At 32.5% G+C, this 265,471-nt stretch overlaps 14 protein-coding genes, 5 long non-coding RNA genes, 2 other non-coding genes and 2 pseudogenes across 31 annotated transcripts; 11 read left to right on the forward strand and 12 right to left on the reverse strand.

The window, feature by feature from the left end:
- Nucleotides 1-8,181: 8,181 nt before the first annotated feature.
- Nucleotides 8,182-13,165, reverse strand: LOC149386531 (AAA-type ATPase family protein). Its single transcript, XM_089625619.1, has 8 exons — nucleotides 12,502-13,165; nucleotides 12,283-12,400; nucleotides 10,127-12,087; nucleotides 9,822-10,041; nucleotides 9,241-9,741; nucleotides 8,673-9,141; nucleotides 8,513-8,576; nucleotides 8,182-8,431 (listed from the first exon to the last, which is right to left on the reverse strand). Exons 3-8 carry the CDS (start codon nucleotides 11,939-11,941, stop codon nucleotides 8,339-8,341), a joined length of 3,162 nt encoding a protein of 1,053 aa, XP_089481745.1. The 5' UTR covers nucleotides 11,942-12,087; nucleotides 12,283-12,400; nucleotides 12,502-13,165; the 3' UTR covers nucleotides 8,182-8,338.
- Nucleotides 13,166-23,302: 10,137 nt separating this feature from the next.
- Nucleotides 23,303-24,277, reverse strand: LOC149386532 (uncharacterized). The gene is made up of 4 exons (XM_089626525.1): nucleotides 24,238-24,277; nucleotides 23,646-23,768; nucleotides 23,446-23,565; nucleotides 23,303-23,364 (listed from the first exon to the last, which is right to left on the reverse strand). The coding sequence occupies exons 1-4, from the start codon at nucleotides 24,275-24,277 to the stop codon at nucleotides 23,303-23,305; spliced, it is 345 nt and encodes a 114-aa protein (XP_089482651.1).
- Nucleotides 24,278-25,355: 1,078 nt separating this feature from the next.
- On the forward strand, nucleotides 25,356-27,923 carry ERD2 (ER lumen protein retaining receptor family protein). The gene is made up of 6 exons (XM_089627288.1): nucleotides 25,356-25,628; nucleotides 26,224-26,489; nucleotides 26,605-26,720; nucleotides 27,109-27,182; nucleotides 27,282-27,345; nucleotides 27,452-27,923. Exons 1-6 carry the CDS (start codon nucleotides 25,538-25,540, stop codon nucleotides 27,486-27,488), a joined length of 648 nt encoding a protein of 215 aa, XP_089483414.1. The 5' UTR covers nucleotides 25,356-25,537; the 3' UTR covers nucleotides 27,489-27,923.
- A 13,883-nt stretch (nucleotides 27,924-41,806) lies between these two features.
- UNE1 (intracellular protein transporter, putative (DUF641)) lies at nucleotides 41,807-43,883 on the forward strand. The gene has a single exon (XM_089627561.1). The coding sequence runs from the start codon at nucleotides 42,192-42,194 to the stop codon at nucleotides 43,533-43,535; it is 1,344 nt and encodes a 447-aa protein (XP_089483687.1). The 5' UTR covers nucleotides 41,807-42,191; the 3' UTR covers nucleotides 43,536-43,883.
- Nucleotides 43,884-48,637: 4,754 nt separating this feature from the next.
- On the reverse strand, nucleotides 48,638-51,639 carry LOC149386535 (uncharacterized). Its single transcript, XM_089627381.1, has 7 exons — nucleotides 51,477-51,639; nucleotides 51,035-51,079; nucleotides 50,596-50,711; nucleotides 49,969-50,096; nucleotides 49,462-49,609; nucleotides 49,216-49,375; nucleotides 48,638-49,007 (listed from the first exon to the last, which is right to left on the reverse strand). Exons 2-7 carry the CDS (start codon nucleotides 51,045-51,047, stop codon nucleotides 48,916-48,918), a joined length of 657 nt encoding a protein of 218 aa, XP_089483507.1. The 5' UTR covers nucleotides 51,048-51,079; nucleotides 51,477-51,639; the 3' UTR covers nucleotides 48,638-48,915.
- A 3,948-nt stretch (nucleotides 51,640-55,587) lies between these two features.
- Nucleotides 55,588-60,687, reverse strand: LOC149386536 (putative alpha,alpha-trehalose-phosphate synthase [UDP-forming] 7). The gene is made up of 4 exons (XM_089626178.1): nucleotides 60,419-60,687; nucleotides 58,026-60,215; nucleotides 57,653-57,926; nucleotides 55,588-56,582 (listed from the first exon to the last, which is right to left on the reverse strand). The coding sequence occupies exons 2-4, from the start codon at nucleotides 60,005-60,007 to the stop codon at nucleotides 56,244-56,246; spliced, it is 2,595 nt and encodes an 864-aa protein (XP_089482304.1). The 5' UTR covers nucleotides 60,008-60,215; nucleotides 60,419-60,687; the 3' UTR covers nucleotides 55,588-56,243.
- Nucleotides 60,688-67,005: 6,318 nt separating this feature from the next.
- TRNAI-AAU (transfer RNA isoleucine (anticodon AAU)) lies at nucleotides 67,006-67,079 on the reverse strand. Its single transcript has one exon. It is a non-coding gene; the product is annotated as a tRNA-Ile (tRNA).
- A 15,103-nt stretch (nucleotides 67,080-82,182) lies between these two features.
- Nucleotides 82,183-83,053, forward strand: LOC149386538 (uncharacterized). Its single transcript, XR_016301134.1, has 3 exons — nucleotides 82,183-82,287; nucleotides 82,383-82,481; nucleotides 82,878-83,053. It is a non-coding gene; the product is annotated as an uncharacterized LOC149386538 (long non-coding RNA).
- Nucleotides 83,054-86,046: 2,993 nt separating this feature from the next.
- On the reverse strand, nucleotides 86,047-86,718 carry LOC149386539 (B-cell lymphoma 6 protein). Its single transcript, XM_089627082.1, has one exon. It carries the CDS (start codon nucleotides 86,569-86,571, stop codon nucleotides 86,248-86,250), a length of 324 nt encoding a protein of 107 aa, XP_089483208.1. The 5' UTR covers nucleotides 86,572-86,718; the 3' UTR covers nucleotides 86,047-86,247.
- Nucleotides 86,719-98,534: 11,816 nt separating this feature from the next.
- TRNAG-UCC (transfer RNA glycine (anticodon UCC)) lies at nucleotides 98,535-98,606 on the forward strand. Its single transcript has one exon. It is a non-coding gene; the product is annotated as a tRNA-Gly (tRNA).
- Nucleotides 98,607-98,754: 148 nt separating this feature from the next.
- LOC149386541 (NAD(P)-binding Rossmann-fold superfamily protein) lies at nucleotides 98,755-103,371 on the forward strand. Of its 6 annotated transcripts, none has more exons than XM_089625923.1 (17): nucleotides 98,755-98,908; nucleotides 99,265-99,522; nucleotides 99,614-99,775; nucleotides 99,879-99,929; nucleotides 99,999-100,133; nucleotides 100,227-100,250; nucleotides 100,359-100,470; nucleotides 100,644-100,769; nucleotides 100,862-100,911; nucleotides 100,986-101,144; nucleotides 101,453-101,548; nucleotides 101,644-101,759; nucleotides 102,084-102,207; nucleotides 102,304-102,417; nucleotides 102,494-102,574; nucleotides 102,839-103,006; nucleotides 103,108-103,371. In XM_089625923.1, exons 1-16 carry the CDS (start codon nucleotides 98,819-98,821, stop codon nucleotides 102,983-102,985), a joined length of 1,845 nt encoding a protein of 614 aa, XP_089482049.1. In that variant the 5' UTR covers nucleotides 98,755-98,818; the 3' UTR covers nucleotides 102,986-103,006; nucleotides 103,108-103,371. The 6 variants fall into 6 exon arrangements, with proteins under 6 accessions (XP_089482049.1, XP_089482046.1, XP_089482047.1 ...); XM_089625920.1 differs by having other exon boundaries at nucleotides 98,765-98,908; nucleotides 99,253-99,522; nucleotides 103,089-103,371; XM_089625921.1 differs by having other exon boundaries at nucleotides 98,765-98,908; nucleotides 99,253-99,522; nucleotides 103,096-103,371.
- A 1,062-nt stretch (nucleotides 103,372-104,433) lies between these two features.
- On the reverse strand, nucleotides 104,434-105,783 carry LOC149386542 (uncharacterized). 2 transcript variants are annotated; one of them, XM_089627044.1, is made up of 2 exons: nucleotides 105,195-105,783; nucleotides 104,434-105,101 (listed from the first exon to the last, which is right to left on the reverse strand). In XM_089627044.1, exons 1-2 carry the CDS (start codon nucleotides 105,529-105,531, stop codon nucleotides 105,004-105,006), a joined length of 435 nt encoding a protein of 144 aa, XP_089483170.1. In that variant the 5' UTR covers nucleotides 105,532-105,783; the 3' UTR covers nucleotides 104,434-105,003. The 2 variants fall into 2 exon arrangements, with proteins under 2 accessions (XP_089483170.1, XP_089483171.1); XM_089627045.1 differs by having other exon boundaries at nucleotides 104,435-105,101; nucleotides 105,205-105,779.
- Nucleotides 105,784-110,056: 4,273 nt separating this feature from the next.
- RABA1D (RAB GTPase homolog A1D) lies at nucleotides 110,057-113,016 on the forward strand. Its single transcript, XM_089626964.1, has 2 exons — nucleotides 110,057-110,477; nucleotides 112,406-113,016. Exons 1-2 carry the CDS (start codon nucleotides 110,257-110,259, stop codon nucleotides 112,833-112,835), a joined length of 651 nt encoding a protein of 216 aa, XP_089483090.1. The 5' UTR covers nucleotides 110,057-110,256; the 3' UTR covers nucleotides 112,836-113,016.
- Nucleotides 113,017-115,120: 2,104 nt separating this feature from the next.
- On the reverse strand, nucleotides 115,121-116,558 carry LOC149386544 (putative WRKY transcription factor 65). Its single transcript, XM_089625862.1, has 3 exons — nucleotides 116,177-116,558; nucleotides 115,923-116,093; nucleotides 115,121-115,841 (listed from the first exon to the last, which is right to left on the reverse strand). Exons 1-3 carry the CDS (start codon nucleotides 116,359-116,361, stop codon nucleotides 115,319-115,321), a joined length of 879 nt encoding a protein of 292 aa, XP_089481988.1. The 5' UTR covers nucleotides 116,362-116,558; the 3' UTR covers nucleotides 115,121-115,318.
- A 7,692-nt stretch (nucleotides 116,559-124,250) lies between these two features.
- LOC149386545 (transcription factor bHLH35-like protein) lies at nucleotides 124,251-125,432 on the reverse strand. The gene is made up of 3 exons (XM_089626720.1): nucleotides 125,155-125,432; nucleotides 124,878-125,024; nucleotides 124,251-124,749 (listed from the first exon to the last, which is right to left on the reverse strand). The coding sequence occupies exons 1-3, from the start codon at nucleotides 125,242-125,244 to the stop codon at nucleotides 124,477-124,479; spliced, it is 510 nt and encodes a 169-aa protein (XP_089482846.1). The 5' UTR covers nucleotides 125,245-125,432; the 3' UTR covers nucleotides 124,251-124,476.
- Nucleotides 125,433-154,461: 29,029 nt separating this feature from the next.
- On the forward strand, nucleotides 154,462-155,068 carry LOC149386546 (beta/delta-urticatoxin-De2a-like). Its single transcript, XM_089625066.1, has one exon. The coding sequence runs from the start codon at nucleotides 154,540-154,542 to the stop codon at nucleotides 154,837-154,839; it is 300 nt and encodes a 99-aa protein (XP_089481192.1). The 5' UTR covers nucleotides 154,462-154,539; the 3' UTR covers nucleotides 154,840-155,068.
- A 1,641-nt stretch (nucleotides 155,069-156,709) lies between these two features.
- LOC149386547 (uncharacterized) lies at nucleotides 156,710-158,590 on the forward strand. The gene is made up of 3 exons (XR_016301436.1): nucleotides 156,710-157,074; nucleotides 158,025-158,089; nucleotides 158,270-158,590. It is a non-coding gene; the product is annotated as an uncharacterized LOC149386547 (long non-coding RNA).
- An 11,919-nt stretch (nucleotides 158,591-170,509) lies between these two features.
- Nucleotides 170,510-170,809, forward strand: LOC149386548 (beta/delta-urticatoxin-De2a-like). Its single transcript, XM_089626526.1, has one exon. It carries the CDS (start codon nucleotides 170,510-170,512, stop codon nucleotides 170,807-170,809), a length of 300 nt encoding a protein of 99 aa, XP_089482652.1.
- Nucleotides 170,810-181,831: 11,022 nt separating this feature from the next.
- LOC149386549 (beta/delta-urticatoxin-De2a pseudogene) lies at nucleotides 181,832-182,128 on the forward strand (annotated as a pseudogene).
- A 19,996-nt stretch (nucleotides 182,129-202,124) lies between these two features.
- LOC149386550 (uncharacterized) lies at nucleotides 202,125-203,247 on the reverse strand. The gene is made up of 2 exons (XR_016301440.1): nucleotides 202,733-203,247; nucleotides 202,125-202,348 (listed from the first exon to the last, which is right to left on the reverse strand). It is a non-coding gene; the product is annotated as an uncharacterized LOC149386550 (long non-coding RNA).
- Nucleotides 203,248-214,512: 11,265 nt separating this feature from the next.
- On the reverse strand, nucleotides 214,513-216,640 carry LOC149386551 (uncharacterized). Of its 3 annotated transcripts, XR_016301439.1 has the most exons (4): nucleotides 216,434-216,640; nucleotides 215,950-216,071; nucleotides 215,671-215,770; nucleotides 215,307-215,565 (listed from the first exon to the last, which is right to left on the reverse strand). It is a non-coding gene; the product is annotated as an uncharacterized LOC149386551 (long non-coding RNA). The 3 variants fall into 3 exon arrangements; XR_016301438.1 differs by lacking the exons at nucleotides 215,307-215,565; nucleotides 215,671-215,770 and adding an exon at nucleotides 214,513-215,035; XR_016301437.1 differs by lacking the exon at nucleotides 215,671-215,770.
- A 10,872-nt stretch (nucleotides 216,641-227,512) lies between these two features.
- Nucleotides 227,513-229,640, reverse strand: LOC149386552 (uncharacterized). Of its 3 annotated transcripts, XR_016301420.1 has the most exons (4): nucleotides 229,434-229,640; nucleotides 228,950-229,071; nucleotides 228,671-228,770; nucleotides 228,307-228,565 (listed from the first exon to the last, which is right to left on the reverse strand). It is a non-coding gene; the product is annotated as an uncharacterized LOC149386552 (long non-coding RNA). The 3 variants fall into 3 exon arrangements; XR_016301419.1 differs by lacking the exons at nucleotides 228,307-228,565; nucleotides 228,671-228,770 and adding an exon at nucleotides 227,513-228,035; XR_016301418.1 differs by lacking the exon at nucleotides 228,671-228,770.
- A 17,928-nt stretch (nucleotides 229,641-247,568) lies between these two features.
- LOC149386553 (beta/delta-urticatoxin-De2a pseudogene) lies at nucleotides 247,569-247,865 on the forward strand (annotated as a pseudogene).
- Nucleotides 247,866-265,471: the final 17,606 nt, after the last annotated feature.

Consider the following 265,471-nt stretch of genomic DNA (forward strand, 5'->3'; position numbering starts at 1 on the left):
TGTATTTTTTTTCTTAACTAATTTTAAATAAAGATATTATATAGAGATTTGAGTAACTGAATTATATAAAAATGTTATGATTTATTTTCCTCACTTTATTTTATAACCTTAACAAAGTAATGATATGGAGCTGCAGGCCATGCCATGGTGGTAATGTCAAGTTGACTTAAGAAAGCAAGTGGGGCCCACTCGACTTTATATGACGCGTGGAAATTAAAGAAAACGGCATTAATATCAATAAAAATAGTGATTACAGAATGACTTTAACGATAATAGTAATAAAGAAGTTAGTTATCTATATTATATTTCCTTTGACCCTTGAAAAAGGTAGAATAGAAGACACACACCAAAAAAAAAAAAAAAAATTGTGGAAGACCATCTTTGCCTTTAGTCATTACTTTACTAGGATTTTCTCTTCTGCGATTAGCCAACTTCAATCACGTTTTGAGTGTGAACGTTTCGAATTCGATAGCACAAATAAACGCTATACGGTCACAGACTCACACAGGACGTGTTTGGCACAGCTTTTTTAAGTCTGTTCTTACTGTTAGCAAAAACCAAACTGCAATCTTACTGTTTGGTAAAACAGTTTTTAGAAAAAATTTCAAAAACGATTTTAAAAATTGTACATGAGTCACAAAAACTACGAATCTTAGCTTTTAGAAAAAAACGTTTTTGTATTTGATATAAAATTACTTTAATATCCCCACGTGATTATCCATAGCATTGTTAAATATTTATTTTATGTCTATTTTAGTCTTTTTACTGTAATATATTTATTTTACCAAACGCAAAATCAGTTTTTGTTACCAACAACAACTGTTTTATAAACAGCTTATCAAACACCTGTTAGTTTTTTTAAAAAACAGTTTTTTCCAAAAACTGAATCTAAAAGCGTCTTTTTTTTAAACAAAGCTATGCCAAACGATGTCACAGCTGTGGTACATAAGATGATAATCACCCAGCTTATGTTTTCTTGTTAATCATAAATTAAAGTATCATTTAGTTTTTATTAATTTAATACGAAGGACTTCTGTGCACTATTTACTTTAATATTACTTAACTTTTATATTTTCTTAAATTTTAGAATTAGAAACCTAAACATTTTAATATATTTTGGGTGTGCATTACATTAATATTGGATATTTATAATTCATAACTAAATGTTTATGATCCTACTACTACTACTGATATTTACTTTGTTCCTCTTTCAATTTCCAAAAAATTATAAAAGTGTACAAGTACTATATGTGGATAAATTTTTTGACTTTGTCAATATATTTGTTGATATTGGTAAATTGCTCTTATATAGGAGTCAATATCTTTATTAATAGTGTAAACATAAATTTTAATATTTTACTAAAAACTTAACAGTTTAGTTTGTTAGTTTCTAGACTTATGATCAAAGAATGGACACAAAAATTCATAATTCAAACCTCTTTTTTATGATGTAAATGCATTTTTTTTTTACCAACAACAGCTATTTATACATAAATAAACCGTATGTATGCTTTAGATACAAAAAACCTAAACATATAACGAATAAAAACATATTTGATTAATAATCAAACGTTTATATGAATCTTTAAACGTAAATTACGAATAAAGTATAAACAACAGCAATATACTGATTCACAATCATTGTCTATATCAAAAACACATCGAGCATACCGAATCATCACACTCACAACCATACAACTCTAATGTATCTATTTTTAATGATGTTCAACAAAATCAAATGATAAAAGGATCTTCATAGTGGTATAAAGAAACACATTGTCACAACGATATTTTAAAAATGCAAAGTACCATGACATCTTTTAATTTGTTAAACACTCGAGCTCCTCGTAAGCGAACAATTTGAATCCTGAAATCCTGATTTGACCAAAATTGACTGGTCAAATTCCTCGACGCCGATTGACAATGTAAAGAGATATGAGTGAGATGGGAAGAATGTGTGTACATAGTCCACCAATGTCTTCTTCACCGGTGTATGAAAAATTCAACGGACGCGATTACAAGTATATATATGATGTAATCTTATAGTCGTCGTGAGACAGGAACTAAGATCCTAAAAGAAAAAGGGGGAGCAGAATTTACGAGATGCCTTTAAGTTGTTTATTATGATATAAATGTCTTCCCAGACCTTATTTAATTTTTTTTTATAATAACATAAATTAATTATTTAGTTTCAGAAAATTATTTTATTTTATTTTATTTTTTACATTAGAAATGATGGACTATATATTATATATAGACTCGATTTATTATTCATGTTAAGGTATAATGACAAATTTTCTCTTTAATTTTAAGATATTAACAAAAATACTGATAGTCATCATTAATCCAAGTCTATCAACATCTAATCTTTCTAGATAATAATATAGTAATAGTCGTCATTATATCTGACAACAACGAATGCAACTTTTTTTTTTTTTTTTTTTTATTTAAACTAGATACTTTTAGATAATAGTATAATCATCACCATTGTATAAATTTTAAAAAATTTAAATCTAGATATTGTTATATATATGTTATATATATAAAGGAAAGCACATTTTTTTTCTCTAGATTCAAATATATTAATTATTCCGCTGCAACGCATGAGCATATTGCTTGTATATATATAAAGGAGAAGTAGATGTTACCATTCACATAGACTCATATTACTATTCATGTTAAGTTGTAATGACAAATTTACCTTTTAATTTTAAGATATTAACAAAAAAATGCTGATAGTCATCATTAAACTAAGTCTAACAACATCTAATTTTTCTAGATAATAATACAATAATAGTCGTCATTATATCTTACAACAATGCAATTTTTTTTTATTTGAACTAGATACTTCTAAATAATAGTATGATCATCATTATTGGATAAAAATTTAAAAAATTAATCTAGATATTTCTATATTATTTTCATCTACATGATTTTTATTTGAACTAGAAACTCCTAGATAAACTTACAATCATCATTATTGGATAACAATTGATAATTTTAAATCTAGATTTTTTAGATGCTTTTTACTTACATGTCACTATAAGTAAGCTCTTCGTTTTTTTTTTAATTTTGCGAAGTTTTAACTAATTAACAACATCTAATCTTTTTAAATAATAGTACAGTAATAGTCGTCATTATAGATGATAACAGCGAATGCAATATTTTTTATTTGAACTAGATACTTCTAGACAATAGTATAATCATTATTATTGGATAACATTTACAAATTTTAAACCTAGATATTTTTAGATGATTTTCATCTACATGCCTCTATAAGCAGGTTCTTCGTATTTTCTAGTTGTTGCGAAGTTTTAGTTAACATAAAGCTCTTCATCATGTCATTATTTATATCATTAGTCATTTCTTGCACCAAAATTAAATAACTACTTTCACTATCCTCTTTTCGTGTGGTATTTTGGTGTTCTTAAGTTTTTAATAAGGTAATATATTAATGTTAAACAATCATCAAATGAGTAATTGTGAAAAAAATTATTATAAATTAATTAATTTATTAAATATATTTAAATTATAGTGGCGAAGGGCGTGAATGTTGCTTGCACCTCCACAAAACAAGCTCTTTAGATCTAGAATTTATCTTACAGCCTCCTCTTTTTTCTAGTGTTATTTATTTTTTTCTTTTTTAAACCTATTTTTTTCTAGTTTTATAGTGTCGGCGTACACATTTAATTAATGAATATCCAATGGATTTTATCCACGTGTCGTGTATCTGTAATTCATGTGATGAAGCAAACCGACTTGCTTCAATTTTTTTTTGGCTCCAAACTTACTTCTTAATTGAGTCACGTTACTAACTAATGTACAATGATGTCAAGACGAAACTTGGCAAAGTCAACGAAAGGCTCTGCCATATACGTCATCAACATCGTAATCCGGTGTTCCCCAAACTCATTAGACCTTGACGTGGCAATTTACTATTGGCTATAAAAATCTATGTCATTGATAAAAACCGCCCACGTAATAGCGGTGGTCGATCTAGTGCGTGGCTTAGAGGCTAGTGCGAGTACGCGTGGTCTCTGCTTCTCTAAGCTATCGCCACGTGTTACGACACTCTCGATGTCGGCTTTTTAATAAATTTATTTTCAAGGGTAAGAATTAAGAGATTTCTGAGAATTAGGACAGGAATCTCGAGAAAATAGATTCATATTATATTATATTACAATTTTTATGATAGGCAGGGTAGTTTTTGTTTATATTAACCCAGCGGAATTAGATACCCAGCTTTGACATTTTGGGTACCAAAGTGTGAATAACAAACCAAAAAGGTTTTTCTCGCAGTGAAATGTTTAGTTTTCAATTATATATATATATATATATATATATATATATATATATATATATATATATATATATATATATATAATTTTAGTCAAGAGAGCAACGTCGCAAAGCCAGTCCACAATTTTGCCACGTAATTTGCTCTTATCTTCCATTATTTAATACCTAGACCAATAATTGATCAGTAAGAAGATTAAAAATTAAACAAAGCACGTTCTTCCAAAAACAGTGATAAATATTTAATGCTATTTCTAACAAAAGGCTACTTAACTAATTAAAAACCGCTTACAAAAATAAAACAGTTAAAAACCACTTTACTTTGGTTTGTTGGACAAGTACTTGGTTGTTATTTACCCTTTCAACTTCGATTTAAGTTACGTCCATAGATTATCTAGAATCAACAACCTAGTAATTTATCCTCATGGTTATCTTTAATGAAAAAACATGAAATAATATTTAGAATCTACGCAGTTCAATTTAAGATTAGATTTTATGACCCTATGAGAAAAACTCGACACGCGCTCCGACGTTCGATATTATTCCGATTGCTAAATATGAAGTGAGAGAGTTTCATCTCGTTTGGTAAAAGTAGCTAGATAGAGGAATATAGTTTTAGTGAGAGAAAATGAGTTAAGAAAGAATCGGAGTTTTGCCAAGTCCAGAGAACTTACTCCAAGCCTTGCGAGTTATCCACATATGATATTTATTAGATGTGTTACATCGGGTTGCTCTTTCTTTCATAAACCGGAATCGGTGACAGACGAAAATTGTCCGTAAAGTCCTATGCGATTATGTTCGTAAGAATTGTTACGAGAGCGAACTCTTCTATTAAATACATGTCAATGAGTGCTATGTGTTGTCGTTAATTGAGAGTTTGCAACTTCGGAAAGGCTGAGGTTTCGTGGAATCTCCCAATGGATGCTGAGCTACTTTCACAAATCCTTCTTATTGATAGAGGTCGGCCTTGAGTTATTGACGCGCCTTAATTGAGAAAAACCTTCGCATTAATATTTTTTTTTAACAAAATCAAGTAGCGTTTACATAGTATGTGAGTACCACAAAATTATAATTAAGCCACACAAAACTTTGTTTTTGAGGTCACGCAATGTTTTTATTTGTGGACAAATTGTATATGGTTAGAAAAAAAGTCCATATATGTAGGTGCACTTTAACTGGCCCCAGAACATTCAGGCGGTGATGACAAATAAATCAATTTATTATCTTCTTTTTTATTATTATTTATCAAAATCAATTTATTATCTGAAGAAGAAAATATTATTAGCAGTTTTCCCTATAATATAAAAAACACGGGAATTCTCTGCTTATACCTTATAGTTACAATTTAGGTGCACTTTGAAGTTTTCTCCGATACTTTCACGTTCTTATTCTAGAAATAAACATAATTAAGAGTTTAAGACATATACATATATACACATAATTTTTTTTTTTTTGTTTATTTACTTATGAGTTTTTTTAATGGAATTTTTTTCTCATTAACAAAACAGAAGTGGCTCGTGCCATAAAAAAATTCCGGACAGATGCCGATACCTCATTCAAACAATCAAGATGTCCTGAAATGAAAATGAGAAGCATAAGACAAGCAGTTAAGCACAAAAAAACCTAAGATTTATTGGCCGAGTAATCAACCCGTCAAGAACTCCTTTGGACCTCTTCAACAGAGATCTTCTGTAATTTTTGAATGCGAGCAGCATGCACGAACTCAGATTCTAAGCCGCCTTCGAAAGCTCGAGTGACTCCAAACCTGGAACAATACTACGGCGAAAACTAATCCCTCCCAACTTTTTCTCATCTTTTTTTTTTTTTTTGGAGGGACAACTATACACCAAAGATGACAGATTCATCTTTAGTTACAAAAAAATCCACCAACAAGATGGGCTAATCAACTAACTCATACTTAAGCTACTAAACTAAACACGACGAAAACCAAAGCAACAGACATAAACATTGAAACAATAAAAAGAAAAAAAAAACTCGACAAATCCAAAACACGTGTTAGTAATATTTTAACACATATATTACTAAACTCATGTCATTTACCAAAATCAATTAAAACTTAAAATTTGACAATTGTACTACTAAATAAGTTGGCGAACTGTATCTTTCATAATTTCGTGACATATCGATAATAAAATACAGAATTTCGTGATAAATGGTCACAAAATTCTGTATTTTATGAACAATTTTTTAATTTCGTGACACATTAGTCACGAAATAAAAACAATTACGAAACAATATTTTTGTAAAACAAAAATTCTCTCTTTTGATTTTAGTAATAAAATTGTCAAATTTAAGTTTTAATTAATCTTGATAGAATAATATGAGTATAATAATCTATGTATTAAAATCCTTATTAGATTTTCTGCCAAGTCTAATAGGATTATTTTTCCAATAGAAACAACATGACAAATTTGCCCAGTAACGAATAAACAAAATATACGGAATACAGTTAACAATCTACTTTAGAGAGAACATAGTTCACAATGGCCATGGTCAGTTAACAATCTACTTTATAATTAACTAGTTTCTAGAATGTGAATATATATATAAATATCTACGTATATAAATGTATTATCTATACATGTTTTGTTATCGGAATATATTATATTTCAGGGAAACCGACCACGGAGTTTTGAAACATGTGGGCTTGATTGGTAAGTTGCTCTACTTTTGCAAAGGTTCAAATTGGCTCAAAAGTTCAAACCAACAGCGTTGAAATTTCAAGCCTTTTTCCTCTCTTCTTCTTTTTTTTTTTTTTTTTTTTTTGGAGATGCTATGCCATGGGGACCCAAAGATGAATACTAGACTCTGGATCAAAAGGAATCAACATGTTAAACATTATCACTATCACTGTCACGACTCACTATTTCACCCTAGGGTTTGGTGATAGTTTGGTGTTGATTTTTCATTTTTTGTTCAGTGTATATTCTACCAAGAATCGTCTCCAACGTTGACTTAAGGCCATACTGGCTCACACCATTGGCTCTTTGCTGTGTCATTGTTTGTTTGCGACTTCAATAAGGAAGAACTAATTGATATTTGTTGTATAAAGTCTTCAATTGCCAAATTAAATTAATTAAAACTGTCAAGATACTTCTCAAACATTCACCATTTTGTAAGGCAAAGGAAATTCATCTTTGACCAACGTAATACTTCCGCTAAATCAGTCCAAATAATAAAAACTAGAGCATTTAATTCAATAAGAATTATGAGTTACGACTACGAAGAACGTGTGTGTGAAACCAAATTTTTATTCTGACTTACTTTTTTTGTGAAGTTCTGTATGAGTTTTGAGTGTTGTTCCATACTAACTACCAAGCACGGTTTTCGTCAAAGTGAACTTCGTAGCAATTACCTAAGCCCTAATAATGATAATTATAAGGGTTATTAAGTTATTAATCTGTTAATAAAAGTCTTATTTAACACAACCAAACATATATTTAGTTAATAGGCTGCCACGTATGCAAATTGGCTATTTACAAAGTATTTACCAAATGTTGGCTAATTTACAATTCATATAATTTAAGTGGTTTACGTAGCCAATTTTTTGTAATTATAATAGCAAATCGAGTTTCCAGTTCTAAACTCAGAGGAGTCCAAATTACAATCAAGAATGCGTGCTGTGTGACTGTGAACATGTTAATTGGTGTTTTTTTTTACTTTTTTTTTTCAAACCACAACAGTCTCAAATCTCGACGTCTAAAATAATTTTTTCGTCGAATAAGATAATACAGGAATTCAGCCACTTGCCGTTTGATTCAATGAAAGGCCTAATCTAATCCCTTTTGTATATTTCTTTTTCTAATAATAAGAATACAATATAGTTGTCGTTCCCTACATCTTCTATTTTAATGCAACACCAACAACACGTACCTTATTTTTTATTCAATGAATTGGGATTTTGACACATAAATTTTGAGCTAAATAAACTACAAGAAAATGGCTAAATTACAATCAATAAATAAAATACAGAGACAAGGCTGTAAGAAAAAGAAAACCATTCAAAAGCTACCCTAAAATACTATCTTGGGGACTTGGTAGAGAGACACTTTCCACAGGAGACGAGCTTCAACAGAGACCGGGATTTTCTCGCTCGGATCTTCAAACGCGAGAGCTGAAAAAAAAAAAAAAAAAAAATTCTGTTAATTGGCATATGATCCAATTGATTTTTTTTTTCTTTTTTAATTGTGTTTACCTTTCGTCGCGTTACTCTAGTTGCTTTCCAGCACAACAAACTCCTCGACCGCGGCTCGAGTCTCCTGAACATAAAAAAATCAATGTCACGACGAAATCCATTAGCCAATAGAAGATCGAAAAAAAAAGAGTATATTATTTAAAAGAAAAAAAAAACTGACAAATTCTCTTGCTCGAGTTTTTCGGCGATGGAAACGGCTTTTCTTTTGGACCACACGCCGTGCTGAGAACACCCTTCGGCCTGTTGGATCACGTGGGCCAGAGAGACCTTGCTCCGCACGATGCTCCGGCACCGATTCTGCTCCCCGAGCCTCCGCGGGTCCCGCTGCGGAGTATCGACCGAAACGCCCTTCGGAGGAGGAGGAGAAGAAGCCGGGGCGGGTCCCACTTCGACTATCTCGCTCTTGCTCGCTGTCCCGCGGGATTGGGCCTCTTTTCCGGGCCCGCTCGCTGCGTTCCTCATCTGAGACAACGACGACGACGGCTTGTCTTTCCTCGGCGGTTCGCATCTGATTTCGATCGTCAAAGGTGACCCGAGAACCGCCTCGAAAGCCTGCAATATGTGCCCTCGGAATTTCTCGGCGCTCGATTTCGTGAGGTGCGAGCTAAACATTAACTGGGCAGTCGGTGCTGTCAAAGGAACAATACATTACCACAAATCAATATCTTCAAATGGCCTAATCGATAATATATCAGTAAAAAAAAACTAGGGAATGTCAAAGTACGAACCTGGACCGAAACTAACGGAGACGAGCTTTCCTTCTTGATGCAAGAACTCCCTGACCCCATTATACTGGATTTTGTCGAGCACTTCCAACCAAATCTCTTCGATCCCTCTACGGATCGAAGAAACTTGCCTCCCTTGTTGCCTTTGTCTATCCACTAAGCTAGAACCGTCCACAGCGAGACCGCTGCTATGACGAGGCTCGGAAGTCCCGGACTGTCTGACATTATTATTATTATTATTATTACTATTACCGGGCAAACCTCTCTCGCTACTCGGCACGATGTGGCTTTGGTCTCCCCTGGGATTGTTCGAGGGAAGCGGGGTTCGGTCGAAGCTCGTGTCCGCCGAAGAAGAACAAGGCAAAAGGTACTGCGGGTCCGGAGCGAGCTGGAGCAACGCGGCGGTCAGCCACGTCAGCTTGTCGTTCGAAGTCCTCAGCTGTTTCTCGGCCTCCGACAGGGTTTTCAGGGCTTGCCGTAGTTTCTCCATGTCTTCTTTGGACACTGTATATATGCCAAAAAAAGGACATTGTTTCGCAATTCCAGATATTATAAAGGTTATTACTGTGAGATTCGACGCTTACATGGTTGGTTGCGAAAGAACTTCCTCCTCGGCCTTCCTCTCGTGAAATCGTAACTTCCGGCAAGAACATCGGTGATGATCGTGGCGAGCTGAGACATCAAGCCTAATGGATCGACGCCGGTTTCCATTATCACTCTCAAGTTCTTCACGGTGTTGACAGTGTCCGCGGATAACGCTAAATCGAGAAGATCCACCAATTTCTCGTCAGAGATCAGCCCGACCTGCAATATAAAATAAAAAAATAAAAAAAATCAAAGACCTTCGACATCGGAATTCTGGGCTCGGCTCTGGAAGAGAAACGCATACCAGTTCCTGAACCAGCGGGACGGAGATTCTCTGACCGAGCAAGCTGAGCTGGTCAAGGGTCATCTCGGCGTCTCTCAACGAGCCGTCCGATCTCGACGCGATCAGCTTCAGCGCATCCTTATCGATTTCCAGACCTTCCTTGGTCGCGATCCACTGCAACGTGTACACGATATCGGCGTCCTTGAGCTTCGGGAAAAAGAACTTCTGGCACCTCGATATGATTATGTGAGGCAACACGTCGAGGCTCGAGCAGACCAGGACGAACACGACCCTCCTCGGGGCCCGATCGATGACCTTGGATATCGCGCTCCAACACTCGGGGGACAAAGTATCGCAGTCGTCGAAGATGAACACTCTGTAATGCGACGGAATCTGAGAAACGACGGCCATGTTGTCGAGCAAGTCCATTATGCGCTCGAAGTCGAAATTGCTGACGGGACCGACTTCTTTGATGCTCCTACTCTTCCCCTTGTCGTGGGCCACGCACGAGTTGCAGAACCCGCAAGGCTTGGTGCGATCGGACGACTGGCAGTTCAGAGCTCGCGAGAATATACGAGCGCACGAGGTTTTTCCCGTCCCGTGGGGCCCGTAAAACACGTACAAGAGCCCCACTTTTCTCCTCGCCACGGCGTTCGAGAGCGCTTGAACGACGAGGCTCTGCCCCACCAGATCTCGGAAATTTCTCGGCGTGTACCTCTGCGTCAGATTCTGGTGCCGGCCGCGGTGGTTCCTCGACTTTTGTCGCTCGCCGGACCAGCCGAGGTCGGAGTTGAACAAATTTCCGGCGTAGATTCCGAGCTCGCCCGACGAGTACCGGCGAGCCCAAACGGCGTTCTCGCTGCTCTCCTGCGATCCCGACCCGTCGACGAGCAGAGGATGCGACGAGCTCGAGTCCCCGGAACCTTCCAAGGGCATCTCGGCCGCAACGTCCTTTCCGCTTCTCTTCATCCTCGGATCGGAGAGACCGCAAGAGAGGCTCCGACCGGCCATGTCGAGGAAAGTCTTCCCTCGGTGATGAATGCTCGACCAATTCCACGGAATCCCACACCCGTTCCCCGGCGCCGCCCTAGTCATGCTTCCCCGGCCGTACTCCTCTTCTTCGTGCTCGTGGCGGTGCTGCTTCGAGGTCTCGGCCGCGGGGGCGTTCGAAGCCACCGACATTTCGCTCTCGTCGAGAGCTTCTTCTCCGGGACCCGCGCCGGTCCCGACCCGGTGCCTTCTCGCGCGCCGAAACCTCCGTCTCTTCGTCGCCGCCGCCGTCGTCGTTCGGAAAACGTGCTCCGCGGAGCTCTTCTCTTGCCGAGCCTTCCTTCTTCCGTCGAAACGAGTTTCGACGTCGCTATCCAATTGCTCCGAGAGGGTCTTCATCGACGACGACGCCTGCTGTTTCCCTTTCTGCTTGATCTTCGACGCCGAGTTCCCCGAAAAACGGTCGTTCGACGCGTTCCCACCCGAAAACTCGATCTTGGGATTGCTCGTCCGGCTCGGCTCCTCTCTCCTGGCTCGCCGGCCGCTGTCTCCGCCGGCGGGGGAGACTTTCGAGCTCGGGAAACGGGCCTCCCTCGGGACAGGTGGCGGGTCGTTCTCGCCCTTGTGCCACGAGGGCGGGCTCGCCGATGGGTCCCGCAGAGAGCGAGAGCGCTGGAGGACGATGAGGTCTCTCATGAGGGAGCGATCGGAGAGCGCCATCGGGCTCTGCTTGTGGATGTGGTTCTTCAAGTGGATGCAATTCGTCAAGTGGATGTGGTTTCGCAGGTGATCGCTGATGTCGCCATTCGCGTCCTTGAGAATTCTGTCCCGAACCGCCTTGGTCATTATTCGAAACCGGATCTTTTCGAAAGTTATGGCATTTACAGACAAGACATTATTCCTCTTTGATTCAGGCAATCTCTAAATCCCAATCTCATTACGGAAAAAAACCCATTTTCCGTTTTTGATTTTTCACCTCGCTAGATAACACCCTCGAAAAGAAAATAAGGAAAACATTTCAATTTGATAGCAATAATGCCACAGAATAAATATCGTTATTCAATTTTCATACAGCGGAGACTAGCAATCATTAAGGAAAAGAAAGAACATAAATTCGGAGATGAATGTGGGCTAAAACAAAAACGGTGGAAGCAAAAGAAGAAGCTAGAGAAAAAAGGAAGCCGTACCATAAACAGTAAAGTAGAGTAAAGAAGCCATCTTTTTTCAAATCTCAGAGCGAGCGAAGAAAGAAACCCCACATTTGATTTAGAGCCCCCTCAAAAGCTCGATCGAATTAGGCAAAGGCTGAGAGAAAGATAGGTTATTAATACAAACAATAACCGCATTTGAAGTAAAGCAGAGAGAGAGAGCGAAGGTTGAAGAAAAGAAGAGAGCACGACATTCACCTGAATATCAGAAAAAGCGACAGACGAAGCAGTTTCCATCATTGAATCTCAGATCTCTCTCTCACTCTCTCTCTCCACCGAACTTCACTTATACACTTCACGAGCCGATCTTTCCTCTCAACAGAAATAAAAATTGAAAAAGGGAAAGAAAAAAACGATATTCAGCAAACTATAGAGACAGAAACTAAGCTAAAACATTAGAGAGAGACACGGAACTAGAAAGAAAGAAAAAGGAGTGTTTGTGGGTAAAAAGGCAGAGAGAGAGAGAGAGAGAAAATAGAAACAGAGGACTAATATACAATAAAGCTATGTGTCTGTTTCTTTGAGCATGCAAACACTTTCAGTTCATTATTTTACTCTTGATTCTTTCTTCTCTGTTTTTTTTTTCTGTTTAAAACATAAATGATATATAACAACTCTTTGTCCAAAAAGATAATAATCTAAGAACGAGAAAATCCAAGCTTCTTTTTCTTTTGAATCTGTGGGGACCGCCTGAGATCAAGTCCCGTTCCGTTGAATTGGATATCCCGGGTTTTTTTATTCTCTCTCTAAAATAAGAAAATACATTTCTTAAAAAAAAACTTTTCCATCATTTTCTTTTCTTTGATGTACAAGCAATAGAAGAGAAAGTTATTGAGTTTTTTTTTTTTTTTTTTTTTTTTTTTTTTTTTTTGAGGGAGAAAGTTGTTGAGTTTTGGTTGTCTGATTTTGTACTCTAGATGAGTTTCAAATAAGTTATTTATAGAAATGTTATTATGGTTTTTTTTTTCTCTTTTAAATCGTTTCCTTTTTCACTGGAATGAATATTAGATTTACACCAGAAAATGGGTGCTTATTTTCTTTTGTCTGTTTGATATGTGCTGCTGATCATAACTAGACATATATTTGTATCATTTCACATGTAAAGTAATTCTATATTTTAGCTTTTTTTTTTTTTTTTTTTTTTTTTTACTATTTTTTCATTCGTATTATATATTTGATTACCTATGGAATATTTAAGCTCAAATTTCAAATAAAAAATAAAAAAAATTGTAAATGAGTGAAATTTTGATCCTTAAAACTAGTTCTTTAGTAAAGTTATTTTCAAATTATTGTTTTTATGACGCATTTAGTCAGTTTTTTTTTTTATATTTATTCAGTTAAAATTAGATCACTTAACAAATTTCAAACATATTTTCGAATTGAATTATTTTTTCTTAAAAAGTTGATAAACTACAATTTAAAAATTAAAATACTAAAATAGTAAAAAAAAATTAAATACTAAATGAATGTTAAATTATTTCGATTTATTAGACTAAGTTGATATCCTACAAGGACAATGGTTCAATTCCATAGGAATGTAAAATTCTTCCATGTTAAATCATAAAATTTATTACTCATAATTTGTGTTTATATATCCAATAAAATTGATGATGGGTGTTATAATGTAAGATTGATCATATTCACACACAAAAATATAGGTTTAAGCAATCATATGAAAGAGTAAGTAATATTCAGTGTGCTTTGTTGAAATTATTGGAGTCAAACATTCACTTTCCTATCCGTCGCACCTTTTTATGGGACGAGTAGATTTTGGTACGACCCAATTTTTATTTTAAAAAAAAAATTGGAGTCAAACAATATTTAGTTAGCGCGACGTGGCCAATGGGGACCAACCGCAATGTGGGTGACGAAAATGTCGACCTTAATTTCCTACTCCAAGACAAGCAAATTTTTACTAATTTTCTTTCCAAATTTTACTAATAAATTTCGATAAACAATTCGTAACCTCCAAAACTAATGGTTATAAGTTATAACCGTTCTATAATGGAAAACATTTTGTAACAGTTTTTAATGGTTTGTAATAGAGCATTAGCAATCGATGGTTTGTGTCATAAACAGTTATGTCTTGGCCTATAAAAGTAAGTTTTAACCTCTCATTCAAGAGATACTAAACAAAAACTCTTGTGTGTGTGTGTGTGTTTTTTTTTTTTTTAGCGAGGATAGTTTCTAACACGTGTTCAAGTTCGTCGTAATCGGTGCATTGTTTGTCTCGACATTTTTGTATCCTGTGATGTTTCTGCTCGTTAATTATAGCCCTTGCGAGAGCACAATAAAAGCTTCTCATAAATTGTTAAACAGGTATCGACGTTCTTCTCATATTTTCTCATTTTGGTCAAGATTTTATATACGTCTTGCGATGTAATTTTATTTTCTAGTTTTTAGTTGTTGGAATCTGAAAAGGTTATTTTGTTCTAGAATGTGGAAGTTTGTTTGTTTTTTTTTTTTTAGAGAATGAAAGGTTTTTTTAGTTCGGGAGGTTTTGTTTCCAGATTTTCAATAATATACTTTAATTATCAATTATTTTTACATATTTTCTGAGTTACTGATCTGGCGCTTATTGATAACATACTTTTGTGACTTTTTTATTTTCTTAATATAATGCGCTATTGAGGCTTGATAGTATATATAGTTGGAAAAAAAAATATTACGTGATTAGTGTAAAGTGTAATATTGTTAAAATTGATGGTTTTTAAATTACTTCAAGCGTGGTTTACAGAATAATAATTTACTTAATAAAAAGCACTTCAGTTCTAAAAAGCAAAAACTAATCAAGTTTTTAATTTGCTCCACAATATGAAACTGAATAATAAATAAAAAGTTAACTGATGCACAAAAGTAATAAGAAAAACTCAAGAAAATAACAAAACTAAGTACGACTCTGAACACTCGGCAATAATAGAAACTATTTTGTATACCTACTTGAGTACATGGTAGATATATAAATTCGAGCAATAAGAAATAATTTTGTTCATTTTATTATTTTTCTTAGGAAAAAAATCAACAACTTCAATCATTGTAGTTCATCTCTTTATATGTTCCCACCAAAATCTTGTTTATATATTCAAAATGAAGTTAACCTATAAAGATAAATAGTTCTTCTTTCATTTTTTGTTTTATAATTTTTCAAAGAGAGCAATATATAATTTCCCGTATTCATTTTATTTCATAAACGAAGTATGAATGCTTGAATTTATATTTTATTATAAGTTTGTTTCTTTTTTTCTTCTTTGATATATATAGTTACATAAATATTACGTGGTCGAGTGTCACTGTCATCCACTGTCAAAGTCAGCAGTGAAAAAAGTAAATTACATAAATATTCAACTACCGGCTTCGGATTAGAGAATCTGCCCACATATAACTAATTGTTCAATTTATATAGTTAGAATATGTTATCATGCAACGTTTTACTTTTCCTAAGCGAGTTAATCATCTGCTATTGTTTTTTTCTTGAATACAATATTCAATAAATAATCTCTCCTTCAGATTACAGATCGCGTCTGAGTGATATTTACAATAAAAACACGTAGTCTTACGAGAGCCGGTCAAATTACATGAAGTAAGGCTAAACCCTAAAACATTAATAAAAGAAAAAAATTGAGGAGAGAGAGAGAAACCTAAATTACAAAGCATATAATACAAGAAAAATTGACTGCAAAGGCACATGGGCATACGTTAATATTATTGGTGGTCCCCGTGAAATGACGTCATCATTACTGACCAGTTTGGGAAAAATGGCATTAAACACAATACTCTACTTATATAAATAGAGGGTATATTAGGTGTAGGCCAATATCACGTCAAGGAATCCAAGACCCACTTTGGTCACTGTCACTTTCACTTCTGTACTACAAACAATGTACACAACTCTATGAATTTCGTCCAACAGCTCAAAGGTAAAATAAATAAAATAGCTACCACGTTGTGTGTTTTGGACTCAAATAATGCATCCCTTTTCTGTTAATGGTATTTTTTTTTCTTCATGAAATAAGGTTGAGAAATTGTGTGGATTGCCATCATTTGATGAGGTTTTTTTTTTCCAATTTTCCACCATAAGTTTAATTTGGTTAAAAATACTATTAAATTACTTGTACAAATATAATTTTATCCTCAACAATTGTTGACATATATGTTAATAATAAATGTCGATTGTTGACATTTATGTCAACAAACAGATAACTCAAAACACATTGATGTCAATTGTTGACATCATATTGAGGATAAAATTATATTTGTACAAGTGATTTACTAATATTTTTTTGCCAAATTAAACTTTTGGTGGAAAATTGAATTTTTTTTTATCAAATGATGATAGTTGAGACAATTTCTCAAGATTCATTGTTTGTTAAGGATATTCATTGGAAAGGGCCATAAAACATGAAGTTGTGGGCAGTGAGAAGATCAGATCGGTGAGATGGCGATTTATCTGTTTGTTGTGATCAGTTCGTCTGTTTCCTTTGAGGAAAAATAAAGATAAAAGGGAAAAGAAAAAGGCCGTCACTTGTTTATGGTGGGGCAATGAGAAGCAAAATGAATCTATAGCTCTTGAGATTTGTCTAAAATTAAAGAAATAATTTTTTTTCACTTACCTAGTAAAATAAATTCCATCATGGATGATCATACTCTGTGAATAACTTCCATAGTAAAATGATATCCAGCAATAAGTAGTACCTGATTTAAGAAATAACACAGAATAAATATTTAAACCGGATTATGTGCCCTTATCTTGCTCATTATTAGCCCTTATCTTGCTCAAATCTAATCCACTGGATTCTCAACTGGAATATAAGCGTGTGATTGCATCTATATCATATATTAAATGCAAAATTGATTGCATATTTGGCCTACCATATACCAATATATTTCCTAGTCTAGGACACGAAAATGAATTCATGCACAACGGTGAGCATGCAAGCCACGTGTCACCATATGATAATCCCATAGGACCTTAAAATTAATCCACAGAATGGATCCAAAATGAACTCACATTTAGATTGTTCTAACACAAGGGACCAAATATCCTTCTTTCTTTGACTACTCACTAACTTCTTTGCAAGTCAAAAAATGGTCCAAAAAGTACAAATTCCAGATAATGAATAACCCCGCGGAAAGGAATAAGCTTTCATTACATCATGGTTATTTAATTCTTAGCCCGTTCACCTCTCACTGAAATATATATATTTTTAAAGGGTAAGAAACTAATAGATCTTCACAAGTTAGTTAGTCTAATCACCACGAGTGTTGTTTACATACTAATAATAAGCTATGGCTATACATACGCTATTAAGTTAACCCGCCAAAAGATTTTTTTTCCCTTAAAATATAGTTAAAAATCAGTTAAAAAAGTTATTACACAGCAGTTTTAACCTACCCTAAAAAATAGGGTTTAAAACTCCTATATTTTAAAAAAATATTGATTGTTAACTTAAAACTACTTAGGGTTAAAATAAACAGTATAAAATAATAATTCATCAAAGTAAACTTTTTTTTCTTAATCTCATCTTTAACTTAGCTAAAAGAGGCCCCAGTGCTTTTTTCTTTAATTAGGACGCTCTAAAAGATGATTAAGAAGAAAAAGACATTTCCAACAAAAAGGACTGAAAGGAAGCCCCACTAATCAGTGCCTGTTATCTTCAAGCCTATTTGCTTCTCGTCAAATCTAGCCACTGATATAGCCGTTGGCCAACAGAATCATATATGTTGGGTCATACATATCGTACGTTCGTGCATTATTCCCTTTTTCATCATTAATTTTATTAATAACTATATATATACTCATGATATGATATGAAACAGTTGGGTTCTCATTTTTTCTTTTCTTTTTTGAATAACTAACATTTTAGGCTCTCTAATTTTGAGCTTAAAGCACAGCCCTTCATATATATGTAGTGCAAACGAAGAAAAATAAAGCTTTACGACGAGACCATTTTCTTTTAAAAATAAATAATTATAAAAAAAAAGTTCCACGGCGTGAGAGTGTATTAAAAACCTCTGTAGCAAAAGTGTCTGTGTACATAAAGGAACAAACAAACAGTCGAACAAAATGGAGTAAGAATAAATGCCGCTTCTACGTGCAAACACCAATTGTATGATCTCATTTGGACGGAATGGAAATTTTTTTTTTTAATTAAAAAACATAGGTCACACATAGGCCCCGGGATCTCCAAAATCAAATGAGTCAATGCCTATATTTAACAAAAGTTTCGATTTTTGTTTAAATAGACAGGCAAATTTTTCAGCTCTCCGTTCAAATGAGCTTGTACAAGTTACGAAAAAATCATACAAGTTCATTTGGATGCAATGGAGTAATAAACTACTGACTTTTTTTTTTTTTTTTTTTTACAAATGTGTGACTCATCCAGGCTATTGGAAGAACTTGCCTTTTCTATTTCCAATAAATCACCTTCTAATTGCTTATTGGGAGTGACACTTTCGTTAGGCAAAATTGTGTCTTCCATTACTTAACGGAAGTGAAATTTCCGTTACGCTTTATGGAAATATGCAATTCCGTTAATTTCCATTAAATAATTAAAAAATTAAAAAAAATCAAATTTAAATGGTAAATGAAATAGATTAAACTGTTAAAATTTTAAAAGAAAGTACTAATATGTAAAATAAATTTCATCTTTATTAATAACTTTTTTTTTTTAAAAAAAAGTAAAAACATTACAACAATATTATGAGTAAAACATTATAATAACACTACATTTCATTAATAGTCATGTTTTGAAAGCTTATATCAAAGTTATCAACAAGATATTGTGTAGAGAAGATTTGTAGAGAATGTGTAGAGAGAATTTGTACTAGAGAGTGTGTTGTGATTGTGAAAAATTAAATCTAAATTGGTCTATTTATAATGTTTAATTTTTGAATGGGTTGAAAGTATAAAAGTTGAATAAACTTTGGGTTCAAACGATAATAAACGCTAACATTTTTACAGCCACAAGATGTCCAATAGTTACAAAAATGAATGGCTGTGATTGAAGCTCTCACCAACGTTACAATTCAACATTGCAAACAGTAATAACAATTTCGTCTTCTTCCGAACATGCCTCTTCCACTTCCACGTTGGTTCGGAATTATTTTTGACATTTCCGTGGCACACGGAAGTTGACATTTCCATGAGGCAGAAATTGACATGCGGAAGACTTCCTTCCGATATCTTCCATCCGAATGCCCATATATTGGAATTTCTGGATCCATGCCATGCATCAAAACTTTGTTAAAAGAAATTAGAATAAAAAATACTTATACATTGGCATGGTTAGATCTCCAAAATCAAATCACCAAATTGCATGGTTTTGTGACAACATTTTTTTTTTTTTTTTTTTTTGAATTCTAGATGTAATAATGGATATTGCTAATAGAGGATTAGAAAGAATCATGATGATATTATATGTGTGGCACAAACATAAAAAGTTTAATGTATATGTGTGTATATATATATATATATATATATAAATATAAATAAGATGCAAGCCTTTTCGTTGAGGATGAATTATGGTCCTCGTGCAAATTAGAGGTGGAAATAGAACAATATGGAATAAGTCAATTGAAGCATTAACTAAAAGAGGATAAAAAGGTTAGAAGCCACCATGAATCCCATGTGCCTTTGTGCTTTATGTATCCGTTCATTAGAAGAAGAGAAAAAGGGAAATTAGGTTAGGTTAGGGCCTCTTGTTCTTGCCCGTGAGGTAAGAAAGACTCAACAAAAGCGAATTATGTAAGAGGGAGATCAGAAAAAGATAAATATAAAAACACATACGCATAGATATTTTATATATATATATATATATATATATATATATATATATATATATATATATATATATATGTAGGTGAAAAGAACAATATCATAAAAGTTTAAAGATATCAATTTATCTCTTAATAAATCTTTGACCGCTGCTTTTCAAAGGACAAAATAAAAAGCACATGTTTTAATTATTATATTAGAAGTAAATAAAATAGTTCATTCTTCATGATGGTCATCTTGGGATAGACCTTCACACTTTTAAACAATGAAATCTAGCATAATGTACTTGCGAAAGCAAATTAATTAGGTAGGGCATGGCACTATTATTTTCTTCTGATAGAAAAAAAAAAAATTCATAAATACCTTTTCTCTCCTTCTTTCCCTCGCTTGCAGTCTTGCTGCGGTATTATTATTATTATTATCATTTTATAAAATATTAAAGTTAGATCAATTGAAACCCTCTTCAAGGGCTTTTGAAAAGGCCATTTCAAACCCTTGTCTTAATAAATGGATAATGATAGTTGTTTTTCTTAATGTATAAGGTAACACAATATGCTATATAATAGCCCTAAGACTAATAGTCGATTATATGATACGTGTGTGTATTTCCAATGCAGCTGACTTTGTTGAAAGATTCTTCAAATTGTGTTTTTTTAAATTAACTTTTAAATGCATGGAGAGTGGAGTCCATCATATTTATACATTGGAAAAGCTTCTTTTTGTCTAGTTCCTGAGAGACAATTGTGTGGTAATGTGTTCCGAACTACTAATCTATCATAATTAGCATCTAAACTTGAGATGCGAGAGAACTTAGTTCCTCTATCTTAGCGAAGCAGTCTAGTTGATTAATTTGTTAATCGCATGCTAATTAAGTGCACCTTATCGGCGGCGTGACACTCTCATTTGCTCTACAAAATAGGGGTTATATAGGGCATCTAAGTGACTTTGATTTGGTGTTCCCAAAATTCATTTGGATAATATCTCATCTCATGTATAGGCCATCTTGAACTTAGATCTAGAGATGTTATATATTACAAAAGTAATAATATTGAAACCTAGAGATCATGGTCAAATATTACGGTACGTAGCTTTTAAGAAATCAGTTCTAAGTTCTAACATGGTTTTCATGATTGTGAAGATTTATAACATACCTTTTAACGGCACAATATAATGTATCATATGTTTAATAGTCCACCAAAGTCTGGCTACTAATAAATTGACATGTCGTTTGGAAAATGACTACTAATATATGTATATAATATATATATGTTGCCGAAATATGTACACACTTATATATTAAAATGCAAAAGCAGATATGGAGCAATAGGATTGTATTTGTCCTTTTTATCGAACAACAAACTTGCTGAAAATGACAAGTCGTCTAAGAAGTTATTTTGGCTTTGGATCCTCTAGGGGGCTCCTATATATATATATATATATATTGTTATAAATTTGCCCATGTGCTAAGCTTGTGTTGTAGCATTATTGTCTGTGAAGCCATCAGATTCAGATATAAGAAATGGCAACAGAAATTCAAACCAGGAACATTGTTTGGGATAAGGTATGGTATAGTGCCCTGTATTGTGTTTTTGTTTTCTTCTTATGTATGGGCTCCGAATATATTGCATAAAACAGATATTGTATAACATTTCTTATTTTAATTAGTACTTGCAGTTTGCTCAATTCAAAGAAACCTCATGTGAGATGGTTAAATAATAAACTTAGCTCTTTTGGTGACTTTAGTAGACTATCGAATATTTTCATTATGTATAATACAGGCATGGATGCTTGAATTTTATTTTATAGCAGCACAAATAAAAAGAAGAAAAAATGCAATTCAATTCTTGTTATGATGAATATGAAAAGTGTTTAGATATATAGGAAACAAATTGAATTTTCACAACTTATTAAATTCATGAAAAAAAAACCTCAAATTAGACCATTTCAAAACATTGAGATTGCAGGATAGTCGAAGTTTAAAATTTATTAATGAAATAGCTACATCTTCTATACACATGGCAGATGTAAAAAAATTCACAACTAAATACTAACCTTATAAATCTCGGATGTGAAAAGGAAAAATAATACAATTCAATTTTTTTTTTTTTTAATTTCAAACAACACGTGAGAGAGAGAGAGAGAGAGAGAGAGAGAGAGAGAGAGAGAGAGAGAGATACGTTCTGTTTTCAAATTAGGAGGAAAACGACAGCAAAAATTTAACATTGGGCCGGTCCGAGAATAACTGGTGTCGTGCGGTTCTGTATCTATTGGGCCTTATGAGTTGAACTTCAGGATTTTTGGGCCTGGCCCAATATTTTCATGTGTGTCGTTTTTTCTATTAGAAAACGACGTCTACTTCTTTGAGCGACAAGAAAAGAAGCTGAGACCTCAGATTCTTTTTTTCTTTTTCTTTTTTACTGTTTGAAACCTCAGATTCTTAACATTTTATTTTATTACTGTTTCACTTGGTTACACTTTGTACATGAATATATATATATATATTATTATATATATATACTTGGTTACACTCTGATGTGGCTTTTTCAACTTCGAAACGATTTCTCATAATTCTCTATTTCACTCTACACACATGGTTTAAGATCATGACGAAACATGTAATTCTAATTTGTTGGAATATCGATTAGTACACAACGCATTTTCGTTTGTACCAGCTAGGTTTTATTGGAGGAAAAAAAAAAGAAGAAGAAGTCCATTCTAATAGTTAAAGATTATTTTTTTGGTGCAGAGTTTTTTTTGGCAATTTCTCAAATGCTATATGATTGATTTTACCAATATAAATTATCCAAAAATCAACCACCTGGAAAAGTGGAGGAATGACACATAAACATACATGTGTAAGAAATATTCAATCTACAGGTTCATGTATCGCCACATTACCCATAATTTTGGATCAAATTTTCTTTTGATGTCCAAGATTCTTAAGAAAATGAAACAAAAAACAAATAAAAAAAAATCGTCTACATTACCAAAGCTATGAAGAAGAATCAGCAGCCACAATTGCTCTTCCGGTGCACTTCCAGCCAATTTTTTTTTTTTTTTTTTTTTTTTTCTCCTCCAATCTGTAGTATTCTTAACTGACATAAAAAAAAAGAAATACAAAATATCAGAACAAATACACGATACACGTATAATATTAATAACAAGGCCACAAAAAAAAAAGGTCTGAAGAGACGAAGAAAATCTACTTACAAAAATCTAGATATATCACGTCCGAATCAGATTGGATGGTTCACTCAAAACATACACCGGTAGATCATACCTAGCACCTGCATTATTTAATACAACAATTCACCATTAGATTCTAGAGAGAGAGAGAAAGGGAGAGAGAGAGATAGAGAGAGAGAAACCTGTCTCATCGTAGCATATAGTGAGATCGGAACGGTGAGCAATAATGCCAGCAGTGTCCACAATGAGCTGTGCCATTGGGAGATCGGCTTGAGCAGCGGCTTTTAGAGCGTCCCAAATCTCTGCTTGATTGATTAATTAGTTAAAAAAGATTGGTTCCAAGAAATTAAGGATAATTAATAATAATAATAATAGTAATTACCTCTTCTGCCACCATAATAGGGCTGAGTGTCCCAAAACTCTTCGCGCATCCGAGCAAGCTCGTCCACCGTGATTCCCTGTGGATGCCTCCAAGCCCTCGGCTTTCGGATTCTCTTTGTTCTTCCTGTACCGGCGGTCAAACATTAAGTCAACGCTAACTGATTTATGTGAGATCATAAACAATCATGCACAGTTTCGTACAAAACGCAAAGAAAACCAATACTCAGTCAGTAAGCAATCAAGAATAAGGAAATCTTTTAACAGTAAGATCGATCGTTTTCTTGAAGTACTGTTCGATCTCCGTACGAGTAAATACGAATTACGAATGGGTTTCGCAGGAATAATTGAAAGAAAACATATGAATCTAATTTTTTTTATGGGAGAGTAAAATTTCTTATCTCATGCAGACCGCAATTAAATGATATTAAATAAGTGAAAAAGACAAGAAAAATAAATGGATGGAATTACGATATTCTGTAGTGTAATAAATGACGACGAATAACATAAGCGAGCAAATAAATGGGAATAAAAAGACGAAGAAGAAGAAAAAAAAAAAAAGTGAAAGGAATAGGAAGAACATGATTTTGACTTACTTCCATCTCCGCTAGTGGGAGACGAACCAACACAGCCCATTGTAGCAGAAATCGAATTCCGCAGTGAAGAGACGTTGATTTTCAACACGGAGAGAAAAAGAAGAGCGAATTCTTGATTCTCGATCGGGATTGAGAGAAAGTTATATGAAAGAGAGAGATTCCTGAAACTGCGAGTTGGTTATGTGTTTATAATTATATATGATAGCGTCTCTGTACTGTTTGTTTACCTTATATGTGTATATATAGTATAGGCCTGAGTTCAGTCTCAGTATATAAATAAGTTATAACTAACTTTTTTTCTTTTTTTCCAAGCAAAAAAAAGAAACTAACTTATTACGTGGTCGCAACAAATTCAAGAAATATGAGAAAAGAGGGGATGGTCAAATGTGAAGTCAAATGACCTCTCTTTATGGTCTATTCCACGTCAGCATTATGAGTAACAAAATTCGTGATAAGTTTTGTATATATAGAATTAGAAAGACATGCAAAACCATCAATGAAAAAGAAGTAGGAAATGGAAAGAAAACTGAATTAATCGTCTAGGAATGGATTAATTGTAATAGAGGGACAAAAAATGAACAAAAAGCTTAAGTTATTTAATTCATATTATTAGTGATCACGTAGGTTAATTAAGCACCGTTCTTGCGCCGTAATCACTATTAATGATAAGTTAAATTTTTACGTCATTCTAACAAATAATTTTAATAAATTGCCAAATGTATAGATTTACATGCATTCTTTTTGTATTTTTGTAATCGAAAATGTTATTAGTCAATGCATCATCGCATTTAAATTATGAATTATATCAGTGCATTCAGATAAATTGTTTAAACATTTCCGTAAAATGTATATTTTTTTTAGGTATTAATTATATATATATATTTTACTATGGATTAATATATTCCAGAGCTTAACATTAATTTTTTAATAGCTTATATTTTAGATGTTAAAAGCTTTTAGGCCCTGCTATTTTTTTTAGAAAATAATATTAAAAAACATAAAATAGATAAAAAAGAAAAAAACAGATATGAACACCTTTTTAGAGTGTATTTTTTTTTTTTATGGCTAGAAAAGTGATTTCTTATATCAATATTCACCTGAAAGGCGTGTCTGTTTGGGTGTGAGTGGGCGAAAGTCAGAGGTCTGTCCAAGGCCATTTTCGGCTGCCACGTCAGCTCATAAAAGCCACGCCACCACCGTCACTCCTATTTCATTTCCCTGTGTTTCGTCCCATTATTTCCCCTTCGTTTCTTCATCTCTCTCTCTCTCTCTCTCTCTCTTTCTCTCTCTAGAATCAGCCATGAATATCTTCAGGTTCGCCGGCGATATGACTCATTTGATCAGTATTTTGGTTCTTCTTCTCAAAATCTACGCCACCAAATCATGCTCTGGTAAGCATTCAGATTTCTCTCCCTGATTTTTTTTCTCGTCAAACTATGGATCTTTTCTCTCGAAAATGGTGGTGATTCGCCTACAAATGAGCCTTCCGTACGAATTCGTTCCAGAGTTGAGATTTTGCCCCAAGTATGTTGCCAATTTCTTAAAATTTCAGAGACCAAGTTGTACTAGTTTTTTTTCCCCAACTGGGAGCAATAGGGTTTCGGCATTTGGCTGCCGATGAATTAGGTAAAAATAAGAGAGGAAAAAGAAAGCTGTAGAAAAATGTTGGACTAGGAATTTGAAGGATTCGTAAGAGTTGACCAATTTTCTTCGCGCACAAGATGGCATTTTGTGATCTGAACCGATCGATGACACTTGTGTTTGTTTGAGCTCTTTTTGCTTCCTCCTTGAAATGCTAAGCCTAGTGATTCGCCAAAAGCGATCCTTTCTTAGTCGATTGGGGGTTCAGTTTGACCTATTTGATCGCAGTTTGTGAAATTTCCTTAGCATTGGGTTTATTATACAGTACACAAATCAGAAATCACATATAGTGAAACCCTAGAGAAAAGGAAACTAAAAGTAGCGTGGTTGTGTTTTGTGAAACAGGGATTTCACTCAAGACTCAGGAAATGTACGCAGTGGTGTTTCTGGCTCGTTATTTGGATCTGTTCACGGACTTTGTGTCTGTGTACAACACGATGATGAAGCTTGTGTTCATCGCCAGCTCTCTCGCGGTGGTGTGGTGGATGAGAGCCCACCCTATGGTGCGGCGGACCTACGACAAACACCTCGACACTTTCCGCCACCAATATCTCGCCGGTGGATGCTTCATTTTGGCCCTTCTCCTCCACGAGAAGTTCAACTTCAGAGAGGTCTCTCTCTCTCTCTCTCTCTACCAACCCCTAAATCAAATGCTTATATCTGTGATCAGGCTTTGCAATGGTTAATGGTGTGAAATCGTTTGATTGCGAAATTTGATATGTGTAGGTCTTCTGGGCATTTTCAATATACTTGGAGGCGGTCGCCATTATCCCCCAGCTAGTTCTGCTTCAACGGAGTGGGAATGTCGACAATTTGACTGGACAATATGTCGTCCTTCTTGGGTATTTTCTCTCCTCCCTATTTATTCTTTCACAAACTTTGGTATCTGCGACATATTTATCTCTTGAGAAGTTGCCTCGCTGTCTGATCTTATGTCCATAGCTATCACTGATTTTTGGGCTCTTTCGGATGTCACCATTCATGTCCTCATGTCAGGAATGTTAATTTATTAACTTGATGCCCAAATATTTACTCGAGAAATTCTACATGGACAAGTAAATATATTCTATATATATTGAGTTGCCTATTCATATATCTAGATAAATTTGATATAAGTGTTTTTGGAGGCATGCCTTAGCCATAAGCAGTTGTTCCCGTTCGAAATATATTTTCTGGCCCCATTGCATTTTTAGTTACTATCGTTTATGTTCTTTTGCTTTTGATTTGCAGAGCGTACCGAGCGTTGTACATCCTTAACTGGATCTACCGCTACTTCACCGAGAAACATTTTGGTCGATGGATATGTAAGAATAACTCTCCAACCAAAATACAAATCTATCTTCTTTCACTGTCTTTTCGGTCTTTATATTGGCTTCGTATAACCTCTGAGTTGAATTTTGCAGCTTGTATATCGGGTCTGGTTCAGACTGCCTTGTATGCAGATTTCTTCTACTACTACTTTATAAGGTGAGAACGATAATATTGCCTCTATGGTAGCTTCTTGATAGTAATAATAGCTTTTTCATTTCATATGATTCATAATGGATTGATTATATGGCCTTTGGTTTTGCAGCTGGAAAACCAATGCAAAGCTTCAACTGCCTGCTTGAGCGAAAGAGGAGAGTGAGTGATTTTAGGAGTAGGAGTTATTACGGCATGATTGATATAAGGATACAAAGAAAGGGATGTATCAATATATACACGACTACAGAGCTTTGACTTGATGCTTTAACCACCCCAACTCTGCTGTATTTTCTCATTCATCGTCACTCATAAGAGCTAAAAGTTTTTTTTTTGTTTTGCTCTGTTTTGTTACCCTTTCTTGTAACTTTGTATGGTATTAATGCTGATGAAGATACTCTTCTCAAGTTTGGTATTTTGAAGGAAACACAAGCTAGAAAGCATATACATCAGATCAGATACATTAAGAGGCAGAAAAGAAAAAAAAGAGAGTGAACAATTGTTATACTGAAAATGAGTATTATTTGTATCTCGTTTGGCATTATTCAACAAATATATTTTAATACAAGATGTTATACTGAAAATGATAGCTATCCCGTGCATCGATTTGTTTATGAGTTGAGTTATTATCAGTAGGTATCAAATCTTTTCTTAGAAGATGATTTAAAATTCAAGCACATTTTCGGCGTTTCTATAGTATTCCGTAACTTATTTTGCTTTTATGATTCGAAAAAAGGGACAACGTTTCCCATGTGTTCTGTGTAGATGAAACGCTAGGTGGAATTCACCATTGAATCTCGTTGTAGTGTTTAAACTCGGTGAAATCCAACAGATTCATCGCATTTTCTCATCAAAGAAGTAACCATATATATCTCATGGAAACCATTTTTTTTATATATGTTGTTAATCATCGAAGAAAACACCACAAGCCGTTTTAAACTTATCACACTTCATCGAAAATAAAAACTTCAATTTTCAAAACAAAAAATCAATTATCCATATGTGAACTTTTAAGTGACAAAAAATATGGCTATTATAAAATATAAAAAAATAATAATAATAATTGGGTCGAGACTCCTACTTTCCCGGCCTGGCAAGAACCAGGCCGGCCCACTAAAATTTGAGGAGGCCCAAATTCTTACATTTGAGAAAGGTAGAACCTCTGAACTTTATTTCTTATCGGGATCATCAAATTTTTAGATGCTAATACTGTATTAGAGTGAGTTTTTTCTTTCTTTCTTTCTGACGTTAGCAACTTAGCATAGGTCATTTTATATATTTCATGTATTTATAATGAAGAAAACATCCCACAAATGTTATAATATTACACACCCTGCACGCATGGTACAGTTGCTCGACAACGCATAATCGATTTGAGTTTTTTTTTTTTTTTTTTTTTTTTTTTTTTTTTTTTTTTTAATATATACCGTTAAAATTGGCAATGAATCTATGACAATAAAGGGCTTCTTTTCCATTCTCTCATGAATTTTAAATTGGCCAGATATTGAAAGATATGGGACCCCGCAGTTGATATGTTACTCCTTAAAATGATAAAACCACAGATAACGATTTGATTTTGTTTCGCAAAAGAATATTTAGTCGTCTCTTGAAAGCTATCTAAAGTAAAGTAGCGTGTACTTATGCGATTATTTTTTAAGGTTCTTCACAGATATGGTGTGTGGATTTGTTTTATATAGTTAGTAATCATGATGTAGTATTATAATTATGACTTAAAAACCTTTGCTTGATTCCATTAAGCGTAGCTTCAGTTGCTTTTGGCTTTAATTAATTCTCTCAGCCTCAGCATGAAAAAATTGACTAGGTTTGTATGAAACATATATATTGCATGCATTTGATTCCTCGCCTCCTCCTAACTTTTTGCTATTCATGATTTATTAAAGAGATTCTAAGTCTTGATAATATTTTGTAATCTGATAATATATATATATATATATTATTCAGTGACGGAGCCAAAAAAGCCCATCAGGGGGGACTAATTTGAAAAATAAATTTCAGGGGGGCTTGATTGTAAAAAATTTATAAAAATTGGGTCAAAAGTATAAATTTTCAAGGGAAAAAAATGTAATTTTTTTTAAAATGGGCAAAAAGTGCAAAAAAAAAAATTGAGGGAGGGCTTAAGCCCCTGCTGGGCCTATACTGGCTCCGTCACTGGCTATATATATATATATATATATATATATATATATATATATATATATATATATATATATATATATATATATATATATATATATATATATATATATATATATATATAGATGTATATATTGCTATACCGTTTGTCTCAGTGAAAAGTGATATGTATTGATCAAAACACGTGGATTAGAATTAGGAATAGCAACGTGTCTAGGTCCGATCGAGTTCACTTGTTCCGGATTCGGTTAAAAAATGGACCCGTTACTCTGATCCGTTTACCCGATTTTTAAAACGGGCTGGGTAACAGGTATATCCATCGGATAAACGAATAGAAAAATGTTGGACCCATTACTCGTTTATCCGTTTAATGTGTATCGGGTCGGGTAGATCCGTTTATCTTTTTTTTTTTAATACAATCAAAACTTTTTTTTTTGTTTTACACGGTCAAATACACCATAAGAAAATGCATAAACATTATATCATGAGAGCACATATCATATAAATTATTATAAAATATAAACAATACTGTTATAAGTTATAACAATGCTATATAATACGAACAATACTTTTAATTATATCAATATCAAGTTCAAAAAAATAAACAATACATATGATTAACAAATACAATACCCTGCACTAATAACCAACAAAACATAGATGACTTAGGTTAGGGTTATGGTCTGGTGTTTTATTATTTTATTTTATAATTAATGTATTTAATTAAAATAAAATTGTCATCCTTAATTAGAATATATTTACTAGAACGTCTACTACATGAAAATTAAGCTAAGTTATCTATATTGCATATAAATCTAGTTATAAGGAGAATAATAAATATACATGTTGAGGGTGGTGCATAACGAGTGTAAATTGAAGCATCTCCATTCTTTATTTTTTACTTGCTTTTAATAGTGTTTGATTTATTTGATTGCGGGTTGATCGTACCACGATTTAGCTATTGTGTACTAATGACTATGTGACTTTGTATAATTATCTATATAGTAACCGTTGACCTCTTGGTCAAAATCACTATTTTGTAATTACATGGAACGTTTTTTTATAACCGTAGTTTTTTTTTTTTTATCTTTTCGGTTCTACTCGATGATTTCCAGACCATAACTTCTGGTCCTATGCTTTTCTTATATCTTTTGGCCATCGAGTTATCTACTCATACCTCCCTTTTAGCAGTGAAATACTAAATAAAGCCTATTAATTAAGTATTGAATATTATGAATACGGAATATAATATGTTCGGACTTATTCAGATTTTACTTGTATAAGATACATAGGAAAAATATTATATATATATACATATATATATATATATATATATATATATCTTTTAAATTTTATTAAAATATTGTGTATATTATTAATTTTCATGAATATCGCGTTTGTGTCTTCATATATTTTTTTTTCGAGAAAGTGTCTTCATACCTTAAAGATCATATAAAATATACACGTTCAAAATGGAATTTGGTGAAGAATAGTTTCGTTGTAGAATTTGTCAATGATTCGTTATTCACTGTCTTAGGGAAGTAGCTTATGGCAGTAGGTAGTGCAATTTTAAACCTGGTTATTCTTTTACAAATAATTAGCAAATTAGTCATATTTATATTTTTAGATTGCTATTTAGTCAATTTTTGGTAATTTTTTGTTAAATAGCCAATCTTTATTACGTTGAAACTATTTACAACTTACACTATTTATTTACAACTATATTTTACAACTATTTACAACTGATTACACAAAAATTAACTATTTGCCAAATATTTATTAAAAATTGACTAAATAGCAAATCTGTAAATATGACTATATATTTCTCGACCCATTTTTTGCCTACTCTTTTTTTGCCAAGTTCGAATGATTATTTTTTACTGAAATTTGGTAACAGAAATTTACAGGAATTAACTAGAGGACTGAAAAAAATTAGAAACAGTTTTCAGATAATTATAGTATTAAAAAAAATTATTCTTTTGGGTTAGCCATTTTTTTATATTGACACGCTAGTAATTACGTACATTTACAAGCATGGAAATTAAATTCAGTCTACATAAGAACAAAATATTAGGGTACTTTTTTCTAGATCCGAGACGATTATAGTTTACTTTATTTTATTTTATTTATTTTTAGATTGGCGTAGTAAAAAGAAAAGTAAGCTGGCCGCCGGTAGAAAAGGAAACTTAGCTCATTGTGGTCACTAAGGACTAAGGAGACACAAACACAACGCCGTCCATTAAGTCATAGAACAAACAATATATATTTACGTGTGCTAAAAAAAAAATTTACATGACATAATACATAATTTTAACATCAGAAATTGATTCTTATTATAGACGCTCTTTGGATTCCAAAAGCTCACTTGCGACTGGACCTTCGTGCATTGCTGAGTCCAATTGAAATAAAGGCATGCAAGTACACACACTACTAAAATACAAAAAGGGTCATTTGTTCAAAGTTGGAACTCATTAACTATACTTTTCTTTTCTCATGAAACTCAGAAAATCAAAATGGATCTTGAACATGATCAATATATATAAGAATAAAATTATATTCTGCTGCCTCATTAAAGGGAGTGAGAGGTGTTGAAGTCCTCACAGTAAAACCCACTTGGTATTGTGATTGGACAATTCATTTATTCACATTATGATTCATGAGTTGTTTTGATTTAATAATAAATAAAAATAAAAATAAAAGATATGGTCTGGCGAAGGTATGATTATGTAACTTATATTTACCCTTTTATTGGTATTCTTTTCTTTCGTCGCCTTATTAAAAGGTGGTCTAGTGAGAAAAAGGAGTAGCCAATTCCATATTCAATATATATGTTGACTAAGTACTAGAATAAATGAACAATTCAAAATTTCCAAATGGATAAAACAAAAATTTATAAAAACGACTTTCTATACAGCATTTGTTAGAAGAATGAGCTTTGAAAATAATAGATGGGGATACAATGTGTGATAACAAAAAAACAAAAACAAAAAACAACATGTACTATTTTTTAGAAATTCGAATATTTAAACCAAATGAAGATGTTAGGTAAATTTCATAGTAAGTTTGACATGCTATATAAATTGTGGAGGCAGAAAGATGAAGTAGTAAGAAGAGGACATCCTAATAAACAGTAATGCAATGTGGTTGCGAAGCTATTTCATGTACATTTGTACTATATAATTGCTAGCCAAGGAAGTCACGTGGTTATCAATTTTTACTTAATAAGCAATTCTTTCTATATCAATATAATCATAAGCTGACTTCATTTCTTGCATTTGCCGCCTTGTCACCATTATTATGAATTCATATGCAATTTGTAATCCAACCCCTTTATCTCTTCTCGGAGAAGATCACTTGTTTGTCTATCATATACGTCAGTGATTGAGTTATTGCCTTCTTTACACCCATATATGTGACACGGACCGATATATGCATCGATGACCTTTCTTTATCAAGAATATAATGGGGTCTGGTCGTTTTCGAATGAATTATTTTATTTTTGTCTTCATGTTTCACGAGCACATATGTGATGATATTGCATGGCTAGATATCTCGTATTTGTACAACGTCAATCTCGCATCTGTTTATCTGATAAATGATTTAAAAAAAGGTACACGCATCATATTCATTTATTCAATGGAAATAAAGTCTAAAATAAGCTTACTTTCAAACAATTGAATGCCATGGGGAATGTACATTAACATTAAAAAAAAAAAAAAAAACTTGACGAGTCTAACAACGCTCAGTTATTACTTAGTGGATCTGATACCATGCATGACAACGTAATAATAGTATAACATAAGTCAACACTCAACATTCTATTACATCATGAAATCCAAACAATTGTATGCATTAAAGCCTGCACGCTTAGAAAGAAAGAAAAAAGGTTATGCAACACATGATATTTTATTATTACTATCATACAGTCTCTTAAATGTATGTCGTATTATATGATATAATATAAGCAACAAATTAATAATAAATAAATAAAATCATTCATTTTTAGATGTTATTAATGATCAAGGAAGCAACATTAACCAATGGCAATTGATTACGTTTGTACTCTTTGTGATGGTTGGAAACTTGGCGTAGATGTGAGGTTTGTGGTCCCAATTGATCACAACATAATAATAATTAACTATTGTCAATACCTTGCCTACATAAGTGTCCATAAATATTGGACGTGCCTCCTAATAAATTTGGAGTGCATCTTTATACTTAATCATGATAATTATTCCCTGCGTGCATGCTTGATATTTGATAAAGCTCAACAACTTTTTAGCACATTCATCATTGAATTGATGCTCTAGTTATTAGTCTAAGATGGCTCAATGGCTTGAAAATTTTGCAATAAACACTAGACGTTCAGGCTCTCTTTTTTTTTTGGGTAAGAGATGCTCAAAATATAAAAATGCAATTATTATACGTTAAAATATAGTTTTTGTCACATCAAATAATATTCTATCTCCTACTCAATACTTCATTTTTAACACGAAACAAAATACATTCTTCATTTCTTTAATTTTTTTTAATAAAATTTAAAAAAATATATGCTTATTACATTATAGTCTATGAATATATTGAACGTATATTTTGCTAAAAAAAAAAATTGTATCCTTTATATCTAATCATATTAAATAATATTTTATACATTTTACATAAACTGAAATTTATTATGTCACTCCCAAATAAATACTTTTTATAGCTTTAATTGTAATGTAGTATATTTAGCAATATGTTTTTTTAGGGTTTTTGTTATTTACCTAATGTAATTTATTTTATATTTTGTTTGCAAGAGATTAATATATTTTTGATAGATTTTTCGGTACAATTATCCTTTATCACACGTTTAAATTAATTAATTTTCATACCAAAAAAGAATGAAAATAAATATTTTATATATAATTTTGAGATCAATTAATACAATACAGATCGTATTTATAATACAATAAGTTTTGAAGTTGTTTTGAAATCAGAAAAACTAATATAATATTATTATAATATCACTCAATAATGGAGTGAGAAATATAATCAGATTGAAGCAAATCAAACCCTACCTTATCTATCTTTATTATGTAGTGACTTAGATATGCTCAAATTACTGGAGTGGATGGGTAGGGCGAGAAAGATATAAGTTATTAGGATCCTTCTACTTGTAGAGAAAGAGATAAAATACCATTCACTTTATTTATTTTATTTAGTGACATGATAATCATTTATGTAAAAGGAATACAAAACTAGCTACATTTGACTATTTTTTTTTAATAAATAGTGTTAATGTTTGGCTATAGACTAGGCAAAAACAAATATTTATTCCTCGTTCATCATTATTTGAATTTAAGCCACTTAAAATATTGAAATTACAAACTAACTAGCTAAAGTTTCAATAATTTAAACAAATAGCCAATTTTAACGATGTGGAAATTAATTAAAAATTAGTTTCATATTCTATCATTTTATTTATATAAACGTCATTATTTTTCAAATGTATTATTTTTCTTGTTTAGCTATTCATTTGAGTATTATAATTGAACTTGTCAAATTTATTATTTTTGTTGGGATAATCAGATTTGTTCATATACTTTCTTGAAATATATAAGCTATAAATTCATTAAACTGTTATAAATTTTATGTTAATCGTTATAAACTATTGTTCTTGTATGAGCTCTATATAAGCTATAATTAAATTCATTAAACTGTTATAAATTTATGTTAATCGTTATAAACTATTTTTCTGCATATTTTTCTAAATTAACAAGTAAAAAATATTTAAAAAAAGATATAAATTTTAAGATTAATAAATATAATAATTAATTTAGATAAAATGTGAATATGATTGGGAATGACTTTAATAGACTACGAAAACAGACAATTAAAACTCAGAAAGTAAGAATGCTTTTTTTTTTCCTTCCTATTCTAGTATCACTTCCTCTATTTTCAAAATAATAAAAATAAATAAATAACCAACCAATTCTCATTGATTTATTTTAAACGACAAATGTATTGGTTAGCTTCATATCTGCATATATTTGTTTAATATAAGGATATAGTTAGTCGTTATATTTTATTAAATTAACTGTATCGGGATCAGAATTTCTATATTAATCATTGATTTGTGTAGACATTTGTGTCTGGTATTGCATGTCGTCTTCTAATTATGTCAAAGACCACTACTTACATATTATTAATCAAATATTCACTATCTCATCTTGGAATTATTTCTGACTTCATTATTATCAAGAGTGACTAATTTATCATGATTTATTAACTTTTATGTGTTGCTTTTGTTGCTTGGTCAACATAATTCAAAACAAGACCCATAATTACCGGACCTAGCGTGTTTTTCATTAGCTGAACCAGCGTGGTCCCACCAATACAGCTAATTAAGTTTTTTTTTTATTATTATTATTTTTTTTGCATTATAAATGAAGTTGTAATACATTTATTATTATCTTTCCTAGGAGAAAATACTAATCAACGCTGAAAAGTTGAATAAGAACGTTATCTTTGTTAATAAGAATCACCCTATTGATCCCGAGCAAAAAAGAATCACCCTATCGAATACGCTCTTAAATCTTTGTTAATATTCAAAACTTCGCCACTGTATACATATATATACATAATCACAATTTATCCTTGAATTAGAACCTTGACTCCGTCATCGGATATGACTCGATGCAACATTTATGTAGCTAATAGGCTTGATTCAGTCAGGAGTTATTCAAGTTGGAACATGAACTTGTATCGGTTTAATGAAATTAAATAAAATCGATGTGCCTTACTAATTGCATTATATTTATTTAATGGCACTTAAACTTTAAATACCACGAATAATTTTTTAGTCTCCTCTTTAAAAAATGATGTGCATTCGTCGTACGTTTACTAAAAAAACAAGACCGAAAGTATGAAGTATAGTCTAGTGGCTTTTTTTCCTCATGAAAGCCATTAAACAAAAACGTCATAAATCCCATTGTAGTAGTGTAAGCAGGTGTATTGACTCCACAAAAATCAGTTGTTAGTTACATAGCAAGGAATCATATTTGAGATAGTACAACTTGTCAAAAAGCAATGCATGATGTTTTCTTAATTAAACAAATTACAATAAAATCACATCATGTTATTGTATAAGGCGTTCTGTGTTTCAATAAAACTCTTAGATTATTGAGGCTGATTTGTTGTTAGATGGCACAGCAATTGGTTTCGTTGAAGAAACTTAACATAAATATTGTTTTCGAGTAAATATGGACAATTGGATGGAATAATAAATTTACTGAATCAGTATCAAACCGGAGCGATTATCCTCCGTGGTTTTTTGGATTATGACGTAGCAACATATTCTTAGTTTGATCTTAACTTACGAGTTATATTCGTTTATCATTTTAATGATTCTTAGAGCCTATTTGTATGGAATCTTTGTGGCTACCCGGTCGAAGAGTCCAAATTATTTTACTATACTATACTCTCTATTTCGATATCAAAATATTAAAGTTATAAGAGAAAATGGCGGTATAAATCGTTAAAGTTTTACGCTGAATACAATTTAGTACTTATTCTTTTTTTTCGGCGGCTAAATTTTTATAGTTTGTTTTGAGTGTCGTCGTTACTCCCGAGCGATGCTAAATCAATGGTCCATATTTAATAGTCATTTAATTTTTATATTTTTTTATTTTTCTAATCTCATAAACAAATTAAAACTAATAAAAAAAATACCAAAAAAATCGATTCCTCTTATTGTGCTTGTCTATCTTCCTTCAAGCAAACAAAAATTAAAAAAAAATGTATAAATATATTTTGTACATTCTAGTAAAAAAAAATAGCAAACCTTAACACACAGACAGATAGAGCCGGCCCTGACTATAGGCGAGTAAGGCTGGTGCCTAGGGCCTCCGATTGAGTTGGGCTCTAAAATTTTTATATTTTTAAATTTTTTCTTTTATATTTAAATTTTTACTATCATCGAAGGGGTCACAAAATATGAATTCGCCTAGGGCCCCTAATGAATTCGGGTGAGTTTGGGCCGATCCTGACCCTGCAAACAGACATTGCACTCTGAAGAAGGAGGAGAAGAAGAACGAAGTGCCCGCCAGACACTCTGAAGTTGGGCTTGGCACCGAGTCAGAAAGTCGGCGCTGTGCCTCTCCACCGCCATCAAGGCCAATGGAAATTAGTGATAAAGACTAAAAAAAATAGAAATGACAATGGAAATTATTAAGAATACTCGCATCTGAAGATGTAATGGCATTTATCAGCAATAGAAATTCTCTGTTTGAGCTTTTAATCATCATCCGTCTTTCTCTTAGTGAGTTTCTCTTTTTATTTTTATTTTTTGCCTGGTTGTTTTATATTATTTTGTATAATAAAATTACATAATTAATGGTTATTGATTTTAAGGAAAAAAATAATAATTCGTTTTCGAATCTCTGCATTTCACGTGTAAACCCGTCCACACTCCACACATAACGGCGTAGGGAGTAATGACGACACTTAAAACAAATAATAAGAATTTTAGTCGAAAAAAAAAAAAATTGTATCCAACTTCAAACGTACAACTTTAAAAATTTATGCCGTCATTTCTCCGAAATAAATATTGGTAGAGTTAGTAGACGATGATGACCTACAGCAAGTCAAAAGAGTCTCGTAAGTAAGACTAGGCCTACCTCTAATTTGTCCACAACGAATTACTTTCAAAATATGGAACAGATGGTTCCGTGAGTGGGTGTTGTACGTGATCCAGAGCATTATTTTTTTTAAAAAAAATTTCTTCCAAAAAGTGTCGTACAAACAAAACCAAAAATCAAAGATTTAGACGATTTTGAAATATTTGTCCGAGATCATTAAATTGCAACAGTCTCTATGGTGATGTTACATACACTTAATAGCAATACCAAGACTTTCGAACTCCTCGAATTTGTGGTACTTGTTGTGTATGTGCAACCACAAACTTTGTTACTTTTTGCGCTCATATTCTTCTGCTAAAGCTCGTTATTCTCTCTGATAAAATGTACAGATATTTTTGTCAACTTTCGCTGGACGTGATCATAAAATATACGTATGCTAAATCGTTAAATCATCATACAAAGGCAATACATTATACATAGATTGGTCTACAAGATATGTTATGCATGGGAGATAATGAGTGCCGTTAATATTGTTAATCACGGTCACGGTGTTACATACAATTATAACAAAGATGTGGGACCCACGATTTGATGGTGACATTCATCAACCTACAGAGTAGGCACCACAACGCATCACCTCTCATTTCCACCTGTATTGCATTTCCATTTTCCACCACCACCTGTAATTATATAATATTAACCGAAATTCAAAATACTAACAAACCTTCAAGTCTTCAACGTTCACTTCAACCCAATAAGAAACAAAGTGAAATTTCTTTGAATATGGCAACAAATCATTTTTTTTAGTATTCTGGTGGGTTTATTATCTTATGTAGTGTAACAATTTTTTTGGTATCTGTTCTGTTTTTGTGTGTAATTTTTTTAACAGTTCATTCAAATATCCATGTCCTTAGCCCGAATTGGATTTACAATATAGTCAGGTAGTAAAACAATACAATAAAAAAAATCTCAAGCAAAGTTAAAGAAATTTACTTATGCAAACAAAGATAAGCTACATTAGGCTTCAATGTAAATGTAATTACCCTTTATTTTGATAAAATAGAAGGAAAAATTGTAATCGTTTTGGTCTTCGAATGTCGGACGTTAGAACCCACGTGGCTTAATATTGCCTCAAGAACCGAGGGCAAACTACGTAGCTTGGAAAAATCCCATCAGAAAACGGTTGTGCTCGTCGCATATGACACCGCCAATGCCCATGAAACTATATACCTCAGAGATACTCACACCATCATTCAAATTCAATCCTCCCTAGGAAGGAGGGTCCATCGAGTGGATACTTATTGTTGCCTACAACGGATGTGTTGTTTAGCGTTTAGAAGCTCGCAGTCATCGTAAAATGGATCTTGTTGTGCTGAGACCAAGCTTCCTAAGCTTTGGAAACAAATATCGCAAGGCGTTTACCCTCGAGCTCCCATTCTAAAACGTTAAAGATATCATCAAACTCTATTTGTGAGTGGAGGTGATGGAGATGAATAAAAGGGGAATCCAAGCATATTATCTTCATGAGTTGTTAGAGAGAGAGAGAGAGAGAGAGAGAGAGAGAGAGAGAGGGGCATTGGGATCAAATTAGATATAAATGTGTTGATTTAGACTTATTTTTGTATATCGGGTGAGTTCAAAATGGATAATTAAGAAGAAATGATAAGTTCAAATGGTGTTCCAAACAAAAACTTTATGTAATTCATAATACTTTAATTTAATCTGTAATATTGAAGATCTTTAAAAAAAAAAAACATTTTTTTATAATATGATGTAACATATTTTCCTTATAATTTTTAGGACAATTTATTCTAATGAAAATTTAATTTTTTTGGTGACGTTTTTTTTTCTTCCATTTTTTCATCATTCGAGAACATTGGCTACGGTAACTTTAAACAATGTCATCAGATAATAACTAAAAAAAGAAATCCGAAAGTTAGGAATGATATTTAGTTTCTTAACATCTATGTTTAGAGTTTTGCTAGAGTTAGATATTTTTTACCAAATATTTGAGGATAATTGTCACCTAGTAGTAAGAGCATGTCCAATAGAGAACTCTATAACTCTAATAATTCTCCAATTGGAGAAATTATATAACTTCAACATTCTATATTTTATGTGGTTTTTACACCAAATAAACAGTATTGCACAAAATTTGGTCTAACACTGTTCATTTAGTGTAAAATTTACACCAAATATTTATACATTATTATAATCTAATTAATTAAAAGTACATATTTATTTAATCCAAGTCTAATCAATATGTTTGTAACTATTTGGAGATTTGTTTATAATCCAAATTATACCACTTAAATTAAGCCAATAATTAAAAAAAAAAATTTATAGATATCAAACCAAAAGATGCTACTATAAATACTATTTACATATATTTTTTTTAATGGTGTATTATTTATTTCATAAAAAATATTGTATTATCTATGTAATGGAATTTATTAATTTTCTTTTTTTATTGATTACATTTTTTTAGCGCAGTGTAGCGAAATAGGCAAAATGAAATTATGAAATTTGTTTTTAACCTATGTTTAACAACTTTTAGGGAAATAGCCAACAGACTTATGTGGCAATAATTAAGGTCTGATTTACCCTTATTTATTAACAAATTCGTCACTTTCTCTCTCTTACTTTTTTCCTATATTTTTTTTTACATAAAAACTTCAAAAAACCATATCTATCTCATATGAACTCGAAATTGAGTGATTCCAAATCCTACGGATTCGTGACGCCGAGATCTTCAAAAATAGATCCATTGTGTTTGATGAAAAATCATGTTTAATACCATAGATGTAGAAAAATCACGTTACTACCTTAAATATGGAAATAACTGGAAATTTTTGAAATTATCAAAAAAATAAATGGAAACGTAACTATGATGCATTAAACATAATTTTTCATCAAACACAATGGATCTATTTTTGAAGATCTCGACGCCACGAATTTGTAGGTATTGAAATCACTCAATCTCGAGTTCGTATGAGAAAAATACGAATTTTTGAAGTTTTGATGCAAAAAAAATTATTTAAAAAAAAATAGGAGAGAGAAAGTGATGAATTTGTTAATAAATAAGGACAAATCAGACCTTAATTATTGCCACATAAACCATTTGGTTATATCCCTAAAAATTGTCAAACATAGGTTAGATCCAAAATCACATGTTTAAAGTGGCCTAGTTACTTACAATTTTTTTTTTTAAATAGTTTATTAGTGATTTATACTATATGTTACACATAATTGATAAATAAATACAATTATATTTTTATATTTAATTAGACATTACAAATAACTAATAAAATTAAGACACTTAATCTAAAAGCATTTAGATAAAAATGGCTTATAAAAAATATATTATTAAAATATTCTCTTTAGCGTAAGATATTAAAACATTGGAGCAAAAAATATATAGTCCCAAAATTATATCAAATTTAGTGTATCATTAGATGCTCTGACAATCTAATAAGCTTTGAAGAGTGAAGCCTTGGCAGCTTGGCTTCGTTAGTGATGTATTTATGATCGTCAATAAGTAACTAACAAGTCTAATAGTAATAGTTAGTGGTAATTTGCTAAAATAAAAATAGTAAGTGGTAACAAGGAAGAACTAAGAAGTAACACCACAAACAGATATTAGCAAACAAAAAAAAAAGAAAAGAAAAACAAACAAAAAAACATAACATTAACACATGCTATATTTAATATTTAAGATTGAATTGTTGTATCCCATTTCAGCGCGGACAATGAAAACACAGGCACTTGTCTCTCCGAGTCCCACAAAATCACTCACATTAATTGATGTTTTCTCATTATAATATATTTATTTCCCGCGCTTTAAAACATCACGAGCACTTTTCCCATAATAACCTACGCTCGCTCAGAAAGAAGGAAAGACCATCCTCTGAAATTCATAGTCTCATACTATTTCACTCAATAGTCAAAGTTCCCAACTCTCTCTTTTCCCATTAACACCTCTCTTCTCTCCCACTCTCTCAAGCCCATTACTTTTTCAATATTTTCTCAGACATAAGTGTCTGTGAGACAGAGAATATTAATAAAAAGAAAATAAAAATTATGGAAACAACAACAATGAGAGGAAGAGCAAAGAAGAAGAGCAGATTTGGGCAGACGATTCAGAAAGTGATAAGCCTCCGAAGCGCCACCACGAAGATCGCCTCCAACAACGGCATTTGCCTCCTAAACCCCAGCTCATGCAACAAGTCCGACCCACGCGCCGGAGACGGCGAGTGTACCTCACGCGCCGTCATGGAGGCTCTCCTCGCGAAGCTCTTCGCCTCCGTTACCTCCATCAAAGCCTCCTACGCCGAGCTCCAGACAGCCCAGGACCCTTACGACGGCGATCTCATCCAAACCGCCGACCAGTCCGTCGTCGACGAGCTCCGATCAATCTCCGACCTCAAAAGAAGGTTCTTGAGGAAAGACCTGGACTTGTCTCCGCAAATCACCACCATGCTCGCAGAGATTCAGGAGCAGCAAGGACTCATGAAGACCTACGAGATCACAATCAAGAAGCTCGGAGCCGATTCCGAAAGGAGAGATTCGGAGCTCAAATCTCTTAGGAAGCGATTATCCGACGCCGTCGCCTTTAACCGCTCCGTCGAGAAGCGGCTCAGCGCGAGCGGCTCTCAGTCCGTCTTTGACGCCGTTAAGGTTCCGACGTCTCTCAGGCCGAGCCACTACACGGCGTTCCTCCACGGCGCGATACGCTCGGCGAGATCGTTCGTGAAGGTCCTCGTCGGAGAAATGGAGTCGGCGAATTGGGATCTGGATACGGCGGCGAGGTTTATCGAGCCAGGAGCGAGTTTCCGGCGGAATAGCCACCGGATGTTCGCGTTCGAGTCGTTCGTTTGCAAGACAATGCTCGAAGGCTTCAATTCCCCGAGCTTCAATGGCGATTTCGACGGAGAGAAAGATCCGGCGGCGTGCTTGGAGGAGTTCCGGCGGCTGAGGACGGCGAATTCGAAGGAGGCGATCGGCAGAGAGCCGGAATCGGAGTTCGCGAGGTTCGTTAGGGCAAAGTATTTGCAGGTCGTTCACGCTAAAATGGAGTGCTCTGTTTTCGGGAGCTTGAGCCAGAGAAAAGTGGTGTCGTCGTCGGGATATCCGGAGACGCCGTTCTTCGAGTCCTTCGCCGAGATGGCTCGGCAAGTTTGGCTCCTCCACCGACTGGCTTTCTCGTTCGGCGGTGACGTCACGGTGTTTCAGGTGAGGAAGGGGTCGAGATTCTCCGAGGTTTACATGGAGAGTCGGCTGAGCCAAGAAGCTCTCTTCTCCGGCGAGATCGGCGAGGGTTTGACTCCGGAAGCAGAGCTGAGAGTGGGCTTCACCGTCGTGCCGGGATTCAAGATCGGAAAGACGGTGATTCAGAGCCAGGTTTACTTATCTCCGGTCACCTGATTTTCTCTCTCTCATTTATCTTTTATTTATGAAGGTTATACGTTCACGCGCGGTCCTTGTAGTGTTTTAGACACGCTCCAGCGAAGTTGTGGGCCATTGTTAATATTATTCCCTGATACACCATAGAAGAAGGAAATTATGATTAGAGTTTTTTTTTTTTTTTTTTTTTTTTTGGAGAAATGATTAGAGCTTATTTATAGATAGTGTTTACGGTCTTGTTTCGGTTCCAAATTGCAAATTCTACAACTAATTAAAAAGTGAAGTAATGGATAAGTTTGTTAATCACTGGTTGCGCGTGGGTATTATTTGTTAAAAAGTAGGACGGCGGAATTTGGTGGGACCTCGTTAATGACGTGGCTTAGAAAGTACGTGATTTATTTTGTTTTAACACTCTTAACCAATGTTTAAAATATCCATACCGATACCGATACCGATACCGAGGTTCTGATTTTATGGATATATCGGGTATCGACGGATATATCGACGGATATTCTATAACAATTTTAATACCGACTACCGATTATATCGGTGATATATCGATGATATATCGATTACCGACGGATATATCGACAAAAATCTTATAACAAAATATAATAAAATATGTACCACTATTTATATTTTTAAATTTCTAATGAAACAATCAAATTTAAAATATACCTATAACTTTTTTCTTATAGATATACATTATTAATATATACATTACTTTCTCAATATTAAAAAATGTAATAAAACAACCTTCTTATCTTAATATGTACTCAAATAACATTATTATATCATTTACATAAAAGTAATTATTGATGTAATTTATAATTTTTAAAAAATTATTACAAATTAAAATTATGTTAACTTATGCTTATATATATTCAAAAGTTTGATTTTTTTTCTTTTACAAAATGTATATAATTTAATTGTAATGAATAAAAATATATAAATAGATATTGTAAATATGATGTGGAAAAATGTATATATATATAATTTATAATACATATATATTTATAAAAAAAAATAAATTGTATACAAGTGGATTATATATATATATATATATATATATATATATATATATAGATTATTACAAGTGGATTTTATAATCTAATATTAATATGTCACATATGTCACTACATTACGTGTAAGGAAATAAAGAAAAAGGAATAGTGCAAAAGAGAAAAGTCACACATCGAAATTGAAACTAAGCAACGGAAGGAATCACACTTATATATAGCTATAGAATACATTCACTTCAAATAATCAATTGGGCCCCAATTTTCGATGGCCTAATTTGATTTTGGGCCCGGAAAACTCATTTAAAGTTAAAATTTTTTAAAGTTTTATAATATAATAAATATGGGCGATTTTTTTAAAATATCGTTCGATATTTGGGGTTTTAAAACCTTCAAAATATCGCGATATTTTGAAGATTTAGTCGATATATCTCGATATTAAAACGAGATTTTATAAAACGAAACGATATATACCCATTTTTATATCGAGCTTGCCCCGGTATGGATATATCGGCGATATATCGTGAGATATCGCCGATATTTTAAACCTTGCTCTTAACTCATCTCCCACTCACTCACTCCAATATTTTTTTTTTTTTTTTTTTTTAAATGTAGGTATAGTATAAAGCCCAAATAACAATGTTCTTTGAAACTTTTAGTTCAATCGTAAATTTATTATGGAGAAATAGTCAATTTAAAACAACGATATTATAAAATTCTCATAATATCAACCACATACTCAAACATTAATTACTTGCATCAGTTTTATACCAAAAAAAAAAAAAAATCCATCTTTAAATCCCTAAAAACACACCGCTCAATATTCTCATAGTCGCTTGAATGTCGCAAATGACCGCGGGTGTAAAATTCGCCCCTTATTTCATTCTATATTGGTGGGCCGAAAAGCTCAATAATTCCAAAAAGCCCACGTGACCCAAATCGACATAAGAGATAGTATCAGGATTACGATATTATCGTTTGTCATTTATGGGTGCGAACGTTAAACAAGTCAATTGGGCTATGCCCATATTCCACTTCACGAATCCGGTCCATCTTCTCCAGAAAATTCCCACGAAGTCGAAGTCAATAGGAGATGCGCGTTCTCGCCGTGAGACGCGGGACGTTGACGAATTCTACATAGCCAATTCAACCAAGCGACATGACGTGGCTAGACGAGAAGCGACATGACGTGGCTAGACGAGAAGCAATGACGCCAACGCGTGTACCCAGATCGCGCACTTCGCTGGTTTATATTTCATTTCTTACGAGAAGAAATGCACCTTCTATTTCCTTATTATTGCAATTACTATTCTCTCTCTGTTCGATTGTACTCTTTGAGCTCGTCATTTCATCATTCAAATTGATCGAGACCGGCTTGTGTGATTGAGTTCATATTTTTAATAAAATCGCCTTTTTCCATATTTGATTTTGTTATTTTATTTTTATTCAGAGTTTATAATGTATATGTGCAACGATTTTTTGAGACCCATATCTTAAAATATAAAACGACACAAATACTTTTCATCTTTGTTTTCTACTGATTGTTGAGGCTCGAAAACGACCAACATTTTTGTTTCCAAGAACCGATATTAATAATTATGAATTATCGATGAACATAGTCCGGTATATAAGATGATTAATTATATTTGCTATTAGCAAAATTCAAATAAACTTAAAAACTAAATGCTAATAATTATTCAATGTATGTGTAAAAGGTGGTTAATAATCCGTACAATTCACAAAATTTAAGTAAACTTAAAATCGACGGTTGATAAAATTAATTTAAAGGTTAATAGCCATTAATCGTTACTAAACATAGTCTCGTTGATATTATTTGTCATTTGCGACATTCAAAAAAGTTGAAATTGAAGATTAATGATATCACATGGTTAATACGTATTTACTATTGGAGAATTCAAATAAACCTAAAACAAAGATTAACTATGGAACAACTAAGAGGAGCGTACAAACAGAGAATTACGATGCGATTAAGTATTACCTTAATTCCAAATGAGGTGGAACAAAATATTGTTTTCTCTCTCTCTCTCTCTCTCTCTCATGCACATAGAACTAGTTCAACTATAGATTATAATGTAGGAAAAAAGATCAACTTTAAATATTCCATAGAGAATTTCGTTTATATTGTTGTCCATTAATATATTTACCGTTTATATATTAAACTAACCAACAAAAGTCACATTTAGAAAGTTGCAATAAACGATTATACATATGTAATTAATACCATATAAGCATATTTTTATGCATCTAACAACAATATTTACAATCTCATTTTATAATTTGACGTCCAAATTGTAATTTCATTCAAGATTCAAATTAAGAGCGTAGTAAAATATTTTCTCGGAATTTTGAATCTGGATGCTAAATTCATAAGATAGTGGAAGGAAGTAGTGGGGTGAGATTGAGAGTGAAACAACAAAAACTAAAAGGAAAAGTGAATCAATGATTTGGGGTCACTATCTTGTACAAATATCTTTGTTATAAACATATCTGGAATACAAAGTAAAAGAAAATCTTTTGTTACTTAGAGATTAAATAATAATAATTCTAAATTAAGATAAAATATACTCTCTCTTTTTTCTTTTTCTTTTTCTTTTTTTGCTTTCAAATCTCTAGAAGATAACTTGCATGTAATGTAACATAAACACTTTGGCCTCCTTTTAATTTCCTTTTACTATTTCTTGATTACATGGTATGACAAAATCTTTATCCTTTCGCATGATTGAAGTCATGTCCCAAGTCTCAACTAGTCAATTTCCTTTAAAAGACATATAAGTAAATAGGAAAAAAGATGTGCTGGTTTTGTCGAGTTTACTATGCTCTTCCAGGTGAATATACAATGTATATGTGTAAAAGAAGTAATTGAACAAGATATAAACAAAGTTGGAGCAGGAAGGCATTGAAAGAGCTGAGCATTGTTCACGAGGCATGGGAATATAGACAAGATGCTCCGAAATCCCCATAATTTTAACCTTTACCTCTTATACCTGTGACTTGTGTATGTTGTCTCTCCTTACTATAATTACCAATTCGTCCCTACAAGCTCAACAAAGTCTCTACACTAATTTGAAGAAACAAGTTTCTACAGTACTCTAATGTCCAAATTCAAACACAAAACACCTGATTAACTTTAAATAACGGGTTAAATTTTATATAAAAATAAATAAATAAATAACTCTCGTCCCCACACGACTCACTAAATTTTCCCTTACATATATGGAGAATTTATTTAAGTAAAAATGTTAACAGGTGGATATGATTACATTAATTTTTTTCAGGGTACAATTGCAATACAATATAGTACATGCTCTTTGTGCATTTGCTAAACGATCCAGTTTTTTGGATCGTAGTGACATTTATTGCCGTTCAGAAATACAAAATGAGAGACAAACTTACATAGTTGTCTTGATTCTTGTATACATATAATCAAAGCAAATATGCCATGTCATGTATTAGCTGTCGGTTGTAGATAGAAATTAATTGCAATCTTAAAAAAAAAAGGAGGAAAAAATAGAATAGAAATGAATATTGGTTTGGGACTTGGGCTCGTGGCTCCGATTAAGCATCTTGCAGGGAAACTATGAAACAAAACAACCTTTTAAAAATGTTAACTACACAGACATCCACCAAGCAAAAGACCTTGACTCAAAATTTGAGAACAATGAGTGTTCTCTCTCCTATAAGCTGTTTCCCCTCATCACTATTTTGTTTATTTATTTTATTTTTCCTCTATAGAAATATTAGATACCAACTTTGATATACAAAAAAAGAATATATCATTATATACATAATGTAAATAAGCATATTCAGAAAAAAAAAAAAAAAAAAAATTAAAGCATATTCAAAATTCAAATACATTTATCTACACACACACACACAAAAACACTTTGGTGTTTTGGACAAAATATCTAGAACTCTTGATTACAAATGTCCTGAGCACAAATGTCTAAAACAGTCCTTCATCCCTTTACTATTAATAACCCGCAGTGCACAAAAGACTCAAAATGCTAAGGATCTTTAGGTCATGGGAGACTATAATTGTAAAAACAAAAGGATAAAAAAATATTCAGATAATAGTCGAGACATAAAAAAAAACACTATAATTGTAAAAACAAAAGGATAAAAAAAATTATTCAGATAATAGTCGAGAGACATCAAAAAATTTGAGCACTACGTACAAAAGAGACTTAGGGGCATATTTATTTGTATTTGTCAAAAATATAGAATACAAAAAGCACTCATTTAATCTCCCAACACATCATCAAATCTCTATAACTGGTGGTAAATAAAACCCAAAAGCTCTCTTTTTTTTCTTCTTTCCTTTTTGGACCATTTGTGCAATGAAAAAACTGAAAAACATACTCTCACATGAAATCATAGTCCTCCATATCGTCATACGAATTAACAACCAAGTCGTCGTCAGGTTTATCAACGTGAAGCTGTTTTTTCTTTCCACCTGAACCAAATATATATCACACAAAATAGTCACATATATGAGTGAATAGCCAAGATTTTCCATTATTATGGAATAGTCATTTGAGTGTGTTATTTGCTCTAGCTATTCTGCAGAAGTCTAAGTTAAAAACAATAAAGCTGATAAATAAACAATAATGCCTCGCACAAAACAAATCTTGAGAAAGAAAAAAAGTGAAAAAAATTGGTACCTGTCTTCTTTTTACCAGCCGCGGCTTCTTTCTCCAACTTCAGTTTCTCGTTGGCGATTGCCGTGATTGAAGAAGCCACTTCTTTCGCGTCCGCTGCTTTCAAAGACACCGTCGATACTCTCATCACTGCCTTAAGCAGGGCAATATAATGGTAACTTTTCTGTCAAGATAGAAAATTCAAAAGTCACGTTGAGAGCATAGTTAAAAATAAAATTAAAAACAAAAAAAAGTTTCCCCACATCTAACCTCGTACGGAAGGAGCTTTTGACCAATGAGCTCTGCGTACTCCTGAAAATCACTTTCAGATTTCGGGATAAAGTTGTCGAGCGTTTTCTCGTCACCTTTCTTGCCAAATAGCTCCTTCGTTGATTTGTAATCAGCTTCTTCTACGAGCCTGAAAGGAAGACAATGTTGTGAATATGGTGATACTTAATTAGATAACTTGCTGCAATGATTATATGTTATTTGTCCTCTCTACAACCTCCGAGGAATGAAACTCGAACAATTCAAATAAATTGAAACTAAAAAGACCAATGGTAATCGAATATAATAAAGTTATATAATTTGTTTAATTTTTCTTTTTCCATCGTGGTTAATGATCAATCAGTGTGAAACTTAGGTAACAATTATAGGACATTCAACAAACTAAACAATTAGCTTCGTGAATCTAATAGAGTTCATCGATAGGAAGGCCCTCAGAGATCTATTTGAGAATGCGGAAAAAAAAAACTTAAATAATCTTAAAGCAATTACCGTTGTTGTCGAAGTTTCTCAGCCAAAGGATCTAGAGGCTCTTCCTTTACCTCGATGCTCTTTTCTTTCTTTTCAGCTGCTTTTTGTGCAGGTTTCTTAGGGGCCTTCACAACAGGTGCAACAGGTTCCTGGTTCATAAAAAAAAATGTATATATAAATAAATATATCACAATAGAAGTAATATTACCATACAGGAAAAAAAAAATACTTATTACATGTAGGTTTTCTCAAAATAAAATGCATTGACCAAGTGGTAAGCAACCATGTATAATGAATATATTATTAAAAAATAAAGATAAAGAGAAACTTTTTTCCCATCTTTTCCAATGGGACGCAGGGAACAAAAAATTCAGTTACAGCCCACGTTTCGCTCAAAATACATAATGCTATTAGAAAATAATAATATCACTATATTCAAACTGGGCGATTCTAGTATTTCTAACAAGGGAGAGACAAAATCATTCCCTAGCCTAAAATATACAAGTAGTTTATCCAAACCAAACACACTCATAAAGAATCTATTTTTACTCACTGGTTTTAATATTGAATATCCAGAAATTAATCTTAGCCTTATTGACCAAGACAGTTGAGAACTATTTGAGACAGAGAATATTCGGGTTAAACTACCTTAGCAGGCTCATCATCATCATCTTCCCAAGAGTCCTTCACATCATTTAGATCCGCATCTTCATCGTCCCATTTGCTTATAGGTTGATCCTTAAGCGCTGGAACTTGCTCATCCTCTGAAACACAACCAAGAGTGCACATACAGAACAATGAATGAAGTTGAACATTATCTACCAAAATTAAGCCAACGGTAAACCAGAAAAAAAGAAGAGACATTTTTTTTCTTGGCTGTAGAGTTGAAGAAAATAACAGGAAATGAAGTAGAAAAATCTGCAATCCCAACAAATAGAAACTATTCAATTATTGAAACAATGTACGGATTTTCACTACTCAATTGTTGAAACAATTCCGATCTTTATATTGTAAATGGGATAACAAATAAAACACCCACTTAAAAAAAAACAAATAAATTGAAGAAATTCGGGCCGCAAAAGATTACCCCAGTCGTCCATTGTCAGGTCACGAAGTAAGATAAATTATTATTCTGCAAACAAGAAGAAGAAGAACAACGAAAGTAGAATTAATATCAAACACAAAAAACTATTCACAATGCAACGTTTTTTTTATTCCTTCTCAGATATAGTGGAGCTTAGACACAAAGCATGAAAACCGTATCTTAGATGACGAATACGATTTGCTTAGACTAAACCTCTTATTCAGAAATTCAGAACAAAGATCAAATTATTATCACACCAGTAGCGAGCATCGAATTCTTTTTTTTTTTTGGGTAATGATTTACGTTTTTATGGATGATTTCTTCTGCAGTGTATTTCTAACGGAATAGGCTTAGATTCAATCTCCAACTCAGAAAGATTAAAAAAAAATACACGGCAAGTCATCGGTGATAGAATCGTTAGAGTGAGAAGAAAGGAAAATATTACCTTAACTGAGAGAGAGAGAGAGAGAGAGAGAGAGAGAGAGAGAGAATCGGCGGCGGAGATTGAGAAATTGAAGAGGAGCGGTGGGTTCTCTGAGAAAGGGGACTTAGGGTTATGTTCGCCTCTTTCCTTTTTTAGCTCGGACTATTTTCCTTTCCATTTAGTACTTTTCTTTTTATCCAACACTTTGGTCCTTAAAAAAAAAAAGAAATAAACACTTTTGTCCTAAACTTTTATTTTATTTTATAACATTAACCTTTAAAGTATTATTTTTATACAAACTTCAAACAAATTAACCAAATTAAATAACCATTATTTAAATGACTGATAATTAATATAAAAATAAAAATAGTAAATAAATTTTAAATTTTTATGTTTTTAGAATATGATTAGGTTTTAAAAAAATATTATTAAAAACAAGTTATTTAAAGAGATGAATCAGATTCATCGAAACTCATCCGAATTCATAAAAAAAAACATAAAATCATCTTAAAACTTCGACTTTCATCGTAAGTAGTGATGAATTTCATTGGATTTCATCTTAATTCATCGGAAAAAAAAAATTTAAAATCTTAACTTTTTCAAAACTGATTCAAATCATATAATTTATCACTCTAATAATTATTATAACTATCCTACAGCAATTCAAACACGAAATAAAAACAAAAATCTTACTTTTTTGTTAATCTTTTGAGCGTTAAAATCCTAAATTTGAAAGAAAGAAAAAAATCATTTTGAGTGAAAATGATGATTTCATTTCTATACAACTCCGACCTAAAATAATGGTTTTTATTTGATGATCCCTAAACTATCAAGTAATGAACACTTTGGTCGTAGACTAGTTTTATTTATTTATAATATTAACCTTCAAAATATTATTTTTATACAAACTTCAAACATATTAACAAAATTAAATAACATTAAACTTGATTTCAAATCTAATTAAATTATAATATAACATAAATATAGTAAGTAAAGATTAAATAATTTACATTTTTAGACTAAGATTATGTTTTAAAAAAATAAAGCTAAAATAATTAAGTTATTTATTTTAAAGACGAATCAAATTCATGTACTTATTTGAAGTTGGATAATAGAGCCACATTACTCGATGACTCCTCCACCACTCCGGAAACCGCTTTACCCAATAATTACTGTTAAAAAAATATTGACATTTTTTTTACTGGAAAAAATTGACAAGTTACTCCTTGTGGTAATTTCCTAGCAACAAAAAAAAGCCAACCGAGCCGTGGAATGATTTCTATTTTCTCCTTCTCTAAAACATAGCATGGGTACAAAAGAAATTGTATTCCTAAACAAAATTTCAAAATATTTACACAAAAAAAAAAAAAGAAAGAAAGAAAAAATCAGAGCACAAAATGTTCTGGTTGTGCACATATAATACAACCCACGTTCACATGCACATCGTATTTTAGAATACAGTAACCATAGCCCACGAGAGTCAATAACGAATGGGTTTAACGAACTCTCCAACACAAGCTATGGCATTCATATCAGCGCCGATTCCGACCACTTCGAGATCGTCTTACGAACGGAAATACCGTACGACAAAGCCAGCTTTAAAAGCACCACGAGACGGCACTGCAAATCACGATCCCGGGAGGTTTCTTCTGCAACATTTCATGTGTGACATTCATGTTTGTATGAGCAACCCAAGGTCATGACATTCATGTGTGACAGAGGAGCATCATATTCAAAACAAAGCATCAACAATAAGACATTGTTTTTACTCTACCAAACAGTTGACGGAAAAGGTTATGCGGCCATGAGAGCAACGCAAATTATGCAACTAACTCGGGTAAGACAACTCGAAAAGCCTAAGTACCTAAGCCCTTTCTATAGTGATACCGCAAGATTATTGCAAAAAGAAAGACTGTTAACATAAATACCCGACCAGTGTGCTGACACAAATAGATGTAAATTTGCATAAGAAGCCAAGTCTACTGTAAAACACCACCAATTTCATAAACTTGCGCTTCTCGGTATATGCCCACCCGGGGTTGCTCTGCAAAATCAAAGCCGAGAGAAACCAATATTTAGATTCATCGTTCGTTCCTTCTCCGGACAAAAACTATTTTGTTTGCAACACACTTTATCCAAACAAAACTAACCTCTAGAAATTGCACTGCACGGTCAGTAAATTGTTTTTATAGAATCAGGAACGCTTGCAGGCAGAGTTTTGGGAACACTTCTTAATTTCTGGTGTTGTTTCTTTGCGGTGATCCTATGTAATGATCAACTATCCGCTTCAATTCTGAAACTCTCTCCATGGTCTCATTAAATAGTACTTATAACCAGCTATAGATAATTCAGTAGTGGGATCAATTAGAATGGTTCAGTTGCATTTTGTCATATACACAATCCGGACAAAAACTCAATTTATTTGATGGAGCAGTGATGTTTACAGACTTTAAAGCATGAACAAGAACATCTTTTGATGGATGGCCTAAACCCCTATGCCACACATTTACATCAGATGTGGTATAAATGTATTATGACTAGTGGTACAGACTTTTGACTCTTGGACAAAAGAACTAGGTAAAATGGAACAAGACTTTTTCAAAGAATCAGACAAAGAGAACATTGGTCCAGGCAGACTTATTGAGACTAAGGCATGTAGTTTTGGCTTCAAAGCATCACGGGGACTTGCAAGCTGATTGAAATCGAGCTGGTATAGACCTCATCTAAGACTGCCTTCCAGAAAAACTATCTGTGTGGTGTTGTCCTTTATGAGACATTGATCACCAAGGAATTCAATCAGTGCTTAGTAAGTTCCTAGTGACATTAGGTTCGTGAAGAACATTTTTCAGGCTTAGTCATTGTTTATGATCAAGCGGTAATGTTGTATCTCCAATATGTAAAATGGCTAGTTTAGAACCATTCCTTACTATCAATTTCTATTTGCATGTTTAGTCTCTGTGGATGTTGAGATTGTTCATCTCTGAGGTGATGTGATTCGTAGCGCCGCTGTCGAGAAACCATTCCTGATAAAGACGACGTCATTGAAGACTAGTTGAGCTTTTGAAATAAAAAAATCAATTGTTGTTCTGATACCAAATTGAATATAGGAATGAGAGAACGATAGAGAGAATGAAGAAGACGGGTTTGTTTATGACTTGCTCAACTGATTGTACTCATCATTGACTGAAGAATATGTACAATGCAGTGATACAAAGAATGTAAGACTATATGCTACTCATTGACTAATAACAAATTAACAGATTGCTAACGATAAATAGGTGATATGGCAAGTGTGACTGTACTTGCCATGTGTACACTATACTCTAATCCACTCATGTTTTAAAATGAATAAACAATATATAGACACGTAACTTGGCTGGTTTCGGGTTTGGTAATCTCTAAGTCTCACGTAGACATACGTATAATAGTTGTCACTTTCCTGTTAAATCTCACATGTGTCCATTGATTACACTTATCTTCGTTACTATTTTAAATATCTTCTGCAACTTACACGTAGCTGTAGTTATCGTTCTTCATTTCAAGACGTCAAAACTTTGTCGTTTTATTCGAAAGATATAACTTTGTCGTTTTAGCATCTACGTGTCCACTTCTTGGTGTTCAGGCAGAAACGTCATGCCTGATCTGAAAGTTGTGGAAAAGAGCACTACACAGAGCCCAACTTCGGACGTGAAAGATGGATTAAGAAACTATCATGTAATAGCTTCAACTTTAAGACTCTAATCTATCTTTTTTTTTTTTTGGAGTGGCTATCAAGAAACTGGTTTCGGGGTCGCTTGCTTCACATCTGCAAGTTGAAGACTTTGTAGCTCGCTTGATAAACGTAATTCCAAAGATATTTTTCAATGTAAACATTCCATAAATACCTCATTTATTAATATTTGTTCAAAATGAAACCTTAAACAAATAAATAAAACAGTACAAAAGAAAAGGTGAAAATAAAAATTTTAAGAAGTATAATCTACTGTTATAATTTATATTTTTAAAATTAAAAAAACAATTAATGGGATATTTAGAAGATGCAAAATGTTTATATATATGCAATAGATGACCAAAAACATATATCACAACCCACGAGATTATTACAACATATCCAAATCAAATTCATCCCATATCAAAAAAGAAGTCTATCCCATATAACATTTCAGAAGTTTCACGCCCACAAGACAATTACCTCCGTACAAAGGATGTTATGGCTGACATTTAACCAAAGCTTAATCGCAAATTTCGCTATATAATTTACAGATTCAATAAGCTGGGCAAACTGAGAATAGATGGGAAGGCATGTTCATGCAAAAAAAAAATGAAAAAAAAAACAGACGAAACAAAAATGGAAAGAAGTATATAATGTTCTTTCCCAATAGATATCTATCTATCTTACCACCAACAGATCTGTCCACCATTAAAGTTAAAAGCTTTCTGCATTTTTATGTCACACTCGCTCTCTGGCCATGTCTCCAAACCATGCAAGCTTAGCGTACTATAAATTGAGCAAATGAAAGTCCCATATTTCTTCACAATTCCAAGTCAGTCCTTCACAAATGAATTTCCTCAGTCTAAATTCGACCCTTCTTCGCAATGACATGAATTGACGCAAAACACCCATGTTGGTAAAAACCCGTCCCGCTTGACATGTTTATCGCTTCAAACAAGACACAGAGATGTTCCGCGCTTCTTCTCTTCTCTTCGCTCCGGAAACCGACCACAAATAAAAAAATAACCACCGACAGAACACTCGAACTCCGTCTCTCAAACTCAATCGGTCTTCTTTCAAAGTCTTTGAAAGCCGTCGATGATAGCTTGGGGGGTTCCGAATTCCGGGGACGAAGGTTCGGCGGGGTCCGAGACTTCGGCTAGGGCTTCAAGCATGTTCATAACCTCGGCCGTGTCGTCCAAATAGTACTTGGCTTTACTTGGTTTCTGACCAACCGTGCACGCAAATACACACGTGTTTGTTGAGAGTATACCACTTGATATCGCACTGCCGATAATCTCAAACATGTCCTCGTCGGATCGATCGTCTCCGACGCACAACACGAAATCCGCCCGCCTTCCTTGATCGGCCATCGACGTGAAGATCTTCTCCGCCACCATGCCTTTGGTCACCCCCTGAACCCACACACACACACACACCAACATCACAATCGATTTGATGCTATTCCTAAATACTATTATCACCCCTAAGTTAAAGTGAGTGTTTGGAGCCTAGAAAATATGAGGGAAAGGAAAAAGTATAGCAAACAAGGGGATTCCATTTTCCTTGAAAAGTCTACACGTGGGTCCCACGTTTGAGCCTCTCTTCTAACTACCACTCTTCATTTTTGCTCATATTATTCATGACTTCCCTAAACAACACAAAAGTTTGACTTGCCCTCTGATTTTCTGTTTCCAAACACACCACCCTAAGACTAAAGAAAAAATGGCAAAATGATTATTTTGGCAATTGGGTAGGGTTAGTGGATGGGAATAGAGTTGGGCTTTGTTTTGATCATGTGTGACTGGGACATAGGCTGGCCAAAACTAGAGATGTCTCCTTCCACACAACTTGCTTCTGACAATTTACACTGTGCTCTCTTTAAAATGTCCGAATCAGCATCAGCATCTTATCTATTTTGCTTATACACCACCACCAGTAACTCTCTCTTTCTTTCAACCAATTTTCTTTCTTTCTCTTTTCTTTTCCAAAAGTATTATTATCACAAACTTCATGCTTTTTCAAATAAAGGGTCCACTACAGCGCCGACACCAACAAAAAGCTAACTACAACGCTAGTGCTTTCACACTTAGCAACCACATATACAATACTTCTTTCAATTCTTTCTTTACACCCCCTGTTGTATACACCACTAAGAGACTAGTCCTAAGCTTTGTTTTGATATAAAAAAAAAAAAAAGTAGGGACACCCTTTTAAGCTTTGGTAAAACCTTATCAAGCTTTCCCCAACAAAAAGAAAAAAAAAAAAAAAAAGAGAGAGATAGATTAGATGTCTATCGTTCACCTAAGTTTTCTGAATTTGTCCACGTATATTTTAGCTCATAACTACTTGTTTTAAATGTTTCTTATTCTTGAAATGGACAAGAGAGAGGGAGAGAATTAAGTGGGCAATAATTCCAAGCCAAACCAACCCCAAAATGCAGATAAAAAGAAAAAATAAAAATAAAAGAGAGATTGACACATACCTGTGGCTTCACTTCTACGATAAACTGACCACTTTTAACAGCCACTGGTTCATTTGCTAAAACACTTTCTAGATGGTCCAACATCTCCTTCGCTTGGCAGGACCCGAAACTCGGATCTGCATCCCTGTGGTGCCAAACAATGGCACTCTCTTTCCTTTCCATGGAAGATCCATCAGTGGCTTCCGTGTATAGTTTCATGATCGGATCGGCCATCTGTATCCACCCGAAATCACTGCCCAGCCCGCAATTTTCCCATTCTTCATCCGCAGACCATCTAATATTCATATCCATAACAGCAATAATTAACATTCAAGTCTAGTCAATCTTTAACAGAAATGCATTTGAAAGAACTAGCATGGAAAATAAAGGCTACCTCATGAAGTAACCATGCTCGGCGGCGATCCCAAGCTTCTTGCAAGGAGAGAACCACTTGCTCAAGTTGTCTCGTTTTCTGCCACTGACCATAAAGACGTTGTTCTTCGCGTCGTCGCAGAGCGCGTTTATGATGGAGATCACGGCGTGATTCGGGACCTTGTTCATGGACGACGGAGGCACCACGGTGCCGTCGTAATCCAACAGTATTGCGCGGTTTTTGGACCTCGTGTACGCGGACACGATGGCATCTATCGAAAGCTTTCTGAAGTTGGGGTCGAGAGCCACGACCCTGAACCCGAAGCTGAACCCAATTCCCCAGCAACGCCTCCTGAAATGGTCTTTGCACGACCTCTCCATATCTTGGAAGAAGCTCTTGGCCCAGTACGCCACGTCGTGCGTGCTCACGTACCTGTAGTGCTTTTCGTGTCGCAGCTGCTTCTCGGCGTCCGCCGCGGACACTGCCTCGTTCATCGCCTCGGCGGTCGCTTCGATGTTCCACGGGTTGACCCGGATCGCTCCGCTCAGCGACGGGGAACACCCAATGAACTCCGACACGACCATCATGCTCTTCTTCGCCCCACTCAGCTCGGAACCGGCGTCCGAGTCGGAGATCCCTTGCCTGCACACGATGTACTCGTATGGCGTGAGGTTCATCCCGTCCCTCACCGCGGTCACGACAACGCACTCGGCGATCGCGTAATACGCGGCTCTCTCGCTCAGAGACACAGCTCTGTCGATGAACACGACGGGTTCGTAGCCGGGCCGACCGAACTCGTCGTTGATCCTTTTGCAGCTCGACTGTATTTCGTCCTGTATCTCCTCGAGGTCTTTGCCTCTTCCCCGAGCCGGGTTCGCGATCTGAACCAGAACCGCTTTTCCCTGCCACTTCAAATGCTGCTTCAGCATCTGCTCCATGGCCAGAAGCTTCAAATTGACACCTTTGAATATGTCCATGTCATCGACTCCGAGCAGGACGGTCTTTCCTTCGAACTGTCGTCTGAGCTCCAGAATCCTCCGCTCGTAATCCGCGTGCCTCATGACCGACTCTATCTGACCCATGTGGATACCCACGGGCATGATTTTGATCCCGACGGTCCTACCGAAGTATTCCAACCCGATATACCCCCTCTTCGACTGATACTCGAGACCCAGCATCCGACTGCAACAGGACAGGAAATGCCTAGCGTAATCAAACGTGTGGAAGCCGATAAGATCGGAGTTCAGAAGGGCCTTGAGAATCTCTTCCCTGACCGGAAGAGTCCTGTATATCTCCGACGAGGGAAACGGGCTGTGAAGAAAGAACCCCATCCTGAGCCTGTTGAACCTCCTCCTCAAGAAAGTGGGCAAGACCATCAGATGGTAATCATGAATCCAAACGAAGTCGTCTTCGGGGTTTATTATCTCGATCACCCTCTGCGAGAAGATCTTGTTCGCTGCCACATAGGCCTCCCACAGCGACCGATCAAACCTCCCCCCGTGAGTGGCCGAGTACGGAAGCATGTAATGGAACAGAGGCCACAAATGCTGCTTGCAAAATCCATGGTAGAACTTGGTCAAAATGTCCGGCGGAAGAAAAGCCGGAACGCACTTGAACCTCTCGAGTAAAACTTGAGACACGTCTTCCTGTTCGTTCGGATCAATGTCGACCTTCAGAGACCCGACGTACAAAACCTCCATATCGTCGGGTAACCCGTTCTTCAGCTGCAAAAGCAGAGAGTCTTCGTCCCAGCTAAAGCTCCAGCCTTTATTCTCAGGTCGGCGCTTTGCTTTGACTGGAAGCTGATTGGCAACAATGATTATGCGGTCTTGAATGATCGATGACGGAACGTCGGAGGTAACACTGTTGGCTTGATCGTCGTCGAGCTCGGAAATAACTCCGGGCACGGTCATAACTCTCGGAAGTCTCTTCTTCTCTCTAGCCATTACCGGGAAATTCCCGGAAGCTAAATCTAATAGGTTGGTATACGATCTGGACATCATTTTTCCTGTCTCTACAAGTTCAACCTCAAATCCAATCCAAGATCTGGAAAGCTATAACACCAGAACCCTAGATTCCTTTCCTCTCTATATACCAGAATAAAAATAAATAAATAAATAAATTCTTTTTTAGGATCTTTAAAATTAGATCAAACCGAAAAGCTTTGTCGAACAGACCAGCGGGTAAAGTTCAGACAGCCTCACCGATTCCCTGAAACCAAAACGTTTCTGATGAGATTCGAACACGCAAATGAATCCATGAACTCAAATCCAAAAACGAAAAAAATCCAAATGCAACATTTTCAGCGGAAAAAAAAAAACTCTGTGTGAAACCGGTAACCGAAATTGAAACCTAAAACTATGATTCAGAAGCGACTATGGAAAACAAATAAAAACAAAAGCAAAATTCGTTACCTTTGGGGTACTGAAATGGAAGAACAAATTCCAAATATTTTCACGATCAGAAGAAATGAAAACAAAATAGGAATTAATTATTATGCGATTTGAGAATCAAATGAAAATCTAGGGTTTCGTATTTAGGTCCTCTGCTTCTCCGAAGAGTCGCACTTGTTTTCTCTCTCTACAATATGCAAGTGCTTCTTCCTTTTGGAGAGAACCAAAATGGAAATTACAATAATAAAAGAAAAATGGACAACTATACGCTTCGAACGAATAAAATAATAATAATATAATTTTGAATTAAAAGTTTTAAACTAAAAACTTATATATTTTCATTTAATAAACATAGAGGATAAGGTCGGACAGTAGATCACCCAGTAATGCCAACTGGCACACGAAGAAGGTTCGTCCACGCGCTCTCTCTTCTTCCCTGGTTACAATGACGTGTCCTCCTCAACGGAAGCCACGTTTACACGTGCCTGGGGCGTAGAGCTCCTGGGCCCGGCAACGCCTGCGGGTCCCACGCGTCGCCGAATATCCGTTCCACAGCGGAAATCATCCTGTGAGGGTGGTCTCACTCGAACCCCTGTCGACTAGCGGATATGTCGCCACGTGGCAAAGACCGGTTCGCTCGGAACACCTGAGGGAGATGGTGGGGTCGGGACTTCCAGCTGTCCCGCTCCTATTGGGTTATGTTCGGATAAGGGGGAAAAGTTCATGACTGTGAAGTGAGATTGCGTCATCCCTGACGCCACGAGTCTGCCACGTGGTGACACGTCTTTTATTTCCGCGGTTCTGTGTTGGCGTCGACATGCTTCTGCTTGGGGGAAAGGGTAAATGTCGCTTTCATCCTCACAGACAGAGAATCGTGTTATGGGTTTGCTCGTTTAGATGAAGGGTATTTTCGGGAATTTGTGTTGGGGTCCACGCTAAAGACTTATACGTGGGATAGACAAAAGATCATAAGGTGGCAATTTGTGACTTGATACTTGTCTCTTATTTGCACCAAACTTTTTTTTGGATGAGGTTGGGACTTGGGAGTGATGAGATTGAGAAGAATATAATACACGGATAATATTATTTAAAATATTATAAACACGCATGCTAATGTATAACATGCATATATTGCATTTGCTGATATGATATTTTCCCTTGCTAGAAACGTTTATGTCAAATATGCTGATGGATGTGATGTAAATTTCTTCCGTGTAATGTTCGTAATTAATTAAAATAAAAATGTGTAGGTACAAATTATATTTATAGTATGTGTAAAAAAAAATCTATCACGTGGATTCATAATTTAATATTTATTTGATTTTTTATTGTCGTTTTCTACCTATAGGCTTTAGCTAATACAATTACAAATGTGTGCGTGATGCCTGTCGTATTTGTTCATTATTAATTAAGAGTCTCTGCATACATATTACATATATTAATTTCTTCATGTATCAATTAAAATTAAAATGATGCACCTAGTTTACCTCCAATATATAGCAAAACCGATGAAACTCATAAATTTTATTTTGAAGGGGTCATGAATATCATTTTATATTTCATGAGTTTTAGCTCGACCCACGGGACAGGGAGCCGCACTCTTGGAGTTGGCTAGTTAGACAAAATATTTCAGGAAAAAAAAAGTGTTGTTGGGATGAGAACGGTTAGGAATATTGCCCACTTGAAAATAATGAATAAATGATTACTAAATTCGATAATAAGATTACTTTATTAGCATTATATGATTAGTGGGTTGAGTTCTAAACAATTAGAATCAATAACAACTATCTTCCATAGCCTCCGTATTAAACTGAGTCACGTGCTGGGCACCTGAGTTCGGGCGGTGAGCTAAAACGAGGTCGATGACTGATATACGCCTGGAAAGCTATATCTAAAGTCATATATGTGGAACACATAGGTGAAGGATGATCACTATGTGGGAGCATTCTACACTTGTGGTAAGTGTACGACTTGGACAGGTCTTGGTTGTAGATGTGTCGTTTAAGGACCGTTACGACACACTAACCGAGGTCACTATGATGGTCACAGTGAGACTTGATCTAAATCCTGAAGTGATCATGGACACTAGGTTATGTTACTAAGCTCTTTGACTCATTCGCTAAAAGGCTATTCATGCTAATCACAGCTTATGTCTTGGGAGTTTTCTCATAGCATAATTCGAGTGGGAAATGATTTACGGATACGGAATCCAGCCTTCCTGAAAGAAGGTTAATGTTCTCTCACCTAAGGGTTGATTCCAGAACCGATAGATTGCTAGCACTTTCGAAGTAAGTAACGTTCGAAAGAATATTTCGCTGGGGAAGCAACAATGTTTAGGGCTGATATGCATCAAGAGAAGTATAACGGAAAAATTGACTTCTCTTGACACGGGTTGAACCTGGAGGATCTTGATCACGAACTGACTATATCAGTGGACACTCGTCACGATGAGTAAATATAATTCTAGTATAAAGGAGAGTTCAGTCTTGGCTTACAAGGTGGAGTATTTGACCAAGATTAGACGAATCGATGGAAAAAAGATAAAGGACTATTTCGTCTTTTTCATCGGATTTGTTAAGCTTCTATTACTAGGTCCATAGTCCCCGATTCGGCTATGATAAATGCGGATAAGAACTTTCGTATAATAATGTTTATCATTATTAATCTCACTTGCTGTAATTGTGATTGACAGTATTAATTATGGAAAACGGATATTCGCATAATTAAATAAATATTTACGGTAGAATTGTTTATTTATTGTTTGATCAAGTAAATAAACAATTAGTAATTATTTGTTTATTGTTGGACCAAGTAAATAAATAATTAATTTGGTTTTAAGCAATTGGGCCTTGCACAAAATATGAAAATCGGATTTAGGGTTTTGGCACTAGGGTGTTGCGCAAATCCCATTGGCCGTGTGCCATCAAATCCGAATTTCATGATATTGGTATTTACCAATATTTTCTCTTTAGTTGTTTAAAAAAAACAAGAATAATATAAGATATTATCCTATTTTTTCTCTTTATTTAAAGGAAAGTATTTAGGAAAATATATTTAAAGGGAAATAATATATTCTCCTTTATTATCTCACTAAATAAAATATTCTCTATTTAAATAGAGAATAATATCCCATAGATATTGATCTGATGGATGAGAGAAAAAGTAGGATTCACTTGTTGAGATCCAATGGCCTAGATTTAATCCACCAGTGTGAACACAATAAAATGAAATAAAATATTCTGGAAGATTCCATGAATATCTCATTTTACTACTATAAATAGGGGTTCATGAGAAGGCAAAAATAAGCAATTTTTGAGAAAAATTTCGTGCACTCTAGCCTACCTTGGCCGTGCACTTCTGCCTCTCCCTCCCCTCGATCGAAAATTCGTTTCCATTCTTAGTAAAATAAGAGCGAGATCTCGAAACACCTAGTTTCGTGATCTAGTGAGATAAAAACCGTGCCCACTCATCTTTCTTATTCGTCTCGGAGATTACGTTTCGGAAGACTAAGGTGTCATCCTCGAGTCCTTCATCAAGACGACGCAAGGAGTGCGCGATTGGTTTAAGGAGCGTTCTGTAGCTGAACCGAAAATCAATGCAAGTATTCGTTTTTCGTTCAAATCGGTTGCTTGATAAATATGCTCTCGTGAATTAAATTAATTAAACATAACTATATCTTGTTAATTATAACCATAATTTAATTAGCTTATGATCAGCGTAATTAATTCTTTTTCCGCATTAATATGGTTATATGGTGGAATCATCACAAACGAGTCGCATCAGAACAATTGTTCGTGTTTGATACGCGCTTGATTCCCCAACAAGAACGTCTTGAGGTCTTCTTAGGAGAAGTGAATTTTTTCGGCGAGCTCATGATTGTTCTCGAGATCTCATTCTTTCTAGCGTTAAAATGTTAATATGATTTTTCGGATCAACATTTGTGATTCTCGCAACGGAGTAGATACTTGTCACGTGCATGGTTTGAGGTCTTCGGTGTTGCATTTCCAGCAGTTTCAAGAAGGTTGTGACTATTTGTGGCGGCCTCAACATGTCATCATCTCTAGAGGATCTTCAAAATCCCATCAAGAACAAAAATCGTCTCGGTCAGCCTTGAGAAGCCCGTGACAGATTAGGGTTAGACCTGAATAGCTACAATTTTCAAGGAGTTTAGGAAATACGATGGTGGTCTTGATAGTCTCTTCGTCGAAAAGTAGGTTTTGGATCTGAGTTACCTAAGTGAGACAATAAAATGAGCTAAGACGGCGCAGATGGTTTGCCCCTATGTGCGTTTCGACACTCATCATTAGTCCATGGAGCTAAGTTTGTCTTGTGAAAAATGACTTGCCTTATTATTAAGTTGAGTTGAGTTATTTATAGGTGTTAAGAGTGGCTTTGGGCGTTCTTTGGAGTCTTGGAAGAGGTGACTAGCTTGTGGCAAGGTGTAGAGCTCATTTGAGTTTGGCCTTGTTAGTGAGGAGTTCAGCTCGCCTATGCCAAGTTGGCAGAGAGACCCAGTGAGCGAGGTGATTGCCCGCATGTGTTGGCCTCGCTGGTTTAGCAAAAAGCCTCGCCCAGGTGATAGGTGAGCTCAGACAAGGAGAATATGTTGTCCGCATGTTCTAAGCAAGCTAGTGGAGTGTAGGTTGCTAGACCAAGCTAACCAAGCAAAGAATGCTTGCCCAACATTGGGCAAGGCTCGGGCAAGCTTGATTGAGCGAGATTGCTCTCTTGGAGCACCCCACGCGAGGGATTGGCTTGTCGGATGTTGAGCGAGGCGTAGAGGTCACCCGACCTGCTTGGTGCAAAGAGGTTGGCTCGAGCGTGGCGCGAGGTTGGCGTGTCGCATAGGCGTAGGTCATGTTGCCCACGGGGAGAGCAGGGGTGGGGGCATGCTGCGCATGGAACATGTTGAGTTTGCGTTTGAGTTTTAAATATCATATTCTCGAGTTATTTTTTTAATTGAGGTGTCGTTTTTTTATTTATGAAAACGACGACAGAATAAATAGTTTTTCAATTACCACATTATATTATCTCAATCAAACATGCATTGATTTTTTTTTTATCTTTAAGAATTCGAAGTATCTAGTCATGGACACATCGCGTGTGACAAAACATCGGGAATGGTAGTTACGGTCAAAGAATGAATCCAATAAAGCAAGCTTGAGTCAAAATTCGAGTTTAAAGGTAACAAAAAAAATCACGAGAGCAGTGCATAATAACTCCGGGTGATCAAGTGTTAGAAGTCAGGACATCGAGCTCAGGGCTCAAGAATGAAGATGCAACTGAGATATTGATCAAATTGATTAAGATAAAGCCTCAATCTGATTGAATATACTAGTAATCACATATAATGATTTTTTCTTGACATATTCACTTATATAGAGAAGTATACCAATTCCTAAAATGGAGATATTTTGTCAAAATGATTGTAAATATCTTATAATTTTTATCCTGAAATTTATCTCCAAAATTCTATAATTATGAAGATAAAAAAAAATGAGCTGACTATTTAGATTATTTATTATCTATTGCAAATATATCATTTAATAAAATATATTTTGCTCGTAACATGAGAAAATTAAGTTCAAATCTCCACAATAAAAATGAATTCATTTTCAGAAAATATAAAACTGAAAGTCATGCTACTGATTTATTCTTTGTACATTCAAATACATAAATTTATTAAATTTAAGAGTAAATGATAACAGATAATTCTTTATTTTTGAACTGTTCTCTGATTATTAAGAATACAAAAAACTAACGTACTTAAATGTTTATAATTGTGTTAACAAGGGGAGTGGACATTATTTGTGTATTTAAATTCACGGCGCCAGCCGCGAAATGGTCCAGATCAAAATGATGAATTATTATACAAAACTGCCACGTTACCCGTTTATCATTTAAAAAAAAAAAAAAAATCATAATAGCAACTAGCAAGAGATAGAAATTTCACATATATCATATATGCACTGATGCAATATTGAATTTTTCAATGTATCATTAGATCTTCATGTACGTTAAAATAAAAGCCAGTCCTCAATATCCCAATGTTATTTGAAAAAACGAGAATGTCAAACAAGAAAAACGAAATACTTATTTTTCAAACCTCTATTTTTTTTTTCTCTATCGTGGATATATGCTTCGACATATACTATGTGAAGCATATTCATTCAACTTCTGAATACATGAATAAGTCTTATCTGATATAATATACCAGTCACTCACTCCCACTCACATTATACATTAATGGCGTCATATTACAAGATGAAAACTATATATGAAAGCAAAATGCTTAATTTTGCTGCTGAAATAGTAAGACAATGGGAGGTGATTTATCAAATGGATACCAATTACGGGAGCTTAATTTCTCCGCGATTCGACATCTTTATATATATATATATATATATATATTGCGGATAAAATCTATTTTTATATCCAAAAAATTGTCAACCAAACTTTGGCTTTGTGTGTGTGTGTGTGTGTGATTGGAATTTTGACAGTTGTACTCTGTTGCGTTCTTGCTTCTTTTCTTAACTGCTTCTCTTCGTTTTGAACATTTATGCAAAGATTTTCTATCTTGAAAAAAAAATAAGAATAGGAAAAACTTATGGCCCATGCAGGTCTCGAACCTGCGACCTTCGCGTTATTAGCACGACGCTCTAACCAGCTGAGCTAATAGGCCATTTTGATTCGAAACATTTGTAATTAAATTAAGATATTAATTTAAATTTTCATGATAAAATTTCACTGATCGTACACTACATGCTTGGTTTTTACGTCTAGTATTTTTTTCCTTTATTCTCATCGTCCAGCTGGAGGTGTACCATGCTAATTATTTTTTTAATCAAATAGTTTTTACTGAGTTAATTGCAGTTTTAATACTTCATTATTTTCTAATTATTGTTTAACAAATTTGTAAAACTAGTCTTTCGCTATCTCGTTGGGTAAGCTGCTATTAAATTTAGTTTATACGTTTTGCTATTTTTTAAATTTATCTTAAAATTTTACAAATTGATCACCTATATTTTTTAACATATAATATGGCTATTGTACATAAAAAAATACTAATCTAAATGTTCCATATGGAAATGGTAATTTATGGATACACTTGCTTGAAAATGAAAACTCAAGTGAAAATGAGATCACATGTAGTTGGATTTTCGGCACGTGTTAATCAAGACGAGTAAATTAATAATCACTGCTAGCCAAAATATGCCCGCCATTATTTTTTTGTTTTTGTTTTTTTTTTAAAGTGCGTGGTGTGGAATACAAAATACGTTTCTTAGACACCAGATTAAATCCAGTAATTAGCTGCGCATTATTAGCACTAGCCTTGTAGAGTTGTAGTAAACGATTCTGTATTATATCAAAATATTGACCCAACCAAGAAAGCCAGCACATGCCATTGCCAAACGCAAGTTAATTAAAGGCAAACTAACATATTTAAATATTTTGTTGCATCTTTTAAAAGAAATTCTATATATATTCTTCAGTTATTTTAGAATGACAATAAAAATATCCATCACTTTTTTTTTCCCTTATTAAGAAATTACGACCAAACCAACAATTTTATATATAAAAAAAAATTTATTCATCCACAAGTTGATGATATCCTACAAAACATCCTGGTTTACTTATCGATCTTTTCTTATTAAAATATCAAGATTTTGCCACAATGATATGTTTACATTGGTTTTAAAAATTCGAAGTTACATATCTAATCTTTTAAAACACGAGGAAAAAATTATTTTTATATCAAATGTTAACCTAGTTCAAAGAGTTATTCTATATATTGGTTATGTTTGACTAAATTTATTAAGTCCAATTTTCGCATTTTTGGAAAACTTAACCGTTTCGAATCGTTTGGTAAAACAACTTTTAATAAAAATTTCAAAAATGCTTTAGAAAGCGTTTTTTCTTGTTACTAATACAATTACTTTTATATCCTCGTCCAATCGAATGAACACAATCGACGCCCTTTGACTCCGAGTTCATCATACCATAAAATAAAAACCCTTGACCTTCAAAAGAGGCCATAAACGAACACAATCGACGCCCTTTGACTCCGAGTTCACCATTTCCGAACACCATCAAATAAAAACTAGATTGAGCTAACGAATCTAGATGTAATTATAAGAACCCTTGACCTTCAAAAGAGGCCATAAACGGATCTGACATTTGCGACTTGTATACTCTCTCTCTCTCTCTCTCTCTCTCTCTCTCTCTCTCTCTCTCGTAGCTTTCAGATCCTTCTTCTCATGTCGACTACAGGACTTGTAAATATATGTAAAAGTTCCTTAAAAAAATAAAATACATAATGAGATGGTTATCGGCAATCATGATAATCATCGATTCTCCCAATTATGATACTGGAAGATTGATTTTTATAGGTCATAAATAACAACAACAACAACAAAAATAAGCAAGAATGTCACACAAAGAATCAAGCTAAGATTAGACTTCCAAGCTCTATCCACAGTAAGGCTGAAACTGGATCGATTCGGTTCAGTTTTGACCATTTTTCATATCCGATTTTTAAAATTCGATTATCCGATTCTTTAAAATCCGAATCCAATTTTATAATCGGTTTAAAAAAACAGATTATCATGTTCTTAAAATTCATAATCATTATAAAACTAGTTTTTAAATTCATACATAGTTATAAAATTATTTCAATGATTATCCGAGTACAAATAAATCATATATTCCTGACGTGATTATTATGCAATTCCACCTTATCGTGTCCCCTATAAGAAACATATGGAATACGTTAGAATATTTTGTGGTTTCAGGCAAATTTAAAATAACTATGACATTGCAAACTAACTATAGTTAAGCTACGTAAAGCTTAGAATTTTTTTTGGAGCATAGTATTGTAATTATGTGAAGTATTTTATAATGTCCGATAAAAAAAAAAAGTAGAAGCTAATGGAATAGGGTTAAACAATATTTTAACTATGGTGTGGCTGAGTGGCCACCTGCGGTGGCTGTCAAACAAAGTTTTTTATTTTATTTTATTTTATATTTATTTATTTTTTTAGAGAATTTAACTAGTATAAGTAAGTTTAGTTGATCTTTTCCTAAGGCTTAAATGACTAAATTGATTTTTTGAAGTATTTTTTAATTATATCATTTGAGAAGCTTAAAGTATTGAACTTATGATGTGTGAAAATTTGCTTAAAGTATTTTTTAATTATATCATTCGAGAAAGCTTAAAGTATTAAATGACTATTTTGAAATTTTGAAATATTTTTTTAATTATATCATTAAAAGCGAGTTACAGATTCAATTGTTCAAGAAGAATGATTGCATTGAAGATTTTAGGATGACTCTAATCATTTTTGGACATGTCATAGGAAATCGATTAATGCAATAGATATTTCAACATTCGGGTGAGACTATGAATCAATAATTTACGGAGACGGTAGATATATTATGTCTCATTCCGTCGCTCTAATCAGTTTTAAAGAGATGTCTATTCTGATATTTTTCTATAATCATGTTTATTATACCAAACGGTAAATCTGTTTTCGTTACCAGCAAAAGCTAATTTAAAAACAGTTTACCAAATACTTGTCAGCTTTTGAAAAAAACGGCATTTTTCAAAAGCATAATTTAACACTTTTTTTAAAAGTAAAATTATGCCAAATTGTGTCATGAATTGATAACCTAGTTCAACAATTATACATTTTGTGTTCACATAGCATAGTCCAATTTTTTTTAGAAATATATATCAAATGTGGAACACTTATAAATTACACCACATGATTGGCTTGCTAGCTACTCGAATTCCGTTTACTTACGCAGTAGATTAAATGTTAAAGATATCTTCTTAAGTTCGTGATCTTCTCGTTTCCTCAAAAAATCAATCTCAGTACTCTTCCCATTCTCGAAAAAGATTGAAACACATCCTCACTATAATATAAGGAAAAAAAAATCTTAAAAGTAGAGTACAGCCTATAGCCTATACAATATTAAAACCATTCAGCATGCAATTTGTGAAATATAGTAATTTGTTATTAAACCCTCTTAATCTAATTTATGCAAGTTGTGAAACATGTGGTATCTCTCTTCGTTACCACATATTTGAGCCAATTTGAGACTTCATAAAATATGAATTATAGCCCAATGACTATGCTGAACTATAAATTAGCCCTCTATACACAAAATAACTCACTTTGTTCCACCAAACAAAAATCCAACACAAAAATAAATGACTAACTTTCTGCTATGGCGCATTCAATAGTATTTTTGTGATTTTTCTCTAAAAAAAAAATCATAAGATTTTATATCTCTTGTGCCGTCGTTTGTTTGTTTTTTTTTGTTTTGGGCTTTTTTTTTTTTTTTTTTTTTGGTGACATTGATACTCTGGGTTATGAGATATAGACCAAAATATGGTTCTCAACCTTAAGGATGTTTCTTTTTTATTCGAATCTTTAGATATGAGAAATTCGGTATTTTTTTTTATTGCTTATCTTCCATTGAATATTTGATTAGTGAGATTTTAGTTCCAACGTTTTATATCCGAATCTTAGATATGAGAAATTCAATATTTTTTACGAGCGTGAACTTCAATTAGGGAAGACCCAGAAAGAACGCAATACGCAACCACTAAAAGTATACGTTTCTGCTGGTGATATGAAAATATTTGAAGAGACGAATAAAATTCAAAAATTTGTTGCAGTGTAATTATGTTTGTACTTTGTGATATCCATTTCCATTTTTTTTTTTGGGTTGAATTTTCGTTTGACTTCTTGGAGTTTAATTGTTTTTTAGTATATTTCGTTGAGGAGTCCTTTTAATAAATAAATTAATATTTTAATGTTGTTATTCTTTAAATGAAAATGATAAGCTTTTGAAATTTATTTGGGAAAATAGAACTACTATATTATTAGATTAAAATATAGGATATCATATGTTACAGAAATATAGGCCATATATATACGTATATATATATATATTATATATATATATATATATATATATAATCTTTGATATTAAAGCACAAATTACGAAGATTACCAATAAACTTTAGAATATATATGAAAGAAATTTATATTTGTGGGATTTGAACTTGCACCTTCAAAACCTTAGACAATGAGATAGTACCAATCAAACTAGACATCTAATAATAATTAAAATATATTTCAAGGTGTTATAACTAAATATATAGCGCCAACTAATAAATTTGTAAAATAACCAAAGTTTTTTTAATAAACATTAACATAGTTAAAATTTACAAAAATGTGCAAGTATCATGTTTCAATTTTTTTTTTTTTTTATCATGTCCTTAAAATATATTTTGGTGACAACGCAGCCACAGTAAATGTGACTAGTATGCTAATTCGTTACCCCAATTATAAAGGTGGGTCGTTGTACATGTCATATGTATTTAAAACTGTTTAGAATTATTATCCTTATCGTTGATTAATTTGGTTAGATATACATGAATAAAGTCTTGGTATTGGCCCCATATAGGACGTCGAGGTCAACCATATTAACACTAGGAAATCATTGTAACATTTACGGCAATGAAATTTTATAGCATAAAACTAACAGTTGATGATAGTATTATTCATGTTTAGACTTTAGAGACGAATATTAGCTCAATTAACGGGAAACTTGTGTTTGGTATGCATCTCAAAAAGAGTTTTTGAGATAAAAAAATTGGAAACAAAAAGTGAAAATTGTGTTTTTTTAAAAAAATTTTGAAGCTGTTTTGTAAAAGAGTAAAGAAAACTGAAAACAAATAAAAGGTGTTTTTGGGAAAAAAAAAAAAAAAATTATTCTCTTCTCTCCTCCTTCTCCTCACCCGCACGTAAGACTTGAAAAAAAAAAATCCGGCCATCTTCTTCAATCACCACCGAGCCTCACCATCGCCGTCAAATAGTTTTCATTTTTTTCATTTTTTCAAAAGGTGTACAAAATAGTTTTCATTTTTTCAAAAACAAAAATGAAAACTGTACCAAACAGTTTTTTCAATTTTTTCAATTTCTCAAAAACAAAAATGAAAACTGTACCAAACAGCTTTTTGAAAACAACTGCAAAATAATTTTTCAGTACAACTACAAAAATTAGAAAATAAAAAACAAATTTTTTTTGAGTTAACTACCAAACGGGCAATTTTTTTTTTCTTACCCCCACGTAAAACTAGACTAAGAGGTACACCTATACAAGATTTAGTCCCCATTTCCATCGCCAAAAGTTTCGTCAAGTCCAAGAAAATCTCCTTTTATTATTATCAGAACCATTTGAAATGTAAAATTAATGGCTAATACCATACAAGGTGTGCCTTTGTCTCTGGCCACCCCAACACTTGAATTACCCTACCACGTTAATCATGTAAAGTAAAAAAAATAAAATTTAAAATAATGCACGATCTGTTTTTCGCGAGTTCAAGCTTCTTTTTTGCAATATTGACCTTTCAACCAAACTCAAATACTTTTTTCAAAGCCTAAAACTATTTCAATTAGGGTGGGTCAATCAGCTTATGTAATCTTCCACTCTCTCTCTCTCTCTCTCTCTCTCTCTCACTACATATACACATATATGTCAATTTATATATAGCTGATCTCTAATTCCGGCCTCATATTTTGGTCGTAGTCTCTCTCTCTCTCTCTCTCTCTCTCAAATGGCAAGTTTTTCTTGGTCTACGTTCTCATTCCTTCTCTCAGTAATAGTCGTAGCAACCCTAATAATAAGTACAACATCTGGTACCAGAGATCTTCTAGAAGCCTCTCCCTCATCCACGGCGGCGGCGATATCAGTGAAAGCTCGGTCGCTGCTGAGAGAGAAACGATTCCCTCCGAACTCGGGGCCGAGCCACAGAGGCAACAACTTGCCCACTTCCACGCAATCATCATCAAGACATCTTCTACGTTCTTCTTCTGTAACTACTTGTTCCCATTAGAGTATCATTGTACGTATTAATTTCTTGTTGTATATTTGTATGTCTACTATACATCTAGCTTTTTGCCGTTCCGTGTTAGCTGTTGGTGTGGGGATATTTTTCTTGAGTGAGATAAAAGCCGGTACGTACATTTGTACGTCTGTTTCGCCTGGAACTATAAGTCAATAAAGCTTAAATTCGGGGTAGATATCAATTTCTTTTTTTTTTTAATAGCATTCATTATATGAGCTTGATATTACGCTATACATTAACTATATTTATTTACTTATTATTATAACAATGATGATGGGGGGAAAGAGAGATGGTATATATGGTACGGATTTCATACGATACAAAAGAGTTTTTCAAATGATAAATCAACAATGAAAACGAAAGCAGAAATCTTAATATATGAAAAAGAAATTTTATTTAATAGACTAAATAAATAACAACAAAAAGATCAAGATTGGATTTGTTATATGTAAATAATCGGTAATTGGAATTTTGTCATATTTTTGGACAAAAATACATCTTCAAACAATTTTCTCCCTTCTCTATCTCTATAATTTTCTCGCTTCTCGGTCCGACAACCTGTAAGAATCTTTGACGATTTTCGATGATCTCCGATGAACTCGCGCGAAATTAATTATTAAAAATTCAATTTTTTTAATACATTACTTTTAATGATATTATTAACTGTAAATAATCGAGAGTTATCACAAATATTGAATTTCATCGCAAATTAATTTAAATTACGGACAACGACTTTTTGGACAACAACTACTACAAATGGAGTCGTTGTTTTCCTTAACTCCAATTATTTGCAATGAAATTCAATATTTGAGTTTATAAGCGATAACTTTCGATTATTTGGGATGAAATTTCAATAGTCTCTTCGACAATAGAGATAAAAATAAAATAAAAATAGTTAAAAATTAATATCGTGTGTCTTCGTCGGAGATAGTCGGAGATCATCATAAATCACTAGAGATCGTCAAAGGTCGTCGGAAGAGTGAGAACAAAGAGATTTAAAAAGAAAATTGTTTGAAAGAGTATTTTTTTTTATCTAAAAATGTGACAAAGTCGGATTTTAGATTGTAAGACAATATGTTGATTAGCCTAACTCAGCTATATCATCCAGCATCTATGTTTTGAACCGAATTAGCACAGCAATTACTAATCAAAATAGTGCGTATTTCACTATGGACTCAAACCAAAAGACTCTCTCTAGATGTCCCTTTTCTTCGATGATCGATCGACGTGAGCCACAACCTAGACTCCTCTTGAATCTGATATCTTCTCGATGTTATGCAAATTATGCAAATAATATCACGGGAATGTGATCAAATGTCGCCACTTTGTGTCTTTAATGATCAAAGCCGTAAACCTCAAAAATACAAAGTCTTTACAAACATTCACTCAACCCTTGTGTGTCCAAAAACTAAGTAAGAAAAAAAAACATAGGTACAATCAACAAGCCTCTAAACTGAGTGATAGAGATATAAGAACACTAGCTTACTAATTTAATCATTCCACGAGTACGTAGTCACAATTATTTAAGGATACTAGTACAAGTTATCGCATAAATTACATAAACTAGATACAAAAATATATACAAATTATCATAGTTTTGTGCATTTTTTTTTCACATATTAGACATTGCTTATGTCTATTATTATTATTATTATTATTATTTTTTGCATTTAACTTTGAAATAATTTGTTGCAATTAACCAATCTCCCAACTTCTTTTAAAATTCTAACCAAAGTTTTATTTTGTTATTAAGAAAATAGCTCACCAAGCCGAAGTAAATTAAATTAACTAAAAAAGTTAATTTAATTTATTTCGACCTGGTGAGCTATTTTATTAATGAAATGAATTTTTGGTTAATTTTTAAAAGGAGGGTTGTCTATTGGTCTAACTGTCCCTTTAACTTTGTTTGTGATTTATTATGTTTATAAATTTAATTTTAAGATTTTATTTATATATTTATGTCATGTAGTTTGTTTTCTAGTATGTTTGTAATGGAAATTGGTATTTTATTGCTTTTCTATCAAATACTAAAATTAATTTTATAATTATGTGATAAATGAATACAATTGCGTAGAAAATATTTAAATACAAGTATTATAAGAAATGAGGTCGTAAGCTCAAGTTATATATAAAAACAATTATTATATCAATTATTGAAATAAGTCCAAGTCGTATTCAGTTACGCACTTTATGGATGTACATATTATGACCCGAATAAAAGCCCATATTATATCCAATTATTTTAACTAAAATGAGGCCCAATTAAAATAAGTCCAAGGTATTTTGTTAGAGTCCTAACGATTCGAGATAACATTGATTGTGCAAATATATGCATCAAGCTTGTAATAATACTTGGGGGTTGGGATAAATTATTTTTACTGAATGATCTATGAATACCCCCATTTGATATATAATGGATTAGGTTCGTCATGTTAATTAGTGATCTCGTGATTGCAAAAAGCCACAAGTAGTCGAATACATACAAATATAGGGGCCGTTTGGTTTAGTTTTCTAAACTCGTTTTCTGTTTTTAAATTCTGTTTTCTGATTCTAATTTTTAAATTTAAAAAACAGATTTAGAATTACGTTTCAGAATATTTTAAATGTTGTTTGGTTATGTTTTCCATTCAATTGTATAGAGATAAAATAGAAAACAACTTTTCATTGTTTTCTGTTTTCTGAACAAATTTCAAAGAAAACAGAAACATGATTCTAAATCTGTTTTCTAAAAACATAAACAAACAGTTTTTTCTAAAACTGTTTTCTATAATTTAGAATCAGAAAACAGAAAATGGATTTGGAAAAGTAAACCAAACGGGCCCTATATTATTTCTATTCTCGAATTCCAAGAATAAAAGAGATATTATAAAGTATACTGATAGTCGCAGATCGTTCAAATCACAAATATGCATGTGCTATAGCCTATAGAGAATATCAAATATTGTGTGCCAAAGTTATTGAATTCGAGATGACATAATGAACCATCTCCATTTTTTTTTTAATAGGAGACAAAGAGCTTATCTATGACGACTAACATGCTTTCAATTGGAAGACAAACGCATATATTATTGCCAAAAAAAAATAGAAACTATATAGCGATCCATGCAAACAATCATGGTTCATGATAAAAGATATGATTATAAAATCAAAATACAAATCATTGGGCTCGGACACGAGAAAAAAAAGATGGTCCAACACCAACATGTCATTTTCCATTTTCGTGACAGATAATTAAATTTCCTATGTGTATCTCTATGTGAAAGTGGTTGTAGTTGTATAGAAGATATATTTTATTTAAAATGCCATTGCTTAGGCTTCATTTGTATGGAAACAAGAGAACAGCCGACGAATTAAATTCAAAGTTAAAATATGTATTTTAAGTTTACAAAACAAACATACGTTATCATCAACAACAACTATTTGATCAACAGACATGCAACGTGCCCTCTCTTCTTTCTTTTCTACTTAGTCAACAAGTTTGGTGCTATCTCTTTTTCCTCTTTGTAAAGGCTGTATGTTTGAAATGGTATTTTGTTTAGTTAATCAAAACAATATTTTGTTTGTTTGTTATTCTGTCGGCCTCAAAAGGAAATTATAAAGGAAGATATTATATGTATTGAAAAAGTGGATATCTTATATTCTGTATCACCGGTAAATTATAATTTTATTTTGAAAAAATTACGCCAAAAATATCTAATATTTACAAGGTGTATCGTTTATATATTTGTTGTTTAAAAGATGCGGGATAAATAATCAATGTCAATTATTTTTTCTCTCTGTCACTACCAATTAGCTGTTAACTTTGAATGTTAATGTTACGAGTTAAGATATGGTAATTTTCATAAATTAAAAAATAATTTTGTTATTATATATTCAAAATAAAAAAAAATCTCTCTCTATCGTCTTCCATGCCGTGTTCCTCGTCAATCACTTGGGTATGTATGGGTGTCTGCATGTGTGTGTGTGTGTATATATATATATATATATGTATTAAAAAAAATTAAGAAATAAGAAGAAAATATTATTTTTTTTGTTGTGTACATATCTCTATGTATATATAAATATGTGTTTGTGCACATATTGTATACAGAGCGAGAGAGAGATATTTTTAATTTTTTAATAGATAAAAATAAATAAAAAATTATTTATTTTTAATTTATGAAAATTACCATATCTTGACTGTGGTATTCACATCCAAAGTTAACAGTCTGATTGTGATATAGGGATAAAAAATTGACATTGAGTTATTTATCCCGCAACTTTTAAACATTATACAATTCGTAAACATTATGTATTTATATCGTCATTTTCTCTTATATATCTTTTACTCTTTTCATTTATTCGCGATTGATAAATCGTATGCACACCATATATATTTTTCTTAGTATTTATCATATTTATGTTTACTTAATATTACAAACTTCAAATGAAACAATCTCAGATAATTAGATCATCGGGCTCTTTAGAATTTCTATTTTATTTATTATAGTATCGAATATTGACGTCCTTATCTATTGTTTTTTCATAATGTAATGGATTAATTTGAATTAAATTTGTTTAGCACACATATAATATGAAAACCTACTTATTCATTTATTTATTTGTTTATGAAGACATATTGCTTTGCGGGAAGGTAAACAATTAATTCGTTGGTAATTACTCGTTCTTTACACTTTTTTTTTAGTTTACTTATAAACATGCTAATGACCATTCTGGTCTTCTTGTAATTTACTATACCAGTAACTAATATGTTACACCGTTTGATTTTATTGCTTATGGTGAAAGTTTTTAATAGCTTAATTTGAATGATAAGACCTCTTATTACGTTACGTTTAGCGTGATGATTCAATATACGTTGAAGGTTTGAAGATTATTCTTACTTTGTTTTCTCAAATATCAAATGTGATTGATCATTGATGGTATAATGTGTATGTAAGATTCATGTTTTAAATGTGATTGTCAATATAGATTGTACCAATCTTATTCATTATAATAATTCAAAATAGTTTTCTTTCTTACACTTCGGGGTGGTGGTGTGAATTAGTTCACACTATGTTGAACATAGACCACGATGGTCAATAAAAAAAAAAAGCTGAATAGTTCTAGAAAGGAATTCACAGTTCTGAAAAAAAAAAAAAAAAACCATAATTTTGTATTGGATTTGTTTTATACAATTAAATTTCTTAAAAGTTAATTAAAAAAATTACCGTATAGTTATATTATATATAACATATATTTATTAATATGAGTGGAGTGATGAAATTCTTAAAAAGTAGTGGATTAAGTTGAGTCATATTGTAAATAAATAAACTAATAAAACTTACTCTACTAAAAAAATGAGAATTGGTGGCACTTTTGAAAGGTGTCGTTTGTTTAAAAAACCGTAATATTTTTAAAGCTTTCATCGCAGTTTACGCTACATAACTAGTTTACGCTAAATTTTATATTTATTATTGGAAACATACATTTACTTTCAGAAAGATTACACAAATGTGGAAACATACAATATCACTAATATTGCAGATCACAAACTAGTCGTACATCGTATATTACAATGCAAACAGCCATTTTCAATGGCACAAATCCATTCAACCGTATCTTGGGTTACTTTCCCATTTCCACGTTCCAAGAACTACACACACACAAACACATATGTGTGAGAACTGAGAAGCACGTGCAAGTAAGAACACGGTGTGTCTTTTACCTCGCTATAGCCTTCTTGCATGGAAACTGATGAGGCATAATAGTGACACGTGTGGTCCAACTTCAAAAGTCAATATTTCATAAAAAAAAAAAAAAAAACTGCCGATTGGAGATTTGAGGACCACGGCGCGGGACCCACGTGCCACTACCCATTTGACTTTTAAATAATAATTACATGATTTTCACGAACTAAGAAGATATTTAATTAATTAACGTATGTTTGTTGCACCATGATCAGGTCTCGTCTCCAGCAACCCGGGTCGGTTTGTGGAGCCCTTGTTGCTCGTTTTGAGAGGAAAATGCTTTATCTTCTCATGCACTGTGTCTGTGTTACAACTTACATGTGTATTATTTAATTTTTCTTTAATATTATAAGTGTAGAGTGATACACTTCCGATTTGACATTTTTATGTAAAAATTATTAATATCTTCACATCTAAAAATCAGTTGGTCTCTTTGTGTCATGAAATAGGAGTTTAAAAAACTCGTGATTCAGTATTTGTACAACGAATCATAGCAAATTAGCAATACTTGATTAATTAATTAAGTTGGTTTTTCTTGTAAACTGCACGTAAATTAAATCGAAATTATGGAGAAGAAAACTCTTGTATATTAACATATATTATAATTTTTGTCCATAATTTTTTTTCAATATATGTGTGTGTGAGAACAAAAATTGTTGTAAGATTTTTAATAAAAATCTCCAAAATAAGCTAACCATGGTCTTAATTGTTTGAAACAGTCAAGCATTGACTTATAATTAAAAGCAATATGTTCGTTGTATATCTCAAAGGGGCTGCTCCCAGATTATTGTCCGAGTTAAACGAACGTAGTTACAGATTCTGATTCGTTATATCGTGGTCAGGAGGTCAAAATAAACCAAAGATCGATCAATTAATTAATTAGTAACATCTCTCGTGTCAGGTTTTTTTTTCAGTACTTAAAAGTGAATTATTTTAAGTAAGCTTCTGTTTTTAGGAGGGGAAGTCAACAGGTTTGTTGAATTGATCTGTATTAATTATTGGTACAGTTAATAACTTAATTATATAATCGTGTAGGTGATTCACTGATTAATATAGTAATATATAAGTTTCGAACTATATATACATACACTCACGGACGAAGTCAGGGGGTTGATTTGTAAATTTTGAAGGTAGAAAAAAAAAAAAAAAAAAAAAAAAAATTGAAAGGCGGCTATAGCCCACCTTGAATTAATACTGACTTCGTGCCTGCATACATTGATACACAGACCCCTCCTCAAATATAAATTCTTTGTTTTTTTTTTTTCTCTCTTTTCTTCATTTTACATTGAAAAATTAATTTCAAGTCCCCCTAAAACAAGAAAATTTCATCTAATCCCTCCGAAAAATCTATGTCTAACAATTTAATGGGCGGAACTACAAAGGACATATGGGGTGCAGCCCCAACTTTTAAAAAATTAATAAAAATTAAAAATAAATATTTATTATCTAATAGAGCTTTTTTTTTTTTTTTTTAATATATCATGTCAAGTATCATACGTACATAATCATATGCATGGATTATTAAAGCACAAATTACAAAAAAGATAACCTTTAAACTTCCAAAATATAAAGAACGTTTGAGTAAGGGGAAAAACAAAACTATATAACAATTAATCCCTTTTTAATTTTTTTTTAGCTTATACTTTTAGCTGCCTTTATTATAAAAAAAATCGATTTGAAATTAAACCAATACGATCACCACGTAAGCTTGAAAATAAAGCCTCTCTTACGTACTTGTTTTACACTGATTGTTGTTGATTTTATTACATGATATATTTTGCTGGTACTCCATGTGTCGGAAAAAAGAATATCGAGCGTTTTTATATTCTTTATTGAGTCTGATATATTTTAGTTGAGAATTTATTACTAAATTAGTTTAGTGTTATGGGATTAATTAATAATCTACTTGATAATTGTTTAATTATTTTGAAAGAAAGGAGTATTGGAGCTTGAACTACAAATAACATTTATATGAAACCTGAATCGTAAACTATTTAGTGAAGATTCTCTAATTGTTTCTTTATGTGAGAATGTTAAAATCAGGTCAGAGGCGTCTCGCATCCAAGTTAAAATTTTAATAAATTGATAAGTAATTTGCCCCCTTTTTTTTTCTTAATTTTGCAATACGTGAAAACTTAAATCTAATACTAGTTTAAATTATAAGATCCATTAGAAAAATAGTTAAATTAAACGTTTGACATTGCTAAATAGCCAACGTTTGTTAAATCTTAGGTAAATAGTCACTTTCAGACGTAAATCTTAAATAAATAATCATTTTCATATACCAAACGTCGACAATTTACTTAAGATTAACGCTTGAAAGTGACAATTTACCTAAGATTTATCAAACGTTGACTATTTAGCAATGTCAAACGTTTAAATTGACTATTTTCCTAGTAAATTATAAGCTCGAGAACTCGTCTCTTTAATTTAAACATATACTACGAGTCGACTCGCGTGTATTTAATGTAAAGACACCAGTTTTGAGCTTTTAAACGTGAGTTAATTTCTTCACGTCTAAAAAGCATATTTTGTTGAAGTAGAATATACTAATATTTTGAAGATTTTTATAAATTTGACTCATTTCTTTTAAAAGAAACATTTATAGTGGCTATTAGCTAATAGATTCATAACTTGTGACTGTTTCAGTAAATGTAACTAATCTTATTTGTCTTAAAGCATCGCGATACTCTCACACATTAATATTTTGGACAAAATACAACTAAAATAGTAATGCCTGACGTTTATAAGATCTAATAAAAAGCATTAACTTTTCGGAATTTTTATTAAAAGCAATAGTGAACAAAATTAGAGATACTCTTAATGTACATTTCGTATTAGAATTATCTCTAAAAGCATTAATTCAATACAAAATGTACATCACGAGACACTCTTACGACTCGCATAAGGATTCTAAAGTAACACGTCAATAAAGGGAAATGGCCACATCTAGTAGTCATTTCAATATTTTGGACCAAAATATTGAGTTTCTTGTTTTGGACACTTTTAGTAGTTGCTCATGTGAGCAAATACAATCTTGCCCTTTAGTATGATTTTTTTATGTTGAAAATACCCACAATTTTGGCCGGTTCAGGTTTTTTTTTTTTTTAAAAAATTGAGTTTCACTTTCTTCTACATTTGCGCTCTCTCTCCTCCGACGGTTTCTCTCTCTAAAACCATCACACCCACGTCTCCGAAATCGTCGGGAAATCAACAACAACAGCAACAAAACATTCTCTCAAGTATATCTCTACATTCTCCATAATTTTTTCATATATCTACGAAGCCCTCTTTCTTCTCCATTGGTTTTCCGGAAACCTAAAAACCTAAATCGCAGAAAATGACGAAGCCAGTGATTGAATCGCCGGCGTCAGATGAAGAAGAGACATCGCCATTCGAGTTGAAGGTCCGAAAGAGAAAAGCAAGTATAAATGAGGTACATTTCTTCACTTTGAGCGTTTGGGTAACTTTTTGATATCATGCCGAGTGAGTTTGAGTTATTATTTATGTAAACAATATTGGGTGATTATGTATGTGATTGTAGAATTCTTTGATCTATATTTTCTGTGTTTGGAAGACGTCATAGGCCATAAGGATGTAATTGTAGACATATAAAGCTATAGTCACTAGAATTGTAGATGTTTATGTCTACAATTTCATACAATTTCGACATCTACAATATCTGAAATTGTTGACTTTTATGTCTAAAAGTTTTGTGAATGTAGTCATTTATATTTACAGTTCATATAATTGTAAACTTGTAATGCTCTTCGCTAGAATTCTTGTGTATTTCATATTCTTTTTTATACTATACTAACATATATATTTGCAGCGGGGATTGTGGCATGTTCGTGATCAAGGCAGTTGAGTACTTGACCCACGGCGTACACATGTCTGGTTTAGACGCATCTCTCATGAACATGTTTAGACGGAAGCTCACGATTGATTTATTCCGTCATGGGGCGGTGAAACTTGCGACCGGCTACGGATATGACGACGAGTTTCCGACATCTTTGGACTAGATTTATGTTTACATGAACTCAATCTCAAACTATGAAGTTACTTTTAAAACTATGTTTTATATTTTTGTATGGCTTTGTATGACAATTTGAAGCTTGAATGCCTAAACAGTGCTATCTATTTTGGTATGGTTTTTTTTGTTATGGCTATATGGTTTTGGTATGTTTTTGTTTTTTTTCTGGCCGTGTCTAAAGATGTATACAGTGATGTCTACAGTTGTCGTGATTGTAGACATATATATCTACAATTTGACATTTTATGTATACAATCACAACAACTGTAGACATTAATGTCTACAATCACCACAACTGGTAGTTTTTGTTTTGTTATGGCCGTGTCTAAAGATGTGTACAGTGATGTCTACAGTTGTAGTCATTGTAGACATATATATCTACAATTTGAACTGATTGTAGACATTTAATGTCTACAATCACAACAATTGTAGACATAAATCTCTATAATCACCACAACTGGTAGACAATGAAGTCTATAATTTGAACAACTTCTATCATGTAATGCATTCAAAACGTAAAAAAGACATACTTCTATCATATAAGTCGTCATTCAAACTCCAAAACAGAGTAAATACACTCCAAGTTCCAAAAAGATATTAAATACACATTCAAAGGCGTACACTCAACCGTGTTAGGAGTTGATCTAAATCCTGGAGAAACTAGCCTCTCCCTTACTGCCTCATGCCCTTCCCGTGGCTCTTCAGATATTTCCAAAATCATATGAAATCTTTCGAATACTGTGGGTTCGACCCATGTACCACTGTGTTTCAAAAATATATATATTTCTGACATTCTTGCATAGGAGAAACGCATATATGATTTTGTTATTATCATGTATGAAAAAAATTAAATGTTTACAATGAGAATATTTGTAGAAATGTATATCTACAATTACACCAATGAAGTGTAATTGTAGATATACTGTCTACAACTGTCTACAATTATTGTAATTGTAGACATACAGGTAGGCAAGAGCAAGATAGTAAGCTATATGCAGGCTTACACTTTTCCATAAGATCAGTAGAGAAATAAACGAAATTAAAATAGTTGATTTTATGTATATAACTGCATACAACATGAGTAATTTTTTAATTAAAATAGCCGTTCACTGATCTGCTTCTTGAGCTCATCATTTTCCAGCAAAGGACATTCCATAGCCCATTCATGTTCAGCGTCTCCAGACTTGAAAATCTCCAACTATAACGAAATTCCCAAAAAAAAAAATTAATAACAAGTCATGAAGTATATCAGCATTTTCTTTGATGGTCATGCTACGAATAGTCATCAATAGAGTTCAAAAACAATAATAAAAAAGATTAATAAAGAGGAATACCTTTGAAAGTGGAAACGAAAAATAGCATTGAAATTTCTCTTCTTGATATAACATGTCGCCCGGAGAAAACTCAAGCCTCTTGGGAATTTCGTCGAACAGTTGGGGTGCTTTCTCGAAGAGCTTCGAGTTGTTGCACGCAGCGAGTCTTCCGGCGGGGACGGAGGGTTTTAGGGCTCCGTCGAGATCGTTCTCGGATCGGAGCTTGGGAGATGGGAGCTCGAATTCTTCGGACCCACGACCATGGATGCCTCTGAGCTCGACTCAACCCAGGCCCAAATCGCCGATCTCCACGTCGAGCTCGACATCGAGCACATAGCACGAAGGAAGCTTACGAAGGAAATCGGCGGAGTACGCGTGCGATGGCTTGGCGCGCGAAATGGTAGGAATGAGGAGCGAGTTCGAGGACGAGAGGAAGATGCTGAAGATGTGTGAGGTATTGAGAGAAGCAAAGGGTTCAAATTCATAACGAAATAGAAAAAGTCTTGAATGAACAAAAATAAAAATTAAAGGACAAACCGGGTATGAATTGTTTATCTCTCCTAAACTCACTACTAAAAGTGTCCAAAAACAATGAACTCAATATTTTGGTCCAAAACAATAAAATGACTACTAGATGTGGCCATTTCCCGTCAATAAACGTCATGATATTGGATACTTAGAATGTAAAGAGGGCCCAATATATTGCAATTTTCAGACTTAAGTACTAGCTTGGGGGAATTAAGAAACAAAGATATCCTACATACGTATGTGCACACGATACTTCAAGCACTCGAGTATATTTATCCCTAGTCAACATTGATGGCTATTTAAAATGCATGTACGCAAAACATGGCTATATTATGATCAATTTTGAATTCGATTCGAATTGAAAATGTACATTTCCAAATACAATTAATCTGTGGTTACTATTTGTAAAATTACGAGTACAGATGGTAAATGGTCATATAATACATACACACATACTGCACATGTATTTGATCAATAGTATATCTATTAATAGGAGATTTCTATAAGAAACCCACACCGGCAATTGGTTTGCTATGTCATGGTCCGGAAGTGGATATGATGTGTCTCCTAAAACGCGTTTTTTTTTTCAAACAAATTTTCTTTTCCTTTTAATTTTGTGCGTTTTTCATATAGTATGTATAAAAATAGAATTATTTGGCACACCGTTGACATGTGCTGTACATAAGGAATTTTATTTACTCATGACCCGTTTGAAATTGTAGTTTTTAATATGGAATAACAGTTATATTTGGAAGTTGTGGATATTTATTCTTTTAAGACTATGCTGTAGACATATACAAGTGTTGACTTTCGTGTCAAAATGGAAGCCAGAAAAAAACAACCCTAAGAAAATGACGGTGATAATTGATAAATGACTATAGTATTTCCGCATTTAATTATTTATTTTGATTTGAATAACAATGTATATTAAGTTATAGTGTTATACCACACTTACACATTTCCTTGTAAATAAAGAAATTAAGGAAAGGAAAACTCTGAATTCAATGGATTCAATGAATAGAATATGTTACAGATCGAATAGTAAGTCATATTAAAAAAAGAAAAAAAATATTGAACCGATTCAAATAATTAAGTAGCAATTCAAAGCCTGTACTGTAAGTCTGTAACTGTGCTGTCTCTGTATATACATTTCATTTCAATACTCTTAAAATTGCCTAAATTTCTCATATGTATGTCCCCTTCAAAATGAAAGAAGAAGAATAAGTAATAATAATAAATAAAGAAAAAGAATATAAAAAAAAAAAATCAAAATTTGGGTTACTATAGAGAAATATAATGAAGAAATAATAATTAGCAAAGCCTTGTTGCTAGTGACCCATGCCGGGGCTGGGGACAGACCGGAGATCTCGCTCGACGGTGATGAGGTGGCGGGTGTTTGTGGGCCCCACGGAGTTGCCTTTTCTGCTCGGCGCTGACGTAGGCACTGTGCCCTTCGGAAGGGCCGTTAGGAACAAAGACGATGACGCCACCGCCACGTCACCATCACGGAGATGGTGAGTTTGATAATCCTGTTGATGATGACCAGTCGTGTTCTTGGCCACCAACAACTTTCTTGCTTCGGAGGAGTTTGAGACGCACGCGATTGCCCAGAGAACGGTGACCATTGCAAAGACGCTTATTAGGCGAGCCATGTGATTCAGCGAAATTTTGTTGCGTTGGTATAGTGATCAGTGAGAGAGAGAGAGAGAGAGAGAGAGAGAGAGAGAGAGAGAGATGGTATTTTGATTTGTGGTTGAACTTGAATGTGTTGGTATATTAAGTTTTTTCATTTGAGGGGTTGGCTTTGTATATTTATACACGTAAATGTCTGTGTGTGAGAGAGAGAGAGGAGTGGCCAAGTCAAGGAAAGAAAGCTTTTGGAGAGAGAGAGAGACAGAGAAATAAATTTGGGAATATGTTATAAGAGGTTTTAGCGTTGCGATGATTTAGGACCTACGTGTCGTATGACAGACGGCCACGTGGAATTAAGTTTGGTAAATTTTTAGAAATCAAGTCCAAGGAGACTGGCTTGCCCCCGCCGGCCATATTTCTCGTTTCATATACATTTTTAATGTGATATATATATATATATATATATATATATATATATATATATATATATCTATATGTAATGGGTAATATATTGTATAGACATATGAAGAATATACTAATTTGCCCCGAGAATTTCGAACACTCTTCCCATATACTCATTAGCACTTTTGTATATATGTATGTATATATTCCATTATTGCTTTATCCTCTCTCATTAGCACTATTCTTAAGAGTTGATTAAATTAACTATTTCGTTAATTTAATTTACTTTGGTGAGTTAATTTTTACAGAAAATGAAATTTTGACTAAAATGTTAAAAGAAGTCAGTGAAATAACTAATAGCAATGAACTTATGTATAATTTATAGTTAAGGAAATATATAGTGGGATCCAAAGAATTAATTTTGAAAAAAATAGAAATTATTATGTCATCGAAATCATTATTGATGGAAATATTTTTTACCAAGTAAGGTAAGTGAAGTGGTGAAATATTTCTACGTTGACCAGTTTAAAGACTTGAGTTCAAGCCGTAACTAGGACAAAATAGCCACTGAAAAAAATAGATCGACGTTCAATTGAAGTTCCTAGATAAAAGCAATGCAAGGTGGCAAAGCGAACCCTTAGACACGCGAGAAGCCACTATACTAGCCTAGGCCCATCCTCACGATGAAAGATAGTGTGGTGGACCCGTTTATCATGCAACAAGTGAAAGCCGTATCAAAGGTCTACAGTCCGCTCAAAAGATCTCGAGCGACAATCAAACATTGTAAAAAAGTGCCTTGTGCAACTTAGGATTGCCTGTTAATTAAGGATTCTCGAGCTTCATTCGCAAGATTCCAAAAGAGTAAATACCCCCATTGACTTGGCCCACATCCAAATGTATTTTCTCGATCATCTTCGTCAATTTGTATCCTTGGACTGCATACAATCATCGCGAAAATAGTATAAGATCTCACACATAAAATGACGAACATCCTTACCAACTTAGACATATGTATCAACCTATGAAACTCAACGAACTATTTTCTTAATTTAATTCACGAGCGGGATTCAAAATCACAACTTAGACATATTGCGGTGAATGTCGAGGGTGTATGGGACTTCGATATGATTTGAGGTCGAACTGTCCCCAACCCGCCAATAAATGAAAATCTGACCGTGCCGATTACTTAATTTGTCATTAATTTCTTATAAAATATCTTCTCCCTACGTGGATCGATATTTTACCCAATAACACCTTATTTTTGTTATTTATTTGGTCAAACGAACATCATTATCGTTAATTAGTAAATGAATTTTCCAATTTCTAGTGATATTAAAGTTAATCGTGGTTGAATTTATGGGTGCTGCACAATTCCGTTCAATATACAAACTGCAGCCTTTTCTTTTAAATGGTAAAAACAATATTTGATTTATTAGAATGTATGTCATCGTCTTATGGAGTAGACCGTGATTTCTTACATGATGTAATTTATATGTATATATGCATTATGTTTATCTTAAAATAATTTATTTGTTTCTTCATATCTAAGAAATGAGAATACTTTGTTGTAACGTTACACCGTAAAAGAAATTTCAAGCTTAATATATCCAGATGATAATTAGTCCGTATTTGCTATTAATTGATTATGATAAGTGGAAGCATTTAAAAAAAATACTACGCGCACGAACTTGTGCATAAAATTATATATATATATATATATATATACACCAATAAAACCATGTAGATATGACACGGAAAACTATAATAAAAAAATGAGCTCTAAAAAAGAAGGGAAAACATGAATATGCAAAGTTACTAATCCGCAAGAATATTATAGCTGTATCAGCGAGCAACCTTATTATTCCTTTGACTATACACAATATTATAACTAATTAATTCTTTTTCATAAAAGTATCTCGGGTATTTTTTTTAGCCAAAACTAGTAATCAGGGCCACCAAACTCTAAAAAGTACTTTAATTTATATAATACACACGCATCTTGTACGCTTCATTTAGAATAAAAAGAAAGGAATTTCAGTTGTACAAATCAATTAAGAACAGAATTAAGTGGCATTTAATTAAAGTATCACAAGAAACTAATGTAAACTCAACGGTCTTAAACAAATGGATGAGAAACTGCCCACCAGTCCACATGAGTTTGAAGAAGGCATTGAAATTGAGACAATGCATGTAAAGCAAACATTAATAAGGTAATAAATATATGGAATCTCATTATTAATAGGGTTTTGTTATTAATAAACATACAGCAGAAAACTTGAGACAGTATATATATATATATATATATATATATATATATATATATATATATATATATATATATATCAGAAAATTAGGAAAATAGTCAATTTAAATATTTGATATTGTTAAAAGCCAACATACGATAACTTTTAAGTAATTTTACTTAAGATTTATCAAACGTTGATTATTTAGTAATATCAAATATTTAAGTTGACTAATATATATATATATATATATATATATATATATATATATATATATATATTTTGTATACGCACATGACACCAATAATTTTTTTTTAAATTCATCAAACAGTCGAGAGACATTCTCTGCCACTATACACATGACCAGCCTAAAGTCCGTAACACCCAAGCTATACATTACATTCACAACTATAGAATAAAAAATATAAGATTAAAATCGTCGTGAAGATTTCAGCCGATATCCAAGCTCAGCCTAAAGGTAGTTAAATAAAGTAATAAACTCACCTAACAGTTCAAAAAAGTCAAAAGCCGTGAACCTGAAGTATAGAATCCTTATTGGTCCCTATTAAAAATAAATTTATTTAATTAAATATGACGATAATAGATACAAAAAAAAATTGGCATAAGCTTTATTTATATTATTCGCCACTTGAATTTGTAATGTTTTGAGACTTTAATTAGCACATTCTTTTTTCCATTTAGTTAACCACTTTTATAAAGGGTACTAGTTAATCACGAGAATAGAAACACAAAATTTATAAGATAGCCGACGTTTGATTTATATAACAGCATAAGCATAATTATTATAAACAAATTAAAAAAAATTATATAGTAGTCTTCGGGAGCATTTTTGGCTCATTTTTGAAAAAAATTATATTTTTTATCTTAAAAATTTACAAAATTAACCATTTTTTAAACTTTTTATTTTTCAAATTAGCTCCATGTTGAGCTTCTCTATCTCCTTCCCTAGTAATCTTCATTAAAATGTTAGTACCAAAAAAAATAATTTACAAAAATACTCGACAACACACAATTAATGACATACATACCACTCTGTCTGTATTTCTTAATTAATTAAAAAATCCCAAAAATTGGAATACCTTAAAAATACAAACAAACCATTCAAAAATCAAACCTCCAATATTGAATGTTTATATCGGTATATTAAAACCAACTTGTATACTTTCTTGTTCATCTAGTTGCAGGTGATCTGAAAAAATGATGTTGCTCTTCCTAGCGGGAGTAAATATCCAATCCTCCAAAGAATTAGTTTGCTATCGATCATGAAAGAACTGTCATATAATTAGGGATAATAAGGGGTAGAGTTTGGATAAAATCCTGCAAAGTCAGACTCTATCCACGATTTTTTTTTAAAAAATCATATCATATATATATATATATATATATATATATTTTTAATGGGTCTGAGTGACACCCTAGAGAATACATGGTAACTCATGAGTATTTTTTTACCCATTTCATATTAGATTTATTAATAAAAAAATAAACGAATCTTATAAAATACTTAAATAAAAATATAAAAAATATTTAAATTAATAAATACGTACACTAAAATTTGCTTAAAATTCATAAATATATTAATAATTTTAAACGCGTAGGGTATGAGTAGGGTCATGAATAGAGTACTTAAAAATCATACTATTCATACTCATATAATTTTTAATGAGTGATACCCGAACCTTACTCATTACTTATTTATTTGGGTACGGGTAAGGTTTTACTCTTGCGGGTACGTGAGTTTACTCATGAGTAAAATCCCTAATAATAATTTAAGCGTCGTTGCAGAGCGATAGAGCAGATAGAAAGTTAAACAAATATGTACTTACAAATAAAAAAAAATTAAAAATCGTAGAAGTAAATATCAAGAAATATATTGCTAAAATAGCTAGTTGAATATAATATCGAAGAATTCAAAAAGTATTGCTTCGATAGAAAATAAAATCTTACAATCTTAGCTATTTTACAATCTTAGAGTTTGATACATATATTAGGTCGTCTAGCTTTTATTTTTTAGAACTATTTTACTGATTTAGTATTTTACAATCATAGAGTTTGATACAATATTATAATACTTTGAATCTCTCAGATTCATATTGAAAGATATGCATTGGCAAAAACCAATTAAGTAAGTATGAAAATTATTAAATAATTAAAAATTAAATTGAATTAATTTTTATTAGAATGAAATAATAAATTAAATTACTAAAATGCCCATATAAAAAAAACAACCGTACACTGCACTGGGCATAGCATTCTCTAACCAAAAGTAGATGACAAGTTAACCATAAGTACTAGAGAGTCAAAAATTACAAATCATAGAAGTAAACATCAAGAAAAATATGTGACTAATTATTCCATGAATAGTATCAAAGAATTCTCAAAATATTGCGTAGATAGAAAATAAAATCTTCACAAAATGGTTACATTATTGAGATTGAGATAACATGGCAAGAGTTTGGAGAGTCGTTTTCGCTAAGGGTTTTCGTTTCGTTTGTCTTTATAATTTTTAGGAGGCTTATTGTCTAAACCAGTACGTGTTGTACATTGGTATGTTCATTCGTTTTTGATTTATTTCTTTGCGTTACTGTCGGTGGTAAACTCGCAATCACTACTTTCTTTGAAAGATTTTAATTGTTTGACCTTTTTGGATCACACTTTCAGATCGATCGATCGTATATAATAGATAGAGACATCCTCCTACTTCTCACTACTAGGCAGTCAATGTTTTATTAAGCCATATTTGTACGACTTTTTTTATTTTCTTCTTATTTATTTGTCTATATATATGCTTATGACATGAGTTACATACGTGACGATTCGCGTGTCGTAATCGCGTGTCTTATTTGTTTATTTTGCAGATCTAAATACGATTTGTTAACAAGATCGTATATCTAATATATAATATGGAATAAAATATATAGGTGTAGTATTCTTTTGCTTGTATTCTAGGGTTTGTGGGTTTGTTTTGAACTTTGACGATCTCCACTACAATAATATCTACACGACAATGGATTGCGAACAAAAGTTAATTGGATTTATATATATTTAATTGACAGAAAATAAATAATTTGTGCTCTACTTTTTTTTTTTCTTTCTTTTTTGGTTAATTAGCAGAGATATGGGAACAAAAGTTATGCCGTAACTTATTTATAAACAAAAAAACTAAAACTAAATAAAGTTCTGCCGTCACACACGCGTTTGTTGGGTCAATCGCGCAAGATAGAACCAAATGGAACATTAATTAGAAAGAGGTTCAAAACCAGTTGTCAATTAGAATTTTTCATTGAATTTTTCACTTTCTACCACCTCTTTGACTGCGACACTCGTCTATAGTCCTCGATTAGGTTGTTAAAGTGTGGGTTATAGTACATGTGACTAAAATTTAATACAAACAATCACATTTGTAATTACTGAAGAAGATACCATGATTTCAAAAAGAAGTTGGGTAGTCATATAAATGTGACTAAAATTTATTACAAACAATCACATTTGTAATTACTAAAGAAGATACTATGATTTCAAAAAGAAGTTGGGTAGTCATATAAATATTGGTAGTACACCATATATACTTTAAAGTTATAGACTTAAAATTTTAATGCTTTCAGTACATAGTAAATACTAGTACAAATAAATATAATATTCCATAAATCACCATATATAACATCTAGATGCGTAGATAACCAAGCAGTTCATGGGCCGCTGACAAATTATAAAAATAACACTTCTTAAAAAAATTATAAAAATAACACTTGAAGAAAATTTCAACAGTAACTTATGTAGTACAAACCCCACCGAAAAATTCTAAAAACAGCGCTTCTTAAAGAAAATTTCAAAAATAACTCATGTAGTACTACACACCTATAAACGGACATGAAAAAATGTAATCGACTATTTTAGTACATACTCACCACTTGTGTATAAACTATGAAGTGACACTCTCTCATATAAAAACTCACCACGTGATCTGAGGAACAAAAGGTCATGAACTAAATGAAAATTCCAAAAATAACACTTTTTAAAGAAATTTCCGAAAATATCATCTTGGTAAATATCATCTTTTTAATTGATTTTTTTTTTGGGTCAATTTTCTTTGCTTGTGTTGTGCATGTGTACACGTTACGTTAGCATACTCATGTAAAGTGTTAAAAAGCAACACGAATAAGCTAAGCCACCTCATACTTGAGCGAAAAAAAAATCTACCTACAAATGAATCAAATTAAACAGCAAAAATCAGCCTTACTATACATCTTAAATCTTAATTGTAGTTAACGATTAGTTTAGTAAGGACAAAATAATTGCAAGTTCATATATTATAAAACCTATTTTCGAATTGTTATTTGCCTTGCCTTATCAAAATTGACAAATTTTCTAGCATATATATATATATATATATGCATGGCATGACATGTCATGTCCCTCAAAGTAAAGAATGCACGTCGTTTTTCCCTTGTTATCCGGCGAGAAATATATGAAAGTTAGACTGAGCCCTAGTAGTGGGATAAAAAAAACTGTGGGAAAAAAAAAGGCTAAAATCGTTTCTGTTCTTGCTTTTACAAAACAAAGCCAGCAATATATATGCCATGCCAAGCTTTATGAGGCATACTGGTCAAAGTCCAACACACGTATATATCTACTTACGCATACTATTTTATTAGTTTTTGTATTGTGGTTAAGCATAACTAATCATACCTTTTCGGTTATTTTAGTTTTGGCCGGTCCGTACATTGATTAGTTTCATTTTCGGCTTGATATTTTTTTGTTATATATATAATTTGCTCAAGATGGTTCAATATTAACGCATGACTTACGGATATAATGATAGTTTGGTATTATTAAGAACATATTATTGGGAGAAAGGAATCTTGGTTAATAAGTACGAGTCTCTCTGGCACTAAAAATGTCAAATTATTTACATTACATACATTATGATAGGATACATACATGGATGCTCTATCCATATAATATATGTGGACGTGTGCATAAAGACTTTTTTCTTCTTTTCCTACAGCTGGAGGTCTGTTAGCCTTTAACTTAATTTATTAAGCAAACCAGTGAAATTCACGAACCGGTGATTTGTTTATTATTATTAAAAAAAATTTTTGCCATTATTTCAAGTACAAGGAAATTATGCGCTTCTTCAACATCATTCAATCATTTTCATTACTTTAATGCAATAAAATAAAATATCTACTTGGCGGTGATTAACGAGTTAGAGTGTTTGACCTTGTATAATTTCAGTTATAGTCATATATTATAATTATGCGTCTCAATTTTAAAGTTTAAACAAGACGTGGTCATGTATTACTTCAATAGCAGAGGCAGAGCATCCAAATTATTATTTTATATTGAGGCAGGGATGGAGATGGATGAGAATATTAATGAGAGGGGTTCGATGTAATTTTGTTTTCTCTGGGGTCTATCTGAAACTTTTTCATGGAAAATTAAAAAAATATAAAAAATGATATTTGAGGGGAATTCGGAACCTCTCTAAGTCTACAATATTGGCACTGCTCCACCTTTGAGCTTTTGATATATGGGCCAGGGGATGGAGCAAGAGTAGCTTTTGTAAATTTTCATGGAAAAATGTTAATTTTTTTTAATGTTAATTTAATTGGTAGTAAAGGTTACGGTTTTGCATGAGTTAAGTGCATGTAACCGGTGCCTTTAATGGAGACGTTATGCATGGTTTGAGCGAGCTTTCAAGGCTGCTCACGTTCATAACCGACAAGCATTAAGTGCATTCAAGTGCCTTTATTCTGGAACGTTTTCTTGTTCAAAACCGTTTAGGATTGTGCCTATAAAAGCAACGCCCGAGTTCTCATTCGAACACACCTCAAATCGCATCCTCTCTCCCTCTCTTCGAAATTGTTTTTGTCTTTGTAGTTCGGCAGTAGCTTCTGACGCTCGAGTTCTAGTTCGCCGAAGCCGAGTCTTGTGGGCATTGCTCGTCTTAGTAGTCGTTATATGTATATAAGTTGCCCAAGAATATATCCCAAGAGATGAAATTAAAAGACCAAATAATTAATTATCGAAAGTCCCGCAATAAACTATATCTTCATGGTTGCATTAAGTATACACGATGTTTCTTAAACTATCACCATATTATCATTTATTGTATTTTAAAATATTATAACTAGGCCATTCGAAAAGTATTTCCCAACATACGTCAAGTTCAAAGGGTGACACAAAAACTTCCTATTCCCTACACTGCTACACAATGTCGTCCATATCTATGCAAAAGAAACGTTCAACTATAATAAAAAAACATAAAACCTATATAAATAAGAATACATCCATGTATATACTAAATAGATAAGCGCATACGTACGTTGCATAGGCGTTGCGTTGAATATGTAATAGTATGTCGGCATAAAATAGATAGAGTGACGAAGAAGACAATGTAGGGAAAAAAGTGAGCAAAAGGTTATTGAATTATTAGTTCATGTCAACACTTTAGGAATCTGTCTTACGACAATATTTATCGCCGAAAGCTCTTTTGCTTTAGTTTGACGAAGTAGTACTACTACTACACTATCTACTCCCGCCACACATGCTTCATCAATTAAAGTTCGAACAGAAACACATTCTGATTCTATATTACATACTATAACATCTTATTTGAACCTTTCTTCATATACTTGGGCAATATTTTTTTGAAATAAATATACGTATTAATTTAGTACATAAAGACTTGTCGGGTGAATCAACTAGTATCAATTTTTTTTTATTTATACTATTTTTAAATTCATTCAATCGATTATATTGTTGTTTAGTGGTAGACATGTAGTTTTTAAGCTCGGTCGAGTTTGTCAATGTATTTAAGTTCCGCAAATAATCAAGCGAAACTTTTTATAAGTTTAATCAAAACTCAAAAACTTAAAAATTTCAAGGTTGAGTAGGTATGTTTAAAATTATATATTTAAAGTCGTTAGGCGTAATTAATTTCAACCACAGTAGTTATATTTTAGCCAGATTTCAATTAATATGGCTAAAATTTATTGTAACTAGTCACTTTTGGGTTACTCGTTACAACTACATTTTCTACTTTATCTTACATAATGTATTTTAATATTTTAAATTTATGTTAAGAATGATATGTTTGAATAGAAAAATGATATAAATAACAGGATTTCTCTATTAATTTGTGGTTACAATGGAATTAATAATAGGCAAACGTTTAGCTCTTCCTTCCTTTGGAGCCCATAAAAGCAAAAAATTCTTAAATCTTAGCTATTACGATTAATCAGTGTAATTTTGTCATTCTCTTTAGAGTAGAGAGCAACCAACATGGTCCTCTCGTTCACAAGGCCCAATAATGGAGCTCAGCCCAAATTATTTGAAAAGTACATACTTGTGGTTTTCTCTATCTTCCCGAATTTCTTGATGATCATAAATTACATAAAGATTATAGAGAAAATGGCAACAAAAATATTAAATACTTTCGAGTTGTAACATTTAAGTACTTATTTTTTAAAAGTGTGGAAAAAATATCAAATGTCATGATTTTGTTATCTGTTACAAACTTCTTTGTTAAATTTGATGGTAATACACGTGTCAGAATTTTGACAAAATTAAAACATTAAATAAATAATTTTATTATTTTTAATTTTTAATTTTTTTAAAACTCTCTCTCTCTCGGATTTCAAGCCTACATTTTTCTCATTTCTTCTTCTCTCATAAACCCGGAGCAATTGTGCCTGGTTTATGTTCTAACTAATACATATATTTGTTTACAAATAAAAAATAATTTAAATTATGTTCAATTAAAAAAAAATTATCGGTAATTTTTATTTTGACAAAGTCTTTGATCTTCATGCCCACATCAGAGTAAATCTGAAAAAAAAAACCCTAAAAGTCAGACTCACTGACAGTAATAACTCATGGGAATCACACGATGTTGATGGTGGTTCTAAACCCTAGCCGAGCGTTCTTTGACAAGGCAAAGACTGTAATGACGAGCGCCGGTCACCATCGCCGCCGTAGTACTTTCGAATCTCGAATCTCTTGCGGAGAATCACGCTTGAGGCGGCGAGCAAGGAAAGAGCGATCCGCTGGAGTTAGTTCGATTGAGGATTTCTGGTTAAAGAATGGATACTTAAATGTTATAAACTTATAACCAGTGGCGGAGCTAGGAATTGAATTAAGGGGGGACAAAAAAAAAAATAAACAAAATTAAAGATACATAATATATAATAATAATATCCAATTCGATAAAATTAGTACATATTTCCACGACGGGTTTTTAATTTATCAAAACGATCTATAATGACTTCATTATCAATACAATAAAAAATTTATTTCTCAACATAAATAATTAAACTGTCGTTCAACAACTGATCTCCAATACGATTGCGTAACTTGGTCTTCACGAGATGCATTCCAGAATCCTGAAATCTTGCTATGCTATACTCCAACCAAGTAGGATAGTCTTGAAATCTTGATGGGTTGAATTTTCTAGGTTTCGTTCCAAAAAGAGTTTTTGAAAAATCATGATTGTGTGGTTGGCAATGACCTTTTAGCTTATACCTTCTACGTACGTCATCAATACAAAATGAGCAATGCACATATGAATCATATATTAAACATTTACCTTGTTAATGATAAACAAGAAATGAGAAGAGTTGAAATGAGAAACTAGAAGAAAAAAAAGTGTATGATTGCTATTTGGAGTTTTTTTTAACATTAAAGATGAAAGAAGACTTGTTAATCAATATTTTTTTTGGAGTTTTCTCTTAAAAACGCTGATGTTTGTATTAGAAAAAATAAAAAGAAAATTTTCGTCCAACCTGGGATTCGAACTTCGGACACTACCTACATTTCCCTTAAACCTTGACCATTTGAGCTGCGACAGCTTTGTAATATTATTAGTGTACCTATTATATTTATTAATATGCATTATTTAATTTTTTTAATAATTATAATTAAGCCTATTAATTTTTTTTTTGTCCCGAGCCAGTGGGGACCCGTGCACCCGCTGGTCCCCACGTAGCTCCGCCCCTGCTTATAACCCAAAACTATTGAATACTTGTACCACCATTTTCTGAAGATTATATTTTTCGACCTATTATCTTAGTTATGTCTAGTTTAGTCGATTCCTAATTTTTTTTTCTCGTGGCATGATGTAAATGTTAAGTCATGTTACGGAAAGATAATAACATTTTACGGGGCTTAAACTTTAAAGTGACTAATGTGAAAAATTATATTCGAATATTTATGTCTAGTTTTTCAGCTACAAATCGTATAAGAGTTCTCTTTTCTTTAATCCGGAATTCTCTGCTCTATTGTATTTTTCTACAATTCTATAATTAGCTCAAACAGCGTCTGTAGTCCAACGGTTAGGATAATTGCCTTCCAAGCAATAGACCCGGGTTCGACTCCCGGCAGACGCAATTACCACAAGGCTTAAATTTTAATTTTATTTAGATCTTTTATACGTTTTTCCTTTTCTAGACTGTCCTCGTAAATAGCTTCTGGAAATAGGAAAAACAAAACACCGACTGTTGTATATGATGGTGTTTATGTGGCCAGTATTAATTCCCAGAATTAAAAAAAAAATAATAATAATAATCTGCACTAACGCACATTTTGAAGTTCAATGTAAATGAGCTTGTTGAGCTCGGTGAAACTGAAAATGGAATGTTATTCTCTCAAGCCATCGTCGACTCTGTCTTCGTCGTTAATCAATCTTCAGGTGATTACGATTACCAAATGAATTTTTATCAGTACGTTCCTCAAAGTAAAATCTCCATGAATAAACTGTCAGAAGGAATTTACCTTGTTTAGTGATTACAAAATTGGTTTTTTCTGTTTTCTCAAGCAATTACCTAATTCGTTTGTAATTCTTGCAATATTACGATTACCAAATGGAGTTCTATCAGTACGTTCTTCAAAGTAAAATCTCCATGAATAAACTGTCAGAAGGAATTTACGTAGTTTAGTGATTACAAAATTGGTTTTTTTTTTTTTTTGGTTGCTATAGCTGTTTTCTTAAGTAATTACCTAATTCGTTTGTGATTCTAGCAATATTAAATGGAGATGAAATTGCAGGGTTGTTCATCACCGGTCAGTAGAAATCTCGCCGGAAAAGCTTCACATACGCTTTTCGTGGCCTCTCCGCTTTCGAAACCCTTTCTTCAACTCAACCACAGATCAAAGGCCTTCTCTTATCACCGAACAAACTCTGTATCTCTGTCTCGAAGATCGTTTACGGGGATAATCACCGCACAAGCTCAATCCCAAAGTTGGGACTTGGGAAGATTTTTGAAAACATTATACTTTTTTAACGGCCCTCCTTCTCCTTCTAAGGTCAGAAAGAAACATCTCTTCGGTCTCCGATTCTTGACTTATGTAACACTAAGCTAACATGGACTTTTATGGGTGATTTATTTATTTACAGTTTGTTGCCTTCATAGCCGAGAAACTGTCCGGTTCTTCTCCTGAAACTTCGCCGGAGAAAATGGAAACCGGTGGAATAGTGTTAGTGGCGGGCGCGACCGGCGGTGTCGGCCGGAGAGTCGTTGACATTTTACGGAAGAAAGGTCTACGAGTCCGAGCTTTGGTAAATTTTGTTCTCCTTCTATATGAAAGTCCCTTTATGACACTTGACATGTTGAATTTTTTGACTTGATACCCATTTTAATATTACATGAAACATGAATCAGGTGAGGAATGAAGCGAAAGCGAGAGAAATGTTAGGCCCGGACGTTGACTTGGTAAGCAAGCAATTGTTCTTGATGAAAATTAGGATTCAGACATGACTTATATTTCAAGAAAATTATCAGGTTGTTGGAGACATTACTAAGGGGAGTAGTCTAGTTCCTGAGTATTTTGAAGGAGTGAATAAGGTTATTAATTCTGTTTCGGTCATTGTCGGACCTAAAGAAGGAGACACTCCAGATAGGGCAAAATACAGTCAAGTAAGCAAAACCAAACATTGCCAAATGAACTTGATTATGTCTATCGCCCGTCAATATTCTTGTAGGAGTGACATTTTTTTTTTTATCTGGCAGGGAATCAAATTTTTCGAACCAGAGGTATAGAGAGCATAGCCTCCATATTCAGTAGCTAATTCGAATGCGGATTACATTTATTTACATGTCTTTGTGAATGACTATAGTGCGGCGTTTGAATGATGAATATAGATCAAGGGTGATTCACCTGAAAAGGTGGAGTACATTGGGATGACAAATTTGATCAACGCTGTTAAGGAGCGTGTTGGGTTTCGTAACGGAAAACTGATATTCGGATTCGAAGGTACAGTCTTTCGTTAGTGGATTGATTCTTTCACAAAATTTTAAAGCAGTTTTCTTATGTTTTCACTTCTTAGAGAGCGACACTAATGAAAAGCATGTTCTCTAGTAAGATGGTAAACTCACTGTAAAGAGTTTATCTGGGACTGAGACTATTTACGTCTTAATAAATTGCAGATAATAATTTCAAGGAACTGGCTTGGGGAGCTTTGGACGACGTTGTAATGGGTGGAGTTAGTGAAAGTGGATATCAGATTGATCCAAAAGGCGGTGAAAATGGTCAACCAATTGGAATCTTTAAAGGTTTGATCAATCTTGTTCAAAGTCAAATAGTTTATCCGTCTTTGTACTTTTTTTTTTTAGCGTGCTCAATAATTTCATTTGGTGCTCCTCAGGAGTTGTTTCGACTACAAATAATGGCGGGTTTACTAGTATCAGAACAAAGGTAAAACAGCAGAATTCGATAGACTGTCCACTAATTTATTGGTTTCCTTAAACTCGTATTCGATTTGCTATCAGAATTTCACAGCTCCTTTGGACCTCTCTGCATATGATGGCTTGGAATTGCGAGTTAAAGGTGACGGTCGTCGCTATAAATTCATGCTTCGGACGAGCTCTGACTGGGACGCTCTCGCTTACACTATACCCTTCGACACTCTCAAAGGCGAATGGCAATCCGTAAGCAATACCATCATAGCCATGTAACAATCAAAATTTGGAGACCCGAAAGGGTTTTTGTCAAAATTTGATATACACAGATCCATATGATTTTCGCATCTTTTGCTCTGTGTTTTATCACTCTCTCCCTTTTGTTCGAGCATTCGAGCATGATCCAATAGTAACATTTTTTTCAAAATTCTCTCCCCTGCCCGTGGTTTTTTCCCTTCTTGGTTTTTCACGTACATCTGTGTGTTCTTGTTTATCATATTCTACTTGTTTTATTATAAGCAGTTTTAACATAGTTAAGGCTATATTCTTTATCACAGGTGCGCTTGCCTTTCTCTTCTTTGAAACCTATATTCCGTGCAAAAACTGTTTTCGGTGCCCCTCCGTTCGACCCGACAAAAATATTGTCATTCCAGGTTTGCTTAACAACATGAGACACAAAAACATCTCTTAATTCTCCGAGCTTAGTGGAGTTGGTTTGTTAACTCACGTCAGATCCGAATAATCGCAGCTCATGTTCAGCAAGTTTGAGTACGATGGGAAACTCAATCCCACGTTCGTCGAAGGAGCATTTGAGCTTCCAGTGTCGAGCATAAGGGCGTATTTGAAAGAGCCTATAACTCCAAGGTATGATTATTTTTGTTTATCAGTATATTTACACTCTGTGTTTTTAAATAGTTTTTTTTAAGGGTAATTTAGCAAAATAGCCAATTTAAACGTTGGGAATTGCTAAATAGCCAAGGTTTGGTAAATATTAGGTAAATAGCCAATTTTATATATTTACAAATGTAAATATCAAGTAAATATTCAATGCCATATTAAGCCACGTCATCATTTATGGCTATTTACCTAATATTTACCAAACCTTGGCTATTTAGCAATATCAAACGTTTAAGTTGGTTATTTTTCTAATTTTTTGTTTTTTTAATCATTGTGTTTCTTCTCTTGTAGGTTTGTGCACGTGAGCTCTGCAGGAGTTACTCGACCCGAAAGACCGGGAATCGATCTAAGCAAACAACCGCCAGCTGTACGCTTGAACAAAGAATTGGATTTCATCCTAACATTCAAATTAAAGGTTATTACGAGTCCTAATTTACTGAATTATTTAATATATGGCATTTTGATAGTCGACAATTTATGAACCGGACTACTTTTTTTTTCTTCGCAAAAGGGTGAAGATTTGATACGAGAAAGTGGAATTCCTTACGCGATAGTGAGGCCATGTGCGCTAACGGAAGAGCCTGCCGGGGCGGATCTTATATTTGACCAAGGAGACAATATAACGGTAAATAACTCTATTAACCAGTCTTATACCTCGGGCAATTTATGATGGAATATGCTCATTTGAGAGAGACTTGCAGGGAAAGGTATCGAGAGAAGAAATCGCGCGTATTTGCATCGCTGCATTGGACAGTCCGTACGCATGTGACAAGACATTCGAGGTCATATTTGAACTCCGTGGAGCATTATTATCTATTTATTGTTTTAACACAAAAGAAGAGAGTAGTAGGTTCACACAATTTCAAATATTTATGAGTGGCAGTGTTATCAAGTGTTCTGGTAGATCATGATGGCAGTATTGGTTTAAAGCTAAAGTAGAAATTCCCATACAATTTCACCTTTGGAAAAAGACACTTTTAGGCTGACCTTTTTTTCAAATCACGTGGAGATTACAAAAAAATAAATTTCCCTCCCTTTTTTAACAGGTGAAAAGTGTGGTGCCCTTTAGCGAGCCCTTTACGGTGGACCCCGAAAATCCACCGCCGGAGAAGGACTACAACGTTTACTTCAAGGACTTGAAGGATGGGATTACAGGGAAAGAGCTCTTAGAGCAAACTCCATTGCCAGTCTAGTACTTTCCAACACATTTTCAGGTTTACCTTCCTTTAAAATACAACTTTTTGTAACTTTGTTGAGGTAAACATTATTTTTGTGTTTTAATCTTTGACTGTTCAGTTGTAAGTTGTAACTGCAGGCATATAAATATTCCAGGTGGTTACTTACAGAGCAGAGACTTGGTATTCAAACATAGTCGTTGATTGAATTATTCACATACAATACAAAGCTCCTTCGCTATCAATGTAAATATAAGCCTCTCTCGCTCTCTTTCAAGATTGAACATACCAATGTATTTGTAGCTTATTATTACAACACAACGTGGTCTCATGGTGTCCAAATCACAACAGTGTATGTACGAGCACAAGAAGAATAAAGTTTTGTACACGTGTTTTTGCAAGTATTTTCTCTGAAATCAACATCACTCATAATTTGTTTTGTTTACATTGTCAACAATTTAGGCCAAACACGGACTACGAAGACTTTTGACATATTGTACTTTTAGGCCATCGCTTAGTCTAAGCCTGCAAGGTTTTAAATACCGAGGTATATGGAGTCGTTTTATAAAATATTTATGGTAATACCCAATTTTTTTTAAGAAACCATTATATCAATTTTGAAGAGAAAAATTGACTTTAGTTTGTTGGTATATTGATTTTGAATATTTATATATTTTACGACTTTTTATTTGTTGAATATTGTTGGTAGTATTATGCCAGATTTTATAGAAATACCCAGATTTTCTCAATTTTTTAATATTTTTTTTTATGGAATATTTTTTTAATATTTAGTTATCACCTCAATTCATTTTTTATTTTCTTACTGGTGGGCCAGGGGTTTCCATATAAGTCCCTGCAGAAATGGCATCACAACGCTGTGTCTTCGTTAATTATTTATTTTATAATTAATTTTTTGTTTTTTTGTTTTTTTTTTTTTTTTACCGGAAGCATTGAGCAAAGAGGTAAAAAACGAGGGTGTATATGGATAGCAATGTATCCCTCGCTGTGAATCGAATCAAACAAAAAGTCGAGACTTTCAAAAACAACAAACGTTTCAAAGCGTCACCATTTTTATTAACTCTCTGACAATTTTATTAACTTGACTGGATTTGCGAAGCAAAAAAAATCAAGGTGTGAATGTGGGAACAAGTTTGTAGGCTTTGTAAGAGAGGTTTGAGAGCAACGTTTCTCGATTCTATCAATGCATTTAAGCTGTGTCTTATTTTAGGGCTCTGATCAATTCTGATCACCTAGTAGTTGTACTACCAAATTCAGATATATAAATATTTACAAGTGGATTTTCCACAGCCCTTCAAATCAAACTGAAACTGATGTGTGTGTATGTATATTTAATAAATAATGTATGACCTATATAAGAAGCAAATCCCTGCCATGCAATTGGTTTTTGCAGACTTGTCTCTCTTTCATTTTTTTTTTTTTTTAACTTCCATTTTGAGGACCACTATTTGATATGTTAAGCAAATAGTTAAAAGATCAATAATTCGAAGGCTTGCTGGTTGTTACTTGTTATGTTAATCATTCAACGGAAGACGATAAAAGCTTATGACGTGTCACCTATAAATAAAAAATCAAACTCCATGTGAGCTTGATTGAATCTAATTACAACAGTTGAAAGCCACGTGCCCATAGTACCGTGAATTGGTTTGTTTATTATTAATCACGCTCTTATTAGCCATTACATTACTATTACTACTCGTGAGAAGAAGAGGAAAAAAAAATATGAATTGTTGATTACACATTTCATGCCTACCTATCTTATTAATGATCAAAATAAATACAATTATTACGATCCATACATTCCCTCCAGCTCTAAAGAGAAAGCAAAAGGTACTCTTTTTGTGTGAAATTAATACTAATTATAATGGGTCAAAGGGATATAGAGAAATATCCTAAGAGACATTTTTCCTTTCCATAACAATCATGAACAATTAACTCAACATAATTTCCATTTGTTTCAACATTAAGTAACCAATATTGATCATTTACAAAACATACCAGAGAGAGAGAGAAGCGAATTAAATTCGAGGCTCTCTCAATTCTTTTCTCTGCGTATTTGTTAATTCACGTGTATTCTTTATCCTACGCAAGAAGTTCTTGAATAACACCAAAGCGCCTGTAAAAAAAAAAGAGAGAGAAAGATAACATTAGACCAAAACTAGACGAGGAAAATAAAATGTATTATGATAGCAAGAACACAAGAACTCACACGCACGTACTTTGCGAAAAACCTTATTATATTTGTTGTTGTTTTTGTTGTTGCGAGATTCTAAGACGGCTCTGAGCTTGTCCATCATTTGTTGGTCGGTCAAGATCCGACCCGGCGAGGTGAGGAACACGCTACGCCTCACCGGAGGCGACCAAAGCCCGCTCTGCTCGTAATCGAAGTCGAACTCCGTCGCGTCGAAGAACTTCCTCAGAATCCCGTCTGACGTGGACTTGCCCACAAACTGAACCCTCGCTACAATACACTTCTTCTTCTCTTGATCGTCTTCTTCCGAGAATGACGTAGGCGAGTCGTTGGCTGATATTTTGGAGGAAGACATTTTTGGTGATTTTCCGAAACTGCTACATTATACAAATTCAATTATTATTCTTTTTATTAATATTAGAGGGGTTTGAGGTTTTGAGAAATGCAGAGAGAGAGAGAGAGAGAGAGAGAGAGAGAGAGAGTTATTTATTTGCTAAAAGAAAGGTTAAGGTGGTGGGGAATGGAGAGAAAAGGACGTGTATGGATGTGTGTAATCATGGAATAGGAAAAGTTGTTTGTGGGGTTACACTATATAAGTATGTGTGTGTGTATATATATTGGTATATTGAATATTTTTTGGAGGCTGAGTTTGGAATTTTGAAGACCCTTATTAAGCACAAATTTTGGGGCCAATAGGATATCTTTGGTACTTGCAAGAAACGAGAAATTAAAATAGAGGTTTTTTCATTTGAAGTACATGAATAAAATCTACGTGTGGTGGACATGGAGGCACATAATATCTTTTTAGGCCCGTCGTTACTTGATTCTTATTAGTATATATTCGAACAACTATAGGATTCCATTTTTTTTAAAATACATATTATTTAGTCTTGTTAATTCATAGTTGGTAGTGGGAGAGATTAAATGAAGCTTTTCTTTAGAAGCTAGGATGACTTGTGAAATATTTGTTTAGAAGTCCGACACTAATGAAAAATACATATTTCGAATGACTTGTAACAAAACAACTTTGATTATTTTACTAGAAAAAAATATTATAACCTTGACTATTTGTTAAAATAATTAAACACTTAATTAGTTTTGTATAACTATTTTTTTTTTTAATTTTTTTGTTAAACAATTGTGTGAGTAGTACTATTTTTGTGTGTATCAACGTGGATATATGTAATATTTTATATTTGGTTATTTTTATTTAATCAAGTAAGAGTCTACTATGTACTCAGGAGACTTCGTTTTATTATTCATGAATAATTTGCATTTTCTTCTTGATTCTGAACCTTTCTCCTTGTAAATATATGGGCGGTAGGGGGGGTCCGATTTTAGACGGTTCTAACATCACTTCTCAACTATTGTTATTACTATTATTATTAATATCCCAATATTATAATAATTTTGAATAATCCTTTTCTGTAATAAGCTGTAGACTAGTTTACTAATTATACAACCAACATCATATAATACCATTGTGTCTTACTAAATATTTAAGTATATGTTCACATGGACTTAAGTCGTCTACTTTCATTGTATAACGAAGTTTTGTCGGCAGCTTATTGTTCATGTAATTGATCTAATTCTGAAAATAGTCTGCCATATTTGCTATAGTACGTGTCATGATTAGACAAGACAACTAATAAATTCATTTAAACATTCCATGAGGTGTTGCTCTCTATTTCAAATTGTCCCCTTACGTCTAAATTCTCATGTTTTATCCTTAATCTCTAGAAACTTGACAATTATAGTGTCATATAGTTTGGCCAAATATTTGACAAAAATTATAAGTAAAGCATATCTTTCTAGTTTAATTTGAAATTAACAATTCTATCCGCTTATAAAGAATGAAGATTAAAACTTATAATCGAAAGATATGTAGATTTAGAGTGTTATTGAAAATATTTGCTTGGCAGTATAAACATAACAGATGAATGTATTATATATAATTAAACTATCATCGCTTCTAAAAAAATCAATGACTATTTTGTTCTTCTGCAGTGCACACCTACCTCAATATGATGGAATCTATGAGTATTTTGTGTAGATTGAAAGAGGCTAGAAGTGGTAGCTTTACGATACTTTTGATGCAAACCGATATTGAGACGAAGAAGTGTCCGATCACGGAGATTAGTCTTGTAACATTGGATATCATTACTGTTACGTCTTAGTTTTTTATTTTTATTTTTATATTATGTTTCATTTAGACATTGTAATGCAGTGACTCGTAAACTTGCGAATAGAGGTATTTTAGTTGCGAGTGATGTTTCATGAAACTCATTTTTGCCTCATAATGTACCGTCAAGAGGATACTTTGGCAGATTTGTCCATTAATTGGTCAACTGTGACTTTCCCTGAAAGAAACTCAATTTTTTCATGTAATTTGAAGCGCCATTTAAAATCGGATTGTTGGTCTAAAAATAAATGATCTGACCCAATTTACGATTTCGTTGATTTTTTTGTGCCGCCCTATATATCAATTATCAGGATTCCATAACAATTATTCAAATGGATACAAATCACAAGGTACATATCCTTTTTCTTTTAGAGAGATTTGAAATCTCAAACTCACCCCATGTCTAAGTGGAAGACCTTAGAAAAAGAAAAAGTTATTCAACCTGCCATTGGGGTGAAATATTATTTAATATAAATATCAAACTTCCACGTTCCATTTATAACATTGCATTGAAGAATGAAGAGGCTCTTAAACTACATTCTTAAAGTTGGTATGAAACGACATCAAAAACACATTATTTGATATAAATCTTGGAAGAAGAGGAGCGAGTAATAAATGTCACACATGAAGTTGGATTTCCTTTTAGTCGATGATGGTGGTTCAAGTTGGTCCTTTTAGATGATCAAATCGTACCAAAAAAGACGTTCTTTTAGGCGCAGACAATATATAACTATGGAAACTTGTCGATATCAATTAGTTGGTTGATCAAAGCTAGAACGGGTAAAAAGTAAAAACATACGTAAAGCTAGGGCAACAACTTCCAAAGGCTAGGCATATAATAGCCTAACTCAATGCCATAAATTGTGCTGTTAAAAAGGTTAAAATAGTAATAATAATGCAAGTAATGCTTTTTACTAGTATTGCAGCGCGAGTTAATGTAATGACAAAGCGACAGTTACAATTTTATAACCATTTCCATGTGTATGATACTATGATGTAACAAGATTTATTACCTAAAAAAAAAATTTATGATAGTTTTTTATATTTACTGTATCTTTTTTCCGGAAACGCAACTTGGTCTAAAACCGTGCAATTTATATATATTTATTAGGATCTTAACTTTAGTAAATAAACTATCATATGGTAATTGTGTAGTTTTGTTTGTTAAGAAAATGAACAAATGTACATTGGAGAATGATTAGTAAGGGTCTTAACTTTAGTAAATAAACTATCATATGGTAATTGTGTAGTTTTGTTTGTTAAGAAAATGAACAAATGTACATTGGAGAATGATTAGTAAGAGTGTTTATAAGAGAGATTACGTAAACAAACTTAGAGGACACATCAGCTGCCATGTAGAAGAGAATTTAGTAAGTTTTTTCCTTTTCTTTTGGGTAAGAAGTACAAGACTTCGTTAAATTGATAGACAAAGGATTTTTAATACATATTCTTAAAACAATAATATACAAAGGACTTAGTTATATAGTAATATTTCCCTTTGAAGAAATTACCTTGTATATGTACTTTTCAAAATTTATTCCATATATACTGAAAAACAACTTTTTAATCCTATAAAGTACACTTATGCAAATTGTCGACAATTACTTTCCTTCTACTTTTGGGAAAATATAATATATATACCATGTGTTTAAGTGAAATGTCAAGTTTAAGTTTTGGTTTAAAAAATGTCGAGTTTGTACCATACGTTTAATTAAAATGACAAAATTATACTCTAAAATAGATAATTATGCCACAAATATTCTTTATACAGACTTTTCATTAATATTGACTCAAATATTTATATGTGAACCTCGTTACCCTTATTCATTCGCTCCTTATAGTCCTATATGTAATTTATTGTAAAAAAATTTAAATAAAAACAACGATCTCTGAAATTTGAAATATCGTGAAAAATACGGACATAGAAAAAGATAAGAAAATAAAAAATCAACATTCAAAAATCATAAAAATCACTGATTCGAGCGTGAATTACAGGAATCAAAGTTGCAGTTTGAGAGGTAAAAATTTGTTAGTCTATTTTGATTTAGTTCGATTTCATTATTGAGATTGGCGGTTGTTTTTATTTTTATTTTCAAATAAATTACATACGGAGTTTACATATAAATATCAGAGTCAACATTAATTAAAAGTCAGTAAAAGGATGATTTGTAGCATAATTATATATTTTATGGTATAATTCTGTCATTTTAATTAAACAGAATGTACAAATTCGATATTTTTTAAAACAAAATATTAAACTCGATATTTCACTTAAACATGTGATATATATGCATAATTTTTCCTCTACTTTTTTAATTATTTATTTTTGGTGCAGAGATGATAAGAAATGAAACCAACCGAGCAACCACATTTAAATTTTTTTACAAGAATATTTTATTATGAGAATACTTTATTTTATTTGGATAATCCTTGTTCGTACAGTTTTTTTTTCCTTTTTAAAGTTTTATTTGACCTATATATTTCAATTAAAATTTAATTAGTTGTTTACAGTTTCATTTAGAATAACAACAATAAAAAAGAGCTATTTATGAATTATTTAAAAATTGAAGATTCAGCATCTTCAAAGCTATTTGTGTCATTTCCCCATAACGAAATAAGAAGCCCATTATGGAAGAGTAAGCTCAGTATCTATTGGGCCAATTAAGGCCTAATAACACCAAGCGCATTTAGTGGAGAGGAAACAGAGGCAAAAGACAGCTACGAGACAGAAGAAGAACAGAGGCAACTCAAAACTCTCCTCTTTACTTTTTCAACTAAGTCTCGCTCACGACGAACATAATCAAATCAACAAAACCAAATCCAAGAGATCTACAAAATAGCAACGCACAAATCATAGCAGAACAGAGCAAGAGAGAGTGAGCGTGTGACTGTGTTAAAATGGCTGGTTACAGAGCCGAGGACGATTACGATTACCTCTTCAAGGTCGTCCTCATCGGAGACTCCGGAGTCGGAAAGTCAAACTTGCTCTCTCGATTCACCAGGAACGAGTTCAGCCTCGAGTCAAAGTCCACTATCGGAGTTGAGTTCGCGACTCGGAGCCTGAACGTCGACGGCAAGGTCATCAAGGCTCAGATTTGGGACACCGCTGGCCAAGAAAGGTCAGGTTTGTTTTTTTGTTAATTTTTTTTAATAATTATTTCGTCATTGTGAAGAAAAAGGGAAAATAAAAATGGCTGTGTAATTTAGAGGAGAAATGAGTTTGATTCGTAGATCTAAAGCGATCTAGACACGATATGATCGCTTGGAACCACTTGCCTTATACGGATTTTTCATTCCGCAATCACATTAGGTTTGTTCTGTGTAGGATTCTAATCAAGGTTAGTCTTGATCTTAAAATTCTAGATCCCGATCTTTTACCATATTTGAATCTCTTTTTATTTATTTATTTTTGGGAAATTTTTAATGATGTCAACGTTTTATTGTGTAAAAGTTACTATTACAAGCGAATTCAGGTAAAATATTTGACAAGCATTTTGAGCTCTAGAATGACCTTGGTATGTTTCGTTTCAAATTCCATCAAAGTGCTAATAACAAGTACATAAATAAGTACCATTAAAGTTTATGTGCTAAAGAGTTGTGGTTTGTTCGTGACGCCTATTCGTAGTTTAGAAGATCCTAAATTTTACTTGTGTAGATAAGTTTTACATATTGGTGACATGTTTTTTTCCCCACTGGAATCAATGTCATAAAGAGCTTAGGAGTATCAATTTTTGGGCTTGAAATAGTAAGTGCATTTGTTTTTTGGTGGTTACCATACTTGTTTGACTGTGACACTCGATAGAAATGAGTAAGAAATTACAATAACAAATGTACAAGATCATAGCCATCATAGACTCTAAGAGTTATGTCAACATGTAAATTGCATAGTCTAGATTTACTGCATATGTGGTGTTGATTGTGTTTCACAAATTACATTCATTTATAGGAAGAATCAATGTTTGTGTGGTATACATGTACGAAAAAAAAAGGATTGGGTTAAAACTTTAACGTATAGTTTTAGGGTAGTGAACATAATTTTGTCTGTCTATTGAATATCCGATGAAAGCCTAGAAAGTGCTCAAGATCGTGGTCTCATTTTTGTTTCTATTCCAAGTGTGTGTAACGGTTCCGTGGAGTTATACCTTTGCTGTTTGATTTTCAGTTATAAGTTATAACTGCTGAAGGTCTTACATGATGTTGAAAACCGAAAAATATTACAGCACCAATATGTCCTATAGTTGTTCTAAAAGATGATTTTTCTTTTCCGATTATTTATCGCGTTTTGTTTTACTCCAACTGCGAGTCTTGATCTTCATCTTTTGCTTCTAGAAGCTCTTTGTTCCACGCGATTTTCAGTCTTAAATGTGTTAAGAACCCAAAGGTTATATTGTACATAGAGATAAGTAGTGAGTTAAATCAATTACTTTGTATAGGTAAGATAAGAGGGAAGGAAAAAGATCGGGAAAAAGCTTGTAAACTATCCTTCCATTTCCCTGGAAAGTTCTCATCAATTTGCTTATACACAAACTAGCGAATACATCCAAGATCTATTCTAAGTGCAATAGCCGTTTGCCGATCATTGATCAATGACGAAGAATGAGTGATTTTCCGCCAGGCATGTCCAAAAAGAGCTCCTCTAACTCTCAACAATAGAAAGACTAGGAGCTTACATGGCTTTATTTATTATTATCAGGCGCCGTAGTTATCTAGCCAATTTCAAACTTGATTTTAAGGAACTAGCCAACGTTTCCTTTATTTTGGTAAATTAGCCATTTACCTAAATTAACATATAGAAATGCTAGGAACAATCATGTAAAATCAGATACTGATTAATGAGGCCACCTCACCAGATGTGGCTAAATTTTAAATATGCTTAAAACAGGTCGAGTCCGTGAATTTTTTTTTTATATTATTATTCCACTAATCCCATGGCTAATGTCCCAATATGGCCTCGTGGATTTTAGTCGAGACCAGCTCGGACCCCGTAGTTATAAAAAAATAAAAAATAAAAAGATGATTTCGATTGATGTGCGACAAATGTGTTTAGGTACCGGGCGATAACGAGCGCGTACTACCGAGGGGCGGTGGGGGCCCTGCTGGTGTACGACGTGACGCGGCACTCGACATTCGAGAACGTGGAGAGGTGGCTGCGGGAGCTGAGGGACCACACGGACCCGAACATCGTGGTCATGCTGGTCGGCAACAAGTGCGACCTGCGCCACCTCGTGGCCGTGTCCACGGAGGACGGCACCTCGTTTGCCGAGAGGGAGTCCCTCTGCTTCGTCGAGACCTCCGCCCTCGAGTCCACCAACGTCGACGGCGCCTTTGCCCAAGTGCTCACGCAGATATACCACATCGTCAGCAAGAAGGCCATCGACGCCGGCAACGCCGCCGCCGCCGACGTCCCTTCCAAGGGAGAGAAGATCGACGTCTCCAAAGACGTCTCCGCTGTCAAGAAACCCGGATGTTGTTCGTAGGATTTCCGATTTTTTTTTGGTTTTATTGTCTCGATTGTGGATGAGGTTGTTTTTTAGTTACGTGATTTTACCCTGCTGCGATTATTACCAAAATCTGTGTTTTTGGAATTGTTGGTCAGGCTCCATTTTTTTTTTCTTTTAAAGTACAAATATATAGATTGCATGGTTTATTTTATATTTTTATGCTCCGAGTCCGTGCAGTTATTCTGGAAATTTGGTACTTCTGTTTTGTATTTTACTTGTCTAATTTCGGGTTTTTTTTTTTTTTTTTTTTTTTTTTTTTTTTTTTTTTTTGGAGGGTGTTGTATTTTCCGTTTTGGCAACTGCTCAAGCAAACAAATTTATTATCAATTGCGGGTTTTTTATTTTTATTTTTTATAAACAAACTAATTTGTAGTCCTTTATTTAAACTTTCTAGAGGAATGTTCATGTCTCTCGTTACGGGGTGTGAAGTTTTAACAATATTTTAAGACATTTTGTCATTGACTTTACGGTGTTTGGATTTCCCTCGGCAAAAGAAGAAAAAGTACCACTTCGCATCTCTAATCCCAATTTTTGAGACCTACGTTTGTTTCTGATGGGTGTTATGTTTAAAATAAATATATTCAGCAAGTTGTATTTGACCGATCCATGAATAAGAAATGAAAAATAAAAAGGTTGTATTTCTGACAACACACGTAAATAAATAAATAAAAGAGGCTTAACTAAAGGCGGTGATTTCTGATTGCATAAGTAGGGGAATATGACATGATTATTAGAATCTCGTACAGTTAGGCGACATTGGCGCTTGGTATCAATTAGAAGCCATGTGAGAAAGCCTACGCACTCGTTTTGCTTTGATTGCATTCATGAGAGAATCCCTCGAATATATATCTTATACGTTTGCTGTCATTTTTTATATTTTTTATTTTTTTATATTTTTGTGCTATTTTATAATTCATTCCCATGTCACAACGGATAAGGAATAGCTATTTCGTCATTGTTAAATCAAAGATTATGATACACAAATCAAACGTCATTATTCAGATGTTTGCATATATATACCAATTTAAACCACAAGGCTCTTTATTAGCATAACAAAAAGAAGAAAAAAAATCCATATAATTCTGGTTTTTATTTATTTATCTATTATCATTTTTTTTATAGCTGGTAATGGATGGAATAGATATATATAAATACCCTTGTAGATTGATTTTAATGTGCTTTAGAAAGTACAATCATGATCGCTTGTGTCTACAAATACTATCTTAGAACTATAATAAATCACGAAATGTACACTTTCCATATTGGAATTTCATTATATTGTTGACTTGTCAATAATCATACACAAACCTTTTTTCCTAGAGTGTGAACGACCCCATATATATTTTATAGAACCAAAAATCAACATCATATAATCGGCTTTTATGGGCACGCGCGATTGGTTGACCATTTTGTTATTCATTTCATTTAGACAGCGTCTTCATTCTTATTCTATAAGTAACCTTATTTAAAACACTCCATGAAATCACCTTATTATATGATTTTATATACTATAGCAAAGTTTGTATACCAACTCTTTTGTATAACGTTGAATATTCTATGATCTCTAAGAAAATTAGGCTGATCTATGTATCTTTTTTTTTTGAAAATGCTGATCTATGTATCGCATATAAGATAACACACATATGTCACGTATATATCTAAACTATATATTAGAATAACAGTAGTAGTTGGTTAGGGTAAGACAAAATGAAAAGTTTAATTTTATCCGGGATGGTGAATTTGCTTATGACAGCTAATATATAATAAACTGTACCTAAAAGTCAAACCCCTATTTTGGTTCCTCTTGACTTAATTAAAGCGTGTTAGGCAGGCAGGCATATATAGACATTTTAATTTCGTCCGAACTCCGAACCTATCTACAAATCATGATATTCCTTCCTAGCTTCTATAGTCTTTTGAGCATTCATTGTCATCTCTCTTTTTCCTCTTCCATAATAATTAAAAAAATAAATATAATGGCAAGAGAATTGAACAAGAAAGACGCGTTTGATTAGTATAAATGGAGTTCCATGTTCTTTGCGTTTCAATTTACTAGCCCAACTTGATACTTCGACTATTATTGTAGTAACTAAGATGACAAATTAACTACAGTACTATAGTCCAATTTCAATAACGTTCAACAAAACCTACCTAATCGAGTTTGTTTAGAAATGGAAAACATTCGACTTTTTTAATTATGTCCGCTAATACCAAGGCAATTATCAGAAGAAGAAAATAAAAAAGTTTATGAAGTAAATCAATTGAAATATAACTCCCAGAGATATAGATGGATTTAATAATAACCTCATAAAATTAAAAAAAAAAAAGAGAAAAAAAAAATTGGGAATATGTTGCTTGCTTGTAGCGCAAGATTCGTTTTTCCACATGCATGTGGAAATGCCCGTCCCGTCCGTTATATTGGTTTGAAATTAATATATGCAATGAGAAAGGGACACGTGTCAGAAGATCTCAACCTGTGGTCCCACCCCTCGGTGTCGGAACACGAGGGAGCACTCCGGCAGCTCTCCGAGATCGGCGAAGAGAGACTCGTCCTCTTCGCCCATCGGAAACACGTCAGCGAGAAGCGCGTGGTCGCACGCGCCGGAAGACCCGTCCGCGAATATGGGGCTCTCCAACGCGCCGGTCTCCATGTGGTGGTCCCCGAACCACCCGAAACCGTCGTCCACGTGGCCATCAAACCCATTTGCGTTACCAGCCGCAGCAACGACAATATTGATCGCAGTAGTCCCGTCTAATAATTCCTCAGCCTCTTCTTCTTTCTTGACCAGGGGCTTCGACGTGGCAGTCGATGATTGGCTGCGAATGACGTGGCCGCTGTGGTTGTTTCTAGAAGACGCGGCGGGCCAAGGGTGGTTGTGCTCGGCGGAGTAGGTGACGAGGAGCATGGTGGGATCCACTCGGCTCCGCTCCACCTGTTTCCTCGCCGGACATCCCTTCGAGCTACTACACCGGTAATACCCTCTATACACACAAAAGAATAAAAATTACATCAATACCACTTTTGCGGTATTTGAGGAAGAAAGAAAGGTTGGTGATACTGACCTGGGATAAGGAGAACCCTTAATCGGCTTTTGGCCGTACTTTCGCCAGGCCCAAGAGTCCGACGGCGGTGTGCTGATGTGGCAGGTGTCGCCTTTGAGCCGGGAATTACCTTCCATCTCTTTTATCGGAATCGTCACCACTCTCTTCTGTACAGATCTCCTGCTGCTACCACTGCCAAATATTTCAATCCTGTTAATTTACGATAATAACCCTATACACATGTATGTGTGCTTGTAAGGGCTTTAATTTATTACCTTTTCTTGGGAGAGGAAGTGGTGGTGACGTGGAAGACGGGCGTGGAAGAAGGCGGGCATTGATCGGAGCCGTTTTCGGAGGCGGATGAGGATGAACCAGCTGTGTTGTTCGTCTCGTGATGATGATCTCGTCCTTCCATGGTGAATAATCTAGTTGTAGTACTACCACTCATCATCATGTCCATGTTTTTATGTTTATGTTTTTTTTTTTAAATGATTTTGATCATATAGCTACACCAACTACTCCGCCGATGGATCCGTCATCATCCATGGGGTTTTGTCTTACATATATATGTGAGAGATATATAGAGAGAGAGAGAGAGAGATCGAGAATGGGTATAATATATGTGTGTGTGTTTGAGGTGGTTTTTTTAGTTTAATATAGATCATGCTTACGATACTTCATACTTGTAGCGCAAATAAAGTGGAGAGAGAGAGAGAGAGAGGGATTATGATGGGTTCTTAAAATATTGGCCGTTACCTTGACATTTTGGCATTTTTAGGCCTTGTTTATTCTTTAGGACGTGCAACCAAATGTGAATTCACAATTTATTTTTTTCAATTATATATATAACGTGTTACAATTTACATCCCCCACCACCGATACAATTGTTAATATATATATTTTTTTTTAAATTTTGTTTCCGATATATGCGCTAGGTCCAATTATCTTATTGTGTTTATTAACATTATCTTTGTAAGTTGTTCTATATCTGTATTTTTTTTGAATGGGGTGACACAATTAGTAGAGACAAATTCTATTGCCTAGTGTTCTTACTATTAAATTATATTGTATTTATAAAAATGAAAACAACAGCCTCTCACTGTTTTAATTGGTCATTGAAACTATCTAAGGAATCAAACTCCATTTTAGATCAACTTAATGATGATCCCAAAAGCTGCTACACAAAATCCAAAATTCATCTTTCTCAGGACTTAGTTTCCTCTCATTAAAAAAATTACCTTTAACTTTTAGTCAATTAAATTTGTTAGTTCATAGTTTATACACAAAATGCAAGCTCTACATGTTGATAGCCATTAACATTAAATCCTGGGTCCTTCCACACATGTGGTGTGTAGTGCGTTAAGGAATCGGAATTAACCTTATTTAATTTAAGTACATCTATGACAATAGTAGTGAATATTATATATAACAAATGATAAAAAGTCTCCTCTTCCTGTATTCAATTATTATACTTCCAAACAAAATTATTCGTTAGTTACTGTTAAGAACCAGTTTGATTTACTAGCTCATATAATTTCATACAAACTTCCCACACATCGATGTACAAAAGAAAAAGAGAGAGAGAGGTTATGATAACGTTGTTTTATGATCCATACCTAATTAGTTGCTGATCGATTGTATATCGGTGATGATCGCATCAACGTTCAGTCAATTATTATTTATTTTATTGTATATACATATATATATATATATACATAAAGATATATATATATATATATATATATATATATATATATATATATATATATATATATATATATACAAATGTAAAGTTTTGTAATAACTGATGGACATAGTCAAACGTATCTCTTTTTGATCCCATCTTTATATGTTGATATATAATATTACATGAAACTTTTAGTAGACTGTAATTAAATCCCATTAATTTATGCTAGGAATGATCTCAGTCATCCTTTATATCTTCTTCTTTATAATAATTCTTTTATATATATCTTACTTTTTATACAAGAATTTGTGTGGAAAAGGGAAGACAAATATATTCGGGTTTGGCTCGTCTAAAAGTTTGTTCAAGCTTTTCTTGAGCGTTTAAGTTCCTTTAGAGCTTGACATTTTTTTGTATAGTGTTTCAGCTCAAAGTTTTATTTAGAGCTCAAGCTTGAATTTTTTTTATATTTCTATTATGTTTGAGCAAAATTAAGTATAAATTAATATTATTGATTTATTAATAAAAACACAAGTCCATTTCTCATATAAAATTTTATATTAATTCAAAACGAACATGATTACGAACCGATCGAGCTCATCTTAACGAGCGTATTCAGAACTCCTATACAAAAGTATTTTCAATAATAAAAAAAAAAAATTATGGATCAATATCTTAAAGTTCAAACTTGCCTGGTACTAACAGAAAACCTATATAACTGATCAACTATATCACCGAAAGGTGGGAAAAGGTTGATTTTAATCATTTTGTCATGAGTTAGATGAATATTCTATGTAAGTGGCTTCCTTTTTCAACATTAATCCCAATTTAATTAATGCTTGGATCTGATTCGACAACTGTCAAGGTTATGAAAACAAAATTTTAGGAGCGCGTAGATGGACTGGACATTGGAATTTGACTTGGTCAGTCGTTACTTTTTGTTTTATTATTATTCTTTCTGCGGATTACAATTCTGTCTGTAGCTATCAAATGGAGAAAGAGAGGGAAAAAGCCAAATAACCAATTTTAGATTTAATATATTTTTCCTTTCTAACACTTAATATTATATATCTCCATATAGCAGCCTTCAATATAGCTTATGGATGCCGTGAAGAAATGATAGATTGATGTATTCTTTGTGATGAACAGAATTGCTAGCATATAATAAGTTCATATATGATTTTAATGTATAATATATTCAGATCTCAATATTTCCCTTACCCACGGCATCATCCATGCCCATCTATGGCTTACTATATGTTACTAATGATATATATATATATATATATATATATATATATATATATATATATATATATCATTCCACTCGCATGGCACAATTGTCATATAAATATATATATATATATTTTATATATATATATATATATAGAAAATTGGGTCTCATCTGACTCTAAAATACGACTATTAATAAGAAGACACAAAAAAAATTTCCAATTTGACTACAAAGTTTCCTACAATATCATGTGAGATCTTGCTTAAGTGCCCAAGTCAAGTGCGTGTAAAATGTCTCACTAGTGCCTCTACTTTTCTAGTTTCAAGCTCTTTTCAAAATATTTACATATGCTATTTTTTTCCTCGTTAATTTGTTGTTTTAGAGACACTATTCAAACGATATTTTCAGGCCGAGCCAACAGGCTTGCATCTAGTTTTGACGAGAGCACGGTGATGCATTACTTTTCTCTCTGAAATACGGACTAATCAGAGAGCAATGTTATACTTTCCACCGTGACTCTTTGGAGCAATTAATGTTTATATGAACAACATAACTCTATCATCAAAACTCATATGACCGATGATGCCATATGGCTCATATGGACATGTTTCCCGTAAATTTAATTAAGGTATTTAAATGGTAGTGCAAGTTTAATGTTAATGTTGTGTTTTCAGAAGTTAATTAATGAGAATTGGGATTCAAGTGATGTGCTGATATTGACATTGGTGGCGACGTTAATAACATAAATAAAAAATCTAGGTATCGATTGCACATACTTCAATTAGTTGCGTTTCACAATTAGTCGAGAGCCGAATTCCAACAAACCCGCCAATGAAGCACTTAGTCTACCATTCTCGTGTGCTGGATTAGAGTAGCCGATGCAGATTGAGATAGATGGTTGAGATGTGTCTCCAAACGAGAGATTATCAAGTTGTTATGTTTAATTTGTCGTCGACGCAATGAAGACCTTACGCACAGCCTTTACATGGATCAACATGTAAGGTGGTATATTTGTTTGCAAGAGTAAATTTTGCAAATTTTAATTAATCATGTAAGATGGAGGCTCCGTTTGGAACCCGGAAAATAAGAGGGAAATGAAAATGAAAATCCCTCTTATTTTACGTAGGTTGTTTGGATTGAGGAAAACATGGTAGAAAAAAAAATATGATGGAAAATGCGAGGGAAAATGTTTTAACTAAAATTAGGATTTCATTTTCCTTCGAAAATCAAATGGAAAATGAGAATCTCTCCAAATTTGTCTACGAGGTGATCACATTTGTGTCTCGTCCAGGGACCGAGCCAGAAAAGCTCAATAGGGGGAATTATTTGAAAAAAAATATTTATAGGAGCTAATTAAAAAAATTCATGGTAAAAATGAATTTTTTTATTTTGAAAAAATGAGTCAAAAGTGTAAATTTTTAGGGTAAAAAATGTAAAACTTTTAAAAATGGGCAAAAATATAAATAAAAAAAATATTTTAGGAGGGCTAATTAAAAAAATGGGTCAAAAATGTAAATTCTTTAGGGTGAAAATGTAAAAATTTTTAAAAATGGGCAAAAAATGTAAATAAAAAAATGTAGGGGGTCTAATTTAAAAAATCAGGGTAAAAATGAATTTTTTTTAAAAAAAATAGGTCAAAAGTGTAAATTTTTTAGGGTAAAAATGTAAAACTTTATAAAAATGGGCAAAAAGCGTAAATAAAAAAATTTAGAAGGTCTAATTAATTAAAATTCAGGGTAAAAATGAAATTTTTTTAAAAAAATGGGTCAAAAAGTGTAAATTTTTTAGGGTAAAAATGTAAAACTTTTTTAAAATGGGCAAAAAATGTAAATAAAAAAATTTAGGGGGTCTAATTAAAAAAATTCAGGGTAAAAATGAAATTTTAAAAAAAGGGTTAAAAGTGTGTATGTTTGGTTATCAACTCAAAAACTGTTTTTGAGTTTTCAAAAAGTGAAAATTGGAAACAAAACTGGAAAATGTGTTTGGTAAGGTGTTTTCGGAAAAATTTTTAAAAAAATTCTGAAGTTGTTTTGTAAAAAAGTAAAGAAAACTGAAAACAAGTAAAATGTGTTTTTGGAAAATTTTTTCTTCTCTTCTCCCCTCCTTCTCCTAATCTTCTCTTTTCATTTTTTCAAAAACAAAAATGAAAACTATATACCAAACACTTTTTTCAGTTTTTTCACTTTCTCAAAAACAAAATGAAAATTGTACCAAACAGCTTTTTGAAAACAACTGCAAAATAATTTTTCAGTACAACTACAAAAATTAGAAAATAGTAAACAAAATTTTTTTTGAGTTATGTAAATTTTTTAGGGTAAAAATGTAAAACTTTTTTAAAATGGGCAAAAAATGTAAATAAAAAAAATTTAGACGGTCTAATTAAAAAATATTCATTGTAAAAATGAATTTTTTTAAAAAAAAATGGGTTAAAAGTGTAAATTTTTTAGGGTAAAAATGTAAAACTTTTTAAAAATAGGCAAACAATCTAAATAAATTTTTTTTGAAGGGGAGGCTGAAGCCCACCCTGGACCTGAGTTACTTTCGTCACTAGTCTCATCGTTACTTTCCCGTCAATTTTCTCTCATATTTTCCATGACTTCCAAACACAATTAGAATTTTGACTTTTTATATTATTTTCTCTCATATTTGTATTTTCTCTATTATTTTCACTTTCTCTCTTATTTTTCGGGTTCCAAACGGAGCCGGAGACAATGAAGCTTTGGAATTAATATATTTTGAAATTTACAATCATGGGTTTTGATCAATCTTGGATTTTGAAATTTACAATCATGCATTTTGAAATTAGAAGCCATTAATAGATTTTGCTAAAAAAAAATTGATCATTATTTTAAAAAAATTTCCCTAAATCTAGACGACACTATTTACAACATTTCTTATCAAGAAAATGGGCTTGAAAGCCTCATGTGCGAATAATTAATTCCTGGAAGCTCACAAGAAACACACTATGGTATTCTTAGTAATTTCTGATCAAGCATATGATGAAATCAATCAGACGTAAGAATTTCATCATTAGATATGTCATGCATCTCACAATAATTAACTAATAATTCACATTTGGCTCTAACTGACAATAATAATAAAGTATTTTGAGCATCTCTTCAATTTTGTTTGTTTGTTTGTTTAATTAATCCTACCCCCATATTCGTCAGGGCCACTATACACAATTATTGATCACCCGTTGATTACTAATCAGTACTCTAAATCAGAGATAAATGTATTCAAGTACATTATTTTTATTATTATTGACAGCCGGAGCCATTTTTAATGATCAATATAGAATATTGATTATGAAATATATAATAAATCTCCGATGTTTACAAAAAGCTCCCTCTATGAAATATGGTTGTGCCTATTTTTCACTAAGTAAGATTAAGTAAGTGGGTCTGTCCATAAAAAAAAAAAAAAAAAAAAACACATTGGGTCTGAGTGGCAATTCTGTCTCGAATTTTTCCTAGCTGCCGTTAGCAACCAATATTCAACAATTTTTGGATTTTTGGATTTTTGGATTTTTGGATTTTTTTTTTTTTCTAAATTAGTAATAAGCGAATCAAACATAAATCCCACCAGTCCCCCAGGAACGAAGTAAACAGAGAGGTCTAGGTGGTGGATGATTAGAAAAAGAAAAATGAAAAAGAACGTTTTTTTTTTGTCCAAACTGAATTTGGGGCCCAAGGCCTTTTTTCTTAGCTTAACTAGTGGTGGGCTCCAGTAGTGATATTTAACTTGTCCGGAAATTATACGAATACTAAATTTGCAAGTTTGAAATACAAATATACCGAATAGTGTTTTTAGATTCAGAAATACCATTTTAAATTTATTTATATTTTTATAATGAAAATTTTAATTTGTAAACATTTTAAATAGTTGACAACAATAAGTTGTGAAAATGTAAATGTTAATAAGTGTAGATATTTATAAAAAATGTAAACAATTTAAGAAGTTGAAGGAATTGCCTAAAAATGTACGCAGTACGAATAATATATAAATGTTTTCATTTAAAAAAACTGTACATTAATTTGTTTTATAAAGAGTAAACCAAACATCAAAAACAATGCAATGATTAATAGTTTGGTATTGAATGAAATTGAATCACGAATTGTAGTTGTTATATCATCGCTTTCATATGGTAAAAACGACATTCAATCAAAGAAAACGCCGAGCGCACCAAAAGAAAGATCTTCCCGGAAGACCTTAGTCGACGAGCCACAAAACTCGCTCCGAAGATATTTGTCGTAGAGCTTCATCGTCAAGCCACAAAATCTGTCCTGAAGACCTTTGTTGTCAAGTCACAAAATCTGCCCCAAAGACTTTTGTCGAAGGCCTTCGTCGTCGAGCCACAAATCAACCTCACAAGCCGTGGGCCCCCCAATTAAAGTCCAAATATTTATATATATATTCTCACTCACTGTAGATTAAGGGGACAACACATTTTAGAGAGGCCAAATACCGTCAAATTGATTCCTCACTGCTATTCTCTCCTATTTCCATAAACTCAACAAAGAACCAAGTATTCTTTACCTTCAAAATGGAGCTAATGTTGAGCATCGGAGCGCGCGATAGGGAAAACCTTCTGCGCCCCTTTAATTAGCTCATTCCCTCTACTTTGTTTAGGTGAAGGACCCCTAGAAGAAGACATTCCGATGAGTCTAATGATGACAAGGAGACGATAGTTTGACGAGGACACAAGGAGAAGACATTCCGGCGAGTCCGACGAGGACAAAGAGAATACAAGGAGAAGATAGTCCGACGAAGACAAGGAGAAGACATTCCGACGAGGACAAGAGAATGCAAGGAGAAGATAGTCCGACGAAGACAAAGAGACATTCCGACGAGCCCAATGAGGACAAGGAGAAGACAGTTTGGCTAGTCCGACGAGGACAAAGAGAAGATAAACCAAAAGAGAAGAAATTCCGATGAGCCCAACGAGGAAAATGAGAAGAAATTCCGATGAGCCCAACGAGGATAAGGAGAAGATAGTCCGACGAGGACAAGGAGATGAAATTCCGAGGAGCCCAATGAGGACAATGAGAAGATAGTCCGACGAGCCCAATGAGGACAAGGAGAAGACAATGATCGAAAATAGTCCGACGACAGACAAAGAAAAGATATAACAAATTCAAAGGACCCTCTAGAGAATAGTGACTTTAATTTAGGGTCGCTCAAATCCTTCGCTATTCTCTCGAGACCCATGGAAGCGTGACCTATGGAAACTAATCCTTCACTACACGTCGCAAGCTCATTCAGAAAAATGACATTAATTATTATTATTTTTAATATTTTTTTTATAATGATAAGTTTCCCTGCTTAAAACCCATATCTGATATCTAATTTTTAACTGATTTGGCAGCTAATTTTGAATGGGACATGAAATTCATTCCTTAAAAAAAGGGCAGCCTTATCCGAATATCAATGAGAAAAAAAAAAAAAAACGACACCCTGTCATTCCGTTGTTTCGTATGTCTCATCATTAGAAACTACTAATATATCCACATTCCTCATAAACTTAAAAAAAAATAAAAATAAATAAATAACATTCGCTGAACGCAGACATAAACAAACATAAGTTGATCAGCTAATCATTACAGTAATTATAATAAATATAAATAAAAATCCGCGAGGATTACGACATTGCTCATTCATGTCGTTTTTGGGTCACTTAATATCGATTTTTCGGTGGCCTTGGTTAAGGCTTCGGTAACATCTTTGGCATTGAGCTTCACACAGTGATTTTGAGCAACAGTCGTGGCTTCCATAGAAAACGACTTGTCGTTGCATGAGACTCTAGCTTGCAAAACGTGAAGATCCAATTCCTCGAAGGCTTGCAAAACTGAAACCAAAGTGTCTTCTTTTTTCTCGCATCTCACTCTCACACTAAAGAACCCTTCGTTGGTCTTCTCTACTTTCACTTCCTGTGTTAACCCAACCAAAATTCAGAAAGAAATATATATCGACACTGGCAATAATACAACCCCATTATCAGACAGAATTTATTAAAAAAAGGAAAAAAAGAAACAAGAAAAAAAAGAAAGAGACACACCTTAGGGACTTGGATATTCGTCAAAATGTTTGAGTACTGTTTCTTTATGGCCAAGAGATTTGAGTACTCTCTTTTCACAGCTTCTAGTTTGTTCTTCAACAGGTAAATGTAATGAAAAGTCTCCATGAAAACGGATCTGTTCTTCACCTAGTTAAACAAAAATGGTGAACATATATAAGGAGATATGTTTATATATACATATATATATATATATATATTTTTTAGGGACATATATATATATATATATGTATGTATGTATATTGCAAATTTTACTTACGTGAGATTTTGAAGCATTAAGGGATCGGAGAACGTGAAACTTCCGACGTAGTGTTATGCTCTTCTTTGATCTATTTGATTTTGAACCCATCTGATTTTATAAAATATATATATATATATATATATATATATATATATATATCTCTCTCTCTCTCTCTCACTCTAAAATTGAATTGATAAACTTGTTATACCCATTAATGGATTGTATTATGCAGATAGGGAAGAGTGAAAGTTACGGGAGATGGGTTTGGTCTTTTTATAGCAAGGGAAGGCAATAAATGGATTAGCTTTTGTGATCTCGATTTTCCAACTTATTAACTATATGCTCTTGTCTTACTTGAGAAATTCTGAAGCTGATTAATAAAATAATTACCAACAATTCAAAACAGTACATACGTATACACTGTTTGTAATATGAAAGAGGGATAGAAAAGAGAGTGGTGCTGATATGGGAATCTAAAAGCACTACACTTATGCCCTTGAAATCATTGAACATCGGCTGATACAATAATTCCTTATACTTTTGTCTCTTGTGTCAGAGATGCTATTCAATCTCTTAAATACCCATGTGACGAGTTCTTTATATTTTCAATTATATGTCCCCCTACATATATTCTTTTGTCATAATATAATGATTCAGTACTAAAGTAGAGAATTTGTTATATATTCCTACTGTACGTCCCTCATAAAAAGACGATATGTGTGGGTTTGGATTTGTCTCATATATACGTCTCACATACCTTGTATATTTATTACGCATATACTATGCTTCACGTGCATACAGTATTAAAAAAATTACTCGAAAAAAGTACCATTATCATCTCTAATTTGCGGTCAACTCTGAAGCTGAATAATGCAATGAAATCATAATTAGACATAAGAAGCGAAGAAGTCGGTTAAGTTTCTTATTTGGAAAATAAACTATGAGGCAGTTTTCCATTTAAGGATATGAGCTGGCACGAAAGAGAGAGGCCATACGACAAAGTTAAATTTGATAAGAGTAAAAATAAAAAAAGGCAATAACTAATTAGCTACATCAAAATACCATTTACATAATAGAATATTTGGTTTATAACACAATGTGAAAACTCAATGAAAGTATATGAGAGTTCAATTTCAAAACCAATTGGTGTGAGTTGTAACATTGACTTGCTCAAGACAGTTTATTTTTTATTTATAATTTTTAGGAGTGTTTTTTAATTTTTTTTTTTAATTTAATTAAAGTCATGTTAGGAAGTGGTGTGTATCAGAATTATGTGCTTATTTGTATCTGATTCTATGAGGATGAATTGAATCCAAATTCTTCCGAAATTTTATCCAACAAGTGGCATCAGAGCGTCAGAGATGCCGAAGAAGATGTCGTCGCCAAACCTGATCATCGCAGATGTAGCGATGCAGAAGGACAGAAGAGAGCGAGTCATGACGCTTCAATACCCGCTGCTCACACGGAGCAACTACGACGCATGGTCGATCAAGATGCGGGTCAACTTGTAGGCTCAAGGCGTGTCAGATGCTATCGAGCACGAGTTGACGACCGCAGGGATAGGTTGACTCTCGCCGCCATCTATCAAAGAGCCCAGGAATATTTGCTCCTAAAATTGGCAGAAAAAGGCTCGGCTAAGGAATCGTGGGAGATGCTCAAGACATACATGGGCACGAAGCGCGTCAAGGAGAGTGAATTCGAGGGGCTTCGCATGAAAGATGACGAATCGATTGATGACTTTGCCATGAAGTTGATGGCTATTATCAACGGCATCCGAGCATTGGGCGACAAAGTAGAAGATATCTACGTCGTCAATAAACTTCTCCGGGCTGTCTCGCCAAATTTTTGCAGATCGTGACGTCGATCGAGCAACTTGGTGACTTCAAGACCGTGACCATGGAAAACATGATAGTTCATCTCAAAGTCCATGAAGAAAGGCTTCGTGGCTACGCGTAATGTTGCTTCTAATTGGTGGAAAAAATTTAGAAGCGACTTGTCACTTCTAACCTCAAACAATATGGCTTTGTCAAGACAAAATCTTTGTATATCCGTGGAATAGGTTAGAAGCGACAAGTCACTTCTAAATGCCAAATTTCGCTTCTAAAGTCATTTTTGTAGTAGTGACAACGAGAAAGCAAAAATAAATTTGCTTCTCATACACTCGGAGTGGGTGTCGCAAATGAAAAGGAGCAGCATAAACGGCGGTGATAGCCGTGGCCGAGGTCGCGATAAAAGCAAAATTACGTGCTTCAATTGCGATGTGTACGGTGACTACGCGTCGGAGTGCCAAAAACCCTTTCGTGATCGAGAGGAGGAGGCCGACCTCATTTGGGATGCCGATGAAGATCAACCAACGCTTTTATAGGCTATGTATAAGATCTGCTCGGAGTTAAGATTCTCGAACCAAGTCAAGTTTAAAGAGGAGAATGTGAGTTGTAACATTGACTTTGTTAATGCAGTTTATTTATTTATTAATTTTATGAGTGTTTTTCTTTTGTTTTAATTAAAGCCACGTTAAAAAGTGGTGTGTATCATAATTATGTGTGTTATTTGTATTTGATTCTATGAAAATGAATTGAATCCAAATTCTTCCAGACTTTTTTTTCCCTCTCCATGATTTTTCTTTCTTCTATTTTTGGTATTTGATAAAGACCATATCCAACACTTAGTGCCGTTTACTTTCAATGTGAGATTCCTATCATTCCCTCTCAAGATGACGGCTCTTTACGTTCGCTCATCTTGAGCCGAATTTCAACGATTGGACCAGATACCCGTTTGAGCTTAATGGACCCTGATATCATGTGAAAGTATCATGTGGTTCCATTTCAAAATCAATTGGTAATGAGAAGAGTAACCCACATGAATTTTATAAACTCGTGTTAGTTCTCATTCACGTTCAATGTGAGATTCCTAACACAAACAACCATAAACTATTATAAACTACTCTTAAACGACATCAATACCATTCATTAATTATCAATCAGTACCAAAACATGAATAACTAAAAAAACAAGAAATAAATCTTGATATCCAAAAAATAGAATGATGCATGTCGTTTCTAAAAATCCAATTTATTATAGACACTTGATGTTGACATCATTAGAATGTGAATCCCCTGTGTTTAATTGAAATGCATGCATTGACTATTTATTCTCACAGTTTCTAGAAATTAGCATCTTGGTGTCTATCACACTAATTTCGGTTAAATCATGTATCGTTGAGTTGAAATATGTCATTGTAGCTTTCGGGGCACATATATGTGGTCTATAGCCGTCGAAAACACCACATGATAAAACGAGTTGAGCATGAAGTTGAATTGCAGTCGCCAAATTAACTAAAGTTAATGTGGTACAAACATGGCTAGTTTGGTGCTTGTGAGCTTGAGCAGGACTTGGGCTCCAAAGTTGACGATGAGCAAGTTGGGTGTTGATCACAACCGGTTGAAAGGTCACACGAAAGGAGGATTCAATAAGTGATTTTTACAAAAGGAACCATTGAATAAGCAGCAAATGATTGAAGAACACATGGTTGGACAAAAATTGTGATTAGAGAAGATGAAAGTTCTTAGCGCTGTATATAGTCGCGCTTGAAACCCTAGGAAAATAACATTATTTTTGCTCTGATACAATCAAAACGTTCAATTATTAATTAATTAATGATGTAGGTTAGGTATTATAATATCTAACAAAGATTAAAGATTAAGAGACTAACCGCATAATGTTTACAGAAAAGGGAAACTTGGTTCGTACTTAGTATGTATAAAATTATTACATAGTGTAATGCGTAATACATATGTAATGTGTATTAATATTGGTAATTATTCAGAAGGAATCATTCAGTTATCCTCAAGCGAAATCTAGAAGACACAAAAGTGAAGACGAAATTGCCTGTGATGAACATGTGATTAAAATTCAGAGAGAGAGAGAGAGAGAGAGAGATAACCACTGTCAGCCCAGAGGATGGCATAATGTTCTTCAATAAGAGACGCGAAATTCAAAGGGCATTGGATACGGCTACGCATTCACGTACGTATAATTACTGTCACATTCACATTATTCACATATTCACTTTTCTGATAAAAACTTTGCATTTGATGGGTTGAGCTAGGCCTGGCTAGTTCTACCTAGTCCCCCTTTGTTTTTGTTTTTGTTTTTTATTTTTATTTTTTATGAATTGCTTTCTTATTTGAATATGTTTTATAGTTATGTAACAAGATCATATTAAATTATACTACATAGGTTTACTTAACGACTAAAATATAGATATTCATTGATACCGAGATTATGATTTTAATTACTCGTATCTTAAACTGTCCTTATTTTAAACCTTGAATTTATTTATATTTACTTTTTTAACACATAACTAAATAATGACCTCGATCTCTATATGAGATATAATAGGACGGACCCGGTAACCAAATTTGCGGGAGGTTAATAGTAAAATACTATCTAGTCATTTTTAAGTTTGAGTTTGACAAAATAGCCAAACTCTCCAAAGTTGAAGCAAAGTAGCCCAATTATTAAAAAACCTCAAAAATACTCTTACCCTTATTGATCTCTCCTTTCTTGTTTACCCAAACATAAAAAATTTCAGTTCACAAAATTATTGAGAACGGGGGTTCCGAATCGAGAGCGACGGTGAGTGCGGCGTTCTCACACTGCGTGAACCAAGTCTGGAGCTACGACTACCACCACTAACTCTGCCTCCTCGAGCTTTCATCTCCGGCGACAAGAAGAGCCGCTTTCGACCCCCAAATCGGCCTTATGCGACTCCTCTGGTGGCGCGACGCGCTCGACAAGATCTTCTCCCCCAAGCCGATCGACCGTCCCGCCGCGATCGCGCTCTCCACCTTCGTGGCCTCCGGTGACGGAAAACACACTGTCGCCAAGATCTGGCTAAAACGCTCCGTCGAGGCTCTGATTGGAGACGCGAACCGAGGGCCGGACGAGATTCCTCGGCGAATCGACGATCTAGAGAAGTACGAAGAGCAAACTGCCTTCGGTCTCCTCTACATGGATCTCTGTTGCCATCGCCATCGAACTCCGTCGCTATTGAACCGTCGCGCCGACCTCACCGGAACAGACTGTACAAAAATCTTCGACTCTGATATCGGCGACACTTTCATCTCCTGCTTCTTCTCGCGGTGGAGTTGACGTGTCGGCGATTTAAAGGCCGGCATAAAAAATCGAAGGTCGGCGATCTAGAGACGGCGCCATCGATTTTCGTCACCATCGTCTTCAATTGCCATATGCATCATTATCGATCTCTGTGGTCAATATCATCGTCAATCGTCATCACTCTCTTCTTCTTCTTCTTCTTCTTCTTCTTTCTTTCTTCTTCTTCTTCTTCTTCTTCTTCTTCTTCTTCTTCTTCTTCTTCTTCTTCTTCTTCTTTGTTTTGAGTATGTTTATTATAAAAGAGTGGATTCAATATTATAAAAACAAGATTAAATATTTTGGTACTTCGTTGTCTTTTTGTTGCAGATTACTAGACTTCAAACATTTTGTTGCCTGTTTAGATGGGGGATTCAAACGTGATTTTTAGCAAGGTTTTTTGTATGTTATAGAAGTGGATTTTCAAAGGCATGATTAAATTTTTTGAAATCACATACTTTGACTGAAATCATGTAACTTGTTTGTGTGTTTTGAAACTGGATTAACAAAATTGAAGGCATGATTAAATTTTTTGAAATTTTGTTGCCTAATTTTGACGATGGAATTAGTTTTGAAACTATTCAGTATATATAGAAAGTGCATTAACAAATAGTGGATTAAAATTTTGGACACTTAGATTAATTATTTTGAAATTATGAAAAAATGGGTTCACCCAAACAAGTAACTTATGAAATTTAAATATTTTTCTAAACACTTAATTTGAATTGACTACTTCGTACAATAAGATCCAGAAGAATATAAAATAGGGTAAAATTGACAAACAAATTTTTAAAAGTGGTCAAAACTTAAATATAAGAAGTTTATGGAATTTTGTATATATCATTTATAACTATAAAAAAATAGATTATAACTATAAAATATAGAGTTATATTGTTATTTACAGATGCAAAATAATTAAGAAGTGACTAAACCAATAAATAAAAAATTCAAAAGAATAATTATTAATTTTTATTTTATAAAAGAAACTGAACTAGAGGACTAAAAAAAAAAAAATGTTAAGCCCCTATGGTTCTACGTTATAGTATAATTTTTTTTTTATTATTATCTCTTTGGACGTTCCGCACACAATAATCATTATTATCAATAATATCTTATGATATACGTACGTACTTATATATCTAGCTATAGCTGACGCAGAATTTGGTTTGGCTCGGTCTATAGCTGTGGGCCACGTATGTTATACCCATAGTTTGTAATTGTATAGCGAGTGAGACGAGGCAGTCAGTCAAGCACGACTTTGCAGAGATTTTGAGTGCGCAATGTGGTGTAAGGTTCACGGGCGTCTCGTTTGGTATCGCTTTGTCGCCTCATATATATACATATATATATATATATACATATATATATATATATATATATATGTATATATAGAGGCCAAAGCAGAACCCTAATGGGTGGCTTTTACGCTGATTAATTCCAGGCTATCGATACAAAACGCCACGGTGCGTAGGTAGGTCACATGTTCTGGCATTTTTACAAACACTTGGTGTTTTTTATTCTCTTATCGCTCCTTTTCCTGTTTATAGGGTTACCACCAATTTGCTCTTCTGAAAGCGACCCCACTTTCCCGTTCCCAATCCAACCAGCCTAATCTATAAATTACGTGCATCGATAAATTAACTGATATCAAGCCTAATATTAGGCAATCCAGGGAACAAAAAGTACTATAGTAGTTTTAATTATAACCACAATATTAATTGTGGTAGTTCAATTTTAAGATTTCGCAATCCTTCTTTTTTCTGTTCAAAGTAATGAAAAATATCAGGGTTTGTCATGTAATGAATGGTGTTTCAGCTTTAGATAGTTCTTAAAGTAAAGATATTTTCAATGATCTATTTAGAGATGCTTTGATTTTAGTCTTAAGGGATTGTATTAATTATTCTTGGCCCACTGATAGAAACATATATCTGTACTCTACGTTCAAAATTTTAATTTTCTTTTCTAATATATTAAAAAAGTTTAAGCTTTGTTAAAAAAAAAGAAGTTTAACCTCATAAATTCCCAATAACTCTTACTTTAACTTCATAAATTCTCATATGACTCTTACATGTTTAAGCTTTAAACGAGTGTCTATGACCATAATAAAAGTTTACCTTGAAATTGTATGAGATTACAAATATGATCATTTCGGTTTTGATTTTAATGAAATTTAGACACATGTCATATTGCAAATATAAGGGATAATACTGTGTGTCTCTTCTATGTTAAATGTTCCGTTTTTTCTCGCAGTTTTTAAAAATATCAAAAGTGTTTCTTAACATTCTTATTAATATTAATTATGTACCTTAAAATGCGTTTACATATCAAAACACTCCTTAATACTATGATTTGTTGTAGTGATGAAAAAGAAAAACCTTGAGTTTGCGCTAAACATTGTGATTGTGTGGGTCTCCGTGCTTGATTCACGAGGAGTTATGCAAGGCAACGACAACGAAACCAAAGCGCTACAAATTTGACAAGGCTTTGTGTGCGCTCTCAGACCTTTGAAAAATTTAATAGAAGATTAATTGACTAGAGGGACCTTATTGTTATTATCACTCTTTTTTCTCTATAAAAACTGATTAAATATTAAATAATATATAATTTAAGGGCTCCTCCACCACAAGTGAGGGTTATCAATAAAAAATTTGTGGTTACGTTCACGTTTAAAAAAAATAATAATAATTTAAGAGTACAATAGAAAAACTAGTTAGGGTAATTTCTTAATTTTTTTCATCCATTATATTTATGAAAAATATAATGTCTCCTCTGTGTTTAGTTAAACAGTGCGTTTATTCTCACAATTTCTAATATATCATAAGTGTCTCTTAACATTCTTATTAATATCGATCATATACTTTAAAATGTGTTTACATATAAAAATCCTCCCTTTTTATAAGATTTGGTTGATTTTTTTTAAAACCGAAAATTGGACTGCCCATTATACTCTTACATGATTCTCTCATTTTATAACCACCTAAATTTTTTTATAATAAAAAAGAAAATAAAATAGAACAAAATTATTGTTTAGCCTGTGCACATGGCTTTTCATTTCTTATTTCGTTAAGGACTTAGCAAAGGAGAGAAAGTTATAGGATTTCGAGCGAGAAAAAACACATAGAGCTTTTGATTATGACGACTGTGGAGAGCTTGATTGGGCTAATCACACTACTACAAAAAAAAGAGTTTTAGAAGCGACGCCTTAAATAAGCGACAATTCGCTTCTAATAGACGCGACTTATTTTTATTAGAAGCGACATGTCGCTTCTAATGTATTCAACGCAATTCCAAGTATTATGTTCGAAAAAGTCAAATTTTGGAGATTTATAAAATTTTCTCGCTAAAAAGCGACATGTCGCTTCTAAACTACTGAAAAATTTCCGCTCTTTTTTTTCACCAAATTTTTCAGATTTTTTTTTTTTTTACAAAAACAACGCCATTTTGTCTGACCTACAAATTAGAATGTTCACATAAGACCATCGTGTACTATTGACTGCTTTTCATATAGTGAATTTCATTTTCTCTAGGCAATTTGCCCTCCATAGTAGGTGCAGACGTTGCACCGAATTGAGTCACTATTTTTTCGTGCCATTTACTTTTAGCACTACTTTATATATATATATATATATATATATATATATATATATTTCATCTAGTGCATCGAAACAGATTGCCGCATATATTGACTCTGTGTGCGACAGTTTATCTCTGATTAAACAGAATTTCACAAATATTTGGTAAATTATCAGAAAATGAAAGCTGTATTCCAGTAACATTATTTCACATTCATTTGGTTTTTCAATTCATGAGTTCCGGTGCACTTGTGGTGACATAAACAACAGATATTAATATAATTATTTGTACTAATTTATATGTTTCCTACCAAAGGTTCAATATTCGCAAATCTTGTAACCAATTTAGGAACCACAGTCAGATGAAGCATATTTCTAATTGTAATCTATAACACTTTAAAAAAATTTGTGATATATGAACAAAGTCGATTAGTTCGACAAGACATGTCGAGTTCTCAGCGTCTTACATATAGTTTGGAATTTAGCACTCCTATATGATATTTTATTTATTTGTACATATGCTTTTGTAAGTTCATCTAAGTTGCGTGAGTATGAGCGCATAAGGTTGCATTATTATCTTCATAGTTTGTTTTATTTGCTGGATTATTTTCCTACTTTTTTTTTTAACCTTCCAGCTCTTGAGGGTCTTTTCTGTCTCCTCATTTGAGATATTTTAAATTTTTTTTATAAACAATTCTCTCTCTCTCTCTCCCTCTGAATTGTTTGAAAAAAGGTGATGAACAAATCTGCATGAGTGAACAGTCTGCTCAAACATTTCGTCGTTCATATTTGAATCGGGTATTTTTTTTTTTTTTTTCACTTTTCTCTACCAGAAAAAAATTAGAAGAATAATAATTTTAAAGTACAACATTTTAAAAAATATTGATTATTTAAGTTATTTAACAGACAATATTTTTTAAAAAATTATCGAAAGTTATTTGATTTTAATAAATTAAAATATAGAAATTAAGTAAAGTTAATTAAAGATCAAATACAGTAAACAATTTTGGTTAGAAGTAAATATCAAGAAAATGATTTTTTACAACATAGAAAACTTATTTTTACGATAATTAATTATTTTTCATGATGTTACAAATTTTTTATGGACAATGTAGCTAAATAGACGATTTGAAACATTGAAATTTCATTCTAATCAACATTTTGCTAATGTTTAAAAATTAGTCACTCAAACTATTAACTGACTAAAAGAGACAAAGTACCCTTTGACTGATTCAAAAATTAAAAATGAATTAATTAATTAAAGGGTTCTATAACTAACTAGCTAATAGCGAATTTGAATTTTCATAAATAGTTAAAGTTTTGTTTATTTTACAAAATAGTCATTAACAGAAATCACGGAGGATCAAATGTCCAAAATACCCTTCATTAAATATTTTATAATTAAAATAAAAAATGAGACATTAAATGAGTTGACCATAACCACGTTTAATGATCCTTCTTCTCTCTCTCTCTCTCTCTCTCTATCTATCTATCTCTTTCTCTCTCTCTCTCTCTCTCTCTCTCTCTCTCTCTCATAAGACCACAATGACGCAACCACATGACGAATACCCCACACTGATCATCGACGCGAAGAACACCATTGACGAGCCGGTCTAAAAATTTGGTAGTATCGTTAATATCTATAAATTTTAGTAAATAATAGTTAATTTCAGTAAATAACAAATATTATGTGTCAAATTAATAAAAATAAACAAATAACGGGTTAGAAAGAAGAAGATCTAATATTCAACAAATTATGTTTCAAATTAATAAAAAAAAACTAAATGACAAGTTTTGAAAAAGAAAGAGTTTCAGTGACAATAACCGCCTTTTGAAATTACAGCTGCCTTTAAAGAAAAATTAATCATAGTTTAAACATAACCATTATCCAACGAATTTCCTCAAGTCTGTAGACAAATATATTAGGTTTGCACAAATCAAATTACCACAATGGAATCAACAAATCTAACAACATTTTCCTAACATGCCTTGATTGAAAGAAAAAAAAAACATGATAGCAACTTATTTTCACTCAGCGGCAGAGAAATCGCAATCTTCAACAAACTTCTCTACTATGATGTACTTAGTTGACAGCGAGTTTCAATTTCCGCAGTAATTAGAGATATGCATACAAGATTTCCCATCACTTAACAGTCATCATCAGAACAAATTAAAGATATCTAATCATTTCTGTCCCCCTAGAAAAAAATAACTTTAAGAGAAACATGCCTAAAAAAATTGCAAATGGAATTGAAATGCAGTTTGGACATCGTAAAATTGAAACTATGCCTTTGTGAGATTTAAGTGTGGCAAAACATATCTGCCCCTGAAACTAAAAAAAAAAAAAATGATTTGATACAGAAATAGCAAAAAAACTTGTGATTTCGTATAGTCAAATCTGTTATTCAGCTGAATAGAAACGGCCAAGCAAACAAGGTTTTTTTTTACCAAGGTTCACCGGAAAAACTCCGGCGAGTCCCCGTTGAGCTCCGACACCAAATTGATTACAATGCTTGTCTCTCGACATCAACTACGAAGCATCTTGAAAATAAAGTGACCCATCTTCAGTAGCCAGGATGAGAAAGGTGCTCTGATTAAGATATCTTGATGTAATTATACAAGGATATCAGACAGTTAAACCAAAACCATAAATAATTAGTGATCTAAAACGTCACACAAACTTTCTAAAACGAGCAAAAGAGAACCTTTGAGTGGTCACAGGAGCCATGAGTGATCTAGACATTTATTGATGGACAAGCTTTGTATGTAGCAATAAAATTTGGAGATTATACTTCCTAAATTGATAACTTTTCGAAACGAATGAAAGTTTATACTGTTTTTTTTACAACCAAGGCCATCTATATTTGAAAAACTCGTTCAGGCAATTAATCGAACAGGTGGAGGTCATAAAATCTTGACTCCGACTCAGAGCCAAAAACGCCCAATCTCAATCTCGGTCGCGACTCTGAGCCAATACGAAACAACAAGAAGCCCAAATAAAATCCCTATCATTTCATCTTTAGGTCTGACCTTGAACAGAGAAAAGAGATGAAGGTCAACGAGAAAAGTCAATATGAAAAAAAAATAAAAAATAATTGCTCAGCATCACTCGCTGACCGTCTTCGCTGAACTTGGCGGTCTAACAAGCCTTCGTTAGGAGCTTCGTCTTAGGCTGGCCATTTCCGAACGGAGGGCCGTTACAAACCCTAATTTCGCGCGAAAAAACAAAATCTGTTTTCCGTTAAAAAAAGAGAGCTTATTTTTAAGAAATATAGCAAGCACGCCAAGAATGCCCAAGAGAGGAAGAACAAGCGTTCTTGACTCTATAAGATTAAAAAATGCTCGATAAAGAAAATAATGCAGCCAAATTATTTTTGAGCGTGCAAGAAAGAAAAAGGAAAAGAAAATTAAAAGTGCCAGACAAGTGATTTAATTAGCGGTGGGATTATGATGCTCTTCTTATTAATTAGTTTTAAGATGGGATATCATAATATAATATTAGACTCAAACCCATTCTCAAACACAGCTTTTAATTTGAGTTGACCTAAATTTGCAGCAATAAAATGAACGTAGCTCTCGTATTAAGAGTGAAAAGTATAATTTTTTGTGTAGTTTGTTAGTTTGCGATTTTAATTTTTTTGTTACGTCGGATTTGGAGATTTGGGATTTAAGTCACACACTATCTATCTGTACATATTTATGGTGCTGGAGAAAAGAAAAGAAAAAGAGAATGGACCACATTATTACATTACAGTAGAGTGGAAATTATTGAAAGAGATATAATGCGAACATGCTCTTGGATCTTCCATTTTAAACAAGTAGAGAAGTATCAGTATTGCATTTGCAGCAGTTTATTCCTTTCAAGCGTCCCTTCAATTTCCCAATGACCATATATATCATTTCATTGTGGAGCTATTAGATCACAAGATGAGTGTAATCAGAAGCAAAAACGAAAAAAAAGAAACGCATTATTTCCTTTCCTTTTTCATACACATTAACATGTATTTTTAAACACGTTATTAATTTTATAATAAGTTTTCTATAAAACATTCGTAACAAAGTACGTGGACTATAAACATTCACTACTTGTATCTCGAAACAGCAATTTAATAAGGATTGGTCAACGACATTAGTCTGATTCTGAATAGCCATGTATAACTAATAAACTTATTCTCTATCGCAATAGAGTGAAGTAATAATAACATTTAGGTCATGTACAGGGGTTAGAAATACACACGCGCAATATTCCAATAGAATCAATCAGATAATACCTGGTATTATAAAGTCAAATCTTATTAATTCGAGAAAATAGAAAAGTGGTCCTAATTAAAGGTGGTAGTGGTCGTGGATTTTTGAATAAAGCAAAGTAGAGTAGAACTAAAAGATCATTTAGGAGAATAAAGAATTGTCCAATGGCATATACCTTATAAGTATGTCTATAAATAAATACACTAGGACATCTTAGTATTTCATCATCGAATTACTTCATCAAGAGTGATCAGAGATTTGACGGAAAAGATCGGACGGTGCAGAAGAATTACAGGACAAGTCCTCCTCCGGCAGGTGGCCACTGACTGACGACACTCATTTTGTTCGTCTTTCAGTGTTTCCTCTGCCAAAGGAGATTTGTCCGGCAATACTTGTGCACTTTTTTTTCCCTTATAATGTACTACTACGTATGTGATACTCACACAAACAAAAGAAGGTGAAACCATTATCCCTTGTACAAAATTTATGGTGAGAGGTTTCTTGTTATATTTACGTAGGTATTATCATTGATTATGAATGAATATGTGTACTCCTATACAGTGCTCCTATATAAAGTCGATCTGGTTTTAATTTGCGTCTGTATATATATATATTATTTGGATTGTGTATCACATGCTTTTTGTTTTTTTATTTTATCTTTTTAGGTTGGACGTATCAACCTAACAATGCATGTTTACCAGGTTGTTGCATGGGAGACTCAACCTGTTATACTCACCAAAAGCACTTGATTGATTGATTGATTTCTGTTTGAGTAATGTGTAATGGCATTATTGATGCGTACGTTAAATTGTGGTAAACTTAAAAATCACGAAGTCTTTACAATTTAGAAATATGATGTTTTTAGATTTTTGATAGAAGCATTGTAAAATGACATGATGTTTCTGAATTAGCTTTAAAGAATTGATAATTCAATATATAGCAGCATGTTTGTTTTCTATATTATACGCCGGTTTGTTTGTAGTTTCTTGTTTGTTTATGAATAACCCTTATTGTTTGTTTTTGCATAACCTTCAATGAAGCTGTTTATAAATATACAAATTTGAATATAATATAAAGAAATTGTTCATAAATATAGAGTATATTTTAATATATAGTTTACTATTAGTTATTTCTATCAAAGTATATTCAGTTTATAAACGAATCTTATTCATAAATATTGTTTGTTTCACAATAGACGAAAAATTAATCTTGGTTGTAAGCAAATTAAGAAAAAAAAAAAGCTGAAATAAGGAAAGTTAATTCAACGTGAGATTTCAGAAAATACTTGCCGAAATTTATTGTATGCTTTAAAAAAAATGGCTGAAAGTTGGTTACTACTGAATTTATAAAATAAAAATAAAATTAATTGATTGAAAAATGAATGATATTTAGAAGTAAAAAAAAAAAAAAAAAACTAAAATGTGCAAATATAATAAAAAATTTGGGCTCCGTAGTTATCCAGCCAATTTCAAACTTGATTTTAATTATAAACTAGTCAACGTTTCGTTTATTTTGATAAATTAACCATTTACAAAAATTAATCAGTTAGCATTTTATCAAAATACTAACTGATTAATGCGATCACGCCACCAAATGTTGCTAGATTTTAAACATGTCTAAGATGTTGACTGAATTGCAAATGCAACATTTCAAGTGGCCTAATCCATGACATTATTGAAAAAAATTGATGAAGCTCTATTGCCATCAGGCGTGGCAAAGTTTGTACCTAACACTACTGCCCTGACCTTCAGCGCTGATCTCCTTAGAGAATCACAGAGAAGAAGGCCAAAAAAAAAAAAATTAAACGAAACGCAAGAAAGAAAAAAAGGAATGGAAGAGAAATAAAAAGAATACGAATTTTACAATGTTACATTTAAGTTTTTATGAGAGTCATTAAAAATTGACAGAAAGAAAAATGCCGTAAACATATAATAATGTTAAAGAGGTTAATAGGGAAGATTTAAATGATCACTGGGCAAATTGAAATTGTTATTACTACAGTACTTTAAGGGACATTCATGTAATTTATCAGTTTTTATCCAGAAACATGTATCATATCATAAACCAGTAAGATTAAACATGATTAATTGTTTGAATGTGTCTATAACATGTAACATAGACAGATCAATAAATATAAATTTTAGTTTTGATTAGTTTTAATTAAAATATCGAATGATTCAATATATCATATTAAAGAAAATATTTTTACAAGTTGTGCTTTCATCCAATTTTAGAATTGAATTTCTATTGTCTTAAAGTCTCATCTTTTGGTAATCAAAGATGTTTGATGTTTGTATCTTTGAGTTTTATACCTTTTTCTAATAGATACGTCTCGAGTTTTTCTGGAAAAAAATAACTTTTATGTAATATGAGAATAAATACTTTAAATAAATAGAAATAGAAATTGAGGGACGATTTTGCATAAGAATGTCTAAAATTTTAAAAACGGATTGATTAATTAATTGACTTGTATATATATATATATATATACATATATTAAAATATCTGAAAAATAATAATTATTTTCCAAATAAATAGCGGGACACTATGAATGGCATAAAATCAATGATATTATTTCCACAAAAAAAGAAAATTTCCAAAGAGGAAAAAAGTAAACGTATTTTTCTTATATTTATAGAAAGGGTGATTGGAAATGAACGAGCTATGCATGTCACAACTCACAAGTGTACTAGAAGATCTATATGGAATTCATGATCGAGTTTTCACGTATTGGAGATCAATAACTTGTTATCTGTATATATGTATGGTCCTAAAAAAAGCTACTAAAGGGACCATATGCTAAGAACATGCTGTTGGATCTTCCATACCAAAGAAGTACCGCAAGAGTTTATTCCACTCCGTCTATAGAGATATACCTTTCATCTGGTTATTTTTAAGCGTCTCTTCAATTTCCGAACGATCATATATTATATGTGATGTCTTTTTCCGCTTACGGATCTCATTGTAATACCACTAGACAGCATCGTCTAGCTAGAAGCATTACATAAAAATAGAAAAGAAAAAAGAAGAAAAAAAATAAAATAAAAATCAATACGTTTAATTCACTAAATAGCCACAAAAATGGTAAAAGCTACCTTGGCAATATACAGTATTGATGTCAAAGTTTATCTTTTGTATCATTACTCTTGAATTAATACACAGGTACAGGCAATTCAAAGGAAAACTGGAAAGGAAAAATTGTTTTTTTTTTTGTTTTTTTTTGTTTGTTTTGTTTTTGGAAATAAGAATGGAAAGGAAACTTGACTTTATATACATCAGAGTATTAGTTATTTATTTTTACACACACTAACGTCAAATTTGGAAAACTATATACATTTTTATTTTCAAAAACACATAAACTATTTAATTGATCAAAAACTGAAAGTTATGTATTAGTTGATATCTAACTTCTCAGTAGCGCGTATAGAGAGAGAGATGAAAAAAATTCGAGTTCTACTGAGGAAATACATATGGTATTAGTTATCAAGTCAAGTATTATATAAAAAGAAGGATTAGTCCTAAAAACTATAAAGGTGGTCGTGTGTGGTCATGGAAAATGAAAACGTAAGAGTACAAGAACATTTAGGGGAATAAGGAATTGTCCAATGGCATATACCCTACAAGTATATCTATAAATACGCTAGGGCTTCTTAGCATTTCATCATCAAATACTTCATCATCAGTGATCAGATTTGACGGAAAAGATCAGACGGTGCAGAAGGATTACAGGGCAAGTCCTCCTCCGGCAGGTGGCCACTGATAGACGGAGCTCGTTCGTTCGTCTTTCAGTGTATCCTCTGCCAAAGGAGATTTGCCCGGCAATACTTGTGCGCTCTTTTTTTTTAGCAAATAATGCACACAAAAAAGCAGGTGAACTTGTTATCCCTGGTACAAAATTAATGCTCTGCATGATTGGTTTCTTGTTAGATATTCAAGTACATTGTCATTCGTATTTACATAACTATATGAAATGTAGGCTATATCTATCTTAAATACGTACTCAGGATAGGAATGCAACGGGTACGGGTACACCTATTCCGTTGCCCATACCCGTTTAGTTTTGTTTATCCGTTACCCGTATCCGTTTATCCGATTTTTGAAGCGGGTGGATAACGACTATACTTGCTGGGTAAACGTGTACAAAATGTGGTACCCGCTACCCGTTTACCCGGTTAAAAAAGGGTACCGGATACCGTTTACCTGAGAAAAAAAATCATATTCAAATGTCACAATTTTCTGAAATAAAATAGTGATAAACTAATTGATATATATATATATATATATATATATATATTATATATATATGTATGTATATACTGTAAATGTAAACTGATACACATATAAGTTATATTCATAATTTCATATAATTATAGCATATGTATTATAACTTTATAATGTGAACCACATATTCATATATCTACTGTGTATATATATAATTACAAACTATTTATTATTAATTTTTTTTGGTATAATAGAAACCTTTTCATTCTAATATTATTATAAATTTAATATAGACAACGGATATGTACTGATATTGTAACTGATTTTAATATAATATTTGTTTGAGCTAAATGAATGTAGAATATCCATTGTGTAATTAAATATTTTAAAAATTATCGGGCCAGATAAAAAGTAACCGGGTACGGAATGACGATCCCGTTAAAATCATGACAGGTATTACCCGATCCGTTAAAAGCGGGTATTACCCGACTCGTTTGAAGCGGGTAACGGGCAAAATTGCTATCCCTACTCGACTTGATTAATTCCATTTATATTAATTAGCATTTTAAGAGTAACCAATTCTCAACCTCATTTATTCGCTTATTGTGTCATAAATGATAGTGTGATTTCAAAGGTCTCCAGATGGGAATATAAATACGTTCCCATCATTTTCTCACTGATAAAATTGTTCCCGGGGAAACAAATAGGATATACCTAGAATAGTTACAAGAAAAAAAATTAAACATATACGTATTTGAAAAAATTAATTGATTATTAGTCAAGGTTACATAGTGAATTTTTTTATAAACTATGACAATAGATTTTTGACATCTGTAGATATAAGTAATTTACCAAAATAAAACGATTAATGGGTCAAAAAATTTATTGAGACCTTTTACTTATCCTTTTTTTTTTGTGTGTCAATTTTGACTATTTAATTAATTTTTGACAAAATTTTAACTATTTTGCATATTTCTTAGTTGTAATTGACTATTGCAGGTGGTTGTTCTCTAATGTTAATATGATTTTGATCCGCAAATTCTTTTTTGCATTTGTATACAAGGCACAAGCTAGTGGAATTCGTTTAGTTTTTGCACGCAGAAAAATCAAACTTTTGGGTCCCACTACCTTTTTTAAAGAAATAAAGGGAGGTTTGAGAGTCAAAGAGTCAAAGAGTCAAACAGTCTTACCAGTTGTAAGCTGTAATCAACAGCTCCTCAATGTTAGAACGGTTGTTTAAACCGTTACACGTCTTATAATCTCTATGTACTCGAGTGAATTGGTTAATCAGAAAATTCTTTCATTTCTCAGTTCATTCTTGTGACAGATTTATATGTTGGGCAAATAGCTTTCTGTTGCGCTATGTTCATGCTGCTCTGTATTCACTTGGATTTGAGAGTGACAAGTCGTTTTTTACGCTAAAATATATAAAAACAAACAAAAAAATTAAGTAATTAGCTAATTAAAATATTTGGGATTGTTATACAACCAACGTTTCATAAATCTTAGATAAATAATCATAAACATGATATAACATTTTTTATTTGCTTTTACATTGAAATAAAATGATGGAATATTTACGTCAATTTACGCATATAAATACATGAACGTGACTATTTACTTAAGATTTACTAAACCATGCTCAAAAAATAAAAGTTACAACCAAATAATATATGAGCGTGCAAAACAAAAGAGAAAAGCCAACAAGTTCCTTAATTAAGTTCACATATCTAGATTAAAAGAGCGGTTGGAGTCGAAGTACTAGAAATCCTCCCTTATCTGATTTGGATTTGAGTTTCCAAACAAGTTTCAAAATTGGGGCTGACACTTTGAAAGACACGTTGACATTTAATGAAAATAACTGAAACCTTCTTAATAAATCTTCTTTAAATCGTGCATTTTGCCACATTTAATATAACAAAGGTTCATGTAACAATAACAAGTGCTTGAAGCTTTTATGACTTCACGATCGAGTTTTCGCGTATACGAATATACGATCAATATCTGTACATATGTATGGTGCTGAATAAAAGAAAGAAAGGGAAAAGAAAAAGTAAAGGGAACATAATATTATTTATAGTGGAAATTGAAAAGGATATAATAAGAACATGCTCTAGGATCTTCCATTTAAAAAAAAAGTATTAGTATCACAGCAGTTCACTATTTTCACTTCAATATTTTTAAGCTCGACCCTACAATTTCCAATGATCATATATCCTTTCAACGTAGAAGATCAAATGATGAGTGTATACTAATCAGAAGAAAAAACGAAAAAAAGAAAAATAATTGAAAAGAAAAGAGTAGATTATTTCATTTCTTTTATGCAGATTAAAATGTATGTGAGCACGTCTAATTGATTCATGGTAAATTTTTCTAATAAAAATTCATTCTAAAGTAAGTGGAAATAAGAATTACATGTATATCGACATAAGAATTTAGTAAGAATATATTAGTCAACGGCATTATTCTTAGTAGCCATGTAGAATTAACAAACTTATTCTCTAGCGCAATAGACCAAATAATCAATAGCATTTAGGTCATGTTCAGGGGCTAGAAACACACACGCGCAAGATTCCAAGAGAATCATTCAGTTGTGAATAGTTAATACCATGTTTTCCAACAGTTGACACTCGCACTTAGTTGGTTTTCTGACTATTTTTTGGATAAACTTTTGATTTTACCCTACAAAATAACGCCAAATTATTTGCACATTTAGGATTCCCTATAAAAACTTGATCGGTAGACTAATGTCTTAAGTTAAAACATGATAACTTTAAATACCACATATATCATTATATCAGGGCTCACGTGGCCACGATATTAAATATTTTTGACTGCATGATTTAAAAATTATGCAATAATCCCGACACTTCCTTTACCGTCATTATGAATTTTTTTTTTTTTGAGTTGGGGCACTATCGACCATGATTACATGATATATTAGCAGTGCAAAGCGCATGTGTCATTATCGGCCAAAATTACATAGTAGGTGACACTATTGACAAAGATTACATACTTATTAAAATAAATCTTAAGGGCATGCATTTCTGCATCTCATGCGGGCTTGAACCCATGACATCTCCGTCGAGATGAGTGTGGGATTACCGCTAGACCAAACTAGTTACCTAGGGGTGATTATGATTCTTGATTTTATTTTATTTTGTATTGTTTTATTTTTATTTTGTTACTTAATTACAAGTTCCACTTCATTTTTGTTCTTTTTTTGTTTGGAAGATAAGGGTGTAGATATCTCTACTAATCTTCTCTTCCCGTCATCTATTGAATCATTTATAATCGAACCACCTTCTTCCTGAATGATTTTATTTCACATAAAAAAATGTTTAAAGATAAGGACCTAGACATCTCTAGGAGCATACTATCAATGTTCTGGAAAGCATTAATTGGTTTTGTCATATCTAATCATTTAGCCATTCTTTCTCGGAGCTCTTACCGAGTGAAAATGGTGTGCTATAATTATTGACGAATGTGTTGTAATGTTTCAATTATATTTTTATAATTTTGAGTTATAATTAGTGTATTTGAAATCTTTTGAAGCTATAGTTTATTGTTTGTGTATTTTTTAGTTATTCTTATTACAGTTTGAATTTAAGTCTAGAACACATATGTAGATAATTATTTTATTATTATATTATCTACCATTTTTTATTTGGATTTTGTTATTAATGGAACTATCGACATATTAATAAGCCAACACAATCTTTTTTTGAAAAAAATTATTGTCTATGGTGATTGAACTCACATCCTTCATTTTGGAAGATGTGTAAAATTAACACTAGACCAAACTAACTACTACATACTAACATAATTTTAAAATCTTAGTTTTTGGTACATTACTATAAATTAAAATATCGCTAATCTGATTTTTACTAAGATATACTGACTACCTATGGAGATATCATAATTATTTGAAACACCAATGCTATAAAATAATATAATTAAAAATTGTATAGTTATAAATATTTAAATTATAACATTATGATAAATGGTTCATGATTTTAAGCTAGACCCAAATTTAAATATTGAAGAATCTATCAATAAAGATATATATATATATATATATATATATATATATATATATATATTTCTGATAAAAAAATATTAGAGTGAAAATTATTTATGATGACATAAATTGAAAAATCCACTTTATACCGCCTATGTTTCGTTATATAATTTTCCTATCAAGAAATACAGTTTAGATGCCGAGGGATATTTACTGCATGTATTTTAAACTTTGGTGATGCCTAAACAAATAATGTTGATACGGCATTTTATCTTGGATCGTCAAACTTATTCACACCACAAGCTCCTTATTAGTAGATAGATAAGACCATTGATTGCTCTGATCTTGTAATAATTTTGCAAGATGGCATGTAGGGAAATTAATTAATATAGTAGGTAAGAAAATTATATTTTATTGTCGGTGGTATATTTTTGCAAGATGCATGAATGACAATAATGTAGTTATGCATTATATGAGCAAAATAATGCATGAATATATATATATATATATATATATATATATATATATATATATATATATATATATATTATTGTCGGTGGTGATATCCACACCACAAGCTTCTTATTGGTAGATATAGATAAGACCACTGATTGCTCTGATCTTGTATTAATTGTATGAATTATAAATAGAGAGCTCTCAGGGATCAATGTTCCTCACAACTTGATCAGACAAAAACACAATACAAACATATATATATATATATATATATATATATATATATATTTATGAACAAAATGATGATCAAGACTGCAATATTACTGGTTTTGGTGGTGCTGTTAGCCGGTTCCTCCGCGTCCGGCGACCGCCTCGTGGAAGTGCAAAACATCATGAATTTGGAGCCTTTGACGTTGACCATCGGGAACAGGAAGATCGTGCTGTCAATGCCGCAGGCCAATGAGTGCATTCCACGTGGCAGTCCTTGCGGAGTCAACACTGGTGGCTGTTGCAGCCCTTATACATGCGTGAAGAGATACTTTAAGCTTGGATTGTGCGGTTAATAATTAGCTGCCTTAAATTAATTCCAATAAAATAAAATGCTTCTACTTTCTCTTTCAATCTATTTCTTCAACCGTCTGTGGTTGATAATCGAATGTTCTGGTCGTGTCTATTATTAAGCATGTTCTTAATTTATATACATGCGGTCTTATATGAAATCTCTGCACTCTTTTTTCCTGGGAATTAGACATATGATTAAAGAGAAAAAAAAATACAGGGCTCTTATATGCAGGAAAATAAGAGTAGGAAAGTAGATCGAGGAATAGATCAAAGGCATTTAAAAATTATTTAGTTCATGCTTAGGCAGTAAAAAAAATGTTTGGATAATCTCTGCACACTTTCTTCATAAAAAAAATTTCAATATCCATTTTCTTTCAATTTGAGATCCCATTGATACGATTAGCTAATATATGATAAATTGGAAACATTTAGACGAAAAACAAAACTGTTATTTAAATAATGTAAAATTATTAGTTAATGTTAAAATCTACTTAAAATAGAAGAGAGATGAACATAGCCAGAGAGTGGGTTTTTTTTTTTATGGGAGCCACATGATTGGCCAATCAACAGAGCCAAAAAGTTTTTGAAAATGGAGAAAGAAGAAAAAAAAAGTCATTGGGCCTTTAAAATAAGTAACAAAGAAATAATCATAATTTGTGTCAATAAGGAGATAGATCGAGAGAGATAGTGAATTGTACTGTCACTGTTTGACTGATTGATACCGTTTCAAGAGTATATATACAATACACGTGTTGCATCTCGGCTGTTGATTGTTAACTAACTACAATCTAACAGTTGTGGTATTTTATGTCTAATATCTCTCTAATACACTTTCTCAAGATAAAGCTAAACACGAGGTTTATAATTTCCGTTGGACTGCCCACGTTCCTTTTTAAAAAATGAGGGACCATGTTAATTAGACGTGTGAAGAGATAACTTTCGCTTGGATTTTTATACATATAATTATATACTGCGAATGACTATTTTATGTAAGGGTAATTTAGCAAAATAGCCAACTTAAACGTTGAAAATTGTTAAATAGCCAAGGTTTTGTAAATATTAGGTAAATAACCAATTTTCTATATTTACAAACGTAAATATCAAGTAAATAGCCACTGCCATATTAAACCACGTCATCATTTATGACTATTTATCTAATATTTACAAAACCTTGGCTATTTAGCAATATCAAACGTTTAAATTGGCTATTTTTCTAATTTTTTGTTTATGTAATCTATACAAGAAAATAACTCCTTAATTTTTTAAGGAGTACCGCAAAGAACAAAATTTACTAGTTGCATCTTGCATGTCCACATTCAAGTATTGACTCTCAAACACTTTTGGGTATACTGACAGTTTAATTATCAAATTTCCATGAGGTTGGAGACGTTTATGCTAAACCAAATTCGACACAAATTCATTTCAAAGATATCCCTTGTTTATTGGAAATTTCACCATCCTTGATTTGGATTCTATAACTGAATTTATGAAATGAATTGAAGTAAAAGAAAGGAATAATGTATATCTTTTTTGTAATTAGTTTCAGTGAAATTAGACCAAAAATTATATTTAAATATATGTTCCAGGGGATCGTAAGGCATGTGTGAAACTTTATTTATACTTTGTTAGACAAAACTTAATTTCTAATTCTTATTCATCCTCATGTTGTATTATCCACACCACGTGTTTGGTAGAACATCGCACTGACAGAGGTGGTTTGGTATGGCCTATAGATATCTCCGTATAATTTTTTTTTAAAGACAGCTTTGTTATCAGTGATGATTGAACCCACAATTTTTACTTTTGAGGTGATGTGTAATTACTAATTAGGTTATACTAGGTATCACTCATATAGATGTTACTTCCAACCATTATAAATAGAGAGTTTCATAACTCGATCAGACAAAAACCTCATATAGAGAGAGATATTTAACGTACACAATGTTACTCATATAATTCACATAATGCATGAGCTCGGAGACACCGAAAAATAATAAGAATTTTGCACTAAACTCGAGTCAAATAGGTTTGAGAGACAAATAAAATTAGGAACACACTTGTTCATAAGACAAGAACGAACTATGCGAAGCAGAACTTTGAAAAGAAGAGAGGTTGATATGTCAAAAACTAGTCAAAACAATAAAACAAGTGAAAACAAATAAAACTTAAGTAAAACGCACGTCAAAGTGGTTATTCTAAGCACACGAAGAAATAACCACCCAAAACGGTTATTTTCCTCTCCTTCTTTTTAAATTTGTTTTCATATTCTTGTAACTTTTTCTTTAAATTCTTATATATTTTTGTCTATATTTTCAATATTTGTATATAATATAGATTTATGTTTTGAATTGATATAAGATAGTTGTATAAATGGATTTCAACACTAATAAGCTAATACTATTCTTTTGCATCATTCTAATAAAGAAAACTTCAAGCCGAGATAATCTCAATTGTACTCAAATAATCGACGGTTGAAAAAGCCCCAACACCTTCAACTCAACAGAAACTTTAGTGTTGGGCCCTATGAATTTTGAAATCGGCCCAATCCCGCTTCCAACTTCTAAGAATATATGATCCTTAATTTATTGGTTCAAAGAAAATAAATCTTTAATTTCCTCAGGGAATACCGTGAATCCAAATTTATTGGTTGCAATGAATAACTAACTCGTTTATGTATAGGTTTAATTTATATAAAGAAGGGAAATTTGGGAAAGTATCCAATGAAATATGATAATTTACTATGAAATTCAAAGATTTAAAATGATTCCGATTATTTAAGATGATTCCGATGATTTCGGATGAAATTTCAAAGATTTAAGATGATTTCAGATGATTTTCGATGATTTCAGATGATTTTCGATGATTTAAGAGATTTCCGATGAAATTAAAAAACTTAAGATGGAAAACTGGGCTAAAAAGTCATTTTTGTCTGATTTTAGGTCAAAATTTTACTTTTGAATATGTTGCAATTATGATATTTAGTTTTGATATTTCTCCACTTTTAAGGCCCAAAAAATGAAATCTCTCTTTATAACTATATTTTTTTTAAATGTTAAAGGACATTTTTATCAAAATGCACCTACTTTCCAAATTAATAACATTTACCTTTTTAAGAAACAAATTTTACTTTCTTCAGCACATACTTTTCCAAATTACCCTTAAAGAATATCTATGCGGCCAGGAGAGGTTTATGGTAAACAAAATTCGAGACAAATTGATTTCAAACGTTAATGCTGCGTAATGGAAGAAACATGGAGGCAACTCTGCCATTCAACACATGTTGAATAATATATTTGTGGTGCTTCATCTTCATTCCAACACCAAACCAATGCTTGCTCTATGCTCTATTGCAAATATTTAATATTTCTCATATATAATCAGTCTCTGTTTTGAGTGTGGAGCGAAGCTGTTTGTAACGGAGTGTAGCTGTGTTTCTGATTCACAGGTAATTGAGTCATTGTTTGCAAGCTTGGCATGGACCGAAAGTGGTTGCAGTGTAATAATGATGTTACTATTGTCTAGATGTTACTTCCACTGGTTTTTGTACGGCTCGCTCGTATCGTATGCGCTGGAAGGTTTCCTGGCCAATCATTCATCAAAGGAACCTTCAAATAAATAATAAATATACATGCATGCATTGTATGTGTTACAACAGCGTAGCTAAACTATCAACCATTTGGCTATGTATTCTATTATTAGTTATATCAATAAGAATACAAAGAAAGGGAAAACTCTTCCTCTAAACAAAAAAAAAAAAAGAAAGGGAAAACTTAAATTTAGCATTCCAATAGTAAAAGGCATAACTGAAGGAGGGACTGCTTCTTTCTACTTATCATGATATCGAGTCTTTATTCTTCATCTTTACATTTATTATATAATAGGTAATAATCAGTTTTATAAGAGATATTGTCTTGCTCGGAAGGAAGAATCAAATCCACCGAACTTAATGGAACATTTAACCATGAGTGATGTCTTAAATTTCCTAATTCTCCACATTAAAAAAGAAACCGAATCCTCTAAAGCGATTTTCAAGTCATGTCGATTCTATATTTTGGTAGAAAAAGAATTCCTCTCTTTTTTTTTTTCTTTCTGTCCGAGGTACTGTTTTTTTTAATCTAATTTAATTTTTATTCACTCACTCAGCCTCTTACTCTCTTAAATCTCCTCTCTTTTGCCTCTTGGAGACAATGTGATACAATATATATAGATATTAATATCATCAGATGTACAAGTTTTATGTTGTGTGTGAAAACAAATTGGAGATTAGAGTGGACCCCTGGCTTTTCAAAAGTTCGGTTAACTTTGAAATTGCAATTTAAACAGGACCGGATGGGTTTAAACTTCTATAATACTTTTGATATTTTATTAAACTTTAATGTTTTAAAACATAATAATTTAAGTTTGAGTTTGGAATGTTACTCTCGTCCGTGGAACTAGTACAATCAATATCACACCTAATATAATCTAGGATAATTCAACCACGTAGCCAATTTCAAACATGATTTTAAAAATGTAATCAACGTTTGGTAAATTTTGTAATCTGATCATTTACAGAAATAAGTGGTTAGAAAATATCAGAAATACCCTTATATAACATAAATCATAGAAACCAACTATTAGCCAACGTTTCAGTTAACCAAAATTTATCGCGTGTAAAATATATAGAAATTTATTGAAATTAACCCAAAAACTTGATATCGCAATTAATTAGACTACAAAAAAGGGAAAAAAAATATTGTGGAATAAAAGGGATCAAGTTAACGTGTATTAAAGCTGCATTATTTGGATGCGATCAATACAAAAATTTAAAAGGCAATTCATTATTAAAATTAGTAAAAAAATATAATAGGTAACCGTGCAAAAATATAATAGGTAACCATTTAAAAATAACTACTCCACTTTCTCTTTCTTCTCAGTTACCGAAAGTTTCTCTTCTAACGTCTGATATCGCTTGCAGAATAAATGGAAATTAACTGAAATTAACCCAAAAAAACTTGATATTATAACTAATTGGACTACAAAAAAAAGAAAAAAATATTATGGAATAAATCAGGTTAACGTGTATTAAAGCTGCGTTATTTGACTGCGATCAAAACGTTGACTACATGTTTATGTTCAACCGATTTTAATAAAAGTTAATGTAGTAATTTGTTAAATGACTAATAAAGTCACACCATCATTTGTGGTTACATTTGAAACTTAAATGAAACGTTAGCTAGATTGCAATACCAACGTTTCAAGTGATTTAGTTCGTATAATTTTTTTTTATAATCTAAGCCGGATTTTATGATCACACGTGAGACTAAATATGGCGAAGAGAGAGTTTAGGGTTTAAAAAATAATTGACAAATTTAAAAGTAAATGAAAACTAACAAAATTTATAAAAATAAATGAAAACTAACAAAAATTTATAAAAGTCATGAGTTCCTACTCTCATTTGCCAATTGAATGATGTTTTCACAACACGGCATGAATCTTCAGCATCCACGGGACCAAACTGTAGCGGTCCATATGCCAATAATGCTGATATGATATTTTATCCTGTACTGATCACCGGCACCACAAGCTCCTATGTGGTAGAAATTTAACCTAGTACGATCTTTTAATAATTTTGAAAGCTGGCATGTAAGGTCATTAATTATATTATCATAGTTGGTGAGAAATTTATATTGTACTAATGTAGTTAGGTCTCGATGTCTCTTTAAAACATTATAAATGAGAGCTTTCGTGATGTATAGTTGACTGGAAGGTTTCGTGGCCAATCATTCATCAAAGGAACCTGCAAATAAATAATAATTATACATGCTTATCAACCATGTGTGTGGCTATACAAGTCACTAAAATATTACAATAAGATATGCAGCTATCTACTACTATCTACTGTTTGTCTACGTACGTACGTGCATCTATATCTCTACGTTTCTGTTATACAAGTTGAATAATGGCATATGCTATTATGCCAAAATCAATAAGAATACAAAAGAATGGACACCTAAAATATGTTATTCGTTAAATCAATAAGAATGGAAAGGTAAAATTTAGCATCCCCATAGTATAAGGCATAAGTGAAGGAGGAACTACTAGAATAAGTAATTCTTTTAATTAATCATATGATATATCGATTTTTTTTTAATATATACACATTTAATATATAATAAGTAATGGTCAGTTTTTTAAGAGATATTGTCTTGCTGATCAGAAGGAATCAGAGCCACCGAACTTAATAGAACATTTTAGCAAGAGTGGTGCATTAAATATTCTAATTCTCCACATAAAAAAAATCCCTAATTCTCTAAAGCTATTTTCAATTAGCAAGTCACGTCGATTCTATATTTTAGTAGAAAAAAAAAATCTTCTTTTTTCTTTTCATTTTCAGAGGTACTATTTGTAATCCCTTTTTTTTTTAAATATATTTATTCACTTAATAAGCCTCTTACTTTCTAATATAATAGGGATATATTAATATCAACAGATGTACATAGCTAATTTATGCAAAGAATCAGTTTATGCTAAAAAGAAGTCAAAATTTCATAAACATTTATATGTTATACTCAGCGCAGCACGTCGTAGTGTTTTTATGTTACCATCGCTATACATTACGACAAGTGTTATGTTATGTGTGTATTAAAAAAAATTGGAAACATGAGAGTGGGGCCCTGGATTTTCAAAAGTTCGGTTGTCTAACTTTTATTTTTTAATTTGGTTCAAATATAAGTAAGAATAATTATGCCTACTAAAAAAATATCAAATCTTTAGTGTATGATAAAAAAAAAAATTAAGATTAAAAAAAGCTTTTGTTGTTTCTTAGAATTTTTTTGTTGTTGCTAAAACATTATTTTGAATTTCGCTTTAAGCCTTAAAATATGATAAGCCGGCCCCGGATGTGATTCATCAGAACACCCTGTTGGCCATGTCCTCTATACACAATAATGCCGACGCCTAGTAGCTCCTTATAATTAATGCATGGACCATCTTTTATTAATTTTTTGCAGGATTGGATGGACCCAAAGTGGTTGGAGGGTAATAATGTAATTATGTATGGATGTCTAGATGTTTCCTTGAAGCACTATAAATAGAGAGCTTCCACAACGCATATTCCTCACTACTCGATCAGAAAGAAACATCTTATAAATACACGTTGAGAGATATTAAACACGCAGAATAATAGAGAATGGCGATGAAGAGTGCGGTTCTTGTTTTGGTGGCGGTGGTGGCGCTGTTGGCTGCTTCGTCGGCTTCCGGCGATCGCGGCATCGACATTCAGAATATCATGAACTTGGAGGAAGCAAAAGAAGCCCAGACTGTGACGCTGAGCATCGGGAATCGGAAGATCGTTCACCTTCTGACCTTGCCGTGGGACCACTGCGTCCCGAAGGGCGATCCTTGCGGTGCACTCGACTGGTGTTGCGGCTCGCTGACATGCACTGGTCTCGTTCCATACCAGCAATATGTGTACGGAAAATGCCAGTAAAACAATAAGCATGCATGCACGTACGTACGTATTGCAACAACGTAGCTAGCTAAGACTATCCACCACCCTGTGGCTGTATATTATATATAGCCACTAGTCTTATAATAAGGTGATATGAAGCTAGCTACTTCTATCTACTGTACTGCTTTGTTTGTTTGCGACTGCGTGCATGTATATCTCTATCTTTTTGTTATCCAATAAGTTGAATTGTGCCAAACTCTATTCCTAATATCCGCTCCTATTATAACTATACCTAATTTCTAGTTTAATCACGAAGAATCATACAAAAATCAGACTTAGCATCTCGAAAGCTAACGGTGCCCAAGTATTTATATCATCAAACTTATAAATCTATCCATGACTGGAGTTTATGGGTCAGCGATCGATCATTATAAAACATATGAATAAACACACACCCTTGAGTCTACACAATGATGATGAAGAGTGTGATTAATTCTCGTTTTGGTGACGGTGGTCGCCATGTTGGCTTCTTTATCGGCTTCCTTAAAGATATAACGAATTCGGACTAGCTAGTATCATTAGAACTTACAAAATTCATCTTTGATCCCACATACACAAGTTACAAAACCGATTATTTTAGCCACTCTCATGGTTTAGATCATTGTATATTGAAAAGGTCAAAGCCATTTCCATTCTCCTGAATATATCATCAATCACTATTCTCTTAAAATGATATACCTGTTCTATATATACATAACTAAAAAGCTATAAATACATCCTTAATATATTTTTGGCTGGCGTGTAAACGGTCAGAGATCATTCTAAAATATGCAAAAAATTTATATAGACATCTAATACTTCATAATATCAACCATATTAAGATGAGTCTTGATTTTGATTCCATATAGTCTTGAGCTTAGTTTACATTCTCATATATAAAACAAGCGGGTGTGCCCGCGCGTTGCGGCGGATCAAGCCGATGATAAATACATTTTTATAGTTATAAATTTTACGTTTCGGTAAAAGTAAATAACTTAATAGATAATTAAAATTTTTCTATGTTATTTATTTTGTAATTTTGTATATATGCTTCTAAAGTAATAAAAAAACTGTATAGTGAAATTTGTGAAGATGAAGTAGCACAACTAATTACATTGTTCAATTTACAATTATGTAACAATATAAATAATAACTCTTCAATTTCAAATTTTAAAAGATACAACTTACTTGTTTTGAAATACCAATTAGCCATTTCCAGTTAATAGTGCAAAGACAATACTATTATTGAATCAACTATCATTTAATTGTATGATGACTTTTTATTTATATTCATGTATATTTTTTTCAAATATGCTATTGATTTGTTATCAATGTATCGGAGAGAAAAAAAAAGTTACAATTCTTCAATATCTATAGAATATGAAATGAATTTTTTATTCAAGAAAAGTATAATGAACTTTATTAATCCAAAACATTGCAAACATCTTTTTTTTCTTTTATGAATTAACTTAAAATCAAATCAGATTATTTCCAATCCCAATAGTAAGAAAAAATATTTATCAACACAATATTTTGCTTGATGTATTTTAGTATAAATGAGTTATCAATGTTTTGATGAAAAATAATATTTATAAAATATTTGAATTTGAAAAATGTTTTCAGAACAAATAAAGCGTTTCAGTATTAGTGATTTTTTAATTGTTGTCTTTTTTTTTCATATTGCTATAAAAATAAATTATTTTTTGTATCTATGTCAAAACCATAAGCAAAGTGTAATTCACAAAATTGAAAGAAAATAAAAGCTCAAATATAAACCAATTTCAGAAAATATAAAGCCCATTCAATCCATGAAAATAGGTAGAAACAGAAGCCCAAATAAATGATACGCTATCTGTAAGGAAACAATAAGATGAAAATAAGGTAATTTATTTATTTTGATCGGAAAATCCAAAGCGTATCTGTTAAGCAATAAAATGCTACGTGTCTTATTTTTTGGTTAAAAACAAACGTGTTATTTTTTTTTCTAACCATTAAGGGTTTCATTGCTTTGGTTATTACCACGCCGCATAAAATCTGAACGAAGAGCGAGAGAGAGAGAGATAGATAGAGAGAGAGAGAGAGAGAGAGAGAGAGAGAGAGAGAGAGAGAGAGAGATGCGATCAGAAAGAAAGGAAAAGAGCCGAAGAAGAAGATCAAGCGCCGAACAAAATGAGAAATAAGAAGATGGTGAAAAAAGTAGAAATGGACAAAAGGAGAGACAGCGATGATAGTAAGGTAAAGTTTCAAATATATATTTTTCTCTCGATTTTTAAAGAACAAATTTATAGGGTTTTTACCTGGTGTTGGATTTGGTGGTGATTTATTGTTTTTGGGGTTTTCGATTTATGATCAACCTTGCTTATGTGTTTGATTTTTTTCATATGATTTGAATTTATAATTTGGTTCGGATTTCACATTTAAGATTTGGGGGTTTTGATATGTAAAGAGCAAATTTTGAATAAGTGAATTCCGGGTTTCTTCTTATCAGAATCTGTCTTCGAAATCTATTTTCTAAAACCCGAACTTTCTTTTTCCATTGTTTTTATTTTGCAAAATTTGTTTACGTGGTCGAAGGAATTTAAGTTGAGTTTATTTATCCTATTTCATATTCGCTGATTGTTCTTGGTTATTGATTGATAGTAACATAATGTAATCAATCACATATTTGGTACGTCAACTTTTTCCAACAAATTTGAAGAATCTCTATGAATTTAGTAGTTCATAATAATCTTCCTTTCTATTTTTTCTTTCTTTGAATTTTTTAAGAAAATTAATAGATGAAACATGGCTGCTAAATTTTGAAAAATGAGTAGTCCAAAATCTGATTGTCTCTGAATTTAGATCTCGTCTTCCTTCTTCAATTGTAATTCAGGAGTTCAAAAGATAAAAAAGAATTGGGATGATAGGATTTATATGAACACATTTCGGTGTAAGGTTTTAGAAAAGTCGAGAAACCTGTGACAAACTTTTCAGGCACAAAAGGAAAAATACAAAAATTTAACAAACCGCTTTGTTTTTGTGTTTGTTTATTATTCTAATATCTTCCAATGAAATTCTTCTTTATTGATGTTAATAATCTGCGTCTTTGTGAGATCGTGGTATGTGGTTGTGTCTTTGTGCCTACTGAAAAGATCAAATGGATGAAGAGATAATTTTATATTGGGCGTGTTATAATTTCTGAACAGGAAGCTGCTGTAAATGTAATGCTTCTGTAATACCATGTGATCTTGCTGCAGTGATCTTTGTTCAAGTAAGACTTATTTTGGTTGATTTTGCAAGCAATGAACTGGGTGGTTTATTTTTTATTTTAAAGGTTATGATTTCTGCAAGCATTAGGTAAAATTTGGTTTGGTTGATTTTGCCGGCAATGAACTGTGTGTGTGTGTGTTTTTTTTATAGGATTTTGATTTTTGCTTTGTTTTCTGTATAGGTTCGACAGTTTGAGCAAGATTGGGTAGCTATATATAGACTGAAATGACTCTATGGAGAATTTTCTGGAAATAACCACGAAAGAATTCGTCAAAAATCCAGAAATTTCCGGATAAGAACTCAAAAGTCCATAAATATGCAGATGATGACGTCAGCACATTAGGAGTTTGTCAGGATGTTACTCTATGTCAGAGTATGGTGATGTCGTTTTTCTCTAAAATTTGAATGGCAAGTATTGTAATTATGACAGTTTTAAAGGGCATTTTCGTCAAAAAAAATTCGGATACTGTAGACTTAACAGTAACCTGTGTCTGTGTGAATAGTGATTCCGGATTCTCCTTTATATATATATAATAATGGTGAATGCTATTCACCATAAGAAAGCATTATAATAATTGATAATTAATGACCCTAGTTATTCTTCACCCTCGTACGTTGTTTCAAGGCGATGTTTATCCACACCACATGCTTGGATAGACCACTGATTGATCTGATCTTATAATAATTGTTTGAAGACTGGGATGTACCGATATTTGGTTAAAGCGTAATAATGATATGTAGAAATTGTATCTATATTAAGTGTATACCGTAGGATACAGTTTGTTAGCAATGGACGGCTCAGATTAGAGCTCGTCTCATGTATTTATATCAAACAGTTACAGTGTAATCATTCAGTCAAGTCAATACAATCAATCAGTTTGACTCATCTCTCTTTCTCTTATCTCTTGCTCTCTCTGTTCGCTCTCTAGTCTGTTATTCTGTTATGGTATCAGAGCTAGTTGCTCAAACCTAGCTTCAAACGCAACAATGGCGTTTTCGACGGCGAACACGAATGCGTCTCCAACAATTGCTGATCCTCAGATCCAAGCTTCCGCACAGATGCAAGTGTATCAGAATTTCGTGCCGCACGTCAATCCTCTCAGTCTCCGACTAGATCGGAACAATTTTCAGTTCTGGAGTACTCAGGTGATCTCCACAGCAAGAGCTCACGGACTTGAAGGCTTTCTTCTTGCAACACTCAAATGTCCTCCTCAATTTCTTCAAGTTAGCAGCTCCGATGGCGTCACGAGTTCATCGCCAAATCCAGAGTATGTACTCTGGCTCAGACATGATCAGTTCCTCCTCAGCTGGCTTTTTGCGTCGATATCGGAGAGTATGCTTGGTCATGTAAATCGATGCGTCAATTCGGCGATGGTCTGGACCACTCTAGGTCAGATCTTTCAAACCACGTTGAAAGCGCGAGTGATGTGATGGGAGACTTTTCTTAACTAGAGAAATCTCACACGACGCAAGCGAACGTGTCATCAAGTAATAGAGTGCAAAAGCACGGATATCGATCCCACAAGGACTTTAGACTATTTCCGAAGCAAACTCACTAGCTTTCTTTTTCGAGTTATGGAAAATGAAAAATGAGGGGTTTTTGATTGTTTTGAGAACAAGATGAAATGTAAACAAAAGTGAAAACACTATTTAAACACAAGTTAAAAGGAAGGGGCGCGATTTCGTTATTTCATCGAGTCGGTCGGTCTTGGTACGATTCTAAGCTCGGGTTTAGAGTTGTAAAATTTAGTCTCAATCCCTCTTAAAACATTCACTAATCTCTCTCGAGTCTTTAGGAACCTAGCTACGTGTCGAACTTACACCTCTCGGTTTGGGTCCTACTAAAACACAAAATCGCATTTAGCCCGGGATTTCAATCAACTACATCTACCCCCTAGTCTTTCTATAGCTCTAGGAAGGTTAATGATGGGACGGGTAGAGCTCACTCGTTTATTACCTCTCGGTTTCTAAACTCGTCTAAGGTTCACTAATTAGTTAGCTACTCTAATTAGCGTTAACACACAACCCATACCCATAATATTTCACTCTCAACCCAACCATGAAGCACAAAATCTAATCTAAAGGTTTGACCAACCAACTCAACTACTCAACTACATCGCACCCCAAATCTATTTAGCTACTCATAATTAAGAATAAACAAAGTAAAATTGAAATGAGTAAAAGAAACAAAACAATAAAGAAACAAGACATTGAATGCTAATCTCAACAACCAAACAAAGCTTTCATTAACTCAAGCACTACTTCCATATTCCACTAAGATAAAACAATAAAGTAATCACAATACTCAATGCTCAATAGATAAAAATAATCAACAAAACTCAATAGAATTCTTGAAAGCTTAAAATATGTTCAACAAAGCATTAAGTGGAGTAAATAAGTAAATAACAATAAATAAAAGAGATAGAGTTAAGGATGAACAAATGGAGATGATGAGGATGATGGAGGTTGTCACTTCTCCCTCTTCTTCTTCACTTCCAAGCTCAAGAACAAAAATGAGTGTCAACCCTAGCTTTCTCTCTCTCACTTTCTCTCTCAAGGTTTCAAAACAAAAACTAAAAATGTTCTATGTCAAAGCCTCCTCTTTTTCTTCTTTGAATAAGTGTATATGAGAGTTTAGGAGAGGTTTTCGGAGCAAATATGGACCCTTGGATGAGATCCAAGGGCCAAAAATGATTTAAAAGACGAGCTCCAAGAATTCTGAAAAAGCACCTGGCGCGGCGCGCCACATAACAGGCGCGCCGCGCCACTCTTGGATTTCTGAAGGCGCGCCGCGCCTCTCTTGCGCGTTGGCCGCTCGAGCTCTCGGGTGAAAATTTGGTCACCAGGGGCGCGGCGCGCCATTCAATAGGCGCGGTGCGCCAGCCTTGAGAAGCTGACTTCTTGTTGACCGCCGTTGACTTTTGTTGACTTGACTTCAAATGACCATAACTTGCTCGATTTAGCTCCGATTCAGCCCGTTTTCGCACCACCACCTTCTCATACTCTCTCAAACCTGAAAATGCAATGAAAACTACAAAATAATATCAAAAACATTAAGAACAAGCTTCGATTCTTATCTAAGAGTCATAGATAAGTGTGAATGAATCTCACTTATCATGATGCAATTGAGATTTGCGCTTCAGACGATGAAGAAAGGCAATCTAAGCATTGATGAATACATCCTCAAGATGAAGACAATCGCAGACAATCTGAGTTGTGCTGGATCTGTGATTGGAGATGATGATCTTGTACTCTATGTTCTTGGTGGTCTTGGTGCTGAATACGATCCAGTGGTTGTCAATCTCACCAGTCGATCCGAATCTCTCTCGCTTCCAGAAGTTCAATTTGCACTTCAGTCACAAGAAATGCGAATTGAAGCTCAGAATTCGGTGTCAAACTCAGATCCGTCAAGTGCACCAATGGCTAATCTTGAGTCTTCTTCTATAAAAATATATTTCTATTCCTATACAAACATCATTTATTTATATACAAACATAAACCAGTAACTTACTATATATTTTTCGAAATGCTATTTAAACACTCCCCATTAAAAAAAATCCTAGCGTTTGATTACCCACAACAATACATGGTATGTAATATAAGAAGAAAAAAAACATCAAAATTAAGGGGCTTTATTTTAACTGATTGTAATAGTTATCCAAACTCAACGTCCATATTAGAATAAATGGTTTTTTTTATTTTTTTTATTTTTATAAGGAAGTGGGGGTGACCCAAGGGCTTAAAATAGGTCCGCTCCTGTGTATAGTTGAGGAACATGCATTGTGAAGCCTTCTTTTCATGATACTACGAATAAATTAGGTGCGCATAGAATATTCCTATGCTATACCTAAATGCATGAATACCACATACCCTAATTTCCTTTCTTGCTTGCAAATGATCAATCGAAGAGAAGCAAATCAGTGGTCTTAATTATCTACCAAATAAGAGGCGCGTGCGTGTGGATAAAAAGCACGTTTTTAAAACCAAATAATACCTCCCATCTACTTTACGTGGATCAACAGCACGTTTCTAAAACCATAATAATATCTCCCAACTACTTCATTTGTTTTTTTTTTTTGTTTTTTTTTTTTTTTTTATCATTTTGGTCCAATCTATGTACGTGCTTGTATCTCCATAATTTAGATAATTAAACATAATCTGTTATGGATAATTAAAGTAATAATAAGGTGCCAATCTATGTACGTGCTATAATAGAGCAATAAACATAATCTGAATTATGGAGATACACCAATTGAGAGATGGAGGCTTCTAGGCTAGTTAGACCATCTTCTCGTTAGACGATTACCACCTAATCACATATATTATACGACAATTAGACTATTAGCCTAATAGTTTTTTTTTTTTTTTTTTAAATTAGCTCAAATTTTATTTTATTAAAAAAAGGAAAAATTATATAAAATAGTCATTTGAAACTTATTGATTAGTAAAATAGCCAAAGTTTCAACTTTTCAGTAAAATAACCTAATTTACGTTTTCAAAATTTTTTTGACAGGCAAGATTAAAATTTTTTACGATTATTATAAGTTATTAATCACTTTCAAAAAAATTAATCTTTGGGTCAATTTTTTTTTTTAAAACCAGATTGCTGCACGTTTTGACTATTTCACTAAACTAAGACAAACTTTGATTATTTTGTAAATTCATAACTTTAAATTGGCTATTTAGTTACATCAAAAATGGTTCATCAAGTCCGCAATAAATTAATTAACTAAAGATTGAAAAACTATCCAACACATGATCTCTTGAATTGGCCGTGGTGATTTTTAAGATCTTGAGGTGTTATCTTTTTATAGCGTAGCGTTAACTTTGAACTTTTCACGGTAGAGCTATCTATGAAGGGTATTTGAAATTTTTTCTTGATGGTGTGGTGGTTCTATTTTTTTTTTTTTTTTTTGTTACTTGGTAAAAATAAGGGAGTTTTCCAAAACTAGGAGTAAAAAAAATGCAAATGACTTTTTTGGACTTTTTTTTTAAAAGGTCACAAATAGGACCTCTGACACTTTTTTCATTTATGTAATTACCATTATATCCTTATTTATTTACTTTTTGTAAATATCAATGTCTCATGGACCCCACTCTCACCTACCCCCCTCTCTCTCTATTATTTGTCCTTATATGTTATAATAAAGTACACATAAATAATTAATAAAATAGACACATTTTTTTTTATCACGAAATTCTGAGAATTCTGAGAATTCGTGACGTATTTATCACGAAAATTGGGAATTCGTGACCCTTATGTCACGAAAAAATTAGAATTTCGTGACACTTTGATAGAATTTAATGATAAAACTCTTGTTTATTTCATTAAATACGGCGTAAAGGACCAATGGTTATTATAAATATAAAAATAAAAATTTGAAAATAATAAAGTACACACATAAATAATTAATAAAATCGATACATATTTTTTTATTTTTATAAAATTAGTTTTTAATAAATAATTAATAAAATAGACACATTTTTTATTTTTTAAAATAATTTTCTGTTAATTTTCATTAAAATAATAAAGTACTAACATAAATAATTAATAAAATAGACGCATGTTTTATTTTTATGAAATTAGTTCGATTTAATTTACATGAAAATAATAAAGTGCACAAATAAATGATTAATAAAACAGACAAATTTTTTTATTTTTATGAAATTAGTTCGATTTAATTTCCATTAAAATAATAAAGTGCACAAATAAATTATTAATAAAACAGACGAATTATTTATTTATTTATATGAAATAATAACACGAAACAATAAGATTTCGTGACTTTCATGTAACGAAACACATGGATTCGTGACTTTTCTGTCACGAAAAATGGGGATTTCGTGACTTTTCTATCACGAAAAATTGGGATTTCGTGACTTTCCTCTCATGAAACATTGAGATTTCGTGACTTATCTGTCACGAAACAAAGCTCTTTAATTCACGAAACAGTACGTTTTCGTGACATATCAGTCACGAAATGGGATACTTTGATGGAATTTAATGACAAATCTCTCTTTTATTTTATTAAATACGTCTTAGGTGACCAATATTTGTTATAAATATAAAAATAAAAAATTTGAAAAAATACATAGTTAGTCAAGCTCTACTTACCTAGATGATATTGAGGAACTAATGTGTCTTGTATTGTGAAGTGTGGTTGACATACATTTATTTGTCCCATTTCATCATTTCAAATTAATGGGACAAAGTGTCAAGTAATCTAAAACAAATGAACATAGGTAAATGAGATTTACTGTCATGTCGTCTGGCATGTTGTTTTCCCCTCCAACTTCTCCTTAATGTGGGGATTTATTGATAACACATTTATTGCGTTGTTAGTCCTCCAAATCAACTCATTTAACAGTCTACAAGCAAGTTTATGAGGAACAAACGAGATCAAAAGAGCAAAAGAGAGCATGTTTCACGTAATTGACTGAGAATTCGTGACGTCTTTGTCACGAAAAAAAGGAAATTCGTGACTTTTATGTCACGGAAAATAGGAATTTCGTGACTTCTACGTCACAAAATATTGGGATTTCGTGACTTATTTACCATGAAAAATAAGGATTTCGTGACTTATCTGTCACGAAACAAAGCTCTTTAAGTCACGAAACAGTACGTTTTCGTGACATACCAGTCACGAAATGGGATACTTTGATGGAATTTAATGAAAAATCTCTCTTTTATTTTATTAAATACGTCTTAGGTGACCAATATTTGTTGTAAATATAAAAATAAAAAATTTGAAAAAATACATAGTTAGTCAAGCTTTACTTGCCTAGAAGATATTGAGGAACTAATGTGTCTTGTATTGTGAAGTGTGGTTGACATACATTTATTTGTCTCATTTCATCATTTCAAATTAATGGGACAAAGTGTCAAGTAGTCTAAAACAAATGAACATATGTAAATGAGATTTACTGTCATGTCAAAGGAACAAATTATTTCAAACGAAAGTGTATAAGAAAGACCTTATTTCGTGACCATCTTGTCACCAAATCTTCCAATTTCGTGACAAAATGATCATGAAATCCATTATATTGGTGACCAAGTGGTCGCGAAATACATTATTTTCGTGATCAAGTGGTCACGAAAGTTCAATCTTTCGTGACCAAAAAGTCACCGAAGTCGAATTTTTGTGACCTGTTTCTCACGAAACAAATGTATTTCGTGACATTTTTGTCAAATTTTTATGACTTGTTTGTACTTTAAATATTTAAGTACAAATTTACCCGAAAATAGTTGTTTTCAAAGTGGTAGAAGAGTGGCGTTGGGATCATGATGTTATGTCTTACAAAGTTTTGTTCAAACATTTATTCGTCTAATGTTATCATTTTAAAATTTACATAAATAGATATAGTCTAAACTCATAAACTAACAACGCTAATACATGAATTATCAATAAATTCTCACATTAAAGATAAGTTAGAGGAGAAAACGACATGTCGGACGACATGACGTTAAACCTCGTTAACTTATAATCATATGTTTAGACTACTTGACATTCTTTTCCCCTAAGACCTAAGACGTATTTAATGAAATAAAATAGAGATTTCTCATTAAATTTCATAAAAGTATCCAATTTCGTGACTGAAATGTCATAAAAACGTACTGTTTCATAACTTGAAAAGTTTGTTTCGTGACACATACGTCACAAAATTCCAAATTCTCGTGATATAGAAGTCATGAAATCCTCATTTTTCGTGACATAGAAGTCACGAATTCCCATTTTTCATGACAGATAAGTCACGCAATCCCCATTTTTCGTGATAGATAAGTCACGAAATCTCCATTTTTCGTGACATAAAAGTCACGAAATTCTAATTTTTCGTGACATAAAGGTCACGAATTCCCATTTTTCGTGATAAATACGTCACGAATTCTCAGAATTTCGTGGAAGAGAAGTCACGAAATCCGAGCCAATTACGTGAAACAGGCTCTCTTTCAATCCTTTGATCTCGTTTAGTCCTCATAAATTTGCTTCTAAACTGTTAAATGAGTGGATTTGGGAGGACTAACAATCCTAATACATACGTTATCAATAAAATCCACACATTAAAGAGAAGTTAGATGGGAAATCGACATAACGGACGACATGACGTTAAACATCATCACCTATGTTCATATGCTTAGACTATTAACATTCTTTTCCCATTTGAAATGATGAAATAGTACAAATTCATGTATGTCAACAACACTTCACAATACATGACACATTCTTTCATCATGATCTTCTAAGTAAGTAGAGTTTGACTTACCATGTATTTTTTCAATTTTTTTATTTTTAAATTTATAACAACCATTGGTCCCTTAAGACGTATTTAATGAAATAAAAGAGAGATTTCTCATTAAATTTCATCAAAGTATCCAATTTCGTGACTGAAATGTCATGAAAACGTACTGTTTTGTGACTTGAAGAGTTTGTTTCGTGATAGATACGTCACGAAATCCCAATTTTTCGTGACAGGATAGTCAAGAAATCCCCATTTTTCGTGACAGGAAAGTCACGAAATCCCCATTTTTCGTGACAGGAAAGTCACGAAATCCCCATTTTTTGTGACATAGAAGTCACGAATTCCCAGATATATGTGTCAATTACATGAAACATGCCCTCTTTCGTTCATTTGATATCGTTTGGTCCTCATAAACTTGCTTCTAGACTATTAAATGAGTTGATTTGGAGGACCAACAACGCTAATACATGAGTTATCAATCAATTTCCACATTAAGGATAAGTTAGAGGAGAAAACGACATGTCGGACGACATGACGTTAAACCTCACTAACCTATGTTAATATGTTTAGACTACTTGACATTCTTTTTCCATTTGAAATGATGAAATAGTACAAATTAATGTATGTCAACAACACTTCACAATACATGACACATTCTTTCATCATGATCTTCTAAGTAAGTAGAGTTTGAATTACCATGTATTTTTTCAATTTTTTTATTTTTAAATTTATAACAACCATTGGTCCCTTAAGACGTATTTAATGAAATAAAAGAGAGATTTCTCATTAAATTTAATCAAAGTATCCAATTTCGTGACTGAAATGTCATGAAAACGTACTTTTTCGTGACTTGAAGAGTTTGTTTCGTGATAGATACGTCGCGAAATCCCAATTTTTCGTGACAAGATAGTCACGAAATCACCATATTTCGTGACAGGAAAGTCACGAAATCCCCATTTTTCGTGACAGGAAAGTCATGAAATGCTCATTTTTTGTGACATAGAAGTCACGAATTCCCAGATATATGTGTCAATTACATGACGTTAAACCTCGTTAACCTATGTTAATATGTTTAGACTACTTGGCATTCTTTTTTCCATTTGAAATGATGAAATTGTACAAATTAATGTGTGTCAACAACACTTTACAATACATGACACATTATTTACACATTATATTTTTATTTTCCACATTATATTTATGTGTGTACTTTATTATTTTCATGGAATTAAATAAAACTAATTTCATAAAAATAAAAATAAATATGTGTCTAATTTATTAATTATTTATGTGTGTACATTATTATTTTCATGGAAGTTAAATCAAACTAATTTCATAAAAAAAAAAAAAATGTGTCTAATTTATTAATTATTTATGTGTGTACTAATATTCTCATGGAATAAAATCAAACAAACTTCAAATATTCATTCGTCTAATGTTATCATTTTAATATTTACATAAATAGATATAGTCTAAACTCATAAGCTTTGTAATTTAGGCATTTAAAACGTTGTAAAAATAGGGTTTGATATTCTAAAATTCACTCATTGAACAGTCTGGAAGCATGTATTTACGTCACAAATGAAATAAAAACAACGAAAGAAAGCTTATATCACAAAATTGGGGTCGTTTTCGTGACTTACGTACGGTAGCAATAGCACTGAAATGTCATGAAAACGTACTGTTTTGTGACTTGAAGAGTTTTTTTTCGTGACAACTACGTCACGAAATCCCAATGTTTCGTGACAGGAAGGTAACGAAATCCCCATTTTTCGTGACAAATAAGTCACAACATCCCAATATTTCATGATATAGAAGTCACGAGATTCTAATTTTTCGTGACATAAAAGTCACGAATTTCCATTTTTTCGTGACAAATTACGTCACGAACTCCCAGTCAATTACGTGAAACGTGCTCTCTTTTGCTCCTTTGAAATCGTTCGGTCCTCATAAACTTTCTTCTACATTGTTAAATGAGTTGATTTGGAGGACTAACAACGCAAATACATGAATTATCAATAAATTCTCACATTAAAGATAAGTTAGAGGAGAAAACGACATGTCGGACGACATGACGTTAAACCTCATTAACTTATAATAATATGTTTAGACTACTTGACATTCTTTTCCCATTTGAAATGATGAAATTGTACAAATTAATGTATGTCAACAACACTTCACAATGTACAAGATACATTCTTTCCTCAAGATCTTATAGGTAAGTAGAGCTTGGCTTACAATGTATTTTTTTCAATTTTTTAATTTTTATATTTATAAGAACCATTGGTCCCCGAAGACGTATTTAATGAAATAAAAGAGAGATTTCTCTTTAAATTCCATAAAAGTATCCAATTTCGTGACTGAAATATCACGTTAACGTAATGTTTCGTGACTTGAAGAGTTTTTTTCGTGACAACTATGTCACGAAATCCCAATGTTTCGTGACAGGAAATTCATGAAATCCCCATTTTTCGTGACAGAAAAGTCACGATATCCCCATTTTTCGTGACAGGAAAGTCACGAATCCATTTGTTTATGGACAGGAAAGTCACAAAATTTTATTGTTTCGTGTTATTATTTATTAAAAACGAATTTCATAAAAATAAAAAATGTGTCTATTTTATTAATTATTTATGTGTGTACTTTATTATTTTCATGGAAAATTAACACAAAATTATTTCAAAAAATAAAAAAATGTGTCTATTTTATCAATTATTTATTAAAAACTAATTTCATAAAAAATAAAAAAAATGTATCTATTTTATTAATTATTTATGTGTGTACTTTATTATTTTCAAATTTTTATTTTTATATTTATAATAACCATTAGTCCTCTACGACGTATTTAATGAAATAAACAAGAGTTTTATCATTAAATTCCATCAAAGTGTCCCATTTTCGTGACTGATATGTCACGAAAACGTATTGTTTCGTGACTTGAAGAGTTTTGTTTCGTGACAGATAAGTCACATTATCCTCATTTTTCGTGACAGGAAAGTAAAAAAATGTGTCTATTTTATTAATTATTTATGTGTACTTTATTATAACATATAAGGACAAAAAATAGAGAGGGGGGTAGGTGAGAGTGGGGTCCATGAGACATTGACATTTACAAAAAGTAAATAAATAAGGATATAATTGTAATTACATAATTGAAAAAAGTGTCAGAGGTCCTATTTGTGACCTTTTGAAAAAAAAGTCCAAAAAAGTCAAAACACTTTTTTTTACTATTATTTAGGGCAATTTCCCTAAAAATAACCTGGTCATTCTGATCCAGAAGCCACTACGGAAGTAATTGCTTTAGGCCCACATGCTCACAAAAAAATAAACTCACCTTAGCTTAGTACAATAGTAAAAAAAAAAAAAAAAAAAAAAAACTCTACACACCCATAAAAGCTCCTTAGCCAAGTAATCTAATAAAATTGTAAGGCCCGAAGGTTAAAAGCCCGTTTACTCTAATTAGTTAAATTTGTTACTCCATGACGTTATGATCTGTTTTAACTTTAAAGTAGACAACAAACTCATTATTTAAAGTGCAACAATGACAAAACGGTGGATTAAAAAAAAACATGAAGACGTTGATTCTTTAATTATCATTATCAGGATGTATATAGTTTTTTATTCACTTATCTATGTTGTTTCCTTATTTCTATTTACATTTTTTTGCCTTTTTTTTTTTTTAAATTGTTGCTTGCCAATTATTTTTTTAATTTGGTTCAAATATAAGTAAGAATAATTATGCCTACTAAAAAAATATCAAATCTTTAGTGTATGATAAAAAAAAAAATTAAGATTAAAAAAAGCTTTTGTTGTTTCTTAGAATTTTTTTGTTGTTGCTAAAACATTATTTTGAATTTCGCTTTAAGCCTTAAAATATGATAAGCCGGCCCCGGATGTGATTCATCAGAACACCCTGTTGGCCATGTCCTCTATACACAATAATGCCGACGCCTAGTAGCTCCTTATAATTAATGCATGGACCATCTTTTATTAATTTTTTGCAGGATTGGATGGACCCAAAGTGGTTGGAGGGTAATAATGTAATTATGTATGGATGTCTAGATGTTTCCTTGAAGCACTATAAATAGAGAGCTTCCACAACGCATATTCCTCACTACTCGATCAGAAAGAAACATCTTATAAATACACGTTGAGAGATATTAAACACGCAGAATAATAGAGAATGGCGATGAAGAGTGCGGTTCTTGTTTTGGTGGCGGTGGTGGCGCTGTTGGCTGCTTCGTCGGCTTCCGGCGATCGCGGCATCGACATTCAGAATATCATGAACTTGGAGGAAGCAAAAGAAGCCCAGACTGTGACGCTGAGCATCGGGAATCGGAAGATCGTTCACCTTCTGACCTTGCCGTGGGACCACTGCGTCCCGAAGGGAAACCCTTGCGGATTGCTCGACTGGTGTTGCAGCTCTCTGACATGCACTGGAATCATTCCGGGCCAGCAATATGTGTACGGAAAATGCCAGTAAAACAATAAGCATGCATGCACGTACGTACGTATTGCAACAACGTAGCTAGCTAAGACTATCCACCACCCTGTGGCTGTATATTATATATAGCCACTAGTCTTATAATAAGGTGATATGAAGCTAGCTACTTCTATCTACTGTACTGCTTTGTTTGTTTGCGACTGCGTGCATGTATATCTCTATCTTTTTGTTATCCAATAAGTTGAATTGTGCCAAACTCTATTCCTAATATCCGCTCCTATTATAACTATACCTAATTTCTAGTTTAATCACGAAGAATCATACAAAAATCAGACTTAGCATCTCGAAAGCTAACGGTGCCCAAGTATTTATATCATCAAACTTATAAATCTATCCATGACTGGAGTTTATGGGTCAGCGATCGATCATTATAAAACATATGAATAAACACACACCCTTGAGTCTACACAATGATGATGAAGAGTGTGATTAATTCTCGTTTTGGTGACGGTGGTCGCCATGTTGGCTTCTTTATCGGCTTCCTTAAAGATATAACGAATTCGGACTAGCTAGTATCATTAGAACTTACAAAATTCATCTTTGATCCCACATACACAAGTTACAAAACCGATTATTTTAGCCACTCTCATGGTTTAGATCATTGTATATTGAAAAGGTCAAAGCCATTTCCATTCTCCTGAATATATCATCAATCACTATTCTCTTAAAATGATATACCTGTTCTATATATACATAACTAAAAAGCTATAAATACATCCTTAATATATTTTTGGCTGGCGTGTAAACGGTCAGAGATCATTCTAAAATATGCAAAAAATTTATATAGACATCTAATACTTCATAATATCAACCATATTAAGATGAGTCTTGATTTTGATTCCATATAGTCTTGAGCTTAGTTTACATTCTCATATATAAAATACAGAAAAACCAAGTACGTAGATATTCAACATACACAACGATGATGGAGTAATTTTGTTATCAGAAAAATGTGTCCAAAAGGATGCTTGTGCATTTAATTGGTCAGCAGAAGATGCGCCACGTAAATATAAATAAATAATGAATATACATGCATCTATGTGTTGCAAAATTGATCTATAAATTTATAGTGACCTGTGACATTCTCGGATCTATTCCTTAGCTTATACGTACGCTCTTGAGCGTATTTCACGGTAAATAACAGATACTCATTATAAGATTTTTATGCCCATTCATCATAAGAAAAAAATCATAATTTTTATTTTTATTTAAAATTTTTGTACCCATTTTTATTTTTGTTACTTTCAATAATGCACTACTACATATGTCCAACTCACAAAAATTACTAATGGGAGAATGAAAATCAATCTTAAATATCTGAATCCATCCCCTAAATATTTCCCTTTTATTGTTCCTCCCGTTAAATATTGACACATCATTTATTTATTTTAATATTAATTTTTTCTTCTTCTATTTGCAGCTTTGGCTCATTCAGAACCCAGATCATCGCTTCCCAATGTAGCATTTTACACCATCTTTTCAAAATATAGCGAAATGGAATTAATTGCGTTATATTTAACTAATGTTAAAAAAGAATTATATGACGTGTCAATATTTAACTGGGGAGGATAGAAAAAGGGACATATGATCTAGATTCTAAATATCTTCAGGAAATACCGGGAACAATATTTATTTGAATTTTAAATATTGTTCGGTATAATAAAAATTCAATTTCTGAACCTCCGTCGGTTGTAAACTTATATGCTATTCGAGACAAATTTATTTTAAAGATATCTTGAAAATTTCACCAGCCTGGATTCGTAATTTATACATGGATTCATGAAATGAAAGAAGTAAAGAAAAGAAAATTTTAATATGTATATTTCTTGTATTTAGTTTCAGCGACATTAGAACAAAACCGTTATATATACATAAATCGAAAATAAGTAAACATGTAAATATATTTTATATAAGAGTGACGGTAAAGCAAGAAATTCATTATAGATGGAATCAAAGCCACTTTTGTTGGGAGATATGAGCATTATTGGAGAGTTAAAAGGTAAATGCTCTCACCACGAAAAGCAAGCCACGTTTAGACCTGCCCAGGAAAGGTGGAAATCATTGATAATCACAGTGATGCATATGATATTTCACCCACGTGTTATTTATCCACACCACATGCTTGGTAGATAGATAGACCACTGATTGCTCTGATCTTGATAATTGTTTTAAAGCTGACATGGACCCATATAGTTAAAGTGTACTAATGATGTTGTCGTAAGAACTTTTTACACCTATTAAAAGTGTTCCAATAACATGAACATGCGGAAGTGAAAATGATCGAATTATCTTCGATCATTATTGTGTTTTTCAGCGAGTTTCGGATTCCGATTCCTGCGAGTTATTTCAAGGTTCTTCTAAGCTTTCGCTCTTACTCCGAGATGGTGTTGGTTTCCTGAATGTGTGAGTAAGCTTAGAGACCCTCAAAACGTTCGTATTTATAGCTCCATACCCATCAATGAGAAAAATCACAATCCTACTTTTGTAGGTAATTGCTTGATTTTAATTAAAATTGTATGTTTAACCACATCTTTAATTAATTTAGATTGTATATTTAGAATTAAGTTACCATAAAACAATAGTTGGTTAATCATATGGTACATTATGGAATCTACCCACATGGATTTTGTAATATTTGTATGATTAATTAGAATAAAATATCAAATTATATTTCCTAATTAACCTACATGTATTAGAAAAAAAAACATAGTTTGATAGTTTTATCATAATCGCGTTAATCTAATCGAATTAGATCTTTAGCTCACAGACAAGTTTTATGTCTCTGGATACATTGAGTATAAACATGTTTTACATTCGTAAAACATGATACATCTATTTTATTCAAAATAAATTTTAATGAGCATGTTTAATTTCTGTAAACTACAGTTAGTCAATCTGTTAGTTACTCTGATGTTAAATGCGATGTTCTCGAACTCAAAGTGGGCAACTTTAAGGTATGAAAAGAGATAGTTCTCCTTCAACTGGGATGGATGGATATTGACTATGCCATAAGAAAGCCTGAACCACCTGAAATCACTGAGGTGAATACCCCAGATCATATTGATCTTTATGAAAAGTGGGAGCGATCTAATCGTCCCTAAGATTAAGGGTTCTATTGAGCAATATAACGATGTTCGTCTCTTGATGAAAGCAATAGATGAACGATTTGTCGCTTCATATAAGGATTTGGCAAGTACCATTACCATGCAATTCTCGTCCATAAAGCTTACTGAGATTGGAGGCGTGCGTGATCATATCATGCGTATGAGGGATATTACGGCTCAACTAAAGACGTTGGAAGTTGATATATCATAAACCTTTCTGGTTCACTTCATTTTGTGCACTCTACCTCAGCAATATAGCCCTATTAAGATTTCTTATCACACACATAAAGATTAACTCAATTAATGAACTTATGACCATGTGTGTTCAAGAAGAGTGAAGGCTGAACATGGGAAAGGATGAGAAAGTGAATCTAACTTTCTCCTAAAGAAAGAAGAAAGACCGTGCCAAAGATAAGGGCAAGATCCCTATCAAATCGGACATTAAGAAAGAGTCGAAGTGTTTCTTTTTCAAGAATAAATGACACATAAAGAAAGAATGCTCTAAGTTCAAAAATTGACTTGACAAGAAAGGTATTAAACTTTTATTTGTATGTTATGAATCAAATCTAACAAATGTTGATGATAATACTTGGTGTATTGACTCTGATTTTACAATCCATGTCTCAAGTATGCAAAACCTACGGAAGCCAGTGGGAAGTGAGTAATACATCCATTCAGGGAGCAGGAGGAGCTCACATGTCTAGGCTGTCGGTTATTGCAATTTGGTGTTAAGTAGTAGCTTTATTTTGCATTGAAAAAAGCATTTATGCTCCTAGTTTTTCAAGGAATTTAATTTCAGTTTCAAGACTTGTGCCTTTGGTTTTGACTCTAACTTTTTGGATATTAGTTTTACTTTATTAAATAAATCCAAAATTGTTGGTTATGGTACATTGTTTGATGGTCTTTATTCAATTACATTGCAAAATGATGTTTCTTATAACTGTTTGAATGTTACTGGTGCGTTGAAGCATTGTATTATGAATGAAAATTCTTTTCTATTGTGGCACCGGAGATTGTGACATATCTCCATTTTGAGAATTAAAAGGTTGGTGGATGAATGAGTACTTAGTGCTCTTGATTTTACTGATTTTGAAACTTGTGTTGATTGCATTAAGGGAAAGCAAACTAATAAGTCTAAAAAGTGTGCAAAGAGAAGTACTGAGGTGTTAGAAATCATACATACATATATTTGTTATCCTGACATGGATGCAAATAGTCAAAAATATTTTATCACCTTCCTAGATGATTTCTCACGATTTATGTATCTCTATTTACGTCGTTCTAAAGACGAAGATTTAAACGCCTTTACATTTTTAAAGGCTGGAGTAGAGAAACAATGTGGTAAGCAAATAAAGATAGTGAGATTAGATAGAGATGTAGAGTGTTATGGTAGATACACGGAGAATGGACAAGCACCTGTACCATTTGTTAAGTTTCTTCAAGAACATGAGATTGTTGCCCAATACACTATGACTGATACTCCGGACCAGAATGGTGTATCAGAAAGAAGAAACTAAACTTTAATGGACATGGTGAGAAGTATGAGGAGTAACACAAAATTTCCTCAATTCTTGTGAACTGAAGCACTAAAGACGGCTGTGTATATACTAAACCGAGTTCCAACCAAGGCTGTTTAAAGAAAAATTTTGAGTTATTCAAAGGTTGGAAACCCAATCTGTGACATACACGCATTTGGGGATGTCTGTCCGAAGTGAGAATTTATAAATTCTAGAGGTTATAGATTCTAGAGGATTGTAGAATCAAGAAATGCTAAATTTATTGAGAATGACTTGATTAGTATGAGTGACCAACTGCGTGACTCAGTCTCTGAATTGGATCAGAATGAAGCTCAACCTTCTAGTTCAAGTGATAGACTGATTATCATACACACTCCTCAAGCTCAATCATGTGTAAGACAACCAGCTGTCGAAATTTCACAAGCTAATAATGCTGATCATTTAGATCAAGTTGCTGATCGAGATCATATTGACCAAACCAATCGAACAACCGATTGAACAACAAAATCATCAAGAGAATATAGTTTGCAAGGTTAATAAATCTATTTATGGTTTGAAACAAGCCTCCCGCCAATGGTATTTAAAGCTCTATGATGTCATCACTTCATTTGATTTTGAAGAGAACATCATGGATCAATGTATATACCAAAAAGTTAGTGGGAGTAAGATATATTTCATTGTTATATATGTGGTGATATTTTGCTATCAATTAATGATAATGGAATGCTGTATAAGGTGAACCAATTTCTTTAAAAAAAAATTGATATGAAAGATATGAGTGAGGCATCTTATGTCATTGGCATTAAGACCATAGAGAAAGATCACAAGGTATTTTGCAAGGATTTAAATTTCGGAGAATGTCGTGGATATGGCGACGAAATAGCGCTGATTGAGGGAGTCCGACACAAATTTGCTAGTTGGTCGTTTCGCCACAAAGTTTCGACGAAATGTCGTCGTTTGATCGTCAATATTCCGTTGTCGTTTCGTCCATAATCGTCGTTTGGCATAGAGTATAAATGAAAAAAAATCGGGACAAAAATGCTTCATTTCGCCGAATGAAAACCTAAAAATTTGGTCCAGTCCGGCGACTGAATGGCGCGATTTCTGCCGATATTTCAAAATATCGACGCTTCCTTTACAAATTCAGCAATTATTCGGTGATTCAGTCGCAAGTTTGTCGCGGTTTCCTCTGTTGGTCCGTGGATTCGTGTCGTCCAATATAAAAACAAAAAAATATGAATGAGATGAGAGAGAGGGAGATTTACGTGATAACCAAAAGTGAAGAGAGAAAGCAAAACTAATGAAACTCTGTTTTTTTTTTGTTGCAGGTAGGTTGTTTTTTTTTTTTTTTTTTTTTTTTTTTTTACTGAAGCGGCTATGATTTTTTTGCCCAAAGGAGCAGCTAGGTTAAGAAGACATTATATCTTATCCAAGCTTTATTCTCTATCGTTGGATTAGTTTGCATCTGACGATTCACATATGACTTTGATGCTTCACGTGCAACTCACAAATGGCAAAACGCATCACTGCAATTGTTCATTCAGTGGGCTTGGGCTTTTGTTAAAGCTGTTAGTATTCAAAAAATCTAACATTTTTCTTTTTTTACTCATATTTCATTAAATGAATTTGAGGGCATGTATTATCAATAAAATTAGGGGCCAGTTGAAGAACTAGCTAAAATAACACCCCTATTTTAAAATTATAGCCCAACTATTAACATATTTAGGAAAATAGCCAATTTATCATGACAACATTCCAATAATACCCTTAGGTTAATATTATTAACTATTATAATAAATAATATCATCCATAACAAAAAAAAATTAGTAAATTTAATTAACAATAACAAAAACTACAGTAAATTTTATTTGTCGTAACAAGAACAATAGTAAATATTATTTATCGTAACAAGAAAACAGTAAATCTTATTTACCGTAACAAGAACAACAATAAATCTTATTTACCGTAATAAGAACAACAATAAATCTTATATACCGTAACAAGAATAAAAGTGAATCTTATTTACCGTAACAAGAATAATAGTGAATTTTATTTACCGAAACAAGAACAAGAGTAAATCTTATTTACCGTAACAAGAACAAAAGTAAATCTTATTTACCGTAACAAGAACAATAGTAAATCTTATTTACCGTAACAAGAACAATAGTAAATCTTATTTACCGTAACAAGAATAACAGTAAATCTTATTAACCATAACAAGAACAACAGTAAATCTTATTAACCATAACAAGAACAATAGTAAATCTTATTAGGTACATTTACAGATTAACCATAACATTTTCTAGTTAATCTAAAATGAAAAGTATCAGAGATGAGGACTAGTTAATTTAACAGTAAAAACGATTTACTAATTATTTCCGTGAACAATCGAGGACAGTAAATATGACAGTAAATCATATTAACCATTGAGTAAATCATTCGTTTCTATGGTAAATATAACAATAAATCCGATTTATTTAGACTCGGAATTCAACAAGCTGGTCCATTATGGTAAATACTTATTTCTGTTACTTAATATATTTTTTAATAGTGATAATACAAAATTTGCTGTAAAAAAAAAAGATTTTTACTCAAGGTGGGGAAAAATAGTTGAACGAACGAAACCAACCAACTCTTCAAGAAAGAGCTAAAACAAACACTGCGACAGAGATCTCAAGAAACCAAACAAAAATAAAAACACCATCATAAGAAGAGTGTTCAACATCAACATCTACACCATTCATCTACAAATTCAAAACTTGAGAACTCCAAATTCCGAAATCAATCCAATCAACGCAATGCTTCAGTAGCAATTCCACTACCGAATAATCCCCATTCGAACGACGACGACACAATCATCATCGAAGCATTCATTGTCGTCAGTGAATCGAGCTTTCGAATCATCGGCTCGGCGACAGGGAGAGATCTGAACGTGAAGAAGCCGGCGCAACTTCGGCAGAGAGCGGCGGTTGGATTGGATGGATCACTGCTCACGGAAATTCCGAGATGTGCCACGTCGATCACGGCAGCGTTTTCGAGATCGGCCGTGCTAGCGGACCGGACCGATGAAGCTGTGCTTTGTTGCTGAGCAGTCTTCGTCGGAGCTGCGTTCTGTTGCTGGAGGTTCTGACGGCGGTCGGAGCGAGCGCCGGTAAATCGACGAGGGAAACGGCGGCGGCTCTGGCGGCGGAGTGGCGGAGGAAGATGGACGCGGCGGACGAGGACAAAAGCTTGCGATGTGAGGAGAATCGCCATTGCAGCTCCAGCGATGGTGCGATCCGTGTCCGGCCGGAACGGTGGAGAACGACAACATCATTGCAGCTCCTGGAATGTGGCCGGAGGGTTCGAAGCTAGGGTTCAGATATGGTTTCGTTGCATCTAGCTTTTTCATTTTGGTTTGATCCTTGTTTCGTATCAGATAAAAGAAAGGGAAGGATATTTTGGGGATTCTAATCAATATTGGCTACTTCCCTAAATTAATTAATACTTTGTCTATTATTTTAATCTTACTCTTATTAAAAGGCTAGATACTAACAAATCTCTAAAATTAGTTTGCATAATTATATATCTAAATTATTTTGCAACATTATTTCCGTCGGCATTTCCGTATTTTATCGAAATTTTCATCGGCCACCGCAATTTCCATCGACACAATTTTTTCAAATTTCCACATTTTTTCCGTCGCAATTTCCGTTTTTTGAGGCCGTCGGCACGAAATCGGCCGTCGGCATTTCAATCCTTGGTATTTTGTGTTTGTCTCAAGAGACCTATAACAAAGTTCTAGAGAGATTTTAGATGAAAAATTGTTCACCAAATGTAGTTCTATCGTGAAGGGCAAAAAATTCAGCTTGGATCAATGTCTAAAGAATGACCTTGAACGGGAACAAATGAAGGATATTCCATATGTTTCCGCTGTAAAAAGCTTTATATATGTTCAAATTTGTACCAAACTTGACATTACATGTGTTATTGGAGTACTAGGTGGATATCAGAGTAATCCAGATCTTGACCACTGGAAAGCTGCAAATATCTTGTGAAAATACGGCCCAGTCAAATCTTGCAATATCTTTCTAAGATCTTAGAACGTATAGCATATCATTTTAATTTTGTCAAATTACAAATCACCGAATCAATGTAACGACAGTTAGTATGTAAAATATTGCTAAATTATTTATGTTAAAATGATGTTTTAAAAAAAAATACGACTCCATTATTATCAACGTATAGATAGATAGTAGGTACAATATTGCTCAATTATTTATATGAAAATGATGTTTTTATTAATAAAATACGACTCCATTATTAGGAGGTCCGAGGCTGTTATATTCTTTATTATAGCGAAACTTTCCTGAGGATGACATTTTTATTAAAGAAAACAATATTACTAAATTACTTGGTGAATACTGGGGGACCATTAGTGTAGCTAATTAGCCATTAGCAAACATTGATTTTGTAAAATAACCGATGTTTGGTTTACTTTTCAAAATAGCCATTAACAAAATAAACACAAATTTGCTTACTGAAATACCCTCAAATGAATCTCACATTTTAATGTGTTAGCCATAAATAAAGGGATTGAAACCATAATTAATGATAACTTCATTATCCAAATATACATGGCAAGTAAATAAAAAAATCACCTTAACATCATTACCTGAAAAAATGGAAGAAAAAAACAACCTTTGAAATCTTCAATGCCCTCATTCCTAAAAAAAAAAACTTTGAAAAATCATAAAATGTATGTATATTATGTGTAAATAAATGTATATTTATGTAAATGTATGTATATTTCTGTAAATTTTCTTATTCGAATATATAAAACTGATTACAAATCGTTTGTTCAAAACTCAATTTATAGCTAAAAGGAAACAAATATAAATTTTAAGCAAACGTACAAACGTGATTTATATACTTTTAAATATATATATATATATACTGAAATGAACTTAAATAAATAGAAAAAAGCAATGATCCTGCTGAGGATTTTGAGGGAGACGCAGAGGGATTATTCGTTTTCTGAGAGAGAGAGAGAGAGAGAGAGAGAGAGAGAGAGAGAGAGAGAGAGAGAGAGAGAGTTTGACATAGAAGAGTGCTTTTTCAATTTCTGAATAATATTAGTTAGGTAGCTAATTCAAGGGCAAACAATAAAGATAAAAAAAAAGTATTAGGGGAAATACAAACGCAACATTAAACCCGTCATTACCATATCAATAACCATTCATAGTGACCGGTGGAAGAAAGTTGTACGCTCCAAAATTTTGACAGATGAACAAATATTATTGAGAGAGAGAGAATATGTTTAAGAATATCGTGAAAAAAAGAGAAGAAACCGCTCCAAAATATTCAATGGATTTAATTGGTAATATTAACAAATTTAAAGTCAACAAAGAATCACACATTAACTAGTCATATATATATATTTTTAAATACCGATTAAATAAGCAAGGATAAAACTAAAATGCAAATTTCACATATATTGCCATATCATTAAAATTTACTATTTTGTTGAAAATTTTGAAACCGTTGGTTATTTTGTAATTTCGACGATTCAAGCGACTTAGTTTATGTAATTTTTTCCAAATTTAGTGGTTGCTGAATAAGTTGTCTTTCGCTAATAATATTTTTTGCTGAATAAATTTAGTTCGTGTAATTTTTGGTTGATATATAGAGATGCACGTTCCTCACAAGAAACAACAAGACAACATCAAGAATTATACATATTAAAAAAAATAGATAGAGTGAATATGTGGCTAATATACCAATTAGTAATCCCAGGAAGGTCTGTCCATGAATAAATTGAAGTCCTTATAAAAAAATATTGCCAATTAAAAAAATATAAAATATTTCTCTGAAGATATAATATACATATATAAGTTTTTAATGGATACTCTAACGAGCTTGCATAATGTAAAAAAAATTATTTGACAAATTGTATATATAAAAAAAAAAAAAAAAAAAAAAAAACAAACAAGCTTATGGACATTTCCAAAGTTCATCTATTTTTGCAGGTATATATATATATATATATATGTAATTGGAATGCTATAAATATTGTGTAAAATTTATGTCTTAAGCATATGGGATATTGTGCTTTGTGACGATAGTCGGTGTTTAATTGAGAGCATTATAGGGGTGATACAGTGAATGTCCTTCGTCCTCAGAAAAGGAGAAATACAAATGACGGATTGACCTAAAATAAATAAACAAATCACTGATTGATCCGCATTAAAATTTTATAAAATAATCCTTATCAGGATGCCGTACTGTAGTGATGCGTATGCCAATAATGCAGGTGCCAGCATTATAAATAGAGAGCTCACATTGATACACATCCCTAACAACAAACACATACCAACACACAAATCATCATTATATAGACAATGTCGAAGACTGCGATACTGCTTTTGGTGGCGGTGGCACTGTTCTCCGCCTCGTCTGCCTCCGGCGACCGCCTCTTGGACGCACAGAACATCATGAACTCAGAGGCCAACAGAGCGGAAGAGCCTTTGACTTTGAGCATCGGGAACAAGAAGATCGTGCTGTCAATGGTGGCGCGAGCACAGCCCAACTGTGTGCCACAAGGCAATCCTTGTGGACTTCTTGACCACTGTTGCAACCCATATGTCTGCTATAGCCCTTTTCCCGGCGCAGCAATCATCCAGGGATCCTGCCGTTAGTCTGCTTCAAAATCCATGCAAATAATGTAGCTGGCTATATATCCACGTGCTCTCTCTGGCTATATATATATATATAGCCATACTTTAATAACAATAAAATGATGCGCTGCTAGCCAGCTACTACTATCTATCTCTTTCGTCTGATGTTTCGAATATCATCTTGTCGATCGTATCTATGCTTCCAAGTATATTTGCATGTGCTCTTAAATGAACCGCTAATTAATTTGATAAGTAACACAATCTTGCTCGATCTCGGTTCGGTTATAAGTGATCGTAGTACGCAAAAAAATATAGATGGAATCAACACGTTAGACGAACACTCACACACAAAGGTGAAAAGAAACGTTCAGATCAAAAACCAACACGGGAGAACTATACTGCTTAGCTAATAGTTGACAAATTATTGTTAAAAATAAATCTAAACTCTTCTCTTCGTATTTAATACTAGTATATCGTTAGGTTTACGACGCAATGGCCCACTCTTAAATTTGAGAGGATAGATTATCAGAGAGGGCACTGTAGTAGCAGATGACAAGCGAGCTCTAATTTCGACATTGAGAGGATCGGACAAGGACAACTCCAAGGATATAGCGTAGTAATACAAGATCTTTGAGACAAAATGCTTTATTGATGAGTCCCAAAAGTAAAGAATATATTGCCTGAGAATCAATTCCTGTGATCAGTATATCATCAATATAACCGGTCAATAGGCGTCGGTGAAATAGGAAACACGCTATCATTAAAAACCACATATATGTCCATGTGCATAGACGGCAGATGAGTTGACACACGCGTAAGTTTGAGATAGAGATAACACAAACAATTACATAATATATGTAGATGATAATTATTAAGTATTCAACAATTAATAATTGCAAATTAAATTAGGTTATGCAACAATAATTGCTCTTTACGTACGAAGAAGAGCATGGCATCTAACTGATACTTTTGGGCTACTTAATTCTAGATCACACTATATGATTTAGATTTTTTTTTTTTATTGAATATGATTTAACGAAACTGTTATTAGATCTTTTAAAATGAATACTGTTTTCTTTTATTATTACTTGGTTGATGCCTTTTGTTTATATATAGATCTAAACTACTCTTCAGATATTTTCATTAGAGAATATTATTTTTCTCAATTATTAGGGGATAGTGGAGGCCATCAAATTTATTGGTTGGAAGTTGTTGAGCAATATATATTAAAAAAATTCATCTATGTTTGTGTGGTGCGAATTGGACTAGGTTTTTAAAGAAGATTATATTTCTCAATAATATGGGGAGATCGATTGGGCCCACTAAATTAATTGGTTGCAAATAAGATGTTGCAATTTGATCCGGATACGTTACGACACGATTTAAAGCGGATTTGGATCTTAATACATGGGTCAATTATTAATTGGATCGAACACGTTAACACGATTATATAATAGTGGTTCAAAATTACATGATTACGATAACACGATTAAAATTCAATTAATACGATTATTAAATTATTGACACGAAACACGATTATGACCCTCACATATATGAACCAATTAACACGATTACGAATAATAGCACAATTATGACTCAGTTAAACACGATTAATATTATAAATGTAAAATTATTAAAATATATAAAAGTGATATAAAATTATAAGCATAAACGAAAAAGATATAAAATTATAATTATAAACATAAATTATTTTGATGTGTGGAATTATTTTGTTGAACTTCCTATGAAAGTTGACAAAAAAAAAACAAAAACAAAAAAGGCCAAGTGCATTAGATGCGAGGCAGCACGTGTGACCGATTCAAACTACAAGCATTGTCCTTCGAATGAGGAGTGGGAGAAAGTTGGAAAGATCTGATATTTTTTGAAGTTGTTCTACGATGCTACCCTCAAGTTTTCGGGTACTAAATATCCTACTTCTAACTTGTATTTTCCATCTATCTAAGTTGTTCTACGATGTCGTGTGACTCTTCAACAATATAGACAAAGTTATTGCGATGAATATAAAGACTATGGCAGCTCAAATGTGGAACAAGAGTTTCAAAAGTATTGGTTCGACTTTCATCCTAATTTAGCCATTGCTTGTGTATTGGATCCCCGACACAAGCTCCAAATTGTTTATTACAATAATAGAAATCTTTATGAAAATGATTCTTTGGAGTTCATGCAAGTGAAAAGTAAAATGTACTCTATCTTTGTAGAGTATAGTGAGAGATCAAAGAAGTGTTCACCACCACCACTTGCCGATAAGAGTCCAAGAAAGGATAACTATCAAGCTGAGCCAATAGGTGAAATCTTCAGGATATGTGAAATTTATTTTTTTAATTTATAATAGTCTTCCACTTAGTTATATATACCATTTTTTTTTTTATGAAACTTGTCATAATTTTTTATTATTATTTAATGTAGGAATTTGATGAGACGTCTCCCTCTAAATTTACATGTTCTCAACTAAAAACTCAATATGAATTTCATTAGAAGAGTCAAAATGGATAGGAACATCGAGTTAGACATCCTCATTTATTAGAAGTTAAATGAATGTCGATATCCTATCGTTGCGACAATGGCTTGTGATATATTACCCGTTCCCATTTCAACTGTTGTTTTGAAATCTTCGTTTAGTACCGGCGGTAGAGTTTTTCATGCATATCGTAGCAGACTTACATATACCTAGCTAGATTGAGGCATTAATTTGCACTAGTGATTGGCTTTATGGTAATTGAGTTTATTTTATTTATTTTATCATTTTAGTTTTATAAGTCTTGAATTTATTTTTGTTTTTGATATATTTAACTAATTATAAAATTTATGTACGTAGAATCGAATGGAGAAGCCGATGATTTCATAAAAGGCGTTTTGAAATTTAAGTTACATGACTAGGATGTACAGTCCGAAGGTTCAAGTACTCGTATTGGCTAAAACTAGTCATATGCCTTCTTTTATTTGTTTTTTGAAAGATAATTGTATTTTGGAGTCTTATTTTCCTATGACTACTATGTTTGAGATATTTTTATTTTGTTAAAACTATTTTCTTTTCTCTTATGCCTATATTTTTTATAATTTAATCACAATTAATTGAGTCCGAATGTCTAAACACGATTAAATAAATCATTTAACAGGGCTATTAAACGGTTTATAATTTAAACGGATATGGATCTGTAAAAAAATAAACGGACGTATTTGGATCTAGACTTCAAACACGATTCATAAATGGTCGAGTTTGGTTGTAACAATTATTTTTACAAACACGATTAACACGACATGATTACAACACGAACATGAAATTGCTATCCTTTGTTACACAGTCGAAATTCTAATTTACTTTTATATACAGGAATTTCACGAATCATTCTAGATGTTAACAATAATTGAGTAGTCCAAGTCTTTTAGTAGTCAAAGTGTTGAGGGTATAGTTTATTAAATTAGAATCCATGCTAAATAAAACATGTGAAAATTTGGATACACACCTCATTTTTTTGTAACGTACATCAATAATGCAGTTGTTTTACACTTATCTCCATGCCATGCAAATGCCAATAATCTTGATGATGATATTTTATCCTAGTGGTGACTATCGTCGTCACAAGCTCCTTATTGTTTGGCTGTAGTATATACAGCTAGTTGCTCTGATTTTGTAATATTTTTTGCAAGCTGGCATGGCCCGTAGTTATTAATTAGTGAACAATAAAATAATATCGTATTGATTGGAGCATTCAGGTGTAGCTATTTATGCCTAAATGATACGTTCAAACAGGCACGAAGCCAGTGCCTACCCTAAAAGAAAAAATTGCACTTAATTACTTTTTGTATATCAGCCCTCTTAGTCTAAATTTCTGCTTTCGTCCTTACACTCAAAACATTATAAATAGAGAGGTTCCATAACGCATATTCCACACAAATCAATATCAGACAAAAGCACTATACATAGATATTCAACACACAGAAAGAATGATGATGATGAAGAGTGTGATTCTGCTTTCTGTGGCGGTGGTGGCTCTGTTGGCCGCATCGTCAGCCTCCAGCGATCGCATCTTGGACGTCCAAAACTTGATGAATCTGGAGGCCAACCGACCGGAGCCGGTTTTGCTGAGCATCGGAAATAGGAAGATCGTGCTGACGTGGCCATGGGACCCCTGCGTGCCACGTGGCAATCCTTGCGGACTGCTGGACTCATGCTGTGCTGGCCTGACATGCTACGGCGTCGTTCCAGGGCAGTCACTAGTGCAGGGACATTGCATCCCCTATTAATTGTCTGCGTGGCTACTTAGTGCGTACTATCCACCACCACGCCATCAATATCTAGTAATAACACATCAATAATAAAATGATACGTACGCCTAGCTTGCTACTACTATCTATGTACCACTCTACGTTTGTGTGCATCTATGTTTCATCGTCTGATCAATAAAAATGTTTCCACTACCCACCCAGTGCCACACTCTGTGCCAATAGTTAGATTTTAGGGTAAAGCCATAGCCAATTAAAAACTTAATTTTGGCTAAATAGCCATTAACTACTAACTTAATCAGACTATAATACCCTCCAAGACATATGAATTTTAGCTGCCACATCATCAAATCTAGCCATTTATCAAAAAAATTCTAAACATTGGATAATATAAAATTTTAACGTTTGCCGTGGCCTAATTCGAATAATTTTTCTAAATTTAATTGCTATAATTCTAATCTAATTATTATGCTACACTTATTAATACAATGGCTGACCAAATGATGATAGATACAATATGTGAATGTATTGCTCTGATCATGTAGCACGGGTAAATATGGCATGCACCATTACACAAGCAATCACATAAATCAAACAAACTGTTTCAAAGTAAGATCAAAACGGAGAGATTGATTTTTATAGAAAAATTGTTTTGCTAGACTCACTAGTGTAGCGAGTTTCGATTCCTTACTTAACTCCTGTCAAGTTAAAATATGTTCAGATGCAAGTCAAAGCTTTTTCGATGTTTGACGCGCTGTAGTGAGAATCGATGATTTCCAATTCGTTTCTTATCTTAAACGATTAATTATATTGTTGGAAGCTTAGAACGATTTTTGTTTACCACTCTTTTTAGAGTGTGTTATTTCTCTAATAGAGCCCTTCTATGCGGATGCTTTGAGCACACTAGAATTAGGTGTGGGTTGTGGGAACGGAAAACACTTTAAAGAAGTTTTGTGAGAGAATTCCATGTGAAAACCAGAAATCTCGAAGTCAGAGAGGCTTCACTTGGAGTGATGAAGATAGACACGAGATAGAATTGATAGAGATTCGTTGAATATAAACATTAGTGGATTTATTTGCACTAGGGTAAGACTCCAAGACGTAGGTGATCGCCAGAAGTGGGTTACCATATCATGTGTTATTTATTACTTTGCAATTACTTCTATTCTCATAATGGTATAAATTGTCGTAATAATTTCTTAGTCACTTGCGCCTATCTAAGTTATTTCAACGATTATATTATTTGTTTAAAGCTGTTGAGAAAGTGTTATGAAATTTATAAAACTGTTTATTTCGTTATGACACTTATAATGTTACTTACAAATTAAGTGACAATATAGATTATAGAGATTAGATACACAACGTAAAAGCGAGAAAGTAAATAACACGACGAATTTGGTAACACGGTTTGGTGTAATAACAATTTAGCCTGGAGGGCTTGGAAATTCAGTAATTAGTGGTGGTATAAGAAGTACAAAACAATCTTAGCTAAATGACCAAATCATCATAGCAACTAGGTGAATTTGCTCAATTATTGATGTGAAAATGAAGGCTTTTTATAAATTAAAATATGGCTCCATTGGGAGGTTCCAAGTTGTTGTATTATTTATTGAAGTTAAACTTTTCTGAAAATGACATTGTTGACAGAAAACAAATAGTACAACAATTGTTTCACAAAGAGCACTTGATTTCGAGCACTCAGTTCCGAGAATTTCGAGTGTTTAGGTAAGATTATATCTAAATATAAATGAATCTAATACAAGAGAACAAGTAATAGAAGGTACTGAATAATAGGTGAATCTTTAGGCGAGTGTTGGTGTGTGTCGAAAAATTGTCCCTCCTTTCAGCCATCCACCTCTTGTATTTATAAGCCTTGAGGTCGAATACATGGGTGATCAATCACACATCTCAGGCAGTTATCAGGTAACTGCTTCCATAACGTGCGTAGTGGGTGGTTTTACTTGTCGGCTCGGCATAACCATCAATGTGAGCGTTTTACTTAAGTTTGAATTTGTTTACACGTATTTTGTATTTGATTTGACTAGTTTTTGACCTATTATCTTCTCTTTTCTCCAAAATTCTACTTGATAAGGTTCGTTCTTAACTTATGAACGGGTCGTTCTTTATCCTTAGTGAACCCTCGGACCTATTTGACTTGAGCTCGGTGTTGGATTTTTTATGTTCTCAGTGCCTTCGAGCTCATGCTCGGACTGTGCAAATTCTATGAGTAAAAGACATTTTTTTAAGAAAACAATATTGCTAAATTATTTGGAGAATACTGGGGGCCACCAAATTTAGTGCTTGCCCTCATGGGAGAACAAAAAAAAAAACAAATTATTAATGTACTATTATTTAGATAAGCCACTAACAGTTCGTCCGTATGTTACACGAGATATTGATTATAAAGATGAATAATAATCTGGCTATCTGTTTCAGACTTTCAGTCAATGTTTGGGGTTGTATATACGATACGATACGATACGTCCGTATATTGCTATTTCTATGAATTTAAGATTGTTTTTAGGAAGGAGAAAGATATTCTAGTTATTTGTTTGAATCTAGTTTTTGTATAAATTAAATACATATTCTTGTGTATTCAATTGAAGCTATTTAATTAAAACTGTTTTTTTTTATTATGTAGGTTTGATTTTTGTTTTTCTTGTTGTTTTGCTAGCCAAAGCTGCGGAGCTGGCTCTAGACCAGCTCAGGCAAATGTGACTGATTTGCTCTGTTTGCTCCTTATTTGTTGATATGGAGAATTAGTAGCATCGATCTCTGCAATATTGTTTAATTGCTAGTTAGAGTGTGTTACGTCTTTAGAATTTGTAATGATGTACTAGTACAAAACAGTTAAGTTTGTTTTCATTAATAAGATCTTGTGATTTCAATCGTCGTCATACGCTCTCTAGCTCAAACACTTATCATGGCAATATATAAAGACAAATTTTATTACATTTTTTAATATTTGGATAAGCCACTAGCTCTAGAATATTCGGGTTATTCAATCAACAATCTTTGTATAGTATACACGTGAAAATTCTACAATCTACGTGCGCAACCGAATGCCTCGTATAACAATGTAGCGATAACCATTATCAAAATAAGAACCGGTATATCTACACCACTCACAACAAAGATCCAATCCGCGACATTGTGAAATAATTTAAATATTTGTTTTTACTTCAAAATTGAGCCAATAAATGTCAAAGAAGCTATAGGGTGTCGATCGGTTTTGATGAAACAAACGACAAACAACATAAAATGACTATTATGATGGTCAGCGTATGGTTGTTGACCTGACCTTTGATTGACTCATGTGGATGTTTAGTACTCTATATTGGCTCAATAATTGAATATTATAAATATCTATCTCTCTCTCTCTCTCTCTCTCTCTCTCTCTCTCTCTCTCTCATATTTGGTTTATATGTTTTTTATTTTTATTTCTAAGATAATATAAACTGCTTATAATATTTTTCAAGGAATGTTTTAGATTATATTTCTCAATTATTTGGTGATAGATATTCATATACCACTGACTGCTTGTAGTTTTTTTTTTTTTTTTTTTTTTTTTTGCAAGCTGCGTGGACCGAAATTAATTAGTAGACAATAAAATAATATCGTACGATCTTTTAGGTGTAGGTAAAATATTGCTCAATTATTGACGTGAAAATGATGTTTTCTTATATATTAAAATATGGCTCTATTTTTATCAGGTCCGAAATTGCTGCCATTTTTAGAATATTTAAGGAAGTGAATTTTCTGACATATTTGGAGAAACCAATATAGGTCAATTATTTGGAGGATACTGGGGCCACAAAATTTAGTGGTTGCTAAATAAATTTGTCTTTCTCTAATCATGGAGAAATCAATAAACCAAAAATATTTATTTGAATTTTTATATATTATTTTACTACTATTTAGCTAAGCCACAAATAGAAGAGTCACACTCAAACTTAATTGGATCAAGCGATAATATAATTTCTCCTCTGACGGGTAGGACGCGGGATCGAATCCCGCCGGATGCATTGCCCATATTTAATTCTGAGATGTGTTTGTATGGTAGCATAATAGATTCTAATATTTGTTCAACCCATTATATTTGTATATATCTACTATTGTATTATTGGTTAATAATGTTCTCCCTCAAGAGAAAAAAAGAAAAAAAAAAGTCATGTAAAATTCATTAAGGTATATTTTATATGCTAATACCATATTTTATCATCGCTGTAATTATCCACGCCATGTACAATATTCTTATTTGGTGATATATATATATATATATATATATATATATATACCATTGATTGCTCAAATGTTTTATTCTAGCGTGTTATATACACATACATAGGGATGGAGGCAAAAATTAAATTATGGGGCTTATGCGTAAGAAAATTTTCAGCGGAGACTAATTTGTAAAATTATAAGGTCAATTTTTTTTTTAAAAGAAAAAAGTGTAAATTAAAAAAATTGAGCTGGGCCTGAACACTGTGCCTCCGTCCCTATATATATATATATATATATATATATATATATATATGTATGTATTTATACACATATAGTTATTTATGTAATTATATATATATATGGCATGTTTGTTTTAATAAAAAATACAAACTAACGGAGTTCATTTATTTGTGGACCAGATGTAAAGAGTAAGGTGAAAATGTCCATTTTATAGCACAATATCATAGTTATTTATATAGTAACGATTTTTGTATGCTTCTCTTTCGTAAAGTCAAAGCTCGAGTGAATATTTTAGATATTTATGTTTAGAAAACTTGTCCGTGCAAACAGTCATGTCTCGGATCATAGCGAGAGTTTCCCAAGAATGGAAAAAAAAATGTTTAAGGCTGAGCTAAGATTTCATAATGTTTTTTAAGAGTTTCGAATTCTTCCCGAATAATATAAATTTTAGGAATGAGCGTTTTAGTGAATTATCAAAATAATAAAGAATCTCGAGCGAGAATATAATTTCTTAAACACCTTTTGCTCGTATTTGGTGTGATAACTTGAGTGCTGTAATGTTGTCTACTTGGCGCTTCATGCTCGCATAGAGCATATGCAAATGGACTTGTATTTTGCCCATGACAAGGTTGATCAGCGTATGATTCAGGTTAAGCATGTGACAAGGTTGTCTAAACTTATATGGAAATAATTTATGACTCACTTTCACCTATCTAAGTAATTTTAGCAGTAGTTATTTGTTTAAGCAGCTTGGAAAATGGTAGTAGGTAAAGTATTGCTCAATTATTCATGTGAAAGTGATGTTTAATATAAAATAATATATAGCTCCATTAATTTGGAGGTCTGAAATTGTTATACTATTTATTGAAGTAGTGAAACTTTTCTGAGAATAATATTCTTTTACGAAACAATATATATAGCTCAATTATTTGGAGAATTCTGGGGGCCACCAAATTAATGGTTACCGAATAATTAATTAATTTGTCGTTCACTTATAATGAGGGTTCCATCTAAAACCAAACTTGGTTTTTAGAGGAGTAACCCACAAACCTTATAAAGAGTCCAAGATCGTAATACCCAGTCGATGTGGGACTATCCTTGATAAAAAACGATATTTTATCATTGCAGTCATTTTCACACGATGTGCAATTTTCGCTTACACTATATATTCTCGAAAACTCAAAATTCGTAAAAAGACACATATGGATAGAATAACTCTTCTATATGAGCTAAGCCCTAACCACGATGTTTTTAGTAGGGTATAAAAGAAAATCGCAACTAATTATTTAGTGAACAGTATGTTGGAAGCAAATTTCTTTAAAAACACAATTGGTGTGAAATACGGCCTGAGTCAAATCTTGTGTTGTCTGGTAAACATGCTGAATGTAGTTTTCTAAGATGTTAAACCTGTCACAGAGATAATGATCGATAAATTTTGCCTGACTACAAATCAGTAGGTAAAATATTACTCAATTATTGATGTGAAAATGATGTATTTTATATGATAAAATATGGCTCCATTATTAGGAGGTCGAGGGGGTTATATTATATGTTGAAGTTAAATTTCTCAGAGAACAAATTTTTTGGAGAGAACGATATTGCCCAATTATTTGGGGGGCCCACCAAATTTAGTGGTTGCTGAATAACTTGCCTTCCGCTATTCATGGGAAATAGACAAATAATTCATGGAGAGTAAAATAACATCGTCGTGATAGAGGTGGTTAGGCATAGTCAAGGCCGGCTTAACATAATTTGAGGTCTAAAGCAAAAATTTTAAAAACAGGCCTATTTATTAATTTAAAAAATATTAATGATATATTAAAAACATGTTTTGAAACATTAAAGTATGGTATAATACTTAAGAATGTCATGAAATGAGTTTATTAATATTTTTTTTTTTGTTGAGAATTTTGGGTCTCATCCAATTTTAACACAAGTAATCTATTAGTCTTGAAATGTGGTGTTATTAATAGATAATGGATCCTTATATTAAATGAGTTATATTAATACATACAACAGCCTTAGAAATCGATGTCATGTGGTACAAAATAAAATAAGTATTTTTCAATAATTTATTTTTCATCAAATTTTATTTTTGGGCTTTCTCAAAAGTGAAGCCTAAAACTCATGCTTTAGTACCCTTGAGGGGTTGGGCCAGGCCTGGGCATAGCATATAGATATCTCCGTATACACGTTACTCTCAAGTATTATAAATAGAGAGATTCGACGATGTATATTCCTCACAAACCCGATAAGACAAAAACATCATATAGAGAGATAAAGCTATAGCTACTAATAATATCTACTGTTTGTTAGCGTGCATGTATATCTATATCTTTTTATTATCCAAGTTGAATTATACCCGTATGCTATCATGGCAAACTCTATTCCTCCACTCCTATATAGCTATACCTAATTTCTAGTTTAATTGCGAAGAATCATAAAAACTAAGACTTGGCATCTCAAACGTTAAAAAGGGTACCGTGGTGGTATCAAGGATAGTCTCACATCGAGAATGGATCCCGTTCTGATACCATCTTAAAGGTGTGGGGTTCCATCTAAAACCAAGCTTGGTAATTAGAGGAGTAACCCACAAGCCTTATAAAGAGCCCAGGATCGTAATACACAGTCGATGTGGGACTATCCTTGATACACCCCCTCACGCGCACAGGCACAGGCACACATCGGCACAGGCACTGGAAGCGTGAAGTATAGGCCCGATCAGGTAGCCCACAATCGAGAATGGGCCCCGCTCTGATATCATCTTAAAGGTGTGGGGTTCCATCTAAAACCAAGTTTGGTAATTAGAGGAGTAACCCGCAAGCCTTATAAAGAGCTCAGGATCGTAATACCCGGTCGATGTGGGACTATCCTTGATAGGTGGTACCGAAAGTATTTATATCATCAAACTTTATCTATCAATGCATGGAGTTTAGGATCATTCTAAAAAAGTATTCATAAACATACAACTTTGAGTCTTTGATTTAAGATACACGATGATGATGAAGAGTGTGATCGTCGTTTTGCTGACGATGGTGACCTTGTTGGCCGCTTCGTCGGCTTCCTTAAAAATATCATGAATTCGGAGGTTGAGGAAGAAGGACTAGCTAGTATCATTAGAACTTACAAAAATCATTTTCGATACCACATACTGACATACCCATGTAACAAAACCAAATATTCAAGCCACTCCCACGGTTTAGATCATTATATATCCAAAAGGTCGAAGGCATTTCCATTCTCCTAGATATATCATCAATCATTATTGTATTCTTTTTTTAAAATATATATATATATATATATATATATATATATATATATAATTATACCTATTCCGTATGTACATTAAAAAAAAGCTATGAGCAGGTCGAGGTTTGGGAAGGGGTGGGATGGGACGGTTTTCGGAGGAGGGAAAAAAATGAAAAAGAAAAAAAATAGAGAGAAATAGGAGGATAGGGGTAATACGGTAATAGCACATTTTAGGAGTCTTAATATTGTAAATTTTTTGTTTTTATAAGAATAGCTAAATGGCCTCCAAAAAAATTATAGTTAATTGTGGCAATTATATCCTTACTTAGAGTTTGTTAACTTACGTCTAAAGCTAGTTGTAATGATGTAGTAGTACAAACATGTAAGTTTATTTTCTTTAATGAACATTTCCTTGATTTTCGTCGACGTGTCAATTTTCCGTAGATCATGAGGTTCGAAACGGCATCGAAAACGACATTTCAAACTTGTAATTAGCTATATCATTGTATATTGAAAAGGTCAAAGCCATTTTCATTCTCCCAAATATATATATTATTACCTATTCCATATATACATAAAAAAAAATTAAAAAAAAAACTATACATACATCCTTAAATATATTTTTGTTTGTGTGACTATTTTTCATTCTAAAAATGCATCATTTAACTTAAAGGCACACCATAAATATATTTTATTTTTCTTTTTAGGTAGAGTAATTACTTAATTTATTCTCTATATTTAATTATGAGTACTCATAAAATTTTATAATTATTGAAAATTAATAAGAACGAAAAAAGAAAAAAAAATCATATCTTTGTAAAGATTTTGAGTCGTAGTTAAGTTAAAGTTTATATTGTTTGTGTTGTCTTTGAGTATTTATTTTATAAGGTGGGTAGTGACTTTCGCCGATTCATTATATGAGTATACTATCATGAGGCTGCATAATCTTAAGTCTACAACCAGCCAGACAAGGACAGAGACAGAGAAGCTCACCACGGAGGCTAATTTGAAAGAAAAAAAATTAAGGAGAGCTATTTTGCAAATTTTCAAAATAAAAAATGTATATATTTTTAAAATGGGCAAAAAGTGTAAAACAAATGAGGGGATCTAAAGCTCCCCCTCTGCGTATTGTAGCTCCGTCTAATTTTTAATAAATTATTCTAAAATATTTAAGAAAAAAATTTATCAACTCGTTTGATAGTTGGGGTATTTACCTATATAATTTACTTTTTGTGTGGATGTTTTGTATCTTATTATTAACAATTATTTATCTTTCATTTTTAACTAAATTTCTACACATTTTAATATATTTTATTAATCAATAATTAGCGTGTGCTTGTAAGGATTAATATACATATATATATGACGCGAATGTGCGCGTTTTAAAATACTAGTGAAAGAAAAACAAGTATCGCTAATGAATTATTGGGAGAATACTGGGGCCACCAAAATTATGGGTTGCGGAATAAGTCGTCTATCGCTTATCATGGCAATATATAAAGACAAAGTTTTATTTATAATTTTAATATTTGGATAAGCCACTAGCAGTTAGAATATTTGTGGGATTTAATCAGCAATCTTTGTTAAAGATACACGTGAAAATTTTATAAACATCTATTTTTATATTATTATACCCATCAATTATGTAGTTATTTTACTTTTATCACTGCGACCATATATATATATATATATATACATATATATATACATACATATATATATATATATATATATACACACTGCAGTTAATCACAGATACACCAAACACCATATATACAAACATATAAATAGATTTTATATATTTGGGCTGCTTTCTACAGTTTATTTTCGTAACCGAATACCGGGTATAATAAGTATTCAAGGTAGCTATACCAATTATCAAAATAAGAACCGCTGAACCTGTATTTCTATACATTTCACAACAGAAAGATATACAATCCTGTTACCGTGAAATAATTTTAAATATTTGATTTACTACAGAATATTAAAGGGCAAAAAATATCAAAGAACCTATGGTGATTAAGTTTGACATAAAAAAAATGAAATTTAGGAGCTCGTCGTGTTAAGTCGGTTAATGTCAACCGGCACAAAAGCAAGTTTTCATGAACATGTCAAATAAAAATTGTGTAGTTATTAGAAACACTTGAATTGTTGCTTAGGGATACTGATAGATTGAGGGTGTAGATCGATTTTGATTAAACAAACAACATATAATGATCGTTGGGGACAATTAAGGATGGTCGTTGTTGACCTGACCTTTCATTGGCTCATGTTGATGATTACTTTACTCTATACTGCACAATAATTGATTGGTATAAAAACCGTATTTATTTTACTACTGTTATGAAAACCAAATGAATAACTTGAATTGAATACTCTTCAAACACTAATATGGTGAGAATTTAGAAGAGGAGAATATGAAGAGTAGAGAGAAAATGGGAGAGGAATTGTAGGAATTTTAGGGATGGATTTTTCATTCACCATCCTCATGTATTTATAGTGAAAATTTGTGTACATTAGTCAAAAGTTAGGTGTAGGGTAATTAATTATCTACCCCATATTTTTGACTTTATTTACCCTATATTTTTGACCTATATGAGCATACCAATTTATTTACAACAACTACATTATTAAAACCGAAAAATGTCAAAAAAAACCTACAGTGGTTATATTTTAACATAAAAAAATGAAATTTGGGAGCTGGTCCCTCATATTGAATCGCCTAATGTCAACCGGCACAAAGCAAGTTTTCATGAACACGTCAAATATTTGTTGCTTAGGGGTTGATGCGGGCTGATCCGTGGACACTCTAAATCGAGCTCGTCGAGACTTAGCTTCAACAAGCCGTATATTTTGACTCAGGTGTCCGATTTGTGCGTTCGGCATATCGAATTGAATCTTGGAACAAATGCTATGAGGTGAAGGAAATGCTATGCCCGATAGAAGACCTGGGAAAAATTGGTGTTTTCCAATCTAGTTTTTTAAACTGGATCAGTTATCCGAATCTAAATTTCGGTTATATGTAGTGTCTATGATTTTTTTTTTTTTGGATCAGTTCGATTATCAATTTTACTCTATCTAAGTCATTTAGCAATAGTTACATTGTTCTTGCATATATATAGAATATTTCAAATAGGTAAAATACTTGTATTTACGTAGTTCGCACCGTTTGTGGCCGAAATAGTCGGATTGAGCTTTTTGAATCCGAGATAAAGATGTCTTCATGCAACTTTTAAATAGAAAACAAGATGAACTTTTTAAATATACTATTTTTCTATTATTTCTATTCTCATAATCATGTAAATAATTTCATCAATTGTCTAAACTTATATGGCAATAATTTAAGCGTCACTTTCGCCTATCCAAGTAATTTTAGCAATAGACGTTATTCGTTTAAGCTGCTTGGAAAGTGGTAGTAGGTAAAGTATTTGCTCAATTAATTTATATATATATATATATATATTATATATACAGATATCAAAACTCTGTAAAGTTTAAAATATGAATTGAATAAGCTGAGCAAGAAATTAATTTTACACGGAATCAAAGCTAGCTACAATATTTTGTTCGGAGATATGAGCGATATTGGAGAGTAAAATGGTGAATGTAGCAAGCCAGGTCTACATGAGCTGCCGGGGATTAAAAAAATTGAAAATTATAAAATTATCCACACCACGTGTTTTGTAGATAGATAGACCAGTGATTGCTTTGCTCTGGACCTGTAATTAATAATTGTTGATCCATTGAGAGTAAAATAACACCGTATCGATATATCTAGGTGGTTAGGTTAGGAATAGCCTATAGATATCTCATGTAACTCTCAAGCATTATAAATAGAGAGCTTCGACGATGCATATTCCTCACAATCCCGATAAGACAAAAACATCATATTGAGAGATATTTTACACACATAATAGTAGAGAATGGCGATGAAGAGTGCGATTCTGGTTTTGGTGGCGGTGGTGGCGCTGTTGGCGGCTTCGTCGGCTTCCGGCGATCGCGGCATCGACTATAAAATCTAAAACTCACATTCTCTGCACGAATCTAATTTCATTTCCATAATGAAATCTGAAAATAATTCTAGTAATACAAGCATCGTTCGGAAGATCGTTCGGAGGCCAAGGAAGCCCAGACGGTGACGCTGAGCATCGGGAATCGGAAGATCGTTCACCTTCTGACCTTGCGGTTTACTCGACTGGTGTTGCAGCTCGCTGACATGCACTGGCATGCACGTACGTACGTATTGCAACAACGTAGCTAGCTAAGACTATCCACCACCCTGTGGCTGTATACTATATATAGCCACTAATATTATAATAAGGTGATATGAAGCTAGCTACTAATAATACCCTACTGTACTGCTTTGTTTGTTTGCGACTGCGTGCATGTATATCTCTATCTTTTTGTTATCCAATAAGTTGAATTGTGCCAAACTCTATTCATCCGCTCCTATTATAACTATACCTAATTTCTAGTTTAATCACGAAGAATCATAAAAAAAATCAGACTTAGCAGTTAGCATCTCGAAAGTAAACGGTGCCCAAGTATTTATATAATAATCAAACTTATTATATAAATGATACCTATTCCATATATACATAACTAAAAAGCTATAAATATATATATATATATATTATATCAAAAAATTGGATACGTAAGTCACCTAAACTATAGGAATTGTAAATTACCCACCTTTAATAAATAATTTATAAATACCCAACTTGCATACGTGACAGTCTATTAACTACTTTTTTTTTTTTTTACATATTTGGCTGGATTAAATAAGTCTTTTATTAATCTGTTAATAAGTTAACTTGGCTATTTACAACAAATTAACGAAAGTTGAGCTATATCTCATTCACTATAACCGTGTGGCTATATAACTTAATAACCCATATTATATTCTCCTAAATACATCATCAATCACTATTTATAATATATATATATATATATATATATATATATATAATGATACCTATTTCATATATACATAACTAAAAAGCTATAAATACATACTTAATATATTTTTGTTTGTGTGACTATTTTTCATTCTAACAAATACGTCATTTTAACTCAAAGGCACACTAAAAATATATTTTATTTTTCCTTTTAGGTAGAGTAATTACGTAATTTCTTTTCTCTATTTACTTATGAGTACTCATAAGATTTTATTATAATTATTCAAAACTATTAGACCGAAAAAAGAAAAAAGACATATCTTTGTCAAGATTTTGAGTCGTAATTAACTTACAAATTTATATTGTTTGTGTTGTCTTTGAATATTTATTTTATAAGGTGGGTAGTGAGTTTAGTCGATTCATTATATGAGTACACTATCATGAGGTTGCATAATCTTAGGACTACAGTCAGGTCATATAATTTTTATTAACTTATTCTAAAATATTTAAGAGAAAAAATTTATCTACTGGTTTGATAAGGTATTTACCTATATAATTTACTTTTTGTGTGGATGTTTTTTATTTTATATTATTAACAATTATCTATCTTTCATTTTTAACTAATTTTCCACACATTTTAATATATTTTATTAATCAATAATTAGCGTGGGATTGTAAGGATTAATTTACATATATATGAAGTGCATGGGCGGGTTTTAAAATACTAGTGAAAGAAAAATAAGTATCGCTAATGAATTATTGGGAGAATACTGGGGCCACCACATTATCGGTTGCGGAAAATGAGACGTCTATCGCTTATCATGGCAATATATAAAGGCAAGTTTTATTACAAGTTTTAATATACTATTAAGCCACTAGCAGTTAGAATATTTAGGGGATTTCATCGGCATTAATATTTGTTAAAGATACACGTGAAAATTTTATAAACATCTATTTTTATATTATTATACGTCAATAATGTAGTCGTATGTTTTTATCACTATGACCATATATATAGTGTAGTCATAGATACACCAAACACTATATATACAAACATATAAATAGGTTTATATATGAAAAGTTATATGTGTAAACGAATGCCTGGTATAATAATAATTCTAGGTAGCTATAACAATTATTAAAATAAGAACCGCTGAACAAAAAGATATACGATGTTACCGTGAAATAATTTTAAATATTTGTTTTATTACAAAAGATTAAAGGAAAAAAAAATGTCAAAGAATACCTATGGTGATTAAGTTTAACTCAATTTTTTTTTTGCACTTTTTGCCCATTTTAAAAAAAATTACATTTTTTTCTCTTGAAAATTTATACTTTTGGCCCAATTTTTATAAATTTTTTACAATCAAGCCCCCCCTGAATTTTTTTTTTCAAATTAGCCCCCCCTGATTGACTTTTCTGGCTCCGTCACTGAACATAACAATATGAAATTTGGGAGCTGATCCCTCGTATTAAGTCAACTAATGTCAACGGGAAGTAAATTTTCATGAACATGTCGAATCGAAATTGTGTAATTATTATTATTATTATATTTTTTCACGAAATCAAAATTGTGTAGTTACTCAAGCTGGCTATTGGAAGGTAGCGGAAATTCCATTTCCAATAAGCTACCTTCCATTGCTTATTGGAAATGGCATTTCCATTAGGTAAATTGGTGCCTTCCATTGCTTATTGGAAATGGAATTTCCGTTAAACTTAATGGAAATACAGATTTCCGTTAACTTCCATTAAGTAATTAAAAAAAATAAAAAATCAAATTTATATGATAAATAAAAAGGATTAAACTGTTAAAATTTTAAAAGAAGGTACTAATATGTAAACTAAATTTCATTTTTATTAATAACTTTTTTAAAAATAAAAATAAAAATAAAAAATAAAAACATTATAACAATATCATCTTTCCAATTATTTTTTTCCCTCATTTTTGAAACACTCCTCTGCTCACATCACGTGCAACAACACACTCATAATGATTTGCTTTTTTTATTTTATTCAATGTTTGGACTTTGGTGGTTATATCTTTTGTCTTCTTCTTCTTCCTCTTATCTTACTTGGACTCTCTCAACAAAGAAGCACAACAAGCTCTGAAACTACTAATCAAACCGGATCATCAAAGCTGGTTATTTTTCTCCTTTTTCAATTAATTAATTTATAGAACAAGCAATAGGAGTGCATTTCACTTTAACCCTCTTGCAAAAATATGTCACACACATGCACACACAGTCAGCAACGTATTTATTTTTCTTTCTCCAACGGCATTAAAGCCTTCCGACACCATCCGACTCTCTCTGCCACTTCCGCCACTTCCAACTGCCACTCGGAAATCCCTGCCAGCTTCCGTGCCACGCGGCAGACGGAAGTTCCGAGAGGCTCTCTTCACGCGCGGAATTCCATCCTTCCGTGGATTTCCAGCCGAATGCCCAGTACGAGTAGTTACTAGTAACAAGACTTGACTTGTTGCTTAGCTAGGGGTACTGTAGATTGATATACAAAACATTTTATTTCACAAATACGGGCTATATGTATAATACTGAAAATAATTTTCCAATTTCACAATCGGTTCTCCCGATTTGAAATTCCGCCACATTTTATAAAAACGATTTTAGGTTCCGTGGCACGTTCGCAACCATTTTCATTTTGAAAATAATATATACTTGAGGCCAAACCATAAAATCATGAGAGAAGGGTTATAATAACCTACCTCAAGATTAAGCGTCTATGTCGCTCGTCCACGAGACGTTCGCTCGCTCTGTGAACCTGAACGTTCACTAATATCGAGAATCCAGACGTTCACTTACTCCGTGAACTCTCTAAACGACTTTCAGTCTCGAGTCCTATCACGATAAATTAAACCGGTTCTGAATCAGAATTCTACGAGTAATTCACAATACTCATACTTAAACGTATGACTTAAAAATCATAGGACCCAAAGACATATCTGACTATAAAATCTGAAACTCACATTCTCTGCACGAATCTAATTTCAGTTCCATAATGAAATCTGAAAATAATTCTAGTAATACAAGCATCGTTCGTTTTCTTTTCCGAATTTCAAGGAAAGTATCCAAACTTTTCAACACTAAGCTCGGATCAAGATCGAGAATCAAGTATCAAATCAATTCAAGTTTGGATTTCTATAATTAATTCAAACACGCGTCTCAAATTCACATTTCCATTTATACTCGTGAAATCCTTATAAACTCGATCAACAAGTCAATAAATTTTACAAAATCCAAACACGAAATCCAAAATAAATTCCAACTTCTTCGATACTAAACTCGATTCACAATTATGAATTTAGTCATTCAGAATCTTCATATCTTAGAGTTCCAATGCTTCCGTCCAGAAGCATCAACTCCGAACCCTGTGACACGAGACAACTCATTAATTCAGAATCACTAAAATCGGTCCAACAACGCTAACGAGATGAATCAAATTGAAACCAAATTTCAAACCCGAGTATCATTACCGAATTAGAGACTCAAGCTCGTAAATCAAATCCAAACTCAAGAAATCAAGATTTCCAATTTGATTTCATAGATCATCAATTCAGGAACAACATGATCCTCCTAAACACATAAATCCAATTTTTCACAAAAATTGGTCCAAACAGAGGAACAAGATTCCAAAACAAAACGCTAGCGAAAACTGTTTCCCAAACTCGTCAACAATCCTAACAATAATTTTCGGATTAAAAATTGACCAAGTTAAAAGATTTTTCAGACCAATAACAGAGGATTTCCTTTACCTCGGTCTGAGCTTCATGGTCTCTTCTCGTCCCTTGAATCACGCCGGAATCCAAGCCAAGACGAAGATCACAGCTCTAGGATCACATAATCCGTTCAAACAAAAGCATCAGTCCATTTACAACTGTCGGACAAAAATCAGAGAACCCGAGAGACGAGAAATCAGCTACGTGAATAATAAACATCATCACCGAACGTAACGAACCCAACAACTCATACATCAGAAATTCAAAACTAAAACCACACGGCCAGCCACAAAACTCACGGCCAAACCACAATTTCAAACCGAACTCGTCAAAAAAATCGAAAATCCAAAGCAAATTCGTCCACAAATCCATAATAATCACAAATCCGAGTATACTTAATCCAAGAACACCAAATCACGTCCAGAACATCAAAACCCCCAAATTAAAAATTCAAAACCCTAACTTCAATTTTCGAAACTCTAGTCTCATATTCAACAGAGGAGAGATTTGAAACCCTCACCTCGAACGTGGTCCGAAGGATTTGAATCCTATCCGGCGAACGTTCTCCATTCGCGCGACCATGGCGGCCACATCCATTCGCGCGAAGTTGGGCTGCCACCACTTCCTTTTTGTCTTCGCTCAACCCGTCGGTCCCGCTCCGTCTGTCATCGGCGCGCGCGACGACCACGACAGAGGAACAGCCGTCGGCCGCGGCTCCATTCTCTCGGCGTGGCTCACGACTCCGGTCGTCCAAGAAGAACGCGAGCCCCTCTTCTCTCTCTCCCGCGCTCTCAGTCTCTCTTCTTCTCTTTCTCTCGGTCTTTTTCTCTTCTTCTTCGTTTTGTTCTTCTTCTTTTGTTTTTTTTTTCGTTCTTATCCTCTATACAGAAGAAGAAAGTCGGTTCATGTTAGGATGAGGCTGAAGCAATTTTTTCCAAAACTGCTTCTAAATCCATCCTCTTTCTACAACTTTTAATTTCCTCCCCAAAAGAATATTTCCTTTCTTTAAATGTTGCAAATGAATCCCTTTCCCATTTATTTTTGTCTCGGGAGATGGAAAACATGATATGAAAATTAATTAAATAATTTTCTCTCTTAAATTCTTTCACTTAGAATTTATTTAAGATCATTGGAATTTATTTTCACATTCGTGGTCCTTCACAAAATCTTGAAAAAATTCCAGAACCTTGTCGACCTTAAATATCCTTAATTTTCATTCTCGGTTTATTCTCGTCCTTTAAACTTAATATACATCATTAATCTTAAAATTTCGAGTCGCTACAATAGACCAAGTTGACAACTTGTTATATTCTATACAATTTTAATGTAAGATATGTAAATAGAAAATTTTAATATATAAATCAATATAAAAATAAAAATAAAATAATAAAAAATTATGGATTAAGTTATAAAAAATATGTCACATATAAATTATACAGATATATATACATATTTATACAACTATATATATATATATATATGTATTGGATATAAATACGTTGAGATTGAAATTAATGAGAGTATTTGATATGATATTGTGGCAAAAATAATTAGGTATTGAAGATTATAAAATATAATTAGCATAAATTTCATGTTATATATATATATATAACATATTATATATATAACATATTATAGCATATTTTCGTTCGGTTTTCCATCGGCATATCGGTTTTTCATGGAAAACGACATTTGAAAACTTCATATCAATTGTCTTTTTCCACATTTTTTCCGTTCGATTTTCCGTCGTTATATTGGTTTTTCATAAATCGGAATGCTCGAAACGGCATTAAAAACGGCATTTCGAACCTTGGATTTAACTATATCATTGTACATTGAAAAGGTCAAAGCCATTTCCATTCTCCTATATATATCATCAATCATTATTGTACTCTTTTTATAATATATATATATATATATATATATATATATAATGATACCTATTCCATGTATACATTAAAAAAATAAAAACTATACACACATCCTTAATATATTTTTGTTTGTGTGGCTATTTTTCATTCTAACAAATGCATCATTTAACTTAAAGGCACACCAAAAATGTATTTTATTTTTACTTTTAGGTAGAGTAATTACTTTATTTCTTTTCTCTATTTACTTATGAGTACTCATAAGATTTTATAATTATTGAAAATTAATAGGAGCAAAAAAAAGAAAAAAAATCATATCTTTCTAAAGATTTTGAGTTGTAATTAAGTTAGAAGTTTATATTGTTTGTGTTGTCTTTGAATATTTATTGACTTTCGTCGATTCATTATATGAATATAATATCATGAGGTTGCATAATCTTAAGTCTACAGTTAGGCAAGGACATAGCCATAGAAGCTCACCACGAGAGCTAATTTGAAAAGAAAAAAAATTTAAGGGAGATTAGTTTGCGAATTTTTCAAGGTAAAAATGTAATTTTTTTTAAAAGGGGCCAAAAGTATAAAGCAAATGAGGGGGGCTCAAGCTCCCCCTCTGCTTACTGTAGCTCCGTCTAATTTTTAATAACTTATTCTAAAATATTTAAGAGAAAAAATTTATCTATTGGTTTGATAGTTGGGGTATTTGCCTACATAATTTACTTTTTGTGTGAATGTTTTGTATCTTATATTATTAACAATTATTTATCTTTCATTTTTAACTAAGTTTCTACACGAGTGGAAAAGGTTCTCTTTTTTGTTTGAAAGGGCTTGTAAGGATTAATATACATATATATGATGCGCATGGGCGCGTTTTAAAATACTAGTGAAAGAAAAATAAGTATCGCTAATGAATTATTGGGAGTATACTGGGGCCACCAAATTATCGGTTGCGGAATACTTATCACGGCGATATATAAATACAAGTTTTATTACAAATTTTAATATATTATTAAGCCACTAGAAGTTAGAATATTTGGGGGATTTAATCAGAAATCTTTGTTAAAGATACACGTGAAAATTTTATAAACATCTATTTTTTTATTATTATATATATCCATCAATAATGTATTTATTTTACTTTTATCACTGTGACCATATATATACTATAGTTAATCATAGATACACCAAACACCATATATACAAACATATAAATAGGTTTATATATATGAGCTGCTTTCTACAATCTATTTGCGTAACCGAATACTGGTATAAGAATAATTCAAGGTAGCTATAACAATTATTATCAAAATAAGAACCACCGCTGAACCCTTAATCCGTATACCTTCTATACAACTCACAACAGAAAGATATACAATCCCGTTACCGTGAAATAATTTTAAATATTTGTTTTACTACAGAATATTAAAGGAAAAAAATATCAAAGTACCACTGGTGATTAAGTTTGACATAAAAAAAATGAAATTTGGGAGCTCGTCCCTCGTAGTCGTCTAATGTCAACCGGTACAAAGCAAGTTTCCATGAATATTTCGAATCAAAATTGTGTAGTTATTAGAAACACTTGACTTGTTGCTTTGTGGTACTGATAGATTGAGCGAGTAGATCGATTTTGATTAAACAAACAACATATAATGATCGTTGGGGACAATTAAGGATGGTCGTTGTTGACCCCTTTCATTGGCTTATGTTGATTATTACTTTACTCTATACTGCTCAATAATTGAATTGTATAAATATAAAACAAATTGTAAGTACGATTTCTCTCTCTCTCTCTCTCTCTCTCTCATTTGGTTTATATGTTTTTTGTTTTTATTTCTATGATAATATGAACTGCTTATAATTTTAAATTAGTGTTTTCTTTCAAGAAGATTATATTTCTCAATTATTAGGGGATAGTAGAGGCAACCAGATTTATTGGTTCAAGTTGTAAATAAGTTGTTGAACACAGTCAACTTTTTATTTTACTTTAATATACATGTGGGAGTTAATTAATAGTTTTAGATATATATTAACAAAAAAAAAATTATGAAGTGGCTAGCGACTTTCGTCGATTCATATCATTATATGAGTATACTATCATGAGGTTGCATAATCTTATGTCTACAGCCAGTTAGAATATTTGGGGGATTTAATCAGCAATCTTTGTTATAGATACACGTGAAAATTTTATAAACATCTATTTTTATATTATTATATCCATCGATAATGTAGTTGTTTTGCTTTTATCACTTTGACCATATATATACTGTAGTTGGTCATAGATACACCAAACACCATATATACAAACATATAAATAGGTTTATATATTTGGGCTGCTTTCTACAATCTATTTGCGTAAGCGAATACCTGGTATAATAACAATTCAAGGTAGCCATAAGAATTATCAAATTAAGAACCGCTGAACCCGTAATCCGTATACCTTCTATACAACTCACAACAAAAAGATATACAATCTCACAACAAAACTCCGTAAACTTTAAAATATGAATTGAATAAGAGCAAGAAATTAATTTTACACGGAATCAAAGCTAGCTGCAATATTTTGTTTGGAGATATGAGCGATATTGGAGAGTAAAATGGTGAATGTAGCAAGCCAGGTCTCTACAAGAGCTGCCGGGGATTAAAAAATTGAAAATTATAAATAGCCAGGGCCACGTGTTTTGTAGATAGATCATAGACCAGTGATTGCTCTAGTCCTGTAATTAATAATTGTTTATCCATGGAGAGTAAAATAACACCGTAGCGATAGATCTAGGTGGTTAGGTTAGGTATAGCCTATAGATATCTCATGTAAGTCTCAAGCATTATAAATAGAGAGCTTCGACGATGCATATTCCTCACAAACCCGATAAGACAAAAAACAGCATAATATATATAAGACACAGAATAGAAGAGAATGGCGATGAAGAGTGCGATTCTGGTTTTGGTGGCGGTGGTTGCGGTGTTGGCGGCTTCGTCGGTCTCCGGCGATCGCGGCATCGACCTTCAAAACATCATGAATTTGGAGGCGCAGACGGTGACGCTGAGCATCGGGAATCGGAAGATCGTTCACCTTCTGACCTTGCCGTGGGACCACTGCGTCCCGAAGGGAAACCCTTGCGGATTGCTCGACTGGTGTTGCAGCTCTCTGACATGCACTGGAATCATTCCGGGCCAGCAATATGTCTATGGAACTTGCACACCTAGCTAGCTAAATTAAAAAATAATAAATATGCATGCACGTACGTCTTGCAACAACGTAGCTAGCTAAAACTATCCCCCACCCTGTCGCTGTATATTATATATAGCCACTAATATTATAATAAGGTGATATGAAGCTAGCTACTAATAATACCTTGCTGTACTGCTTTGTTTGTTTGCGAATGCGTGCATGTATATCTCTATCTTTTTGTTATCCAAGTTGAATTATGCCAAACTCTATTCCTCCGCTCCTATTATAACTATACCTAATTTCTAGTTTAGTCACGAAGAATCATAAAAAAAAAAAATCAGACTTACACTACCAGAAATATGGGATACAACTACAGTTTTTTTTTTAACTCTAGTTTAGTCTTTTAATGAAGTCTTTGAATACAGACTACGGTCACCTTTTTTTAGGCTTATATTAGACTCTAGTCGAATATAAAGCTGTAGCTAATTGTCTTTTTTTCTCTACCGCTAATATAAAAAAGTAGTTGTAATACTCAAAAAAATTAAAAATGATCAAAATTTCACTATTTTAAAATGGAGGGAAATTTCCCACTAAAATATGGCATAATTTACTACAGTCAAATATAAAGAAGTAGTGATATTACTCAAAACAATAAAAAAATTACTAAAATTTTACCAATTTAAAATGGAGGGAAAATTTCACACTAAAAAATTGATTTTGGAGGCAGATGAAAACTCAAAAATCGACTAGTATAGAAATACACTTATATTCACTCAAAATAAATTTCATTGCACCATTCTTTTATCTATTTTGATTTGACATAATTTTGTAAGTACTCAGATCCTACCCTCTCTCATCTCGTCTCTCTCTGTCAGGGCCTCCGACGATCTGACCACCATCGCCCTCCTCTCCGCCGCTTGCCTCCGCCGTCCCGCGCTTGACTGCCGCCGCGCTTCTAACCTTAGATCTCTGGTCTAAATATCGTCTTCTTCGAATTTCTTGTGGAAATTTTCTAGGGTTTTTAAAATAGGTATCATTTATATAATTATCACACTTATTATATAAATGATACCTATTCCATATATACATAACTAAAAAGCTATATATATATATATATATATATATATATATAATGATACCTATTCCATATATACATAACTAAAAAGCTATAAATACATCCTTATTATATTTTTGTTTGTGCGACTATTTTTCATTCTAACAAATAAGTCATTTTAACTTAAAGGCACACTAAAAATATATTTTATTTTTCCTTTTAGGTAGAGTAATTACTTAATTTCTTTTCTCTATTTACTTATGAGTACTCATAAGATTTTATTATTAATTATTCAAAACTATTAAGACCGAAAAAGGAAAAAGACATATCTTTGTCAAGATTTTGAGTCGTAATTAACTTACAAATTTATATTGTTTGTGTTGTCTTTGAATATTTATTTTATAAGGTGGGTAGTGAGTTTAGTCGATTCATTATATGAGTACACTATCATGAGGTTGCATAATCTTAGGACTACAGTCAGGTCATATAATTTTTATTAACTTATTCTAAAATATTTAAGAGAAAAAATTTATCTACTGGTTTGATAAGGTATTTACCTATATAATTTACTTTTTGTGTGCAAGTTTTTTATTCTATATTATTAACAATTATCTATCTTTCATTTTTAACTAATTTTCCACACATTTTAATATATTTTATTAATCAATAATTAGTGTGGGATTGTAAGGATTAATTTACATATATATGAAGTGCATGGGCGGGTTTTAAAATACTAGGGAAAGAAAAATAAGTATCGCTAATGAATTATTGGGAGAATACTGGGGCCACCACATTATCGGTTGCGGAAATGAGACGTCTATCGCTTATCATGGCAATATATTCTTATATTCTGCAAATTTTCAAAATAAAAAATGTAAATATTTTTAAAATGGGCCAAAAGTGTAAAACAAATGAGGGGGTCTAAAGCTCCCCCTCTACCTATTGTAGCTCCGTCTAATTTTTAATAAATTATTCTAAAATATTTAAGAAAAAAATTTATCAACTCGTTTGATAGTTGGGGTATTTATCTATATAATTTACTTTTTGTGTGGGTGTTTTGTATCTTATTATTAACAATTATTTATCTTTCATTTTTAACTAAATTTCTACTCATTTTAATATATTTTATTAATCAATAATTAGCGTGTGCTTGTAAGGATTAATATACATATATATATATGACGCGCATGGGCGCGTTTTAAAATACTAGTGAAAGAAAAACAAGTATCGCTAATGAATTATTGGGAGAATACTGGGGCCACCAAAATTATGGGTTAAGGAATAAGTCGCGTCTATATCTTATCATGGCAATATATACAGACAAAGTTTTATTTATAATTTTAATATTTGGATAAGCCACTAGCAGTTAGAATATTTGTGGGATTTAATCAGCAATCTTTGTTAAAGATACACGTGAAAATTTTATAAACATCTATTTATATATTAGTATACCCATCAATTATCTAGTTATTTTACTTTTATCACTGCGACCATATATATATATATATATATATATATATATATATATATATATATATATATATATATATATATATATATATATATATATATATACACACTGCAGTTAATCATAGATACACCAAACACCATATATACAAACATATAAATAGATTTTATATATTTGGGCTGCTTTCTACAATTTATTTTCGTAACCGAATATATACCGGGTATAATAAGTATTCAAGGTAGCTATACCAATTATCAAAATAAGAACCGCTGAACCTGTATTTCTATACATTTCACAACAGAAAGATATACAATCCTGTTACCGTGAAATAATTTTAAATATTTAATTTACTACAGAATATTAAAGGCAAAAAATATCAAAGAACCTATGGTGATTAAGTTTGACATAAAAAAATGAAATTTGGGAGCTCGTCGTGTTAAGTCGGTTAATGTCAACCGACACAAAGCAAGTTTTCATGAACATGTCAAATCAAAATTGTGTAGTTATTAGAAACACTTGAATTGTTGCTTAGGGATACTGATAGATTGAGGGTGTAGATCGATTTTGATTAAACAAACAACATATAATGATCGTTGGGGACAATTAAGGATGGTCGTTGTTGACCTGACCTTTCATTGGCTCATGTTGATGATTACTTTACTCTATACTGCACAATAATTGATTGGTATAAAAACCGTATTTATTTTACTACAATATTAAAACCGAAAAATGTCAAAATAAACCTACAGTGGTTATATTTTAACATAAAAAATGAAATTTGGGAGCTGGTCCCTCATATTAAATCGCCTAATGTCAACCGGCACAAAGCAAGTTTTCATGAAAATGTCAAATATTTGTTGCTTAGGGGTTGATGCGGGCTGATCTGTGGACACTCCGAATCGAACTCGTCGAGACTTAGCTTCAACAAGCCGTATCTTTTGACTCGGGTGTCCGATTTGTGCGTTCGGCATATCGAATTGAATCTTGGAACGAATGCTACGAGGTGAAGGAAATGCTATGCCCGATAGAAGACCTGGGAAAAATTGGTGTTTTCGGATCTAGTTTTTTAAACTGGATCAGTTATCTGAATCCAAATTTCGGTTATATGGAGTGTCAACGATTTTTTGTTTTGGATCAGTTCGATTACAATTTTACTCTATCTAAGTCATTTTAGCAATAGTTACATTGTTCATGCATATATATAGAATATTTCAAATAGGTAAAATGTTGTATTTACGTTGTTCGCACCGTTTGTGGCCGAAATAGTCGGATTGAGCTTTTTGAATCCGAGTTAAAGATGTCTTCATGCAACTTTTAAATAGAAAACAAGATGAACTTTTTAAATATACTATTTTTCTATTATTTCTATTCTCATAATCATGTAAATTATTTCATCAATTGTCTAAACTTATATGGCAATAATTTAAGCGTCACTTTCGCCTATCTAATTAATTTTAGCAATAGTTATTCGTTTAAGCTGCTTGGAAAGTGGTAGTAGGTAAAGTATTTGCTCAATATATATATATATATACAGATATCAAAACTCTGTAAAGTTTAAAATATGAATTGAATAAGAGCAAGAAATTAATTTTACACGGAATCAAAGCTAGCTGCAATATTTTGTTCGAAGATATGAGCGATATTGGAGAGTAAAATGGTGAATGTAGCAAGCCAGGTCTACATGAGCTGCCGGGGATTAAAAAATCGAAAATTATAAAATTATCCACACCACGTGTTTTGTAGATAGATAGACCAGTGATTGCTTTGCTCTGGTCCTATAATTAATAATTGTTAATCCATGGAGAGTAAAATAAGACCGTAGCGATATATCTAGGTGGTTAGGTTAGGAATAGCCTATAGATATCTCATGTAACTCTCAAGCATTATAAATAGAGAGCTTCGACGATGCATATTCTTCACAAACCCGATAAGACAAAAACATCATATTGAGAGATATTTAACACACAGAATAGTAGAGAATGGCGATGAAGAGTGCGATTCTGGTTTTGGTGGCGGTGGTTGCGGTGTTGGCGGCTTCGTCGGTCTCCGGCGATCGCGGCATCGACCTTCAAAACATCATGAATTTGGAGGCGCAGACGGTGACGCTGAGCATCGGGAATCGGAAGATCGTTCACCTTCTGACCTTGCCGTGGGACCACTGCGTCCCGAAGGGAAACCCTTGCGGATTGCTCGACTGGTGTTGCAGCTCTCTGACATGCACTGGAATCATTCCGGGCCAGCAATATGTCTATGGAACTTGCACACCTAGCTAGCTAAATTAAAAAATAATAAATATGCATGCACGTACGTCTTGCAACAACGTAGCTAGCTAAAACTATCCCCCACCCTGTGGCTGTATATTATATATAGCCACTAATATTATAATAAGGTGATATGAAGCTAGCTACTAATAATACCTTGCTGTACTGCTTTGTTTGTTTGCGAATGCGTGCATGTATATCTCTATCTTTTTGTTATCCAAGTTGAATTGTGCCAAACTCTATTCATCCGCTCCTATTACAACTATACCTAATTTCTAGTTTAATCACCAAGAATCATAAAAAAAATCAGACTTAGCAGTTAGCATCTCGAAAGTAAACGGTGCCCAAGTATTTATATAATAATCAAACTTATTATATAAATGATACCTATTCCATATATACATAACTAAAAAGCTATAAATATATATATATATATATATATATATATATATATATATATATATTATATCAAAAAATTGGATACGTAAGTCACCTAAACTATGGGAATTGTAAATTAGCCAACCTTTAATAAATACTTTATAAATACCCAACTTGCATACGTGATAGCCTATTAACTATTTTTTTTTTACATATTTGGCTGGATTAAATAAGTCTTTTATTAATCTGTTAATAAGTTAACTTGGCTATTTACAACAAATTAACGAAAGTTGAGCTATATCTCATTCACTATAACCGTGTGGCTATATAACTTAATAACCCATATTATATTCTCCTGAATATATCATCAATCACTATTTATAATATATATATATATATATATATATATATATAATGATACCTATTTCATATATACATAACTAAAAAGCTATAAATACATACTTAATATATTTTTGTTTGTGTGACTATTTTTCATTCTAACAAATACGACATTTTAACTCAAAGGCACACTAAAAATATATTTTATTTTTCCTTTTAGGTAGAGTAATTACGTAATTTCTTTTCTCTATTTACTTATGAGTACTCATAAGATTTTATTATTAATTATTCAAAACTATTAAGACCGAAAAAAGAAAAAAGACATATCTTTGTCAAGATTTTTGAGTCGTAATTAACTTACAAATTTATATTGTTTGTGTTGTCTTTGAATATTTATTTTATAAGGTGGGTAGTGAGTTTAGTCGATTCATTATATGAGTACACTATCATGAGGTTGCATAATCTTAGGACTACAGTCAGGTCATATAATTTTTATTAACTTAGTCTAAAATATTTAAGAGAAAAAATTTATCTACTGGTTTGATAAGGTATTTACCTATATAATTTACTTTTTGTGTGGATGTTTTTTATTTTATATTATTAACAATTATCTATCTTTCATTTTTAACTAATTTTCCGCACATTTTAATATATTTTATTAATCAATAATTAGCGTGGGATTGTAAGGATTAATTTACATATATATGAAGTGCATGGGCGGGTTTTAAAATACTAGTGAAAGAAAAATAAGTATCGCGCTAATGAATTATTGGGAGAATACTGGGGCCACCACATTATCGGTTGCGGAAAATGAGACGTCTATCGCTTATCATGGCAATATATAAAGGCAAGTTTTAATATACTATTAAGCCACTAGCAGTTAGAATATTTAGGGGATTTCATCGGCAATCTTTGTTAAAGATACACGTGAAAATTTTATAAACATCTATTTTTATATTATTATACGTCAATAATGTAGTCGTATGTTTTTATCACTATGACCATATATATAGTGTAGTCATAGATACACCAAACACTATATATACAAACATATAAATAGGTTTATATATGAAAAGTTATATGTGTAAACGAATGCCTGGTATAATAATAATTCTAGGTAGCTATAACAATTATTAAAATAAGAACCGCTGAACAAAAAGATATACGATGTTACCGTGAAATAATTTTAAATATTTGTTTTATTACAAAAGATTAAAGGAAAAAAAAAATGTCAAAGAATACCTATGGTGATTAAGTTTAACATAACAATATGAAATTTGGGAGCTGATCCCTCGTATTAAGTCAGCTAATGTCAACGGGAAGTAAATTGTCATGAACATGTCGAATCGAAATTGTGTAATTATTATTATTATTTTTTTTTTTCACGAAATCAAAATTGTGTAGTTACTAGTAACAAGACTTGACTTGTTGCTTAGCTAGGGGTACTGTAGATTGATATACAAAACATTTTATTTCACAAATACGGGCTATATGTATAATACTGAAAATAATTTTCCAATTTCACAATCGGATCTCCCGATTTGAAATTCCGCCACATTTTATAAAAACGATTTTAGGTTCCGTGGCACGTTCGCAACCATTTTCATTTTGAAAATAATATATACTTGAGGCCAAACCATAAAATCATGAGAGAAGGGTTATAATAACCTACCTCAAGATTAAGCGTCTATGTCGCTCGTCCACGAGACGTTCGCTCGCTCTGTGAACCTGAACGTTCACTAATATCGAGAATCCAGACGTTCACTTACTCCGTGAACTCTCTAAACGACTTTCAGTCTCGAGTCCTATCACGATAAATTAAACCGGTTCTGAATCAGAATTCTACGAGTAATTCACAATACTCATACTTAAACGTATGACTTAAAAATCATAGGACCCAAAGACATATCTGACTATAAAATCTAAAACTCACATTCTCTGCACGAATCTAATTTCAGTTCCATAATGAAATCTGAAAATAATTCTAGTAATACAAGCATCGTTCGTTTTCTTTTCCGAATTTCAAGGAAAGTATCCAAACTTTTCAACACTAAGCTCGGATCAAGATCGAGAATCAAGTATCAAATCAATTCGAGTTTGGATTTCTATAATTAATTCAAACACGCGTCTCAAATTCACATTTCCATTTATACTCGTGAAATCCTTATAAACTCGATCAACAAGTCAATAAATTTTACAAAATCCAAACACGAAATCCAAAATAAATTCCAACTTCTTCGATACTAAACTCGATTCACAATTATGAATTTAGTCATTCAGAATCTTCATATCTTAGAGTTCCAATGCTTCCGTCCAGAAGCATCAACTCCGAACCCTGTGACACGAGACAACTCATTAATTCAGAATCACTAAAATCGGTCCAACAACGCTAACGAGACGAATCAAATTGAAACCAAATTTCAAACCCGAGTATCATTACCGAATTAGAGACTCAAGCTCGTAAATCAAATCCAAACTCAAGAAATCAAGATTTCCAATTTGATTTCATAGATCATCAATTCAGGAACAACATGATCCTCCTAAACACATAAATCCAATTTTTCACAAAAATTGGTCCAAACAGAGGAACAAGATTCCAAAACAAAACGCTAGCGAAAACTGTTTCCCAAACTCGTCAACAATCCTAACAATAATTTTCGGATTAAAAATTGACCAAGTTAAAAGATTTTTCAGACCAATAACAGAGGATTTCCTTTACCTCGGTCTGAGCTTCATGGTCTCTTCTCGTCCCTTGAATCACGCCGTAACCCAAGCCAAGACGAAGATCACAGCTCTAGGATCACATAATCCGTTCAAACAAAAGCATCAATCCATTTACAACTGTCGGACAAAAATCAGAGAACCTGAGAGACGAGAAATCAGCTACGTGAATCATAAACATCTTCACCGAACGTAACGAACCCAACAACTCATACATCAGAAATTCAAAACTAAAACCACACGGCCAGCCACAAAACTCACGGCCAAACCACAATTTCAAACCGAACTTGTCAAAAAAATCGAAAATCCAAAGCAAATTCGTCCACAAATCCATAATAATCACAAATCCGAGTATACTTAATCCAAGAACACCAAATCACGTCCAGAACATCAAAACCCCCAAATTAAAAATTCAAAACCCTAACTTCAATTTTCGAAACTCTAGTCTCATATTCAACAGAGGAGAGATTTGAAACCCTCACCGCGACAGAGGAACAGCCGTCGGCCGCTCCATCTTCACGCCGCCTCCATTCTCTCGGCGTGGCTCACGACTCCGGTCGTCCAAGAAGAACGCGAGCCCCTCTTCTCTCTCTCCCGCGCTCTCAGTCTCTCTTCTTCTCTTTCTCTCGGTCTTTTTCTCTTCTTCTTCGTTTTGTTCTTCTTCTTTTGTTTTTTTTTTCGTTCTTATCCTCTATACACGAGAAGAAAGTCGGTTCATGTTAGGATGAGGCTGAAGCAATTTTTTCCAAAACTGCTACTAAATCCATCCTCTTTCTACAACTTTTAATTTCCTCCCCAAAAGAATATCTCCTTTCTTTAAATGTTGCAAATGAATCCCTTTCCCATTTATTTTTGTCTTGGGAGATGGAAAACATGATATGAAAATTAATTAAATAATTTTCTCTCTTAAATTCTTTCACGTAGAATTTATTTAAGATCATTGGAATTTATTTTCACATTCGTGGTCCTTCACAAAATCTTGAAAAAATTCCAGAACCTTGTCGTCCTTAAATATCCTTAATTTTCATTCTCGGTTTATTCTCGTCCTTTAAACTTAATATACATCATTAATCTTAAAATTTCGAGTCGCTACAATAGACCAAGTTGACAACTTGTTATATTCTATACAATTTTAATGTAAGATATGTAAATAGAAAATTTTAATATATAAATCAATATAAAAATAAAAATAAAATAATAAAAAATTATGGATTAAGTTATAAAAAATATGTCACATATAAATTATACAGATATATATACATATTTATACAACTATATATATATATATATATATATATGTATTGGATATAAATACGTTGAGATTGAAATTAATGAGAGTATTTGATATGATATTGTGGAAAAAATAATTAGGTATTGAAGATTATAAAATATAATTAGCATAAATTTCATGTTATATATATATATAACATATTATAGCATATTTTCGTTCGGTTTTCCATCGGCATATCGGTTTTTCATGGAAAACGACATTTGAAAACTTCATATCAATTGTCTTTTTCCACATTTTTTCCGTTCGATTTTCCGTCGTTATATTGGTTTTTCATAAATCGGAATGCTCGAAACGGCATTAAAAACGGCATTTCGAACCTTGGATTTAACTATATCATTGTACATTGAAAAGGTCAAAGCCATTTCCATTCTCCTATATATATCATCAATCATTATTGTACTCTTTTTATAATATATATATATATATATAATGATACCTATTCCATGTATACATTAAAAAAAAAAACTATACACACATCCTTAATATATTTTTGTTTGTGTGGCTATTTTTCATTCTAACAAATGCATCATTTAACTTAAAGGCACACCAAAAATGTATTTTATTTTTACTTTTAGGTAGAGTAATTACTTAATTTCTTTTCTCTATTTACTTATGAGTACTCATAAGATTTTATAATTATTGAAAATTAATAGGAGCAAAAAAAAGAAAAAAAAATCATATCTTTCTAAAGATTTTGAGTTGTAATTAAGTTAGAAGTTTATATTGTTTGTGTTGTCTTTGAATATTTATTGACTTTCGTCGATTCATTATATGAATATAATATCATGAGGTTGCATAATCTTAAGTCTACAGTTAGGCAAGGACATAGCCATAGAAGCTCACCACGAGAGCTAATTTGAAAAGAAAAAAAATTTAAGGGAGACTAGTTTGCGAATTTTTCAAGGTAAAAATGTAATTTTTTTAAAAGGGGCCAAAAGTATAAAGCAAATGAGGGGGGCTCAAGCTCCCCCTCTGCTTACTGTAGCTCCGTCTAATTTTTAATAACTTATTCTAAAACATTTAAGAGAAAAAATTTATCTATTGGTTTGATAGTTGGGGTATTTGCCTACATAATTTACTTTTTGTGTGAATGTTTTGTATCTTATTATTAACAATTATTTATCTTTCATTTTTAACTAAGTTTCTACACGAGTGGAAAAGGTTCTCTTTTTTGTTTGAAAGGGCTTGTAAGGATTAATATACATATATATGATGCGCATGGGCGCGTTTTAAAATACTAGTGAAAGAAAAATAAGTATCGCTAATGAATTATTGGGAGTATACTGGGGCCACCAAATTATCGGTTGCGGAATACTTATCACGGCGATATATAAATACAAGTTTTATTACAAATTTTAATATATTATTAAGCCACTAGAAGTTAGAATATTTGGGGGATTTAATCAGAAATCTTTGTTAAAGATACACGTGAAAATTTTATAAACATCTATTTTTTTATTATTATATATATCCATCAATAATGTATTTATTTTACTTTTATCACTGTGACCATATATATACTATAGTTAATCATAGATACACCAAACACCATATATACAAACATATAAATAGGTTTATATATATGAGCTGCTTTCTACAATCTATTTGCGTAACCGAATACCTGGTATAAGAATAATTCAAGGTAGCTATAACAATTATTATCAAAATAAGAACCACCGCTGAACCCGTAATCCGTATACCTTCTATACAACTCACAACAGAAAGATATACAATCCCGTTACCGTGAAATAATTTTAAATATTTGTTTTACTACAGAATATTAAAGGAAAAAAATATCAAAGTACCACTGGTGATTAAGTTTGACATAAAAAAAATGAAATTTGGGAGCTCGTCCCTCGTAGTCGTCTAATGTCAACCGGTACAAAGCAAGTTTCCATGAATATTTCGAATCAAAATTGTGTAGTTATTAGAAACACTTGACTTGTTGCTTTGTGGTACTGATAGATTGAGCGAGTAGATCGATTTTGATTAAACAAACAACATATAATGATCGTTGGGGACAATTAAGGATGGTCGTTGTGGACCTGACCTTTCAGTGGCTCATGTTGATTATTACTTTACTCTATACTGCTCAATAATTGAATTGTATAAATATAAAACAAATTGTAAGTACGATTTCTCTCTCTCTCTCTCTCTCTCTCATTTGGTTTATATGTTTTTTGTTTTTATTTCTATGATAATATGAACTGCTTATAATTTTAAATTAGTGTTTTCTTTCAAGAAGATTATATTTCTCAATTATTAGGGGATAGTAGAGGCAACCAGATTTATTGGTTCAAGTTGTAAATAAGTTGTTGAACACAGTCAACTTTTTATTTTACTTTAATATACATGTGGGAGTTAATTAATAGTTTTAGATATATATTAACAAAAAAAAAATTATGAAGTGGCTAGCGACTTTCGTCGATTCATATCATTATATGAGTATACTATCATGAGGTTGCATAATCTTATGTCTACAGCCAGTTAGAATATTTGGGGGATTTAATCAGCAATCTTTGTTATAGATACACGTGAAAATTTTATAAACATCTATTTTTATATTATTATATCCATCGATAATGTAGTTGTTTTGCTTTTATCACTTTGACCATATATATACTGTAGTTGGTCATAGATACACCAAACACCATATATACAAACATATAAATAGGTTTATATATTTGGGCTGCTTTCTACAATCTATTTGCGTAAGCGAATACCTGGTATAATAACAATTCAAGGTAGCCATAAGAATTATCAAATTAAGAACCGCTGAACCCGTAATCCGTATACCTTCTATACAACTCACAACAAAAAGATATACAATCTCACAACAAAACTCCGTAAACTTTAAAATATGAATTGAATAAGAGCAAGAAATTAATTTTACACGGAATCAAAGCTAGCTGCAATATTTTGTTTGGAGATATGAGCGATATTGGAGAGTAAAATGGTGAATGTAGCAAGCCAGGTCTCTACAAGAGCTGCCGGGGATTAAAAAATTGAAAATTATAAATAGCCAGGGCCACGTGTTTTGTAGATAGATCATAGACCAGTGATTGCTCTAGTCCTGTAATTAATAATTGTTTATCCATGGAGAGTAAAATAACACCGTAGCGATAGATCTAGGTGGTTAGGTTAGGTATAGCCTATAGATATCTCATGCAAGTCTCAAGCATTATAAATAGAGAGCTTCGACGATGCATATTCCTCACAAACCCGATAAGACAAAAAACAGCATAATATATATAAGACACAGAATAGAAGAGAATGGCGATGAAGAGTGCGATTCTGGTTTTGGTGGCGGTGGTTGCGGTGTTGGCGGCTTCGTCGGTCTCCGGCGATCGCGGCATCGACCTTCAAAACATCATGAATTTGGAGGCGCAGACGGTGACGCTGAGCATCGGGAATCGGAAGATCGTTCACCTTCTGACCTTGCCGTGGGACCACTGCGTCCCGAAGGGAAACCCTTGCGGATTGCTCGACTGGTGTTGCAGCTCTCTGACATGCACTGGAATCATTCCGGGCCAGCAATATGTCTATGGAACTTGCACACCTAGCTAGCTAAATTAAAAAATAATAAATATGCATGCACGTACGTCTTGCAACAACGTAGCTAGCTAAAACTATCCCCCACCCTGTCGCTGTATATTATATATAGCCACTAATATTATAATAAGGTGATATGAAGCTAGCTACTAATAATACCTTGCTGTACTGCTTTGTTTGTTTGCGAATGCGTGCATGTATATCTCTATCTTTTTGTTATCCAAGTTGAATTATGCCAAACTCTATTCCTCCGCTCCTATTATAACTATACCTAATTTCTAGTTTAGTCACGAAGAATCATAAAAAAAAAAAATCAGACTTACACTACCAGAAATATGGGATACAACTACAGTTTTTTTTTTAACTCTAGTTTAGTCTTTTAATGAAGTCTTTGAATACAGACTACGGTCACCTTTTTTTAGGCTTATATTAGACTCTAGTCGAATATAAAGCTGTAGCTAATTGTCTTTTTTTCTCTACCGCTAATATAAAAAAGTAGTTGTAATACTCAAAAAAATTAAAAATGATCAAAATTTCACTATTTTAAAATGGAGGGAAATTTCCCACTAAAATATGGCATAATTTACTACAGTCAAATATAAAGAAGTAGTGATATTACTCAAAACAATAAAAAAATTACTAAAATTTTACCAATTTAAAATGGAGGGAAAATTTCACACTAAAAAATTGATTTTGGAGGCAGATGAAAACTCAAAAATCGACTAGTATAGAAATACACTTATATTCACTCAAAATAAATTTCATTGCACCATTCTTTTATCTATTTTGATTTGACATAATTTTGTAAGTACTCAGATCCTACCCTCTCTCATCTCGTCTCTCTCTGTCAGGGCCTCCGACGATCTGACCACCATCGCCCTCCTCTCCGCCGCTTGCCTCCGCCGTCCCGCGCTTGACTGCCGCCGCGCTTCTAACCTTAGATCTCTGGTCTAAATATCGTCTTCTTCGAATTTCTTGTGGAAATTTTCTAGGGTTTTTAAAATAGGTATCATTTATATAATTATCACACTTATTATATAAATGATACCTATTCCATATATACATAACTAAAAAGCTATATATATATATATATATATATATATATATATATATATATATAATGATACCTATTCCATATATACATAACTAAAAAGCTATAAATACATCCTTATTATATTTTTGTTTGTGCGACTATTTTTCATTCTAACAAATAAGTCATTTTAACTTAAAGGCACACTAAAAATATATTTTATTTTTCCTTTTAGGTAGAGTAATTACTTAATTTCTTTTCTCTATTTACTTATGAGTACTCATAAGATTTTATTATTAATTATTCAAAACTATTAAGACCGAAAAAGGAAAAAGACATATCTTTGTCAAGATTTTGAGTCGTAATTAACTTACAAATTTATATTGTTTGTGTTGTCTTTGAATATTTATTTTATAAGGTGGGTAGTGAGTTTAGTCGATTCATTATATGAGTACACTATCATGAGGTTGCATAATCTTAGGACTACAGTCAGGTCATATAATTTTTATTAACTTATTCTAAAATATTTAAGAGAAAAAATTTATCTACTGGTTTGATAAGGTATTTACCTATATAATTTACTTTTTGTGTGCAAGTTTTTTATTCTATATTATTAACAATTATCTATCTTTCATTTTTAACTAATTTTCCACACATTTTAATATATTTTATTAATCAATAATTAGTGTGGGATTGTAAGGATTAATTTACATATATATGAAGTGCATGGGCGGGTTTTAAAATACTAGGGAAAGAAAAATAAGTATCGCTAATGAATTATTGGGAGAATACTGGGGCCACCACATTATCGGTTGCGGAAATGAGACGTCTATCGCTTATCATGGCAATATATTCTTATATTCTGCAAATTTTCAAAATAAAAAATGTAAATATTTTTAAAATGGGCCAAAAGTGTAAAACAAATGAGGGGGTCTAAAGCTCCCCCTCTACCTATTGTAGCTCCGTCTAATTTTTAATAAATTATTCTAAAATATTTAAGAAAAAAATTTATCAACTCGTTTGATAGTTGGGGTATTTATCTATATAATTTACTTTTTGTGTGGGTGTTTTGTATCTTATTATTAACAATTATTTATCTTTCATTTTTAACTAAATTTCTACTCATTTTAATATATTTTATTAATCAATAATTAGCGTGTGCTTGTAAGGATTAATATACATATATATATATGACGCGCATGGGCGCGTTTTAAAATACTAGTGAAAGAAAAACAAGTATCGCTAATGAATTATTGGGAGAATACTGGGGCCACCAAAATTATGGGTTAAGGAATAAGTCGCGTCTATATCTTATCATGGCAATATATACAGACAAAGTTTTATTTATAATTTTAATATTTGGATAAGCCACTAGCAGTTAGAATATTTGTGGGATTTAATCAGCAATCTTTGTTAAAGATACACGTGAAAATTTTATAAACATCTATTTATATATTAGTATACCCATCAATTATCTAGTTATTTTACTTTTATCACTGCGACCATATATATATATATATATATATATATATATATATACACACTGCAGTTAATCATAGATACACCAAACACCATATATACAAACATATAAATAGATTTTATATATTTGGGCTGCTTTCTACAATTTATTTTCGTAACCGAATATATACCGGGTATAATAAGTATTCAAGGTAGCTATACCAATTATCAAAATAAGAACCGCTGAACCTGTATTTCTATACATTTCACAACAGAAAGATATACAATCCTGTTACCGTGAAATAATTTTAAATATTTAATTTACTACAGAATATTAAAGGCAAAAAATATCAAAGAACCTATGGTGATTAAGTTTGACATAAAAAAATGAAATTTGGGAGCTCGTCGTGTTAAGTCGGTTAATGTCAACCGACACAAAGCAAGTTTTCATGAACATGTCAAATCAAAATTGTGTAGTTATTAGAAACACTTGAATTGTTGCTTAGGGATACTGATAGATTGAGGGTGTAGATCGATTTTGATTAAACAAACAACATATAATGATCGTTGGGGACAATTAAGGATGGTCGTTGTTGACCTGACCTTTCATTGGCTCATGTTGATGATTACTTTACTCTATACTGCACAATAATTGATTGGTATAAAAACCGTATTTATTTTACTACAATATTAAAACCGAAAAATGTCAAAATAAACCTACAGTGGTTATATTTTAACATAAAAAATGAAATTTGGGAGCTGGTCCCTCATATTAAATCGCCTAATGTCAACCGGCACAAAGCAAGTTTTCATGAAAATGTCAAATATTTGTTGCTTAGGGGTTGATGCGGGCTGATCTGTGGACACTCCGAATCGAACTCGTCGAGACTTAGCTTCAACAAGCCGTATCTTTTGACTCGGGTGTCCGATTTGTGCGTTCGGCATATCGAATTGAATCTTGGAACGAATGCTACGAGGTGAAGGAAATGCTATGCCCGATAGAAGACCTGGGAAAAATTGGTGTTTTCGGATCTAGTTTTTTAAACTGGATCAGTTATCTGAATCCAAATTTCGGTTATATGGAGTGTCAACGATTTTTTGTTTTGGATCAGTTCGATTACAATTTTACTCTATCTAAGTCATTTTAGCAATAGTTACATTGTTCATGCATATATATAGAATATTTCAAATAGGTAAAATGTTGTATTTACGTTGTTCGCACCGTTTGTGGCCGAAATAGTCGGATTGAGCTTTTTGAATCCGAGTTAAAGATGTCTTCATGCAACTTTTAAATAGAAAACAAGATGAACTTTTTAAATATACTATTTTTCTATTATTTCTATTCTCATAATCATGTAAATTATTTCATCAATTGTCTAAACTTATATGGCAATAATTTAAGCGTCACTTTCGCCTATCTAATTAATTTTAGCAATAGTTATTCGTTTAAGCTGCTTGGAAAGTGGTAGTAGGTAAAGTATTTGCTCAATATATATATATATATACAGATATCAAAACTCTGTAAAGTTTAAAATATGAATTGAATAAGAGCAAGAAATTAATTTTACACGGAATCAAAGCTAGCTGCAATATTTTGTTCGAAGATATGAGCGATATTGGAGAGTAAAATGGTGAATGTAGCAAGCCAGGTCTACATGAGCTGCCGGGGATTAAAAAATCGAAAATTATAAAATTATCCACACCACGTGTTTTGTAGATAGATAGACCAGTGATTGCTTTGCTCTGGTCCTATAATTAATAATTGTTAATCCATGGAGAGTAAAATAAGACCGTAGCGATATATCTAGGTGGTTAGGTTAGGAATAGCCTATAGATATCTCATGTAACTCTCAAGCATTATAAATAGAGAGCTTCGACGATGCATATTCTTCACAAACCCGATAAGACAAAAACATCATATTGAGAGATATTTAACACACAGAATAGTAGAGAATGGCGATGAAGAGTGCGATTCTGGTTTTGGTGGCGGTGGTTGCGGTGTTGGCGGCTTCGTCGGTCTCCGGCGATCGCGGCATCGACCTTCAAAACATCATGAATTTGGAGGCGCAGACGGTGACGCTGAGCATCGGGAATCGGAAGATCGTTCACCTTCTGACCTTGCCGTGGGACCACTGCGTCCCGAAGGGAAACCCTTGCGGATTGCTCGACTGGTGTTGCAGCTCTCTGACATGCACTGGAATCATTCCGGGCCAGCAATATGTCTATGGAACTTGCACACCTAGCTAGCTAAATTAAAAAATAATAAATATGCATGCACGTACGTCTTGCAACAACGTAGCTAGCTAAAACTATCCCCCACCCTGTGGCTGTATATTATATATAGCCACTAATATTATAATAAGGTGATATGAAGCTAGCTACTAATAATACCTTGCTGTACTGCTTTGTTTGTTTGCGAATGCGTGCATGTATATCTCTATCTTTTTGTTATCCAAGTTGAATTGTGCCAAACTCTATTCATCCGCTCCTATTACAACTATACCTAATTTCTAGTTTAATCACCAAGAATCATAAAAAAAATCAGACTTAGCAGTTAGCATCTCGAAAGTAAACGGTGCCCAAGTATTTATATAATAATCAAACTTATTATATAAATGATACCTATTCCATATATACATAACTAAAAAGCTATAAATATATATATATATATATATATATATATATATATATTATATCAAAAAATTGGATACGTAAGTCACCTAAACTATGGGAATTGTAAATTAGCCAACCTTTAATAAATACTTTATAAATACCCAACTTGCATACGTGACAGCCTATTAACTATTTTTTTTTTACATATTTGGCTGGATTAAATAAGTCTTTTATTAATCTGTTAATAAGTTAACTTGGCTATTTACAACAAATTAACGAAAGTTGAGCTATATCTCATTCACTATAACCGTGTGGCTATATAACTTAATAACCCATATTATATTCTCCTGAATATATCATCAATCACTATTTATAATATATATATATATATATATATATATATATATATAATGATACCTATTTCATATATACATAACTAAAAAGCTATAAATACATACTTAATATATTTTTGTTTGTGTGACTATTTTTCATTCTAACAAATACGACATTTTAACTCAAAGGCACACTAAAAATATATTTTATTTTTCCTTTTAGGTAGAGTAATTACGTAATTTCTTTTCTCTATTTACTTATGAGTACTCATAAGATTTTATTATTAATTATTCAAAACTATTAAGACCGAAAAAAGAAAAAAGACATATCTTTGTCAAGATTTTTGAGTCGTAATTAACTTACAAATTTATATTGTTTGTGTTGTCTTTGAATATTTATTTTATAAGGTGGGTAGTGAGTTTAGTCGATTCATTATATGAGTACACTATCATGAGGTTGCATAATCTTAGGACTACAGTCAGGTCATATAATTTTTATTAACTTAGTCTAAAATATTTAAGAGAAAAAATTTATCTACTGGTTTGATAAGGTATTTACCTATATAATTTACTTTTTGTGTGGATGTTTTTTATTTTATATTATTAACAATTATCTATCTTTCATTTTTAACTAATTTTCCGCACATTTTAATATATTTTATTAATCAATAATTAGCGTGGGATTGTAAGGATTAATTTACATATATATGAAGTGCATGGGCGGGTTTTAAAATACTAGTGAAAGAAAAATAAGTATCGCGCTAATGAATTATTGGGAGAATACTGGGGCCACCACATTATCGGTTGCGGAAAATGAGACGTCTATCGCTTATCATGGCAATATATAAAGGCAAGTTTTAATATACTATTAAGCCACTAGCAGTTAGAATATTTAGGGGATTTCATCGGCAATCTTTGTTAAAGATACACGTGAAAATTTTATAAACATCTATTTTTATATTATTATACGTCAATAATGTAGTCGTATGTTTTTATCACTATGACCATATATATAGTGTAGTCATAGATACACCAAACACTATATATACAAACATATAAATAGGTTTATATATGAAAAGTTATATGTGTAAACGAATGCCTGGTATAATAATAATTCTAGGTAGCTATAACAATTATTAAAATAAGAACCGCTGAACAAAAAGATATACGATGTTACCGTGAAATAATTTTAAATATTTGTTTTATTACAAAAGATTAAAGGAAAAAAAAAATGTCAAAGAATACCTATGGTGATTAAGTTTAACATAACAATATGAAATTTGGGAGCTGATCCCTCGTATTAAGTCAGCTAATGTCAACGGGAAGTAAATTGTCATGAACATGTCGAATCGAAATTGTGTAATTATTATTATTATTTTTTTTTTTCACGAAATCAAAATTGTGTAGTTACTAGTAACAAGACTTGACTTGTTGCTTAGCTAGGGGTACTGTAGATTGATATACAAAACATTTTATTTCACAAATACGGGCTATATGTATAATACTGAAAATAATTTTCCAATTTCACAATCGGATCTCCCGATTTGAAATTCCGCCACATTTTATAAAAACGATTTTAGGTTCCGTGGCACGTTCGCAACCATTTTCATTTTGAAAATAATATATACTTGAGGCCAAACCATAAAATCATGAGAGAAGGGTTATAATAACCTACCTCAAGATTAAGCGTCTATGTCGCTCGTCCACGAGACGTTCGCTCGCTCTGTGAACCTGAACGTTCACTAATATCGAGAATCCAGACGTTCACTTACTCCGTGAACTCTCTAAACGACTTTCAGTCTCGAGTCCTATCACGATAAATTAAACCGGTTCTGAATCAGAATTCTACGAGTAATTCACAATACTCATACTTAAACGTATGACTTAAAAATCATAGGACCCAAAGACATATCTGACTATAAAATCTAAAACTCACATTCTCTGCACGAATCTAATTTCAGTTCCATAATGAAATCTGAAAATAATTCTAGTAATACAAGCATCGTTCGTTTTCTTTTCCGAATTTCAAGGAAAGTATCCAAACTTTTCAACACTAAGCTCGGATCAAGATCGAGAATCAAGTATCAAATCAATTCGAGTTTGGATTTCTATAATTAATTCAAACACGCGTCTCAAATTCACATTTCCATTTATACTCGTGAAATCCTTATAAACTCGATCAACAAGTCAATAAATTTTACAAAATCCAAACACGAAATCCAAAATAAATTCCAACTTCTTCGATACTAAACTCGATTCACAATTATGAATTTAGTCATTCAGAATCTTCATATCTTAGAGTTCCAATGCTTCCGTCCAGAAGCATCAACTCCGAACCCTGTGACACGAGACAACTCATTAATTCAGAATCACTAAAATCGGTCCAACAACGCTAACGAGACGAATCAAATTGAAACCAAATTTCAAACCCGAGTATCATTACCGAATTAGAGACTCAAGCTCGTAAATCAAATCCAAACTCAAGAAATCAAGATTTCCAATTTGATTTCATAGATCATCAATTCAGGAACAACATGATCCTCCTAAACACATAAATCCAATTTTTCACAAAAATTGGTCCAAACAGAGGAACAAGATTCCAAAACAAAACGCTAGCGAAAACTGTTTCCCAAACTCGTCAACAATCCTAACAATAATTTTCGGATTAAAAATTGACCAAGTTAAAAGATTTTTCAGACCAATAACAGAGGATTTCCTTTACCTCGGTCTGAGCTTCATGGTCTCTTCTCGTCCCTTGAATCACGCCGTAACCCAAGCCAAGACGAAGATCACAGCTCTAGGATCACATAATCCGTTCAAACAAAAGCATCAATCCATTTACAACTGTCGGACAAAAATCAGAGAACCTGAGAGACGAGAAATCAGCTACGTGAATCATAAACATCTTCACCGAACGTAACGAACCCAACAACTCATACATCAGAAATTCAAAACTAAAACCACACGGCCAGCCACAAAACTCACGGCCAAACCACAATTTCAAACCGAACTTGTCAAAAAAATCGAAAATCCAAAGCAAATTCGTCCACAAATCCATAATAATCACAAATCCGAGTATACTTAATCCAAGAACACCAAATCACGTCCAGAACATCAAAACCCCCAAATTAAAAATTCAAAACCCTAACTTCAATTTTCGAAACTCTAGTCTCATATTCAACAGAGGAGAGATTTGAAACCCTCACCGCGACAGAGGAACAGCCGTCGGCCGCTCCATCTTCACGCCGCCTCCATTCTCTCGGCGTGGCTCACGACTCCGGTCGTCCAAGAAGAACGCGAGCCCCTCTTCTCTCTCTCCCGCGCTCTCAGTCTCTCTTCTTCTCTTTCTCTCGGTCTTTTTCTCTTCTTCTTCGTTTTGTTCTTCTTCTTTTGTTTTTTTTTTCGTTCTTATCCTCTATACACGAGAAGAAAGTCGGTTCATGTTAGGATGAGGCTGAAGCAATTTTTTCCAAAACTGCTACTAAATCCATCCTCTTTCTACAACTTTTAATTTCCTCCCCAAAAGAATATCTCCTTTCTTTAAATGTTGCAAATGAATCCCTTTCCCATTTATTTTTGTCTTGGGAGATGGAAAACATGATATGAAAATTAATTAAATAATTTTCTCTCTTAAATTCTTTCACGTAGAATTTATTTAAGATCATTGGAATTTATTTTCACATTCGTGGTCCTTCACAAAATCTTGAAAAAATTCCAGAACCTTGTCGTCCTTAAATATCCTTAATTTTCATTCTCGGTTTATTCTCGTCCTTTAAACTTAATATACATCATTAATCTTAAAATTTCGAGTCGCTACAATAGACCAAGTTGACAACTTGTTATATTCTATACAATTTTAATGTAAGATATGTAAATAGAAAATTTTAATATATAAATCAATATAAAAATAAAAATAAAATAATAAAAAATTATGGATTAAGTTATAAAAAATATGTCACATATAAATTATACAGATATATATACATATTTATACAACTATATATATATATATATATATATGTATTGGATATAAATACGTTGAGATTGAAATTAATGAGAGTATTTGATATGATATTGTGGAAAAAATAATTAGGTATTGAAGATTATAAAATATAATTAGCATAAATTTCATGTTATATATATATATAACATATTATAGCATATTTTCGTTCGGTTTTCCATCGGCATATCGGTTTTTCATGGAAAACGACATTTGAAAACTTCATATCAATTGTCTTTTTCCACATTTTTTCCGTTCGATTTTCCGTCGTTATATTGGTTTTTCATAAATCGGAATGCTCGAAACGGCATTAAAAACGGCATTTCGAACCTTGGATTTAACTATATCATTGTACATTGAAAAGGTCAAAGCCATTTCCATTCTCCTATATATATCATCAATCATTATTGTACTCTTTTTATAATATATATATATATATAATGATACCTATTCCATGTATACATTAAAAAAAAAAACTATACACACATCCTTAATATATTTTTGTTTGTGTGGCTATTTTTCATTCTAACAAATGCATCATTTAACTTAAAGGCACACCAAAAATGTATTTTATTTTTACTTTTAGGTAGAGTAATTACTTAATTTCTTTTCTCTATTTACTTATGAGTACTCATAAGATTTTATAATTATTGAAAATTAATAGGAGCAAAAAAAAGAAAAAAAAATCATATCTTTCTAAAGATTTTGAGTTGTAATTAAGTTAGAAGTTTATATTGTTTGTGTTGTCTTTGAATATTTATTGACTTTCGTCGATTCATTATATGAATATAATATCATGAGGTTGCATAATCTTAAGTCTACAGTTAGGCAAGGACATAGCCATAGAAGCTCACCACGAGAGCTAATTTGAAAAGAAAAAAAATTTAAGGGAGACTAGTTTGCGAATTTTTCAAGGTAAAAATGTAATTTTTTTAAAAGGGGCCAAAAGTATAAAGCAAATGAGGGGGGCTCAAGCTCCCCCTCTGCTTACTGTAGCTCCGTCTAATTTTTAATAACTTATTCTAAAACATTTAAGAGAAAAAATTTATCTATTGGTTTGATAGTTGGGGTATTTGCCTACATAATTTACTTTTTGTGTGAATGTTTTGTATCTTATTATTAACAATTATTTATCTTTCATTTTTAACTAAGTTTCTACACGAGTGGAAAAGGTTCTCTTTTTTGTTTGAAAGGGCTTGTAAGGATTAATATACATATATATGATGCGCATGGGCGCGTTTTAAAATACTAGTGAAAGAAAAATAAGTATCGCTAATGAATTATTGGGAGTATACTGGGGCCACCAAATTATCGGTTGCGGAATACTTATCACGGCGATATATAAATACAAGTTTTATTACAAATTTTAATATATTATTAAGCCACTAGAAGTTAGAATATTTGGGGGATTTAATCAGAAATCTTTGTTAAAGATACACGTGAAAATTTTATAAACATCTATTTTTTTATTATTATATATATCCATCAATAATGTATTTATTTTACTTTTATCACTGTGACCATATATATACTATAGTTAATCATAGATACACCAAACACCATATATACAAACATATAAATAGGTTTATATATATGAGCTGCTTTCTACAATCTATTTGCGTAACCGAATACCTGGTATAAGAATAATTCAAGGTAGCTATAACAATTATTATCAAAATAAGAACCACCGCTGAACCCGTAATCCGTATACCTTCTATACAACTCACAACAGAAAGATATACAATCCCGTTACCGTGAAATAATTTTAAATATTTGTTTTACTACAGAATATTAAAGGAAAAAAATATCAAAGTACCACTGGTGATTAAGTTTGACATAAAAAAAATGAAATTTGGGAGCTCGTCCCTCGTAGTCGTCTAATGTCAACCGGTACAAAGCAAGTTTCCATGAATATTTCGAATCAAAATTGTGTAGTTATTAGAAACACTTGACTTGTTGCTTTGTGGTACTGATAGATTGAGCGAGTAGATCGATTTTGATTAAACAAACAACATATAATGATCGTTGGGGACAATTAAGGATGGTCGTTGTGGACCTGACCTTTCAGTGGCTCATGTTGATTATTACTTTACTCTATACTGCTCAATAATTGAATTGTATAAATATAAAACAAATTGTAAGTACGATTTCTCTCTCTCTCTCTCTCTCTCTCTCATTTGGTTTATATGTTTTTTGTTTTTATTTCTATGATAATATGAACTGCTTATAATTTTAAATTAGTGTTTTCTTTCAAGAAGATTATATTTCTCAATTATTAGGGGATAGTAGAGGCAACCAGATTTATTGGTTCAAGTTGTAAATAAGTTGTTGAACACAGTCAACTTTTTATTTTACTTTAATATACATGTGGGAGTTAATTAATAGTTTTAGATATATATTAACAAAAAAAAAATTATGAAGTGGCTAGCGACTTTCGTCGATTCATATCATTATATGAGTATACTATCATGAGGTTGCATAATCTTATGTCTACAGCCAGTTAGAATATTTGGGGGATTTAATCAGCAATCTTTGTTATAGATACACGTGAAAATTTTATAAACATCTATTTTTATATTATTATATCCATCGATAATGTAGTTGTTTTGCTTTTATCACTTTGACCATATATATACTGTAGTTGGTCATAGATACACCAAACACCATATATACAAACATATAAATAGGTTTATATATTTGGGCTGCTTTCTACAATCTATTTGCGTAAGCGAATACCTGGTATAATAACAATTCAAGGTAGCCATAAGAATTATCAAATTAAGAACCGCTGAACCCGTAATCCGTATACCTTCTATACAACTCACAACAAAAAGATATACAATCTCACAACAAAACTCCGTAAACTTTAAAATATGAATTGAATAAGAGCAAGAAATTAATTTTACACGGAATCAAAGCTAGCTGCAATATTTTGTTTGGAGATATGAGCGATATTGGAGAGTAAAATGGTGAATGTAGCAAGCCAGGTCTCTACAAGAGCTGCCGGGGATTAAAAAATTGAAAATTATAAATAGCCAGGGCCACGTGTTTTGTAGATAGATCATAGACCAGTGATTGCTCTAGTCCTGTAATTAATAATTGTTTATCCATGGAGAGTAAAATAACACCGTAGCGATAGATCTAGGTGGTTAGGTTAGGTATAGCCTATAGATATCTCATGTAAGTCTCAAGCATTATAAATAGAGAGCTTCGACGATGCATATTCCTCACAAACCCGATAAGACAAAAAACAGCATAATATATATAAGACACAGAATAGAAGAGAATGGCGATGAAGAGTGCGATTCTGGTTTTGGTGGCGGTGGTTGCGGTGTTGGCGGCTTCGTCGGTCTCCGGCGATCGCGGCATCGACCTTCAAAACATCATGAATTTGGAGGCGCAGACGGTGACGCTGAGCATCGGGAATCGGAAGATCGTTCACCTTCTGACCTTGCCGTGGGACCACTGCGTCCCGAAGGGAAACCCTTGCGGATTGCTCGACTGGTGTTGCAGCTCTCTGACATGCACTGGAATCATTCCGGGCCAGCAATATGTCTATGGAACTTGCACACCTAGCTAGCTAAATTAAAAAATAATAAATATGCATGCACGTACGTCTTGCAACAACGTAGCTAGCTAAAACTATCCCCCACCCTGTCGCTGTATATTATATATAGCCACTAATATTATAATAAGGTGATATGAAGCTAGCTACTAATAATACCTTGCTGTACTGCTTTGTTTGTTTGCGAATGCGTGCATGTATATCTCTATCTTTTTGTTATCCAAGTTGAATTATGCCAAACTCTATTCCTCCGCTCCTATTATATCTATACCTAATTTCTAGTTTAATCACGAAGAATCATAAAAAAAAAAAAAAAAATCAGACTTACACTACCAGAAATATGGGATACAACTACAGTTTTTTTTTTTAACTCTAGTTTAGCCTTTTAATGAAGTCTTTGAATACAGACTACGGTCACCTTTTTTTAGGCTTATATTAGACTCTAGTCGAATATAAAGCTGTAGCTAATTGTCTTTTTTTCTCTACCGCTAATATAAAAAAGTAGTTGTAATACTCAAAAAAATTAAAAATGATCAAAATTTCACTATTTTAAAATGGAGGGAAATTTCCCACTAAAATATGGCATAATTTACTACAGTCAAATATAAAGAAGTAGTGATATTACTCAAAACAATAAAAAAAATTACTAAAATTTTACCAATTTAAAATGGAGGGAAAATTTCACACTAAAGAATTGATTTTGGAGGCAGATGAAAACTCAAAAATCGACTAGTATAGAAATACACTTATATTCACTCAAAATAAATTTCATTGCACCATTCTTTTATCTATTTTGATTTGACATAATTTTGTAAGTACTCAGATCCTACCCTCTCTCATCTCGTATCTCTCTGTCAGGGCTACCAACGATCTGACCACCATCGCCCTCCTCTCCGCCTTGCCTCCGCCGTCCAGCGCTTGACCGCCGCCGCGCTTCTAACCTTAGATCTCTGGTCTAAATATCGTCTTCTTCGAATTTCTTGTGGAAATTTTCTAGGGTTTTTAAAATAGGTATCATTTATATAATTATCACACTTATTATATAAATGATACCTATTTCATATATACATAACTAAAAAGCTATAAATACATCCTTATTATATTTTGTTTGTGCGACTATTTTTCATTCTAACAAATAAGTCATTTTAACTTAAAGGCACACTAAAAATATATTTTATTTTTCCTTTTAGGTAGAGTAATTACTTAATTTCTTTTCTCTATTTACTTATGAGTACTCATAAGATTTTATTATTAATTATTCAAAACTATTAAGACCGAAAAAAGAAAGAAGACATATCTTTGTCAAGATTTTGAGTCGTAATTAACTTACAAATTTATATTGTTTGTGTTGTCTTTGAATATTCATTTTATAAGGTGGGTAGTGAGTTTAGTCGATTCATTATATGAGTACACTATCATGAGGTTGCATAATCTTAGGACTACAGTCAGGTCATATAATTTTTATTAACTTATTCTAAAATATTTAAGAGAAAAAATTCATCTACTGGTTTGATAAGGTATTTACCTATATAATTTACTTTTTGTGTGGATGTTTTTATTTTATATTATTAACAATTATCTATCTTTCATTTTTAACTAATTTTCTACACATTTTAATATATTTTATTAATCAATAATTAGCGTGGGCTTGTAAGGATTAATTTACATATATATGAAGCGCATGGGCGGGTTTTAAAATACTAGTGAAAGAAAAATAGGTATCGCTAATGAATTATTGGGAGAATACTGGGGCCACCACATTATCGGTTGCGGAATGAGACGACTATCGCTTATCATGGCAATATATAAAGGCAAGTTTTATTACAAGTTTTAATATACTATTAAGCCACTAGCAGTTAGAATATTTAGGGGATTTCATCGGCAATCTTTGTTAAAGATACACGTGAAAATTTTATAAACATCTATTTTTATATTATTATACGTCAATAATGTAGTCGTATGTTTTTATCACTATGACCATATGTATAGTGTAGTCATATAGATACACCAAGCACTATATATACAAACATATAAATAGGTTTATATATGAAAAGTTATATGCGTAAACGAATGTCTGGTGTAATAATAATTCTAGGTAGCTATAACAATTATTAAAATAAGAACCGTTGAACAAAAAGATATACGATGTTACCGTGAAATAATTTTAAATATTTGGTTTACTACAAAAGATTAAAGGAAAAAAATGTCAAAGAATACCTATGGTGATTAAGTTTAACATAAAAATATGAAATTTGGGAGCTGATCCGTCGTATTAAGTCAGCTAATGTCAACGGCACGTAGTAAATTTTCATGAACATGTCGAATCAAAATTGTGTAATTTCTTTTTTTTTTTTGCTTGAAATCAAAATTGTGTAGTTACTAGAAACAAGACTTGACTCGTTGCTTAGGGGTACTAGACATTTCCCTTTCTCTAATAGGATTAGTTCAATAAGACTGTTATGTGACCACATAATTCAAGAGATTCATAAACATGGGTTAGAGAAATGGAAATCAGAAAAGACATATTTATATTCGTATAAGTCGTCGTCTTCTTATTCCTTATTCCTCCTACGATGACATATATTCTCCATATGGTGGAGATCGGAGTTGAAGGTGGAGTTGTATCGTCGGACGGTGGCGGTGGAAGGCTAAGCTGACCTGATGAGTCTCATCATCAATTTTTAGAATAAAACTTTACTAGGATAATAAAGGAATATTTTATAAAAGTGATTCAAATAAAAGAAGTGAATAATTATTCATTGGAAGTATACATTTCTCATTAATGACTATAAACTAAACAAAGTAATCCGAGTTTTAGATATTATTCCATTCCGATCCAAACTCATTAGTCATACCCGGAAAACAAATATGTCCTAAGTATTTTGTGAAGTAATGTTTAATATAATATCGCTAATTATTACTTATAGACGTATTATATAACTATATATATATATATATATATATATATATATATATATATATATATTGTAATGCCCCAAAATAGGGGGTCAAACGAAAAAAAAAAAAAAGACGTAAACGAATAAAAATCACACTAGACGACAAAATAAAACACCACGTCACACTTCATTTGAAAAGTCAACAGAATATATATCCATGGGATTTAAACACGTGAACAAATAAAACTTAACGACCAGTCAACAAATCACCACAGTTTAATGTAGCACCATTAATATATAAAACGACAAGTATCATCGAGTCATCTCAGTCATAGTATTTCAGTCAAGGAGGATAATACCTTACAAAAAGGTGTATCTCCATGCGATTCGTTGGAATGCCACAATATTTCTACAACCAGAACAACTATCTTCATACACCTGAAGTGGAATTAGAAGAAAATTATGGGTGAGCTTCCACGTGCTCAGCAGGAGAACCATTACCCAACCTAAGGTTTTATTCATAATAATATATAAAGCAAACCACATTATATATCAAAAACATAGTTACCATCTTTACATTATTAACCGATTATTAACAGCAAAATTATTAAAAAAAATTATAAGTTATAACGAAACCTCTGATATGAAGTCAAGAGTTGCCACTTTGGACAGTAAAGTGCCAAGTGGACGCGCATCACTTGCAACCGATGTTAGATCCAAAGCAACTTGGCGAGGTGGGCCCAACGACCGGTAGCCCCGAGTCTCGTCATCGGAATGCGCCATTGCTCCCTCCAATAAACCTTTTTGGACAATAATGTCCCCGGACGGAAGCACATCGCCCGATAACGAATAATTTGATTCTAGTTTATATATCATAAACATACAAAGTTCTAACTGATCAAAAACTCTACCCCGTCGACGAATCAGAACGGGCCTACTTGGTTTAATGATCTCATCTAGTCATCTATCTTAAAACTAACCATTACTAATTAACGAAAACTCTCACAAAGGAAGAGTAATAGAACCCCTACCTATTTAGATGACTCTGGCGGCATCGGCTGTGATTTTTGGCGGCGAGAAGAATAAGTTTAAATCTGGTCTCCGATACTTCTTAACCTTATTTTTTGGTGCTTCGACGACAACCTACCTTGCAAAACTCAGTACCAAACTTGGTATGAACTTTGGTCTTTTCTGTTCCCGTTCTCAGGCGAAACTTTCTCACAATGCGGCGGCGGAAAAGCTTAGCCCCTCGTCGGCCTCTCCGTCGACTCGCTCAACTCTCTCTCTCTCTCTCTCTCTCTCTCTCTCTCTCTCTCTCTCTCTCTCCTCTCTTCTTCTTCTTCGTTCCTTTCTTCTTCTTTTTTTCTTTGTCATGCTTCTCTTCTCTTCAGCATTTGTTTTAGATTTTTTTTTTATTATTTTTTTTTCTTTGTTCTGATTGGTTAAGCATAGATACCAACTTCAATCAAGGATAAGGCTGAATGAGGTAAAGGCCACGTCATGAGTCAAAGGCCAAATTTTTTACCATGAGAAGAAAAAAAATTATGGGTTTTACAATACCTCTCCCCTTAAAAAATTTCGTCCCCGAAATTAAATAAAGATGTAGATAAAATTTTCAAATCTTTGGCCGACATTCACAATAGACTCTTTTATTCCAAGATGTGGCCAAAGTACCTAGAAGAGTGGAATCTCCCATCTTTGTAAAACTTGAGCTTGTTGTTCCAATATTTTGATGGAAACCTCCTCATAAGTCACATCATCTCTAATTGATCAATCGGTTCACATAAGGACATGAGAATAGTCTAGTTCGTATTTTCATAGCGTCGATGCATTGAAGATGTTGTGAATATTCGAGAGTTGAGGGGGTAAGACAAACCGATAAGCAAGTTGTCCAATTGAATCTCAAAAGGTCCGGTGTACCTTGGTGCAAGCTTGCTAGGACACTAAAACGTGATAACTCTCGCTTTAGTGAGAACTTCAAGAAAACATAATATCCTACCTCGAATCCCAAGGGTCGCCTCCTTCTATTCACGTAGCTCTTTTGTTGACTTCTGTGACGACCCGACTTTTCGGACCGTCTTACTTATCTACTTTTTAAGCCTTTAGAAAATTTGAGGATTTTTTTTAGAACATAACTTAAAATATAAAGTTTGAAAACTCATGACCTAAAAAATAAATTTTCATTTAAAACTTGATGAACGAAAACAACAACAAAAAATCAAAGTTACATAATCAAAATATAAAACAAAAAATACCATTGTAAATAAATACCATAAATAAAGTCGTAACCTTTAACGGAAATGAAAAACATAACTTAAACCATGAAAAATAAAACCTTGGGTTTGAATTATTGAAAAACTGAAAGCAAAGCGGAAGTCTTTTATTTTCGAAAGCGGCAACAATAACCCAACCTTCTTGCCATCGTCGCCGCTGATCCACCATCCTCACTTTCTCATAGGTTGTTTACCTACAACACGGACGGATATACATAGGTGAGCTAACGCTCAACGAGAACAACTATACTCACAAAACAAGAGCAATTAATATGTATAACTAGTTATTAGTATTTCACTTGCTAAATGGTGACACATGATATCAAATAGTAAAGTCTGACATATTTTAATTCGGGGTCCTCTAGAGTAGCTAAACCAATTTCACTGTACACTTTGGTAACGAACTATAAGGTGGCAACCTCCCATAGAACGTCTAATCTGTCTGATAAACTTGTGAGGAAATTCTCTAGGTGAGCCATTGATTTGGCTCGAGAAGATCCTCTAGTTACCTCCTTGGATCGAGGCGGTACGATCCTCTTATTTACTTGATAATCTTATTACTTGATTACGTCAAATGCAAGAATAACATAAGTTATTTACATACTTGATAACATGCTTAGAATAAGAATATATTGTAGATAACATGCCTAAGTGAATCATAACATATCATAAACACATGAATCATAACGTATTATCATATCACACATATCAAAAAAATCAAACATATATAGTCACATAACACAACTAAAACAGATCGCATAGTCGCTAATTTTATTTTCGAACAAATCCGTGTTGTAGTGAGATTATTCTCACCTGGATAACGGAAGTTACGATCGTAGACCGTCGAAGGAATTGGATGCTCTAAAAGGCTTCGAACCTAATCGGGATAAAAGATTACCGAGATCAGCTGAGAAAAGGATTCAAGACATACTTTTGGTTCTAAAAATTTTCAGAAACGACTTTCAAAGTGAAATTACCAAAATACCCTTGGCTATTAGGGTTTCGGTGAAAAACTAAAACTCTTAGAAAACTTCTGTAAAAATTCAAGTACGTATAGAACATAATTTTGATCACTTTTTGTAAAGGAACCACGGCCAAAATCATTTTTTAACTATTTATTAAAAATAAAAGAAGTGCTAAAATCTAAGTTTAAAATTTTTGCCAAAAACTGTCTGCGCACTGTTTTTAAAATAATGAGAAAATATTATGTAATTCGTAAAAATATTTTTCGATTAAAGATTTAAATAGAAGAAATTTATTAAACCTAACTTTTTAAAAAAGAATCAATGAAAAAACATAATTGTTGAATCCACAGTAAACGTTTGAAGTCTGAAAATCGGAACTAGGTCAGACCAGCAGATCAGGTCTGCGCATTGATTTGAAAATAATCAGAAAATATTCCGTATTCAATAAAAATATTTTTCGATTAAAGATTTAGATAGACGACATTTAAACCTAACTTTTCCAAAAATAATCGATGCAAAATAATAATTTTTAAAGCCAGGGAAAGCGTTTTAAGAAACCGTTTTCAAGGAATCCGAACCAAATAGAAAAAAAAACATACCTATTTAGAGCTACGATCGAATTTCCAAATATTGAAAGGAATGAAGGAGGGATAGTAGAGAAGAAGCACTAAAAGAAAATGATGGAATGTTTATATATATATGGCTTGATTAAACCCTAAAAGCTCAAACACTAATCATACTTATATTCTTAATATATTAATTATTATTATTATTATTATTATAAAGCATACATATGCGTTGATTGTATATCACGTTATATTATAGAGTACTGCTATTTATCCCTATTCACGATTTTGAACGATCCAGTCAGGGTTTGACACGTGGCCAATTTTAAACTGTTTATCACTTTGGATGAGAAAAGTCGTGAGTCGTAAATCGTGCCAAAAATCATTTCCGTATATTATATTATAAGACCACGGAAGTGCAACAATGACCACTTGGTAAAAATAACCTGGTCATTCTGATCCAGAAGCCACTACGGAAGTAATTGCTTTAGGCCCACATGCTCACAAAAAAATAACCTCACCTTAGCTTAGTACAATAGTTTAAAAAAAAGTAAAATAACTCTACACCCATAAAAGCTCCTTAGCCAAGTAATTGGCTGCTTCGTCGGCTTCCGGCGATCGCGGCATCGACATTCAGAATATCATGAACTTGGAGGAAGCAAAAGAAGCCCAGACTGTGTCGCTGAGCATTGGGAATCGGAAGATCGTTCACCTTCTGACCTTGCCGTGGGACCACTGCGTCCCAGCGGGCGATCCTTGGGTGTACTCGACTGGTGTTGCGGCTCGCTGAGATGGAATGGATCGCCCGCTGGGACGCAGTTGTCCAACGGCAAGGTCAGAAGGTGAACGATCTTCCGATTTCTGATTTCCGACTTCTCGCTGGATCGCAACACCAGTCGAGTACACCACCACCAAAACCAGAATCGCACTCTTCATCGCCATATTCTGTGTTCCAAATGTTAAAAATATTCTGTGTCCCAGCGGACGATCCTTGCCGTTTACTCGACTGGTGTTGCGGCTCGCTGAGATGCACTGGTCTCGTTCCATACCAGAAATATGTGTACGGAAAATGCCAGCAAAACAATAAGCATGCATGCACGTACGTACGTATTGCAACAACGTAGCTAGCTAAGACTATCCACCACCCTGTGGCTGTATATTATATATATAGCCACTAATATTATTATAATAATATGATATGAAGCTAGCTACTAATAATACCCTACTGTACTGTTTTGTTTGGTTGCGACTGCGTGCATGTATATCTCTATCTTTTTGTCATCCAATAAGTTGAATTGTGCCAAACTCTATTCCTCCGCTCCTATCATAACTATACCTAATTTATAGTTTAATCACGAAGAATCATACAAAAATCAGACCTAGCATCTCGATAGCTAACGGCATGCCCAAGTATTTATATCATCAAACTTATAAATCTATCCATGACTGGAGTTTATGGGTCAGCGATCGATCATTCTAAAAAATATGAATAAACACACACCCTTGAGTCTTTCATTTGATATACACACAATGATGATGAAGAGTGTGATTAATTCTCGTTTTGGTGACGGTGGTCGCCATGTTGTGGCTGCTTCGTCGGCTTCTTAAAGATATCACGAATTCGGACTAGCTAGGATCATTAGAACATACAAAATTCATTTTTGATTCCACATACACACAGGTTACAAAACCAATTATTCTAGCCACTCTCACGGTTTAGATCATTATTGTATATTGAAAAGGTCAAAGCCATTTCCATTCTCCTGAATATATCATCAATCACTATTTATAATATATATATATATATATATATATATATATATATATATAATGATATACCTATTCTATATATACATAACTAAAAAGCTATAAATACATCCTTAATATATTTTTGGCTAGCGTGTAAACGGTCAGAGATCATTCTAAAAAAAATGCAAAAAATTTATACAGATACTTCATAATATCAACCATATTTAGATGAGTCTTGATTTTGATTCCATATAGTCTTGAGCTTAGTTTACTTTCTTATATATAAAATACAGAAAAACCAAGTACGTAGATATTTAACATACACAACGATGATGGAGTAATTTTGTTCTCAGAAAAATGCGTCCAAAAGGATGCTTGTGCAACATTTAATTGGTCAGCAGAAGATGCGCCACGTAAATATAAATAAATAATGAATATACATGCATCTATGTGTTGCAAAATTGATCTATAAATTTATAGTGAACTGTGACATTCTCGGATCTATTCCTTAACTTATACGTACGCTCTTGAGCGTATTTCACGGTAAATAATAGATACTCATTATAAGATTTTTATGCCCATTCATCATAAGAAAAAATCATAAATTTTTTTATTTAAAATTCTTGTACCCATTTTTTATTTTTGTTACTTTCAATAATGCACTGCTACATATGTCCAACTCACAAAAATTACTAATGGGAAAATGAAAATCAATCTTAAATATCTGAATCCATCCTATTTCCCTTTTATTGTTCCTCCAGTTAAATATTGACACATCATTTATTTATTTTAATATTAATTTTTTCTTCTTCTATTTGCAGCTTTTTTGGCTCATTCAGAACCCAGATCATCGCTTCCCAATGTAGCATTTTACACCATCTTTTCAAAATATAGCGAAATGGAATTAATTGCGTTATATTTAACTAATGTTAAAAAAGAATTATATGACGTGTCAATATTTCATTGGGGAGGATAGAAAAAGGGCATATGATCTAGATTCTAAATATCTTCAGGAAATACCGGGAACAATATTTATTTGAATTTTAAATATTGTTCGATATAATAAAAATTCAATTTTTGAACCTCCGTCGGTTGTAAACTTATATGCTATTGGAGACAAATTTATTTTAAAGATATCTTGAAAATTTGACCAGCCTGGATTCGTAATTTATACATGGATTCATGAAATGAAAGAAGTAAAGAAAAGAAAATTTCAATATGTATATTTCTTGTATTTAGTTTCAGCGCGACATTAGAACAAAACCGTTATATATACATAAATCGAAAATAAGTAAACATGTAAATATATTTTATATAAGAGTGACGGTAAAGCAAGAAATTCATTATAGATGGAATCAAAGCCACTTTTGTTGGGAGATATGAGCATTATTGGAGAGTTAAAAGGTAAATGCTCTCACCACGAAAAGCAAGCCACGTTTAGACCTGCCCAGGAAAGGTGGAAATCATTGATAATCACAGTGATGCATATGATATTTCACCCACGTGTTATTTATCCACACCACATGCTTGGTAGATAGATAGACCACTGATTGCTCTGATCTTGATAATTGTTTTAACGGGAATCCTTTTTGGCACTGTTCACGACCTCTGACGATCCACTCAAAGATTGACACGTGGCATTAAACATCCACGTCTCAACCTCTGAGTGGATCGTCAGAGGTCGTGAACCGTGCCAAATAGCATTGCTCTTGTTTTAAAGCTGACATGGACCGATATTAGTTAAAGTGTACTAATGATGTTGTTGTAAGAACTTTTTACACCTATTAAAACTGTTCCAATAACATGAAGATGTTAAAGCGGAAGTGAAAATGATCGAATTATTTTCGATCATTATTGTGTTTTTCAGCGAGTTTCGGATTCCGACTCCGGCGAGTTATTTCAAGGTTCTTTTATATGTGGTGATAATTTGCTATCAACTAATGATAATGGAATGCTGATAAGGTGAACCAATTTCTTTTAAAAAAAAATTGATATGAAAGATATGGGTGAGACATCTTATGTCATTGGCATTAAGACCATAGAGAAATATCACAGGGTATTTTGGATTTGTCTTAAAAGACCTATAACAACAAAGTTCTAGAGAGATTTTAGATGAAAAATTGTTCACCAAATGTAGTTCTATCGTGAAGGGCTACAAATTCAGCTTAGATCAATGTCTAAAGAATGACCTTGAACGTGAACAAATGAAGGATATTCCATATGTTTCCGCTGTAAAAAGCTTTATATATGCTCAGATTTGTATCAAACCTGACATTACATGTGTTATTGGAGTACTAGGTAGATATCAGAGTAACCCAGGTCCTGACCACTGGAAAGCTGCAAATATCTTGTGAAAATACGACCCAGTCAAATCTTGCAATATCTTTCTAAGATCTTAGAACGTATAGCTGATCATTTTAATTTTGTCAAATTACAAATCACCGAATCAATGTAACGACAGTTAGTATGTAAAATATTGCTAAATTATTTATGTTAAAATGATGTTTTTTAAAAAAAATACGACTCCATTATTATCAACGTAAAGATAGATAGTAGGTACAATATTGCTCAATTATTTATATGAAAATGATGTTTTTATTAATAAAATACGGCTCCATTATTAGGAGGTCCGAGGCTGTTATATAATTTATTATATCAAAACTTTCCTGAGGATGACATTTTTATTAAAGAAAACAATATTACTAAAGTACTTGGAGAATACTGGGGGACCATTAGTGTAGCTAATTAGCCATTAGCAAACATTGATTTTGTAAAATAACCGATGTTTGGTTTACTTTTCAAAATAGCCATTAACAAAATAAACACAAATTTGCTTACTGAAATATCCTCAAATGAATCTCACGTTTTAATGTGTTAGCCATAAATAAAGGGAATTGAAACCATAATTAATGATAACTTCATTATCCATTGGGAAAATAACACATATATACCTTGTGTTTTAGTGAAATGTCGAGTTTAACTTTTGGTTTTAAAAAATGTCGAGTTCGTACCTTCTGTTTAACTAAAATGACAAAATTATACCCTCTATTTAACCAAAATGACGCAATTATACTCTGAAATTGATAACAGTATCGCAAATCTCCATTTCATTTATATTAACTCTTATATAAGAAAAACCGAATCAAATCGAAACCAATACCCTGATTTTCAAATTCCCAATTTTGAAATAAAATTAGCCTTAAATTGAAATTAAATAATAAAATTCATATCTCCCAATAGATTATTTCATTCCGTGTTCGAATTCCAACTCTAAATCCTTGATTATATGTTCGAATTTGTGATTTTGATGACTATCAACTGTCGATTTTTACCCATTTGCATCTTTTTGTGTTTTTCACGACTAAGAGACTGTTGTTTATTTTTTAGTTTTTAAATAAATTACATATATGGCGTGAATGAATAAAGATAATTGATGTTTATATATAAATATTATAGTCAACGTCAATGAAAATTCAATAAAAGGAAGATTCGTGGTGCTGTTGTCTATTTCAGGGTATAATTGCGTCATTTTAGTTAAACAGATGGTATAATTTCGTCATTTTAGTTAAACAAAGGGTATGAACTCGACATTTCACTAAAACACAGGGTATATTTGTATCATTTTCCCTTATCCAAATATACATGGCAAGTAAATAAAAAAATCACCTTAGCATCATTACCTGAAAAAATGGAAGAAAAAAACAACCTTTGAAATCTTCAATGCCCTCATTCCTAAAAAAAAAAAAAACTTTGAAAAATCATAAAATATATGTATATTATGTGTAAATAAATGTATATTTATGTAAATGTATGTATATCTCTGTAAATTTTCTTATTCGAATAAAACTGATTACAAATCGTTTGTTCAAAACTCAATTTATAGCTAAAAGGAAACAAATATAAATTTTAAGCAAACAAACGTGATTTATATACTTTTAAATATATATACTGAAATAAACTTAAATAAATAGAAAAAAGCAATGATCCTGCTGAGGATTTTGAGGGAGACGCAGATGGATTATTCGTTTTCTGAGAGAGAGAGAGAGAGAGAGAGAGAGTTTGACATAGAAGAGTGCTTTTCAATTTCTGAATAATATTAGTTAGGTAGCTAATTCAAGGGCAAAAAATAAAGATAAAAAAGTATTAGGGGAAATACAAACGCAACATTAAACCCGTCATTACCATCAATAACCATTCATAGTGACTGGTGGAAGAAAATTGTACGCTCCAAAATTTTGACAGATGAACAAATATTATTGAGAGAGAGAGAATATGTTTAAGAATATCGTGAAAAAAAAGAGAAGAAACCGCTCCAAAATATTCAATGGATTTAATTGGTAATATTAACAAATTTAAAGTCAACAAAGAATCACACATTAACTAGTCATATATATATTTTTTTAAATACCGATTAAATAAGCAAGGATAAAACTAAAATGCAAATTTCACATATATTGCCATATCATTAAAATTTACTATTTTGTTGAAAATTTTGAAACCGTTGGTTATTTTGTAATTTCGACGATTCAAGCGTCTTAGTTTATGTAATTTTTTCCAAATTTAGTGGTTGCTGAATAAGTTGTCTTTCGCTAATAATATTTTTTGCTGAATAAATTTAGTTCGTGTAATTTTTGGTTGATATATAGAGATGCACGTTCCTCACAAGAAACAACAAGACAACATCAAGAATTATACATATTAAAAAAAATAGATAGAGTGAATATGTGGCTAATATACCAATTAGTAATCCCAGGAAGGTCTGTCCATGAATAAATTGAAGTCCTTATAAAAAATATTGCCAATTAAAAAAATATAAAATATTTCTCTGAAGATATAATATACATATATAAGTTTTTAATGGATACTCTAACGAGCTTGCATAATGTAAAAAAAATTATTTGACAAATTGTATATATAAAAAAAAAAAAACACAAACAAGCTTATGGACATTTCCAAAGTTCATCTATTTTTGCAGGTATATATATATATATATATATATATATGTAATTGGAATGCTATAAATATTGTGTAAAATTTATGTCTTAAGCATATGGGATATTGTGCTTTGTGACGATAGTCGGTGTTTAATTGAGAGCATTATAGGGGTGATATAGTGAATGTCCTTCGTCCTCAGAAAAGGAAAAATACAAATGACGGATTGACCTAAAATAAATAAATAAATAAACAAATCACTGATTGATCCGCATTAAAATTTTATAAAATAATGCAGGATATTTCATGCCAGCATTATAAATAGAGAGCTCACATTGATACACATCCCTAACAACAAGCACATACCAACACACAAATCATCATTATATAGACAATGTCGAAGACTGCGATACTGCTTTTGGTGGCGGTGGCACTGTTCGCCGCGTCGTCTGCCTCCGGCGACCGCCTCTTGGACGCACAGAACATCATGAACTCAGAGGTCAACAGAGCGGAAGAGCCTTTGACTTTGAGCATCGGGAACAAGAAGATCGTGCTGTCAATGGTGGCGCGAGCACAGCCCAACTGTGTGCCACAAGGCAATCCTTGTGGACTTCTTGACCACTGTTGCAACCCATATGTCTGCTATAGCCCTTTTCCCGGCGCAGCAATCATCCAGGGATCCTGCCGTTAGTCTGCTTCAAAATCCATGCAAATAATGTAGCTGGCTATATATCCACGTGCTCTCTCTGGCTATATATATATATATAGCCATACTTTAATAACAATAAAATGATGCGCTGCTAGCCAGCTACTACTATCTATCTCTTTCGTCTGATGTTTCGAATATCATCTTGTCGATCGTATCTATGCTTCCAAGTATATTTGCATGTGCTCTTAAATGAACCGCTAATTAATTTGATAAGTAACACAATCTTGCTCGATCTCGGTTCGGTTATAAGTGATCGTAGTACGCAAAAAAATATAGATGGAATCAACACGTTAGACGAACACTCACACACAAAGGTGAAAAGAAACGTTCAGATCAAAAACCAACACGGGAGAACTATACTGCTTAGCTAATAGTTGACAAATTATTGTTAAAAATAAATCTAAACTCTTCTCTTCGTATTTAATACTAGTATATCGTTAGGTTTACGACGCAATGGCCCACTCTTAAATTTGAGAGGATAGATTATCAGAGAGGGCACTGTAGTAGCAGATGACAAGCGAGCTCTAATTTCGACATTGAGAGGATCGGACAAGGACAACTCCAAGGATATAGCGTAGTAATACAAGATCTTTGAGACAAAATGCTTTATTGATGAGTCCCAAAAGTAAAGAATATATTGCCTGAGAATCAATTCCTGTGATCAGTATATCATCAATATAACCGGTCAATAGGCGTCGGTGAAATAGGAAACACGCTATCATTAAAAACCACATATATGTCCATGTGCATAGACGGCAGATGAGTTGACACACGCGTAAGTTTGAGATAGAGATAACACAAACAATTACATAATATATGTAGATGATAATTATTAAGTATTCAACAATTAATAATTGCAAATTAAATTAGGTTATGCAACAATAATTGCTCTTTACGTACGAAGAAGAGCATGGCATCTAACTGATACTTTTGGGCTTCTTAATTCTAGATCACACTATATGATTTAGATTTTTTTTTTATTGAATATGATTTAACGAATCTGTTATTAGATCTTTTAAAATGAATACTGTTTTCTTTTATTATTACTTGGTTGATGCCTTTTGTTTATATATAGATCTAAACTACTCTTCAGATATTTTCATTAGAGAATATTATTTTTCTCAATTATTAGGGGATAGTGGAGGCCATCAAATTTATTGGTTGGAAGTTGTTGAGCAATATATATTAAAAAAATTCATCTATGTTTGTGTGGTGCGAATTGGACTAGGTTTTTAAAGAAGATTATATTTCTCAATAATATGGGGAGATCGATTGGGCCCACTAAATTAATTGGTTGCAAATAAGATGTTGCAATTTGATCCGGATACGTTACGACACGATTTAAAGCGGATTTGGATCTTAATACATGGGTCAATTATTAATTGGATCGAACACGTTAACACGATTATATAATGGTTCAAAATTACACGATTACGATAATACGATTAAAATTCAATTAATACGATTATTAAATGATTGACACGAAACACGATTATGACCCTCACATATATGACCCAATTAACACGATTACGAATAATAGCACAATTATGACTCAGTTAAACACGATTAATATTATAAATGTAAAATTATTAAAATATATAAAAGTGATATAAAATTATAAGCATAAACGAAAAAGATATAAAATTATAATTATAAACATAAATTATTTTGATGTGTGGAATTATTTTGTTGAACTTCCTATGAAAGTTGACAAAAAAAAAACAAAAAAGGCCAAGTGCATTAGATGCGAGGCAGCACGTGTGACCGATTCAAACTACAAGCATTGTCCTTCGAATGAGGAGTGGGAGAAAGTTGGAAAGATCTGATATTTTTTGAAGTTGTTCTACGATGCTACCCTCAAGTTTTCGGGTACTAAATATCCTACTTCTAACTTGTATTTTCCATCTATCTAAGTTGTTCTACGATGTCGTGTGACTCTTCAACAATATAGACAAAGTTATTGCGATGAATATAAAGACTATGGCAGCTCAAATGTGGAACAAGAGTTTCAAAAGTATTGGTTCGACTTTCATCCTAATTTAGCCATTGCTTGTGTATTGGATCCCCGACACAAGCTCCAAATTGTTGATTACAATAATAGAAATCTTTATGAAAATGATTCTTTGGAGTTCATGCAAGTGAAAAGTAAAATGTACTCTATCTTTGTAGAGTATAGTGAGAGATCAAAGAAGTGTTCACCACCACCACTTGCCGATAAGAGTCCAAGAAAGGATAACTATCAAGCTGAGCCAATAGGTGAAATCTTCAGGATATGTGAAATTTATTTTTTTAATTTATAATAGTCTTCCACTTAGTTATATATACCATTTTTTTTTATGAAACTTGTCATAATTTTTTATTATTATTTAATGTAGGAATTTGATGAGACGTCTCCCTCTATTTACATGTTCTCAACTAAAAACTCAATATGAATTTCATTAGAAGAGTCAAAATGGATAGGAACATCGAGTTAGACATCCTCATTTATTAGAAGTTAAATGAATGTCGATATCCTATCGTTGCGACAATGGCTTGTGATATATTACCCGTTCCCATTTCAACTGTTGTTTTGAAATCTTCGTTTAGTACCGGCGGTAGAGTTTTTCATGCATATCGTAGCAGACTTACATATACCTAGCTAGATTGAGGCATTAATTTGCACTAGTGATTGGCTTTATGGTAATTGAGTTTATTTTATCATTTTAGTTTTATAAGTCTTGAATTTATTTTTGTTTTTGATATATTTAACTAATTATAAAATTTATGTGCGTAGAATCGAATGGAGAAGCCGATGATTTCATAAAAGGCGTTTTGAAATTTAAATTACATGACTAGGATGTACAGTCCGAAGGTTCAAGTATTCGTATTGGCTAAAACTAGTCATATGCCTTCTTTTATTTGTTTCTTGAAAGATAATTGTATTTTGGAGTCTTATTTTCCTATGACTACTATGTTTGAGATATTTTTATTTTGTTAAAACTATTTTCTTTTCTCTTATGCCTATATTTTTTATAATTTAATCACAATTAATTGAGTCCGAATGTCTAAACACGATTAAATAAATCATTTAACAGGGCTATTAAACGGTTTATAATTTAAACGGATATGGATCTGTAAAAAAATAAACGGACGTATTTGGATCTAGACTTCAAACACGATTCATAAATGGTCGAGTTTGGTTGTAACAATTATTTTTACAAACACGATTAACACGACATGATTACGACACGAACAGGAAATTGCTATCCTTTGTTACACAGTCGAAATTCTAATTTACTTTTATATACAGGAATTTCACGAATCATTCTAGATGTTAACAATAATTGAGTAGTCCAAGTCTTTTAGTAGTCAAAGTGTTGAGGGTATAGTTTATTAAATTAGAATCCATGCTAAATCAAACATGTGAAAATTTGGATACACACCTCATTTTTTTGTAACGTACATCAATAATGCAGTTGTTTTACACTTATCTCCATGCCATGCAAATGCCAATAATCTTGATGATGATATTTTATCCTAGTGGTGACTATCGTCGTCACAAGCTCCTTATTGTTTGGCTGTAGTATATACAGCTAGTTGCTCTGATTTTGTAATATTTTTTGCAAGCTGGCATGGCCCGTAGTTATTAATTAGTGAACAATAAAATAATATCGTATTGATTGGAGCATTCAGGTGTAGCTATCTATGCCTAAATGATACGTTCAAACAGGCACGAAGCCAGTGCCTACCCTAAAAGAAAAAATTGCACTTAATTACTTTTTGTATATCAGCCCTCTTAGTCTAAATTTCTGCTTTCGTCCTTACACTCAAAACATTATAAATAGAGAGGTTCCATAACGCATATTCCACACAAATCAATATCAGACAAAAGCACTATACATAGATATTCAACATACAGAAAGAATGATGATGATGAAGAGTGTGATTCTGCTTTCTGTGGCGGTGGTGGCTCTGTTGGCCGCATCGTCAGCCTCCAGCGATCGCATCTTGGACGTCCAAAACTTGATGAATCTGGAGGCCAACCGACCGGAGCCGGTTTTGCTGAGCATCGGAAACAGGAAGATCGTGCTGACGTGGCCATGGGACCCCTGCGTGCCACGTGGCAATCCTTGCGGACTGCTGGACTCATGCTGTGCTGGCCTGACATGCTACGGCGTCGTTCCAGGGCAGTCACTAGTGCAGGGACATTGCATCCCCTATTGATTGTCTGCGCGGTTACTTAGTGCGTACTATCCACCACCACGTCATCAATATCTAGTAATAACACATCAATAATAAAATGATACGTACGCCTAGCTAGCTACTACTATCTATGTAGTACCACTCTACGTTTGTGTGCATCTATGTTTCATCGTCTGATCAATAAAATGTTTCCACCCACGACCCACCTAGTGCCACACTCTGTGCCAATAGTTAAATTTAAGAGTAAAGCCATAGCCAATTAAAAACTTAATTTTGGCTAAATAGCCATTAACTACTAACTTAATCAGACTATAATACCCTCCAAGACATATGAATTTAGCTGCCACATCATCAAATCTAGCCATTTATCAAAAAAATTCTAAACATTGGATAATATAAAATTTTAACGCCTAATTCGAATAATTTTTCTAAATTTAATTGCTATCATTCTAATCTAATTATTATGCTACACTTATTAATACAATGGCTGACCAAATGATGATAGATACAATATGTGAATGTATTGCTCTGATCATGTAGCACGGGTAAATATGTCATGCACCATTACACAAGCAATCACATAAATCAAACAAACTATTTCAAAGTAAGATCAAAACGGAGAGATTGATTTTTATAGAAAAATTGTTTCGCTAGACTCACTAGTGTAGCGAGTTTCGATTCCTTACTTAACTCCTGTCAAGTTAAAATATGTTCAGATGCAAGTCAAAGCTTTTTCGATGTTTGACGCGCTGTAGTGAGAATCGATGATTTCCAATTCGTTTCTTATCTTAAACGATTAATTATATTGTTGGAAGCTTAGAACGATTTTTGTTTGTCACTCTTTTTAGAGTGTGTTATTTCTCTAATAGAGCCCTTCTATGCGGATGCTTTGAGCACACTAGAATTAGGTGTGGGTTGTGGGAACGGAAAACACTTTAAAGAAGTTTTGTGAGAGAATTCCATGTGAAAACCAGAAATCTCAAAGTCAGAGAGGCTTCACTTGGAGTGGTGACGATAGACACGAGATAGAATTGATAGAGATTCGTTGAATATAAACATTAGTGGATTTATTTGCACTAGGGTAAGACTCCAAGACGTAGGTGATCGCCAGAAGTGGGTTACCATATCATGTGTTATTTATTACTTTGCAATTACTTCTATTCTCATAATGGTATAAATTGTCGTAATAATTTCTTAGTCACTTGCGCCTATCTAAGTTATTTCAACGATTATATTATTTGTTTAAAGCTGTTGAGAAAGTGTTATGAAATTTATAAAACTGTTTATTTCGTTATGACACTTATAATGTTACTTACAAATTAAGTGACAATATAGATTATAGAGATTAGATACACAACGTAAAAGCGAGAAAGTAAATAACACGACGAATTTGGTAACACGGTTTGGTGTAATAACAATTTAGCCTGGAGGGCTTGGAAATTCAGTAATTAGTGGTGGTATAAGAAGTACAAAACAATCTTAGCTAAATGACCAAATCATCGTAGCAACTAGGTGAATTTGCTCAATTATTGATGTGAAAATGAAGGCTTTTTATAAATTAAAATATGGCTCCATTGGGAGGTTCGAAGTTGTTGTATTATTTATTGAAGTTAAACTTTTCTGAAAATGACATTGTTGACAGAAAACAAATAGTACAACAATTATTTCACAAAGAGCACTTGATTTCGAGCACTCAGTTCCGAGAATTTCGAGTGATTAGGTAAGATTATATCTAAATATAAATGAATCTAATACAAGAGAACAAGTAATAGAAGGTACTGAATAATAGGTGAATCTTTAGGCGAGTGTTGGTGTGTGTCGAAAAATTGTCCCTCCTTTCAGCCATCCATCTCTTGTATTTATAAGCCTTGAGGTCGAATACATGGGTGATCAATCACACATCTCAGGCAGTTATCAGGTAACTGCTTCCATAACGTGCGTAGTGGGTGGTTTTACTTGTCGGCTCGGTATAACCATCAATGTGAGCGTTTTACTTAAGTTTGAATTTGTTTACACGTATTTTGTATTTGATTTGACTAGTTTTTGACATATTATCTTCTCTTTTCTCCAAAATTCTACTTGATAAGGTTCGTTCTTAACTTATGAACGGGTCGTTCTTTATCCTTAGTGAACCCTCGGACCTATTTGACTTGAGCTCGGTGTTGGATTTTTTATGTTCTCAGTGCCTTCGAGCTCATGCTCGGACTGTGCAAATTCTATGAGTAAAAGACATTTTTTAAGAAAACAATATTGCTAAATTATTTGGAGAATACTGGGGGCCACCAAATTTAGTGCTTGCCCTCATGGGAGAACAAAAAAAAACAAATTATTAATGTACTATTATTTAGATAAACCACTAACAGTTCGTCCGTATGTTACACGAGATATTGATTATAAAGATAAATAATAATCTGGCTATCTGTTTCAGACTTTCAGTCAATGTTTGGGGTTGTATATACGATACGATACGATACGTCCGTATCTTGCTATTTCTATGAATTTAAGATTGTTTTTAGGAAGGAAGGAGAAAGATATTCTAGTTATTTGTTTTAATCTAGTTTTTGTATAAATTAAATACATATTCTTGTGTATTCAATTGAAGCTATTTAATTAAAACTGTTTTTTTTTATTATGTAGGTTTGATTTTTGTTTTTCTTGTTGTTTTGCTAGCCAAAGCTGCGGAGCTGGCTCTAGACCAGCTCAGGCAAATGTGACTGATTTGCTCTGTTTGCTCCTTATTTGTTGATATGGAGAATTAGTAGCATCGATCTCTGCAATATTGTTTAATTGCTAGTTAGAGTGTGTTACGTCTTTAGAATTTGTAATGATGTACTAGTACAAAACAGTTAAGTTTGTTTTCATTAATAAGATCTTGTGATTTCAATCGTCGTCATACGCTCTCTAGCTCAAACACTTATCATGGCAATATATAAAGACAAATTTTATTACATTTTTTAATATTTGGATAAGCCACTAGCTCTAGAATATTCGGGTTATTCAATCAACAATCTTTGTATAGTATACACGTGAAAATTCTACAATCTACGTGCGCAACCGAATGCCTCGTATAACAATGTAGCGATAACCATTATCAAAATAAGAACCGGTATATCTACACCACTCACAACAAAGATCCAATCCGCGACATTGTGAAATAATTTAAATATTTGTTTTACTTCAAAATTGAGCCAATAAATGTCAAAGAAGCTATAGGGTGTCGATCGGTTTTGATGAAACAAACGACAAACAACATAAAATGACTATTATGATGGTCAGCGTATGGTTGTTGACCTGACCTTTGATTGACTCATGTGGATGTTTAGTACTCTATATTGGCTCGATAATTGAATGTTATAAATATCTATCTCTCTCTCTCTCTCTCTCTCTCTCTCATATTTGGTTTATATGTTTTTTATTTTTATTTCTAAGATAATATAAACTGCTTATAATATTTTTCAAGGAATGTTTTAGATTATATTTCTCAATTATTTGGTGATAGATATTCATATACCACTGATTGCTTGTAGTTTTTTTTTTTTTTTTTTTTTTTTTTTTTTGCAAGCTGCGTGGACCGAAATTAATTAGTAGACAATAAAATAATATCGTACGATCTTTTAGGTGTAGGTAAAATATTGCTCAATTATTGACGTGAAAATGATGTTTTCTTATATATTAAAATATGGCTCTATTTTTATCAGGTCCGAAATTGCTGCCATTTTTAGAATATTTAAGGAAGTGAATTTTCTGACATATTTGGAGAAACCAATATAGGTCAATTATTTGGAGGATACTGGGGCCACAAAATTTAGTGGTTGCTAAATAAATTTGTCTTTCTCTAATCATGGAGAAATCAATAAACCAAAAATATTTATTTGAATTTTTATATATTATTTACTACTATTTAGCTAAGCCACAAATAGAAGAGTCACACTCAAACTTGATTGGATCAAGCGATAATATAATTTCTCCTCTGACGGGTAGGACGCGGGATCGAATCCCGCCGGATGCATTGCCCATATTTAATTCTGAGATGTGTTTGTATGGTAGCATAATAGATTCTAATATTTGTTCAACCCATTATATTTGTATATATCTACTATTGTATTATTGGTTAATAATGTTCTCCCTCAAGAAAAAAAAAGAAAAAAAAAGTCATGTAAAATTCATTAAGGTATATTTTATATGCTAATACCATATTTTATCATCGCTGTAATTATCCACGCCATGTACAATATTCTTATTTGGTGATATATATATATATATATATATATATATATATATATATATATATATATATATATATATATATATATATATACCATTGATTGATCAAATGTTTTATTCTAGCGTGTTATATACACATACATAGGGATGGAGGCAAAAATTAAATTATGGGGCTTATGCGTAAGAAAATTTTCAGCGGAGACTAATTTGTAAAATTATAAGGTCAATTTTTTTTTAAAAAAGAAAAAAGTGTAAATTAAAAAAATTGAGCTGGGCCTGAACACTGTGCCTCCGTCCCTATATATATATATATATATATATATATATATGTATTTATACACATATAGTTATTTATGTAATTATATATATATATATGGCATGTTTGTTTTAATAAAAAATACAAACTAACGGAGTTCATTTATTTGTGGACCAGATGTAAAGAGTAAGGTGAAAATGTCCATTTTATAGCACAATATCATAGTTATTTATATAGTAACGATTTTTGTATGCTTCTCTTTCGTAAAGTCAAAGCTCGAGTGAATATTTTAGATATTTATGTTTAGAAAACTTGTCCGTGCAAACAGTCATGTCTCGGATCATAGCGAGAGTTTCCCAAGAATGGAAAAAAAAAATGTTTAAGGCTGAGCTAAGATTTCATAATGATTTTTAAGAGTTTCGAATTCTTCCCGAATAATATAAATTTTAGGAATGAGCGTTTTAGTGAATTATCAAAATAATAAAGAATCTCGAGCGAGAATATAATTTCTTAAACACCTTTTGCTCGTATTTGGTGTGATAACTTGAGTGCTGTAATGTTGTCTACTTGGCGCTTCATGCTCGCATAAAATATGCAAATGGACTTGTATTTTGCCCATGACAAGGTTGATCAGCGTATGATTCAGGTTAAGCATGTGACAAGGTTGTCTAAACTTATATGGAAATAATTTATGACTCACTTTCACCTATCTAAGTAATTTTAGCAGTAGTTATTTGTTTAAGCAGCTTGGAAAATGGTAGTAGGTAAAGTATTGCTCAATTATTCATGTGAAAGTGATGTTTAATATAAAATAATATATAGCTCCATTAATTTGGAGGTCTGAAATTGTTATACTATTTATTGAAGTAGTGAAACTTTTCTGAGAATAATATTCTTTTACGAAACAATATATATAGCTCAATTATTTGGAGAATTCTGGGGGCCACCAAATTAATGGTTACCGAATAATTAATTAATTTGTCGTTCACTTATAATGAGGGTTCCATCTAAAACCAAGCTTGATAATTAGAGGAGTAACCCACAAACCTTATAAAGAGTCCAAGATCGTAATACCCAATCGATGTGGGACTATCTTTGATAAAAAAAAAATGATATTTTATCATTGCAGTCATTTTCACACGATGTGCAATTTTCGCTTACACTATGTATTCTCGAAAACTCAAAATTCGTAAAAAGACACATATGGATAGAATAACTCTTCTATATGAGCTAAGCCCTAACCACGATGTTTTTAGTAGGGTATAAAAGAAAATCGCAACTAATTATTTAGTGAACAGTATGTTGGAAGCAGATTTCTTTAAAAACACAATTGGTGTGAAATACGGCCTGAGTCAAATCTTGTGTTGTCTGGTAAACATGCTGAATGTAGTTTTTTAAGATGTTAAACCTGTCACAGAGATAATGATCGATAAATTTTGCCTGACTACAAATCAGTAGGTAAAATATTACTCAATTATTGATGTGAAAATGATGTATTTTATATGACAAAATATGGCTCCATTATTAGGAGGTCGAGGGGGTTATATTATATGTTGAAGTTAAATTTCTCAGAGAACAAATTTTTTGGAGAGAACGATATTGCCCAATTATTTGGGGGGCCCACCAAATTTAGTGGTTGCTGAATAACTTGCCTTCCGCTATTCATGGGAAATAGACAAATAATTCATGGAGAGTAAAATAACATCGTCGTGATAGAGGTGGTTAGGCATAGTCAAGGCCGGCTTAACATAATTTGAGGTCTAAAGCAAAAATTTTAAAAACAGGCCTATTTATTAATTTAAAAAATATTAATGATATATTAAAAACACGTTTTGAAACATTAAAGTAGGGTATAATACTTAAGAATGTCATGAAATGGGTTTATTAATATTTTTTTTTTGTTGAGAATTTTGGGTCTCATCCAATTTTAACACAAGTAATCTATTAGTCTTGAAATGTGGTGTTATTAATAGATAATAGATCCTTATATTAAATGAGTTATATTAATACATACAACAGCCTTAGAAATCGATGTCATGTGTACAAAATAAAATAGACATTTTTCAATAATTTATTTTTCATCAAATTTTATTTTTGGGCTTTCTCAAAAGTGAGGCCTAAAACCCATGCCATGCTTTAGTACCCTTGAGGGGTTGGGCCAGGCCTGGGCATAGCATATAGATATCTCCGTATACACGTTACTCTCAAGTATTATAAATAGAGAGCTTCGACGATGTATATTCCTCACAAACCCGATAAGACAAAAACATCATATAGAGAGATAAAGCTATAGCTACTAATAATATCTACTGTTTGTTAGCGTGCATGTATATCTATATCTTTTTATTATCCAAGTTGAATTATACCCGTATGCTATCATGGCAAACTCTATTCCTCCACTCCTATATTGTGAAATCACACAATACGGTCTAGTTAGATATTTATAAATTTTGCGTTTAGATATATATATATTTTCAAATTCAATTTATGTGTTTATGTGTATTTCCGTTCAAATGTACACGTACATTATTTAAGTGATATATATACAACTGTTGAATATATAAAGAATTATACTTACAGTTAGGGACCTCTTTAAAAGAAATATTATATATATATATATATATATATATATATATATATATATATATATGTTCATATAAAAGGAAGTATACGTTTCAGATGATAAAATATACTTCAATTAGATTACATATATATATATATATATATATATATATATAAGTATACGAAAAGTTTATGTGATATATGTATACGTTTCACAGCCCTGTCTTCGCACTTATTTTGTTATTTATGTGCTTATATATATATATATATATATATATATATATATATGCCGGATGTTGTAATATATATATTAATAATGAGTAATGAGATTACTTTGATATAAAGTATTCAATGTATATGTGGAAGTTATTTGTAAAAAAAAAAAAGGGTACTAGAATCAGATCCTTTACCCATTAAAGCTTTGTAACCGTTTGGAAAGTATTTCAATGGTAACCGAAATGTGATGTTTGAGATTACATGTTTTCCTAATATATCATTACGGCTGATTTTAGGAGATTCGTAATAATAAAGATTTTTTATTTGATTTGTTCTCTCCTTCTCTCTAATATCCGTCACTCTATCACTCATTTCAATCTCATGTCCACTGATAATCTTTTCCTTTCATTCATCTCCTTCATCTCGATAAGAAATACCCTAGCCCCAAAAGATATTAATATCTCTTAAGTGCTAATTTTTTTAGGAGGAGTAAAGAGTTGCAAGATGATCAAGGTATTTTCATGGTTCCTCAAGATACTTTGATAATAAGTTTATAGTTGTCATGTTTATTTCTTTTTTTTTTTTATCAATCAAGAGTAAAAATATTTTACTGTTCTACACATGTTATGGGTGTGTGACGTTATCAAATTCTTTTTCCGACACGAAATTTTTTGTGTTACAATTGTTTTCAAATTCATCTGTCCATGATTTTATTTTTTTGAAAAAGATACAAAGTTATGTATGCGATTAAAGATTTTTTTTTTTCCTACCTTTTTTGTAAAATCTTCTACAACAAAACCGATAGAGCTTTACAATTAAACTTTAGCCTATTTTTACTATGATGTTCCAATTTTGAGCGTACACAAGAATATAATTATTTGATTTTTTTATTAATATCTTATGCATATGAATTTTAAGAAATTGTGAAACTTTGTTTTTGACCGTGTCACTTTAGGAAAAACTATTCAAAATATTATTTTACATTTTCTGGAATGTTTCCAGAATTTATTTCAACAAGTTTATTTTCTCGATATTTCATATCTAAGGGCATTTTAGTATTTTCACTTAACGCTGGATTCTGATTTTTTCCAGTAGCCTAGTATTGTCCAGAATATAGATTTTAACTATGAACTAAAATCTCAATTATTAATTCTTCCGGTTAGGTTTCGAATCAACTCGAGCGTTTAAATCGTACCCGATCAAAGATCGTAATTTCCACTTCAGGTGAGAACAATCTCACTACAAAACATATTAGTTTTAAATTAAAATTATGATGAGTTTTGTGATTCATGACGTGGTTAGTTAGATAGTATTATATGGTTTTGTTTATAGTTATAAGCTAAGTGATACATGATACGATATGCTTAAGTACGATGATATGATATATGAGTTGTTATATTTATTATGCGATGATTACATGTCTACGTTTATGCATTTTACCTTATGATATGATAAATGATGATGATGAAGTATTAATGACATATTTTTAAATTTATATGATATTATGTATGTTGATGTTTGTGCATGTCTTTATGCTAAGTAAATTTATGTATGATGTATGAGATGCTAGTTAACGTTTTCTAGTTGAGTTATGTTATGTTTCATATGCGTTGGTAAGCTATGTCATGTTTTTTTTTAAGTTATAATCATGTCACGTCTGATGTTATGTATGATGGTTATGTATATTACATGTCATATTTGCATGTCACCTAAATAATAAAGTGAAAAGATAAGTAAGAGAGTCGTACCGCCTCGAGTTACGGAGGTCTCAAGGAGAATTTCCCGAGCCGACTTACGGGCCCAAATGGAGAAATTTCTCATATGTTATAAGTTTATAAGACGGAGTAAATTATGGGACCTTGCAACCCCATATCTTTGTCTCCAAAGTGTACACTGAAATTGGTACGACTACTCTAGGGGAGCCCCGAATAAAATATGATAAGATTTATGTTAAGAAAGACCATTTCACCTTTAGAATGAAAATACTAATAACCGGTTCATGCATTGCATTACTCATCTTGTTTTGTGAGTTTTATATTGTTCTCGCTGAGCGATAGCTCATTTCCACGAAAATTTTACGTATGTGCTGTAGGTAAACAACTTACTGCTAAGTGATGAGTATGGACCAACGGCATCGATAGCAAGAGGGTCGGGTTATGGTTGCAACTACGTAAGAGAGACTTTCGCTAAGCATAATTAGATAAATTAGATTTAATATAATTTCTAAAATAAATTTTTTAATATAGATTAAGTTGTATATTATAGTTTTGTTTCATTTTATCCTTAGCTTGATTAACAAATTTATTATAATTTATTTTCTACTAAGTTGGTATTAAAAATACCAGTTTTCAAGTAAAGGTCAAATGTTTTCAAGTCAAAGATTTGCCATGATCAAAGCTTAAAGTTTAGTTTTTATTTTTATTTGTTACACTTTTGACCAAATTATTTTGACAAGGACTAGTATGATTTTATTGTTTTATGGTATTTGAGAATGTATGTATAAAAAAAAAATAATCCGCAAATTTCCAGATTACGGTTTCGTAAAGGTATTATATGATAGAATATAAAATCCTCATTTTTTTAATACATAATTTTGATAAGTAAAATAAATAAGTAAAGTAAGATGATCCGAAAAGTCGGGTCGTCACATATATAGCTATACCTAATTTCTAGTTTAATTGCGAAGAATCATAAAAACTAAGACTTGGCATCTCAAACGTTAAAAAGGGTACCGTGGTGGTATCAAGGATAGTCCCACATCGAGAATGGGTCCCGCTCTGATACCATCTTAAAGGTGTGGGGTTCCATCTAAAACCAAGCTTGGTAATTAGAGCAGTAACCCGCAAGCCTTATAAAGAGCCCAGGATCGTAATACCCGGTCGATGTGGGACTATCCTTAATAGGTGGTACCGAAAGTATTTATATCATCAAACTTTATCTATCAATGCATGGAGTTTAGGATCATTCTAAAAAAGTATTCATAAACATACAACTTTGAGTCTTTGATTTAAGATACACGATGATGATGAAGAGTGTGATCGTCGTTTTGCTGACGATGGTGACCCTGTTGGCCGCTTCGTCGGCTTCCTTAAAAATATCATGAATTCGGAGGTTGAGGAAGAAGGACTAGCTAGTATCATTAGAACTTACAAAAATCATTTTCGATACCACATACTGACATACCCATGTAACAAAACCAAATATTCAAGCCACTCTCACGGTTTAGATCATTATATATCCAAAAGGTCGAAGGCATTTCCATTCTCCTAGATATATCATCAATCATTATTGTATTCTTTTTTTAAAATATATATATATAATTATACCTATTCCGTATGTACATTAAAAAAAAGCTATGAGCAGGTTGAGGTTTGGGAAGGGGTGGGATGGGACGGTTTTCGGAGGAGGGAAAAAAATGAAAAAGAAAAAAATAGAGAGAAATAGGAGGATAGGGGTAATACGGTAATAGCACATTTTAGGAGTCTTAATATTGTAAGTTTTTTGTTTTTATAAGAATAGCTAAATGGCCTCCAAAAAAATTATAGTTAATTGTGGCAATTATATCCTTACTTAGAGTTTGTTAACTTACGTCTAAAGCTAGTTGTAATGATGTAGTAGTACAAACATGTAAGTTTATTTTCTTTAATGAACATTTCCTTGATTTTCGTCGACGTGTCAATTTTCCGTAAATCATGAGGTTCGAAACGGCATCGAAAACGACATTTCAAACTTGTAATTAGCTATATCATTGTATATTGAAAAGGTCAAAGCCATTTTCATTCTCCCAAATATATATATTATTACCTATTCCATATATACATAAAAAAAAAATATTAAAAAAAAAACTATACATACATCCTTAAATATATTTTTGTTTGTGTGACTATTTTTCATTCTAACAAATGCATCATTTAACTTAAAGGCACACCATAAATATATTTTATTTTTCTTTTTAGGTAGAGTAATTACTTAATTTATTCTCTATATTTAATTATGAGTACTCATAAAATTTTATTATTATTGAAAATTAATAAGAACGAAAAAAGAAAAAAAAAACCATATCTTTGTAAAGATTTTGAGTCGTAGTTAAGTTAAAGTTTATATTGTTTGTGTTGTCTTTGAGTATTTATTTTATAAGGTGGGTAGTGACTTTCGCCGATTCATTATATGAGTATACTATCATGAGGCTGCATAATCTTAAGTCTACAACCAGCCAGACAAGGACAGAGACAGAGAAGCTCACCACGGAGGCTAATTTGAAAGAAAAAAAATCAAGGAGAGCTATTTTGCAAATTTTCAAAATAAAAAATGTAAATATTTTTAAAATGGGCAAAAAGTGTAAAACAAATGAGGGGATCTAAAGCTCCCCCTCTGCGTATTGTAGCTCCGTCTAATTTTTAATAAATTATTCTAAAATATTTAAGAAAAAAATTTATCAACTCGTTTGATAGTTGGGGTATTTACCTATATAATTTACTTTTTGTGTGGATGTTTTGTATCTTATTATTAACAATTATTTATCTTTCATTTTTAACTAAATTTCTACACATTTTAATATATTTTATTAATCAATAATTAGCGTGTGCTTGTAAGGATTAATATACATATATATATGACGCGAATGTGCGCGTTTTAAAATACTAGTGAAAGAAAAACAAGTATCGCTAATGAATTATTGGGAGAATACTGGGGCCACCAAAATTATGGGTTGCGGAATAAGTCGTCTATCGCTTATCATGGCAATATATAAAGACAAAGTTTTATTTATAATTTTAATATTTGGATAAGCCACTAGCAGTTAGAATATTTGTGGGATTTAATCAGCAATCTTTGTTAAAGATACACGTGAAAATTTTATAAACATCTATTTTTATATTATTATACCCATCAATTATGTAGTTATTTTACTTTTATCACTGCGACCATATACATATACATATACATATATATATACACACTGCAGTTAATCACAGATACACCAAACACCATATATACAAACATATAAATAGATTTTATATATTTGGGCTGCTTTCTACAATTTATTTTCGTAACCGAATACCGGGTATAATAAGTATTCAAGGTAGCTATACCAATTATCAAAATAAGAACCGCTGAACCTGTATTTCTATACATTTCACAACAGAAAGATATACAATCCTGTTACCGTGAAATAATTTTAAATATTTGATTTACTACAGAATATTAAAGGGAAAAAAATATCAAAGAACCTATGGTGATTAAGTTTGACATAAAAAAATGAAATTTAGGAGCTCGTCGTGTTAAGTTGGTTAATGTCAACCGGCACAAAAGCAAGTTTTCATGAACATGTCAAATAAAAATTGTGTAGTTATTAGAAACACTTGAATTGTTGCTTAGGGATACTGATAGATTGAGGGTGTAGATCGATTTTGATTAAACAAACAACATATAATGATCGTTGGGGACAATTAAGGATGGTCGTTGTTGACCTGACCTTTCATTGGTTCATGTTGATGATTACTTTACTCTATACTGCACAATAATTGATTGGTATAAAAACCGTATTTATTTTACTACATTATTAAAACCGAAAAATGTCAAAAAAAAAAACTACAGTGGTTATATTTTAACATAAAAAAATGAAATTTGGGAGCTGGTCCCTCATATTGAATCGCCTAATGTCAACCGGCACAAAGCAAGTTTTCATGAACATGTCAAATATTTGTTGCTTAGGGGTTGATGCGGGCTGATCCGTGGACACTCTAAATCGAGCTCGTCGAGACTTAGCTTCAACAAGCCGTATATTTTGACTTGGGTGTCCGATTTGTGCGTTTGGCATATCGAATTGAATCTTGGAACAAATGCTACGAGGTGAAGGAAATGCTATGCCCGATAGAAGACCTGGGAAAAATTGGTGTTTTCCAATCTAGTTTTTTAAACTGGATCAGTTATCCGAATCTAAATTTCGGTTATATGTAGTGTCAATGATTTTTTTTTTTTTGGATCAGTTCGATTATCAATTTTACTCTATCTAAGTCATTTTAGCAATAGTTACATTGTTCATGCATATATATAGAATATTTCAAATAGGTAAAATACTTGTATTTACGTAGTTCGCACCGTTTGTGGCCGAAATAGTCGGATTGAGCTTTTTGAATCCGAGTTAAAG

The sequence above is a fragment of the Urtica dioica genome, chromosome 9, assembly GCF_054948205.1.
Source record: "Urtica dioica subsp. dioica isolate 48M chromosome 9, U.dioica_male_clone48M_v1_H2, whole genome shotgun sequence".
In the NCBI taxonomy this organism is placed as follows: domain Eukaryota; kingdom Viridiplantae; phylum Streptophyta; class Magnoliopsida; order Rosales; family Urticaceae; genus Urtica; species Urtica dioica.

Coding starts and splice junctions, on each gene's coding strand:
- LOC149386531 (XM_089625619.1), bottom strand. CDS start 11,941: ATGACCAAGGCGGTTCGGGACAGAATTCTCAAGGACGCGAATGGCGAC. Junction 9,742..9,821: donor GTTCTTTCGCAACCAACCAT/GTAAGCGTCGAA, acceptor GCATATATACAG/TGTCCAAAGAAGACATGGAG. Junction 9,142..9,240: donor CTCCGTTAGTTTCGGTCCAG/GTTCGTACTTTG, acceptor TTCCTTTGACAG/CACCGACTGCCCAGTTAATG.
- LOC149386532 (XM_089626525.1), bottom strand. CDS start 24,277: ATGGGCTGTGTTGGTTCGTCTCCCACTAGCGGAGATGGAA. Junction 23,769..24,237: donor TCCCACTAGCGGAGATGGAA/GTAAGTCAAAAT, acceptor CCGCCGGTACAG/GAAGAACAAAGAGAATCCGA. Junction 23,365..23,445: donor TATATGCTACGATGAGACAG/GTTTCTCTCTCT, acceptor TAAATAATGCAG/GTGCTAGGTATGATCTACCG.
- ERD2 (XM_089627288.1), top strand. CDS start 25,538: ATGAATATCTTCAGGTTCGCCGGCGATATGACTCATTTGATCAGTATT. Junction 25,629..26,223: donor CGCCACCAAATCATGCTCTG/GTAAGCATTCAG, acceptor TTTGTGAAACAG/GGATTTCACTCAAGACTCAG. Junction 27,346..27,451: donor TTCTACTACTACTTTATAAG/GTGAGAACGATA, acceptor TTGGTTTTGCAG/CTGGAAAACCAATGCAAAGC.
- UNE1 (XM_089627561.1), top strand. CDS start 42,192: ATGGAAACAACAACAATGAGAGGAAGAGCAAAGAAGAAGAGCAGATTT.
- LOC149386535 (XM_089627381.1), bottom strand. Junction 49,610..49,968: donor GAGAAACTTCGACAACAACG/GTAATTGCTTTA, acceptor TCTTCCTTTCAG/GCTCGTAGAAGAAGCTGATT. Junction 49,008..49,215: donor GGCTGGTAAAAAGAAGACAG/GTACCAATTTTT, acceptor TATTTGGTTCAG/GTGGAAAGAAAAAACAGCTT.
- LOC149386536 (XM_089626178.1), bottom strand. CDS start 60,007: ATGATGTCCAGATCGTATACCAACCTATTAGATTTAGCTTCCGGGAAT. Junction 57,927..58,025: donor GAGCATGGTTACTTCATGAG/GTAGCCTTTATT, acceptor TATGAATATTAG/ATGGTCTGCGGATGAAGAAT. Junction 56,583..57,652: donor TCGTAGAAGTGAAGCCACAG/GTATGTGTCAAT, acceptor GTGTGGGTTCAG/GGGGTGACCAAAGGCATGGT.
- LOC149386539 (XM_089627082.1), bottom strand. CDS start 86,571: ATGGCTCGCCTAATAAGCGTCTTTGCAATGGTCACCGTTCTCTGGGCA.
- LOC149386541 (XM_089625920.1), top strand. CDS start 98,819: ATGAGCTTGTTGAGCTCGGTGAAACTGAAAATGGAATGTTATTCTCTC. Junction 101,549..101,643: donor CAAAAATATTGTCATTCCAG/GTTTGCTTAACA, acceptor GAATAATCGCAG/CTCATGTTCAGCAAGTTTGA. Junction 102,575..102,838: donor CATGTGACAAGACATTCGAG/GTCATATTTGAA, acceptor CTTTTTTAACAG/GTGAAAAGTGTGGTGCCCTT.
- LOC149386542 (XM_089627044.1), bottom strand. CDS start 105,531: ATGTCTTCCTCCAAAATATCAGCCAACGACTCGCCTACGTCATTCTCG. Junction 105,102..105,194: donor TTTTCGCAAAGTACGTGCGT/GTGAGTTCTTGT, acceptor TTTTTTTTACAG/GCGCTTTGGTGTTATTCAAG.
- RABA1D (XM_089626964.1), top strand. CDS start 110,257: ATGGCTGGTTACAGAGCCGAGGACGATTACGATTACCTCTTCAAGGTC. Junction 110,478..112,405: donor GACACCGCTGGCCAAGAAAG/GTCAGGTTTGTT, acceptor AAATGTGTTTAG/GTACCGGGCGATAACGAGCG.
- LOC149386544 (XM_089625862.1), bottom strand. CDS start 116,361: ATGGACATGATGATGAGTGGTAGTACTACAACTAGATTATTCACCATG. Junction 116,094..116,176: donor ACTTCCTCTCCCAAGAAAAG/GTAATAAATTAA, acceptor AATATTTGGCAG/TGGTAGCAGCAGGAGATCTG. Junction 115,842..115,922: donor AAGGGTTCTCCTTATCCCAG/GTCAGTATCACC, acceptor TTGTGTGTATAG/AGGGTATTACCGGTGTAGTA.
- LOC149386545 (XM_089626720.1), bottom strand. CDS start 125,244: ATGGGTTCAAAATCAAATAGATCAAAGAAGAGCATAACACTACGTCGG. Junction 125,025..125,154: donor TTAATGCTTCAAAATCTCAC/GTAAGTAAAATT, acceptor TTGTTTAACTAG/GTGAAGAACAGATCCGTTTT. Junction 124,750..124,877: donor CGAATATCCAAGTCCCTAAG/GTGTGTCTCTTT, acceptor GGGTTAACACAG/GAAGTGAAAGTAGAGAAGAC.
- LOC149386546 (XM_089625066.1), top strand. CDS start 154,540: ATGGCGATGAAGAGTGCGGTTCTTGTTTTGGTGGCGGTGGTGGCGCTG.
- LOC149386548 (XM_089626526.1), top strand. CDS start 170,510: ATGGCGATGAAGAGTGCGGTTCTTGTTTTGGTGGCGGTGGTGGCGCTG.